This window comes from Bos indicus x Bos taurus, chromosome 9, assembly GCF_003369695.1.
Source record: "Bos indicus x Bos taurus breed Angus x Brahman F1 hybrid chromosome 9, Bos_hybrid_MaternalHap_v2.0, whole genome shotgun sequence".
Classification (NCBI taxonomy): Eukaryota; Metazoa; Chordata; class Mammalia; order Artiodactyla; family Bovidae; genus Bos; species Bos indicus x Bos taurus.
In genome coordinates, this window is record NC_040084.1 from 95,067,945 (window position 1) to 95,304,087 (window position 236,143).

Below are 236,143 nucleotides of genomic sequence, written 5' to 3' on the forward strand. Positions count from 1 at the left end.
ATCCCTGTTTAAACTTATCTCAAAAAGAAAGGTAAGAACAGACAGAATCAAAGTCAGTCTTGGTGGAGGCGGCATGACGAGATTAAGTTTTGTTGCATCTAGTTCTGTGGTTGATGCAGGCAGAAACAAGGACCCTTTTGGAGGCTTTGCTTCCCTTCCTGAAGATGGTGTTAGCAGGATGGGTTCAGATAGCAGGAGTTTTCCAAAAGAAAAGAGAACTTTCAGGATGTTAGGTGGAATCTTCTCGAACCCCACTTCACCTGCCTCCCTATGGTGTGCGTATTCACAGCATCTGTGTACCAACATCACTTGCACATGCATTCCTAAACCTAGAAACTTCCATTGGCATATTTATCATGATTCCCACCCATATAACTCAAACCACCCAATTTTGATTTTCACATAACCGTGCAAACAGTTCTGATGAGTCATTGGGGTTCCCTGATGGCTCAGATGGTAAAGAGTCTGCCCGCAATGCGGGAGACCTAGGTTCAATCCCTAGATTGTGAAGATCCTTTGGACAAAGGAACACTACCAACTCCAGTCCTCTGGCCTGAAGAATTCCATGGACGGAGGACCTTGGCAGGCCACAGTCCGTGGGGTCACAAAGAGTCAGATACGATTGAGAGACTTTCAGTCTCTTTTCCAGTGCCACAACTTGTTGAATACAGTTCCTTCCTTTAGGATTTCCAGCTGTCCTGAAATGTTAATGAGTCTTGTATTTCAGGCATGTCTAAATCAATTTACCTTAGGTTTTTTTGTCCGTTAGCGTTTTAACACGAAAGTGAGAGAAAATTTTTTTAGAATATCAGAGTTTAAAAAGTACCAGAAAGACTATTGGACAGTGACCACAAAGAGTGTTAAGTGGAGGAAAATCTTTTTAATTGTTTAAAAAGTGGAGTTAGGGCAAATGCTCAGTATGTTTCTCCAGACGGCGTCAGAAAGATGGGACGGTGTAGTGCTGGGAGCGCCACACGGCAGCCACTGAGCTGACTTGTCCAACGGTGAGAGAAGCTAGGAGAGAACAGGAAATATCTAGGCAACATCTTCCCTAGGCTCTGCTGCCTGGAATCTGGTTGACACGATTTGATTTAGCACACTTTGGTTGTATAGAACAAGAGAGGTTGGCTGCTGAATACGGGAGAAATTAACTGCTGTCTTTTTAACAAAGTCCTAAATATGTGAAAAGGTAGTATTAACTTACATTTTCCTAACTGCATAAAAGAATCACATGTTAATTTATGGAAGAGAGTTGACCAGTCACAAATACCTGTGTACTAAAACTTGATTTTTAGAATTATGCTAAGTTCTTTAGAAAGTCCCTTTTTTAACACCGTCTAAGGTCAAAACTTCTGAATTCCTTGGAACCCCAATTTCCTTGTGAAATTTAGTGTGATTATTATAAAATTTCAAGCATCCTAAGTAGGCATAATAATTAACTTAAAAAAGTTTGTTGAGAAATCCGTTTTGGTGAACACTAACTGATAATAGGCAACAAAGGTGCCAATCAAAGTTATTAACGATTATATTGTTCTTAACATTATCTACGGGGGGCTCCCACGGGGCACTAGTGGCAAAGAACCCGCCTGCAGTGCAGGAGACACAAGAGACACGGGTTCAGTCTCTGGGTCAGGAAGATCCCCTGGAGGAGGACATGGCAACTCGCTCCAGTATGCGCTCCTGGAAAATCCCACGGGCAAAGGAGCCTAGAGGGCTACAAGCCATGGGACCACAAAGGGTCAGACACGACTGAGTGAGCGCAAAACAACATTTATAATAGAGGTGATTTGACATAATAGTACACTTTTCTGGAAAGATGGTAAATAATGTGCTTGCTCAATTTCATAGTTACACATTAAACCTCTCTTAGCTCCAGAGAAACGAAAAACTCTGACATACGCCTTCTGATTTTACTGCAATCATTCTCTCAACCACCTTTACAGACAGGAAAAGGGTAGGTTTTAAAGATGAAGAACGATGAAGCCTGCAACTATGGTCAGTTCATATTCTCAGGTATGCATAGCTCTGCTTCATTTGTAGCAGAGACAACACAAAAGGGTCTATTGGTGAGATTATTGAATATGCTTTTGGAAAACACTGTTCTCCCTACAGAAAAGTGATGACAAGCCTGACTGGGTCCAGTCTGCCTGGGTCCAAATGTTAGCTCCCTGCTTTCCAGCTCTGGGATCTCATACATGTCGCTGAGTTTTTCTGTGCCTCTGAGCCCTCGTCTGTGAAAACAGGAAAAGTTATCCTCAAAACTTGTTTGGATGATTATATGTTAAAATACATAAAGCAGATGGTTCTGAAATTTAGTTACCTTGAATCTAGAAAAGCACAATGAAAAAGAGGGAAAAAAGACATTTCAGAACACATACACATTTTGTTTTGCATGATCACTATACTATGAGAACAAGCAGATGGGGGAGGTGGGGAATTCCTTGTAAAAGAACATTAAGTAGATAGTTTGGGCAACTTTGTCAGGAAATACCTGAATGCTTATCTTTTCTGAGACCATCCCTCTCTCCCTTCGCTCTTTTTTTTTTTAATTAATTAATTTTTTTATTGAAGGATAATTGCTTTACAGAATTTTGTTTTCTGTCAAGCCTCAACATGAATCAGCCATGTGTGTGTGTGAAAGTCCTTCAGTCACGTCCGACTCTTTATGACCCCATGGACTATACAGTCTGTGGAATTCTCCAGGCCAGAATACTGGAGTGGGTAGCCTTTCCCTCCTCCAGGGGATCTTCCTGACCCAGGAATTGAACCAGTATCTCCTGCTTTGCCGGCGGATTATTTACCAACTGAGCTATCAGCCACAGGTATACATATATTCCCTCCTTTTTGAACCTCCCTCCCCTCTAGCTCCCCATCCTACCCCTCTAGGTTGATATAGACCTGGGTTTGAGTTTCCTGAGCCATACAGCAATTTCCCATCGGCTATCTATTTTACATATGGTAATACGAGTTTCCATGTTACTCTTTGCATGCATCTCCCTTCAATCTTAAATATCATTAGCCTTTATTAGAATTCCTGGGTCACAGTCCATTTTTATTAAAACTAAGCCACTTTTCCTCACCTTCAAATACAACTTAGTGACTAAACCACCACCAATCTGATGGATTTAAAGTAGAATTTAATCTCAATTATGTTTTTATCTTTTTATATTTATTTTTGAAAGCTGTTTCAGCCTTGTGTATGTATAACAGGGATAATTATATGCTCTTGTTTAATGGGAAATAAATAGCCTATCAGCTTCATTATTACCAGTTGGCCTCTACCCAAACGGTTATTCTAACACTAAACCTGTGGGGAAATACTATTTGTAACAACTGAATTACGAAACACTGTTGAAGAGGTTTGCTGCTGCTGCTAAGTCGCTTCAGTTGTGTCCAACTCTGTGTGACCCCAGAGACGGCAGCCCGCTAGGCTCTTCTGTCCCTGGGATTCTCCAGGCAAGAACACTGGAGTGGGTTGCCACTTCTTCTCCAATACATGAAAATGAAAAGTGGAAGTGAAGTCGCTCAGTCGTGCCTGACTCTTAGCGACCCCATGGACTGCAGCCTACCAGGCTCCTCCATCCATGGGATTTTCCAGGCAAGAGTACTGGTGTGGGTTGCCATATCCACTCCCAAAGTTGATTAATAAGATGCTAGAGGTAGACGTTTTCAGGGTGAATTTTTAAAGCAAGCTTTATCAAGTATACATAAAAGTGTGTGTCATAAATGTACACATCTCTGAGCTGCCACAAACTGAACACACCTCTGTAACCAGCACCATGATCAAGAAAAAATCACCAACCCAGAGCCCTTCCGTGGAAACAGTTTACTGTTACCACCGCTCACAGATAAACACTGTTCTAACTTTGGACAGTGGAGATTAGATTGCTTGTTTTTTTAACTTTATATCAATATAATCAATGCAGTGTATACGTTTGTGTCTGACATCTGTTACTCAACATTATACATGTGAGAGTCATCCATGCTGTTGCATGGATGGTAGTTTTTCATTCTCATTGCTATATGGTAGGCATTCCATTATTTTCCTCAATCAAAGGCAAAGAGATATTTTGGTTAATAAGTCCTAAGATTTAATAATAAATTAGTCCTAAAAATTAATAAATAATTATATATATATATAAAAATTTGAATTTGATACACATCAAGAATTTTTGCTGCTGTCAACTAATCATACTAATTTTTTCTGCAATGGCAGAATGCATATACTTCTGTTGTATTTCTTTGAGAGAAGAAATGGAAGTATAGAATCTAATTGCCAAATATTCTGGCCTTAGTGATATTGATGGTTTTATGGTTATAATAGCTTCTTAATTTAGTCCATTTACTTATTTAAAAAATGTGTGTGCCATGTCCTAGATGAGGACAGCTACTGTTGTTTAAAAAAAAAAAAGATGGATGAGGTTCCTGTATCAACTGGGAATGCTTTTGAGGACGTTCCCCTGGAGAAGGGATCGGCTACCCACTCCAGTTTCTTGGGTTTCCCTGGTAGCTCAGATGGTAAAGAATCTGCCTGCAATGCAGGAGACCTGGGTTCAATCCCTGGGTTGGGAAGATCCCCTGGAGGAGGGCATGGCAACCCACTCCAGTATTATTGCCTGGAGAATCCCATGGACAGAGGACCCTAGCGGGCTACAGTCCATGGGGTTGCAGAGTCGGACAGGACTGAGCGACTAAGCACAACAGAACAGCAATTAAGGGTGACATAAAAATAAAGACATTTAGGCCCGTGTAATAAGAAGGCTGGAGGTAGATAGTTTCAAGGCCTTCAACCCTCTTCTAACTCTGGCCATCCCAATACCATTGACTTTGCGTCCCTGGCTTATTGCCTCGGCCCCAAGATAGTGACTGTCACTCCAAGGGATACACGTAACCAAGGAGAGGAAGGCTCCACTTGTTGCAGAGAAGACAAGGAGAAGCTTCCTCCTGGCATAATTGTTTCTTTTCATCAAGGAGAAAAATCTTTCCTAGAATCATCACACATGCCCATCCCTAGACCATTTACTGGCAAAGAAGAATGGAATATTTTAAGATCACCTGTGGTCTTTCTTATAGAAGAATTCCAAATTTATGGCCAGTCCAGGTAACACTAAGTCCCCTATCATGAGTGTGGATCGTACTTCGTGACTTGCTTCCAAAGAATAAGTTTGTACAGAATGAAAAAGTAACTGTCCAATGGCGAAATCTGGAAAATACTGCTTTAGCCAGGTGGTCAGGATTAAATAAGAAATAAGTCATGTTGAGACCAGGTACCCTGTATGTGATGAGACAGGCACTTCACCTCTGATTTTCTTCCTGAAAAACTGTAACCCCCAGTCTTAACATGAGAAAAGCATCAAACACAAATTTAAGGGAATTCTACAAAATACCTGATCAACACACCTCAAAATCATCTAGGCCAAGAAAAACAGGCAAGACTGAGAAACACACAAAGTGGAAGAGACTAAGGAGACAGCGCGACTGAACAGTGCAGCGGTGAAGCCGAACCCTGATGGGATCGCGACACAGGAAAGGGACACGGGGTACAAACTAGGAAAATCTGTGAGGCCTGCAGTTTAGTTAATGCACCAGTCTTGATTTTTCGGCTGTGACATATGTACCATGTTAATGTAAGATTGCAACATGTTAACCATAGTTAGAAGGTGGGGGCCGGGAGGGGTAGATGAGCCAAGATTGGCAAAATGTTGATAAACAGAGAAGCTGGGCCGTGGGTCACTGGGGCTTCTTAGGCTGATTTTTCTGCTCTTGTGTATCCTTGAAGATTTTCATTAAAAGTTTTTAAATGCAAATATTTTGTTCTGGTACATAATATGCTTATAGGTGTTTCAATAAATAATATGGTCAATAGCATATATTTTTGTATCAACAATTCTGTGTTTGAATCTCAGTTTTGCCACTTAATAGATGGTGATTTGGAACAAATGACTAAACTTTACTAAATCTTGATTTTTTATCCGCAAAGTGCAGGTAATAATAATCATGATAATGCCTCCCTTGTGGCGTTGTTTTTAAGGATTAAATAAGGTAAATCATGCATTGCTACATTGCATGACACATAATAAGCACTGAGTAATTTGAAAGTTTCCTCAGCAGCAGATAAATCTAGTCTCTCTTAGTTCTAATTAGTAGAAATACGGGCTTGCTAGGTGGCACTTGTGGTAAAGAACCCACCTGCCAGGGCCAGAGACATAAGAGACATGGGTTCAATCGCTGGGAAGATCCCCTAGAGAAGGACTTGGCAACCCACTCCAGTATTCTTGTCTGGAGAATCCCAAGGGTAGAGGAGCCTGGGTTATAGTCCATGGACACACACAGAGTTGGACATGACTGAAGTGACTTAGCACGCATGCACACTTCTGTTAGAGTAAGCAAAAAAGAGGAATTTATTATCAAGCTGAGTCTCGCAAAACCCAAGGATTGGGATGTAGCTGAGCTTCACAAAAGCTAAAATCAGAGACCTTCCAGCCCCTCTCCAGGCACAGCTGCTTCTAGCTGAGGACCAAGGTTCTCTGCTTCTTACTTCTGACTTCTAGAGGGAAGGAGGGTGGTGGCCCATAGCTGTAAGGTTCCTGCCTGTCCATTCAAGATCCCTGATAGATGGATATGGCAAAACTAACTATCTTTAATAACGAACAAATATTCACACAATGTATTTTAGAACATATTTAGTATAATAATATTCTAGCATTTTATGAACAGTAAAATTTTATGAGGATGTAAGACCAGACACTATCTGACAGTAATCACAGCAGTCGTTTCTGGATCCATCTCCTTAAGCAAAGGAAACAAACAAGCATAAATGGGACCCAATTTAACTTAAAAGCTTTTGCACAGCAAAGGAAACCATCAACAAAACAAAAAGACAACCTGCTGAATGAGAGAAGATATTTGAAAACGATATGACCAATAAGGGATTAATGCGTGTGTGTGTGAGTTGCTCAGCTGTGTCCAGCTCTTTGCAACCCCATGGACTGCAGCCTGCCAGGCTCCTCTGTCCATGGAATTCTCCAGCAAGAATACTGGAGTGGGTTGCCACACCCTCCTCCAGGGGATCTTCTCAACCCAGGGATCAAAGCCAAGCCTCCTGCGTTGTAAGCAGATTGTTTACCGTGTTTACTGTCTGAGGCACAAGGGAAGCCCCAAGGGATTAATATTCAACCTATATATACAGTTCATATGACTCAACATTAAAAAAAAAAACTTAAAAAATGGGCAGAAGAATGAACAGTCATTTCTCCAAAGAGGAAATGCTAAGGCCAACAGGCATGTGGAAAGATGCTCAACATCACTAATCATCAGGGAAATGCAAATCGAAACCACAGTGAGGTATCAGACTGTCAGAATGACCATTCTCAAAAGAACAAGAACACTGAGAAATGTTGGCAAGAAAGCCTCTAAGTTTTCTTGACCAAAGACACTGTTGGTGGGGATGCAAATTGGTGCAGCCGCTGTGGAAGACAGTCTACCGTATAACCCAGCAATTCCACTCCTGGCAGACATCTGGAAAAAACCTCACTATCTGAAAGACACATGCACCCCAATGTTTATAACAGCATTATTTACAATTGTCGAAATATGGAAGCAACCTAAGCGTCCATCAAGATGAATGGATAGAGAAGATGTGGATGGGATACTCTTCAGCCATATAACAGAAGGGAACTGCCATTTGCAGCAACATGGATGGACACGAAGGGCATTATGTTAAGTGAAATAAGTCAGAGAAAGACAAATACTGTATGATATCATATGTGGAATCTAAAAAATACAACAAACAGTGAATAAAGTGAAAAAGACATAATATAAAACAAACTAGTAGTTAACAGTGGGGAGAAGAATGAGGGGGAATAAAGGGGTGGGGGAAAAGGATTATATGAAATCGTGTGTATCAAAGTTGAAAATTGTAAAGCATTATAGAATTTAAAGAATCATTCAATTAAAATTCAAAGGCTACTCACTCTTCCTCTGTAAAAACTGATATTTTGCTTTATGTATCAGTGTTGGAAATTTTGAAATAAATAGAAGGCTAGCAGAAGCTGGCAAGGATTCGATGATAATTAAGCAGGTCAGGTCAAAAATATTAACACAGCAAGATAAAAAAGCACATTTTCTGAATTACATCCTCATGATGGATGAATACAGAGCTGTTGTTCAGTCGCTCAGTCCTGTCTGACTCTTGGCGACCCCATGGACTGTAGCACACCAGGCTTCCCTGTCCTTCACTGTTTCCCAGAGCGTCCTCAAACTCATGTCCATTGAGTCAGTGCCATCCAACCATCTCATCCTCTGCTGCCCCCTTCTCCTTCTGCCCTCAATCTTTCCCAGCAGCAGAGTCTTTTCCAATGAGTCGGCTCTTCCCATCAGGTGGCCAAAGTATTGGAGCTTCAGCTGCAGTATCAGTCCTTCCAAAATATTCAGAGTTGATTTCCTTTAGGATTGATGCAGCGAGAATAATATAATGAAGAAGGAATGTGGGAAACTGTGAATCCTTTGTAGATCGTAATGATATTTTCTTTTTAAAACCCATATTAGGGGACTTCCCTGGTGGTTCAGTGGTTAAGAACTCCATACTCCCAATGCAGGGGGCACAAGTTCAATCCCTGGTCAGGGAACTAAGATCTCACGTTTGCCTCCCCAACCCCAAAAAACAGATTAGGTCCAATTAGGCACTTAATAAAGTTCATAGGAAAAATGGAAGTTTATTCTGTTTAGTGACTCTTTATCTTACCATCCCAGAAAAATAAAGTCTGACACTGTTTCCAAAATCACTACAGATGGTGACTGCAGCCATGAAATTAAAAGACGCTTACTCCTTGGAAGGAAAGTTATGACCAACCTAGATAGCATATTCAAAAGCAGAGACATTACTTTGCCAACAAAGGTCCGTCTAGTCAAGGCTATGGTTTTTCCTGTGGTCATGTATGGATGTGAGAGTTGGACTGTGAAGAAGGCTGAGCACCGAAGAATTGATGCTTTTGAACTGTGGTGTTGGAGAAGACTCTTGAGAGTCCCTTGGACTGCAAGGAGATCCAACCAGTCCATTCTGAAGGAGATCAGCCCTGGGTTTCTTTGGAAGGAATGATGCTAAAGCTGAAACTCCAGTCCTTTGGCCACCTCATGCGAAGAGTTAACTCATTGGAAAAGACTCTGATGCTGGGAGGGATGGGGGCAGGAGGAGAAGGGGACGACAGAGGATGAGATGGCTGGATGGCATCACTGACTCAATGGATGTGAGTCTGAGTGAACTCCGGGAGTTGGTGATGGACAGGGAGGCCTGGAGTGCTGCGATTCATGGGGTCGCAAAGAGTCGGACACGACTGAGAGACTGATCTGATCTGATCCTACCATCCCAAAAGAATATAGTGTGTTATTTCCTCATATGACACTTTTTATTTGGGAAGAACAAAAGCAACTTAGCACATTAACTCTTCAGACAAGCTCAATATTAGTTTTAACAGCTGATCTTATTCTCCTTGGATGTATGTTTTTTTTAATTGAAGTATAGTTGATTTACAGTGTTGTGCTAATTTCTGCTGTACTGCAAAGTGGCTCAGTCTTACACATATATACATTCCTTATTTTTATATTCTTTTTTCCATTATGGTTTATCCCAGGAGTTAGCATCTAGTGCCCTGTGCTAGACAGTAGGACCTTGCCATTTATCCACTCTGAATGTAATAGTCTGCCTCTGCTAACCCTGAGCTCCCAGTCCATCCCTCCCTGTCCCCTGCCCCCTTGGCAACCACAGGCCTGCTCTCTGTGTCTGTGAGTCTTTTTGTTTTGAGATAGGTTCATTTGTGCTGTATCTTAGATCCCACCTATAAGTAATAGCATGGATTTCTCTGACTTCATATGATAATCTCTAGTCGCATCCATGCAGCTGCAAATGGCGTTATTTCTCTCTATGGCTGAGTGGCCTTCCATCGTATATATGTGCGCTTTTTTTACCCATTCATCTGTCTGTGGACATTTGAGTTGCCTTTGTGTGTTGTTGGCTATTGGGAATAGTTCTGCTCAGAACATAAAGATGCATGTCTTTCGGGATTATAGTTTTGTCCAGGTGTGTGCCCAGAAGTGGCTTGCTGGGTCATATGGTAGTTCTATTTTTAGTTTTCTGAGGAACCTCCACACTTCCACAGTGACTGCACCAACTTAGACTCCCACCCACAGTGTAGGAAAGGTTGGCTTTTCTCCACATCCTCTCCAGGATTTATATGTAGACTTTTTAATGATGGCCATTCTGACTGGTGTGAGGTGGTACCTCGCTGTAGTTTTGATTTATATTTGTCTCATAATTAGTGATGTTGAGCATCTTTTCATGTGTGTCCTGGCCATTGGCATGTCTTGTTTGGAGAAATGTCTATTAAGGTCTTCTGCCACTTTTTGATTAGGTTGTTTTTTGTTCTTGTTGAGTTGTGTGTGCTGTTTATATATTTTGGAGATTAAGCCCTTGCCTGTTGCATCATTTGCAAATGCTTTCTTCCATTCTTTACGTTTTTTTTTTTTTTTTTTTTTTATGGTTTTCTTTGCTGTGCAAAAGCTTGTAAGTTTCATTAGGTCCCATTTGTTTATTTTCATTTTTATTTCTATCACCTTGAGAGACTAACAGCTGATCTTGAGATGCACGCATTGCCAGGTCGGAAGGCTTTCCCTATAGAAGGGCTTCCAAATGCACAAGAACTTAGGCAGTAGGGTTATTTTAAAATAGTTACTCTTCAAGGACAGGGAATGTCTGGTCCTTTGCCCTCTTGTGGTCTCCAGGGAAGTACCCCCTCTTAGGAATGCTCAGCACTTCCAAAGCCCGCCCCCCACCCCATGACCTCAATTTGATAAGCCGATACTTTCTCTCTCCCTCTGCTTCTGCACCCTCTTCCCTCGTAGTGAAGTCTGAAGCCTCAGAATCACCACCACAGAGCCCTCTTCCTCCCTGGAAAGCCAGGCTTGGGTATGACTGCTCCTCTAGTGTTCTAGGATGGCCCAGACAAGAGTCCACAGTCTGCTCTGAAAGCACAGGGTCCGTGGGGGAAGTACCCTCTTCCTCCAGTAACCAGATTTGGGGGGGCCCCCCATTCCTTTCCAGCCTTTGTCATAGGTGTCTGGAAGGCCCTGGAGCCCTGATGAACCAGGTGGTACACAGACTGGCAGCATTGACTTCACCCGGGAACCCATTTCCAAACTTGCTGAATCAGAGTCACATGTTAACGAATTTCCCAGATGATTCTTAGTGCTCGTCAAAGACGAAGAAGAACTGTGGAGGAACCACCCTGGGGCCAGCGAGAGAGGATTCAGGGCTTGGAGAGCCAGAGGGGTAGCCGATTGAGGGATGAGATGAGGGCCTTCCCAGCAGTCGTTCTGAGCTGCTATTCACCCTAATGCCTTTCAAGTTGTGACCCCCCACTCTCCCAATTCCCAGGAGAAACATGGGGGTTAAAGACCGTTGAGATGGCTCTGGCATTCCATGAAGAAGCTTCGTAATACCACCTAGTCCAGACAGGGGAAATAGGGTCAAGGTTCTGTTAGCTTAGAAAAATTACAAATTCTGACATGTCCCACTTCACAGATGGGAAGCACAGACCTGCCCTGTCCAGTGGCTTTCTGGGGCTCAGGAAAAGGTGGCAGATACTGGCTTTGCTACTGGTCAAGGCCTTTGTCTGAAGAAAAAGATGCCTGTCCTAACACAGGACTTTAGCCCTCGCTCACCCTTTCGGCTGGATGTCACAGGGAGCAGTGACCTGGAAACCCACAGCACAGAAAAGAATTGGTGAGGCGACAGGGTGGCGGGGTGGCTGGCTGCTGCCCACAGATCACGAGTCCCCTCGGGCTATGCCAGTCAGGTAAACTGCTTCATTTGCTGATCTGACACTACTTTGTGACAGGACTCAGCCTGTTATTATTGCGTCAGAATCATCACATGTCCACTTCTTATTTTTAAATGTTAACTTTGTCCTTTTAAAAGCTTTATATTACAGAAAAAATTTTCAACTATTAGCCACCACCTCATGATCCTTACCCAAAAATCAGAATTTTGGTGTATTTCGAGCAAATCTCTGATGTGTTCTACAGTTCCGTGGATGTCCCCTGGCCCAGTGAAACATTCCAGGCAGTCAACAACTTAGGCTCCTGTCCCACCTTGTGACACACACATACACCTCCTGGTTGCCAACATGCTTGCTCCCCAATAGCCCATGCCTCATAAGACCTGAAGACCTGGAGAGAATCACCACTTGGCTTAATTCAGAACCCAGCTCACCATGTACTCTACATTCTTTAAAGGGTGCAGTCCAGAGTCATTCCCTCCCTGCCTTGAGTCCAGAGGATGCAGTATGGATCCATTTTCCCTTATGTATGTATTACCTTACTTCATTTCTTTTTCCTTGACCCTGTGCTTTAAGTCATTTCAACTTTGGGGTCTCAGAAGACCAACAGCCTTCACAGCAAGTACCCAAACTCTCCTTCCAGTTTTACCCACCCTGCCTTCTTTGCAACCACTGATCCTCTGTTTCAAGATAGAGTTGTTCTTTTTAAACTTAACAACTGTGCCTGGTTTCTCTGGCTTCCAACTTTCATCTCCCTTTAAAGGATTTCATTCTGGGCTCAGGTTACTCAAGTTGCTAGTTCTGCCTGTTGTAGGCAATCCCAGAAGCAGACCTAGTCTTAGCTAGGTCCTGGGGTGACTGTAGTATCTGGTGGTGGTGTGATATATGCAATTTTCTATGTTGCCCAGTGTTGACTTAAAAAATCACAAATTTTGATGACTGCACTTTGTCTTAATATCATGTCATTTACTTAGCCGTTTTTACTCAGCTATTTTCCTACTGCTGGAATTTAGGTGGTTTCCAGTATTTTGATTATCTGAGTAATACAATGATGAATAACTTGTGCAGAGGATTTGGGATTATTTCCTTAAGAAACATTCCTACATATAGATTCACTGAAGCTAAACTCCAGTACTTTGGCCACCTCATGCGAAGAGTTGACTCATTGGAAAAGACTCTGATGCTGGGAGGGATTGGGGGCAGGAGGAGAAGGGGACAACAGAGGATGAGATGGCTGGATGGCATCACCGACTTGATGGACGTGAGTCTGAGTGAACTCCGGGAGTTGGTGATGGACAGGGAGGCCTGGCGTGCTGCGATTCATGGGGTCGCAAAGAGTCAGACATGACTGAGCAACTGATCTGATCTGATCTGACTTAATATCAGTACTTTTATGGTCCTTGATACATGTTTCTAAAATTGGCACATGAGTTTGAGCAAACTCCAGGAGATAATAAAGGATAGGGAAGCCTGGCATGCTGCAGTCCATGGGGTCACAAAGAGTTGGACACAACTGAGTGACTGAACAACAACGAAATGATGGCAACAACTGAAAGTCCATCAGCAATGTCTAAGTGTACCAGTTCCACAGTACACTGACCAGAACGTCTTCATTTCATTATTCAATTGTATTAGATATGGGTTAGGGTTTGGGGAGATAAACACAAAGTCCTTGCGGCCCCAGTGCTCAGATTCCAGGGCAGGAAAGAGATGTCAACATGATAAGTGTCCTAAACCTAAGTATTTGTAACATGCCATGTGAAAGAGGAGGGGACGATGTCCCTGGTGGTACAGTGGATGGGATTCCACCCGCCAATGCAGGGGACTTGGGCTCGATCTGCAGGAGAGCAGATCCCATAGAACTTGGTAGTTTTCTGATGGGGTATCTGAATTTCATCACAGAGTCAATGAGAAGACACAGAAAAATTTTAAGCAAAATAATTTCATGATTTGTCTTCATTTATTCTGACAAATGAATCTCTGGTATCTATTTAGAAGGGTCAAGGGAACAATTGGCAGGAGTTTGAACTGGAGTGGGGGTGGGCCAAAGGCAGAAATCTGGGTAAGAAGTTGTCTCAACATAACCAGGTGAAAAATGAAGGGGGTCTCAACTACTGAGGTTGCAATAGAGATGGAAAATAGGAAAACAAAGGTATCTAGCAGGTTGAGTTGACAGGAGCTAGTAAGTGGTGGTGTTTGGGAGGGGAGAGAGGGGATTGATCAACCCATTCACTAAGACAAGCAAGAGAAGAAGGGTCAAGGAAGAGCACTGTTTGATTTTAGAGTGTAGAAGTTGAGTCCATGCAAGTGGCAGGGGAAAAAAAATAGGGTCGTGATAGAAATTTGGACATTTGTATAGGAGGTAGCTACAGCTTTCACTATTCTCTCTTACTAATTATCTCACATGTCCTTTGCCTTATTTATCTTCCAGGATCTTAATGTTTTTCTGATACATTTGGATGAACTTATTTTATAATAAGGGCCTGCCAGGTGCCGCAATGGTAAAGAATCCGCCTGCCAATGCAGGAGAGAGCAGGTTCAATCCCCTGGAGTAGGCAATAGCAACCTACTCCAGTATTCTTGCCTGGAAAATTCCATGGACAGAAGAGCCTGGCTGGCTACAGTCCATGGGGTTGCAAAGAGTCAGATGCAACTGAGCGTGCATGCATTTTATAATATTGTCTCTCATATTGGCTGAAAACTAGGTGTCTTTTTAAACTGTTCATTTCTATTTTTAATCCTTTCATATTGAGCAAAAACAAAGATTTGATAAATTATTGTTGTCAATGGGAATAGTAAGTAATGTGAGCTGTAAAGATGGAGACAGATAGGAAATAACCATCAACATATTTTAACAAAAAAAAGCAGGAGAGATGGAAGATTTACAGTATACATTTTACATGTAGCCACAAAAGAGAACAAATCAATGTGGAGTAACACCAGTTCAGGGCATAGAACCAAAGGTGTTGCCGGCAAGTTGGATCCTGTATTCTCAATCAGGGAGTGGCATACAGAGATAGGAGTTTATGGAACAATCAGAGTCTTAGACAATAAGCTACAGCTTGCTTCCCTCACCTCACTTCTCTCGTGGTATCATTGGCTCCACACACAGGGGTCCCTGGACCTTGGCCTCATTTTTATTCCTCTGCTCCAGTGGGTACATCCCTTTGCTCCTCCAGTGGTGTCTAATGATGTGGAAAGTTTGGATAAGGAGGTAGGACCATGGACTACTTGTATTTTAACAGAAGATTCTTTCCTGGGCAAAGTTTTCATCTAAACATTGTATGATATATATATATATATATATATATATATATATACACACACACACACACACACATATATATGTATTAATGAGAAATAAAAATCTATATGTATCATGGGCTTTCCTGGTGGCTCAGATGGTAAAGAATCTGTCTGCAATGCGGGAGACTTGCGTTTGATCCCTGGGTCGGGAAGATCCCCTGGAGAAGAAGGCAACCCACTCTGGTACTCTTGCCTGGAGAATCCCAAGGACAGAGGAGCCTGGAGAGCTACAGTCTATAGGGTCACACAAAGATCAAACAAAATTTCAAGATTAGAAACATATGTTAACTTCTAGTTCTGTTTAGTAAAAGTTATGAGACAACATCACTCTAACAATGAGGAGAAGGGAGCTAAAGTTTAAAAAAAAAAGAAAAATCATGTGTTTTATAAACTCATCAGGCAGCTGAGGTCAGAAAGAAACCTAAAGGAACTAAATTCCAGGAAATGATGCACGCTTCTGAGGACAGAAGAGACCTACGACCACTTTCACTCTGCATAGTGACCAGAGCAGGAGGAACCTGTCATAGATGGAGAAGTCAGCCCAAGTTTGAACAAACTTTGATGGCCATGTGTGGGCTGGCACAATGGACTGAACTCCAGTCACCCATCAAGTCTGTGCCCATCTACAGGCCTTCACCGAAGTGCCCAAGGGCAAGAAGCTGGAGGCTGGGGGCAAGGCAGGAAACTGAGAAAGATCCTGCTGAAGCATCTGGGCCTGCACACGGTACACTCTTGTGACCCTCCAAAGGCTGGGGGCAGGCAGGAGGGCAGAAAGCAAGCCCTCTGTCATCTTCAGGTGAGTGTAGTGGCCTTCTGAAAAACTGGGCCAGGACAGCAGGGTGAAAGGAACCTCCCAAACACAGAGACCCAGGAACAGGACTTAAGGAAAGAGAGGGCCCTCCAGCAGCCCCAAGGCGAGCAGCAGGCTGCTATTTAACTTACAGCACACAGATCTGCAGCTCAGGGAGGAGGATACACGTGTCTGTGTGTGTGTGTGTGTGTATAAAGGATGGGAGCTTTCCAGGTGACTCAGTGGTAAAGAATCCACCTGCAATACAGGAGACTTGGGTTCCATCCCTGGGACGGGACAATCTCCTGGAGAAGGAAATGACAATTCACTCCAGTATTCTTACCTGGAAAGTCTCATGGAGAGAGGAGCCTGGTGGGTACAATCCATGGGGTTCCTAGAGTCAGACATGACAAACCCACCACCATATATAAAGGATGTATGTATAAAAGAAATATATACATATAATGCCAATAATGTTCAAACTACCATACCATTGCACTCATCTCACACTCTAGTAAAGTAATGCTTAAAATTCTCCAAGCCAGACTTCAACAGTACTTGAACTGTGCACTTCCAGATGTTCAAGGAGAATTTAGAAAAGGCAGAGGAATCAGAGATCAAATTGCCAACATCCGTTGGATCATCAAAAAAGCAAGAGAGTTCCAGACAAACATCTATTTCTGCTTTATTGACTATGCCAAAGCCTTTGATTGTGTGGATCACAACAAACTTCAAGAGATGGAAATACCAGACCACCTGACCTACCTCCTGAGAAATCTGTATGTAGATCAAGAACCAACAGTTAGAACTGGACATGGAACAACAGACTGGTTCCAAATTGGAAAAGGCTGTGTATTGTCATCCTGCTTATTTAACTTATATGCAGAGTACATCATGCAAAACGCCAGGCTGGATGAAGCACAAGCTGGAATCAAGATTTCCAGGAGAAAAATATCAATAACCTCAGATATGCAGATGACATCACACTTATGGCAGAAAGTGAAGATGAACTAAAGAGCCTCTTGATGAAAGTGAAAGAGGAGAGTGAAAAAGTTGGCTTAAAACTCAACATTCAGAAAACTAAGATCATGGCATCCAGTCCGATCACTTCATGGCAAACAGATGGGGAAACAATTGATACACTGACAGACTTTATTTTGGGGGGCTCCAAAATCACTGCAGATGGTGACTGTAGCCATGAGATTAAAAAGTGCTTGCTCCTTGGAAGAAAAGCTATAACCAACCTAGACAGCATATTAAAAAGCAGAGACATTACTTTACTGACAAAGGTCCGTCTAGTCAAAGCTATGGTTTTTCCAGTAGTCTTATATGGATTTGAGAGTTGGACCATAAAGAAAGCTGAGTGCCAAAGAATTGATGCTTTTGAACTGTGGTGTCAGAGAAAACTCTTGAGAGTCCTTAGGACTGCAAGGAGATCCAACCAGTCCATCCTAAAGGAAATCAGTCCTGAATATTCATTGGAAGGACTGATGCTGAAGTTGAAACTGCAATACTTTGGTCACCTGATGCGAAGAACTGACTCATTTGAAAAGACTCCGATACTGGGAAAGATTGAAGGCAGGAGGAGAAGGGGACGACAGAGGATGAGATGGTTGGATGGCATCACCGACTCGATGGACATGAGGTTGAGCAAGCTCCGGAAGTTGGTGATGAACAGGGAAGCCTGGCATGCTGCAGTCCATGGGGTTGCAAAGAATCAGATATGACTCAGTAACTGAACACCAATAATATATAACAAGAATAATACATCATGACCAATTGAACAATACTTGAAAATCAATAATTGTTGGGAATTCCCTGGCAGTCCAGTGGTTAGGACTCTGTGCTTTCATTGCTGGGACCCAGCTTCGATCCCTGGTTGGGGAACTAAGAAAAATGAAAACAAGTCAGTGTAATTTATAACTCACTGCATTAACAGAATACAGAAGAAAAACCATATGAGCACTAAATAAATGCAAAAAGGTATTTAATAAAACTTAACACTCATTCATCATAAAACTTTCCACAAACTAGGAAAACATGGGAACATCCTCAATATGATAAATGCATCTATTGAAATAACTACAATTTACATATAATAGCAAAGACTGAATACTTCCAGCCTAAAACTAGGAACAAGCAACAATATCCACTTATACCATTCCTTGTTGTTTTTAGTCGTTCGTGTCTGACTCTATTGAAACCCCGTGAACTGTAGCCCACCAGGCTTCTCTGTCCATGGGATTTTCCAGGCAAGAACACTGGAGTGGGTTGCCACTTCCTTCTTCAGGGGCTCTTTCCCACCCAGAGATCGAACCCCCATCTCCTGCATTGCAGGCAGATTCTTTACCACTGAGCCACTAGGGAAGCCCCTTTACCATTCCTACCCAACATTATACTGGAAATTTTAGCTGAAGCAATTTTTAAGGAAAAGAAATCATAGGCATGCAGACTGTAAAGGAATAAGTAAAACTGTTATATTCACAAACAACATGATTATGTATGTTGAAAACTTTGTGAGATATTTAAAAAAGGCAACTAATAAATAAGCAGTCATAGGATGCTAGATGAATAAGCAGAAACCATTTTTTTCCTACATACTAGAAATGAAAGTTGAAAAATGAAATTTTAGGAATGCCATTTCCAATAACATGAAAAATGTAAATTACCTAGGAAATAGATCCATTCCTGCATGCCTTGCAGTTTCCTCACACATGAAATGAAGATGACAGGAGCCCTCCCTCATACAGTTGTGAGAGTGAAATGAATAGCTATATTTAAGTACTTAGAATACTGCCAGGCAGGTCAAAAGTCCTCTGTAAATGTTAACCAAACTCTCAATGAAAACATCAATTATAGGGTAAACGGGAGATGTGACAGGGACCTTTTATTAATAAATCAGCACTTAATGCGAAATCTTTCTCCCTGCCATCCTTGCCACAAAAAAGGAATTTGTGACTTTTTGACCATGCAACACTGTATTACAATTGTTAAAAATTTGAATCTTGACCAGGAGTTGGCTATCATGATACTGAATAAGTTATTCCAGCAGGAGGAGCCCTCACCAAGAGTTTTAAAAGCATAGACACGCTTTTCTCTCTGCTTTGGGGATGCAGATTTCCGTGCCCTAGAATTTGTTCTTCCTTGCTCCCTGTGTCATGTTAAGTGAAATAAAATGCTGTTACAAACTATATTCTTTTTTTCTCCTTAGAAGCAGTACATTGGAATAAATGAAGTAGATTTGGATTTCAGACAATTTCTACCAGAGAAATAATGCAATTATCTTGTATTGGCAAAAAAGCGTTAATTTCCTATTTTAATAACATTCCACATTTGGAGATTACAAACAGTATCTATCTATCTATCTGTCTATCTATCTATCTATCTTTTCCTTCTTTTAAGACCACTGTACAGAAAGCTTTACAAATTCTTTCTTGGCCTCAGACCTAAATTTACCCTTAAGTTTCCACACTCCCTTTACTATTAAAAAAAAAAAGAGCCCCTACACACACACTCTGGAAAGGTACACCTTCATCAGCAAGGGCTATTTTTTGTAGCTGTGTTTTAATTTTTATTAAATTCAAAATATTTTTCCTATTTTATTTTGACTTGTTCTTAACCTATGTTGTCTTTAGAAGTAAGATATTTTTGTTTTTACTGAGGTATATTTGACAGTTAAGAGTTGTATATATATATATATATTTTTTTGGTGTATAATATGATGATGTGATAAACCTATATATTGTGAAATAATGAATGCATTCAAGCTAATTAACATATTCAACTCTTCAGATAGTTACCACTTCAGCAAGAGACTTTTTAAATAAGAGTGATCACTATAGGGAAAAGAGAGAGTGTTCCAGGGTAAAATTAATATTTTCTAAACTAATCTCAACATCCTAATATGTGGCAACATACTTAGCTTTGTTCCTAAAGCTCATTGCATGGTGCTAGCATTGTGAGTTCTCACATTTTTTCATTTATCTTATAGTTGCCCTTGAAGAGCCTGATTTAAAATTAAGTCAATGAAAGAGGATATGTCACGATTTCAGGTTGCTAAGCAACAAGTCTACTTTCCATAGCATCTCTTCTTTTGTTCAGGAGATGCTAGAAGGTTAGCAGAAAGTATGTACCATGTAACACAAATATATATATAATATTTAGTTATTAGAATGATCATATTTAATATACAATATATTGATTATATTCATATATATAACAAATAGATATATTTTTCAATAGAAAAATTTCTAGGAAAACTATCCCTTCTGTGGACTTTGTGTTGTCTTATTTCTCCAAACCAACTTTCTATTTCATCTTTCAACCTTATTAAGACAAATAATATTTAGAATTCTTCTTTAGAGAAATGTCAATGCATATGTTCTCTCTAATCTCTAAAAATGTTCATATAAGACTTAAGTTTTTCCAGGAGTTCCCTGTGGCCTAGTGATTAGGATTCTGAGCTTTCAGTGCCCGTGGACTAAGTTCAATCCCTGATGAGAGAACTGAGATCCCGCAAGTTGTGCGAATTGGCCAAAAAAGAAAAAAGATATGTTTTTCTTAAAATTAATATAAAAAACAAATATCTTTCTTATTGTCATGCCAATTGATATTCATTATTATCACTGTATGTGTTTAGGGTTGCAAGGCCACAACACCAGAAGCTGACGACTTCCTGTAGGGTTCAGTTCAGTTCAGTTCAGTCGCTCAGTCGTGTCCGACTCTTTGCGACCCCATGAATCGCAGCACGCCAGGCCTCCCTGTCCATCACCCAGACTCATGTCCATCGAGTCAGTGATGCCATCCAGCCATCTCATCCTCTGTCATCCCCTTCTCCTCCTGCCCCCAATCCCTCCCAGCATCAGAGTCTTTTTCCAATGAGTCAACTCTTAGCATGAGGTGGCCAAAGGACTGGAGTTTCAGCTTTAGCATCATTCCTTCCAAAGAAATCCCAGGGCTGGTCTCCTTCAGAATGGACTGGTTGGATCTCCTTGCAGTCCAAGGGACTCTCAAGAGTCTTCTCCAACACCACAGTTCAAAAGCATCAATTCTTCGGCGTTCAGCCTTCTTCACAGTCCAACTCTCACATCCATACATGACCACAGGAAAAACCATAGCCTTGACTAGACGGACCTTTGTTGGCAAAGTAATGTCTCTGCTTTTGAATATGCTCTCTAGGTTGGTCATAACTTTCCTTCCAAGGAGTAAGCGTCTTTTAATTTCATGGCTGCAGTCACCATCTGCAGTGATTTTGGAGCCCCCAAAAATAAAGTCTGACACTGTTTCCACTGTTTCCCCATCTATTTCCCATGAAGTGATGGGACCAGATGCCATGATCTTCATTTTCTGAATGTTGAGCTTTAAGCCAACTTTTTCACTCTCCACTTTCACTTTCATCAAGAGGCTTTTGAGTTCCTCTTCACTTTCTGCCATAAGGGTGGTGTCATCTGCATATGTGAGGTGATTGATATTTCTCCCGGCAATCTTGATTCCAGCTTGTGCTTCTTCCAGTCCAGCGTTTCTCATGATGTACTCTGCATATAAGTTAAATAAGCAGGGTGACAGTATACAGCCTTGACGTGCTCCTTTTCTTATTTGGAACCAGTCTGTTGTTCCATGTCCAGTTCTAACTGTTGCTTCCTGACCTGCATCAAATTTCTCAAGAGGCAGATGAGGTGGTCTGGTATTCCCATCTCTTTCAGAATTTTCCACAGTTTATTGTGATCCACACAGTCAAAGGCTTTGGCATAGTCAATAAAGCAGAAATAGATGTTTTTCTGGAACTTTTTTGCTTTTTCGATGATCCAGCGGATGTTGGCAATTTGATCTCTGGTTCCTCTGCCTTTTCTAAAACCAGCTTGAACATCAGGAAGTTCATGGTTCACATATTGCTGAAGCCTGGCTTGGAGAATTTTGACCATTACCACATGTACTTAAGTTATAATGATTACTTTGGGATGTGATGAAAACCATTGAAAGATATGGATTTCTCATCTCATATACTTTTAATTCTTAAAATAATAAAAGATCAAAAACAGTATTCATTATTAAATAGATAAATGTAGAATCCTTAGCTAGTGTATCTAATCACTCATTTTAAAGATCAGAGAATAAAAAGATAAAACTCATGGTCCGACCACCTTTCCAAGCTGAACCTTCTCTACCACATCTCACAAGCCTGCCAAGTGATTGCCCAGTGATTACTTATTCTTTAATGCCTCCAGTTATTCCTTTACTCAAAATATCCAGAAATAAAAACTAGTTAACATGTGAACCATAATGGCAACCGACTCCAGTTTGCCCAGAGAATCCCAGGGACGGCAGAGCCTGGTGGGCTGCCGTCTATGGGGTCTCATAGAGTCGGACACGACTGAAGCGACTTAGCAGCAGTAGCAGCAGCAACATGTGAACCTTCCCCACAAATACTTAGTGTTATTTTATTCCAAACTATTATAGTTTCCACATGAACACAATATTTTCATGCATCATCTATCCATTCATTGATTTGTTCATTCATTCATTCATTACATATTTAATTGATGCTTTTGAACTGTGGTGTTGGAGAAGACTCTTGAGAGTCCCTTGGACTGCAAGGAGATCCAACCAGTCCATCCTAAAGGAAATCAGTCTTGAATGTTCATTGGAAGAACTGATGCTGAAGCTGAAACTCCAATACTTAGGCCACCTGATGCAAAGAACCAACTGATTGGAAAAGACCCTCATGCTGGGAAAGATTGAAGGCAGGAGGAGAAGGGGATGACAGAGGATGAGATGGTTGGATGGCATCACCAATTCGATGGACATGAATTTGAGTAGGCTCCAGGAGTTGGTGATAGACAGGGAAGCCTGGCATGCTGCAGTCCATGGGGTCGCAAAGAGTTGGACATGACTGAGCCACTGAACTGAACTAATCCCTACCTGCTACCATTCCAGGCACTGGGGACAGGCATACAATAGTAAATATGAAATTTGCTCTTTTTTCTGCTAAAGTAAAAAACTTTGCTGATACTTACTTAGAGCTTCAACACTTCACGATAGCCCAGCATCTATTATATGTTAACGTTGTTATTTAGTTGCTAAGTGGTGTCCAACTCTTTGAGACCCCATGCATTGTAGCCTGCCAGGCTCCTCCATCCTTGGGATTCTCCAGGCAAGAATACTGAAGTGGGTTGTGATTCCTGTCTCCAGGGTATCTTCCGAACCCATGGATTGAACCCTGGTCTTCAGCATTGGCAGGAGGATTCTTTACCACTGAGCCACCAGGGAAGGTAATGTTAACATTAACTGTAGTATTTAAAGGCTTTAAAAAATGAAATTTATTTTGTACTCCTTTAGCAGTCCCATGTAGGTATTTCTCATTGGCAATCAAGTCTCCATCATAAGTGATTCAGAAATCCAGGCCCTTTCCATCTGGTGGCTTTGTTCCCTGGGGCCTCACGTTCTTTGTGTTGAGCTGGCATCCAGGGGAAGAGACAGGATGGAGAAACACACCCATTTCTTAACTGCCTTGGCCTGAAGTGACACATGTTTACTTCTCACATTCTACTGGTGAGCATCAGGCATATGGCCCCACTTAGGCAGAATGGGGTTTTGGGAAATGTTGTCCCTGGTTGGGAAGAGACTTCCTAGTTGCAGCCCTATCACGTGATAAGGCTTTTGGTGGACAACTAGCCGTCTCTGCAACAATATCCCAAACTCTTGCATTATTTTGCAGGTGTGAGTAAGGCTACTGCAGTAAAATCAATGGGGATCACTTACCTATTTCAATGTAATGTTCAATGTAAGATTGCTAGTTCAATCTCTTCTATAGTCTTGTGCTTAAACAGTGAATACTTCAGTCTTTCAGAGCTTTGGAGGTTATTTTTTGTTTTGGTTTTGCTGGGTCTTCACTGCTGTGCTCCGTCCGGCTTTCTCTACTTGGCGTGGGTGGGGGTTACTTTCCAGTTGCAGTGAGGGGGCGTTTTGTCACCATGGCTTCTCTTGCTGCAGAGCCTGGGCTCCAAAGCCCAGGCTCTGAAGCTGGGGCACATGGGTTTAGTAGCCCCATAGCATGTGGAATCTTCCTGGACCAGGGGTTGAACCCATGTCCCCTGCATTGGCAGGTGGACTCTTAACCACTAGACTACTAGGGAAGTCCTCTAGTTTTTTATATAACAAAAGTTATTAAGTATCTAATAAGTGATTCTCATTGGAGTAATGCTTAATTATATAGGCATGACAATATTTGTATTCATCTGTCTCATTGCTAAACATCACTTTAATCAGTCTCTGATTCTGCAAATTTGCCATTTTAAATCTAAGCTTTTTACTGAACTAAACTGAAAATGGCTAGCATTTACATTAAAATTATTATTCTTACAAAATAGAGACTGTAATGGTTTAAATCCATAGTCTTAATCAAGAGATTTGCTTTCCTAAATGTGTGTGAGTTCTCGTATATTCTCACTGTGATTTGGCTGTCTCTTCAGCATCTGCTTTTTTAGAGTGCTGATGATTTCTGCTAACTTCCTGAATGACAGGTTTATCACATTTTATTCTCTATTCTTTTCTGTCTCGGGGCTTCAGGGTCTTCATTTGGTAAATAATGTCACTGATCCTGTTTATGGAAACATGAGCAAAATGGATGTAAAGGTCATTGTAGTCAGACTTCCCTGACAGTCCAGTGGTTAAGAATCCAAGAGACTCCAGTTTGATCCCTGGTCCAGGAAGATCCCACATGCCTTGGGGCAACTAAGCCCGTGTGCGACAACTACTGAGCTTGTGCTCTAGAGCCCAGGAGCTGCAACTACTGAAGCCTGAATGCCCTAGAGCCTGTGCTTTGCAAAAAGAGAAGCCACCGCAATGAGAAACCCACACACCGCAACGAAGAGTAGCCCGTGTTCACCACAACCGGAGAAAGCCCACATGCAATAACAAAGACCCAGCACAGCCAAAAAATAAAATAAAAATACTTTTTTTTTTTTTTAAAAAGGTCATTGAGGTCCTCAGAGCTGAATGTAAATTACAATGGTTGGGAAGACTTTTTCAGCTGGTAAGAGGAAATTCAACCAAAAACTGTTTATGCAAGAAGGGGATTTACTATCTCAGAGAGTGAGACATTTAAAGATGGTGAAAGTTTGTAGAATACATAGCAGGGCTGGGGCTTCAGAGGGTCAAAGCGGCCACACAGACTTGCTGCCCTGCCTTCCTGGTCGTGTGACTGACCCTTGTGGTCACAGGATGGCAGCAGTGGCAGCAGCCACAGTGTCCTTGCCCCACGGAGACGCCCTCAGACTTTCTCAGGATTTATCCTTTACATTCTTAAGAATTAAGAACTCCAAAGAGCTTTAAAAAAAGATAATATGGGTTAGAGTTATCGATGTCTGTGTGTGTGTGCTCAGCGGCTCAATCATGTCTGGTTCCTTGCATTCCATGGATTGTAGCCCGCTAGGCTCCTCTGTCCAGGGGAGTTTCCAGGCAAGAACACTGGAGTGGGTTGCCATTTCCTTCTCCAGGGGAACTTTCTGACTCAGGGATCGAACCCACATCTCCTGCATCTCCTGCATTGGCAGGTGGAGTCTTTACCACTGAACCACTTCTATGTTTACCATTTATATAAATTAAAATAGGAATTTAAAAAACATGTATTAGTTCTTAACAATACATCTTTATATGTTGATAAAATTCATACATATTTTATGAAAAAACCAACTATGTTTTCCAAAACAACAACAACAAAATCTTGTGGGAAGAGTGGCATTGTTTTATTTTTATGTATTTGCTTTTTTTTTTTAAACAAATCTCTGTAATGTGTTTTTTATTAGAGAACAAGTGGGCTCTCATGTCTGCTTTGGCACTCAATCTGTTGTGGAATCGACATTTCTGGAACCCCTAGAGAAGACCAGTGTACATTTATGAAAGAATGAGAATAAAAATGTAAATGATGTTTTAGTATTTTAAGAAAACAGTTAGAGCCTGTTTCTAAGGGAAGAGAGTAGAATGGTCAAGATTGGCTTAACAGCAGTGATTCTTCCGTGTGACTCAGATTACCTGTGGGGTGTCTTACCACACAGGATGCCCAGCCCCCGAAGCTAGGGTTTCCATCAGCAAGTTTGAGGTGGATCTACAAGCTGTGTTTCTGACAACTCGAAGTACCGCAGTAGCTGGCCTGGGATCCACCATGTGAACCAGTGGCGGAGATCCTGGTGGGGGTGGGCTGAGGCCAGGCTTCTGGGAGCACTGGTCTGTGGAGGACGGGGAGGACGTGGACAGGCTTAACACACAGGGCTCTGTTAGCAAGCAAGAGGGGAGAAAGGTGCTTGGTTCAACCGTGTTTGCTGGGCTTATATTCTCAAGATTTATGGCAGGCCTCTGCAGAATAGACAAGTACTTGAACATGGGTCCTGTTAGTGACTTTGTCCTGGCAACCACATCTTTTGGATTCATGGTCAAGGGAAGAAAAGGGTGAGTAAGGGAGCAGGGACACAGAAAAGGAAAGGATGGGGTGGAGGTAGAAATGTGCTTTTAAAATGCTCATTCCTCTTCTACCACCTTCCTAGCTTAAGAAGTGTAAATTGGGTGAATTGGATGTGGAGAAACTAAGGCTCAGGATTAAAGAAGCCACATGCCAATGCTGGAGATGAGGGTTGAATTCCTGGATCAGGAAGATCCCTTGGAGATGGAAAAGGCAACCTACTTCAGTATGCTTGCCAGAGAAATCCCATGGACAGAGGAGCCTGTGGGCTACAGTCCATAGGGTTGCAGGGAGTCAGACATGACTTAGCGACGAAACCCACACATACATACCTTTGCAAACTCATTTTGGCACTTTATACTTTAACAAGTCCACTGAGGTCTAAAACTGCATGCAGCCAAGCCCCCACCCCTGTGCAGCCCACCCTGTCCTTTCCTTTCATACGGCCCAGTCGAAATAAATATTCCTGACAGGTTGGTACGAATAGTCCAAACTATAGACAAGTCGCAGGTTAGGACAGGGCCCTATGTCTTTCTATTAACAAATCTGTTCGAATGAGCTATGGAACTTTAAAGTCCAGAAGAACTAGGGACCAACACCGCCAGCCCCTTTTACAAGCTGAGGAGTGAAGGTTGGAGAACTGGAGAATGGGTTCAAGCTCACCGTCACCAAGTGATGATATGGAGATAACCCTGGGCCTTGTGACCATGTCTGTTCTTCTCACGTTCTGACTAGTTCTTCCACGTGGTGGCTAAAGCAAAAGCCAAAAGAGGATATAACAACCATGTTATATAGGACAGAGTAACAGCTAAGTGTTTGAGGTGTCTGATGTTTGTGTGAAGTCGTTTCTGCTGTTATATTTCAGATTACACGATTATCCCCTGATCATCCACAGTCCTAACACGACAGCCCTCAGCTCCCAGCTCCATGGCTGTCCTCCCCGCAGCTTCCCAGGGGCAGCCAATCTCCTGAGGTTTGAGTCCAAACTGTCGAGCCCTGCCCTGGGTGTGCGTGCAGCTGCCCCTGCCCGGCTCCAGGTGTGGCCACGATGCCATCTTCTCTGCTATCTTGGTGCCTTCACTTTGGAGGCTCCCAGCCATGGCTGGCCTCTCATGGCCTTAATATAGAACCAGGAAAAGGTTGTAGGGGTCACTGACCTGAAATCACTCCTCTTCCTTCCCAGAGACCAATTCTGCATTTCAAGAGGTGGGGCAGTTTTAGGACATGACCAGAAAAAAAAGCATCTGCTTGCCTCAGCAGTTGCTTATAAGGCCACTTTGGTGCCTTTGGAAGACCACTGACTCCTCTGCTTATAGAAAAAAAATTGTACACAACTACAGTTACCTGCTTGGACAGGGTGTGGTCAGCACTCAGGGCTGCCTGAAGGACTCAGCACTGGTAGGATTGGGAGTGAGAATGAAGCTTCAAGTGTGGGCAAACTGTGTAGCTCACTCACCTCTCTCTACTCCTGGATGTGGGGAAGGGGGTGATGATGAAAACTCTCTCTTCCTTTTCAAAGCCATTTTCTCCTGTTGTTCAGCTGCTAAGTTGTGTCCGACTCTTTGCGACCCCATATTCTGCAGCATACCAGGACTCCCTGTCCTTCACTGTCTCCCGGAGTTTACTCAAACTCATGTCCACTGAGTCAGTGATGCCATCCAGCCATTTCATTCTCTGCCACCCACTTCTCCTCCCACTCTCAATCTTTCCCAGTATCAGGGTCTTTTCCAGTGAATCGGCTCTTCCCATCTTTTCCTTTCCAGAGTGAGTAAAGCAGTGCTTTTGGTCCCAGATGTCGCATTACCTTTGCTCTGGAGCACTTAGTGGGATGAGGAAGAAGCAGCAGTGAGCTGAGCAGAGGCTCCGGGCTGTGGGGCTGAGAGAAGAGGAGGATCTCACAGTAGCTCCCCAAGTGTCCAGCCCAGCTCCCCAGAGTGAAAGGAGATGCATGCATGGGCACAAGGCCACTTCACAAGGCTGCCACTTCCCTGATGGACCACCCAGTTAGAAGGCTCTTCCTTATCTGAATCAAGTTCTGCTTCCATAAATGCAAACACATCAGTTCTTGATTTGGACCATGTTTGGTCCAAAGTAGGATCTTAATAAATAATGAAAAATGACTAGTACTCTCACCATATGATCATACTCACTAGCATAGTCTTCTGTTTCTTTTAGGTTAAACATTTCTATTTTCTTCAACAGCTATTGATAAAACAGTATAACATTATAATGGGCTCCCCAGATGGCTCACTGGTAAAGAATCCACCTGCCAATGCAGGAGCTGAAGGAGATACGGGTTTGATCCTTGGGTCAGGAACATCCTCTGGAGGAGGAGATAGCAACCCACTCCAGCATTCTTGCCGGGATAATCTTATGGACAGAGGAGCCTGGTGGGCTACAGTCCAGAGGATGGCAAAGAGTCAGACATGACTGAAGCAACTGAGCTCGACTGCACACATAACATTATAATAGGGCTTCCAGAGCCCTTCCATCCTGGTCACCTTTCACAGGTTGTGCTGCAACTTATCAAGGTCCTTCTCAAAATGTGACTGGTGGGACCCAGGGCAGAGAGAAACAGTCTGGCTGGGCTGACTCTGCAGAGTATAGTGGCCCATGGGTCCTTCACGGGTGCACAGCCAAACACTGATGAGTGTAAAATATTTACACTGTCACCCGGTTGTCATAGTGATACCAGAGGCCTATCAGATCCAGTTTGAGTTCTGAGCTCGTTGTGTGACCCAAGTCAGGTACAAGGATAGTATAACTCTCAAAGAAAGGTCACATATCTCTCAGAACTTGCAGGTACTTGGTCAGGGTAGTAAGAAGTTTATCTCAGACTTGAACCTAGAGCTAAAGGACAGCCAGTTAACAGAGTCACAATCACGAATGTCATAGGAGAGATGTTTTCCTTTAGTAATTAACATTCAACAGTTATTGGGGATTGATTTAATTTCTTCAAGTGTGTTGCCAAATTGTCTAATATTTAAAAGTATTTTAAGCACAATAAGATGAGAATTCTAGGACCAGTGGGATTCCAAAGGCCATTGGTAGGGTCCCCATTGCCAAATCTTAATTGCCCCCAGTTGCCTCAGATTTTAAATAGGTAATTTTTATTTCATAAAAAATTTGAAAGATTTTTTTAAGCCTAAAATGCTGATTTACAACTGATTCAATAGACCTCTGTAAATTAGCCTTCAAGTTCAAATGTCTTTTTAAAAAATAATTAATGCAGCTGCGCCAGGTCTTCGTTTCGGCCTGCAAACTTAGTTGTAGCATATGGGATCCAGTTCCCCCTGCACTGGGAGTGCAGAGTCTTAGCCACTGAACCAGCAGGGAAGTTCCTCTCAAATGTCTTGAGGAAGCCATTTTCATCCTGAAAAGGCAGAGAGAGGGAATAGGGAAGGGGCTGGTGGAGGTAAGGGCAGGGAGACATAGGACACCCACCCAGAGTGACAGGGAGCAGAAGAAACAGTAAGAACCAACAAGACATAGCACTTGGCTCGTGATAAGTATTTAATAAACCTGAGCTATATTATTTGGGTTTGAGTACCTATTTTATGTATCAGGCACTATACTAAGTGCTTTACATAAATCATTTAATTCTTTCAGCAGCCCTGTGAGGTAGATGCTGTTACTTGAATGTACTGTTAAAGAAACAGTGTTAAGCATACTGTTCTTGTTAACACTTGTTCCTAAGTGGTAGAAGCAGGACTTCTATGAAGATACTTGCTTCGAAGACCATTGATATCGCTGCTCAGGCAGTGGAAAACTACAGAGGTGGAAGTGAGGCCTGAGAGCCTTTGCAGTTTTGCTGAGAGCTAGCTGTGTGTATGCCCACAGTGCTCGCATAAAAGAGAGTTTGCACGTGTGAGCCATAAGGAAAACTACAGTATTATGACAAAAGCGGTTTCGAGGTTAATATTTTTTTCATTTTGCAGAAGAAAGAACACCCACGTTGTTCAGTCTTAATGGTATGTTAAATCATTGTTAGACTGTTACATTCATTGCATTTGTTAAGTCAAAGCTCTTCAACTGCATATTTTCGTCTTTACTCCTTTAGCTAATTCTTTAAGGTCTAATAGTCAGGGTAATATTTTTCAAAATTTTCTCCAGGTCCTGATTGCATGATCCAAGTTAGTGCGCTCACACATGCGTGCACATACACATGTGTGTGTGTGTATGTGTGTGAAAAAGACTTTTAAAAAATGTATATATTTTAAATAATTCTTGTTAGAGTCTGTACATTTTGAGAGTAAGGGCCATGTTGTATATACTTTCTTTGGTTGCTCCACAGACTTTAGTATAAAATTTAGCCCTCAGTTGAAGCATAATACTGATTTCATTGAATGAGTATTATCTTTTATGTTTAAGGTATTCTAAGACTTAAATGTAGTTTTACTTCTAAAAGGTTTCAAAATTAATTTTAGAGATGTTACAAAATGTGTATGCTCATACTTCTCTTGAACCCATTTTACTTATGTGCATATGATCGTGGGGCAAATATTGTTTAAAAATTTAAAACAATCTAGGCAGCACTTGCCAACATTTGTGAAATCATAGGCACGGAATTTCAGAATTTAAAGACTCTAGCCCAACTCTTCTTTTCTGACAACCAGAAAATCACAGACGCCAGAATTCTTAAAGCTGAAGCTGATTTGAAAAATTTGGCAAATAGGCAAAAATCCAAGAAAACGGCGAAGGCTTGTTTGGCTGCTACATTTAATTATATAGGGCATGTTCGGACACGACTGAGCAGACTGCACTCAAGCAAGCCTCAAATAAGGAGAGAAAAGATGCCACTCTTGTCTGTTTTTTGTTTTTTTTTAAAACTACACATACGTGAACAGTCACACAACCATCAACGCTATTTCTGTGTACGTGATGGAAAATGAAGGACAGGTGTATCAAGTTTCTGTTCCTAGCAGGACATCAATTTAAGAGAGGGGAAAGGCTCTGGATGCTTTTTCTCTGTGCGAGTTAAAATGAATCCAGTCTTTCCCCCGTAAGACTCACTGAAAAAAAAAGAGATACAATATCTCCGAGATCACCACCATCAAAGGCACTTCAGTGACTGTTTTCATGGAGACAGACGGTGGCTCCCTGCAAGAAGCAACGTGCGCTTTCTAGAGACTTTCAACTCCAGACCGAGTGTGACATCCACGTCCGGCTCAAATGAAGTTGAGACGGCACCCGAACCTATTCCGTTCCCGGCTTAGGAAGGATTCCCTCAAGGGAGCGGGGTTCAGACTGGACTAGGTCCCCGCTGTTTTCACTGTTGCCCAGGCGGTGTGACGGCTTCCCGGAGGGACGCGGGCTGCAGGATGTGCGCGTGTGACACGTGCGTGGGGCTTGAATGCCCGGGCCGGTGGGGTGTTCGGGGGTGCGTGTGTGAGCTGAGGGAGCGCCTGTGAGTGTGAGGGGCGGGGGCCGGCGAGTCTGCGGAGACGGGGGCTCCGCGCGTTGGCGGCAGGCGGCCGAGGAGCGCGAGCCCAGGCAGGCGAGGCCGGCTGCGCCCCTCGGCCCGGAGCCGGCGGGTATCAACGGTCGGGACGCGGGTCCCGGGCGGTGGGGGGGTGGGAGGGGGTCGCGCGAGGGCGCGAGGCCGGCCGGGGGGCGGCGCCTGCCAGCCGCGCCGGGTCACGTGGCGCGGTCACGTGGCGCGGAGCCGGGCCCAGCGGCGGCGGCGGCGGCGGCAACGGCGGCAACGGCTGCTGAGGGAGGCGGAGACTCGGCGGAGACGCTGAGGGGAGGCGGCTGGCGGCGGCGGCGGCGGCGGCGGCGCGGGGCTGCTGGAGGCGGAGGAGCGCGGGGCCGCCGCCACCGGCGCCCGGAGGTGAGGCGGGCGCGGGGCTGTTGTCACCGCCGTCCCGGCCCCGGGAGCTGCCGCCCTCGAGAGGAGGAGGCGGCGGCGGCGGGCCCCGAGCGCCGGCCGGAGCGCCCTCGGGAGCCGGGGCGGGCGCTCGGGGCCCCCGGCCTGGCCCCTCCGCCTGGGCGCCTCGGGCGGGAGGGCCGGGGCGCGGCGGGCGGGCCCCCGCCGTGGGCTCTCCGGAGGGCGCGGTGAGGAGACGGTGGCCGACACCCGGGCTCCGGGCGGCGCTGGCTGCCGTTTAGCGGTTTGAGCCTTTTGTTTCAGTTGTCTCAGAAAAATGGGGCGATAGAGGAGCTGGGCGCGCGCGCGCGTGAGTGTGTGTGTGGTTGTGTGTGTGTGTGTGTGTGTAAATCAGGAGGCGTTTGGCTTGGAGCCATTTTTCCCCCCCTTAATTGTGGAGACAGAAAACCCCTTGAAACGGTTTCCCCCGGGGACACGGTGCTGCCCCTCTTCGTCCCCGGCGTCTGAACCGAGTGGATTTCCCTCCCGGCCTCTTGGCCACCTTTCACCCCCGCCCCCCACCTCCGTGGAGCCCCCCGAGCGAGCGGGGGAGTCTGCAAAGCCGCCCGGTCACCTGTCGTGGCAGCTGCATGGAAAGGCTGGCGTGTGTGCTGTCTGGTCGGTGCCGTTTCCTCTGGCAAATCACGGGGATTCCGCTCCCAACGCCAACCCTTCTTCCCCTCTTGCCTGCGCTAAAAACAAAGTGCAGGATGCCGCCTCTGAAGTTTGACCCGTCTGGACCATTAGTAGGGAGAGGTGTCTTTTCGTCGTCACACCTCTTCAAGGTTGGAAAGGTGAGGTTCTTCTCGCCTTGTGGAAGGAAATTAGGGTGACACAGCCCTGTCGGGGGCGGATGTGACTTACCTGCTAAAGGGCCGTGGTGATCAGAAAGTCTTGAAACACTTCTTGTGGACAGTCAACTCCCCTTACAGGGAGCTCGGCCCTGGGTTTCTCCCCCTGGAGGGCTCTCCTCCTCTTTGTATTTTGCAGTAGTGCGGCAGCACCTTAAGGATACCTAGTTGGGCAGGTTCTTAAAAAAAAAAAGGAAAAAAATTTGTTCCTGAGGTTTTGCAGAATGTGAAAATTCACCTGGGGGTCCCTTAGCGTTGTGTCTCAGGTATCCATTCCTTGGAGTTGAGTTCTTGCAGGCAGGGCCACTGGGAGTGGTGCTATGGCCCTGGAGGATGCTCACCCTTGGAGCCAGGCAGCTCGGTTTGCTGGGGTTTGGGGTTGGGATGGATGTGAAGTGACAGGGCACCTTGGCACCTAGCCGCTGCAAACAGGAGGTGGCCTCCTGGACTGGCGATCTGGCCGGGTGGTTTGGAAGCTGATCCGAACATTGTACAGTGATAGCCACTGCTTGTGTTGAGGGGATCTCAGCCGTCCCTTCTTATTGATAGTTTACTGTTGTGCATGTAAGTATATGAATAAATTTGTATAGCAAAATCTAGTGTTTAGTTCCTGAATTATGGCATAGTACTTAATTTGTGTGAGAGTGGCTGGAGGATGTGAATTTCCTTGGAGAATTTTAAGTGCTCTATTTTAGTAAGGGCTGTGAAAGTAGCAGTGTTTCCATGTGATGGGGGAGGTGTTGACCTCTAGAGTTAGAAGTTTGTAATTCTGAGTTAGGGATATAGGGAGATATATAGGGGGATTTTTTTTTTTAAACACAGTGGAGCTTTATGACCTGGGAGAAGAGTAGAGTGCCAGTTACTTCCTGTGACTGAGAAATAGTAATGAATTTACTACTGTTTATTTTAGAACTGACTTCATTTAGAAAAGATGTATCATAGTGAACTTGCTAGTTTTCATATGGAGCTGTGCAAGTGGCAGTTTGTTTGTTTATGTGTTACCCACCACAGCTCCAGACTTTGGCCACCTGATGCCAAGAACTGACTCACTGGAAAAGACCCCAATGCTGGGAAAGATTGAATGCAAAAGGATAAGGGGATGGCATTGGATGAGATGGCTAGATGGCATCAGTGACTCAGTGGACATGAGCAAACTCCAGGAGATAGAGAAGGGCAGGGGGGCCTGGTGTGCTGCAGTCCATGTGGTGGCAGAGTCAGAGATGACTTAATGAGGAACACCACCAAAATTCTGGAAAAAAGTTTTTTTTTTTAATCCATGAAAGGATACATGGTTCATGAAATCTGTTTTACACTGAACCATCCCCAGTAAGGAAGGAACAATGACAACACAGCAGCCTTCTTTCAGGATGCATTTCAATGCTCTCGCTGTGGTGGTTTTGAGGACTGAATGAGAAGCCCAGGTGGTCTTTTGATCTTGCTGAAGGTTCACTGAATATCCGGATTTCTAAAAGGTTTTTCGAGTGCCTACCATGCACAGGGCTAGGCTTGGACATTGTTCTTCATCTGTTTCACTGCATTTACAGTGTCAGTTATAGACTGTTTGCTGTTCTCTTCTGTAGATGGAGAAAGACTGAAGATAGATTGAGTGACCCAACTATGCATGTGGTTCATCACATGCATTAAAAAACGGAGTAAAACTTCTGTTATGAAATGTTTTGATTTAGTTATTTCATTGGTTCCTAGTTAGGACCCTGGGAAGTATTTTCAGTATTACCAGAAGCTTTCCCCAAATTGTACATTTGCCCTTAGTGAAACTGCAGGGAATATGTAATTTAGACGTCAAATGTCTTTTAATTTGGCTGGGATAATGTTAATTTAGTCAACTAAACTTTTAAACATATTAAACATTCTAAGTTTTTTGTGATGAAATATGCATAATATAAAATTTACTATGTTAAGCATTTTTAAATGTAAGATCAGTGACATTAAGTACATTCACCTTGTTGTGCAGCCATCACCACCAGCATCTCCAGAGCTTACTCATCTTCCTGAACTGAAACTTGCATCCATTAACTTCCATCCTAGTCTGTCCTCCTCCTCCCCCTACTCCTGACCACTACCCTTCTACTTTCTTTCTCTAAGTGTTTGACTACTTTGCTGCTAAGTCGCTTCAGTCGTGTCCGACTCTGTGCGACCCCATAGACAGCAGCCCAACCAGGCTTCTCCGTTGACTACTTTAGGTCCTTCATATAAGTGGGATCATCCAGTAATTGTCCCTTTGTGACTGGCTTATTTCACTTTACATGTTCTCAGGGTTCATCTACTACTTCCTTTTTAAGGCTGAATAATATTCCATTGTGTGTGTGTGTGTGTGTGTGTGTGTATAACATTTTGTTTATAAACATTCTAAATTTTAACACCAAACGTTAGCAACCAAAGTGCTTACATGATGATCAAGAGCTCTCACTGAAAATTATAGATACCTTTGTTTAATGAAAACAAAATCAGATTAGTTGTTTTTCTAGTGCTCAGTACCTTTAAAAATATAGGAACAGTGGGGGATAAAGCTAAGATGTACATTGTATCCTTGGTGGGTCCTGTAATTTCCCTTCCATGTGTATAGTGACACATGGTGTGTCTTTCTGAAATTTGCAGCTGATGCAGGTGATGTTTTTGTTTCCCACCTAATACAGTGATGATGTATATGGAAGAACATGAAGGACTTGTCCTGAGGTATAGAGTGTATGGTGGTGGTGGTGGTGGTGGTTTAGTTGCTGAGTCATGTCCGACTCTTGAGACCCCATGAACTGTAGCAAGCCAGGCTCCTCTGTCCATAGTATTCTCCAGGCAAGAATACTGGGGTGGGTTGCTATTTCCTTCCCCAGAGGATCTTCCTGACCTAGCATTCGAACCCTGGTCTTAACCTGCATTGTAGACAGATTCTTTACCGACTGAGCCATGAGGGAAGCCCTATAGATTGTATGCTATGCTAAGTCACTGCACTCGTGTCCGACTCTGTGCGACCCCACAGACGGCAGCCCACCAGGCTCCCCCGTCCCTGGGATTCTCCAGGCAAGAACACTGGAGTGGGTTGCCATTTCCTTCTCCAATGCGTGAAAGTGAAAAGTGAAAGGGAAGTCGCTCAGTCGTGTCCGACTCTTCGAGACCCCATGGACTGCAGGCACCAGGCTCCTGCACCCATGGGATTTTCCAAGCAAGAGTACTGGAGTGGGGTGCCATCGCCTTCTGTATAGGAAGGTTTATTTCCCTTTGTTTACCACTTTCTAGGACTCCCCAGGTGGCGCTAGTGGTAAAGAACCTGCCTGCCAATGCAGAAGACATAAAAGACGCGAGTTCCATCCCTGGGTTCAGAAGTTTCCCCGGAGGAGGGCATGACAACCCACTAAAGTATTCTTGCCTGGAGAATCCCATGGACGGAGGAGCCTGGGAGGCTACAGTCCATGGGGTCGCAAAGAGTTGGACGTGACTGAAATGCCTTAGCATACCACTTTTTAAAATCATGCATTGGTTCCCTGACATTCTCCAGTGGGGATGGAGGAGGGTTCTTTTCTGTCTTTTTTTTCTTCTTTTTCTGAGGATCTTTATGAACTTCTGTGTTTTATTGTATGTGATGTGTTTGAGTTCAATTACTGTCCTTTTGATACTCAAATTGCCGTATCTCTAGTCAGATAGACGTATTCAGGTTGGCTCCGAGTCCTTATGACAGACCACCAGTGGCTTGTAGTAGCTTTCTTGCTTTCTGGTGTGACGAAATGTTCCAGGCTTATCCTGTACTCTTCCTGTTCCAAGGGAAGGGAAAGTAAATGATCAATAAATATGTTAAAATGTTCAATTTTACTAGTAATTAAAGAAATGAAATTAAAAGCAAAAATAAGGCACTTTCTTGGCACTCCCAATACAGGGGGCACAGGCTCCATCTCTGGTTGGGGAACTAAGATCCTATATTCCACGCACTGCAGCCAAAAAAAAAAAAAAAGGCAAAAATAAAATACCATTTGTAATAAACCAAATGTTTCTCCCTCAAATTCTTTTGTTGAAACCCTATCCCCCAGTGTGCTGGTATTTGGAGATGGGGCCTTTGGGAGGTAATTAGGGTTAGGATGGTGCCCTCATGATGGGATTAGTACCCTTATAAGAAGAGACAGACACCCAGAGAGCTCACTAACCCTTTCTGCAACACTTCCTTCCCCACCCCCACCATGTGCAAAGAAGGGGTCATTTGAGCCTATAGCCAGATGGCAGCCACTTAGAAGCCAAGAGAAGAGTCTCAAATGAAATCTACCTTGGCATCTTCATCTTAAGAGTTTTCAGCCTCCAGAATTGTGAGAAATAAGTTTCTGTTGTTTAAGCCACCCCAGACTATGGTATTTTTTAATGGCAATCTGAGCCAACTAAGACACCATTTTTCAGTGATTGTGTCGGCAATATAATTTAGACTCAATTTAGACCTTAATGGATGTGAAACAATTTGGTAAAGCTTAACATAAGGTATTATATTATTATGATTACTTCTGGTATGCCTCCTCTTGGTAGGTAGTCTTAATATTTGGGCATTTCCCAGTTTGGAATGGGAATAAGGATGATAGTAATTCTCAATGCTGGTGAAGATGAAGGAAATGTGTACTCTTGGTCAGATTTATATGTAGATTTATAAACTGATGCACTCATTCTAAATAGCTACTTAGAGTGTAGAGTGTTAGTCACTCAGTCATGTCCTACTCTTTGTGATCCCATGGACTGCAGCTTGCCGGGCTCCTCTGTCAATGGAATTCTCCAGGCAGGAATACTAGAATGGGTAGCCATGCACTTCCCCAGGGGATCTTCCTGACCCAGGGATCGAACCTGGGTCCCCTGCATTGCAGGCAGATTCTTTACTATCTGAGCCACAGGGGAAGTCCACAATAGCAACTGTTATATATCAGAACGTAAAATTTGCATTTAACTCAGCAATTCCATATTTGGGAATTTATCCCGAAAAATAATAGAAAAAGTTAACAAAGATATGTATATAGTAAGAACTATTTACTGTATGCAGTTATTTCATAAATAATCTGAGTAAAGAACTCATTAGGGTGCTTTGCATGCATTGAAAATAATGATATGTCTGTATTAACCAGTCTGGAAAGATGCCCATTATAAATTATTGAGTGAAAAAGGGAGGTTACAGAACTGTAGGCATAGAAAATGCTGGACAACTAGGCTTTGGAGGCCAAGAATCATACCTATGAGAATCTAGGCTCCAGGGACCGCTTAGTGAGCAATCTGTTTCAGGTGCCGTGGTCTCAAAAGACAGCACCCCCTGATTTCATTCTTGTGTCATAAGATTTCATTTTTCTGGAGAGAGAATATGATCAGCCTTGTTAGGTAATTTGTCAGTTGCTCAAAGTTGACAGCACCACAAAGATGGAACTTGTTTTTAGAGTCCAGGAATCAACAATGTAGGAAAGCTTCTTGATGAAAGTGAAAGGAGAGAGTGAAAAAGCTGGTTTAAAACTCAACATTCAAAAAACTAAGATCACGGCATCTGGTCCCATCACTTCATTGTAAATAGATGGGGAAACAATGGAAGCAGTGACAGACTTTATTTTCTTGGGCTCCAAAATCACTGCAGATGGTGACTGCAGCCATGAAATTAAAAGACGCTTGCTCCCAGGAAGAAAAGCTATGACAAACCTAGACAGCGTATTAAAAAGCAGAGATATCACTTTGCCCACAAAGGTCTGTATAGATAAAGCTATGGTTTTTCCAATACTCATGTATGGATGTGAGAGTTGGACTGTGAAGAAAGGTGAGCGCTGAAGAATTGATGCTTTTGCACTGTGGTGTTGGAGAAGACTTTTGAGACTCCCTTGGACTGCAAGGAGATCAAACCAATCAATCCTAAAGGAAATAAGTCCTGAATATTCATTGGAAGGACTGATGCTGAAGCTGAAACTCCAGTACTCTGGCCACCTGATGCGAAGAACTGAGTCTTTGGTAAAGACCCTGATGCTGGGCAAGATTGGAGGCAGGAGGAGAAGGGGATGACAGAGGATGAGATGGCATCACCGACTGGATGGACACGAGTCTGGGCAAACTCCAGGAGTTGGTGATGGACAGGGAAGTCTGGCGTGCCACAGTCCATGGGATTGCAAAGAATCGGACAGGACTGAGAGACTTAACTGAATCAAAGGTAAGTTGGGGTGCTTTTTTATTAAAGAAAGGGGTGATTCCAGGGAGACAAGGAGATAGACACCTGCTTCACATTCAAGTGGGGCTTCCCAGGTGTCGCTAGTGGTAAAGAACCTGCCTGCCAATGCAGGAGACACAAGAGACTCAGGTTCGATCCCCTACAGAAGGAAATGGCAACTCACTCCATTATTCTTGCCTGGGAAATCCTATGGACAGAGGAGCCTAGCAGGCTACAGTCCATGGGGCTACAAGAATCTGACACGACTTAGTGACTAAACCACCACCACACATTCAGGTAAAATTAAATACATTCTTTGATCAGAAACATTGAATTAATTATTATATCTGCATAAAAGACTACAAACTCTGATAAACTTGGTCTTTTCCTTTTAACTTTTGTTTTTGTCATGTTAGAACCTATACAAGTAGATCAACTCTATTTGATTTCTGTCTTTCATAGAAAATAATGGGTCAAAATTAAAATTTTGGATTATTCATGGATTTTTAAAATTATGCTGTTTTCTCTTTAAATGTGGCTAATTCAAAATCAGGTCTATTTCTCTGATGTCAGCAGGCAGAAATAGAAGTCTTTGCATTTGTATGGTGACAAGGATACCCACCTTTCAGAGAAAGAGTATTTTTAGAACAGAATGGAAAATTAGTGTTTATGGAAAACCTCCAAAAATAATGGAATAGTAGATTGTAGAGTGTAGAAAATTATTTTGTAGGTGTGCAGAGGTCTGTGCAGATAATATAGCCTTACTTGAACATCTTTCTCACTGTTACTATTTTTAATCAAAAGCACAATTACAGTCAACATGGAAAGAGCTTTGAGAAAGATAATACACACTACAGTTTAAGATTCACAAGTTCTCACTTTTTAAAAATTAAAGACTTAATTTAGACCTTAACGGATGTGAAAGGATTTGGAAATTCATAATAGAAGTTACTATGTTGTTACAGTTACTTATGCTATTTTTTTTTTGGTAGTCTTAATACTTGGACATTTCCTCCCTGTTTGGAATGGGCATGGTAGAGCTCCTGGGTTAAAGTTTTGGTTGTATGATATCTGTTCATGTCTGATTAAGACTAAGAAGTTGGCCTTTTTCAGAAATAATTTTTATGACAGCCTCAGCCTTTCCTTTTAAGTCTCAGCTGTTGATCCCAAGCTTTTTACTAGTTGGGACACTCAATTCTACAGGCTTTTTGGTATCTGCCTTCTAAAAGTGTTGCTCAGTGTTTTCAAATTCTACTGAGATATAGAGAAATGTCACTGGGTTCAGAATTTTTTCATCCCCATTGAATATTTCTTTGACCAGTTTCTTGCAAACAATAAAGGGAAGATTAGTTTAGACTTCCGAGGCAGTTACACATGATGTGTGTCTGTTAATTTTTAGCCTCTGGCAAGAGAAATCAAGAGTCTTATGTAGAACATACTTTGAGTACTGTGTTGTTGTCCCCATGCTTAGCTTTCCTGCATCTTTGGCTTTTGAGAGTATATGATACTGTCCTGGGGAAACACGTGGCACTGTCAGTGATAGCCGTGACAACAGCCGTTGTCAGAGGCCCTCCACGAGGTCCTCTCTATTAGGACATGCTGGTTAGTACTGGAGTAGTTTTAATATTCCTGAAAAGTTGATCAGTAGTGATGGTTCCATATGCTAAGAATATACAGGCTCATCTTCACCCATAAATCAGTTTCTTAAGCTTCAGACAGCCTCTTAGCTGGATGGGCAAATTAAGCTCCAAAGGTTAGAGTATCAGAACATGCATGATAAGAAGTTAGGCTAATGCTGTGGATGAAAGCCTGCACACCCAGAGCTGACATTTCAGCTGACATTTTAGTTACCGTATGTAAATGTTAAAACATCAGAAAATTTGTGTCTGTCTTAACATCTGAAAATTAACATCTGTCATATATAAGAATGCCTTAAAAAAAGTCATACCTGGAATTAACTTACCTGAAAGAAAGGAGTTTAAGGAGGTTGGATCATGGGACGGGTAGGTGGGTGAATGTGGCTTAACTCAGGTCACGTTTTCCAGTGCCTACCAATAGTTTGAATCTTTTTCATTTTTGTGCATGCCGTAAAGATGGCAATGTGAAATGAGAAACCCATGGCCCATGAAATGAGCAACCCAGTCTGTGCTTCTTATGTAGGAGGTTAACTTTTTAGAATTTTCTGATATCTGAATGATGAAATAAATTCTGTAATATTTGAAATGTTTGGAATAAAATATGGCAACTCTTAGTAAAAGATAGCTCACAGTTTGCTTATTCCAATAGTAATAATTTTTAATACTTTGATGGAGTGAGTGTGTAATTGGCATACACATTGCTTTGATTCCTCACCCAACGGTGATTCTGAGGGATTTGGGAATAAATAAAGTTGTGTCGGATTGGGGTGCTGCCCAGAATCTATCCATTGTGGCTTACTCAAGCATCAGTTCCCAACGTTTTTGAATTTATAACATCCTGGTTGTGTTTGATTTTGCATCTCCCTCCTCCTGACCATTCTTAAACAGCCATGACAGCCCAGATCTCTGTTATAAGTGGAGGGCAATGTGCTGATATATGAAGTCCACAAATTATCACCATAATTCAATTTTATCTAATTATGTCAGCCTTTAATTTTAACTTATCAGTACTGAACATTTTCTGGAGGATTAACAAGCTGCATGATTACAGTGCTGTATGGAATAGAATTCTTTAGGTTTTTGATCAACTCATTAATGTTGTTTTGAAAAATTTTGTGATACAGTATAGTAAATAGGGGGCTTCCCAGGTGGCGCTAGTGGTAAAGAATCCGCCAGCCAACGCAGGAGACGTAAGAGACGCAGGTTCGCTCCTTGGGGTCGGGAAGATCCCCCGGAGGAGGAGATGGCAACCCACTCCAGTGTTCTTGCTTGGAGAATCTCATGGACAGAGGAGCCTAGTGGGCTACAGCCCTAGGCGTAGCCTGTCTGAGGAAGGAGGTGTGCTGAGGGGCTTGGACTCATTCATAGATTAGATCGTGAATGAGCTTCCAGAAGTTAAGGCTGAGTTTAATTCTTCTCCTCTCTTTGTATCTACCTCACCTTAAGCACCGTCTTAAGTACTTAGTGTTATTTTGAGAAGTGAACCGTCTCATAGCATAGGAAATTCTAGGTAAGTAGGGCAACAGAAAGTCTGCAGAAGGTTATATATCAAAATGTAATATAATTATATCTTATATTGGAGAGTACAATCAACTGGGATGCAGACTTTTAGCTCCTGTTCTTTTTTTTTTTTTTTGCAAAGAACTCAGCCTTTTATTATATGTGTTCCTAAAGAGGTTTAGTCAGAAAGACCAGAACCCATGTCATGGTCAGACTCTTCAGATTCTTTCCTGGGCTTCTGCTTTCTTGTTCTCACCCGGGGCAGCAGGGGTGGAGGGGGCAGGACCTCCGTCTGGTTCAGCACTAGCTGCTGGAGCAGGCCCACTAGCCCCCGCCTTGCGGGTGAGGTCCCCAATGTTGACACTGGCCAAAGTGTTTGCAAACAAGCCTGGCCAGGAAGGGCCAGTGTTTACACCGGCTGCTTTAACGAGGGCATTGATCTTGCCCTCCGTGACCATCACCTCTTTGTTGTGCAGGATGAGGGCCGAGTAGATGCAGGCAAACTCCAAGACGGAGGCCACGGTGTGGGCGAGTATTGAGGGGGCTGCCTGGTGAGGTGCTAGTCACCGGCTGAAGTGAGGGCTTCACCCCAGCGCAGCCTGAGCTCCCTCCGAAGGATGGAGCATCTTAGCAGCAGTGTGGAAAGCAGCTCCTGAATTTTTATCTAGTGGTCTTAATCATGGTCACACTGTTGTAAGAAAAGTATTTTGTTTCTTGACCTCTATACTGTTTTATGTGTGAAACTTCAGTGTTCTTTTTGCTTAATTTTAATACGATAATATGACTTTACTTCTTAATATGATTCTAACTCTGACATAATATAAACTATGCATATATGAGGACATCTTTTTTTAAAAAATTTGCTTACTGGTTGACTTTTGCCTGTACTCAGTCTTCATTGCAGTTCTAGGGCCTTTCATTGCAATGGCTTTTCCTGTTGCTGAGCATGGGCTGTAGGGCATGGGCTCAAGTACTTGTGGCTCATGGGCTTAGAACCCTGCGGCATGTGGGATCTTCCCCGACCAGGGATCAAACCTGTGTCCCCTGCACTGGCAGGTGGATTCTGAACTACTGGACCACCAGGGAAGTCCTGGGGACATCTTGAAAGAAATATATTCTTTGTTCAAATTCTCTAGTCCCCTTCTAAATTTAAAAGCACAAAAATAGCAACAACCAAAAGATTACTAAGATAGGTTGGTTCTAATGTAAACTACTGAGTTGTTGTAATATTTTATTATTCAAAAGATGCTTTTCTTTGAATATGTGAGTCTTTCTAGAAGTCCAGGTAAATGGGGCTCCAGGTGGGAAGCGACTGCCCACCTGTGGTGAATGCTTTTCTGATTCCTTTTTTTCTGATTGGCTGGTGCTGAAATTTGAATCTGGTTTTGACCTGTGGAGGTCTTTGCACACCTTAGTCTTCTCTCAGGATTCCCTCTTCTTGTGGTTGGACCTATTTTCACTATTATGGGCACCAGGTAGGTAACCTTAACATATTGGGCTCATAGAAGAAAAGAGTCGTGGATTCTAGAAGGGCACTTTGGGAGTGGTCTAAGAAGTTAACCGGAGTTCACTGCTTATGGGGAAGGCTGCACTGAAGTTCTGCTTTCTATAGCAGAGCCCCCAGGTGTTGGGGGTGGAGTGGTCAGAGGTGGTGGGTGGAATGGGGAAAACATGTGGTTTAAGGAGCCCAGATTCGAGTTTGGACGTACGGATCTGAGTTGTGTGAAAGCAGATGGAGCACTTAGGCATGTGGCCTTTTCTTTCTTTTAATTAAAAAAAACTTTACTGTGTTCTGTATATGTATCCCTCTTCTTGTGTATCAATGATTTCCTCATTTCTTGGTTGCTTTTCAGTTCCAACTCTGTTCATAGTACATCTTATGTATAAAAGTTCAAATTTTCTATGTAGTCAAATCTATCTTTTTTCCATAATTTCTGCTTTGATCATTTGTTTAGAAAGTCCTTACCTGTGGAGTGCTTTTCTTTCTTTTAATAAAGCAGTCAGGTGTTTTAAACTTTAAAATAAGCTTTTAATCTTGGAATAATATACAGAAAAGGTACAAAGATACTTTGTACAGAGAGTTCCTCAGGCTCTCTCACCCAGCTTCCTCTGATGTTACCATCCCATAGAACTGTAGAACATTTGCCAAAACTAAGAAGTTAACATCAGTGCAAGTGCATTGTCATTAGCTTAAGCTCTAGCCTTCCTTCCAGTTGCACCAGTGTTTTCACTGATATCCTTCCCAGGGTACCATGCTGCTTAAGAGGGGAGAGTTCTGAAGAGGCAGGACCACACATGGCAATGTGTTCTGTGGAGTAGGTGAGCTCCAGACACCGCACTCGTGTGAAATGTGGCAGCTTTATGGTTTACAGAATTCTTTTAATTTAGATGGAAAATATTCTTTTTTAAAAAGATTTATTTTTGGCTATGCGGGGTCTTTGTTGCTGCGTGTGGGTTTTCTCTGGTTGTAGTGAGTGGGCACTACTCTGGAGTTGCGGTGTGCAGGCTTCAGTAGCTGCCGCACGTGGGCTCTAGAGCCCAGGCTCAGAAGTTGTGGTACCTTGGCTCAGTTACTCTGCAGCACGTGGAATTTTCCTGAATCAGGGATCGAATCCCAGTCTCCCACATTGCAGGTGGATTCTTTACCCCTGAGCCACCAGGGAAGCCCGAGGGAAAATATTCTTGATTGTCAGTCTTATTAGACACCTGCTCCTAGGAGGCATCTTGGGAGTGTCTTCTGTATTTGTGTGGCCATGTGGGCATAGAAATACCTCTGAAACTGTCCACACTGTTTCCCTGCATGGCAATTCCCTAGAATGTCTTTGCTCTCACACTGTTACCTCGTTCTTTTGCCTGGACTGGAGTGAAAAATCATATGTTGTTGATTTTTTTAAGTCTCAGAAAGGTGCCCTCACCATGAGGAGTCGTCGTAAGTTCCTCGACATCAAAGTAAGCCCAGAATATCACTCTTTCATCCTCCAGAATTGTGGTGCTAGGCACTGCCAGTCTTCTAACTTTATTGCCCAAATGGTGTTGTATCTAATGAGGAAAAAATGTGGTTGGCATAGAAGAACACATGTTTTACTCTTTAGATGGGTTTGAGACTCTCTGGGGCTTGCTCGCCCATCTCTACCCTACCGTGAGTGGAGACAGATGAATGAAGTCAGAGGTGGGGAGGGCAGACAGGAAATTAGGTGTAGAACACAAGCCATGTTGGGTGACTCCATGCCCACACTGCCTGATAAAAATAGCATGAGCAGGGAGGCCTTAGATGCCTCTGCACTTGCTATCTATAGGCATCATGACTCACACGCCTTCACGTGAGCTGGGCTGAGCTTTCTCGTGGGCGACCTCTGGCTTCTACAGTGCATTCAAATCAGTCCCCTCTTCTGACTGAAAACACATTTTCTTAGCCTTTTCTGACTTGTGAAACACCACCACCCTGCCTTTCGATTTAGAAAGCAGTGAAAATGTGATTGCCATGTATGCTTGAGGAGAAGAAATCAAAGAAAAAGCTGAGAAGAGTATCCTGAGCTGGTTTTCTGCAGACCCCTGACATTCTCTGTAGCGTTATTCTATTCTGTCTCAACTCTTAGAGAAAATCAGTAGGTCACGTTGGAAGACCTCCACCCAGGTCACAAGTAAATCTATAGAAATGTAATTTTTAAAGCACATGGCCGTTAGTAGATTATATACCTGCTTCAGTTTGGCCAGAATTAGCCTCCCTACACCCTCCCTACCTCAGAGTTTTTCTTGGTGGCTTGTGACTTTTTCTATGAGTTTTAGTTACAGTCATTGCTTTTACAAAGCCTTTTTTTTTTTTTTTTTTACATCAGCTGTTTTGTCTGGTCTTCACAGCAACCCTACACATTAGGTTAAGCATGTATTTTTCATTTTATCAGAAAACTGAGGTCTGGGGTATGCTCATGGCCTTGTAACTATTCAGCAGAAGTCTTGGGACAAGTCCGCACTTGCTGATTGAAAGCCTGCGTCTCTTCTCTTCTGCCCTGTGGCCTCCCCTCCAGCCTGTTGGCACTGGTGTTATAGACACAGGTGGGCGAGGCCAGTGGTGGTGTCTCTTGGTGACAACCGGCATATCTTTCAGACTGGTAACTAGCTGCCCCTGTCCTTTTTTCGCTTTGTAAGGCATCTGGGGCTTTGTTCACATACCCTCCCTGTCTGCATGACTCTGTCCCAGCACAGGGGTTTGTCCTGGTCTGTGTCAGCTGGTCATGCTGGTCCTGCTCACTGCCGGTGACTGCTATGGGGATAAGCATGAGACCTAGTTCTCTTCTACCAGGAGGTTCTGGAAAACTTCTCAGTCTTAAAATGACAACACTAGGAAAGATAGTCCTTTTCTTCTGAGCATGGTCCTGGCTGAATGTGGTGCCTGGAGTTGCTGCAGCCGTGTTGCCTCAGTCTGAATGTGAAGCTGGTGCTGGGGAGAGAACAGAGCCGAGAAGAGAGCAGAGTTCCTCAGAGTCCAGCCCCCACTGCTTTTGGACTTCTCCTGTGAAATAAATTTCCCTCTTGTCTGTGTGAAGTAAATTTCCCTGTTGTATAAGGCAACCTGAGTTGAGATTATCTGTTACTTGTACTGAAAGACACGCTGTTTCATTCATTCATAATTGTGAAGAGATTTGATCTGGTCAGAAGATCAGGGATTGCTTCCTTGGGGAAAGGCACAGGCCTTGGTGAGAGAGATCCATTTTGTGTTGGGCCTTGTATCCCATTCTTAAAGGTTTTGGTCTTTATTGCAGGAGCAGAGCCATTGAAGGGTTTCACTACTGGAGAGTGGCAGGAGAACCGTGAGCTCTATAGTTCTTTCAAGCTGCCGCTACTAAAGAAAACCTTGGCTTAACATTCCAAAGAGTCCTGTTTGATTTGCTGAGCAGGCAAGGAGCAGTCAGTGGTTAAGGCCCTGGTGATTGGCACATGTGTCCACAAAACACAGAGGAGCATCTCTGCTTGGAGTCTGATGAAGGCAACAATCTACTTTCCTTTTCTCCCTCCTTGCTAGTGTGTGTGTGTATGTACACATGCTGCATGCACAGAGGCAGCTCTCATGTTTTCTAATTTAGGCATAATTTGTGAACAGTCTCGCATTCTCTTAGTGTTTGATCATTTAAGTTAAAAAAAAATTGCAGCTAAGAAGTCTGTGTTGGAGTTACAAAAACAAGCTGGATGGTTTCATTGTAAATAAAGTGTTAAGGATGTATTAATGTGTCTGAAATTGAACTTTTAGCATCTCCAGAGGTTTTTCTCCAGGTTTGGTAGAGTAAGATCTGCTCTGATTCTCATACATATGGATACATTAGAAAACTGGATTCTGTCCCAGTGTAATCAGGCCGGGAACCAGCCTGAACTGCAGAGTGGAACTGCAACGAAAGCTGCAGTCTCCTGTAATCATATTAGGATGCGATGTGGTCCCTCTTTATGTTTATTAATTAGTGGAGTTGTAATGAGACTCCCCCCCTGCTTTTAAGGATGCTGATCAGTGGGCATCTGGGTGGGAATGGAGTTGTGTTTGGGAGCCTTCTGTGTGCAGGTGGGAGGGATCAGTGTTTCAGGTGGTGGCAGGTGAGCTTCCCGCCAAGTTGGCATAATGGGAACAGGACTCTTCTGGGTTGCCATCTGTTTGTGGCTGATAGGAAACCAGCAGTGACTTCTGAGAAGTTTATGTTGAAATACTTAGGAATTAGAAATAGTAAGATCGTGCTGATCAGGTCTTAGGAGGTGGGGGAAATAGACTGTGGAGTGAGTTTTCATCACTCCTCATTTTAGGAGAAAGCGGCCTGGGTTCAGCAGTCCCCACTCTCACCTCCCCCAAACCACAACTCTATTCTCCCCACCCAGACAACCTCTCAGGTCACTCCAATTCTGTCCTGAGTTGCCCATGGTAAGGGGACACGTTATTTACATGCCTGTCGCAGGTAACACCATGTGTGGTGTTTGTCACAGGGTGGGGGGTTCAGGCTGTCTCTGTGACTCTTGATGTATCATGTTTTTTTGTGGTTTTAAATTGTGGTAAAATATGCGCAGTGTGTTTTACCATTGTAGCTCTTTGGATTGTGTACAGTTCAGCGACAGTCCAGTTTCACAGTTGTGTGACTGTCCCAATGGGTCATGTTTTCACCAAGTACTTTGACGTACATAAGAAATAGTGGATGTTTCTTCTCTGTTTACAAAATGTATGCGTAAAAACCATCAGTTTGCTCTGTCTGATGGGTGTCCCTCTGGTTTTAAGCTGGGGTTTGCTTCCCTTTTGCATGGGAATTGACTCGGTGGGTTAGAGGTATTGTGCCTCTGTTTCTCTGGATTGGCTTTGCTGTCTGGCAGCTGGGAAGCTCTGCTCTACAGGCACAGCGGTTTGTGATGGTGTTCTCTTGTGAAGCAGGGGTGTGGGGTAGGGAGTAGCTCACTTCCCTTTGAGCCTGGCGTTACCTGTTGGTTAACTGGAAGAACTGACCTCGGGTGGCTTGCTGAGGATGCATGAGGCTGCAGGCAGTCATCTGCTCAGCCACTGCCACCAGCGCAGGTGCTGAGGCGCTGCCTGCCTCCCTTTGACTTGTAGACCCTGCTGGGTTCCCTCTGCCTCCTGCAGGCTTCTATCTTGTCTCTTTGAAAACAGTCAACAGAAAGGACCATGGAGTCTGCTGTCGGTTAGGGGACTCTTGGTTACAAGTAAGAGAGATCTAAGTGAACTCAGTCACACATGAAAGGTGATTGGAAGGATTTCGGGCTATCTCTGCAAGGATACAGCTGGGCTACAGACCAGGACCCAGAGACTGGAACACGCTGTTCCAGTGGATGGGCCTGGGAAGCTCTTTGCTTCTTTCTGTCCCCATCCTTAGCTTCCCTCAGTGCTTCTGAGTTTTCTGTTACAGACCAGTGTCCCCTACTCCCCGGTCCATGTGGCAGAGCATGGCTGTCACCACCCCTGTTCTTCATGTCGTGACTAGAAAGTGTTTCTCTGTTCAGCATTTTCTGGGAAGAGCTGATGAGGGGTCACGGAAAATGGAACCAGGCTGTGAATGTTCCTAGGCAACTTTGCATTCAGATTTAAACAGAAGAGTAAAACCCCAGATGAAACCAAAACAAAATACTACCCACCCCTACTACTCTACCAACAAAAAAATCCAGTAAGTTGAGGAGATGAATCTGATAAACAAATTCTGGAGTTGCCTTTTTAAAAATTAAATTTCTTTTTTAGTGAAATGAATTATTTAAAAAATTTTTTAGTGAAATAAATTATAGCCTATTTTTCTGTCAGCATTGTTTGAACTCAGAGAAATTGTGGCTGAAGTTTAATTAAGCGGGGTAGCTTGATGTGGGAGATATGTTCCTAAAAACCTGAGTATAAATAAAATATTTTAAATTAAATCATATTTTTAATATACAAGGAGAGTCAGTGGGTAAGGCCCTGATCCCCTGATATCAGAAGGGATCCTTTTGTGATTTTTTTTTCTAAAATCCAGTAATTTTAACCCTGTGAAACTGAATCTTCCTATATCACATTCACTAGATCAAGGTGTACCAGTGGATTGTTCATATTTTTGCTGTCGTTGTCTTGTTGGGGTCACTGGTTCATTGGCACATCGAGTACTCCACCGATTTCTGAAGTTTTGAACAATAGCCCAAAGGATTATTAGTGGCCAAGTGCAGTCAATTGCTCGGAGAAGGCAATGGCACCCCACTCCAGTACTCTTGCCTGGAAAATCCCATGGACGGAGGAGCCTGGTAGGCTGCAGTCCATGCTAAGGGTCAGACACGACTGAGCGACTTCACTTTCACTTTTCACTTTCATGCATTGGAGAAGGAAATGGCAACCCACTCCAGTGTTCTTGCCTGGAGAATCCCAGGGACGGGGGAGCCTGGTGGGCTGCCGTCTGTGGGGTCGCACAGAGTCGGACACGACTGAAGTGACTTGGCAGCAGCAGCAGCAGTCCTCTTTTAGTTGATTGGTTACACACGTAGGTCGTCCCCTGTATGAATCTGAGAGCCCTCTATGAGTTGGAATTAAATTGGGATTAAAATACGCTTCTGAATTGCGAAGCTGTACGCAATAATCAAGGCAGGTTCGAAAGCATCACCTAGTGATTGCAAGACAAAGACAGAGCAGTCTGATAATCCTGAGAGTTGTTCATAGTGCAATTCGAGGGTTTGGGAATTGGTCATCTCCTCAAGTGTGCAGGATCTGTTGTGTTTGCACATCAGTCACAAAGGTGGTTTATTATCCATTTGACTTATTAGTGTATTTAAAATGAAAACTCAAAACAGTTTTCCCCTCCTCAGAAAACGTGGGCTGTGAGGAAGCGTGAGTATTACTGGCTTTGTGGGGAAGGACGTGATGAGCACCTGAATAAATGGTGCTGCAGTGGAAGACCACACCCTCTGGAAGGCTGCTCTGTCTGACATGCCCCTTGCTCTACTGAGTGTCCTACCTTCTGAAGGACATTTATTACTGCTTTAAAAGATTTATAAGCCCCTGGTATTCTAACGCAGTGCTAAAGGAGTCCTGCTGTTGAGTCAAAGTTGGGAGTGCTGCGTGTGGGTTATGGGAAACCCTTTATTCCATATGACCTTTTTCTCCTGCACACCATGGGGGATGCCTCTGACATGTCTTGTCTTAAATAGAACACGTGCAACCATCCTTCTCTCTCAGAACTGCAGAGCTGGGATGCTCTGAGGACTGGGGAGACTCAGTGATTTCAAAACAGCAAGTTAGAATTAATACTGTAAAAACAGAAAAGCATTTACAAGAAGGCCAATTTCATGTGGTACCTTATGGCAACCCAGAAAGAATCAAATTAGTATTGTAAATTTGACAAGGCACCCCACCTTTTAGTTTATAAAGCACATTACATTCTTCAGAGCATTTTTATAAACGTTGTCACCTTTGATCTTTATAGTGTTGTCAGTAAAGGTGATAAAGAATGGAGCAAATCACCTCTTCGTTCACAGATGGGAGACAGTCTGGGAGCAGCTGTGCACCCCCAACTAACTAGCACTGCTGACCTGTCCTCTTCACATTTTCACTTTTTCTGACCCTCCTTCCCCCCCAACCCCCATTTTGGCTGCACCTCGCAGCATGTGGGATCTTAGTTCCCTGACCAGGGGTTGAACTCGTGCCCCAGCAGTGGAAACTCGGAGTCCTAACCCATGGGCCACCAGGGAAATCCCTGAAAACATTTTTTATGTTACATTTATATTTGATCATTATAAGGAACTTTGAGGTAGGGAAGGATTAGGTAAACACATGGATTCATTCATTGCTTTAAATTGATTCTTATGTGTTTTGTTCTCCATTTTACTGCATTCTCTTAATAGTACTAATTTCATTCAATTCTGTTTTTCAGATGGAAAATTATATTATTTATAAATAAGGATGATTTTTTCCTCTTTCCATTTTTGTATGACTTTTTTTCCCTGTCATAATGCACTTCTTGGAATTTGTAGAGTGATACTGAATAACATTGTTGGTGAACATTTTTGGCCTAATCTTCGTGTTAGCCAAACTCCCTTTAGCACTGTCGATTTTAGTCACTTTCTGCATATTGCCGAGTTGCTTTTTGGAAAGGGGAACTAGTATTGAATGTGTGTGTCACTTACAGCCACACCAGTGTTGAGTACCCAGAGTGTTGCCACAGCTCTTCCTAACCTATAGTTCTGTCATGTTAACATTAAATTTGAGTTTTGTCATTGGTTATTTCCTCTAAACATTCTGGAGTCCTTGAGAACAGCCGGAGTTGACCTTACACAGCTTTCCCTTCCTATTCCAAAGCAGCTTCAGTATGGAGTGGAAATTACTATTGTTATCCTGGCAACACAGTTTGGTGGAGAAAGTGTAGGCCTTGGAGTTAGATATCAGATCATAGCTCTGTCACTAATAGCCTGATGATTTTTTTGATAAGCTTAACTTAAACTCTTTGAATCTTGGTTTAATCATTTATGCACTAGGAAGAGGCTTTGAATGTGGAAGAAGGTGCACAGTGGGCTCTTAGTGATGTAGAAGTCACTTCCTGATCTTTGCCTCTTCTCTGCCCAGTGGTTTATTAACATGCTAGGGCCATTCAGCAGGAATTGGCCAAGATTTTGATAGACTTTCATTTTATTCAGAGATAAGTTGTACTCCCCATGCCTCATGATTCTTTGTCCCTGACTTTCCCATTGAAGTCAGAGTGAATGATTATTTTTACATTTTTTAAAATAATTTACTTTATTCAAGTTTTTAAATTGCTTAATGGGTGTAATGTAAATAACATTACAACAGCAATATCTAGCATTTACTGAGCAACTATAACTGTGTGACAAGCAGGTAATTAAAGTACTTTGTGTATGTTCATTTAATCTTCCCAGCAATCCTTTGTCACAGAAGCTCAGGCAGGTCTCTGAGCTCAGGAGGGTGACCCAGGCTGTACTTCTGGCCGTCTGACTCCTGAGCTGTCCTTCTAACTGGTGCTGCCCTGGACTGCCATTGTGGCCTTGAAGGATTTGTTCCCTTTATTCTTTATTCCTAAAGCCCATTCTAGTATGTGTGTGTGTAGAAACAAGTCTTCATTTTTGAAAAGGCTACATATTATGAAGTTAGATAGCAAGTGTCAAATAAAGAGCACTTATATCTATTGAATATGTTAATTCTAATCTGTTAGAAGTCATTAAGACTTTTTCCTTACCTAAGCAGTATAATTTGATTTATCCCCCTTGAAATTGCCATACAGATCTGAATGTCTCTACTATATGTCTAGAACCGTGGTTTAGTTTTGTCCTAGATTATTATAAAGTGTTTGTTATTGGGATATTTAAAAAAATATTAAAAATACACATAAATATTTACCATCTTAATCATTTTTAAGGTACAGTTCAGTGATATTAAATACACTTATAATGTCGTGCAACTGTGACCACCATCCATCTTTATAACTTTCTTCTTTCTGTAAAATTGAAACTCTATACCTGTTAAACAGTATTCTCCCTGAAGCCCCTGTCAACCGCCATTCCACTTCCTCTCTCTTTGACCAACCTAAATAGCTCAAATAAGGAATTGTATAGCACTTGTCTTTTGGGGACTAGCTTTGTGTCCCTAGCATAGTGTCCTCAATGCTCATCCAAGTTAGAACATGTGTCAGAATTTCCTTAATGTCTAAGACTGAGTAACATTTCATCATATGCATATACTACCTTTTGCTTATCCATTTATCTATTGATGGACATTTGCTTCCATGTCATCATCTGGACTTGCTTGTCCGTATGTTTCTTGTCAGTAAGTTCTCCATCCTTTGGCTCATGGTTAAGGTCTTTCTCTTGCTTTTTTTCCTTCACTGTTGCACTATCTCCTTAAGCTCTTACACTGACTTTATGTTGCCAGGATCAGTCATTCAGTCAAGATTCGCTCAGCTCTGCCCCATTGCACTTCGTTGGCCTTCATTATAGCATATCTCTTGTAACATTGACCTTCATGTGTTCCACCCATCCTCTCTGATGACACAGGGAGCAGCTCTGGGCAGGGACTGGATTTCATTGAGTTTCACAGTGCTGAGTCCCCACATGGGTATCTGGGCTTGGGTGGTGGGTGTCCTTTGGCTGCTTTTCTTGTTTCATATCTCACTTTGGACTCTTGCAGCTAAAATTAACACACGTCAGCTATAAAAAAAAACTGGCCACCATAGTTTTCACCATTATATTATTTTCATTATTTATCCTCTTTGTCCCCAGAATTTCTCCCTGAAATTCTTGATTCTTCCCTGACGAAACTTCTCCTGAATTAGAGGTAGTTTTTATCCTAGCTTCCATTGTGCCCAAATTGTGGCATCTGTCAAGGCTGTTTTCACTTTTGTCTCAGTTTATGTGCCAGCCTATTATAATCATAGACTATAGTAGGTTTATTTAGTGTAAGCAGTCTGTGATAGTCCCTGCCCTATTTTACTTTTTCACTTGTTGCTTATCATGTGGTAATCACCAAAGTATTTGAATCTTCCGCAGGGGGATAGCTGTTCGGTTCCCCTTCCTCAGTGTTGTGTCATGAGGCCTTGATGAGGAGGATGGGAAGAGAAACCTCTAACCCACATATGCTTTGTGTCTTAGCTGAGAGAAAGGTTTTTTTTTTTTTTTAATTGTATTGCCCTTTAGAAATTTTGAAAGGAAGTTTTAATTCAGGTGTAACTATCCTCCCAAAATAAAATAAAAAGTTCTCAGCAGTTGGATTTCTTAAAGCTAGAAAGCTCCGAGAATGTATTTGTGTGGGGAAAGATTCCCACATTTGGGAATCTAGGATTGTGCTTGAGCTGAAATAAAGCATGTGCGTCAAGCGTTGGAGGGGAGGGTCCTTGAAAGAATGAGCAGTGGAGACCTTAAAAGTATTTGCAGAAACAAAAGGTTAGAATCTTTGATTTTTGAAGGGAAATTTAGGAGTGGATTTTAGGAGTAAGATGGCTGAATTCCAAGAGATTAGCTCAAGAGTTGCTGCCCTCCGAGAGGTTACAGTTGGGGGCAGGAGGGGCAAAGCTACACCCACTAGATTTAATTCAGGGACGATGCTGAATGTCATATGATAGGATGGTGGATGTATTTCAGGTACCCGGAAGAGGAGTTTCTGCACTGGGGGTCACTGGTGGACTGGCGGCCACCATAGTTTTCACCATTATATTCTTTTAGTTATTTCTCTTCATTGTCCCCAGAAATGACTGTGATCTTATTAATAGCTAGGAACTTTTGCTTAGTCAAATAGCTCAGTTGGTAAAGAATCTGCCTAGATTGCAGGAGACCCCGGTTCGATTCCTGAGTCGGGAAGATCCCCTAGAGAAGGGATAGGCTACCCACTCCAGTATTCTTGGGCTTCCCTTGTGGCTCAGCTGGTAAAGAATCTGCCTGCAGTGCGGGAGACCTGGGTTTGATCCCTGGGTTGGGAAGATCCCCTGGAGAAGGGAAGGGCTTCCCACTCCAGTATTCTGGCCTAGAGAATTCTACGGACTGTATAGTCCATGGGGTTGCAAAGAGTCAGACACAACTGAGTGACTCTCACTTCACTTTGCTTAGTCTGGAAGATAATGGTATTAATAGTTCTTACTTGTTAGGTAGATACTTAATAATAAGCACGGTGAATGCAAACATTCCAGGTCCGGCCAAGGTGGAAGAACCAGCAAAGGAGACAGAGAAAGAACAGTCAAGAGGGAAGAGGAAGGCCGGCAGGGAGTTCCTGCCAAGATCTTACAGATGGGGAAGCTGAGACTCTGAGTGGTAAAATGACAAAGCTGTCTGTAAAGTCATGACTGAGGAGTGAGTGATGGAGTGTGCGTTCTGACGCCGGAGTCCCCCCTTCTTAAGCTCTTCTGCTTCCCACATTTACAGGTGTTACCACACCCAGTTACAATTTCAATGTAAAACAAAGAAATGTGACAGTGTAGTTTCTGTAACTTAATCTTCAGTTCAGTTCAGTCACCCAGTTGTGTCTGATTCTTTGTGACCCCATGGACTGCAGCATACCCGGCTTCCCTGTCCATCACCAACTCTTGGAGCTTATTCAAACTCGTGTTTATCGCGTCGGTGATGGCATCCAAACATCTCATTCTCTGCTGCCCTCTTCTCCTCCTGCCCTCAGTCTTTCCCAGCATCAGGGTCTTTTCCAGTGAGTCAGCTCTTTGCATCCGTGGCCAAAGTATTGGAGCTTCAGCAGCAGTCCTTCCCATGAATATTTGGGACTGATTTCCTTTAGGATTGACAGGTTTGATCTCCTTGCTGTCCGAGAGACTCTCAAGAGTCTTAATCTTAGGGAGATGCATAGCTCTCAGTATATGTTTTACATTTGTAGACTGAAAAAAAAAATGCAAAGCCTATAATTTGAGAATTATGATTTATTTGGTGAACAAAACTGAGGACTTAGATCTAGAAGACAGCCTCTCAGATAATGTTGAGGGACTACTCCGAAGAGGAAGAGAGGAGTAGATATAGAGGGGTTTTTGCAACAAAAACCAGGTGGTCGGACCATCAAAGGATTACTGTTAATTAAGTTAATGAATTCAGCACTTTTCTCTGATTGGGAAGATGGCAGAGTCTGGGCTTATTGAAGTCGTTCCTTCAACATGCACCTTAACTACCTAGAGCTAATATCCTGCTTTTCTCCATCTGGGGGTGGTGGCTGCAGTGGCTGCTGGCTTGATGGCTGCAAGCCATTTGTTTACTGATGTATTAGGCAGGAAGTAGTTTTTATCCACATACTTTTTCTTAGCCAAAAGGCTGAGATGTGATCAGTACATGTTTTAAATATAGAGAAATAGTTTATGGACTTTGATTCATGGGTTTTAGATGTCTGGGGGAACTCATGACCTGTGTTTGGGAATCTGGTCGAGCCTTGCCATTTTACTTGAGGAGAGATCAGACATCCTGATCTCTCAGGGATTTACTCCAGACCTCACTGGAATGGACTTCAGTCTACTGACTTTACTGCACATTGCCTTTGGAACACATGTTCTTTTATAGATAGTGTTGTAAATGGAAGTTAAGTAGAGTTGAAGTGAATACATAAGATGCTGTTAATAAAAACGCCCTCATCAGAACCACCGGCGTGACCTCCATGGGGCCCCATCCAGTGTCTTCATCCAGCCTGAACTCCCAGCAGACCTTGCTCCGTTGGTAAGACTCCACCCCTTGTTGGTCCCCTCCTCCTCTTGCCTCCTCTTCCTTGGTTTCAGCTCCTCCGCCTGGTGTGGCCTCAGTGTTGCAGTTCCGCAGGGTTTGTCACTGGACCCTTTTTTCTCCTTCATCTTCATTCTCTCCCTCATCGACTCACTGTTTTTTTGTGCTTAACTCATCTTGATGTAGCTGACTCTTAAATTCATACTTCTAGTCCAGACTTCTCCTCTGAGCTTTGGATTTATGTGTCCAGCTACTTACTTTATTTTGACATTTAGATGTTTCACAGAAACTGCAAACTTAACTTGCCAAATGAAACCTCTGTACCTGTTCATAGCAACCCTGTCCTGCTCTTCAGTTATTGCCACCGCCAACTGGGAATCAGCTGTGATGATAACAGTAAGAGCTGACATTTATTGAGAATTTATTATGTACCAGGTACTTCGTTAAGGGCATTACATGAATTAACTTGATCTGTGTGTTCTAATGAGAATACCATGAGGCAGGTGATGATAGTGTTACACTCGTCATAGTGAGATGATTTAGCTCCTAGCATATACCAGCCATTGTTCTCTAAGCGTGTTGTAAATACTCAGTGAATTCTCAAATCACCGAGGTGGATATTGTACTATCCCTGGTTGACAGATCATGTTAGAAACTGGAACACAGAGAGATGACTTACTTTCTACCACCCTGCAGGTCCTCCGACTAGTGACTGGAGCTGGCCCACTGCCACAACCCCCTGCCTGTGCTTTCTGCTTTGTCTCTGTCCCCCGAGGGCTCTTCCACAAGGCAGCCAAACTGGCCTGAGCCTGAAAACCAAAATGTTTTTGTCTGCTGCAGAAAGCTCTTCAGGGGCTCCCTCTGTGCTCAGAGTTAGATGTGTGCTCCTCTCTGTGGCCCTCAAGGGCTGCCCTAAACATTGTCTGTCCTCGTGGTCTCTCCCAGGGCACTCAGCTCTTCTTGAGCAGCAGCAGGGCCCAAAATGAACCGGGGAGACCCTTCTTCTGAAGCAACAAAAACAACATGTTCTTAGTTGACTGTGAAAGAGCGTGCACATGACCCTGGTCAGTGACTGCCTCGGCTGCCCCCTGGTCTTCAGCTCACAGTTCACGCAGGCAACAGTGGTGTAGAGGGTGCTGACTTGTGACCTGCACACCTTCTGATCCCCTGCCCACAGCACTGTGGGTCTTTAATTTGGAATTACTGGGAGGTAATGGATGTAGGGCAGCACTTTCTCTGCTAACATCCCAAGGCATTTCTGTTGTGCAGATAGGCCCTCAGCTCTTAGGATCTGTAAGTGTCCTTTTGCCTGGCTCCTCCTGGTCCCAGGTGCCCCGCTTTACAGTTCCTCAGCCAGGGAGGTCAGGGGAAGATGGAGATGGCTTCATGGACTTTAAAGCGTGTGTGCGTGCGTGTGTGTAGGGGAAGTACTGTTGTATTAGCCCAAGTCCATTGTGGGGCGTGTGACTTACGGACTAGCCTGTGTAGCAGTGATAATGCTTGACGTCACTTTGTTACAATTGTGTAGTCAGAGTTCAGTGTGTGGACACACAGGCAGGAACAGCTCCTCCTCCCTGTCCTCTGCTGCCTTCCTGGTGTGGGGGAGCTCAGCTTGGGCTGGGTCAGATCTCATTTCTCATGTCAGTTTTGTGCTGGGCCTTCTCAGCGAGAGGCAGGGGCTCCCTTCCTCTCATGCTAAATTCATCATCATAGTTGTGGAGTGACGACTTCAAGGGATCTTAAATCTGTTGATTGTCAGTTAAGTGGACAGCACTGTATTTGCTTTAGATGAAGTACTAGGGGAAGGATAGAGTCTGTTTTCACAGCTCATTTCAGACTCTTCAAGGTGTCCACTCTTGGTGGATTTTATCAACAATGCAGCTTCATAAAGAGCCAAGTCCAGCTCCTGATCTTTCCCTTTGTGGCTTTAATATAGTCTTTATCAAGTCTTTATTTAATACATGGCTTAAACTATGGGAAAATATCAGTAAGTTTCAAATGACTTCATCAGTGTTTAACTTCAGATAATTATGTTAAAAAAGAAGAGAAACGAAAACTCTCCCTCTCCCAGCCCAGTCGTTTGACAGTAGCGTGACTAGGACAGTGTCCTGGCCTGTCTCCTTCTGGCCCCTGGAATGGCACTGAGGCACACAGCACACAGACCTGTTCTTTTTCTTCCAGAAAGTTCTCAGATGCAGCAGACAACTGTGAATACTGGGTACTTACTTGGCGTGGGATTAGCACATGAACTCTTCTACCTAGACAGTCATTCCCTAGAACATAGGCCGTTACTTCAGAACCGTGTTTGAAACTGGGTGATATCTCTTTATGAGCAGACTCGGTGTGAGACAGTAACCGCATATGTGGATAGACAAGAGATGCCTCATGGCAGATGTATGGGTTTGGCTTTCTCAGAAACTGGGGAGTCGAAATTGACCATTTGGTAAGTGAGAAAATGGCATATTTAAAAAATATATTTTCTCTTCACTTCCTTCTATTGATCAACTTCAGTGTTTTTTGTTGAGAGGTAGGCCTTGGGGTGGATTTTAATTAGAACTGTACAACATTAATCTTGTGATAGCAAGCCTAGTGTAATGTGAATGCATTTAAAAAGAAGCCTTACACATTATAAAATGAAAACTGAAGCCATGCCAAGTACTTGGTACTATGCTTTGTGCCATTGTATCTTTTTTTGTGTGGGTAGTGTTGCTTTTTTATTATTAATACTTTGCACTGGTCATTTATTACTTTATCCTCTCTGGTTATTTAAAATCAGCTTTGTTCATATTTTTTGGTTCATTTTCTTAGCTTTTTTGGGGTAAGTGGCTGCCTAAATGTAGATTTTATTTTTTACTGTGAAGACTAGTTTCTTACACAGTCTTTAGTGAAATTAAAAACTGCTTCACACCAAAGGAGAAAACCGTGGTCATGAGGAGTCCTGCACGACCTGCTTTTCCCCCTTCAGTGGCTGCCTCATTGCCTCTGTAGCTTTGAAAACGGTCGGGACAGCCCCTGCTGGCTGTGGGAACAGAGCCGAACGCCCACTGTCCTCAGGAAGGTGGCCGTAGTCTGGTGACCCTGTATTTGAGGCCCAGGCTGTCGACAGGTTTGCAAGAGACAAGTTGTACATCCTAATAGTGTTTGAAAGGTGTGTTCTTAACGTGCAGTACACATTTTAACTGTTTAAATTGGGAGAGGGAAACACTGTCATTTGCCTTCTAATTAGAAAGTCAAGGATGTGTTTTATTTGTAGTTTCTTCACTGCTTAGCACAGAGGCTAGGGTGTAAGATGCTCAAGCTGTCAACTGAAAAAAAATGCACAGCCTAGAAATTGAGAATTATGTTTTATTCGGCTGATTTTCTGAGGACTGAAAGCCAAGAAGACAGCCTCTCTGATCACTCTGAGAAACTACTCCCAAGGGTAAGGGAGGACCTGGGATGTAGAAGGGTTTGTGCAGCAAAAGCCAAGTAGTGGGAACATCAAAAGATGACTGTTGATTAAAGGAAACCAAACCTCTTAAGTTAAGGAATTTCGCATTTTTCTATGTATGGGAAGCTGCAAGAGTCTGGGTTCACTGACATTGTTCCTTTGATGTGGAATCATCCCACCTTAGCCATCTGGGGCCAGAACCATCCTGAGTTCCCTCAGGTCTCACTGTCGGGAAGGAGAGGGTTGGGGGGCCTCTAGTGGCTGATAGTTTGATGGCCATAACCTTGGTTTGCTGATATGAAGGCAGCATTCTTAGTCTGTAGGTGTTTGTTCACTGAACTAATAGCAGGACAGGTGTATGGATAAATGAATTGTTTTTATTTTTAAAATATTTTATTTAGCAAGAAACAGCAGCTGTGTTAAATCTGAGGATAAAATAGTCCACTTTGAATCCTCGGTGCTTCCAAGTCTTTGGGAAGGTGGCTGGGAAGGACATGGATCATTGCATAGGGCCTAGTAGAGCCAACTGCCTCAGCTTGGGAACCTTCTGGGCAGGATGTTCAGAAAGGCAGGAGAGGGACACAAGCTTATCATTAGTTTCCATGCATTTTACTGGTGTCTGACTTTGGGGTCCCTGGGTTGAAGTCCTTGCCTTAATTTCCTTATTTATAGAATCAGGCTGAGGAGAGAGGTCTTTTTTTCCCACCATGGTTTTTAATCCTTCCATCAGCCCAAGGGATGAAAGGGACTGGTGGCGGTTCTTCACAAGCGAGGGGCGGGCAGGAGGTGGAGTGTATGTATGCTTTAGGCCCCTTTTCTTAGTCTGGGGCTAGTCTGATTAAGAGTCAAGTTTTCAGGAAGGCTGGAAAGGACCCATTCTCTCTTATTAGTGCATTTCAAACCACAGTACCCTGGCATTCCAAAAACTGCTGTAACCTTTTATTCACGTTTTACTATTTTATTGTTGTCCATTCACTAAGTGGTGTCCGACTCTTTGCGACCGCATGGACTGCAGCACGCCAGGCTTCCTTCACTATCTCCCCAAACTTGCTCAGATTCTTGTCCATTGAGTCAGTGATGCTATCAAACCATGTCATCCTCTGCTCCCTTTCTCCTCCTGCCCTCAATCTTTCCCAGCATCGGGGTCTTTTCCAATGAGCGGGCTCTTCACATCAAGTGGCCAAAGTATTGGAGCTTCAGCTTACTATAGGAAGTAATTGTAAATCTTTTTTTACATTTGTGTGAGATTGTTACAGACATATCTTTTCCATCATCTGATGGCCTTTCTGCAGTGCTTTGATGTTGAAATTTTTTCAGAATACAGTTAGAGGGGAAAAGTTTCTTTTCTAGATAATATAGTTTCCTCATTTCTGACAATAAGATTTACATAAGCCATCCTAAGTCTCCTTCTGCCCTGGGTGCAGGCATACTTAAGGCCAGGTTTTATGTGCTCAGTGTCAACATTTTTGCTGTCTCCTTTTTCTTTTCTGTCTTAAAATTGTTTTATAAGGTGATGATCTTATTTTGTATGCACTTTTTATCAGGTGCTTTAAATTCTTTTTGCAGAGATTCATGCTTTTAATATACCATTAAAATAACAATGCATATTCATTATTCATTAAGTACTTGCTTTGACTTTATACTTGTTGTCCTACAACCTTCTTTTCCTACTAACTCCAGTCCGTTTTTCTTTCTTGTTTAGTCCTGGGCCAGGCATTTCCATGTATTGGTATACAAATACTGTTTTATTTAAGATCTTAAGGTTGCCATATAAGACCTTGAAGGAAATAGAAATGATCTGTTTCTTCCAAAAGCTAAGCATTTGATGAATGACTGTGAATCCCTTCTGAGCACCTGGGTGATATAAATCATTGCCTGAACCTAAGATTCGTGTTCATTTTCTCCAGCTGTGATTATTGCCCTTGATTGAAATGTGGTTTAAGGGGAGGTTTGGATCATTATCCTTTTTCCTGTTACCCAGTGGCTTCTCTTCTGTTTGAGGTAACGCTGCTTTTTGGGAAGAAGGGTTACTCCCCTGATGAGAGAGAATCATATGAAGATGAAAGTTCTGCATTTAATTTTCTCATGTTTTATTTGCATACCTACTCAACAGTACTATGAATTAACTGATTTTTTTTCCCCCGACACTTTTCACTTTCATTCGTGTCACTATAACAACACCTGTGGGAAGCAGGTATCTGGGTCCTCTAGAGACACAGACACCTTCCTTGATGAATCCCACTTCAGCTTTTTCTCAGTTTTGACTTCTTTCAGCTATTTCATATATGGAACATTACGTTACATGAAAAGCTAGAGTTGTATGCCCTTAAGTGCTGAGATGTAGTGGTGTGACACTGAATCCTTATCCAGCTGCTTTGAGCATCATTTTTGCTAATTATGACGCTCTCCCTTGTATTATTATTGTTATAATAAAAAGATAATAAAAAATCTTGAAGCATTATGCCTGGCTACATTCAATAATAATTGAATTAGAATAATAAACATTTCCAAGCCCTTGGTGATGGTCCGCTTATTCCCCAATCTATATAACCAAATTTCTGTGTAAGACAGTGCGTTGATGTAGAATGTGACAAGGTTTGGCTTGTGCTGTGAATCTTATGATTTGACAGTAGCATAACACAACTGATAATTTATTTCCAATAATGGAACATCCACTTCATTCGTCTCATTTCCTGTACGTGGGGCTTCCTAACCGTATCTCCTACTTAAATTAACTAGATCTGTGTACTTGTCTTGAATTCTTTTTTATGAACAAAGAATGTAAAAAATCTCAATCTTTATTAAGTAGTACATGTTGAAAGGATAATATTTTGGATATACCTGGTTAAATAAAACACCTTTTGTAAACTGATTTTCTGTGATGCATGGCACCCGTTTTTCTTTCTGCATGACCACTGGGACTCTTTTTTCCAGGGGGGGCAGGGGGTTGTGCCCTGTCCTTGCAGTGACTTTGTGTCCCTGAGCACAGAATGGAAATGTTGGGATCCTCCACTGGATCCCTGAGTCCTGGGATCCCTGCTGAGCCTAAGGGGTTAGGACAGTGGTTCTCTCCTGGTAGGGGTACTGGGCCACATCCACTAACATGTGGTTGTCACACTGGTGGACTCTGGCATCGAGAGGGTGGGGCGGGGAGCTGCTCCACCCACCACAGCGCCCGGAGAACAGTCAGGCTCTAGCACCAGTGGTGCTGGGAAGGTCAGGAGTTGAGAAACTCTGGGTGGGAGGCTGCTGGTGGGTGAGTTGGGAGCCTCCACATGCCCTGCCTGTGAAGCGGGAGGGCTTGGGCTGGGATCACCATCAGTTCCCCGGAGCAGACCCCTCAGAAGTTCTCTGCCCATGGAGCCTATTCAGGTGCGGGGTCTGCACCTATGAGCTGAGTGGGACCCAGGAGGATCTGAGCCTGGTAGTGAGGTCTGGGTGATGAGGGCATGCAAGTTCAGAGCCCTGTCCAGGTGGGATTGGGGATGGTTCTGCAGGGAGGGTGGGAACTGGGGGTGCAGGGCTTTGCCTGGGTATCTAGGGTAGGGCTCTGTAGCCAGGCTTGGTTTAGGGTTGCTGGGTAGGGAGTGGGGCCAAAGTTCAGCATCCATGGCTGAGACTCACCAAGATAAGCTGGGTCCCCAGCAGGGAGAGGGTCAGGTAGGAGCTGAGGTCAGGGTCTTTCTGGGGCTGAGGGTTAGAGCTTAGGGCTGAGGGTCTGGGTCCTTGGAGGCTGAGGGTCAGGGGTCAGGGCTAAGGATCATGGTTCCTTCCGTAGCTGAGGGTCAGGGGTCAGGGCTGAGGGTCATGGTCCTTCCAGGGCTGAGGGTCAGGGGTCAGGGCTGAGGATCATGGTCCTTCCAGGGCTGAGGGTCTGGGTCCCTGGAGGCTGGGGGTCAGGGGTCCGGGCTAAGCATCATAGTTCCTTCCAGAACTAAGGGTCTGGGTCCTTGGAGGCTGAGGATCAGGGGCCTTCTTGGGCTGGCGGTCAGGGGTCAGGGCTGAGGCTCATGGTCCTTCCGGGGCTGAGCGTCTGGGTCCTGGAAGGCTGAGGGTTAAGGGTCAGGGCTGAGGGTCTGGGTCCTGCTGGGGCTGAGGGTCAGGGTTCTGGGCTGACGGTCTGGATCCTGATGGAGCTGAAGTTCATGGTCCTGGAGTTGAAGGTCAGAGGTCGGGGCTGGGCCATTCTTGGTGAGGAGCTTCTCTGCCAGCAGGGTGGGGCGGTTCAGCTCTGCTCAGGCCCCAGCAGGCACAGGCACAGGCGCCCATGTCCTTCAGCCAGGAAGACAGGAAAAGACAGGAACCTCTGCGTTCCTGCCCTGCCGCCCAAAAATGTGTTGTTTCCTGTCCTGCCCTGTTCTGCTGGACTACAATTCCCGGCATTGCATTGAATTTTTAAAATTGTTATATATCTGGAGAAGGGAAAAGCACCCGACAGGAAATGCGGGTTCAAGCCCTGAGTGGGGAAGGCCCCCTGAAGTAGGAAATGGCAACCCACTCCAATGTTCTTGCCTGGAGAATCCTATGGGCAGAGGAACTACAATCCATAGGGTCGCAAAGAGTCGGACATGACCGAATTGACTGAGCACGCGTATATGATGAAGTAAACGCCTGATGAAGTAAACGCCTGCGTTTTGTCCCCTGCACTCACCACGCCCTGGGGCCTGCTCTTCCTGAGCCGCCCTCACTGCATCTCACATGGGTGTGTGTGTTTCCTTCGCCTGCTCTGGGTGTCTCCTAGTCTGACCACTCACCTGATTGCAGCTCTTGCTCACCTTAGGGATGATTTCCAAATGCACAATGGAAGGTGGTAGAGGGTAGAGTGTGGACCACTCCTGGAAATGGAAGCTACCAGACATTCTGGAAGCTGTCCTACTAGAAACCCTTCCTGGAGAAATACTGGAAGAAAATGAGAACAAACACCTGTAGAAACACCTGTAGAAAATGAAACAAATACCCTTTTATAATCCTTACTATAAGAAAGTGAGAAACCTACAGGCGGGGAAAAGGGTAAAGAAGAGTGAACGTTTCTGAGACAGACAGGATCTAAAACCATAGTGGGACATGACAGTGAAAGGACTTTGGCTGATTCCGGGGACCTAGATTTCAGGAGATGGTTTCATCTGAACCTTGTTGAAGGGCTAGGCTGGGTGTGTGCGTGGGGCAAGAACATCCATTAGCAAAGGAAGGAGATGTCTTCTTAGCTCTAAAAAAGGAGTTCCTTTTGAATCATGTTGGATTTGGAATTTGAGTTTATGCCACCTGCGTAGTTTAGAAAACCCCAGGCTGAGAACCTCATCTCAGTGCATCTGGGTTGAAGTGCCCAAGGGCTTGGCAGAAGTAAACACAAATCCCCTCTAGAAGAATGCCATCCTCACCCCACTGATTAAGAACTCTGAAATATGAACAAACAACAAAAACTCGACATCTAAGGAAATGAGCCACCATGAGGGAGAGTCGCCTTGAAGCCCATTGTGTTGTGCCATTTGTGCCTCTGTTCATGCCTCTCGTTTTATCTCGTTTCATTGTATACTAGGTGCTCTTCTCAGTGCTAAGTTTATAAGAGCCAAATTATTCAGTGGGGAAGTGGGTATTGCTGTTGACCCGAGAACTTGGTACGTTTGCCCCAGAGTCCTCCCCACTTCAGATTTCTGATTCACTTTGAGGAAACTGGTGCTTTTCCCTTCCTAGTTTGAAGTTTGTTATTTTACAAGTGAAAAAACTAAGGCCACTGGTTAAGTGACCTGCCCAATATAATGAACCTTGGTTTCCTTGTCTGTAGAATGGAGATAATACCTACCTCTGGGGTGCTGCCATGATGAAAGGTTAAACCACATGTCATCTGCCACAAATATACTTTTTCTCCTTCTCTGTGCCCAGGATAGTCACAGACAGTATGGACTCAGCTCTGATTTTCAGGCAAGATGCTTTTCTACTACTAGTTCAATTCCCAAGAGGTCTTTGTTCAAGCCCATACAGAATCCCACGCTTCACTCTTAATCGTTCTCAGATTATTTCATGTTTGTGAGTTTTGCTTTCATAGTTAGACTATGAACTGTTTAAGGTCAGGGACCAGATCTTGTCCAGATTTTTATATTAATTTTGTATTATCTAGTCTTGGGCTAGTTACTTGGTGGTGGTGGTGGTGTAGTTGCTAAGTTGTGTCCAACTCTTGTGACCCCATGGACTATAGCCCGCCAGGCTCCTCTGTCCATGGGATTCTCCAGGCAAGAATACTGGAGTGATTTGCCATTTCCTTCTCCAGGCGATCTTCTGACCCAAGAATGGAACCCAGGTCTCCTGCATTGCAGGCAGATTCTTTACTGACTGAGCTACATGGGAAAATTAATAGTTACTTGGTAGATGTTTTACAATAATTGTTTATTGTTGCTTGATTAAACATGTAGTGCCATTGTTATGAGTAGATGAAAATATTTCTGTCCAAAAATGTCATCATGGTCATAATGTGAGAGTGACTCAGTGGTAAAGAATCTGCTTGCCAGTGCAGGAGACGTGGGTTCAATCCCTGGATCAAGAAAATCTCCTGGAGGAGGAAATGACAGCCCACTCCAGTGTTCTTGCCTGGAAAATCCCATGAACAGAGGAGCCTGGTGGGCTGCAATCCATGGGATCACAGAGTTGTACACGACTAAGTGAGCGTGCACACGCATACACACTCTTGAGAGTTTTGACAAAGTAAGAAAACACTTTAGCTGGCTATATATTTATGATGTAGACATGTATATTCTGCTCTCTGTTCCTGATGGATAAGATGATTCCTACCTGACTTCATGCTGCAGTGTCCTTTATAGTCCAGGACTGCTTATTTGTGCATGCCCAGGCATGTGTGTTGGTATTGCTCACCAAGCTGGGACTCTGTCTATGTATTGGAAACTATTGAACGCCGACAGCTGCGTCTGTGTAGCCCTGAGCTCGTTTTAGGATTGGAAATGTGTCCCCCCTGTCTGAGCATTGGCCCATCAGTCAGCTCTGGTCCCCTGCCTTCCTGCCCTGCCCTCTGCGCCAAGACAGCACCTTGATCGGCTGTCGGGCGTGCTCTCTGTGTCTGCCCTGTCCATCTGTTGCCCAAGGGTCGGGCATTCTTGCTCATCATTGGAACCAAGGAGGAAGCACTTGGAAGTTATCCTTCCCATAGAATCCAGCTGAGGCTGGGCCACAGCCAGGATTTCTGTTCTCTTTCAGCTGCTGGCTGCATTCCAGTGACCCATTTGAGCCCTTGCTATATGAAAAACATGAAAATGCCAGGGGATTATTTCTGCAAGTAAAAAAGATGGCATCAGATGCGAAAACAAATTTATTCATCATAATGTAGAGTGATATTTGTTTTCATCTTAGTTTAACAGTGTATAGGTATTCATGAAAAATGAAGAAAAAGAACAAATTGCCTTTATCTATTATAATAGATCTTTTGGAAAGAACTTCAAGTTGTAAGTTTAAAAAAAAATTACTGAAATTTATGTTAGTATTGAAATAAGCTTTAAAAGTTTTAAGTAATCCCAGAGATGTATAAAAATTCAGATTTACTGTAATCAGGTGTCCCTTTCATGCAGATATAATCACTCTCAGGAGTGTGGGACATCTGAGTAGAACTAATGCCGCAGTTGTTTTCCAAATTCTTCACTTGACTCTGATAGTTTCTTCTTTTTTGTATAGGAACCTGCTGACATTTTATATTTCCTTTTAGGCATGACCAAGAGGGTGTTTTCTCCCCTAACCTAGACTTGTTTATTCTTGTGTTTGTACTAGCCCGGAGCTGGTTGGAGTGTCCTGCATTGTGGTGCGTCTATGAAACAACCCTGAGTTATTGGTGTTCTAGTCAGCCTCTGTGTGGCGACATCACCTGAGGGGCCTGGGGGATGTTTTTAGCTACTTGGAACTTTGTATTGTAATTGTGTTTATTAGTATTTGAAGAAAAACTAATTATATAATTGTATTCATGCATTTACTGTCATCCAGTGCATTTACTACATTAGATGACTGTAGCTTAACCTATTAAAGGTCCTAAGTTTCCAGCTCTTTTAATGGAAAAAAAAAAAAAAATAAGCAATTCCTTTCTTATTTAGAGGATTGTTGTTGTTCAGTCACTAAGTCATGTCCAACTCTTTGTGGCCCCATGAACTGTAGCTCACCAGGCTCTTCTGTCTTCCACAATCTCTTGGAGTTTGCTCAGATTTATGTCCATTGAGTCAGTGATGCTATCTAACCATCTCATCCTCTGCCGCCCCCTTCTCCTTTTTCCTTCAGTCTTTCCTAGCATCAGGGTCTTTTCCAGTGAGTGGGCTCTTCGAATCAGGTGGCCAAAGTGTTGGAGCTTCAGCATGAGTCCTTCCAATTAATATTCAGGGCTGCATATTAATCATAGTCCTTCTAAATTCCTGGTCTGATAATTCCAGCATCCCTGCCATTTCTAAGTCTGGTTATGATGCTCGCTCTGTGTGTTCAAACTATGTTTTCTGCCTCTTAGTATGTCTTGTAAGTTTTTCTTCATAGGTGGATATGACGTACTGGTTAAAAGGAACTGCTTTAAATAGGCCTTTAGTAATGTGGTGGGTAAGGTGTTGGGCAGGGGAAGTATTCTGTAGTCCAGTGATTACATCTCAGCTGTGTGTGCGTGTGTTTGTGAATACAGATTTCTTTTTTTATTGTGTTGAACAATGTATAACGTGAAACATACTATCTTAACCATTTCTAATGTGCAGTTTTGTATGTTAATATATTCACACACTTGTGAATATATGGCTGGCTGGAGACAACCAGTCTCCAGAACTTCCCCTTGCAAAATGGAAACTCTGAACCTGTTAAACAGTGACTCTCCTGTTCCTGCCTCCCTGGAACCCCTGGCAGTGACTGTTCTACTTTCTGCTTCTATGGATATGACTGTTTTGCATGCCTTGTATAAATGGAGTACGCAGTAGTTGTCTTTTGTGATTGTCTTATTTCACTTAGTGAAATGTTTTCAAGGTTCATCCACGTTGTGATGTATGTAAGAATTTCTCTCCTTTTTAAGGCCAAATAATATGCCTTTGTATGTGTATGCCACGTTTTGTTTATTCATCTGATGATGGACACTTACTTTGCTCCCACCTCTTGGCAATTGTAAATAATGTTGCTGTGAATCTGGGTGTGCAGGTGTCTCTTCAGGATCCTTTCAGTTCTCTGTGTCCATCTGGAAGTGGAATTGCCAGATCATATGGTGGTTGTTTGAGCATTCTTTGGCATTGCCTTTCTTTGGGATTGGAATGAAAACTGACCTTTTCCAGTCCTGTGGCCACTGCTGAGTTTTCCAAATTTGCTGGCATATTGAGTGCAGCACTTTCACAGCATCATCTTTCAGGATTTGAAATAGCTCAACTGGAATTCCATCACCTCCACTAGCTTTGTTCATAGTGATGCTTTCTAAGGCCCACTTGACTTCACATTCCAGGATGTCTGGCTCTAGGTCAGTGATCACACCATCGTGATTATCTGGGTCGCGAAGATCTTTTTTGTACAGTTCTTCTGTGTATTCTTGCCATCTCTTCTTAATATCTTCTGCTTCTGTTAGGTCCATACCATTTCTGTCCCTTACCGAGCCCATCTTTGCATGAAATGTTCCCTTGGTATCTCTAATTTGTTTGAAGACATCTCTAGTCTTTCCCATTCTGTTGTTTTCCTCTATTTCTTTGCATTGATCGCTGAGGAAGGCTTTCTTATCTCTTCTTGCTATTCTTTGGAACTCTGCATTCAGATGCTTATATCTTTCCTTTTCTCCTTTGCTTTTCGCTTCTCTTCTTTTCACAGCTATTTGTAAGGCTGTCCAGAGACAGCCATTTTGCTATTTTGCATTTCTTTTCCATGGGGATGGTCTTGATCCCTGTCTCCTGTACAATGTCACAAACCTCATTCCATCGTTCATCAGGCACTCCATCTATCAGATCTAGGCCCTTAAATCTATTTCTCACTTCCACTGTATAATCATAAGGGATTTGATTTAGGTCCTACCTGAACGGTCTAGTGGTTTTCCCTACTTTCTTCAATTTAAGTCTGAATTTGGCAATAAGGAGTTCATGATCTGAGCCACAGTCAGCTCCTGGTCTTGTTTTTATTGACTGTATAGAGCCTCTCCATCTTTGGCTACAAAGAATATAATCAGTCTGATTTCGGTGTTGACCATCTGGTCATGTCCATGTGTAGAGTCTTCTCTTGTGTTGTTGGAACAGGGTGTTTGCTATGACCAGTGCATTTTCTTGGCAAAACTCTCTTAGTCTTTGCCCTGCTTCATTCTGTATTCCAAGGCCAAATTTGCCTGTTACTCCAGGTGTTTCTTGACTTCCTGCTTTTGCATTCCAGTCCCCTATAATGAAAAGAACATCTTTTTTGGGTGTTAGTTCTAAAAGGTCTTGTAGGTCTTCATAGAACCGTTCAACTTCAGCTTCTTCAGCGTTACTGGTTGGGGCATAGACTTGGATTACTGTGATATTGAATGGTTTGCCTTGGAAACGAACAGAGATCATTCTGTCGTTTTTGAGATTGCATCCAAGTACTGTATTTCGGACTCTTTTGTTGACCATGATGGCCACTCCATTTCTTCTAAGGGATTCCTGCCCACAGTAGTAGATATAATGGTCATCTGAGTTAAATTCACCCATTCCAGTCCATTTCAGTTCACTGATTGCTAGAATGTCGACATTCACTCTTGCCATTTCTTGTTCGACCACTTCCAATTTGCCTTGATTCATGGACCTGACATTCCAGGTTCCTATGCAATATTGCTCTTTACAGCATCGGACCTTGCTTCTATCACCAGTCACCTCCACAGCTGGGTATTCTTTTTGCTTGGGCTCCAACCCTTTATTCTTTCTGGAGTTATTTCTCCACTGATCTCCAGTAGCATATTGGGCACCTACTGACCCGGGGAGTTCCTCTTTCAGTATCCTATCATTTTGCCTTTTCTTACTGTTCATGGGGTTCTCAAGGCAAGAATACTGAAGTGGTTTGCCATTCCCTTCTCCAGTGGACCACATTCTGTCAGATCTCTCCACCATGACCCGCTCGTCTTGGGTTGCCCCACAGGCATGGCTTAGTTTCATTGAGTTAGACAAGGCTGTGGTCCTAGTGTGATTAGATTGACTTGTTTTCTGTGAGTATGGTTTCAGTGTGTCTGCCCTCTGATGCCCTCTTGGAACACCTACCGTCTTACTTTGGTTTCTCTTACGTTGGGCGTGGGGTATCTCTTCACGGCTGCTCTAGCAAAGCACCGCTGCCCTTCCTGACGTTCAGCGTGGGATAGCTCCTCTAGGCCCTCCTGCGCCTGTGTAGCCAGGGCTCCTTGAACGTGGGGTTGGTCCTCCCGGCCGCAGTCCCTGGCCTCCGGCATGGGGGCATGGGGTAGCTCTTCTCTGCCGTTCCTGCACTTTCGCAGCCTGGCACCTTGGGCTGCTGCCCCTGACCTCGGACGTGGGGTAACTCCTCTTGGCCGCTGCCCTTGGGGGCATGGGGTCCTCCCGGCTTCTGCCCCTGACCCCATCGGATGTGGGGTAGCTCCTCTCGGCCGCGCTTAGTGCGCCGGTCGCAGCCGCCTGCGCTTAGTGCGCCGGTCGCAGCCGCCTGCGCTTAGTGCGCCGGTCGCAGCCGCCTGCGCTTAGTGCGCCGGTCGCAGCCGCCTGCGCTTAGTGCGCCGGTCGCAGCCGCCTGCGCTTAGTTGCGCCGGTCGCAGCCGGCCTGCGCTTAGTGCGCCGGTCGCAGCCGCCTGCGCTTAGTGCGCCGGTCGCAGCCGCCTGCGCTTAGTGCGCCGGTCGCAGCCGCCTGCGCTTAGTGCGCCGGTCGCAGCCGCCTGCGCTTAGTGCGCCGGTCGCAGCCGCCTGCGCTTAGTGCGCCGGTCGCAGCCGCCTGCGCTTAGTGCGCCGGTCGCAGCCGCCTGCGCTTAGTGCGCCGGTCGCAGCCGCCTGCGCTTAGTGCGCCGGTCGCAGCCGCCTGCGCTTAGTGCGCCGGTCGCAGCCGCCTGCGCTTAGTGCGCCGGTCGCAGCCGCCTGCGCTTAGTGCGCCGGTCGCAGCCGCCTGCGCTTAGTGCGCCGGTCGCAGCCGCCTGCGCTTAGTGCGCCGGTCGCAGCCGCCTGCGCTTAGTGCGCCGGTCGCAGCCGCCTGCGCTTAGTGCGCCGGTCGCAGCCGCCTGCGCTTAGTGCGCCGCATTCAATATCACAGTAATCCAAGTCTATGCCCCAACCAGTAACGCTGAAGAAGCTGAACGGTTCTGTGAAGACCTACAAGACCTTTTAGAACTAATGCCCCCAAAAGATGTCCTTTTCATTATAGGGGACTGGAATGCAAAAGCAGGAAGTCAAGAAACACCTGGAATAACAGGCAAATTTGGCCTTGGAATACAGAATGAAGCAGGGCAAAGACTAAGAGAGTTTTGCCAAGAAAATGCACTGGTCATAACAAACACCCTGTTCCAACAACACAAGAGAAGACTCTACACATGGACATGACCAGATGGTCAACACCAAAATCAGATTGATTATATTCTTTGCAGCCAAAGATGGAGAGGCTCTATACAGTCAATAAAAACAAGACCAGGAGCTGACTGTGGCTCAGATCATGAACTCCTTATTGCCAAATTCAGACTTAAATTGAAGAAAGTAGGGAAAACCACTAGACCGTTCAGGTAGGACCTAAATCAAATCCCTTATGATTATACAGTGGAAGTGAGAAATAGATTTAAGGGCCTAGATCTGATAGATGGAGTGCCTGATGAACGATGGAATGAGGTTTGTGACATTGTACAGGAGACAGGGATCAAGACCATCCCCATGGAAAAGAAATGCAAAATAGCAAAATGGCTGTCTGGGGAGGCCTTACAAATAGCTGTGAAAAGAAGAGAAGCGAAAAGCAAAGGAGAAAAGGAAAGATATAAGCATCTGAATGCAGAGTTCCAAAGAATAGCAAGAAGAGATAAGAAAGCCTTCCTCAGCGATCAGTGCAAGAAATAGAGGAAAACAACAGAATGGGAAAGACTAGAGATGTCTTCAAGAAAATTAGAGATACCAAGGGAACATTTCATGCAAAGATGGGCTCAGTAAAGGACAGAAATGGTATGGACCTAACAGAAGCAGAAGATATTAAGAAGAGATGGCAAGAATACACAGAAGAACTGTACAAAAAAGATCCTCGCGACCCAGATAATCACGATGGTGTGATCACTGACCTAGAGCCAGACATCCTGGAATGTGAAGTCAAGTGGGCCTTAGAAAGCATCACTATGAACAAAGCTAGTGGAGGTGATGGAATTCCAGTTGAGCTATTTCAAATCCTGAAAGATGATGCTGTGAAAGTGCTGCACTCAATATGCCAGCAAATTTGGAAAACTCAGCAGTGGCCACAGGACTGGAAAAGGTCAGTTTTCATTCCAATCCCAAAGAAAGGCAATGCCAAAGAATGCTCAAACTACCGCACAATTGCACTCATCTCACATGCTAGTAAAGTAATGCTCAAAATTCTCCAAGCCAGGCTTCAGCAATACGTGAACTGTGAACTTCCTGATGTTCAAGCTGGTTTTAGAAAAGGCAGAGGAACCAGAGATCAAATTGCCAACATCCGCTGTATCATGGAAAAAGCAAGAGAGTTCCAGAAAAACATCAGTTTCTGCTTTATTCACTATGCCAAAGCCTTTGACTGTGTGGATCACAATAAACTGTGGAAAATTCTGAAAGAGATGGGAATACCAGATCACCTGACCTGCCTCTTGAGAAATCTGTATGCAGATCAGGAAGCCACAGTTAGAACTGGACATGGAACAACAGACTGGTTCCAAATAGGAAAAGGAGTATGTCAAGGCTGTATATTGTCACCCTGTTTATTTAACTTATATGCAAAGTACATCATGAGAAACGCTGGACTGGAAGAAACACAAGCTGGAATCAAGATTGCCTGGAGAAATATCAATAACCTCAGATATGCAGATGACACCACCCTTATGGCAGAAAGTGAAGAGGAACTCAAAAGCCTCTTGATGAAAGTGAAAGAGGAGAGTGAAAAAGTTGGCTTAAAGCTCAACATTCAGAAAATGAAGATCATGGCATCCGGTCCCATCACTTCATGGCAAATAGATGGGGAAACAGTGGAAACAGTGTCAGACTTTATTTTGGGGGGCTCCAAAATTACTGCAGATGGTGACTGCAGCCATGAAATTAAAAGACGTTTACTCCTTGGAAGGAAAGTTATGACCAACCTAGATAGCATATTCAAAAGCAGAGACATTACTTTGCAACAAAGGTCCGTCTAGTCAAGGCTATGGTTTTTCCTGTGGTCATGTATGGATGTGAGAGTTGGACTGTGAAAAAGGCTCAGTGCTGAAGAATTGATGGTTTTGAACTGTGATGTTGGAGAAGACTCTTGAGAGTCCCTTGGACTGCAAGGAGATCCAACCAGTCCATTCTGAAGGAGATCAGCCCTGGGATTCTTTGGAAGGAATGATGCTAAAGCTGAAACTCCAGTACTTTGGCCACCTCATGTCAAGAGTTGCCTCATTGGAAAAGACTCTGATGTTGGGAGGGATTGGGGGCAGGAGGAGAAGGGGACGACAGAGGATGAGATGGCTGGATGGTATCACTGACTCGATGGACGTGAGTCTGAGTGAACTCCGGGAGTTGGTGATGGACAGGGAGGCCGGGCGTGCTGCGATTCATGAGGTTGCAAAGAGTTGAACAGGACTGGGCAACTGGACTGAAGGGAACTGATGGTGGTTGTATTTTTTTTTTTTTTCGAAACTTCATATTCCATAGCAGCTATGCCATTGTGCAGTCCTGTTAGCAATATGTAAGCATTCTGGTTTCTCCACATCCCTGTCAGTGTTTTTTTATACTAGTCGTCCTGTTGAGTGTGAGGTGATGTCTCACTGTGGTTTTAGGTGTGAACAGTTCCCACACTTGCACTCTTTCAGTTTTCTCCGGAGCACTGTGTTCTCTTGGCCTTCGCCATGGTCTTAGCACACGCTGTCCCATTTGCTTGTAATCCTCCCTTTGCCTCCACCATCTCTTCCATTGTGGACTTGACATCTCCTCTTCCTTCAGGTTGCTGCTGTCAGAACATCACACACCTCCCCTTTGTGGCTTCTGTCTTCACCATGAGCATTTGATTAATATCTCATCTGCATTACTGGGCTTGTTGGCCCCTTGGTGGTAGGAGCACATCTCTATTTGCTCAGCATTGTGGTTTTAGCACCCAACTTAGTGCCTGATACGTAACAGTAGCAACATTAATGGAAGAAGGCAGTGTCACCTGCCAGGGACCAGCCCCGGCTGATCCAGGGTATTCGAAGGAGAGACGGCATAGGCGAGGATCAGGATACAATAGCTTCAATTAGATATTAATTAAAGATATAAAGAGTAATAGAATAAGGATAGCTCAGTAGGAAAATTCAGTGGAGAAAAGAGGCTGAGTAGCTTGGTTTACGCGGGAGACCAATAAAACTTCAAGACAAGAAGTTTGCACCACTTACGTAGGCCGCAGGCGTCCTTCCGTTCTCCCGAAGGAGAGGAGACACTGAGGCCTCCCCGGTCGGATCTTAGAAGCCCAGGCATAATTAGTAAGCATGGTGGGTTCCGCGCTCCAGATGGAGACTCAGCCAGAGTGAGAGAGAGAGCGACATGGGGAGACCAGTATTTCGAGAAACTGATCCCAATTCTTTATTTTCCAGAGTCTGTTTTTATACACTAAGATGTTATACAAAAGTCACGTGGGGACAGCAGTCCTGACTTTTATTAAAATCAGGTGCTTCACACAAATGTATACAGAGGTCTTAGGGGTGTTACATCATCTTCTGGCCACGGGGGCCTGCTGACAATTTACGACCCTCTCCTTGTGACAGCGGTCAGTCAATCAGGACACTTATTTCTCCAGGGCTGATTATTCTCAAAACAGACGCCACCCAAGTAAAGTTACATTCCTACAGGGTGAGGGTGTAGTGGGTTTTAGTTAAGGAAAGAATTTATTTAGCCTAAGGTCTAACGTGATTAATATCAAAGGTTAATACTTATTTTTTCTATATATTCATTAATGTGTGTAAGGGCAGGGGATGTGGAGACTTAGCAACAAACATTGGCTCAACAAATGAAAAACCCTTCACCAATACAATTTCTAATCAGCCCATTATACTTATACTAATAGTTTTCTAACTTTTCTAAGGAACCTGTTTTTAGAAGGTTTAAAGCATCTCGTGCCTCTCACGGTTGGGAGGCTGTGAGCAATCACATGTGGCCGGATGAGCCTGTCAGGCAGGCTAGAGAACATTCAGAGGAGTTTGTAGGTTAAAACACTCTTGTCACACCCAAGAGTTTTTATTGACTGGAGCTCTAGGTTAACTCCTTCTCCGAAAGAGGTGGTGGGGGACAGCCCCCCGTAAAGTCAGAGGTGTAGGTGAGAGCACAAAGTAGTAAAGTAGGCAGGCTCTGGTTATGGGGGTAGACGCTCGAGGATTTCCAGGGGGACTCCTGAGGCTCGATCCCGCCTTTGCGTATGTCGAGCCTCCTTCCTCATGACCTTTGTCACGGGCGGAGTACCTCACTCTGGCCCCCAACAGTCACCCTACTCCAGTACTGTTGCCTGGAAAATCCCGTGGACGGAGGAACCTGGTAGGCTGCAGTTCATGGGGTCGCTGATGGTCAGACACGACTGAGCGACTTCACTTTCATTTTTCACTTTAATGCATTGGAGAAGGAAATGGCAACCCACTCCAGTGTTCTTGCCTGGAGAATCCCAGGGACAGGGGAGCCTGGTGGGCTGCCATCTATGGGATCGCACAGAGTCGGGCACGACTGAAGTGACTTAGCAGCAGCAGCAGCAACATTAATAATCATCACTAACACTGTGTAGCATTTACTCCATGCCAGACACTGGTTTTGAAAATGAAGATACAGTTTACATACAGTAAATTCGCCTGTTTTAGTGTACAGCTCTGTGCAATTTGAGAAGCATAAGCAGTTGTATAACCAGCGTCATATCAACACATGGAGCAGTTCTGTCACTTCCAAGTTTCCCTGTTCCCCTTCCCCCGCCCTTTTCCTGCATTTCTTTATTTTTTCTTCCAACATAATTGACATAACGTTGTATAAGTTTAAGGTGTATAGGGATAATGTGATACACTTCTATATCGCAGAATGTGTGACTTAACACTTCCATCACCTCTCATAATTGGCATTTCTGTTTCGTAGTGACAGGATTTAAGACTGACTCTCTTGGCACCTGTCAGGTCTGTAATGGAGTGTCATTACCGTAACGCCCATGCTGTCCGTGACATCCCCAGGACTTGGTCTGTCTGTGTGGGCCTTTACCTCTGGACCGTCCTCACGTATTTTTCTGTTTCCCTGCCCTCTGCTTAGGTGGAGCAGGTTGGCCAGGGTGGTCTGGAATTGGGTCTGTCTCTGCTCCCAGGTCACTTCTGCTCTTAGAAAATCCTGATTGGTTAGGCCCTGGTTAAATAGTTTTTCTGTAGAGGAGGCCTTGTTAAGAAGAGCAGAGTGCTCTGCTGTATTTCCAGATGATTCCTTTCCCCTTCCTCTGCCAGCAGCCAGGACGTTTTTCTTCAAGATTTACTGTGAGGACCTGCTGAGCTTCTGGAGGTAAAAGTTACCGAAGTGGGTCCCCTGAGACTTTTATCTCTCAGACTTGCTCACTCTGAGCCTCTTACACTTCATGCTTTACAGTTCAGGTTTCCTTGGGGCAGGTTTGACCTCCACTGTGGGCCCTGGGGAATATTGGTCCTTCAGGTTCAGGCTCTCCACTTTGAGGCTGGGCCAGAGTTCAAGTACCTGAGAGTGTGACCAGCGGCTTGGTTTGCCCAGGACTAAGGGGTTTCCTGCGATGTGGGATCTTCAGTGCTGAAAGTGACACAGTTCCAGGGAAACTGGGACATTTAGGCACCTAATTCTGATCCCACTGTTTATAACAGCATTAGTCCAGACAGTTCTGGACAAATATGTATCTTATGTCTGCATTTGCTGGATAACTCCAGCTTTCTCCTGTATTTATGTGTGTGTGTGTGTGTCTGTCTGTCTGTCTGTCTGCGCCCACGCGTCCATGCGTGCCTTCCTCAGATATTTCTCATGGTTTCCTGTAAGTCCAGCACAAATTTTGTTTGTTGTAATTTACTCAAGATTTAGTTACATAGTAGTGGGCAGGCCCTACAGAGCTGTAACCTGTAATTTCACTTTTTACTTCTGTTGTTGAGAGCATGTTACCATATCACTCCCTAGTCATCTATAATATAGTTGCTGGTGGGTGCATATTTTTCTGCATTATATCTTTACCAACATTTATTGAACTAATATTCCATTTTGGACATATAAGTTATCTCAGATTTTTCTCTTATAAAAATGCTGTGGTGGAAACCCTTATAGCTATATCTTTGTAGAAGATTATTTTCATTTGATAAATTTTCAGAAGTAGAATTGCTGAATCAAATGGTTTGTCACATTTTAAGTCTTTGAATTATATCACCAAATTGTCTCTCATTTCTCTGCACCCACATGACACTAGGAGTGATAGTTTCTTGGTCCTTGTGACTGTGGTAAGTGAGATGCTCTCCCTTGCTGGTGAAGGCATTTGACTTTTGATACCAGTGAGCCCTGTAAATGGTGCCTCAGTATTTTAGCATCTAAGTTTCAGATGTGGGTTCATCCTCAGAAGTATCTAACTCCCGCTCTCTTTTCAGCTTGTAATCAGTCTGTCTTGCAGTCTCCATGCCCTCCTTTCTCTGTACAGATGGTTCATGTTCTCAGAACTGGCAGTAGAAATCAGGCACAGAAAGTAAATAGGAGTAACCTTCCCCCAAAATGTCTCTCTTCCCTGTTCTCTGAACACAGCCTCGGACCCTCGCCGTCTCCCCAAATTCTTTCACTTGCCCGGGCTGCAGTGCCTCAGGCTCGCAAAAGGCTCAGATTTGAATGTTTGGTGTTAATGACTGGGTTTATGAAGAGCATTCAGTCAGCATTTATTGCTTCCTTTTTTCTTAGAAGACTGTTTGGGGCGCTGCACTGTACCTAACACTTTATTGAACACTAAATGCACTACTGGTGGGTACTGCAGGTGAGAGAGAAATGGGAATCAGATGTTTGTGGTTTAGTAGATGTGATGGATTACACACAAAAACAGCTGTACCACGAGCAGGGAAGACTCTTGCCCTGTGAGTCTGGGCAGTGCTTCTGTGTGCTACGAGCATCGAAAGGAGCTAGTGCTGTTTGGACTAAGACAGCTTTTCTGTGGAAAATGTCTCTGAAGTGAACAATCAACAGGAAAATGGTTTGACACTCACACATTTGTAGTAAGATTTCATCTTGTAAATAAGCCTGGGCACAAGTGTGCATTCAAATCTTTAGTTATCATCTCACTAGCATGTTTTGAGAATTAAGAGTTAGAGAATAACAGCAAAATATATTAAATCATTATTAAACTCCATTATCTCTGCAGTGGTGCTCTAGGTTTTTCACATGGCAGCCAAGAGACAAGTGACTGCTGAGGTACCCCTGTCTTCCCCCGCCTCACCTCCTGCCCCATAGACTGTTTGACATTGATTTTTTTAAACAAATGAAGTATAGTTGTTTTATAATATTATATTAGCTTCAGGTGTACAGTGTAGTGATTCAATATTTTTATAGATTATGTTCCATATAAAGTTATAATAATATAATGGCTGTATTTCCCTGTGCTGTACCTTGTGTTATCCTTATTGCTTGTCTGTTTTATAGACAGGAATTTGTACCACTTAATTCCCTACCCCTGTTTTGCTCCTCCTCCTTCCCTCTCCCCACTGGTAAATGGTCTGTTATTTATACTGTGAATATGCTTCTATTTTGTTATATACATTCATTTATTTTTTAGATTCCACAAATAGGTGATTATAGATGGGGAAACAGTGGAAACAGTGGCTGACTTAATTTTTGAGGGCTCCAAAATCACTACAGATGGTAATTGTAGCCCTGAAATTAAAAGATGCTTACTCCTTGGAAGGAAAGTTACGACCAACCTAGATAGCATATTCAAAAGCAGAGACATTACTTTGTCAACAAAGGTCTGTCTAGTCAAGGCTATGGTTTTTCCAGTAGTCATGTATGGATGTGAGAGCTGGACTATAAAGAAAGCTGAGTGCCAAAGAATTGATGCTTTTGAACTGTGGTGCTGGAGAAGATCCCTGAGAGTCCCTTGGACTGCAAGGAGATCTAACCAGTCCATCCTAAAGGAAATCAGTCCTGGGTGTTCATTGGAAGGACTGATGTTGAAGCTGAAACTCCAATATTTTGGCCACCTAATGCGAAGAGCTGACTCATTTGAAAAGACCCTGATGTTGGGAAAAGATTGAGGGCAGGAGGAAAAAGATTGAGGGCAGGAGGAGAAGGGGATGACAGAGGATGAGATGGTTGGATGGTATCACTGACTCAATGGACATGAGTTTGGGTGAACTCTGGGAGTTGGTGATGGACAGGGAGGCCTGGCGTGCTGCGGTTCATGGGGTCACATCTGAGTGACTGAACTGAACTGATAGGTGATAATGTATACCGTGTTGGTTTTTCTCTTTCTCACTCACTTCACTAAATGTATTATTCTTTAGGTCCATCTGAGAGTTTACCTTAAAGGCAGTGTTGGAAGGCAAATTTGAACTAGCCTCAAGGCAGCTGTTGAAACTAGTAACCAGTTAGAACTGCCTTGGGCTCCTTTGATACTTGTGGGTTGTGGAAAATTCCCCAGGGAAAAGAGTGACTGTAATTAGATGCAGGTCATTGTAGTTAAAAAAAAATGTGGAGTTCAGGCTCCTTTGCTGTCTTTGGAAAGGTGACAGCCTGGGAGCCCTGGGGTGGAGGAAGCCACCCACCCTCCACCCTGCCTGGAGCCGGTCTGAGGCAGCAGGCAGCTGAGGCAGCAGAGCCGCCATCCAGGGAGTAGAAATTTGTTGTTGTTGTTCAGTCCTGTTTGACTCTTTGTGACCCCAGCAGGACAGGCTTACCTGTCCTTCACTATCTCTCGGAGCTTGCTCGAACTCATATCCATTGAGTCGATGATGCCATCCAACCATCTCATCCTCTGTCGCCCTCTTCTCCTGCCTTTTATCTTTCCCAGCATCGGGGTCTTTTCCCAATGAGTCAGTTCTTCGCCTCAGGTGGACAAAGTATTGGAGCTTCAGGTTCAGCATCAGTCCTTCAATGAATATTCAGGACTGATTTCCTTTGGGATTGACTGGTTTGATCTTACTGTCCAAGGGACTCTCAAGAGTCTTCTCCGACACCACAGTTCAAAAGCATCAATTCTTCAGCACTCAGCTTTCTTTATAGTCCAACTCTTACATCCATACATGACTATTGGAAAAACCATAACTTTGTCTATACAGACCTCTGTGGGCAAAGGAATGTCTCTGCTTTTTAGTATGCTGTCTAGGTTTGTCATAGCTTTTCTTCCAGGGAGCAAGCGTCTTTTAATTTTATGACTGCAGTCACTGTCCACAGTGATTTTGGAGCCCAAGAAAATAAAATCTGTCACTGTTTCCATTTTTTCCTCATCTATTTACTATGAAATGGTGGGGCCAGATGCCATGATCTTTGTTTTTTGAATGTTGAGTTTTAAGCCAGCTTTTTTACTCTCCTCTTTCACCTTTATCAAGAGGTTCTTTTCTAGAAATTGGGGTGTGTTTAATTTATATCACCAGTCAGGAAAACTCATTTTTCTTTCTTCTTCTTCTCTCAAACCCGCAAACAAGTTTATAATCACAAGCTTCAGCTTAAGCTTGTTTGGAATATTTCATTCAAAAGTTTCTGCTTTGTTAATTTTTTCTTTGTATTTGGCATTCGTCTAGCAACATCTGTATGTTTTTTCCCCAAATCTACTTTTTGCTTCTCATTTCAATCTTCTGCTTAATTCCTGTCTTAAAATTTTATACTTTAGGAAGAAATAGAGCTTTATTCTAGAGAAGGAAATGGCAACCCACTCCAGTGTTCTTGCCTGGAGAATCCCATGGACAGAGAAGCCTGGTAGGCTGCAGTCCATGGGGTCGCACAGAGTCGGACACAACTGAAGCAACTTAGCAGTAGCAGCAGCAGAGCTTTATTCTGAAAATTTCTTATCTCCATTTGTTCCTGTTAGTATGTATTTTCTTTGTTTATTCTAAGACACTTAGATTGAGAACTAGAATAGCATTTTTTGATTCTTTATTGGGTTTTTATAAATTGAGAGAATACTGATTATAACTAAAAAAAAAAAACTCCTTAATAATTGATTTGAATTGTCTAAAATCCCCATCCTACAGAGCCTTTCTGGTGCTCAGGGACTCCTGCCCATTCTCAGCTGGTGCTCCGTGAGATCCTTAGCTCTGAAGATGTATTCCTGACGCATCTGTGGAGAGAAAGTACTCCATGCCCACCTGCTCCTCCACCATCTTGTCATCCCCTTTATCTAAAAGCTTCAGAGGACTGATGCCTAATACAGTTCACAGGTGTTAAATCTGTTTATTGTGAGATATACCATCCATGTAGAAAAATATGTCAGACACAGAGGTCGTAAAGAACAATGACAGAGGGAACACCCCAAAACTGCCACCCAGATCCAGACCTGCAAGACCACATGTGTGCCCTTCCCTAATCGCAGTTTCCAGCCCCTCTCCTTTTCTGGTAATTAGTCTACTGCTTTATATTTGCCTTGCTTTAAAAATTTTACTTGTACTTATGCAGTCTTAAGTGATAAATTAGTTTGGCTGTTTTGAACTTTATGTGAATGAATTCATGTTGTAAGTATTCTTTCATAAGGTCCTTCTGCTCAGCATTGTGCCTGTGAAATTCCCTCCTCTTCTGTGTAGTGTTTATTTACATTGCTGTATAGAATTCTGTTGTTAGAGTATACCACACACAATCCATTGAGGTTTGTTTCAGTGTCTGGCTAATGTAAATGCCACTGCTGCTATAAATGGCTGTTTATTTATTCCCTGGAGAGTTTGAAGGCTCTGTCTGGTGCACATATTCAGGAGAGGAATTGCTGCTTGCAGAGCATTCACATCGTCAGTAGTACTAGCTAACACCAGCAGTTTTCCAGAGTCGTGACAGCCTTATAGCTTTTAATGAATCCATTTCTATCAAAATTGTCTAAATGAAAAACATCTCCCCCAGTTTATCTCTGATGTTTAACATTAATTCTGATAATTTAAAAAAAATGAAAAATGCATTTTTATCCCCCCCCCCAATAGTAAATTTTATCTGTGTTGGTGGAAAGTAGGAATCAGATAAACCAGAATAACCCGTAGTGAGATAATTCTAGTTAGAAAATAGATTTTTAAAATCACCTGATTTTAAAAATCGAGGTGAGATATATTAGTACGTAACAAATCTATCATTTTAATCATTTTTACCTGTACGGTTCAACAACAATGACCTTAATAGAAGTACATGCACATTTTTATGCAACCATTACCACTGGCCAGGTCCAGAATTTTTTCTTCATCCCAAACTGAAACTCTGTACCCATTAAATAAGAACGCCCCAATCTCCCCTCTCCCAGCTCCTTGCAGCCACCATTCTACTCTGTCTTTATGAAATTGACTGCTCTAGATTCTTCATATAAGTGGAATCATACTTACATATGTATTTGTCCTTATGTATCTGGCTTATTTCACTTAGCATAATGTCTTCAAGTTTCATCCATGTAGCATGTGTCAGAATTTCTTTTTAAGGCTGAATAATACTGTATGTGTTTCCACATCTTTACCCACTCATCTGTCTGAGGACACTTGGGTTCCCTCCACCTTCAAGCTTTTGTGAATAGTGCTGCTTTGAACATGGATGTGCATGTGCAAATATTTGTTTTGAGTCATTGCTTTCAGTTGAATAGTTGCTTTTTAACCTTTTTATACCAAACCCTTTTATTAGTGCTGATTTGAAAATCAGCTTCCCCTAGAAACTGATCAGTTATATCCTTATTTTCTCATGAGAAAATAAGACAGAAAGAAGGAGAGCGTCCCACATAGCCTGTTTCTATTAATGGTAGCACTAAGATTGGCACCAGCCTGGGCCTTGCAGGTCATGGGGTTGCAAGGAGTCAGACGCAACTTAGCAACTGAAAAGCTGAGCTTCCCTGTGGCTCAGCGGTAAAGAATCTACCTGCCAGTGCAGGGGACGGGGATTTGATCCCACATTCTGCGGAGCAACTAAGCCCATGTGCTGCAGCTACTGAGCCTGTGCTCTGGAGCCCAGGAGCTGCAGCTCCTGAAGCCTCCAGCCCTAGAGCCCGTGCCCCGTAATAAGAGAAGCCGCTACAGCGGGCGGCCGGCTCACTGCCACGGGAGAGTAGTCCCTGCTTGCTGCAACTGCAGAAAAGCCTGAGCAGCAATGAAGCCAAAATAAAGGACTACATGGAGTTAAGAGCAGCAGAGAATGAAAAAATAAAAGATAGGCACCTGCCTTTCAGTAATTAGGAGACTATGTGTTCTTTTGTTGTTAGATTTTGATAGCCACTATCCATTTGAAAAATAATAAAGTTGCATGCCATTTTTCTTTAAAATAGCTGTCTTATTTGTCTAGCATATATGGAGCTTTTAATTTTAAAAGTTTGGTTAAAAACCATAGCAACATACACAAAATGAAACACTTTTGTCTGTGCTTTTACTATGGAAATTTATCCTACATACTGATACTTTATTTCAATAAAGTTTTTAAGGCTTGCATTCTGGAGAGTTGGGATGTCAGTGATATTTAACATTTTTGGTTTTAGGGCCCCTTTGTATCTCAAAAATTATTGAAGTCCAAAAAGAGCTTTGAGTATGTGGGTATTGGTGCTCAGTCTCTTGTGTCCGACTCTGCAACCCCATGGACCGTAGCCTGCCAGGCTCCTCTGTCCATGGGATTCTCCAGGCAAGAATACTGGAGTGGATTGCCATTTCCTCCTCCAATGTGGGTGTGAGCTGCTGATTTACTGTATTAGAAACTAAAACTGAGAAGCAAAAAAATTTACTAGCTCATTTAAAAATAAACCTAAAAATTATAAATAATCTATTTTCTATGGAAAAATAGCTGTATTTTCTAACTGAAAACTTTACTGAGAAGAGTATCTCACATTTTGGTACAATATCTTCAGTGTCTCAGTTCAGTGCAGTCACTCAGTCATGTCCGACTCTTTGCAACCCCATGAATTGCAGCACTCCAGGCCTCCCTGTCCATTACCAACACTCCAGAGTTCACTCAAACTCACATCCATCGAGTCAGTGCTGCCATCCAGCCATCTCATCCTCTGTCGTCCCCTTCTTCTCCTACCCCCAGTCCTTCCCAGCATCAGGGTCTTTTCCAGTGAGTCAGCTCTTCTCATGAGGTGGCCAAAGTATTGGAATTTCAGCTTTAGCATCCGTCCTTCCATAGAACACTCAGGACTGATCTCCTTTAGAATGGACTGATTGGATCTCCTTGCAGTCCAAGGGACTCTCAAGAGTCTTCTCCAACACCACAGTTCAAAAGCATCAATTCTTCGGTGCTCAGCTTTCTTCACAGTCCAACTCTCACATCCATACTTGACCACAGGAAAAACCATAGCCTTGACTAGACGGACCTTTGTTGGCAAAGTAATGTCTCTGCTTTTGAATATGCTATTTAGGTTGGTCATAACTTTCCTTCCAAGAAGTAAGCTTCTTTTAATTTCATGGCTGCAATCACCATCTGCAGTGATTTTGGAGCCCCCAAAAATAAAGTCTGACACTGTTTCCACTGTTGCCCCATCTATTTGCCGTGAAGTGATGGGACCGGATGCCATGATCTTAGTTTTCTGAATGTTGAGCTTTAAGCCAACTTTTTCACTCTCCACTTTCACTTTCATCAAGAGGCTTTTTAGTTCCTCTTCACTTTCTGCCATAAGGGTGGTGTCATCTGCATATCTGAGGTTATTGATATTTCTCCCGGCAGTCTTGATTCCAGCTTGTGCTTCTTCCAGTCCAGCGTTTCTCATGATGTACTCTGCATATAAGTTAAATAAGCAGGATGACAATATACAGCCTTGATGTACTCCTTTTCCTATTTGGAACCAGTCTGCTGCTCCATGTCCAGTTCTAACCGTTGCTTCCTGACCTGCATATAGGTTTCTCAAGAGGCAGGTCAGGTAGTCTGGTATTCCCATCTCTTTCAGAATTTTCCACAGTTTATTGTGATCCACACAGTCAAAGGCTTTGGCATAGTCAATAAAGCTGAAATGGTCTAAACGTACTGAAAAGATAGTTATATTCCCATATCTGCTTATATTCCCATATCTGCTTCTGTATGCAATCTGTTACAATATACTGTTTTGTTGTAATGTCTAAAGAAAATTTGACCTCACACAGATATGTGGTTGGAAAAGGAAAGAGTATTTTAATAGTCTTTTCAGCTAATCATGGATATTTTTGTTACTCCACCAGAACTCAACAAGTGGTAGTTTCTTAAAAGGTTAGTAGCAATGTGGAATTTTAAATGTATTAGTGACTTTTTCATACTTATTTATACTAAAATCCATTTGTCTTTTTTTGCACTTTGAATGATTCTGTAAGTATAATTGTTATCAACATGCATTGGTCATTTGAAAAATGTTGATTTAAGCTATGTGAATATTCCAAATACTGACACACTATGAAATATGAAGTCTGCTATCAAAAGTTCACCTATATCAATACCACCTTCTTTTGCTTGCAGAGTATCTTTAAATCTTGGGATTCTGTCAAGCACAGAATGATAGATGCTGTTTTTCCCACAATTTTAACTTGAAAACTCTTTTATTATTGGCAACAAATACCATCAGTGACAGCTCAGTTTGTTCATGTTAAAGAAAAAAGTGTCTGCCAAAGACCCAAGCCTGAATGGCCATGATTTGTCAGTCCTTCTTTCCAGTAAAGATGGTATATTTCATGAAGAAGGCGGTTTGCTCAGCCCACCACTGAAGCTGTAGCACAAGTGCTTCTCCCCAGTTGCCCATAGTGCTGCAGTCTGCACAAGGGCTGTGTAAGACTCACTGTCTGAAACAGAGTGCTGAACAACCATGTCCTCAAGGGGCGAGACCGAATAATAATCATTTTTACTTCTGCATTAAGAACATCCTTAACGTGGGTGGCATGTTAAAAGATCTGACGAGCCCTGGTACCAGCTGATGCTGGGCCTTGGTCTGTGCCCTTGGGCTGGTGGTTGGCCCCACTGTTGCTTTTGCACCATTGATAGAAATTGTGATGCAGTGAAGAAGATTTATAATGTCTTAGTATTATTTTGAAAGTAATTTTGATGTTATGGACCACTTCCTGTCTGGGGAGGATGTGAGGGAACAGATGGTATACATTGTCATGTTTAATGTGGGTTTAAACATTAGTAATTGCTGGGTCTTGAGAAGTTGCTTTTGCTTTTCCCCTCTGGTGCTTGTCTGCAGCCAGGGGTAGGGACTAAGGGAATATTGTACCATGGTGTTAGAATTTCTGGAGGAAGAACATAGCATTCATTTGAATTTGATAGCATTTGTTTTTACTTTTTCCCCCTCAGGTACAAGTGCTTCCTGAGAGAATTGAATTGTTTTGATTTTAGACACAAAGGAAGTATATGTACTGTGACTCATTTGAATTAGGGTATCTCAAGGAAATTATTTGTAGCTTCTGCCTTACCTTGGCCTGCATCCTCTGAGAAACTTCCATTGAGTAAATTGTTTGTGCTAAGTTCTGTGTCAGGGACGAAAAGGGTAGGTTCCCAGCCTCTGGGAGTGCAGGGAAGAGAGTCAGGATGAAGCAAGATGAAGGCTATTGGCGGGTTAGCACGGGGTCTCTGGGAAGCTTCCCAGGAAAGGTGCTGTGTAGTAGGTGTTAGAGAAGATGCAGGCCTGGCTTGGGAAAGGAGCACAGGCCATGGCAACAAGAAGGAGAGGGGACGCAGTCCAGGGAATGGCCAGAGGCTGAGGGCTGAACACAGGCCGCGTGTGGGGGCTGTCGCAGAGGAGGACACATGCAATCAGATCGCGAAGGGTCCTGCTGGGACTTGACCTCATAGGCCAGTGGCTTTGAAAGCTGGTTCCAGACCAGCAGCGTCAGCATCTCTTGGGAACTTGTTAAAGATGCAGATATCCAGGTCCAGTGCCAGGTATGGGGGTGGGGCTGGGCTGGGCTGTACATTTCAGCTAGCTCTCTGGGGGATGGCCTGGTGCGGGGGAGGTGAGAGAACAGTTCAGGCTCTTTGAGCAGCCTTGAGTTTTAGAAAGATCACTCTGAGGGTTCTCTGGAAGGTGGGACGGGAGGGGGGCGCGGTTAGGGAGCAAGTCATCCAGTGTTTCTGTGGATATGATGTGGAGCCGGACCAAAGGCAACAGGAAGGAATGGGTTTGCTGGAGATAGATTCTCTGGAACTTTATTGCTAGTAGACGACGTAAAAGCCGAGACAGCTGGGCTTTGCTCTGTGACCTGCCGGCAGTCACGAATGGAGAGTTTTAAAGGCTCTCTCTGCCTTGTGTCTTCAGGGAAGAGCTTTTACTGAAAGTGAAAACATCCCTTCAGATAACTTGCTGGAGCCTCTTCCATCTCCTTTTTGAGGTTGTCGCTTAGCTCAGGATGGCGACCTCTGGCCGGGAAGTGCGCACATTCAGGGCTCCCAGTCTTGGAAGGGACAGCGCAGTGTTGTTTCACTCACTCTGCACAACTACTGGCAAGCTTAGTAAATGGCACATGGCATCCGGCTCCTTATGGTGCGTGTTGCCTGTGAGTCTGCGTGGAGTGCTCTTTTACTATTGAAATCTTACCCATCTGTAGCTCCATTTGGTAAACGTGTGTGTCCAGAGGGGTCTCTGATTTCAGTTACAGTGATTATTATGTTATTATATTATGTTCATATGTTTATCAGTAAAAGTGTGTTAAAACTTCTATTCTTCAGTATTTTTAATTCTTTTTCTTTGTGTCCCATTTTGTCTTACAGATTTGTCAGACTCCAGGGCCTTCAAGCTGTGATTAATCTGATGGTTCGTGAAACAACTGGGAAAACAGATGTTTTGTGTGCCATTTGAAGAGTGTGTGTCTATGTATATTTAAAACTTTCTTTCTATACATACACATTTACACGAGAAGACAGGCTCATTCTTGTGCTCTCTTGAAGAGTTTTACAACTGATGAAAATTAATTTAAGAATCAGATGGAGCAACTTGACACCACTGGGCTTGGGAGCCCGGGGAGAGAAATACATCACTAATGGCCAGTTTTCCATATGGTCTTCACGGGTAAAGAAAGTTTGCAAAAAGAAGAGAAAAAAAAGCTTGCACAGATCAAGCCTCAAAAATACCTCTCCAGTTTAAAGAAGGAACTAAGTGAGAAGGTGACTGAGGGGGAAGTGTGATTTCAAGCTTTGCAGGTGGAAGTGTGCCGTGCTTTTTGCGCTTTATTTTTCAGTGGGTCTGGTGATTTGGACAGACGTTAAGATTCAGGACTGAAGGGTGGCTCTCACTGTGTGCTTATGACTGGAGGAGGCCAGCCAGGGTGTGATGGGGCAAGTTTGAACAATGAACTGATTCCTTTGCCTTTTTTCAGTTAACTGAAAAAAGTCCAGAAATTTTAATTTATTATTTCCCTTTTTCTTGCCTGTATCTGTAGGATAGTTCCTTAAGGTAGCAATTGAAACTGCTAATCACAAAATAATTATCAAGGCGCATCCTTGTAAAGCTTTTTTCCTTGGACTGTACCCGGGGCATTTGGAGACGGTCTCTGAAGGTGGTCAGGAGAGTGCCCTTCAGACAGCACAGTCACTCTTCAGGGAGACAGTGAGAAAAGAACCTGACTCTTGCCTGTGTTTCCATTTTAAGGGGTTCTCTCCCGTGTTGAGTCCAGGCATACTTGCATGTAAAAGGGGGACCAGTTCATGGACTTAATTCTGGGATTAGTTTTTTCCCTTCAAGATGGAAAAGCACGTCATCCTTAAGAGCAGAAAGGGGAGGAGTGACTAGGGGAGGGAGTACGGAGACCTCCTGTAGCCCAGCTGGGCTACCCTTTGTCCACACACGTGTTTAGATTCACTGGAGGCCCACGCTCCCGTAGAGCCCTGGAACCTCCTGGCTCTGCTGGGGGCAGGGGCTTCCTCGCCTGCCTCTATGGCCCCCAGGGCTGCGTCAGCCTGTGTCACGGCCCTCCCTGGGGACACAGCCACCTTCTGGGAAGCCCGGTTGGGCTCTGAAGTTGGAGGTTTCTGGCTCTGAACAGCGAGGAAAGAGTTTTTTTTTTCCTCCTAAAATTTGGACTGCTGTCTGCACAAACTCTAGTCTGTTTTGCACGGTTTGTGTGCCTTTTTCCCTTTATGCAATCTTCAGCTTTAGCAGCAGAAATTTGTCTAGCTGAGAAAGCAAGCCCGAGGGTGGCTTCAGAAAGAAGATGATCCCGTGTGTTCTGCCTCTGTATCTGAACTTTTGAAGGGGACGCTCCAGCTCGAGGGATTCTTTAAGCCTTAAGTTACTTGAAATCTATGTATTTGCAGCCCTTTGTGTCTGGAATCACATTACACTAAACTGGAATCTCAGGCTGAATAAGAAGAACCAAGTGAAAAGAACACTCAGTTTCTTTATCACCACTTGTCAACGATGCTCTTTCTCCAAAGGGTCACCCGGCGCTTCCTCTAAGGACTTGAAAATAAAAATGGCCGCCACGTTTTTTTTTAAGCATTATCTTTTCTTAGCAGACTGCCATCATCTTTTATAGAGGAATTTTTCACTATGCATTTGGTGGAGCTTTCTAAAATACTGACCTTCTAATTAGAATGAGGTCAGTTTCAATTAAAGGGGTCAGGCTAAACAGCGCAAGCCAACCACAGAATTAACACCAGTCAGTGAGAGCAATTGGTTTAAATTTTTCGGCATTTAGCCTTGCTCTTTAAGTAAAACGGTTCTTCCAAAAAAAGTATGTATGCAGCGGTGGAGCATGGGCCTGTCCTGTGCAGCGACTCCAACATCCTCTGCCTGTCCTGGAAGGGCCGTGTCCCCAAGAGTGAGAAGGAGAAGCCCGTGTGCCGCAGGCGCTACTACGAGGAGGGCTGGCTGGCCACGGGCAATGGGCGCGGCGTAGTTGGGGTGACCTTCACCTCCAGCCACTGTCGCCGGGACAGAAACACTCCACAGAGAATCAACTTCAACCTGCGAGGCCACAATAGTGAGGTGAGCGGGCTTCTGTTTCACTTTCGGTCTGGTCACGGGCGGTGTTTGTAAGCCCCGCCCGGCATGGACTCCAGGTCCTCAGACTTGCTGCCAGGGGAGACTTCTCAGATGTGAACCCTGTCTTCTGTGTGTGTTCCCAGGGAGACCCAATTCCTGGTGGCCTGTATCACCTCTCCAGCATCCCTCGTTATCCTTTCGCCGTGGTTGGTGGGCCGCTCCCTGGCAGGGACCCCAGGGTGGCGTTCTGACCAGGTGTGGGATTGGATGAGATGCTCCTAACCTGCCTGTGACGCTCTGAGCCTGTGGTCACCTTTATCCAGGCAGAGTCCCTGCCCCGGGGTCAGATGGGCTGTGCAGACCACAGACATGGTGCTGACTCGGTCATGCACAGTTCACATCTGCATGCTTGGTGGTGGCCTCACACCTAGCATGTATTCCCATGTCGGAGGTAGACAAAAGAACTAACTGGACGGAAATGAAGGAAGTCATTAGTGGGACAAGAGCCATGATTTTTCACATCTGCTGGGTATAGTATATTGAGGACATTATGCTATGTATACCTGTGTATAGATTCCTTTGTGCTTCTGATAACATAAATGTGGTCATTATCTTTGAAATTCCTTCAACCAGCATTTAGTGAGCAGTGTGTTTAAAAGAAGTGTACTTACATAGCCTGTTAACCATATTCATGCTGCCCTGTCCACTAGTTTCTTATGAGGAATCCACCTTATATTGTAATTAAGTGGTTTTGGATAGAAGGCAATGGCACCCCACTCCAGTACTCTTGCCTGGAAAATCCCATGGATGGAGGAGCCTAGTAGGCTGCAGTCCATGGGGTCGCTAAGAGTCGGACACGACTGAGCGACTTCACGTTCACTTTTCACTTTCATGCATTGGAGAAGGAAATGGCAGCCCACTCCAGTGTTCTTGCCTGGAGAATCCCAGGGATGGGGGAGCCTGGTGGGCTGCCGTCTCTGGGGTTGCACAGAGTCAGACACGACTGAAGCAACTTAGCAGCAGCAAAGGGAATATTTTTGAAGGGTCAGTTCAGTTGCTCAGTCATGTCCAGCTCTTTGCGACCCCATGAACCGCAGCATGCCGGCCTCTCTGTCTATCACCAACTCCCGGAGTTCACCCAAACCCATGTTCATTATGTCGGTGATGCCATCTAACCATCTCATCCTCTGTCATCCCCTTCTCCTCCTGTCCTCAGTCTTTCCCAGCATCAGGGTCTTTTCAAATGAGTCAGCTCTCCACATCAGATGGCCAAAGTATTGGAGTTTCAGCTTCAACATCAGTCCCTCCAATGAACACCTAGGACTGATCTCCTTTACAATGGACTGGTTGGATCTCCTTGCAGTCCAAGGGACTCTAAAGAGTCTTCTCCAACACCACAGTTCAAAAGCATCAATTCTTCGGCACTCAGCTTTCTTTATAGTCCAGCTCTCACATCCATGCATGACCACTGGAAAAACCATAGCCTTGACTAGACGGACATTTGTTGGCAAAGTAATGTCTCTGCTTTTGAATATGCTATCTAGGTTGGTTATAACTTTCCTTCCAAGGAGCAAGCGTCTTTTAATTTCATGGCTGCAATCACCATCTGCAGTGATTTTGGAGCCCCCCAAAATAAAGTCTGACACTGTTTCCACTGTTTCCCCATTTATTTCCCATGAAGTGATGGGACCGGATGCCATGATCTTAGTTTTTTGAATGTTGAGCTTTAAGCCAACTTTTTCACTCTCCTCTTTCACTTTGATCAAGAAGCTCTTTAGTTCTTCTTCACTTTCTGCCATAAGGGTGGTGTCATCTGTATATCTGAGGTTATTGGTATTTCTCCTGGCAATCTTGATTCCAGCTTGTGCTTCCTCCAGCCCAGCATTTCTCATGATGTACTCTGCATATAAGTTAAATAAGCAGGGTGACAATATACAGCCTTGACGTACTCCTTTCCAGTACTCCTTGGAACCAGTCTGTTGTTCCATGTCCAGTTCTAACTGTTGCTTCCTGACCTGCATACAAATTTCTCAAGAGGCAGATCAGGTGGTCTGGTATTCCCATCTCTTTCAGAATTTTCCACAGTTTATTGTGATCCACACAGTCAAAGGCTTTGGCATAGTCAATAAAGCAGAAATAGATGTTTTTCTGGAACTCGCTTACTTTTTCAATGATCCAGCAGATGTTGGCAGTTTGATCTCTGGTTCCTTTACCTTTTCTAAAACCAGCTTGAACATCTGGAAATTCACGGTTCACGTATTGCTAAAGCCTGGCTTAGAGAATTTTGAGCATTACTTGACTAGCATGTGAGATGAGTGCAATTGTGCAGTAGTTTGAGCATTCTTTGGCATTGCCTTTCTTTGGGATTGGAATGAAAACTGATCTTTTCCAGTCCCGTGGCTAGCATTAACCTTTAGCGTACATCTCAGTGATTATTTACATATGCGATCTGAAGTGTAACCATCAGCAAGATTGGGGTGCAGGGCATTCCCGGGATCCCTTTTCAGGCCCTGTACCCCACTGCGAGGTGACTGAGATTCTGGCTTCTGTCGTCTCAGACCAGTTGCGCCTGTGCGTGACCTTGCTCTGAGTGGAGTCATTCCTTTGGCTCTGCGTCTGGCTCCCCTCACTCAGCGGCGTCTGTGAGGGACAGCCCTGTTGTGTGCCGCGAGTGTGCTCTCGTGCGTTCTTCAGTCTCCCCCTGGAGGAGGGCACCACGGTCTGTCTATTCTGCTGGTGGGCATTTGGAATGCTTCCAGTTTCTGGCCATTTTGGTGAAATGTGCCGGTAAGACTCTTGTGTGTGCCTTCTTGTGGATCTCTGCACTCTTGACGGGTTTCTGGGCCGTAGGATGGGCATGTGTTTAACTTTAGTACGAATTGCCCGGAACGATTTTCCAAAGTGATTGTGCCATTTGATACTGCTGTAGTCAGTGTATGGAAAGTCTCAGTTGTGTAAGAAACTTAATTTGGATTTGAATTTTTCATATTAAAAATGTGATTTTATGCAAGGAATTTCTGTTTATAAACAGATGCTTGTGTTTTTCACACGCACACACACACACACACACACACCTGTAATTTTGAACTGGACGCTCTCTTAGAAAACGTATTTTAGATTCTGCATAACAAATTACCATGGACTTAGTAGTTCCCAGTACCCACTTCTTATCTCACAGTCTGTAGGTCTGCAGTCCTGGCTGGGTCCTCTGTGTGGGGTCTCAAGGGTGGGAAGCAAGATGGCAGTAAGGACTGTGAGCTTTTCTGAGGCTGGGGTAGCCCTCAGACTCGTTCATTTCTGTTGACAGAAATGAGTTCCTTGCAGTTGTAGGACTGAAGCCCTCAGCCCCGAGAGCTGCCCAGGCTCCTGCCTCATGGCACTCTCCACAGCATGGCCACCGTGTCTCCATGGCCGGCAGGAAAGCATCCACTGTAGCTCCGAGTCTGACTTTGCACCTCTGGAGAGGGCTCATCTCCGTGTGAGGGCGTCGTCCAGGGTGTACACACCAGGGACTGCTGCTTTAGAATTCTTTCTACCACCAGAGAGGTGATGATAATTCCCAGTGGCATGCATATTTCACCATTGAAACTATTTTATGTGATTTTTCCATTTTGTAATTTTATTTTTCATTTCTGTTTTTTTTTTTAATTGAAGTACAGTTGATTTATAATGTTGTATTAGTTTCTAGTGTACAACACAGTGGTTCAGTTATCCATACATATAATACTTTTTCATTTATTTTCCATTATGATTTATTATAAGATATTCAATATATCTTGGAATACATGTGGGAAAAGAAAGATACTGAATACAGTTCCCTGTGCTACTTTCTGTTGCTGATGTTAGAATAGTTCCTATTTATTGGGCGCCTGCCAAGTAGGGTGACCAGCCATCCTGGTTTCCCAGCGTGTGAGACTCCCAGTGCTAAAACTGGAGAGGTCACGGGCAGACTGCCGTGGTTAGTCATCCCACTGCCCAGGGCCAGACTTGGTTCCAGCTGCCTTCCAACCTCAGTTCCTCATGGGTGTCCACAGCAGACTTAGGGGTAGATACTATCATTCCCATTTTACAGGTCGGAAAGCTAAGGTTTATGGACGTTAACTGCTTTGCCTTGGTTCATACAGCTCGTATGGAGAACAGCTGGAATTGGACCCCAGAGCTCTGCCACTCTTCTTCAATATATCTTTATTTTCTTAGAACTTGTGTTATGTGTGAGTTCTCAGTCCTTAATCCACAGTTGTGAAGTCTCAGGGTTCTGAAAAGGAAAAGATTTTTCTGGCAAGACCTGAACTGATGTGAGGCTTTTTATTGTCACCACCCCATCACGTCAGCTGCAGAAATATTTATATTTTATTATAGGTGCTACCCAGACCCTGCTGGGGTTGTCATATATTGATGGTGTCTACTGTTTTCAGCATCTAAAATTTCAGGAACTCTGAATTTCAAAACCTACCTAAGCTGCAAGGATTATTCACTGCAGCTGAGTACTGCAATGATTTACTCATTTTGAGTAAATGTTTATAGACCTACATTTTTGTTTAAGGGAATCATGAAAGGCAACCTCCAAAGACTTCTATCTTTTTTCCTTTTCAGGAAGGATGACGTTTCAGTATCTCTGTCCATTGCTCATTTCCCTTATTTTCACTGCCCTTCCACACAAGGCGCAAAGTCCCCTTGTGCCCACCCTGACACACGGACACCCTGAAGACTCTAGTGAAGGGCTGCGGCAGGATTTTACTCTTCTTTCTGGCCACGGGATAACTAGACTGCAGACGTCAGATCTAGTCATCAGCTGATTTCACAACTGAAACACTTGGGAATGTTTTTTTTCCAGGAAAACAATTTCTTACAGTTATTATTGATGTCATGCAAGTTAGTCACTTATTCTTTATTTAATGAGATTTTCTTCACTTGAGAGTGGACAGGCATTCGTCCATGCTTGGTGGGATTAGTTTCCTTATAGGAACACATCCACTGTGAGAACAGTGTTTCCTGGGTTCTTGGATTTTGTTACTTTTTTGCAGAGAAGCTTTTTCTGGCCCTCTGCTTGCCCGACTGCCCACCCCAGGCTCTGTGCTGTACACTGACCAGACCTCTGTGCCTGCGCTGGTGAGGCTTTATTCCGCACGCCCGACTCCCCAGCCCAGGCTCTGCGCTATACACTGAACAGACCTCTGTGCTTGCACTGATGAGGCTTTATTACAGTTACCTGCTTGTGTGGGCTGGTAAAACTTACTGAAAATGGTCTGTTCTCATGGTCTTAATTTCCTCGTCTCCCACTATTTCAAATATCATTCATTGAATTTAATTTCCTCTAACTTGTCAGCCTGCTTCAGTGGGGCTTCTTTCCCTACCACTCCACTGAGGTGGTCATGTTCCCAGTGACGCCCCGTTGCTGAACCTGTAGGCCACTTTATTGTTTTCACTCTCTTGGAAGCTTCCCAGGACTCCAGGCTCTCCTGATCTTCCTCTTACCTTTCTGGTCTCTGCTTTCTACCCTTCTTTGCTGATTCTGCCTTTTTTCGCCTAGTCAGTGTTGGAGGGCCCCAGGCATGCCCCTGAATTCTAGATCATCTCTCTAGGTTGGCAGGTGCCAGATCTACCTGTACGCTGACGATTCTCAAATTTATGTCTTCCACCTGCATCTCCTGAGAAGTTCCAGATTCTGTTCTTCAGTTTGTTGTCTGAGATACAGAATTGGACATCAGTCATTCGGCTTCTCAAACATTAAGTCCTCTCTGAGAGCCTCTTTCTCCACTGACCCCTCAGCCGTGAAACCTATCTCACCATCTGTCTTCTCCATCTCAGGAGATGGCCCCACAGCCGGCCAGGGAGTCACATGTCCAGCACAGCGCCTCCCTGCCCTTCCTTTCCTTGTTCCCATTTGTCAGCAAGGCCTTTGCAGTGTCTTCAACGTCCATGTGATGTCTAAGCCATGCCTTCCTCTCTCCTTTGCCATCTCACAGATCTTTTGACTTAAACTCTGTTGTTAACCCATTGTGGAAGGCTGTGCTTAACAGGGTATGTTTGGTTTCTCAAGTATTGTTAAACTATTCTAAAGAATTTGTATCCAGTGTACTTTAGTTATCCTTTCTCTTTCCTAAAAATACTGCATGACATAGGTACTAAGAGGAGCTAGTGTTTATCGAGTGTGTGCCGTGTGCCGGCACCGTTTCACCTTGACATCAGCTCTAGGACTTTGAACCTGCTCTTGCCATCATCTTCCAGATGAGGAAACCGAGGTGCAGCGGCCTCAAGCAGCTCACCTGTGATGACGCACCTGTGCTAAGTGACAGAGCTGAGACGGCGCCGGAGCCCCACAGACTCCACACTCTTAGCCTCTCAGAAAATGACCCTTGTTTTCAGTGCTCATTGTCTTCTCCGTGCTCGGTGGTTTCAAGACTGGTTTCTGTGGTTCACTCTGCCTTCAGGTTCCAACACAGCGGGCAAGAAGGGCCTGGGGACATCTCTGCTGACCCTGAGGAGGGAAGCATTGCCCGGCTGCGCGGGTGCTCACCCAAGCCCTCTGGTGTCTGCCCTGCCAGCTCCCCTCCTCTCGCCGTGTCTGAGCCTCGTCCCTGAGCCTCCCCAGGCTTCCTTCTCCTAGGACCTCTCTGCAGGCACTCTGTTCTGTGAAGCCAGTTGCCACCCTCCTCCACTTTCTGTCTTCATGTGCCGTGGTCTGGGCTTCTGGGTGTGCTTTCATGCTCCTTGTTTGAAGATGATTTCTAAGAAATGGATTAAGATCATTTTTATTTTGACATATTTTTAAAAGATTCTTAAAGACATAAGATGCAGATTTATTTTCCCTAGACAAAACCCAGAATATAATTTAATTATATTTTGTTAAGAAAATAGAATTTGTCAAAATAATGGCATTGTTCATATTTTCCTTTAGCAATTTGGTTTGTCTATTTTTTTTCTCTCAATAGCAATAAGTGATCATGCCTGAAAGTAATGTAGACACATGGGAAACTATCCTTTGAGTGTATATTTGCTGAAGAGGATGAGAAAGGGATGTGGGTACAAGACGGTAATTTTTTTGGTAACAGCCTCCTAGGGAAGCAGCTACAAGCTTTATCATGTCAAAGTGAGAGCGAACAAGATTATTATTGAAGTCTGGGAAAGAAATATTTCTTTAACTCTTGGGAATCTGTGTTCATGATTTATTAGTAGCTGAACCTATGGATTCTCAAGCCAGACAGCTTGGGTCTGAGCCGAACCCCGTCTGCATGGTGTGGGACACGTGTGTACCTTCAGTGTGCTGCATTGTTTGGTCTCCAAGGGATCACACCACCTGTCACCTGAAAGCGTGCTGGTGACCAATAGGTGTGACCCACAGACAGTGACATAAAAGAGCTCTAGTTTTAGTTTTTGTTTAATATTGTTAGATCATTGTCCTCGGATGTCTTACCCACTCTGCATTTCCTTCTGAAGCTGGCACGGTGGAGCCACAGCTTCTTGGCTAAGATTGCATGAGTTGGCCTCTCAGTTGTAGAATATGGGAATAGAATGTGAGGTGGGGGCAGGTTGAGGGGTTAGGAACAGGATGGGAGGTACCCCAGCTAAGGGGTTGGGGAGGCCGAGCTTGTGGCAACAGTTTTATTACAGGTGTGATTCTGGGACTTTGGGCACCTCATCTGTGTGAGGTTTCATATCTGCAAGGCATCCTTGACTTTGTCTCAAGCAGAGCTTGCCCATCCTGTTGGCTGCTGTCCGAGTCCGTGGGACAGCTCAGGAATGGATCCGTGTGCCCTGGCAGCAGGTATCACATTCTGTAGGAGATTTTTGTCTAGTGTTGATCAAAGTCATCTCTCTGGGATGTGGCCTGGGATGGGTGGGGAGGGTGCAGGTCAGGAGAGAGAGCCTGGGAACCTGTGCTGTGCATCTGCTTGATGTTTCTAATTGGCTCCATCCACGTGTACTCAGTCATCTCTGACTCTTTGCTTCCCACAGACTGTAGCCCACCAGGCTCCTCTGTCCATGGGATTTCCTTTAGGAATTCTTCCTGTAGGAAAGAATACTGGAGTGGGTTGCCATTTCCTTCTCCAAGGGATCTTCCTGACCCAGAGATCAAACCCTCATTTCCTGCAACTCCTGCTTTGGCAGGCAGATCCTCTGAGCCACCTGGGAAGCCGGCTCCATCCACATGCTTGACCGCAAACTTCCAAAACAAATCCGCCTATGTATGTTGCTCAAGACTGTACTGCTGGGGGTTTTTATCAACCTCCTGGCAACCTACATTTGGTTTCTCTTCCTAACTGTTGCTTTTGTGTAGAATTCTTACTGACATTTGTTTTCTTCACTTGGCCTAGTTAGATTTGGTCAAATAAAATATAGAGGAAAGAAACTGTCTTTGTCCCAGGGACCTTTAGTTTTCCTGAAATAATCCTGTCTAAACTCATGTCCAGCCTTCCTTTCTCCTCCCTGTGTATAATCCCTAAAACAGTGTTTCAAGCAAAAGCAAATTTTGTCTGTCTTGGCTCAGTGCTTCTCTTTATTTCCTTCTTATACCTTTAGAGTTAAGGAAGAGTTTGTTAATCAGAAGGTTAAAATAGAAAAATAAATAACCTTGAAAATAACATTGTTGTCAGTAAAGTTTATTTTGTAAACTTCTTAGTATTAGAAGTAAATGTTTAAAGGTTTTGTTTATTCGATGGTGGTTTAGTTGCTAAGTTATGTCCACTCTTGAGACTCCATGGATTGTAGCCCACCAGGTTCCTCTGTCCATGGGATTTCCCAGGCAAAAATACTGGAGTGGGTTGCCATTTCCTTCTTCAGAGGATTTTCCTGACCCAGGGATCAAACCTGCATCTCTTACATTGCAGGTGGTTGCTTTACTGCTGAGCCACCAGTGAAACCCCTGTTCATAACATGCTATACGTTAACTTTTAGGACTTGGAGATTGATTTTATTCATACAGAGTTAGAAAACAGAAGTGTAAAAGCCTTTTTGTTGTCTCACCATTCTCTTGATATTTTCACAATTTTGGGGATTTTATTTTTTCCCCTCTTCAGGAAATTTACTACAGATGGGATTTGTGGCTAATGAGAGAGTCGGACACGACTGAGCGACTTCCCTTTCACTTTTCACTGTCATGCATTGGAGAAGGAAATGGCAACCCACTCCAGTGTTCTTGCCTGGAGAATCCCAGGGACGGGGGAGCCTGGTGGGCTGCCGTCTATGGGGTCGCACAGAGTCGGACACAACTGAAGCGACTTAGCAGCAGCAGCAGCAGAGAATTACTTAAGCAACGTGACCAAAGAGCTCTTGTCTCTAAGGCCTTAAATATTTCTTTTCCTTAATTAAACCTTAAAAAAACCTAATTATCTACTTTATTTCCAAGATCAAAATCACCTTAGGGAAGTCAGAATCTGTAATGTTAATTGACATTTTTCTCAGGGAACAAATACTTGTTTAGGAGATCAACAGCTCTTTAAAATTAAAAAATTTAATATATATTAGATCAGTACTGTAAGAGAAATATAACATGAGGCACATGCATAATTTGAAATTTCCTAGTAGCTACAGTAAAAAGTATAAAAAGTAAAAAAAAAAGTGAAATTAATTTTAATAATATATTTTGTGTGTTCAGTATGTCTAAAATATCATTTCAATACATAATCAGTATAAAAACTATTAATGGGATAATTTATCTTCTTTTTCATATTATGTCTTTGACATATGGCACTTCTCAATTTGTATTAGCCACATCTCAAGTGCTCAGATGCCTCATGTGGCTAGTGGCTACCATGTTGAGCTGCATTGTTTTGGACAGTAACTGTGGCAGGGCTGCATGTCTACCCCGGAGAGCTTATTAATGTATGACTTAGAACCATGGACAAAAGGCATTTTAAAACCTTTTTATTTGGAAATAATTTCAAACATACATAAAAGTTGCAAGAAAGTTAAACTCCGTCTTTTCTCAGTTTGACCTGTTGTCAACTTGTGCTTGCTTGTGTGCTGTGTGTGTTTGTGTATTTCCCCTCCCAAACTGTTGGAGAACATATTTCTTGCTTTTTGACCCCAATATATTTCAGTGTATGAATCCTAAGAATAAGGACATTCTCTCACATAACCACAGTGGTACAGTTACCACTTTCAGGAGACTTAACATTGATTTGGTGTGTTAATATATTGTTTTTGTTCCCTTTTCATCAGAATTTTTTCTCTAGTACAGAATCTAGTTTAGACTTACAGATTGGATCAAACCCACATTGCAGGCAGATTCTTTACTGTCTGAGCCACCAGGGAAGCCCCCGTTATGTATGTTTAGACCCCTTTAATCCGGAACAGTTCTTGAGTTTTTCTTTTTTCCATGTCATTGACGTTTTAGAAGAATGTCCTTTCCCCTCTCTCTGCACGTGGGGTTTTAAAATTCAGGTTAATTGTCCATAGCTGACTAACTTATAAGTGCTACTGGTGGAGGCTCATGGTATCTGGTATCTGTCTGCCCCTCATTGCTGATGTTAATTTTGCTCACCTGGTCAAAGTGTTGTCCAGCTTCTCTTACTGTGTGGGTACTGTGTTTTTCCCTTGCATTTGACAAGTGTTTTATGGGAGGATCTTTAAAACCATGCAGATAGCCTGTTCCTTATCAGAATTTTCTCCTTAGATTTCTCATCGATTAATGTTCCTTGCTTGAGCCATTTTTTATGGTAATAGTTGCAAGCCCCCACCTCCCACAGCTGGTGTGCATATTGAAGTGTAAATGTTCTTAATTGCTTGGATTAATTCCCCTCTGCTCTTCTTCAGTGTGGGTAATTTATATGAAGCACAGTTGGGTTTGTTTCAGTTTTACTTTGATTTTTGGAGTGTTTCCTCTTTCTGTTCTTACTGATTTTATGTTTTGAATATTCAAACATGAAAACCACATAAGAACGTCTACCCAGAGAACTGCACTCCTTCCCTTATCCTGTCCATTCCCTCCGTCTGACTTCATTCTTTTTTACTTTGTTTTTCTCTTATCTTACCTAAAAATAAGCTTGTGTGTATGTATGTCTATATATATTTATAATGTTTCCTTATTGTCTCTTCTTTCTGTGACAGAAGAGCATATTGTATATTCGTTTTTCTCTGTTTTATTGAGATATGATTGGCAATATTTTGTCAGCGCTAAGTGTGTATATGTGCTCTTTTGTACCTTTGCATTTCTGCTTACCAGCATCTAGAAGCGCTCCATGTCAGCTCACGCAGACTGTCCCAACGGTGCTCCATTGTGTCTGTGTACCAGAGTTTATTTGAACAGTGTCCAAGTTTGTGTGTTCAGAGAGTTTTTTGTAGTTTGTAATTGTAACTAATGCTGCAGTAAATAACTTGTGCATGTATATTTTCATATTGTTGGAGGTATATCTTCAGGATAAGTCCTCAGAAGTGGGATTGCCGCTTTGAAGTGTGAAAACATAAGTCGTTAGATTTTGCCAGTTGGCCTCCTGTGGTGTTTGAACCCTTTTGCATTCCCAGCAGCAATATAGGAAAAGACTCCTTTCTCCCACAGCTTCACTGAAACTCGTGCTAATCTGCTAGGGGACAAGTGGTGACTCAGTGTAGTTTTGATCTGATATCCTTTATTATGAGAGAAGTCAGACATCTTTTTAAATATCTATAGGCCATTTTAGGGGAAGGCAATGGCAACCCACTCCAGTACTCTTGCCTGGAAAATCCCATGGGTGCAGGAGCCTTGTAGGCTGCAGTCCATGGGGTTGCGAAGAGTCGGACACGACTGAGCGACTTCACTTTCACTTTTCACTTTCATGCATTGGAGAAGGAAATGGCAACCCACTCCAGTGTTCTTGCCTGGAGAGTCCCGTGGACGGAGGAGCCTGATAGGCTGCAGTCCATGGGGTCGCTAAGAATCGGACATGACTGAGCGACTTCACTTTCACTTTTCACTTTCATGCATTGGAGAAGGAAATGGCAACCCACTCCAGTGTTCTTGCCTGGAGAATCCCAGGGACGGGGGAGCCTGGTGGACTGCCATCTATGGGGTCGCACAGAGTTGAACACGACTGAAGCGACTTAGCAGTAGCAGCAGGCCATTTTATGTCTTATAGTTGTCTAGTCACAGTGTCCATTTTTCTATAGGATTTTTGATCACTCTGCTGTCTTTAAATTTTAAAAGGTCTTTGTGTACTGGGGATATTAGTCTTTTATTTGTGATATATATTGCAAATATTTTGCCCAGTTTGTTATTGATCTTTTTAACTTTTCTTATTATATTTTTTGTCATACAGAAGTTTAAAAATGTTATCTGGTCAAATTTATCAGTCTTTTATTGCATCTGGATTTTTGAATCAGTAGTTAGAAAACCTTTTTATATACCTCAGTTGTAGAGAAATTCACCCATGTTTTCTTTAGGTTCAGGAAGACCCGTCACAGAGTACTGCTCTTACAGAAGAAGTCAGCGCATACTTTGTCCTTGCTGTGCACTCTGTCATCCATGGCTTCCTTGCAGCAGGACAAATGGTAATTATGAACTCTCAGACTTCACAGGGAGTTGGATTTTGAACTCCTTCTACAAATAGATAAGCGAAAGAACAGAGAGAAGCATTCGGGATAAGTTAGAATTTCAGTCAGTTGACAGAATTGAGACTGTCACTTATTTTCAAAAACTCTGTGTTCTTCCTCTGTTTTGAGTTAGTTCCAAGACCAATCTACTGCTTCTGAGATTCTTGTCTGTTAAGTGGGTCCTTTCGTTAAAGGTGGTTTCTTCCTGATTTCATAGGGTGTCTTGCCAAGTCTCCTTGACGTCTTAGAGCTCTGTGTGTCTTAGCACAGGGCAAGGTTACCCGGAGAGCAGTTAACGGCCATGACATTTCTTAGCCGTCCTTTGTGATCCTCCCCCCTGCCGAGGAGAGGCTTAAGATATGATCACCTGTATGTGTGTCGGGATGTGTGTGTGTGTGTGTGCAGAAATCAGTCCTCACAGCCCTTTCTTGGTAGAGATTTGTGTGAGAGGCCCCCTCTGCAGTCCAGAGGCTGGAGAGGGCAGCTTCTCTCTGCTACCAAATCGATGAAAATAATGCTGTAGTGATTCCTTTCTTTAACAGTGAAGAAGGCAAACCAGGCCAGGGAGCAGCAGCAAGTAGATGCTGAGGCCTAGGGTCTGAAAGCCCTCTGTGATTCCTGATGGGTGGTGCAGTGGGAGGGGCCCTGGGTTCTGTTCCGGCTCATGGTCATTCAGGTGTGATTGGCGGCCACTTCTTTCTGGTTTCTAATTTTCTTTATCTGAAAATCAGGTGGTCTCTAAGAACTTGCCCAACTCCAGGTTCTAAATTCTTGTAGTGTCTTTTAGTTCCTACTTTAATGTAGTCCCAAAACCGTAAGCACTTTTGAGTCCTTTATTCTTTTTTAAAAAAATTATTCACTTCCTCCTAAAATTTTCTTTTTTTAATATTCTTAGTATTAAGAGTATTGCTCAGGGACTTGCCTGGTGGTCTAGTGATTCGAAATCCACCTTCCAATGCGGGGGACATGGGTTCAGTCCCTGGTTGGGGAGCTGGGATCCCACATGCCAAGGGGCAGCTGAGCCCACACCCCACAACCTCTGAGCCTGCAATCTCTGGAGCCCATGGGCCACAACTAGAGAGAATCCTTGGCACTGCAACTAAAGATCCCTCATGCCCCAACTAAAGACTGGATGCAACCAAATAAATAAACAAGTATCTTTTTTAAAAAGAGCCAGAGAAATAAGAATTAAATAAAAGAGTATTGATCTGATAAGTTGATTGGTATTTGACATTTTGTCATTTCTGTTTGAGTGTAAGCTGCATGGGAACAGGGACTTGGCTTTAGCACTCAAAAATAAAAGATCGTGTGTTTCTTCTTGGCGTGTCATGGTTTTAGAAGGGCATTCAATTCTAGGGGCTTAGTAACACTGAGTTAGGCCTTAACGTTTCAGCTTTATTATCATATACACCAGTAATCTGCCTTTGTTTTAGTGTCCTAGGTTGTACCCTTTCATAACTATGACCAGAGATCATGAAAATTCATTGTTGGGTGCAGAAAGGATGGAAGTGTTGCCTAATCCTTGCAGATCCATCCCAGTGCCTTGAAAAACAATGCAAAATGCGGTAATGAATTTATACTGAAACCACATTCAATATTAGTTCCCCCTGCCCCCAGCTTATGTTCTGCTGTTTCACTTGTATAATGGATTTCCTTCATGTCTTAAGAATGGGGAATTTAATTATTAAAAAGAAAATCCGTTCTCACTTGGTGTGACATTTATTAAGAACATTCGGCCCTATTGTTGAACAGCTGTCTTATTTCTCTTATGTGGAAAAAAAGCCAATTAAATTTTCAAAGACATGACCCAGAGCCAGATGTTCTCTTGAGGTAGCCCATGTCCCTTTTGTAATGATCAAAAGTATAAAGCAATTCATGTTGCCACCTAACAGTGGTTATCATAGATTTAGTTTAATCTGGAAGGAAATGCCAAGACTTTGTGTAACATAAAATTCATTTAAGCTCCATGGGCTTATAATTATTACTATAAATGGAAGTCTTCTTTTCCAGTATAGATTATGTCTGGAAAATCAGCTTTTCATATTTTTTCCTAGTGAAAGTGAGTTGTGGTGACTGTTTTACTGTTGAAATTTTAAAAGATAAAAATACCCATGTAGGGCGTTCCCTGGTAGCTTAGTGGTTAGGATCCTGGGCTGTCACTGTCGGGGCCCAGGATCAATCCCTGGTTTGGGAACTGAGATCCTGCAAACTATAGCAACATGGCCGGAAAAAAAGAGAGAAGAATAAAAGACATTATATATATGTGTGTGTGTGTGTGTGTGTAAATACCTGTGTAAAATATTTTGACCCTAAGTTTTTATTCAGTTCATTTGAAAAAATATTAGGCATCTTCTGTGTGCTAGTTGCCATGCTGAATGCTGTGGTTATAGGCGCGAACAAGATGAGCATAGCTTTTATTGATTATGATATATTTGGTTGCAGGCACAGGAAACTTACTCTTTTTTTATTTTTTTTTTGCACTTTATTTTTTTATTTTTATTTGTTTTTTACTTTACAATATTGTATTGGTTTTGCCATACATCAACATGAATCTGCCATGGGTGTACACACGTTCCCAATCCTGAACCCCCTCCCACCTCCCTCCCTATACCATCCCTCTGGGTCATCCCAGTGCACCAGCCACAAGCATCCTGTATCCTGCATCAAACCTGGACTGGCGATTTGTTTCTTATATATTATACATGTTTCAATGCCATTCTCCCAAATCATCCCCCCGCTCCTTCCACAGAGTCCAAAAGACTATTCTATACATCTGTGTCTCTTTTGCTGTCTCACATACAGGGTTGTCATTACCATCTTTCTAAATTCCATATATATGTGTTAGTATACTGTATTGGTGTTTTTCTTTCTGGCCTTCTTCACTCTGTATAATAGGCTCGTTTCATCCACCTCATTAGAACTGATTCAAATGTATTCTTTTTAATGGCTGAGTAATACTCCATTGTGTATATGTACCACAGCTTTCTTATCCATTCATCTGCTGCTGGACATCTAGGTTGCTTCCATGTCCTGGCTATTATAAACAGTGCTGCGATGAACATTGGGGTACACATGTCTCTTTCAATTCTGGTTTCCTCAGGGTGTATGCCCAGCAGTGGATTGCTGGGTCATTGGGCAATTCTATTTCCAGTTTTTTAAGGAATCACCACACTGTTCTCCATAGTGGCTGAACTAGTTTGCATTCCCACCAACAGTCTAAGAGGGTTCCCTTTTCTTCTCACCCTCTCCAGCATTTATTGCTTGTAGACTTTTGGATCACAGCCATTCTGACTGGCGTGAAATGGTACCTCATTGTGGTTTTGATTTGCATTTCTCTGATAATGAGTGATGTTGATCATCTTTTCATGTGTTTGTTAGCCATCTGTATGTCTTCTTTGGAGAAATGTCTATTTAATTCTTTGGCCCATTTTTTGATTGGGTCGTTTATTTTTTTGGAGTTGAGTTGCAGGAGTTGCTTGTGTCTTATTGGCTTAAGGAGGTAGTGAAAGGACTGTGCTGGCTCATGGAACTGAGAACATCTAGGGGATATCCAGATGTGAGGAGTGGGCCTGGTGACTCTGTCTTTCTGGTTCTGTGTGTGTGGGCCTCGCAGGCAGGCTCATTCAACATGGTTGTCCTTGGCAACCTAGTTCTCACTCTGAAGGAAAAGAGAGACTCTTCTTCCCCAATAAAAGTGTTGAGTTTGACTCTTACACCACTCTTAAGCACAAGCTGGAATCAAGGTTGCCGGGAGAGATATTAGTAACCTCAGATATGCAGATGACACCACCCTTATGGCAGAAAGTGAAGAGGAACTAAAGAGCCTCTTGATGAAAGTGAAAGAGGAGAGTGAAAAAGTTGGTTTAAAATACAACATTCAGAAAACTAAGATCATGGTATCCGGTCCCATCACTTCATGGCAAATAGATGGGGAAACAGTGGAAACAGTGTCAGACTTTATTTTTGGGGGCTCCAAAATCACTGCGGATGGTGATTGCAGCCATGAAATTAAAAGACGCTTACTCCTTGGAAGGAAAGTTATGACCAACCTAGATAGCATATTCAAAAGCAGAGACATTACTTTGCCAACAAAGGTCCGTCTAGTTAAGGCTATGGTTTTTCCTGTGGTCATGTATGGATGTGAGAGTTGAACTGTGAAGAAAGCTGAGCACCAAAGAATTGATGCTTTTGAACTGTGGTGTTGGAGAAGACTCTTGAGAGTCCCTTGGACTGCAAGGAGATCCAACCAGTCCATCCTAAAGGAGATCAGCCCTGGGATTTCTTTGGAAGGACTGATGCTGAAGCTGAAACTCCAGTCCTTTGGCCACCTCATGCGAAGAGTTCACTCATTGGAAAAGACCCTGATGCTGGGAGGGATTGGGGGCAGGAGGAGAAGGGGACGACAGAGGATGAGATGGCTGGATAGCATCACCAACTCGATGCACATGAGTTTGGGTGAACTCCGGGAGTTGGTGATGGACAGGGAGGCCTGGCGTGCTGCGATTCATGGGGTTACAGAGAGTCGGACACAACTGAGCGACTGAACTGAACTATACTGAACTGATTGTGGACTTAATTGTGTGCCGGAACCTGAACCCATCACTGTGGTCAAAGTGAGGCAGTGCTCTGACTGGCCAGGCCCGAGCCAGGTGGAGGGAATCAGCCCTTTTCTAGCAGGAGAGTGGAGAGTAGGGAGTGGTGGTCCCAGGAGGAAATAAGGCTCTGCCTTGGGGCTCCCCAGATGGCGCCTAGTGGTAATAACCTACCTGCCAATGCAGAAGACACAAGAGATGCGAGTTCTGTCCCTGGGTCGGGAAGATCCCCTGGAGGAGGGCATGGCAATACATGCCAGTATTCTTGCTTGGAGAATCCTATGGACAGGGAAACCTGTTGATAGGGTTGCAAAGAGTCAGACAAGACTGAAGCACGCACGCGTGACCTAGAAGCAAGGGGTGAAAGCAGTCAGCAGTGACCGTTTTCTGCCTTACAACCTAGTAGAGCAAGATGGAATTTCAACAGCAGAGACCCTGAAGAGTGGTAGTGCTCTGATGGAAGAAACATAAGCTGCCGAGGGAACACCCAGCGGAGCACTTCAGGACGAATCTTTCTTTAAAGTATAATGAATAACAATCAAAAGCAGACTCTTAAAATTATGTGTTTGAAGGACATATAATTTGGTGATGGAACATGGCAATTAACCCTATTTTGGACATTTTCGGGCAGAAAACCTGTTGAGTCAGTGCCTGGCTGGGCCAGGTCTCTGCTGCAAGAGGACTGAGTGGTGAACTGCCCCAGGCCCCTGGGGCAGTGACCTCTCACGCAGTGTTCCCTGTGGTGGTGAACATCCTACGTTTCCACATGATAGTGGCTGGTCCAGTGTTGTCACAGTGGAACAGCCACCTCGGTTGCACCTTCAGTGAGAGAGAGCCAAGTGGACTACACAGTGAGGTCTGCACGGGGACCTGAATCACTGCCCCTGTGATGGAAGAGGGTTATTACAGAACATGTCATGGAGAGCATGGTTTTGAGATAGGCCATGATTATGCGAAGGTTCCTCCTGACTGTGGGAGCCCTGCCTCACTTTGTCTGCTACTTCCCATGTGGCAGTCCCTGAGGACTTCTCTTCTCATGGAGGTATAAGCATTCCTGGATGGGTGAGCATTCCCCACACTCACCTGGAAGAACTTCCTGAGAAGGATCACAGAGCTCAGATGGGCAGTCATCCTTACCCTCATTTGGGAGGACTTCCTGAGAGGGATTGAAGCGTGCAGATGGGCGAGCATCCTTACCCTCACATGGAGGACTTCCGGAGAGGATTGCATAGTTCAGGGAACATCAGTGGCCAGGTGAGTGTATTTGAGGTCTGTCTGCTCCTGGACACTGAAACTGTCTTGGAGTTTGCTCAAACTCATGTCCATTGAGTTGGTGATGCCATCCAACCATCTCATCCTCTGTCTTCCCCTTCTCCTCCTGCCCTCAATCTTTCCCAGCGTCAGGGTCTGTTCCTATGAGTTGACTCTGCATCAGGTGGCCAAAATATTGGAGCTTCAGCCTCAACATCAGTCCTTCCAATGAATATTCAGGGTTGATTTCTTTTAGAATTGACTAGTTTGATCTTGCAGTCCACAGGACTCTCTAGAGTTTTATCCAGTATCACAGTTTAAAAGCATCAATTCTTTGGTGCTCAGCTTGCTTTATGGTCCTACTCTCACATCCATACATGACTACTGGAAAAACTGTAGCTTTGACCATATGGACCTTTGCTGGCAAAGTAATGTCTCTGCTTTTTAATACGCTGTCTAGGTTTCTCATAACTTTTCTTCCAGCAAGAGAAGCCACTGCAATGAGAAGCCCACGTACCTGTGAAGACTCAGCACAGCCAATAAAGAAGTGTATTTTAAAAAAGAGTTCACCAAGTTTTAAAATAAATGCATATTGGGCTGTTGTGAGGACTAAACAGGACAGTGTATATTTATCTCATTTTTGAAGTATCTGGTACAGAGTTTGACCCTGAGAAGATGCTCAATAAATGGTAACTGCTAGATTTCCTGAAATGAACAATGAGATTAAAACTAAGCTGTATGTTTTGGGGCCAAAACTTAAATTTGGGGATACTTCTTCACAGTTAGGGCTTCCCTTGTGACGCAGCTGGTAAGGAATCCACCTGCAATGCGAGAGACCTGAGTTTGATCCCTGGGTTTGGAAGATCCCCTGGAGGAGGGAAAGGCTACCCACTCAAGTATTCTGGCCTGGAGAATTCCATGGACTATATGGTCCATGGGGTCGCAAAGAGTCAGACACAAGTGACTGACTTTCACTTCACTTCAGTAATCATGTGATAAAATCATCAGAATAGTGGTTTGCTATGCAAACACATACAACCATGTGTCTGCTGCCAGGCCACTTCCTCTAAGACTGCTGCTCCAAACCAGCCCTGGGAGATGGGGGAGATGGACCCACTGCATCAGGGGAGGTGGCAGGACTCGCCCAAGGCTTGCTCACAGCTGACCCGGGAGAGGTAGGAGTTGTGCGCAGGCTGTACTCACATAGGTGCGTGTACCTTGGAGTTGCTGGCAGGAGAGTTTGCGCTTCATGCTTGTCTGTGAAGGGGAGGAGCTTTGACTCCAAAGGTGAGGCCTTGTCTTATCCCATCATAGGGCTGAGCTAGAATAGTCAGATCATGATTGAAACGGGGCCCAAACTGATGTTGTGATGTAGCTTCTCCACACTTTGGCTGGGTTAGTCATTGTATATATGCTGCTGCTTTCTGCTGTGTTTCTAACCAAGCAAGACACAAGTCAAGTTATTGCTGAAAACATGGTGAGCCAAAGAGTAAATGCTCTTCACTGTTTTTTTTTTTTTTTTTTAAATCTGTGAAGACAAATAGTTGAACTTGAAAATAATAATAAAATGAAGTACATAGAGAAAATCATAATAAAATTAACTTTGTGAATGTTTCTATCACTTCTGTTTGTCTAGCTTTCTGAATATAAAAAGGATCTGTCATTTCATACCTGGGCTTCTTTTAGTACTTAAAATCCATTATTTTGAGTTCTAAAGGTTTATAGGCAGAGTATTTTAATGAATTGAGATTGGTCTAGACTTTAAGCTTCTGCTAAAGCAAACCCTGATTCAGTCACTTCTTACCTTCCTTCTTACCTAAAATATAAATTTGGCTTCCATTTCTCATGGAAGCTCTTCCCTCATGACTGAATTGTTATGATTCATAATTCTCTGATCTCTGCTACATGCTAACCTGGCAGTGAACTTTAATGCATGCGTATCACAATTTAGATGTAAAATATGACCACAGCTGTAGCAAACATGCAAGATAAAGTTCATTATGAAATTCCAGAATGTAGAAATGTAAGGTAGGTTTTTTATTTTTTTGCTTCTGGTAAATAAATTTTTGTTTTACTTTTTTCTGAAATAAGCCATTACAATAAATTATAGTTTGTGTAGCTTTAAATGAATTGGGAATCCTATTCTTCTGCACTGCAAGGGTAGTTGACATTGATAATATGATCCTAAGACATTAGAGAAGGAAATGGCAACCCACTCCAGTATTCTTGCCTGGAGAATCCCAGGGACGGAGGAACCTGATGGGCTGCCATCTGTGGGGTCGCACAGAGTTGGATACAACTGAAGCGACTTAGCAGCAGCAGCAAGACATTAAGGTATTCCAGAGTGTCTTCTGAATCATTAAAGAAAAATTATCTTATGCATAGTTTTTTAGTTCATTTGTGTTTTACTGCATTTTAATTGAAAAATAGAGATCTGCTTATATCACATATATGGGCACTTTTTCATTTAAAAAGTAATACATGATCCATTAACATATACGTATCATATATGCATATAGCTATAAATATAAAAATAGTAAATAATGTGCATGCATCCCTAATCCAGTCACTTCTTCCCATTCTGCTGCTGACCGTGGTCTGAGCCACTGCCCTCTGATTCTGGTTACTGTGCTGAGCTAGCTGCTTACCCACTTCTCCTCTGGGCGTCCCTTCAGTCCACACGTGGCCAGAATCACATTTCCAAGCATTAGATCCCTTCGCCTGTCTGCCTTGGTTAACACCTACTTCCTCCTACCTCCCTGAGGTGCAGACCTCCCTCTTCAGGCTTAGGGCCTGGCTACACCCAGTGGGGCCCCCACCCATTTAGTGCCGTTTTGCACTCAGATTCTACCTTATTCAAGGTTGCTTACTTTGAGGGGCCTTTCCTGAACCCCAAGTCACAAATTACCTGTTCTCTAGCTTTGCCTATCCTGATTAGATTTTTTCTCAAAGAACATTTGTAGATGGGGAAACAGTGGAAACAGTGTCAGACTTTATTTTGGGGGGCTCCAAAATCACTGCAGATGGTGATTGCAGCCATGAAATTAAGAGATGCTTACTCCTTGGAAGGAAAGTTATGACCAACCTAGATAGCATATTCAAAAGCAGAGACATCACTTTGCCAACAAAAGGTCCGTCTAGTCAAGGCTATGGTTTTTCCGGTAGTCATGTATGGATGTGAGAGTTGAACTGTGAAGAAAGCTGAGCACCGAAGAATTGATGCTTTTGAACTGTGGTGTTGGAGAAGACTCTTGAGAGTCCCTTGGACTGCAAGGAGATCCAACCAGTCCATTCTGAAGGAGATCAGCCCTGGGATTTCTTTGGAAGGACTGATGCTGAAGCTGAAACTCCAGTACTTTGGCCACCTCATGTGAAGAGTTGACTCATTGGAAAAGACTCTGATGCTGGGAGGGATTGGGGGCAGGAGGAGAAGGGGACAACAGAGGATGAGATGGCTGGATGGTATCACTGACTCAATGGACATGAGTCTGAGTGAACTCTAGGAGTTGGTGATGGACAGGGAGGCCTGGAGTGCTGCGATTCATGGGGTCGCAAAGAGTTGGACACAACTGAGCGACTGAACTGAACCTTTCAGGTTAAGAATCTAGAAGTGGGGACTTCCATGGTGGTCCAGTGGTTAAGACTTCGCCTTCCAGTGCAGGGTTGCAGGTTCGATTCCTGGTAGGGGAGATAAGATCCTACATGCCTTGTGGCCAAAAAACCAAAACATAAAACAGAGGTAACATTGTAAAAAATTCAATAAAAACTTTAAAAATGGTCCACATCCAAGAAAAGATCTATAAAAATGATTTTTAACAATAAAGAATCTAGAAGTGTGTTCTAAATGGTTTATCTCATCAAATGCAAACTCTCACACCTGGATATTTTTCTTGATTTGCTGTCTCATTTGAACATATACGTTTTATACAGTAAACTTAGAGTTCCTTTCATTGCTAACGTGCTGTTTCTAACAGTCAGTCATTTAAGCAGCATTTAAACTGAGCTACAAGGGAATCCTCTCAACAGCATAACCCTGAATATAAATGTCATAAATCCCCAATGCTGACTATGTATATATGCTTGACCCTGTGCTGTGGTCTTTCTCCTCCATGTCTGGGGGCTTTCTCAGAACTCGGGGGTGTGAACTCATCCTCTGGTACTGAGCCACACATGCTCGCACTTACACAGGCTCCTGGGAGAGAAGACTGGGTGCTTGGTTAGGCCAGTGCTCTCACTGTCTTGGCCTGCTGCCCAGCCCCTTGGATCCAGGTGTGCTCAGGCTGGTGTTTGCACCTGCTTCCTGAGCGCCGTGTACGGCCTGTTCTTGAGACCCAGGCTGAGCAGGACTTGATGTGTCTCAGCTCCGCGTGGAGGAGGCTCAGCAACCTGCTTATGGGAACCACAGCAGTGAAAGTAAGGCTGGTGTTAGCTGAACACTGTGCTGTTTCATTCACAGTGTAGGGTCACGCGTGTCATGTTCTTAGAGCTGAAGAGGCACTGGTAGTGTTTCCCGGGAAGAGCCCTTGGTGGACATGCCTGCTTTATGAGTGTGGCCTAGTGTTTATGGACCTGCAGACATAGCTCCCCTGTAATTCAGGGAGTGTTTGCGTTAGTTCAGCTGAGTTTGTCATTTGTGATGATTAAGTAGCATGTTTTCATATGACTGTATTATGATTTGTTTAATCATTTGCTCATTGGGTATACTTTAAAAAATATTTTCAAGTTTTTCTTAGAATAAATAGTGTTAACATACTGTTTGTAGAAATTCCTTTGGGATTAGTTTTTGGTGCTATAGTCTTAAAAGGGGGATTAATAAGATTAACGACAAGAGTAATTTAAAATTTTTGTTGTGTATTTCCAGATTTTTTTCCAGAAGGATTGGCAAGTGATGAACCCTAGATTTTTTAAAAAGAGTTCTGGAAGTGGTAAATCATATGGAGTCATAAAATTTTTTTTTTGATAACTAAGGGGTAAAGTAATATGTAATATATATTACGATTTTTGGTTTTATTTCTTCATTTATATGTGTGCATGTGCTCAATCATGTCTGACTCTTTGAGGCCCCATGGACTGTAACCCACCAGGCTCCTCTGTCCAAGAGATTATTATCCCGGCAAGAATTTTGGAGTGGGTTGCTGTTTCCTTCTATGGGGGATCTTCTCATCCCAGGGATCGAACCGATGTCTCTTGTGTCTTTTGCGTTGACAGGCAAGTTCTTTACCACTGTGTCACCTGGGAAGTCCATCTTCATTTATGAATTAGGTTGAAATTTTAAAATAGTATCAATTTGCCAGCTGTATGGACTATTCTTTTAACTTTTCAGATATAGTGAATTTTTATATGTTGTATTTTATTGCTTTTTTCCACCCATTAAAATATTTTTTAAATTAAAAAAGCCCATTTTATCTTTAATCATACCCTTCATATCTGTAACAGTCACATTGAGCTTTATTTTACAACTAAAATAAGTACATATACCCCTTTATTCTAAATATTATGACTTAAAAAATAAAGAAAAGGCAACTAAGATATTTTTCCTTTAAAAGTGTTCTTTTGTATTTGTGCCAACTTTATATTTCTGGGAGGTTTTACTATCATTTTTTTAAAAATTCATAATCATCAGGGCTGCAGAAACAAGTTTTAGCTATGAAAAAAAAAACTGGGCCCCAAACCCAAGTAAGGATGAGCCAGCCAGAAAGGTCTGCATGGAGCTGACGTTGCTCTATGGTGTGTGGTCCGTCTGCCTCCCAGACTGCTTGGCTTCAGTATCGCGTCTGCTGCTTTCACTCCCGCCGCCTGTGACTCTGCCAGTAGATTTTATCAAGTCTGAAGATGCTTCAAATCTACATGTTAACCGGGCCCAGGTCTCCATCATTGCATTTAGAATTCCAGTTAGAATCCTCCCATGTCTTCCCATTTATCTTTATCTCCCATTAGGGTTTTATAATTTTCTTTAAATAGATTGCTTATGTCCTTCTTTAAGTTAATTCCCCTAAGTTACTCTTAGTGCAGATGCTGCTGCTTTACTCATTTTGGTCCTGTGGCAGTATATACTTTCTCAAAAGTTTGAAGCCACAGAATGACAATATTCAGTATGTATATACATCAGGTTGGTGCAATAGTAATTGCGATTTTACATTGTTGAACTTTGCTTGGAATTTGTTGTTTGGAATATATTCTTAAATAAGTGTGGTTATGTAATATATCATTTTAGTGTGCATTTCTCGCTTTTTTTTTTTTGCTAGTGACTTATTACTTATTTTAGACTAGGGAAATGATGTTCCATGTAAAGCAGACTTGAGCAATTTTTTTATTTGAGTTCAAAATGGGTCGTAAAGCAGCGGAGACAACTTGAAACATCAACAATGCATTTGGCCCAGGAACTGCTAATGATTGTACAGTGCAGCGGTAGGTTCAAGAAGTTTTGCAAAGGAGATGAAAGCCTTGAAGATGAGTGCAGTGGCTGGCCATTGGAAGTTGACAGTGACCAATTGAAAGGATCATCAAAACTGATATTCATACTGCATAAGAAGTTGCTGAAGAATTCAACATCAGCCATTCTGTGGTCATTCAGCATTTGAAGCAAATTGGAAAGGTGAAAAAGCTCAATAAGTCAGTGCCTCACGAGCTGGCTGCAAATCAAAAAAATGGTCGTTTTGAAGTGTCATATTCTCTTACTCTGTGTAGCAATAACAAACCATTTCTCGATGGGATTGTGATGTGCGATGAAAAGTGGATTTTATATGACAACCAGCGACAACCAGCTCGGTGGTTGGACTGAGAAGAAGCTCCAAAGCACTTCCCCAAACCAAACTTTTGTGCCAAAAAAAAGTCATGGTCATTATTTGGTGGTCTGCCTCCGGTTTGATCCATTACAGCTTTCTGAATCCCAGTGAAACCATTATATCTGAGAAGTATGCTCAGCAAATCAGTGAGATGCACCGAAAACTGCAACACCTGCAGCTGGCATTGGTCAACAGGATGGGCCCAGTTCTTACCATGACGATACCTGACCTCACATTGCACAACCAACGCTTCAAAAGTTGAACAAGTGGGTTATGAAATTTTGCCTCATCCGCGATATTCACCTGACCTCTTGCCAACCTACTGTCACTTCTTCAAGTATCTCGACAACTTTTTGCAGGCAAAATGCTTCCATAACCAGGAAGAGGTGGAAAATGCTTTCCAAGAGTTTATCGAATCCTGAAGCACGGATTTTTACATTACAGGAATAAACAAACTTATTTCTTGTTGGTAAAAATGTGTTGATTGTAATGGTTCCTATTTTGATTAATAAAGATATGTTTGAGCCTAGTTATAATGGTTTAAAATTCATGGTCCAAAACCGCAATTACTTTTGTACCACTTAAGTATTTTAGTGTGTGCTCGTCATAAATTGAAAGCTGTCTGCTTAGTAAAATTCACACTGTGTTCTCTTTTTTTACTCTATCTGAAAGTGCCTTTCCAACTTCTGGGTATAAGTTTACATCTTCTTTGATTAGTTCAGGTATCTCTTTACTGAGTGCTGTTTGTGGAGAGACAGGTAATGAGTGTTAAAGTGCCAGATTGCTTGTTAGTTGATATATTCAGACACAGTGCTATTTTATCTTCTGTCTTTAAATTTTAGATCTCTGAGAATGCATCATTCTTAAAGTTCCTATAAGCACTAAAATCTCTTTTTTCCCCCCTGGAGATTGAAACACTATAAATTCTCTTAACAATAAAAGTCTCCTAAGTAAAGCCTTATGAGATTCTCTAAAGTGGACTACAACCACGAAATTAAAAGATGCTTGCTCTTGGAAGAAAAGCTATAACAAACCTAAACAGTGTATTAAAAAGTGGAGACAGCACTTTGCCAGCAAAACTTGTAATCAAAGCTATGGTTTTTCTAGTAGTCATGTATGTATGTGAGAGTTGGACTATAAAGAAGGCTGAGTGCCAAAGAACTGATGGATGCTTTTGAAGTGTGGTGCTGAAGAGTCTTAAGAGTCCCTTGGACTGCAAGGAGATCAAACCAGTCTATCCTAAGGGAAATCAACCCTGAATATTCATGGGAAGGACTGAAGCTGAAGCTGAAGTTCCAATCCTTTGCCCATCTGATGCAAAGAGTCGACTCATTGGAAAAAACCCTGATGCTGGCAAAGATTGAGGGCAGAAGGATAAAGGGGGCAACAGAGGATGAGATGGTTGGATGGCATCATTGACTCAATGGACATGAGTTTGAGCAAACTCCAGGAGATAGTGGAGGACAGAGGAACCTGGCATGCTGCAGTCTATGGAGTTGCAAAGAGTCGGATATGACTTAGCGACTGAATAACAACAAAGTGTGTGTGTGTGGTTTTTAAAATGTGAGCACGTGTTAAGGATGTCAAAGAGCAGCATCCTCTCTGAATTAGCTGCAGTGGTTGCTGTGGAGGTAGGCTCCAGAGTCTTCAGGGGACTTTTCCATTGACCCAGAAGATACCATGTCCCTTACTCTGAAGGCCCATCAGGGTTCTCCACCACCTCTCTTCACTAAAGGGCACCTCTGGGATTTCAGGGGGTAATTATACAATCTCTGTACATTAGGGATTTCATTAGGTGATTATTATGTCTTCATTTTCCCCCAGTATTTGCATTTTTTTCTTGGAAAAAAAATGTTTAATAATTGTTAGTTGACAGAAAGAGTGAGTGAACTAGTGAGGCTGGAGCTAAAGTGTGAGTAACTTAGGTGTTTCAGCTTGTTTTAGTTCATCTCTAAGACATCTCGAGAATGTCCAACCACATGACAGCATCATGAGCGAGTACGGCTGTGGGCGCCAGCATTTTCTGTTCTGTTAACTGTGTTTGCTGGCTGGTGTCACTGTGAACAGATACAGAACTCGGTCATCTTGACAGATTTGGAGTGTGTCTAACAGGCAGGTGTGGTAGTGTAAGTCTTCTCTTGTTTCACAGCCTGTCAAAAAATATATATTGAGTCCGCTTGTCAAACATGTGAGTAAAGGGCAAAATATTTGTCGTCAAGGTGCTCTTTGTCAAGTATAAGTCAAATTCCTGTTCAGTGAAGGGTTTGGGTAGAGGTGTGTACAGGTGTTGGAAGCTCTGAGGAGAATGTGAGGGGGTTCTTCAGGGACAGTTCAGACCAGAGGAACTATAAGCAATTTTGAAGGGTAAATAGAAATTTGTGAGGAGACTCATTTGTCCAGGAGTCAGCATAATAGGGAAGGAAACAGATGAGGGGGACCTTGCATACCAAGTAAGGGATCCTGTTGTCCTGTTGGTGGCGGGGTGCAGCTGAGGGAGTGAATGCAGGAGGTGGCCTGCAGGTTCACGCATTCACGGAAGCTCTGTTTGTGTGGTGTAGGTTCTGAATCACAAGAGGGGCTGGGAGCTGGGGCTTTGGGCTTTTGCAGGGACCTAGGCACAGAGGGTATGCTCAGGTAACGGCAGTGAGGATGAAGAGGGCAGATTATGGGGTTGCTGTGGATGGCAGGTAGGGTGGAACCCAGGATGACTCCCAGATTGATAAATGGTTGGGAATGACTGGGACAAACAACACAGACTTCATTTGGGGGCATGTTGCATTTGAGGATCAGGTGAGGGTGAAAGAGGAAAGTGAAAAACCTTGCTTCAAAGTCAACATTAAAACAGCTGAGACCAAGCAGCATCAGAAGACTCATGAAAGACACAGGGAACAGACTTGGTCTACTGGATTAACTCGGCTTCAACACTTGACTTTGAGGCTCTCTAGATAAAGATTTTGTTTGATTAGAAATTAGAGCCTTTTGCCTGAGGAGAATATGCTCTGAACCCTCCCCAAACTTGATTGAGATACAACCAACGTATATACTGGGTGTGTAAGGTATATAATATAACGGTTTCCTGTATGTATGTATTGTAAAATAATTACCACGGAAGATTGGTGAACATATGCTTTACCTCACTTTATTAGATTTTTTTTTTTTTCCTGGAGGTGAGAACTTTTAAGATCTACTCACTTAACAGCTTTCAGATACACAATATGGTTTTACCTGTAGTTGGCATGCTGTGCATCACTTCTAGAACTTACTCTCACTTTGACCTTTGACCACCGTCAGCACTGCCCCACACTCCCCAAGAATATGCTTTCCTTAATGAAAGGAGGCTGCAGGAGTGGCAGTTGGTGTTAGCTGGCAGGGTTGGCAGAGGGCTGATGGCAGGCTTGAACCTGAGCCATCAGGCGAGTCCTTTGTGCCGTCTTCTAACAGGCCTTTAAATGTAAACCTTAGCTTCTGGTCGGAGGACTACCCCAAGAATGTTCTCTTGCCCAGGACTGCACATCTGAGGTGCAGTGACCACGGTACGCTCGCAGGACTCCACACGCCGGCAGTTCCACCAGCTCAGTGGAGAAAGCGCTGCGGTTTCTCCTGCTGTTGTTACTGGTGGCAGAGCTCCACCCTCCTCTGTGATCCTGGGCCCAGACGAGGAGACGTCTCCCAGAACCACAGTGTTGCTCTGGCTCAGGGCCTGGCCTTGCCCTGCAGACACTGCGTGGCCCAGCTCCACCAGGGAGTCCCATGTGCCTGGCCTTTCCCAGTTGCTGGGCTGGTTGGGTAAAGCAGGGAAGAGAGCTTTCATGTCCATCTTTGCTGCTTCCTGGGCTCTAACCTCTTGACTTGTTTCTTTGTAAAACTTAGGACCTCGATTATGTACAACATTCAAACAGCATGGGTTTCTGAAGATGCCCTCAGTAAGGAGGTGAAGTCCGGTTTATCCCTTAACACATAGCGTTCACTACTGGGTGCTGGATCATGATCGTGTCTGTCCTGCCTAGTGCATCGGAATGCCCAGGGCACTAAATAAGAGGGGCTAAGCAAAAATGATCAGGAAATTGTAAAATCCCACGCTAATGTTTGCTTTCATGTTGTTGTGAGTCCAGAGAAGACTTGACTTCCAGCGTTTCAGCCTTTCCTGTGCCACCCAGAGATCCATTTCTCAGAATTTTCTCTTTACAGCCACGTGGGGGTGTGGGCAGCGTGAGGGAGCAGAGGGCATTTGTGTCTGAAAGACTTCAGTGCTGCTTTAAATGGAAGACTTCGGGGACTTTCTTGGCTGGCCGGGGCTGAGACTCCGCGCTTCTGCGGGGGTGTGGTTCATAGTCTGGTTGGGGAACTAAGATCCCACGGGCTGCATGACACGGCCGGGTGTGGGGGTGAAGAAAACAAAACTAAAGACTTTGTTTAAATAAGATGATACAGTTGTGTGAACTCTTTCTTAGAGACAAAAGTGATTGTGTGTAAATTTAAACATGCTTTGTGATCACCGTGTCAGAATTGTTCTCAGAATGCTCTTTGTCCTACGAAGGTATTTTATTAGCTTAAACCAATCCAAATCCATTAATCTTCATCATGATGTCACTGTTTAGTTGAATTGGTCCGTTTGGGAAAAACGTACCAACTCCCATGGATGTATGCTTTGCTTAGGCAATTAGCACCTGTTTTGCAAAGAGAACATCAGAGGTAAGCCTTTCTCAGTGTCAGTGTAACGAGCATAACATGAGTTTATCTGTTCTTGCTGTGAAACGAGTGTCAGTAAAATGAGGCTAGTCAACATGTCCTTAGCACAGGATATGAAAAGGTCTGTGAGAAATGGTTCTGCAGTCACAGGGCTCTCGCTTGACGTCAGGAGACATGCCTGTAGGCTAGAAATACACAAACCATGAAGAATTCTAGAATAAGTGGCGCTTATTGAAGCACTGTGCTCCCCGAGGCATTGTCTCTGATGATGCCAGAGAACACACACTTTCAAATACCATAGACTTGAGCTGGGACTTGACAGGCCACGAGGAGTCCCCTAATGGAAGAATGTAAAACAAGGGATGGCAACCCACAGCCCTTGTGAGGGATGTGAGAAGACTGGCAGCTGACATTGGCCAGGGCCTGGGAGGGCCCAGCAGGAGGCGGTGCTTGTGTAATCTGTTGGAGCTGTGTTCATTCATACACACACGTTTCTCTCAGGACAGCTGCTCTGATGTTAAGTTAGGAGTAAGAGATCGTGTGCTTAGTTATAACACTACTTTCCATAGGAAGATTCTACCCCAGGTTATTGTTTTAATTGCATAGGTTTGTGCCGTGAGCCCTCCCCACCCTGGTTGACCTAGAGCTAAACGGAGAGAAAGTGGGCCTCTCTGTTTACAGAGGAGGTGTGTGCCCGTGGAATTTGGACGAGGTACTCCCTCTTTTTTTAAAAGAAAAAGCATCTTTCTTTGGTAATTATTGCTCTCTTCCTTCCTACATCTATTAAAGGGAGGTAACATGATCTTTGGCTTGTAAATTAAAAATATTTTAAGTGCCCAGAGTTAATCCTCTCAGTGAAATAGACATTGGCACAGAAGGCTTCCCTGTACTATGTGGCTTACTAGTAAAGAATCAGCTTGTCAATGCTGGAGACATGAGTTCAATCCCCACTTCCTCCTGATTTTAGAGGTTAACTTGTAGATGAGTCTATTCCACCTACTTCTCCTTACAGCTTAGACCATTTCCCAGTCATCGACATACAAGTTTTAGGTGCCTTATTCATTTTGCCTTGAGAATATTCAGGCGCTGCAGTTTTGAAAATTTCTCTGGTAGTTGAAAGATTGGTATGAGATTACTTTTATTGGATTCCACACAGAAGGTCCCAGAGCATCACTGAAATAGCGCTGTTGCATAACTGTCCTGTGTTTAAAAATAACAGTTGGGTAGCATCAGCTCTTGCTGAGGGCTGTGAACCTGCACTCTTTTGGTTGTTTGTATGAACTCTGACCACAGACTGGCTTCCAGTGTGTCTCGCCAAGTGATCCTTTGTAGGAAGCCCCACGCTTGTTGCCATGCCATCTGATGCTGTTGCAGCTGCTGACAGCACAGCAGATGGACAGCATTTGGTGTCTGTGCAGGGCTGACTTGCCAGCACTGGAGGATTTTCATAGTTGTTTTTATACTGCTCTGAGGTCTCATTTCCTGAGGTTGCAGATTGTCTGTAACTCAGACTGAAGAAAGTCAGTTTCAAAGTCACAGACTCTGTGTTAGGGTCAGGATGTGTTTTCCAGCTATGCACTTTTGAAATTGATACTCTTTTTATTGCCTGTTTTATCACATGAGAAACTCTTGCCCTTCTTTTTGCTGGCCATCTGTACAAGTAGAAATAGGCAGAGAATTGCTCTAGGATCCAGATGTGGAGATTGTGGGATGACTTAATTAGGGAATGTGTGAATGTACCAAAGATTGTGCATAGGAACCAATATTTATTTGTGAGCTGCTGTTACATCTTTGGGGGCACCTATTTTTTATTCACTTAAGAGTAGCAGCTAGATTTTTATCTATTGTTAGTTCAGCTTCTATTTCCATTTGAATTAAGGATAGATAGTCACATGTGTTTTGTTTTTATTAAGTCAGTAAGCAGTTGGTATTCATAAAACCCACTTTAGTAAGTGCATATTAAAACAAAATAGTGTTGTATTAAGAGAAACATGCAACTTTGTTTAGAGATGCACAGACAGATCTTCTCTTCATTTGCTTGCAAATCAAAGACAATTATGAACAACTTACTTTTCAAAATTTCACCTTTTAATATTAGGTGAAAAAATCATGATTTTTGTGTTAAGTATAGAGGAAATGGAACATATTGCTAAGGGCCAGGTCATTTAACCAAGGAACACAGTAAGTTAAATGACTAATAAATCACTTCTTTTGGAATTCCTCCTCTTTATAATTACACTCCAGGGAAGTCTTCAAATTTAGAAAGGAGAAATAAGAATCTAAATGTTGTGAAAAATATTTTGCATATCTTAATCTTTATTTCGCTCAGTCGTGTCTGACTCTTTGCCACCCCATGAACTATACAGTCCATGGAATTCTCCAGACCAGAATACTGGAGTGGGTAGCTGTTCCCTTCTCCAGGTGATCTTCCCAACCCAGGGATTGAACCCAGGTCTTCTGCATTGCAGGTGGATTCTTTACCAGCTGAGGCATCAGGGAAGCAGGAGCTATCAACTTGTGGTTTTATGTGTAACAGGAAGTTAAAATATAAAAGCATAGAATTGAAAAGTTAAGAGGCAGAGAGTTAGAGGAAAGAATATTAAACTGGCAGTCGATGCATACCAGTGTTCTTATTTGTCTCAGCCATTAACTAGTTATGAAACCTAAAGTAAGTCTTATTTTCTCTTAGCTTCTAGTATTATCTTTCAGTTTTTAAAATAATTTTTGTTGAAGTATATATTCTTTATTAGTTTTTGTGGTGACTATCTGTAGAAGGTAAACTGAGTATATTTCAGAAAAAAAGGCTTCATTTCATTTTCACTCTTTCTTGGTATGGATTTTGGGTTAACTAGTTTTTTCTCAAAACTTTGAAAATACGAACTTAGTGCTTTCTAGTATTTATTGTATTTAATAATAGTGTAATAATAGTAGTATAATAGTATAATAAATATAATATATATATAAACATATATAATAGTATAATAATATAATAATAATAATAGTATTTATTACTATTGAGAAGTCTGCTGCTAGTCTATCATTCCCTTGTAACTCTTTTTTTCCCCCATTGTTTTTCAATCTATTTTTCAAGACGTTTTTTCCTTGATGTGTTATAGCCTCACTACAGTTCATCTAGGAGGTTTGTTTCTTGGTACTCACTGTGGGCTTTCAGTACCAGGATTCATGTCTTCAATTCTGGAAGATTTTTAGTGTTAGATCTAATACTGCTTACCTCCATTCCTTCTGACTTCCTATCTGGAAATACTGTGAGGTGTGTTTGTCTACCTGTTGTATTACTTCTCTGTATGTCCAGTTCAGTCACTCAGTTGTGTCAGACTCTTTGCCACCCGATGAACCGCAGCATGCCTGGCCTCCTTGTTCATCACCAACTCCTGGAGTCTACCCAAACTCATGCCCATTGAGTCAGTGATGCCATCCAACCATCTCATCCTCTGTTGTCCCCTTCTCCTCCTGCCTTCAATCTTCCCCAACATCAAGGTCTTTTCAAATGAGTCAGCTCTTTGCATCAGGTGGCCAAAATATTGGAGTTTCAGCTTCAACATGAGTCCTTCCAATGAACACCCAGGACTGATTTCCTTTAGGATGGACTGCTTGGATCTCCTTGCTGTACGTCCTCTCTTTTTCTACACGTGGAGCAAACTTCAGTTTACTCATTTTCTCTTTGTGCCTGGTGTTGAGTTTCACCCATCTATTGATTTTTTTAATCAATACCATATATATATATATATATTTTTCATTTCCAGGACTTCCAGTGGATTTTTGTTTTCATATCTCTTCTTGGTTCATTATCTGACTGCTTTTGATTCCACAAATTAGGGGTGGTTATTTTTCTTTTGTATCTCTTTGAAGGTTTTGACACATGTATCTTAGAGTCCTTTTCAGTTTGCCGTGTTTTCATTTTTTCAAGATTATCTTTCTCTGATTGTTGAGTATTTGTCAGTCCTTCTTGAAGTTAGGAGAAAGCGATGGCACCCCACTCCAGTACTCTTGCCTGGCAAATCCCATGAACAGAGGAGCCTGGTAGGCTGCAGTCCATGGGGTGGCGAAGAGTCAGACACGACTTTCCCTTTCACTTTTCACTTTCACGCATTGGAGAAGGAAATGGCAACCCACTCCAGTGTTCTTGCCTGGAGAATCCCAGGGACGGGGGAGCCTGATGGGCTGCCGTCTATGGGGTCGCACAGAGTCGGACACGACTGAAGTCACTTAGCAGCAGCAGCAGCTTGAAGTTAATTTCCCTCCTGTGTTACGCTTTCAGTGTAAAAGCCTGTCTAAGTGGGACTCTGTGCCCCTCTTTCTGCACCCCTTCCCCATGTGTTGGTTTTGCTGTTGTCTCAGCCCCACCCCATGCCCCTCACTTAGAACCAGATCTCGATTGGAGGTTCAGGCCCCTGTGCTTGTTGATGTGGAGAATAATGCAGACGTGCTCCCTGGGCTGGGTGCTCTCTGCTTTCTCCTGCTGCTCCAGACGTCTGGCTTTATCACAGCTGTCACCCCAGCAGTGTTCACAGAGGCCTTTTCAGTTTCTTTCCACAGGGAGAGTGTGCTTTGTCCGGCTAGTGTGGTTCAGTGCTATGAGCCTTGCCCTGAACTACTTAGGTCTACCTGCACGCTGGCTGCCGCCAGCAAGCGGATGCCTTTGAGTGCTGGTTCTGCTCCAGGCTTCTCCCTGTTTCTGAACCGGAGCCCTGTGGCTTCAGCCCATGTTGCCAGCCCATTGTTGTTCCATGTATCTTATTTCTCTTGTTTGTAAATATGACCAATTTCCTTCCTTCCTCAACTCTCCCTCCCTTCTTTCCTCTCTTCCTTTTCAAAAATAATTATCTATTGTTACTATCTTTACAACCTGAACTTACAAGGTATCCTGCCCAGAAATTCTGTGTCTTACTTTCTTCATTTTTACTAAGTAATCTGAAAGGTCCCTTCAAGTTGCAAAAGTTCTAACTTCCCCATACACACTAGGCAGCCAGAGAAGTTATCTGTGAGATCAGGGGTTTGGTACATTCCAATCAACCCAGTCACTTTCGTGTCCTTAAGGATCTGGGCCAAAGAAGCTTATGAGTTATTGATCTCGAAAGACATCAAAAATATTGTGGTCTCTGCAGAAATGTTTCTGGTCATTATTTTTCACGGCAGACTTTGCTTTTGTAGGAAAAGCAAAGACAAAACCTCTCTAACCCATAGGAGTAATGCCTTGGTTTTTCTTGGTCTAAAGATCACACTGCTGTGGAAATGGAGCTGGCTGCTGTCTCCTCGTCTCTCTCACCACATACATCTCCTTTTCTCTGGCATGACTTCAGAGACTTGGCTCCTTCCAGAAGCAGCTTCATAAGAACTGAGAACTCATTTTCATTTTCTGTTAAGAAGTAATAATAGGTTGTTCAGCAAACTATTTCAGCAGTTCCCAGAGGGGACTTGGGAAGGAATGGAGAGGGGTCGTTGTCAGTTAGGAGGAGGTGGAAAGAAGCTTCTGAAGTCTCTTAATGGATGACTGGTAAAGCTGTTTGTTTGTGTTATATGAATAATGTTTAATGAAGAACTGCCAAAATTACAGTTAACATTTTTTGAAAAATAAATAACTTAGTTAGGGAGCAACCATATGGTATCTGTTTAAAACTAGAGGTGTAGCATCTATTTCGGAGAAGGCAATGGCACCCCACTCCAGTACTCTTGCCTGGAAAATCCCATGGACGGAGGGGCCTGGTGGGCTGCAGTCCATGGGGTCGCACAGAGTCGGACACGACTGAGCGACTTCACTTTATTTTTTCACTTTCATGCATTGGAGAAGGAAATGGCAACCCACTCCAGTGTTCTTGCCTGGAAAATCCCAGGGACAGGGGAGCCTGGTGGGCTGCCGTCTATGGGGTAGCACAGAGTCAGGCACGACTAAAGCGACTTAGCAGCAGCAGCAGCAGCATCTATTAAAAAAAACAGACCTACTAAAAGGCCAGACACAAACCAAAACCCCCTTCCACTTTAATAGTCTTTATGATTTATGATTAAATTTAAAATTATATCTGTTTATTTAAAAATTGTGTGTGTTAGTTGCTCAGTCGTGTCTGACTCTTTGTGGCCCTGTGGACTGTTACATCTACTAAATTTAAAGTTGTGTCTGTTAAATTGAAAAATTAGATCTAGGAGTTTTAAACTTTTCAAAAAGCATATTAAATTTGACAAGCGGAAGTTCTGAGGAAATGTAGATGTGATCCCAGCCTGATGGTTCTCGATCTCTTACTGCTAACCTAAGTAGAAGAATTACAGGTGACTGCAGGTTTCAGGGAGCCAGGTGAAGGAGCGAAGCCAGGGAGAAGAGTGGGCTGAGGTTCTGCCATTAATTCGGAAGGACGTAGGCAGAACAGAGGGGAGAGATGGGCTCCTGAGTGGGCCCAGGAGAAGGGGGTGGTGCTGCTGTGAGCAGGTGCCCGGGCCACCTTCTGCCGTGGCCCCCACCTCCCTGGCAAATGAGGTGCGACCTGAACACCAGGGCCCCAAAGCTGGTGTCAGAAGTGATCCTTTGGATCTCAAGAGGAAGCTTGCGCTGCCCATGAACTTCCTCTGATGGGAATTCTGTTGCCTCATAATTAGTTTGTCTGAAAAAAAAGAAAGAAAGACTATAAAACGATTAGAATTTTTTCTGTGAGACCTTGTGATCATTAATGCTAAAATGATTTAGAACAAAATTGAGTTGTACTCCTCATTTAACTGCTTGATTTAGTGTAGTGATCTCAGCCCTTCTGAACAGCATCTGATATGCCTTTTGTTTTAAGTTTTAAATCATATCAGGAACCCATCCCTAATAGTTTATGATGACATTTGTGAATTGGGCTGATAATTAGCCCAGTTGGTTAAAAGGCTGTTGGAGAGAGCCAGAGTATTGCTTCAGTTCCTGGGTTGGCTAGTCAATTTCTTTAACTTTTCTGAACACAGTTAATTTCTTTCCGTTTTCACCTCGGTCACCCCAGAGGAGTAGATTCTCACATCGCTGTCAAAAAACAACTTGAGGGTGGGTGAGTAGGGCATGGTGTGTATATCAGTTTTATCTTCATGAAAATATATGTACACACACAGTCTCTTTTTTTAAGTATATAAAAATTACATAGTTGCCCCTTGTGGGACAAGCAGAGAGTTAATTTAAAGATGTTTTTCTCTGCATTATTTATACAGTACTTAGCAAAGTATTTGTTCAAAGAGTATTTGTTCACTCAGAGTGGTATAAAGAATCTTTATGATGTGACTCTTGGTCTCTGTGTAACCATAATCTTGAAGAGAAATGTGGCATGATATAGTTTTTATCTGTTTTGAAGGTACTTTTTAGAATTTAATTTTATAGTATCAAAGAGCCATTGAAGGAAATATGGTGCCAGATTGTAAGAAGTGTCTCCCTTTGTATCTTATTAGAATCAATTTTAAGACTATAAATAGAGTTTCATTGAAAGGCCATGATTTTAACCTCAAGATAGCCCTTATTTTGTGCAGCTTTTATTTTGTTATAATGGCTTGTGATGAATGTCACTTTACAAGGGAGGAAACAAGTATTCAGAGGTTCTGAATCAGCCTCTGCCATGGGAGGCCAGGGCAGGAGAGGCCCGAGTTCACCTGGGGGCATAACTCTGTTGCGTCTTGTGCTGGGATATCTTCACTTGAGACTTTCCACTTGAGACTTCCAGAGTTGGGAGCTGTGTGAGCATGGTTTTAAAAGCCAAGTACAGAACAGATGGTGCTATACTTTGGTTTTGGAAAAATCATTTATGTATGCTTCTGTATGTGCTTCCCAGGTGGCAGAGTAGTGAAGAATCCACCTGCTAGTGGAGGAGATGCAAGAGACGTGGGATCAGTCCCAGGGTCAGGAAGATCCCCTGGAGGAGGGCATGGAGACCCACCCCAGTATTCTTGCCTGGAGAATCCTGTGGACAGAGGAGCCTGGCGGGCTACAGTCCCTGGGGTCACAAGAGTCCTACATGACTGAGTACACACGCAAGCACACACAAAGACAGTCACACACACACGCACACTTCTATATGCATAGACTGTCTTCAGAAGATACTATGTAAGAACTGGTAACCGTGGTTGCCTCTGGTTGTGGTGAATTGTGCTTGGTAACAGGACTCAGTGGAGTCAGATAATAGCTCTGACCTTAGGGAATTATCACCTAGGCTCAGTTTTCTCTTCTAGAAAATGGGGAATATAGTAGCCATCTGTTAGTTTTAATATCCAGTGTCCATCCTCCCCTCACGACAGCCCTACGGGGGCTCCTCCGAGGGTTCCAGTGCAGTGAGGGTGGTCTTGGGACCTGGAGCTTGGCTTTATGGTTCCCCATCTACAGTGATTGGCTCAGGAACAGACTCGTGACCTTGGCACAATCAGGGAGAGGCAGAGAGACTTTTGTTAGTGCATCCAAGGATGAAATTCCTGTTCTTTCCCACTGACTGAAAACAAAGTGTGAGCTTTGAAATAGCAGTCATCCACATTCTAACCCTAGGAACCAGAGGCAAAGCCAATGAGGACAGATGTGTGAAGCCTCGAGCCACCACGGCAGCTCGTTCTGCCCCAGCTGATGACTAGGATCCCCACATCCTGAGGCCAGTAAATTCACTTTCCAGCTTTAGTTAGTTTCTTGTCATGTATGTGAGAAAACAAGATCCCAGCTGGTATAGGGGAAGAGCATTTAAATTTCAGGATCACTGGTTGATTAAATGACGTGAGTGCCTGCTAAGTCACTTCATGTCCGACTCTTTGCAGCCCTGTGGACCAAAGCCAGCCAGGCTGCTCTGTCCGTGGGATTCTTCTGGCAAGAATACTGGAACGAGTTGATTCTCCAGGGGATCATCCCGATACAGGGATCGAACTTGTGTTTCTCAAGACACGTGTCCATAAACTGTGGTGCCTGGCACGTGGGCCACTTTTGGAACATCTAGTCACACTTCACTGGTAACATGCTCTGAGGTGGAGTGGAGGCCAGGGGAGAGACTGTAAGAGTGTGTTTAGTTCCCAGGCCTGGCAAAGATACACTCCACTTCCGCTCAAGGCCGAATACTTTGCTAAGATAAAACACAAGTCTCTTTGCTATATCACAGCTGGGAAACACTAGCTCTGCTTGGGTTTCAGAGTTGATCTGAATTCCTTATTGTTTTCTAATTAAAAACAAAAACAAAACAATTTCATTCGATCTGCTTCTTAAAGAAAAAAAAGAAAGGAATGAAAGCTGTGTTGGGTGACTTAAGCACAAAAAACAGGATCTGAACAATAATAGGAACAGCCAAGAACTGATCCAGGCTTCAGAAGACAGCGCCTCGTGACTGCATGAGGGCTTTGACCACCAGGTCCTCCAAGGCAGGAAAGTCAGAGCAAGCAACTACAGGAGTGGGAATGTGGTTTTCAGGTTGTTAACATTGAACCACAGAACCCGTTAGATTATATAATAGCAGAAATACCATTGTTGGTTTTCTGACATCTCAACACCGTCCTAAAAGTGCAGTGTTGCATATTTTTAAAAGATTAAATTGAATTAAAAATCAGTTCCTATTTTGAGAATTTGCGTAGAGTGAGATAATTGGAAAGGCCCTGGAGTGCTTCAGTAATGACTAAGAGTCATTGTTCTGAATAACAGAAATGAACCCTGAAATTACAAGCATTTTATACACTCCAGCTAACCTGATTTTTTAAATAAAAGTGTTTCTAATGCATATGGAGCTCATGGCCCCTATTTGCAATAATCTTGACCTACCCCCCTGTAGGGCTTTTATGTGATCATCTCATCCCAGACACCACATTTCTAAAGTGCTGTCTCTTTTGTTGCCAGCAAGTTTAATGTACACAATATGTGGGGTTTTTTTGCCACTTCACTGCTTTCACATTCTGAAAAAGTAGCACACAGCATAGCAAATCAGCTAGAAAACATGAGGCTTAAATATAAAGAACAAGGAAATCCAGCTGGTTGATTATTTAGATTATTTTCATGCAGTGATGATAGAGAAATTGCTAGCACTCAGCATCAGCAGGCACTGCTAATCGAGAATAGGACCTGGTCAGCCTGCCGCTGCTCAGAGAGAAAGAACCCGAAGGTTAAAACAGGTCATGAGCAGAGTGAGTCCAGTTCTTCCAGACAGAGTTCTTTGATGGCCAGTGTAGAGCCTGTTCATGGTGGTGAGAGGACCACAGCAGCAGGAGGGGTTGATACTCTCACAGTTCTCACTGTGTGCCAGGCGCTGTGCCGAGTGCTCTGCACATACTCACCCCCAAGTCCTCTAAGCAGCCTCCAAAAAGCCGTGTGCAGGACGGTGAGGGCATCTGCTCTGGGCGCCCCCTTAGCACAGGTGCAGCCGGAGTGCTCATGCTGCTGCCACCACTTCCTGTCCTGCCTCCCAAGTGGACAGGCCCTCTTTTTTTAAAAAAAAAAAGTTTATTTATTTGCCTGTATTGGGTCTTCATTGTATCGCGTGGGATCTTTTCAGTGTTGCACTCGGACTCTGTACTCATGGCATGTGGGCTTAGTTGCTCTGTGGCATGTGGGATCTTGGTTCCACAACCAGACATTGATGCTGCATGCCCTGCATTGCACGGCAGATTCTTAACCAGCGGACCACCAGGGAAGAAGTCCCAGGGACAGTGCCTTTGCTGAGTGACAGGTTGAGAAAGCCAAGGTGTTCTCTGAGGAAACTGTTGATCATCCCCCTGAGGGCTTTGCACTTGAGCCAGATTTACATGCCGTACCAGGCTGGACAGTATGAGAGATTCTTGAAAAACGGTGTGTTAGGTTCTGCTTACCGTTATGGAGTTCATCTCCCCATAGTAATAGTATCTTAATGATATGCGTACTTTTCAAGGAAAGGACATCCAATCCTTGGAGATGGGAATTGAGAACCATACTGGTTCTCTTAAGACTGGGTCTGTTCTGTGTGGGCAGCGAGACCGAGAGATCTTACTCAAGGAAAACAGTCTGTGCAGTTGTTCAGAGAAGAGCATGAGAAAGGCTTATTCTCCTTTATTTTGTAAGATATTTCAAACTAGGAAACTGTGAACCTCTGGGGTGATACATCCTGCTCTGTGGGACTCGATCGCCCAGACTGTTTCTGGACTTGTTTTTATAGTATCATTAGGATACTATTAATAACAGAACAATGCAGAGGCCTGCTTAGATGAAAACTCTGATTAGAAGCAAATAGCAGACATTTCCCAGGAGTGAATTGGTAGTGTGGATGTATTGCAGATATGAGTGGTATTTTGTGGTTTACATTGATTTTCCAAAAATGGAAAGAAATAGGGGAAGAATTATGAAATTCAGAGAAGATACTACCTTGTTAGTCTCCTAGGATCTGCTCTCCAGTTTTGGATTCAGTCATGGGAGCTCTGCTGGATAGGAGAGGAAAGCTGACATACAGGCCGAGGAGGAGGCCAGGAGCCGCCCTCCAGCCGCCACTGCTTTAGACAACAGGGTTTATCCCTTCAGTTCTCCATGTACCTCCACGTATTCGTGGTTTCACTCTCAGTTTCTCAGATGTGGTCAAAATTGTTGACAGGAGCATTGCCCTTTCCAACAATATTAATAAGAACATAGGAGACATTTTACTATCCCAGCTGTCATTATTATACAAGAATTCCAGGTCTCAGCTCTAAAGCAGTGAATTTATTCATGAGTGTTACCTCCTAGGACTCAGTATTTTTGTTTTAAAATAGATCTGAAATGTAACATTTTCACAAAGTTACTTATTAAGGATACTTGCTGATGTGTTTATAGAGTTTATCACGGTGTTATTTCTGTCCTTAAAGTTGTCACCTAAACCAAGTGTTAAAGAAGTCAGGTTCTCAGTCATAATTTAAGCAATTAAATAGGAGTTGTTGGCAATTTGGTATGTGTTCCTTTTTCTTCCACTCATCAGACATTTGTTGAATACCTGCCATGTGTCAGTGTTTGGACTGTAAAATGAGTAATGTAAATACACATTGGAATGTAAAATGTGGTCATCCCCTTAGTGACAAAATGGTTTGGTGAGGGCACAGGCCCACAGTTCCAAGATAATGGGACAACTGAAAGAAGATGAGGGGCCTGGAGAAGGGAGGGCGGGAGAAGAAAAGGACACAGCCCCTGACCAGCGATGAAGAGACCCTGGCTGCAGCATGAAACCCAGGATGCTCAGTTTCCGTCCTTACCTGGTAAGGAGTGGACTGGCATACATTGTGCAGTTGTGCCACGATCTTCATGAACAAAACCCCGGGCTATATCTAAGAAGCCAGAGTAGTGGGGCAGAGAATGTGATGGAATGTAGTTAAAATTTTAAATGTCTCTCAGGGACAGAGAAGAGAGAGATCCTTGTGGCCTGGTTGACGTGGGAGGCGGGGTCTGTCCTGAGGATGTGCGGCCACAACTGTGTGTGCTGGCTGGGGCTGTAGTTCGAAGTGAGGCAGGAACAAAGCACAGAGGCCAGAATCAGCTGCAGGATCCCGGGACGCAAGGACCACAGCTGGAAGGACAGCTCCCTTCCCAAGCCCTTCTCACCTCCCTGTCTCCAGCTGTTTCAGATGTCTTCACTGCCGTGTAACAAATCACCCCAAAACTCAGTGGCTTAAAGCAGTAGTAATGGATTCTCTCTCACAGGTTCTGCGAATCCAGTACTCAGGAGCAGCCCCTTCAGGCAGTTTTGCCTCAGGGTCTAACATGAGGTCACAGTTCAGGGGTGAGGGGCTTGGGTTGCGGTCATCGGGAAAGCCCTTTACGGCCACCCTACCTCCAGGCTGTTTGTGGTCTCTTCAGCCAAACTCCTGGTGGAAAGGCACTCCGTCCAGGAGGAAGGGAAGTCTCAGTAGAGGCTGGGTCACTGCCACTAACTGAACCTTGACAGTCGACGCCCCCCCCCCCCACCCTAATTTAAGAGGCAGGAACTTGGATCCTGCATCTCAAAGGGGGCGTTTCAGTGTCTGTGTAAGAAGAACATGTCGAACGCAGTATGTTAGTGTGGCCATCTTTGGGGGAATACAGCCTCTCACAACGACCGGAGCCTGTTTACTGTCTCGGGTTGTCTTGTGGGATGTCAGTGAGACCTAAGGAGGAGTTTGGCTGGAAGCCCTGGGAAAACCTTTGTTTTCCATGTATCGATACTTTGTTTCCATATATCAGGAGCAGATAGGCTGTCACTGCATTATGCTTACCCTGCTGGACATGGCTGTTATGCCAGGGGCTGTGGCAGCCATCTTGAGGCCATGAAGGAAGAGCCAAGGCAGTCAGAGGGATTGGTTCTGGCATCGTCAGTTTGGGCTGCTATAACAAAGTGCCCTAGAATGGGTGGCTTATAAACAACAGAAACTTGCCACAGTTCTGAAGGCTGGAGGTGTGATACCCTGTGCCAGCATGGTTGGGTTCTGGTCACCATTCTCTTCCAGGTTTAGACTGCCAACCTCTCATTGTAACCTCACGTTTTGGAAAGTGGGTAAGGTTCTTTGGGGTGAGATTTTGGGGTCATTTTTATAAGGGCATGAATCCCATTCATGATGTTCTACTCTCATGGCCTAATCACCTCTGAAAGTCCCCACCTTCTAATACCGTCTCTTTTGGGGTTAGGATTCCAACATAAGCTTTTTGGAGAAACACATTCAGTTCATTGTAGGAACTTTAGACAGTCATGGACCAGTAACAGCACCTGTTTGCCTTCAGGCTTCTGTTAAATGGGAGAGAAAAACTCCTGTATGTCTGAGACACTGTTTCTGAAGTTTCTATTTCTTCCACCTAAATGCCCTTCTAATGAGATAGTATGTGGTATTATATAATATGGGATTGGAGAGGCAGTAAGGTTTTTTTTTTAATTACACCTGCATGAGAGTAGTTGACATTTTAATAGGCAATGGGAAGCCATTTGAGCTTCTTGTACAGAGTTTGAAATCCATCTGTTGATGAAGTATTTATCAGTGTCTACTATAGGCCCAGCAGTGTCTTAGGCACCCTGGCAGATTAAAAAAACACAAAATAACATCACTGTTGCTAAGTAACTTACAGTTCACTTGAAAAGAGATAAGCAAGTGGGTAATACTGATACACATATATGTATATGACTTTTAATGGGCCAGGTATTATGCTAAGGATATAATATGACTTCTTGAATTTAAACTCAGAAATATTATATGAGGAAGGTACTCTGATCTCCTTTCTCAAGTAGATGAGGAAAAGATGCTTAGAAAGGTTGAATAACTTGCCTACGTTTAATTGTAAGGTTTTCTCTTGCTTTAAATGTGAAAGGAATTTGCCTTGGAAGTGCAGAGTTCTCGGATCTTCACTTCATCTAGCCTCTGTTCTGAGCCTCTGCACTTGTGCCAGAGGCTCTGCTAGGTGCCAAGAACACGGAGGTGAACACAATGGGACCTGTGCCTTTGACGAGCCAAATGGAACATGAGGCTGACTTGCACGGAACCACATTTGCGAATGGGACATACATTTATCAAGGGCCTCCTATCAACTCCTGTGACATTTCACTGTGTTCTTTTCTAATGCATTACATTAACTTCTGTAATGGCTATTTATTGTGGCATAGCAAACCATTTCAAAACTCAGTATGGAAAACAACAGCTGTTTGTTGAGGTCAAGATTCTGTGGGTGAGCAGTTGGCTGGGCTGAGGAAAGTGGTTCTCCTGGGCTGGGCCGGACTCGTCATACTAGTCATGTATCTGCGGTCACCCTCCAGTCAGCTAGGCAGCTCTGTTCTGAGGACTGGCAGGCTGTCCATTGGAACGACCAGGGCAACCAGGCCACATGTCCTTCATCCAGCAGGCATCCAGGCTAGCCTGGGCTTTCTTTCGTGGCAGCTGGGCAGGATTCCAACAGAAAGCAGGGTATGCAGGGTCTCTGGAGGCCTAAGCCTGGGGCTGGCACATCCTGTCTTCTGCAGTTTTCTGTTGGCCAGAGTCCCAGAGCAAGCCCAGATTCAGCGGATGGGAACATAGGCTCTACCTCATGCCTTCCTGTGGTGGAAGCATGGAGTCTTAACCATTGGACCACCAGGAAAGCCCTTAACTGGAAATTTGAACCTGGAGAAGTCAGGGCTCAAGAGTGAGCTTTTGAAATCATCGTTCCAGGGTGATACGAGGAACCATGAGAATGATTTTGTTCTGAGAGGGAGGAGCAGAAATCTGAATACTGTCTGAGAGGTAGGCTGGCCTTAGGAGGACCAGGGTGGATAAGGGAGACAGTGAAGACTGCCAGAGTTTTCTAGGAGGGAGACCAGGCTGGTGGCACGTGCGGTGATGATGAGAGTGGATTCTGGTAGAGGTGACAGGATCTACCAGTGAATCACATTTGAGGTGAGACAGAAGACTCAAAGCTTTCTGGCGGATCTGAAGGATAGAGTTACATTTACTGGGATGGTAAAGATCAAGTACCACATTTGGGGCAAGAATCCAAGACTTCTGCTTTGAACTTCAGCTTGAGGTGCCTTGGCTGTCAGTCTCAGCAATGAAGTCAGGCGGCAGGGAGGTGGGTCTAGCAGTGACTGCTGAGTCTGGTTGGTCGGATGGGGGGAGACTTTGGTAAAGTTGCTTACGTTCTAAATGGCAGTAGTACTGTTTCTTTAAAATAACTTACCTCAGATATTCTGAACACAATTGTTTTTCTAGCGTGTAATGCAAATTCTTCATTCCCTGAATGTAGTACACATAATGACGAAGTAATTTAATTGTGAAAATGTGACTTTTAGTATCAGAACTACATGCTTGTTTCACACTTTTGTATCTTTTTCTTAGTTGGCAGCAGTTGATCCCTTGTCAGGCTAGGCATTTTAGTGTTAACAGGTCATTAAGCTGGTTGTCTGAGATGGGTGAGGTGGCATTGTCACCCCGACTAGGATGAGAGGTTGACTCCGTGGCCATCTGGTTTCGGACCTGAACTTGCCCTTGTTGGCTGTGGCGGAAGAACTCTGGGAGCATGATGTTTTGGACCTTGTTGCTTTGGAACGTAGTCAAGGGCTCACCTTATACATGTTTGGAGAGCATGTAACATGAAGAGTCTGCAAAATTAAATGATCTGCTTGGAATATTTTCCAGCGGTAGCTTTAACAATTCTGAAATTAATTCCAGATTCTCCCTCTTAGTGCCCAGCCCCAAAGTTAGGCTTTTAACTGGGTTAAAAGTTGGTTGATTGTTAACTCTTTCAGTAAACAAACAGGTGCTTTCATCTGGAAAGTCATTGCCCTCGCCTTTCCCAGGCAGCACTAGTGGTAAAGAGCCCGCCTGCCAGTGCAGGACACATAAGAGATGCACGTTCAATCCCTGGATTGGAAAGATCTGGAGGATTTTTCTGGATCTCTTCTCCAGGATCCTCCAGGATCTTTTCTGGAGAATCCCATGAACAGAGGAGCCTGGCGGGCTACAGTCCACGGGGTCACACAGAGTCAGACACGACTGCGTGACTAAGCAGCAGCACCAGCAGCATACGTTGTAATTCATGCATTGCATGTATCATTTGCTTGGTATATAAAGTTCCTCATTCAATGTTAATTTTTTTCCCTTCTGCTCTACAGTAGTCTTGTCAACCAAATGGTACCATATAGCTAAGTTTATGTGGATTAAGGAAAAGCTCACAGATACTTCTATAATATCTTGATTATAAAGGTTGCAGTTGACTAGCTGAAATAGTCACTCCAAACATTATTTTATTTAATCCTAGCCACAGTTGTCAGAGCACTACCCCCTATTAATTTTAAGTTTTACTACAAATTTGGTAAGGTTGGTTTCCTAATTAGAATAATAAATTTGGAATTTCAGTGCTCAGACCTTAATGAAACAGTAAATTCTCAAAAATTAACAAAGCAAAACATTGAGGATGTCCAATCTCTCATGGTGACAAAGTGAAATTTACTGATAGCTTTGTATGCCAGCAGCCCCAGAGAGAGAGAGAGGACAGGTGTACAAGGTGTTCATAGGTGCTGATAAAGACAGTGGAGTGAACTATCTTTTCACTGATTTAATGGATATAAATTTATTTTTTAAAAACAAATGTATTACAGATGTAACATTTCATGGATAAGAAGGAACACTTAATCCCTTCACTACAGTTTAGTGGAGCTACAAAGTTCAGATAGAAAGAAAGAAAGATAGTGCTAAGTCGTGTCCAACTCTTATGATCCTATGAACTGTAGCCCACCAGGCTTCTCTGTCCATGGGATTCTCCAGGCAAGAAGACTGGAGTGGGGTGCCATTTCCTTCTCCAGGGGATCTTCCCAACCCAGGAATTGAACCCAGGTCTCCCGCATTGCAGACAGATGCTTCACCAACTGAACTACACAGGGAACCCCGAAGTTCAGATAGGGTGTTGTCTTAGTGCACAGACAGAAGACAGAAGCTATGGATTAGAAATTTGATCTAACCATCCATTAGCTGAATGATCTTGGGCAAATTCCTAAACCACACCTTTATTTGCAGAATGGGGACTGTAATCATTCCTGTCTCACAGGGCTGTTAAGGGGACTAAATGAGTTAAAGCCTGGAACGTGCTTAGAATTGTAACAAGCACACAGTGGTAGCTGTTTTTAAAACTTGGAAAATTGAGAAAGAAATTTATCCTCTATTTCTCCCATCTCAAAGTAATTATAGAAATGAACAGATTAGGAAAAATTTGGAGAAAGTCGTCAAAACAGGAAGATGTTGTAAAGGCCAAGGACAACATCAGGACGAAACCACACGAGGTGCAGTTGGAGAGCCGGTTGAGCTCGTAGGGGCTACAGCAGAGAGGGGGTGGTGCTGCCCCATAATAAACGTGGAGCTGTTTGTGTAGTTCTCTCAGTTAAAGCTCTTAATGCAGGTTCATTGTATTGCACCAAAGCTCAAATCAAAATTTGAAGATCATCTCTCATCTGAAACATCAGAATTGCTCTCTGCCTTATGTATGACTGTCTGCCAGTCACATATGCATCTTTTTTTTTCCTTCTCATGTGTATCTTAAAGTTTAAAGATGTTTTCCAGGATGGAGTGCAGTGGTTGATGTCCTCGTTTGGAGGGATTGAGACTGGCAGGTGGTTAGTTAACCCAAAGGAGAAAGAGAGAAGTTGGATAAACTAAGGAGTCGATTAAAAAATGATGCATTTTACTTTAAACATTTTCAGTTCAGTTCAGTCGCTCAGTTGTGTCCAACTCTTTGCAATCCCATGGGCTGCAGCACGCCAGACTTCCCTGTCCATCACCAATTCCTGGAGCTTACTCAAACTCATGTCCATCGAGTTGGTGATGCCATCTAACCATCTCATCCTCTGTCATCCCCTTCTCCTCCTCCCTTCAATCTTTCCCAGCATCAGGGTCTTTTCCAGTGAGTCAGTTCTTCTCATCAGGTGGCCAAGTACTGGAGCTTCAGCTTCAGCATCAGTTTTTCCAATGAATATTCAGAACTGATTTCCTTTAGGATTGACTGGCTGGATCTCCTTGCAGTCCAAGGAACTCTCAAGAGTCTTCTCCAACACCATAGTTCAAAAGCATCAATTCTTTGGCACTCAGCTTTCTTTATGGTCCAACTCTGACATCCATACATGACCACTGGAGAAACCATACCTTTGACTAGGTGGACCTTTGTTGGCAAAGTAATGTCTCTACTTTTTAATACACTGTCTAGGTTTGTCATACCTTTTCTTCCAAGGAGCAAGCGTCTTAATTTCATGGCTGTGGTCAACATCTGTAGTGATTTTGGAGTCCCCCAAAATAAATTCTCTCACTGTTTCCATTGTTTGCCCATCTGTTTGCATGAAGTGATGGGACCGGATGCCATGATCTTAGTTTTTTTAATATTGAGTTTTCAGCCAGCTTTTTCACTCTCTTTCATTCTCATCAAGAGGCTGTTTAGTGCCTCTTCACTTTCTGCCATAGGGTGGTGTCATCTGCATATCTGAGGTTATTGATATTTCTCTTGGAAATCTTGATTCCAGCTTGTGCTTCATCCCACCTGGCATTTCTCATGATGTACTCTGCATATAAGTTAAATAAGCAGGGTGACAATATACCGCCTTGATGTACTCCTTTCCCAATTTGGAACCAGTCTGTTGTTCCATGTTTGGTTCTAACTGTGGCTTCTTGACCTGCATACAGATCTCTCAGGAGACAGGTCAGGTGGTCTGGTATTCCCATCTCTGGAAGAATTTTCCAGTTTGCTGTGATCCACACAGTCAAAGGCTTTGGTGTAGTCGATAAAGCAGAACTAGATGTTTTTCTGGAATTCTCTTGCTTTTTCTATGATCCAGCGGATGTTGGCAATTTGATCTCTGGTCCCTCTGCCTTTTCTAAATCCACCTTGAACGTTTGGAAGTTCTCGGTTCAAGTACTGTTGAAGCCTGGCTTGGAGAATTTTGAGCATTACTTTGCTTGTGTGTGAGATGAATGTAATTGTGCGGTAGTTTGAGCATTCTTTGGCATTACTTTCTTAAACATTACTTTGACTTAAAGCATAATTTCTGAGCAGCAGATTAACCAGTAGTTTTTCCATATGTTCACTCCATGATGTTTTTTTCCATTGTCCAAGGTATGTGCTGCTTGCTGAAACACCACACTACCAGTGTTTTACTCAAGGTTCTCTTGGGGTGTCAGGCTGTCTTTCTTACCGCTCGCTCCCCATTTACCCTGAGGCACACACACATACACACACACACACACATACATCCCAACTTCTTTTTTTAAAACAGTTTTACTGAGATATAATTTATGTACAGTACAATTTACCTATTTAAAGCTTTCCTGTACAGTGTAATGGTTACAACCCTTTATTGTGAGCAGAACTCGAAAGCCACTTGGAAGGAAAGGCTCACAGTAGGCATGCTGTGTAAATGATTGTCTTTAATTGTTGACTGCCTGTCACCCTCACCTAATTGAACGGAAATCTTTTTAAGTGACCTGTGTTTATTGAATCTTTACAAACTCAATGCAGTTTTCATATTCAAATCATATTCATGAATGTGCATGTGAACAACTCAGACTCATTCCCTCCAAAAGTAAATTCCATGATCAGTTCTGCTCTCTTCCTTTAATGCGTATAATGTAGTTGCTTGGAGAAAATTTCTGCCTTAAGAGATTTAAGTATCTCAAATGGTTTAGCCAGAGTAAATATAATGACATCTTTTCTGTTCTCTATTATAGCAGATTGCGAAATTCAATTCATACAGTATAGGACTTAGTAATTTCTGTGCTTAACTAGCAAATAAATAGCCTTGAAATTTTGTTTAAATAGAAGATTGGTAATAAAATTGGTCTCATTGTATAAGATGGTTAGAAAAAAATAATACACTTCTGATGATTCAAACAAAGCCCTCATCAAAGGTATAGTTTTTCTGCACAGGAATAATTATGTTATTATTTTTGGAAAAAAAAAAAAAAACCACTCACCTAGAAAATAATTTTTAAGTTAAAAAAATAGCTTCCTGAAGTTACCAAAGTAAACTGTGAATTGTGGTCAAAAGTAAATTAACTCTGTAAATTATGGTCAGTTAGTATCACAATTGAAATCTTACTAAGAACTGCAAAGCACAGACTAGACTAGACTGGATCACAGCTTTCCTGAGTTGGTGACAGCAAGAGTGGGAGTTGCCATGGTGATTGCCAGTATTTACTGGGGAGTGAAAGTGAAAATTGCTCAGTCATGACCTTTGTGACCCCATGGACTCTACAGTCCATGGAATTCTCCAGGCCAGAATACTGGAGTGAGGTAGCCTTTCCCTTTTCCAGGGGGTCTTCCTGACCCAGGGATCGAACCCAAGTCTCCCTCATTGCAGGTGGATTCTTCACCAGCTGAGCCACCAGGGAAGCCCAAGAACACTGGAGTGGGGAGCCTTTCCCTTCTCCAGTGGATCTTTCTGACCCGGGGATCGAACCCGTGTCTCCTGCCCTGCAGGGGGGTTCTTTGCCAGCTGAGCTCTGAGGCGAGCACAGGTCTACTGTTACCCTGTCTGGCGTTCAGTAATTCTGATTCCTATCTCAGGTTTGAAGAGGAAGGCCCCAGTTCAAGATGATGCAGTTTGCTGATCTGTGTTTCACAGAGATGCATGAAACCAAAATAGTTTCCTAGTTTTGCCAGTTCTGATAGGTTTTGCTGAAAGTATCTTAGTTTCAAAGGGTTTAATTTTCTCACTAAACCCCGCAACTAAAATCAATAAAAGGCAACTTTTCCCTGAGATAAAAGTGAGACAGCATTTTCCTCCCTGAACTTTGTTATCATTTACATTAAAATAAATGTTTTGATTGAGATCAAGAGAAGTGGATTTGGAGATTTTATTGTACAAATTATTTCTTAGGTTTTAATTAATATGATTAATCACAAAATGCTGTGAGGGCTGTAATAACTCTGTGGTTTGCCTCTCTCCTTGGAGTTGGCAAACAACGCTTTTGACAGAGTTTCTGTTGATGAGTGTGGATCTGGCCAGAAGATGGCCAGAGCCCAGTGGTGGCCCCTCCGCCTCAAGAGTGGAAAGCTCCTTTGGTTTAAGGTTACAGTGTCTGTTGGAGAGTATAGCCCAGTTCAGGTTGTTGAACAGAAATTCATGTGCATGTGAATAAACAGCCAGGCTAGGTAGTTTTATTTGGTTTTAATGGTGTTGAAACATGTTTAAAACATAAGTCATTCGTGTGTATAGTAAGAAATAAAGAAATACATGAAGTAAAATACCATCTCCAATATCTGGGGAAGCAACTATTGATAACAGTTTGGTATTCTTGTGTGCTTTTTTGTGCATGTAAGAATGGGCAAAAAGGCACAGAACATGTACATAAGGGACTTCCCTGGTGGTCCAGTGGCTAAGACTCTGGGCTCCCAATGCAGGGGGCCCAGGTTCAGTCTCTGGTCAGGGAACTAGATCCCACGTGCTGCAACCAAGTGTTCACATGCCACAACTAAAGATTCCTCATCTTGCAACAAAAATCGAAAGTCCTGCGTGCTGCAAGTAAGATCTGATGCTGCCAAATAAATTAATAGATAATTTTAAACGTGTGCATGATGTCCATAGCTTTTCATAAAACAGTTAAATCATGGTACACCTGACCAGCAACTTGCTTTTTTCTTTACATAACTGTGTGTAACTTCTTTTCTTCTGTATGACAACTTCTTTGGCAGTACGCTTTTTCAAAAACAAAAAGAAAAAGATTGTTATTCAGATGAATGGATGGCCTATTATTTATTTATTTATTTACCCATGTATTGGTGGATGTTTGTTTTTTTCTCCTTATTAATATGTTAGCATCTACAGCTTAAAAAGTAACAGTCTGATTCTACTTGTCACTTACTGCAATAAGGACTGTTCTAGCGGCAACTGTCTACAAACGTGATTGTACTGTTGACTTCTTCCTAAAGGTAACTTTATCACACAAAGTGTTCAACCTCATCTGAACAGAAGGTTGACCCCTTCTGTTAGACCTATCAATCTTTATACTTCATTTCATCAACTACATTCTGTAACTGGATGTGTCTCTAGAGGCCATCTATAGGGTGTTTAGGAGACAGTTCTCCAGATAAGGAGAAGTCATTACTATGTTCAACAGATGGAAAGTCAGATTGCAGCAGGGAAGGAGCAAATAGGAGATCTGAGAAGATGGCAGCTTGTGTACCAAGTACCTGAAAAGTCAGATGATAGAGAAGAGAAAAGAATGCCATTAATGGAATAGTTCTGTGGAAACTAAAAACTCAAGAGTGAAGAGTTTCACTCAGCTAGCACATTTATTTTGTATGGGTACTATGTTTATTTTAAAATATGAATAAAGCGGAAACCCTTGAAATAATAACAGCATGGACACAACTTTCATAAGGATTTCTTTCTTTAAATAGTATAGTGTTTGTGTATGTATTTATGTTTGGGGGCAGATAGGAGATGAGCATTGGTATTTATTTCCTTTTGTAAAATTTAATATGAAAACCATAAGGAGATACTTTATTATGAAGTGGAATATGAATATGTCTTGAAAAATTGAATACCAAATATGGCCGTTGTATACAGCAAGGTATTCTTTTATTAAGAATAAGCTTTTCTTCTCTGTTTCCTTTTAGTAATTGCATGTTTAAAGTGCATTATGCCCACAGAACAGGGTGACAGAGGAGCTGTGATGAAAGGCAAATAATCATTAGTGATGGTTTAGAATCAGTTGTACCTTATGAGGGTATGCTCAGGAAATTTAAACATAAAAAGCAAATTTGGTGAGTATGTGAAAAAATATTCTTCTCTTAGCAACTGCATGTTTCCCCTAAGATAAAATTTTAAAAAGACCAGAAATACTGAATGGCAAATAGAAGGGGGAAAAAGTGGAAGCAGCGATAGTTTTTATTTTCTTGGGCTCCAAAATTACTGCAGATGGCGACTGCAGCCATGAAACTAAAAGACACTTGCTGCTTGGATGAAAAGCTATGACCAACCTAGACAGTGTATTAAAAAGCAGAGACACTACTTTACCAACAAAAGTCCATGTAGTCAAAGCTATGGTTTTCCCAGTAGTCGTATATGGATATGAGAGTTGGACCATAAAGAAAGCTGAGCCCCGAAGAATTGATGCTTTTGAACTGTGGTGTTGGAGAAGACTCTTGAGAGTCCCTTGGACTGCAAGGAGATCCAACCAGTCCAACATTCATTGGAAGGACTGATGCTGAAGCTGTAGCTCCAATGCTTTGGCCACCTGATACGAAGAGCCGACTCATTGGAAAAGACCCTGATGCTGGAAAGATTGAAGGCAGGAGGAGAAGGGGACAACAGAGGATGAGGCGGTTGGATGGCATCACTGACTCAATGGACATGAGTTTGAGGAAACTCCGTGAGATGGTGAAGGACAGGGAAGTCTGGCGTGCTGCATCCATGGGGGTCACGAAGAGTCAGATAAGACTGAGTGAGTGAATAGCAACAACTGAATGGCACGGGCTCAGGCTTCCAAATGTATTTCCATACCTGGTGTAAAAGACATGGGATTATTGGATTAATGAGGACGAGTTAGGAGTGGGAACGGACTGCTTTGATTCGTGTGGTCTGCTTGCTTTCCAGTGGGTACCAGGCTATCTGTGAGGACTGCAGTTTTATCGTGCCTTTGCCAGTGTTGGATGTTATGTTTCACAGTGACCTTTTGTGGTTATGCTTGTCAGTGGTGCTTATGAATAGACACTTATGTTATCTGTAGCGCTTAGGCGTGCTTTCTTGTGTGCTGTAGGGAAGCACCACGAGAAGAAGCCTTTTCTGCTTTGCCCACTGTGTGTTCCCTGAGCCTCAGAGAAGGAATGTGGTGGCACTCAGTGATATCTGCTGAAAGAAGTGACACAGTACGCTTAAGTGTAGCTCATAGGAATTGGATGGTGAGTCACACAACGGGAGGTTCAGAGGCAAGTGGCCGCAGCTGTTGTTCTGAAAGCCCAAGGCAGCGTCTCTGCCCTTCTCTTGGCCTTTTCCTCTCGGTCACAAGATGACTACTGCAGCTCCCTCCACTGTAGGAGAGTTTAGGGTGAGAGAAAGCATGGTAGGGTGGCTTCCGCTGCTTTCTGCTCACATCTCATTGGCCATTGCTCAGGTATGTCCGGCTTTTTTGCAACATAAAAGTCTCAAGACGTAAGAGCCTGACAGGCTGCTCTGTCCACGGGATTTTTCAGGCAAGAATACTGGAGTGGGTTGCCATTTCCTCCTCAAGGGGATCTTCCCGACCCAAGGATCAAAGCTGTGACTCCTGTGTCTCCTGAATTGTAGGCAGATTGTTTACCACTGAGTGATGTTCTGTGGCCAGTCCTGACTCCAGGGAGAGGGAGCCTTGAAGATCAGCAGAGGCAGACAGGGAAGGGGCCTGTTGGGATTGGATAATGGGTGAGCCCTCCACCCTCCTACACGGCCACCGTGTCTGTCTGTTTACAACTGTATTTCAGGACCCACTAGGGAAACTGAGAATTTCCTGTTATTTATTTAACATTTTCTATTCTTAATTCTTTATTATATGTGATAGATACATTTTTCCTAGTTTGTTTGGTCTTTTAAATTTACTAATTTTGCAATTTCAGTTGGCATTAGTTACATCTTTTTTTGGTTGCAAGTTGTATAAAATCTGATTTTAACTTTACCTCAAATACATAATTTATTGCCTCTCGTGACTGAAATGCCCTGGGTTGTCTGGCTTGGGCATATTTCATCCACACATCAAGTGGCGTCTTCAGCTGTGCTTTCTCCACATGTTGATTGTGTTTGCTCGTCAGATTCTTTCATGGGGGTGGTTCTGATAGCCCCCAGCTTTCATGACCTCAGCAGCTCCTAGCGCCCCGTGAAAGGTGGACCCTCTCCCCCAGGAGCTGTCAGCCAGCAGCCACGGGGAAGGCCTGGTGGGTGGCCTGAGTCCTGGTCGCCCTGGCCAGCTGGCGGGGAGGCTCAGTGACAGGCGGTCCTGGCACAAGCACGCAGGGCGGATGGGTCATCCCTGGACTCAGAGAAATGGACGCGTCCACTTGGACTGATAGGTACGCGCGGGGATTTTCACGTCGGGTTGGCTGTTCTTCTTTTGACTTTCTCCTGTTTCCTCAAAGCTTAGAAAGTTGTCTGTCTTCAGTGATGTGATGCCTGCACAGTCCTGCTCTACACTGGATGGCAGAGTGACGTGGGCGAGGGGTACACTGCTGGCTCTGGGCTCAGATGCCCGTATCTCACAGCGCAGCCCAGCCTCCGGCAGCTCCAATGCCTTGAGCAAGTCTTCCTCGGCCTCTGCCCTCTCTTCCCAGGATGGAGGAGACTGGATAGTCGGAGTCTTTCCTAGTGAAGTAAGCCTCAAGAGTCCAGCGAGGACATGCATGTAACACTGTCAGCACAGGGCCAGGCGGAGAGCCAGCCCTGGTGAAGCAGGCCGCCCTTACCGCCACCTCCCCTCCAGCCCTGCCGTCACACCCAGCCCGCTGCTGTCTTCCCTGTCGCCTTGCCCTCATGCTGACCTCGACACTTCTTATGTTCTTGGCAAAAAATTATCCTTATTTTTAGGCAGTTGAGTCAGATGATTAAGAAACATTGACAGAAAGCTTAACTCTGCATGCCTTCTTTGAAACAGGTTCAGTTTTACAAATCAGGTAGCTACTGTGATAATTAGTTTTGCTTTCTTTACATCAGATTCAGTGCTTTAAAAAGGTAGTGAAAGAGGTAAGGCATACAAAAGGCATTCACTGTTCTGAAATGGATCCTTTGAAAATATGCTAAAGGGAACAAATGAATGCAGCTTTTCTCATTTTATGTAATCTTTTATACACAGACTTATATAAATAATATATTTATTTTGGAAAAAAATATACAGCAGGAGGCATATAAAAACCTTCTGTTATCCCGTCTCCTAAAGGTACTTGTGGTATCTCCTTACAGACTGCTTTTTCAACACACATACACGTGCATTGTGATACAACTCAAGATCTTTCACTTCAATAGTCTAAGTGAGAGAGGTTTGTTTTCTGACTTGTTTTAACTTCCCTGCAAGAAATGTCCATGCCACTGTCCTAAGCCCTCATTTCCAGAATCCTGGAGTAAGCGGCCAAGCTGCCTTCTGTCTGTGACCCATGGTAGGACAGCTGGAGTGGGCAGGCTTCAGCTGCTTTATCTTTACAGGACATCAACCAGGGATTGAGAGAGTGGGCCGTGCTGGGATTAGCTGATGTAATTATGAAAAGCGAGACTGTGTTGGCTCTGTAAGAGGGATTTTCAACAATACAATGAACTTCAGGTGTTAGCTGACAGCCACGTGGAGAACAGCTGGAGGGAAGTTTAGCCGTGGTCCTGAGAGCACGGATGCTGTCCTAGGACAGCCTTAGAGAGATGTCTGCCTGCAGGGTGGGCTCCTGCCTCTGAGAGTAATGAGGCCGGAGCCAGAGGTGCCTCCCAGAGCCTGGGTTGGATCCCCGTGCTGGCATCCTGACTTGCCCAGGGACATGCAGGACTGCCCGTCTCCTTCACTTCAAATTAGATGTTTCCATTCATTGTCTCAGATAATCATGATGGTGTGATCACTGACCTAGAGCCAGACATCCTGGAATGTGAAGTCAAGTGGGCCTTAGAAAGCATCACTACGAACAAAGCTAGTGGAGGTGATGGAATTCCAGTTGAGCTATTCCAAATCCTGAAAGATGATGCTGTGAAAGTGCTGCTCAATATGCCAGCAAATTTGGAAAACTCAGCAGTGGCCACAGGACTGGAAAAGGTCAGTTTTTATTCCAATCCCAAAGAAAGGCAATGCCAAAGAATGCTCAAACTACCGCACAATTGCACTCATCTCACACGCTAGTAAAGTAATGTTCAAAATTCTCCAAACCAGGCTTCAGCAATATGTGAACCGTGAACTTCGTGATGTTCAAGCTGGTTTTAGAAAAGGCAGAGGAACCAGAGATCAAATTGCCAACATCTGCTAGATCATGGAAAAAGCAAGAGAGTTCCAGAAAAACATCTATTTCTGCTTTATTGACTATGCCAAAGCCTTTGACTGTGTGGATCACAATAAACTGTGGAAAATTCTGAAAGAGATGGGAATACCAGACCACCTGACCTGCCTCTTGAGAAATCTGTATGCAGGTCAGGAAGCAACAGTTAGAACTGGACATGGAACAACAGACTGGTTCCAGATAGGAAAAGGAGTATGTCAAGGCTGTATATCGTCACCCTGCTTATTTAACTTATATCATGAGAGTACATCATGAGAAACACTGGACTGGAAGAAGCACAAGCTGGAATGAAGATTGCCGGGAGAAATATCAATAACCTCAGATATGCAGATGACACCACCCTTATGGCAGAAAGTGAAGAGGAACTCAAAAGCCTCTTGATGAAAGTGAAAGAGGAGAGTGAAAAAGTTGGCTTAAAGCTCAACATTCAGAAAACAAAGATCATGGCATCAGGTCCCATCACTTCATGGGAAATAGATGGGGAAACAGTGCAAACAGTATCAGACTTAATTTTTCTGGGCTCCAAAATCACTGCAGATGGTGACTGCAGCCATGAAATTAAAAGACCCTTACTCCTTGGAAGGAAAGTTATGACCAACCTAGATAGCATATTCAAAAGCAGAGACATTACTTTGCCAACAAAGGTTCGTCTAGTCAAGGCTATGGTTTTTCCAGTGGTCATGTATGGATGTGAGAGTTGGACTGTGAAGAAGGCTGAGCGCCGAAGAATTGATGCTTTTGAACTGTGGTGTTGGAGAAGACTCTTGAGAGTCCCTTGGACTGCAAGGAGATCCAACCAGTCCATTCTGAAGGAGATCAGCCCTGGGATTCTTTGGAAGGAATGATGTTAAAGCTGAAACTCCAGTACTTTGGCCACCTCATGCAAAGAGTTCACTCATTGGAAAAGACTCTGATGCTGGGAGGGATTGGGGGCCGGAGGAGAAGGGGACGACAGAGAATGAGATGGCTGGATGGCATCACTGACTCGATGGACGTGAGTCTGAGTGAACTCCGGGAGTTGGTGATGGACAGGGAGGCCTGGCGTGCTCTGATTCATGGGGTCACAAAGAGTCGGATACGACTGAGCGACTGAACTGAACTGAACTGAATTCATTGGCTTAGGCCAATGAATTATCTACAAAACCTCGAACAGCTCTTCCTGGTTTCCCCCGGCCCTGCTCTCTCCATTGCCGTGGATGCTGGCACCGACACTGGAATCCCCATCAGCTCCCAACTCGCCCCCTCGGGTCTGAGGCGTAACCAGGAGACAAGCCCATGGGCTTTGGGACGTTCTTTGTGACTGCATTAAGATGTAGACCCCCTTGGCTAATGCGTGGCCTCGGCCCTTGTCCTCATCTGCAGAACCAGCTCACGGGGGGCCCACGTGGAGCTGTAATACTTCTTCTGTTAGGTTGGCAATCCTGTCCTCCTCGTTTATGGAGACTAGGTTTATTTTGTTGTATGAAATACACCGATGACCTCCTGCTTTTTCATATACCATGAAATTTTGAATGTTTTGAGTCAGAACGACGCTAGGCGTTGATGAGGGCAGATGGAGACCCAGAAAACTGTCCAGGTTAGGTTCGCGCCGGCCTGACTCCCTTGGCTCCAGCAGGCTAGTGGGTTGAGGAGGAGTAAGCGTCTCCTGTACCCATCTTCCGTTCTCAGCTGGGTCTCCTAACAAGAGAGAGACAAGCGCAAAGTCGGCACATTTGTTTAAGTGTTACATGAGATGAGAGCCATCGTGAGGAAATGAGCCATTAAGCCGTGCTTAATCCTGCGTGTCTGGGGCTGGCTTGATGAGGGGAAGGGTGGTGGGAACACGACATGACAGAAGGGCCTTGGCTCAGCGCAGGGAACTGGGGTGACCTAGCAAGGCCTTGTCTGTCCAGCCCTCTCATGTCCCTCCATCCTTGGAGATGCTGGCGCTCCATCCCTCAGGTTCAGGGAGGCCACCTCTGAAATGAGAATCTGAGGGGCTGCTTTGGGGGAGAAGGGTGAGGGCGGGTCAGAGTCCTTCGTGCTACTGCCATTTCTCAAGTTCCTTCCTTGTAAACTCTCCAGCATGCAGCATGTGCTGTGCATTGGGGGGATGTGTCCTGACCCTCATCTGGGTGATGACCATGCGGGTGTACCAGGTGCCCCAGCCGACAGCCGAGGTTCCCACCTCCCTCACTGGGCCCGCGGGCCAACCCTGGGGAGCCTGCAGTCTCTGGCCACTCTGATCTGTGAAGCCAGCGCATCACCCCTGGTAAATGCCACGTGGGGGAAAGGCTTCACCACTTCTCCATGCCAGGCTCACGGTGGGCAGGCTCCTCCTGTCTTGGATGTAGCTAACCACGTGGTGTGATTGCCCAGGCCTGGAGCTGGTGAAGTTCCCTCGTGGCTCAGTGGTACAGAATCCACCAGCCAGTGCAGTAGATGTGGGTTCAGTCCCTGGGTTGGGAAGATCCCCTGGAGAAGGAAATGGCAACCCACACCAGTATTCTTGCCTGGAGGATCCCATGGACAGAGGAGCCTGGTGGGCTACAGTCCATGGGGTCACAAAGAGTTGGACATGACTGAGCAACTGGCGCACTGACATATACACATACTTACGTGTTTAGTATCCATATATGTTTTATACACACATGGAAGCCATGTCCTGTCAGGTCTGTCTGGATCAGCCCTATACTTTTCTGGCTGGTGAAGACCCATTCTGACCGTAGGAAAAATGTCAGTCCTGCCATTTTCTTGTTTGTGCTTGTGCTGCATAATTAGTTTTATCTTCACCTTTGTTTTCCTTGGAAGTGTCCTTTCAAAGCTGGTCATCCTCTCTGTGAGGCTGGCTTAGTTACGCTGGGTGCACGCTGAACCCAGCCCTGGGCGTGTAGGGCCCGTACAGCTCCTGCTCCCCGCCGGGGCCCAGCCTGTCATATCTCAACTGGGTAACCTTTCCCAGTCTGGGAAAGGGGACCGCACTGTAGTTCATATATTAAATATTATTAATAACATTTTTGTTTGCCATCTCCCCGCACCCCACGGATTGCCTTGGGCACACCTGGGGCACCTGCGGCTGGGCTGCTGGGTCAGTGGGAGGTGGTTGTGGGGTTTGCCTGCCGAGCCCTGAGCCAGTCCTGAGACTCCATGGGAGTAACAAGGCCTCTGCCACGTGGTCAGGACCACAGCTCTCTTTGCCTCGTGCTGGCATGTTTTCCTTCCAAGGTGGGCCGTGTGCTCTTCTTCACTAGAGTCTTTGGTTGATGGTTTCTGTCCTCTTGAAAAATGACCTCATGTTCAAAATGGTCAGGAGTCAGCCATGTGACTGCAGTCTCCCTGGGGCTGTTGATCAGGCTTCCACTGGACAACAGGAATTTTCAGCCTTGTAAATGTGAAGACCCAGACTTCTCTTGACTTTGTGTAAAGTTTAACTGCAAATGGCCACCCTTTTACAATTCAATCCCTTGTTCTTACCAAAAATTTTACAAAGTGAATCTTACCTTTCCTATTTCTGCTGGAGAAATAAGTTCTGAACACATGCAGAGGCCCTCTCTCCCTGTTGCCTTCTCCCGTGTGTGTGTGTGTGTGTGTGTGTGTGTGTGTGTGTGTGTCTGTCTGTCTGTCTGTCTGTCTGCATGTATGTGTTTTCCTGCTGCTCAGGCCTCTCTCGAGTGCCCTTCCTGGAGCTCCTGGTAGGAGGTGCACCTGGAGCTGAAGCATTTTCCAGTCCCTGGGTGTCACCACTGCCCTGCCTTCAGGGCCCAGGTGAGCTCCCAAACCGGTTTGTGAGACTCTGCTGGTTGCCAAAAGCTCAACCCAGAATTTCTGATCACTTGGTCTTCGGCAGCCTGAGAATTTGCATTTACCCACAAATTCCCAGGTGGTTCTGTGCTGCTGAACCTGGGGCAGGACTTTGTGAGCCACTGACCAAGTTTCTCATCTTGGACACTTAGAGAGCATCTCTGGTTTGGTGCCCTCGAAGCAGAGTCTGAGATGGGGTCTGAGTCATTGCACGGGGATGATCCTTGTTGCTGCATGGGGGTTGGAACAGTTCACTGAAGGAGGGGCTCTCAGGGGAGATGGATGAGCGACGTGGGGTGAGTGGGGCCAAACTCGACGAGGGGTCCAGCTCCACTCCTGCAGCCAGAGACACAGGGTGAAGGGCTCAGATCGCCTCCGGGGCTGTGTGCTTTCTCCCTGCTGAGAGCTGGGTAGAGGGTGAACCTCGGACGCACCCATTTCGGGTGGGCTTTGGGAGACTGCCTAGCCGAGCTGATGGGAGGGAGCGAGGGGGTGCAGAGGATATGGTTCAGGCCCAGGGCAAGCAGGGGCCTGGGGGCTGGAAGGGAGGCGGGAGGCTGGGTTTTTACTGCTCACGAGAACACGGGTGGGATGTGACGCCCAGGCCACTCTCGGGGCTGAGGATTCCTCACCAGCATTAAAAACTGATGTGCTTCTTAATAGCAGCCACTACTGTGGATGCTGTTTGTGGGACTTGTCCCATCCAGGCCCTGGCCCCAGACTTGCATGCATCGTCTCTAAGAGGAAGGCAGGCAGTTCAGAGATAAAGACAGGCTTTGGGGTCTGACCGACCAGGGTCATTGCTGAGTCTGTCTCCACTTGCTAAGAGACTCGAGAGAAACTGATGAGCACCTCTAAACCGCAGTTTCCTCACCTTTGCAGTGAGGATGGTCCTCATTACCCATAGCGGGTTTGCGTGAGGATTAAGGGAGGTGACATGTGTGAAGAACTCAGGAGATGATGGCAAGTCTAGAACCGAACGGTGGTGACGCTTCTCTCCAGTTGCTCTTGCAGCAGTCCTGTTGGTCACGTGCTAACACCTCTGTTTACAGATTGAGCAAACCAAGGCTCAGCAGGTCATGCGACTCACCAGGGGCTGGCAAGGCATGTGCCCTGTTTTTGGTTAGCAGTACTCATGATGGAATAGAGTTGACTCTTGTTTTTACAGGGTAGTAAAACAGTGGCTGGATTCTTTGACCATTCACGTTGCCTTTGGTAATTCCCTTCACAAAGAATGTTATGTTTGCATCTGCCAACAGGCTCTAGAGATGTGTAGAATAATTGATCTTCAGCAAGATGGAAAATAGTTGAACTTTAGTAAATGGAAACATAGAACTAAATGCAAATACAGAGTTACTAACTAGGAATTTAGGTTTAAAAAGAACTGAAGGTACATTTCAGGGATTTCAGGCTGTTGACTGAGATCTAGTGGTAAGTTACACTGCAGAGGCACATATGCACAGAAAATGAAACACTGAGAAGTATTTTGAAGTGGAAATCTCAAGTGCCAAATATATTGGGGAATCTATAATTATAATTTTTTGTTTGTAGCTGGCAAAAAGCCCACCCCAATTTTCACTCTAAAAGGGAGTATTGGGCAGAAATCTCTTGCCTTTTGAAGGAATTCTAGATAATTAGTGTTTTTGCAGGGAATGCTAACAGTGCCCTGGCCCTGGGGGTTGGAGACACCTGAAAATGCCTTTCCTGCAGAGACCTGTGCTAACGAAGCCTCTGCATAGAGCATTCCTAGCACCTCACTGAGCCGGTGGCTGGACAGTTGCTTGCCTGCCCCCCAGTCCTGAGAGCTTCTCGAGCGTGTGAGCCAAGTGCCAGACTTGGCTGCCTCTCTAGCTCCAGCGTGTGTCTGGCGCAGGGCAAATCCTCAATAAATATATGAAGTGCCTCAGGCTCCTCCACTGTGTCCTATGCATTTTAATTGGGGTGTAAACCCAGTGTCATATCCCTATTAATGCTGCAGTCTGCCACCTCAGTATCTCTTGTAAATAATTGCATCGTTGAAAATGACTTAAATCCTCTTGGTAGTAGTTTTGTATGCAGTTATTAATGCCGAATTTCTATTCTAGCCTTTCAAAGTGTGAAAATCATACTTCAGTTTGAGAAGAAGCTCAGCAGGGCTTTTCACCCTCCTAAGCTATATTTTTTTGTGTATTTCTGTGCATTGTGTAACGTAAAAGAGTGATGGCATTTCATTTCCTCACAAGGAACCATTGGTGGGACAGAACGGTATTCTTGGCTGTGTGCTGCAGCAGGCAGGCAGCAGCTAAGGTCTCGGTAGGCCCCTCAGTGGAGAAGGGAACAGCTGCAGGTAGTGGCGGCTCAGGTGGACCTGTCGTTCAGACAGAGCTCGGTGAACGTGTGCTCACACTTTCATTCTTTGTGCACGTTCTGGGTCTTCGCGTGAAGTGTCTCCCACAACCCAAGAATTAAACGGAAGGTATCAGACAATGGCGAGTGCCAGAGCCGGAGCTGTGCTGGGCCCTTCCATTTGAAGGTGCTCCAAGGACCCCTGTGTGGTGGAGCCTTGGGCCGAGGGTGTGGGTGAGGCCTTACCAGCGTTCAGCAGGTAGTGAGCACTGCAGACTAGAGACTCATCCCACAGTCCAAAGCTCACCTGAGCCTGGGCTTCTCACTGAGCTCACTTAGAGTGCTGTCTTCTAACTTCTACTGTACGTTGGAGTCACCCTAGTAGGTGGAGACTGCACCTCCTCACTCTATTATTTTCTTTTTTTTTTTTTTTCAATGGATATGACTTCTTTATAGTTCTCTGTGACCATCTGGTTTTGTAGAAGTGTTTCAATCTGTACCACAATGTGGTTAAAATTAATCTTTCAAAAGCAGTGTGGTATTCAGGATGATTTTTAGGAGCCTGAGTCTTCATGCTGGCTCAGACAGAAGTCATGGGAAGGCTTTGGATAAAACTTGGATGTATGTTGTTGAACGAGAACGTTCCCTGACTTACTGAGAAAGTTGCAAAGGTTCCCAGGGATGCTCTGAGGACAAGTTAAATAGAATTCTTTTGTGCTGCCTTGAGCTTCAAAAGCACAAACATCGCCCAAAACCCAGTTCTGAGTTGACCTCCCACAGATGATTCATTGCTTCCATATGGTGTTATCTTCATAATAACTATGTCTCAGAAAAAGTTGAAATGCAACCAAATGTACAGTGAGATGCATCCAAGGATTTTCTAACAAGAGTATTTAAAATTCTGGTTTCCTTCCCTTAACTGCGAAGTCAGAGAAAGTTCAGTTAATTTTAATGTGACTGTGGTTTTCAGTACAAAACTGTACTGTTTTCCTTTCTATTTTCTCACAGACATCCATTCTTTACTTAATTTTTGTGATATAAATAATTTTGAAACAATAGCTATAGTCAGTGCTATCTGCTAACTGATTAAAAGAAAAAAAATGAGGCAGGGGGGAGGGATAATTTAAGAATTTGAAAGTAACATATACACACTACTATATATAAAATAGTAACCAACAAGGACCTACTATATAGCACAGGGAACTATACTCAATATCTTATAATGATCTATAAAGGAAAAGAATCTGAAAAAGAGCGTGTATGTGTATAATTGAATCACTTTGTTGTACACCTGAAGCTAATGCAACGTTGTAAGTGAAAGTGAAAGTTGCTCAATCGTGTCCGACTCTTATAGACCCCATGGACTATGTGCAGTCCATGGAATTCTCCAGGCCAGAATACTGGAGTGGGTAGCTGTTCCCTTCTCCAGGGGATCTTCCCAACCCAGAGATCGAACCCAGATCTCCTGTACTGCAGACAGATTCTTTACCAGCTGAGCCACAAGGGAAGCCCCAAAATACTGGAGTGGGTAGCCTATCCCTTTTCCAGCAGATCTTCCTGACCCAGGAATCAAACCCGGGTCTCTCGCATTGCAGGTAGATTTTTTACCAACTGACCTATCAGGGAAGCCCAACATTGTAAATCAACTGTATTTCAATAAAAAAGCAAAACTAAACACCAGTCTGTAATTCCATCCCTGAGTGCGCTACTTTTCCACTTGGAATCCATTCAGACAACAATCAGGCAGTATCCTCAGGCTGGGTCTGTGCCCCACACTGAGATACAGTGTGGGGTGGCTGAGCAGGAGGTGGGGAGCAGGTGCAGGTTAATTCGGGCGGGAAAAGCCCCCCGTGGGAGGCCAGCTCTGCTGTGGCTCTCACATGACACTGGTCCTCGTGTGCGTTCTGTGTCTCGAGGCCGAGTGGCCAGCAGTGGCTGGCTTGTGCCCTTGTGCGGCTGCCCGCTGAGAAAGTTGGAAAACTCACCCCTGTGGTGGGTCTCTCATCTAACTGGAGGCTGAGTCAGTTCCCGGATCCCTGAGGACCCCTCTGGTGGGACAGACCTTCGGGAGGACCCTGAGGGACTCTATGAAGATGAGTCAGTGGTGTGTTGGGGGAGGACTCCTGTCACTTTCCTGAGTAAGTCCTGGCTGGTTAACACGAACTTTTTACCAAGGAGCTGCTCTTCCCAGGCACCTGGGTCTTGTGATGTGGGGACAGACAGCAGAAGCAGCCCGTGAGTTTGTGGTTCAGTTTAAGTACAAAATAGAGGAATAGGAAATTATTTGAAGGCAAGGTAATAATGTGTGCAGAGATTATGACAGGAAATGGAGTTGGGAGGTTGGGAGTTGGGAGGTTTCTCACATCCCAACTAGTTGGGAGGTGATGTGAGAAACTTGCTGTTAGAAAGAGGAGGGTGAATGCACATTTATTTGGATTAAGATGTCATGCTGGTCTGTTCGCCAGGGAACAGGAGATACGAATCTCAAGGAATGTGCGCCAAATAGTTAAGACAGCATTTCAAGAAATGTTCATTTTCTATTTATATACTTCGGTAATGTTTGAGTTTTACTTAGTGTATGTTTCCATGATTAGAAAAAAGATTAAAAAGGAAAAATACATATGAGTTTTGACCAAAATGTTGATATTTTAACTTATGGCTGGTGGTCAGGTAATACCCAGGTCCTAATGGGCAGCTCAGGTCTCATGGAGACTTGCTGGCCCGTGGTTAAGTGTTCCGTCTGTTTCAGGCCAAGAGCTGTTTCTCAGAAGGAGAGTTGTTGTCTGTGGAGGATGGCAGGGCTGTGCTCCAAACCCCGAGGCCTGCAATGAGATTCTTCCACCAAAGGCTCCAGGCAGCATCCCTTTCTGACACTGATGCTTTGGGTACCACAGGATCTGCTGGATCATGTGACCTGGGGCACAGAGCAGGTCACACGGTGGCCTGATCCATGAGGAGCTCTCTCTTCTTCTGGACCCCACTCAAAATCAGCAGCTTTTGGGGTTACTAGGTAAACAGGCCAGATTGTCACACCCAAATTAGGGACATGTAGCCTCCAAAATCCAAAGGGGCACAGTGAACTTGACACATAAAATTAACTGTCACTATACATAGAGACTCGGTTTTTATGTAACTTTTTTTTTTAATTTATTTTATTTTTTAACTTTACAATATTGTATTGGTTTTGCCATATATCAACATGAATCTACCACAGGTGTACACATGTTCCCCATCCTGAATCCTCCTCCCTCCTCCCTCCCCATACCATCCCTCTGGGTCGTCCCAGTGCACCAGCCCCAAGCATCCTGTATCCTGCATCAAACCTGGACTGGCTATTCGTTTCATATATGATATTATACATGTTTCAATGCCATTCTCCCAAATCATCCCACCCTCTCCCTCTCCCACAGAGTCCAAAAGACTGTTCTATACATCTGCGTCTCTTTTGCTGTCTCACATACAAGGTTATTGTTACCGTCTTTCTAAATTCCATATATATGCGTTAGTATATTGTATTGGTGTTTTTCTTTCTGGCCTTCTTCACTCTGTATAATAGGCTCCAGTTTCATCCACCTCATTAGAACTGATTCAAATGTATTCTTTTTAATGGCTGAGTAATACTCCATTGTGTATATGTACCACAGCTTTCTTATCCATTCATCTGCTGCTGGACATCTAGGTTGCTTCCATGTCCTGGCTGTTATAAACAGTGCTGCGATGAACATTGGGGTACACATGTCTCAATTCTGGTTTCCTCAGTGTGTATACCCAGCAGTGGGATTGCTGGGTCATAAGGCAGTTCTATTTGTAACTCTTGAACTAATTACTTAAAATGCAACATCACTCATGTTTTAAAAATCATAAGCAAGAACTTAGGAAGAAACTTGTATTTCATGTCAGACTCTGAATCGAGTTATGATAACGTATTTGCTCAGCTGCACTTCCTCCCATCAATTACGCACCCTCCTACCAGGTGGTATGTCTGATCCATGTGCCAGATTTTTTTTCTTGGGTGGTAAATATACCAGTATTTAAGTTTTATAGGATACTGCACCTAGGAGTAGGTATGCCGTATTTGTTTAGTACTTGTCCAAATAGAATTCAGTGTCAAAGTATTAGAGCTGGAAGGATCTTCAGAAATGGTCTAGGCTGACTTCCTTTTTCAGACACAATGAAGCTGCAGGGTGTTAGAGAGCAGACTGCCACTCGGGTTTTCTGTGGTCAGTGAGAAGCTTCCTGGTTCCGGCTGTGTCCTGCTCTCCGGAGCTGAGAGGCCTGCTGTTGGCTGGGGTCAGCGTCAGCCTGTCGGGGGGTGAGCTGAGGTTCTGTCTTCAGTTGGTAGCCTGGCCGTGTGCCTGGAGCAGTGCTGTTTCCTGACCGAATGCTCGGTGTGCTGGACTGAGAGATAGGGATTTTAAAGAGCAAGATGCTGAGAATCCAGCTGTCTTAGCTTCTCTGAGAGCTGGAGAGGAACATCTTGAAAATTAATCTACTAGGTTAAGTGTATTATAAATCACTAAAGTACACACCTGGTTGACAAAGAGTATTAATAATATGTAATATATAAAACTTTAATTCAAATAGCCAAGTTAACTACTTTAATAATTGAATTTCCCTTTGGCAAATTTAGTGGCAGTTTATCACTTGGTAGATGCTTAAGAGCTTAAATCAACCTTTTTTTTTTTTTTTTGAGGCGGTAACATCACTAATGCTAAGGCCATATTTAACTTTGATTTGTCATCTCAGAGTTGGATGGATAGTAATATGGAGGTCCCCTAGTTGTAGTCCCCCTGCCCCACCCCGGTTAGATGAGTTGCTCCTAGGTACCCTTGGCAGTTGGCTGTCCCGCCTCTTGTTTCCAGCGTTCCAGGTTCCTTTTGAAGACAGCCCCTTCCACGGATAGGCAGTGCTCCTGCTCCTTGTTAGAAAGTTCTCTTTCACGTACTTCTCATGGACTTCTCATCATTTGTGCTTATGTCTCCTGATTCTGCCCCAAGATTGTTTTTCTAGTTTTCTCAACATTAAAAAAATTATTTATTTTTTATTGATCATTTTTGGCTGTGCTGGGTCTTTGTTGCCGCACGGGATTTCCCTAGTTGTGGCGAGCATGGCCTACTCTCTAGTTGCGATGTGCAAGCTTCTCATTGCAATGGCTTCTCCTGTTGCAGAGCATGGGCTCTAGGGCACTGGGGCCTCAGTAGTTGTGGCAGATGGGCTTGGTTGCTCCACGGAGTGTGGGATCTTCCCAACCGAGGGATCGAACCCGTGTCTTCAGCATTGATTGGCAGGCGGATTCTTTACCACTGGGCCAGCAGGGAAGCCCTTCTGAACAATTTTTTATAGCTCATTTTGGATGGTCAAAAGTTCTAGACTAGATATTTCAGCATTCTAATTTTTAAAAAATCAAGTATTCACAAATACCATCGTTTTCCTAGCATGAATCAGTATTCCCCCAAAATAGGCTCCTAAAATGATTATGCCTGACTTCATTTTGTAATTAGGAAGACACAAAGAACCAGGGATGAGTGTGCCTGGTTCCGAGCCTTTCTCTGCCTCCCGCCAGTTGGGTGCTGTGGGCAAGGGAACCTCCCTGAACCTGTTTCCTTTTCTATAAAGTGAAGACGAGAATGCCCGCTCCAGGTACCAGGCTGTTTTGAGAATCAGATGTTTTTGTAGTCTGTCTATGTTCTTCCAGATATAGGAGGTTAACTCCCTTGCTTTAGAATGGAACATTTGGAATCATCAGTTCAGTCACTCAGTCGAGTCCAGCTCTTTGTGACCCCGTGGACTGCAGCACGCCAGGCCTCCCTGTCCATCACCAACTCCTGGAGCTTGCTCAGACTCATGTCCATCGAGTTAGTGATGCCATCCAACCATCTCATCCTCTGTCTTCCCCTTCTCCTCCTGCCTTCACTCTTTCCCAGCATCAGCGTCTTATTTTCTAATGAGTCCGTTCTTTGCATCAGGTGGCCAAAGTATTAGAGCTTCAGCATCAGTCTTTCCAGTGAATATTCAGGACTGATTTCCCTTAGGATTGACTGGTTTGATCTCCTTGCTATCCAAGGGACTCTCAAGAGTCTTCTCTAGCATGACAATTCAAAAGCATCAGTTTTTCTACCAACACTATTTGAAGGGTTCCTGTCTCAAAAGATGAACATCCTTGAGGTGGATTAGCTGACACTAGGGCTTTGTTCTGTCTAAAAATAGTGCCAGGAATAGAAGGTGAAGTGACTTATTGAGGGCATTACAGAACAGCCCAACGAGGCCTTCTACAGACCTGCATTGCATTTTTACTGTGAATTTCTCTGCCTTTAATATTCCTCCATAAGTATTTATTGATAAGAATAACTATAAAACAATAGAAATCTTATTTTGGCAGGCTAGCTTTTTGGGGGAATAATCAAAGACCTAAGTCAAAACTTGACTTACATTCTGTCTGTTCAGTAGAATGCACGCTTCACCTAACATCCTTAATGCTGGAGCTCTTTTGTGCCCAAAGCAAAGAGGAGCCCCATCTTCTTCTAAGAGGGAAGGAAGGCTCTGCCGTGGAACGCTCTGGGCTCTGCTCAGCGCCCTGCCGTGTGATCTGGGCGACTGAGAACCCAGCTGGCCCCGCTCGCTCGGCAATTCCTCAGCACTCTGGTATGTCCTGACTCTGCCAGGCAGACTGGAGGGATTGGGAGAACAGGAAATAAGCTGCCGGGAGATAAGACGGACGGCTCAGAATCACAGACGAGAGAGGAAATGAGAAAACTAACCCAGGGAAACAACACTGCCTTTGAAAACTTTATTTTTAAACCAAGAGTCACTGGAAAGATTTCTCTTAATTTAGGGGAGCAACCACCTATATTCCATTACACCAGTTACACTCCCAGCAAAGTAGTGTGTGGATGGGGGCTGCATTCTGTTAACTGCTGAGTCTCAACTCATCCGGAATTACGAAAAGATGAAGTCGAGTCTGTGAATTTTTGTTTGTCCAACAACCACTAGTGTTACCACAAGACCAAGACATTTTTAATGTTAGAAATAATTGTAAAATATTTTTTTTTACCTCTGCTCTTTTGTGTCCATGTCATGCTGTGACTATGCAGGCTGTTCTCAAGGAGAGGTTTTACTGATGATGATAACTACATATGCAACCGTATGTGGCAATGCATGTTAAAGGAAAAAGGCAGAAGTATAGAAAATGTGACTCGCCTCTGTTTTCTGAATGATGATGCCTTGTCATCAAAATACTATTCTGTAAGGAAGACTATCAGAGAAGGCAATGGCACCCCACTCCAGTGCTCTTGCCTGGAAAATCCCATGGACGGAGGAGCCTGGTGGGCTGCAGTCCATGGGGTCGCACAGAGTCGGACACGACTGAGCGACTTCACTTTCACTTTTCACTTTTCACGCATTGGAGAAGGAAATGGCAACCCACTCCAGTGTTCTTGCCTGGAGAATCCCGGGGACGGTGGAGCCTGGTGGGCTGCCGTCTATGGGGTCACACAGAGTCGGACACAACTGAAGTGACTTAGCAGCAGCAGCAGCAGCAGCAGCAAGGAAGACTATAGTAGACGAATGTTTACCGTATTTAACTTAAATAGTTTAAAAGCGATCACATTCTTATTAGTCACACTGGTCCTCCCGTCACTGTTCTGAAATGCACGAGTGGCTGTGGGCTTGGATGGTGAGCGTGTCTCGGGGACCAGATTGTGGCACACTGTGGTGAGCACTGCTCGGGCCAGGCACCACTGGGTCTGAAAGAAGTTTATGAAGTTGGCTGCTTGGAAATTCTAAATTTTATGACACATTTGATACGTTTAAAGACACTTAAGAATTGGATCAGTAATTTAAATACAGAATTTTAAAAATTAGAACAAATTAAAAGTGGAAGTCTTAGTCTCTCAGTCGTGTCTGACTCTTTGTGGCCCAGGGGACTGTATAGCCCACCAGGCTCCTCTGTCCATGGAATTTCCCAGGCAAGAGTACTGGAACAATTTGCCATTTCCTTCTCCCGGGGTTCTTCTCGACCCAGGGATCCAGTTGCAGGCAGATTCTTTACTGCTGAGCCACCAGGGAAGCCCCTTTAGAAACTAGACTTTAAGATAATGGGTCTGGATTTGTTGCTCCTCACCATCCACCTCCTGTCTGTCATATGTTCCCAGCTCTGCATATAGAGCAGGATGTGACGTCTGTTCAGTGAACTGAACTCCACACGGACCAGGATTTCTTAACTTCTACCTTCGCAACCTAACAGTTGGTAATAGGCAGTCAGTCAGTATTATTGGCTGTTGTTAAAATGCCTTTGGGAGTTGAAAATAACCTACTTGCAATAGTTTTCAGCCACTGTTCAAACCTATAGCCGAATGAGACTCATAACTTACATGGGGCTGTTTGGCACGCTCGCGGCATTCCTGCACATCAGTGTTCAGAGGCAAGGGTGCCTCCACCCATCCCTCAGGTGGCCAGGGCTCCATGTCGGAGGGAGCCTGGATCCGTGGGCACAGGAGTTGGGGGGTGGGCGGTGAGGGCAGCACCTGCCAAGCTGCAAACAGAGCGAGGCAGGCAGTCCTGGCAGAGGGACAAAGTCAGATGGGCCAGTGGCAGGCAGTGGGCAGTGCCTGCATCCATGGAGAGCTTGTATCCGTTTGGCATGGGGGCCACTGACTAGGTTAGATTGGCTGATGATGGCCAGGTCTCAGAAGATTGCAGCCTTTCAGCTCTCTATGCAGAGTTTTAAAAAAGAGCTGAATGAATGAAATCTCAGTCACCAGCACGGGCGGGTCAGGCCACACTCTGGAACCTGCCCCCAGTGACCCCAGGTGCTGGTTTTGTGTCTTCTTGTGACCATTTGATAGCCCCGTGTCCTTGCAGGTTTCACTGGGCTCTGTGAGGGCCAATGCCACCAACCACCTAGCAGGGTCCACCTTTAGCTGAGGGAGTGATAGTTGAGAAAGATGAAAATGATTTGTCCAGATTCAGAAGTTATCAAATTTAAAAATTAAGTTCTTACATGCATCAGTTTTGAAGTTGATTATTTCTTCATCTTTTCTCTGTGATAAATCACAAGCAACTTATTTCTGCTGTGTATTTTTTTCCAAATTGGCATGTTTAGATGCTGAACTATTTGGAAATAAGGTAGTCTTGGAAAAGACATAGAAAGTTTCACTTAGGGGAAAAAATGAGATTAAATAGGTCCCACCTTTTCTTTTTTCCTATGCTAAATAAAGAGCCTCCGATTCAGATACACAATGAATTTTGAGAAAATTGCTTTCCCACCACACGGGACCATCAGAGGAGCAATCCTGGTGCTGCGGGAGGCCGGGCGGGTACAGGCAGGCCCTGGCTTGCTCTCTGTTTTCATGGTGGTGGCCGTTTTTCGTGCTGGAGTTTATTATGGTTTGCTCAGATGCCCACTGTTTGTCAGAAGTCTTGACACGTGGGCCAGTCCCTGAGACACATCCATCCTTCCCTCTGCTGATCTGCCCCCCAGCCCTCTCCTCCCTCCTGCCGTCCTCCTTGAATCCTTTCTTTGACCGCACTTTCTCTTTAGTTCTGGGTCTGATAACTTTGTAAATGGCTTCCTTGCCCACGGGCTCCTTCCCTGCAGTAAATGTCTTCCTGGTCGTCTTCCAGGTTGTGCTGGTGAGGTGGAACGAGCCGTACCAGAAGCTGGCCACATGCGACGCGGATGGCGGGATATTCGTATGGATCCAGTACGAGGGCCGGTGGTCTGTGGAGCTGGTCAATGACCGAGGTGCCCAGGTGAGCAGCGGGAGGCACCTTGGGGCTGGACAGAGGCGGGTGAGTGAAGCCAGGGCCTGCTCCTCGAGCTTCCTCTGGAGGGGAAGGACGGCGCCTCCGTCTCTTCCAGCCTGCGGCTGTCGTGAGAATCTCCACGTTCTGAGCTTCAGTTGAGTCTGCGAAGTCGTTTTGCACCATCAGTGTTGTGCTTCCCTGTTGACTCGAACCCTCTGCAGTGCTCCTGGCACGGGCGTCTCTGCGCCCCTGCAAAGGTGTTTCCCCACGTTGTCATGTTCCACGTGCTCTCGTGGGGAACTCCGCGTGCCGTTCTCAGCACCTGCTCCTCAGGCCGAGTTTCAGCCCTCGCTCTGTCGGGTTCCAGTTAGGGGGGCCACCTGTGGTCGGCGCTTAGCCCCTCCTTTCCGGTGCCAGTTTGTCTCCGCTTTGTGGGGAACCACTGCTCCTGGGATATCCGCCGAGCTGTGCTGCTTTAAACCCCTTGGTGTGTTCCGGTGGCTGATGGCGCCACCCTGGCTCTTTCTCCTCGGGAGCACGGCTGCATGGAGCTCCCGTCCCAGGTGCATAATGACTCGGGTCCCACCCGAGGATTTGCCAGGCCAGAGTCCTCACAGGACCTTATTGACGAGGGGTTTCTTAGACTGTTTGACTCTGTAGGGATAGTCTTCACAACTGCCTGTACATTTCCAAGGAAACAAATTCTTACCATCTCTCCTCCCAGCTGTTGCTTAAATAAGCTACGAGCTCACCAACTTTGAGAGATTCAGACTGGTGAAGTGACAGAAAATTGCAGGGAATGAACCTGTTATCAGCAGTTACTGTTAGGCTGAGAAACTTCGTAGATACCATCACAGGAGGCAAACCTACTTCCCAGTAAAAGCACAATGTTCTGTTTTTGTGAGTTTATTTAGTTGGTAAGGTCAGTGTACTAATTTTGACGGGATCTAAGAAGGCCTTATCAGTTTCCTATATCCCCCTGTGAGAGAAAGAAGGAAGAGATGGCACCCACCCTGTGCCTGCTAACTCACCTGAAATAGAGCCACAAATGTGGAGACCTCCATGCCCTGAGAAGTTCACGTCACCAGAAGGTAGACCTGTGGTCACGAGTGTGAGCTCTGGAGTCAGCCTCTCAGTCATGACTCCTTGTAGGAGACACTTCACTTCTGTACCTCAGTTTCCTCTTCTGTATACTTGGGACTGTAACAGTATCTGCCTCCAGGGATAACTAGGAGGACTGTGCTCAGTCGCTCAGTCATGTCCGACTCTTTGCGACCCGATGACTGTAGCCCGCCAGGCTCTTCTGTCCATGGGTTTATCCAGGCAAGAATACTGGAGTGGGTTGCCATGCCCTCCTCCAGGGGATCTTCCCAACCCAGGAATTAAACCCACGTCTCCCACATTGCAGGTGGCTTTACCAACTGAGCTACCAGGGAAGCCCAAGAATACTGAAGTGGGTAGCCTATCTCTTCTCCAGGGGATCTTCCCGATCCAGGAATTGAACTGGGGTCTCCTGCATTACAGGCAGATTCTTTACCAACTGAGCTACCAGGGACACCCTACTCAGAGGATTACATAGGATTAAATACAGAAAATGTTTTGACACCATCTGGATGTGGTGGTTGACCCCATGAGTTGGGATGGTGCCTGAAGCATTGTGAGGTGCTGACACCCAAAGACCTCAACCCCAGGGTGTACCTGCCCTTAAACAGTCACCAGGAAGTCATCACCAGAGACCAGCTTCAGGCCTTGAAGCAGCAACTGTTGACGGCTTTCTATCCAGTGCAGATTTCTCTGAACTTGCCCATGAAGGTCTCTAGAGTGCTGTTGTTCTCCCATCCATTGAAGTGTGAACTCTTTCCCTAGAAGGGCCCAGCGATTGCCTTGGCCAACACAAGGTCTTCAAAGCACTACTCAGAGAAAGGCAGCAAGGGGGACCTCGGGGTGTCACTTGGTGCTGGCCTTCCCTCAGTCTCCACAGGAACCCTGCTGGGCAGATGTTACTCTGAGTTAACAAAGAAAAGGACTCAGGCCACTCAGGCCACCCGGGGAAGTTTTTGAACCCAGGGTTGACTCCAAATCTCTGTCTTGTTCCCAGACGATAAACTGTTTTCTCTTTAGCAGAAACGCACGTGCTCATAGTATGTACATAGAGCTCAGGCTTCACCACCATCAGCCCCAGGGTGCTGCCGAACTGTGTCCTAGTGATGAGGAGCGAGGCTTCTGCCTTCTCTGGTGGTAGCTGTGTGATCTCTGCCCCCACGTCGTCCCTTGGCTTTTCTTTTCATTGAGAGTTCGCTACAGAAAAAGGGTTTTAGAAATGAGAGAGGATGACTTCAGAGCTGGAGGTGAATGGGCTTCCATGGACCAGAGAACATCTAGAAGCAGCTAGAATCTCACAAAAGCCTGTGCCCTTCAGGTTGATCCAAAGTAACCACTGTATCTTGTGATCTGATCCAGATTTTTATATAGTTTTGCTCTTGGGCCTTCTGATTCTGCAAACCTCAGAACCCACTGAGCAAGTATGGTTAAGCGCTTGCATTTGGGGGAGTTTCAGTTGCTTTTAATTCTGTTGGGGCCACGTCTTGTCTGAGAAGCATCACGCTCCGATGACAATGACTCACTGGTGGAGGGAGCAAAGGGCTGTGCGCTGGCAGCAGTGTCTGCGGGGAGGAGGCCCGTCCTTGAAGTCTGGCCAGAGAGCCGTGAGACTCTGGAGAAGAAATGACAGGTGATCTTTGTTATGTAGTGTGCCTTTCATTGTCATGAAGTAACCAAACATTTGGCAGAAGCCAAGTGAAGCTTCATCACTCCTTTTTTCAGGAAACGATTGTGAGTCCTTTATTTCAGAAATGAGTCTGGAGGCGTTGCCTGCATTATGTTATAGCATTAGTCACAGGCCGGCTGTGCCAGGCACAGGTCTCGGGCTGACTGAGGAAAGGCTGCCTTGGGCAGGGGCTGTCAGGCTGCTCGCTTTCATCAGGGCAGGAATGCAGCAGCCTCTGCCTCAGAAAGACTGGCAAAGAAGGGCTTTCTGCTTGTTTCCATTAGAGCATGGGGAACTCCTTTCCCCTGGTTCTGTTTTCCCAGTTTTGATATAGACTTATCACTCTGTGCTGACCTAATTTAATACTCCCAATTAGTTTCTATAAACATTCTGCTGCTGCTGCTGCTGCTGCTGCTGCTAAGTCGCTTCAGTCGTGTCCGATTCTGTGTGACCCCATAGATGGCAGCCCACCTGGCTCTCCCGTCCCTGGAATTCTCCAGGCAAGAACACTGGAGTGGGTTGCCATTTCCTTCTCCAATGCATGAAAGTGAAAAGTGAAAGTGAAGTCACTCAGTCATGTCCGACTCCTAGCAACCCCATGGACTGCAGCCCACCAGGCCCCTCCGTCCATGGGATTTTCCAGGCAAGAGTACTGGAGTGGGTTGCGATTGCCTTCTCCGATAAACATTCTGTATTACCAATTTTTTGTGATTGTAACATTGCTGGTATCTCAGAGAAGCGACTTATCACTGGCTATATGTTTTAGCCTCTAGTAAGAAACTGCTCCTTTTATACAAAGATAAATGAGTTAAACCGCATGTAAATAAGTAGTGTTATCATTGCAAAATGAAAGGACTTCTAAATTTTATTGCAGAATTAATGTGTTGTCTGTCAAAAATCTTTTTGGTCCTTAAGAAAAACTAAATAATTTAATTGGTTGGAACATAAGGACGGAGAAACCAAAATTCCGAGTTTTCCTAAGCAAACAGCATTTTTTCAGTAACTTCAGATGAGCAGTCGAGAAGTTATCTCACACAGTTCTGCCATGGTCGTAATGGAAACATGCTGGTTGCTGATAACCTATAACTCCGTCTGGGGAAACAGCAAAAAGTTCATGTCCTTTTTTGTGTTTGTTCATTTATTTTATTATTATCTGAAATGTGATAAATCTAGTAGTGCTACAAATTTTAAAGGAGGTGAACATTTCCAAGTATAAGCAACAGGGAAAATCATAGATACCAATTTCTTTTTAGGTTAAAAAAGATATAAAAGGTAATACAAATGGCTTCCCTGGTAGCTCAGATGGTAAAGAATCTGCCTGCAATGCAGGAGACATGGGTTTGATCTCTGGGTCAGGAAGATCCCCTGGAGAAGGAAATGGCAACCCACTCCAATCTTCTTGCCTGGAAAACCCCATGGACAGAGAAGTCTGGTGGGCTACAGTCCATGGGGTCACAAAGAGTCAGACACGACTGAGCGACTAACGCACACACAAACTGAAAAAGTAAATTCAGGTGATAGAAACAGGATCAAAATACCACTAATTAGAATAAATGTAAATGGACTGACTTCACCAATCAAGATGATGCTTGACTGATTGCATTTTTAAAAACATAGCCATGTCTTTATTAAGAGTCATACCTGAACCTTGACGTGTACAAGTTTAAAAGGATGAAAAAATATATTAAGCATGTATCCAGAAAAAAAAAGCTGGGATAGCAAATACTACCTTCAGATAAGATAGACTTAAAGATAGAAAGTAATGTTTAGTTTGTAGAGTGCTACCACATAATGATAAAAGGTGTAGTTTACTAAGATGATATTTTAAATATATATGTACTTAATAATAATATCAAAACTCATGAAGGAAATTGATAGAACTGAAAGTAAAGATTGATAAATTCATTGATATACTGAGAGGTTTCAACAACAAAAGGAATCAGCAAAGGTTTAGAAAATCTGAGCAACACAGTTAACAAGCTTGACCTAATGGACATTTTTAGTTTCTGAATTCACCAATTAGAGAACCAAGGATCATTTGAATGTTTACAAAAATTGATCATGTTCTAAGGTTTCACAGATTTTTTCTTTGAAGGGGCAGATAGTACATATTTTAGGCTTTGTGGACTAGGAATCACACTTTAGGATGTTATATAAGTACTGTATAACAAGAAAGGAAACCAGAAAAGTTTCTGTTGATAAAATTAAAAGCTTGTTTATGAATGCTAAAATTTGAATTTTATATAATTTTGCATATAACAAAATAGTCTTCTCTTAATTTTTTTCCCTGATCCTTTAAAACTATAGTTTTTGGACTGTTCAAAAACAGGTGGCAGGGCAGATTTGGCCCACTGGCCATAGTTTGCCACCCTGGATTTTAGGATGTTAATAAAACAAAAACAGATTTTGATTGGTAGGTGTCATGATTACAGACTGTAATTTCTGAATGGGTTAGAAGTTAATAACAAAAACATAAGAAATTGCTGGGAATTCCTTGGTGGTCCAGTGGTTAGAACTCAGTGCTTTCACTGCCTGGGCCCAGGTTCAATCCCCCAAAATTTGTTCTTTGGAAACAAATCAATGAAACTGATAAATTGCTGGCAAGACTTGAGTAAGAGAAAGAAAGATAAAACCTAAAATAATTTTATGAATGAAAAGTTGAACATAACTATAGATAAGGTAGAGATTACAAGGTAATCAAAGGTAAATAAAAGATGCGTACATAATTCAGTAAGGGGAAGAAAAGTCTTGTTTTAAGTTGAAGTATGATACCATACAACATTATATTGATTTCAGATGTACAACATAAAGATTCAGTTTTTGTATCTATTGGGAAATGATCACCACAGTAAGTCTAGTTGACATACTGGGAATAGTCTTTTTGACAAATGGTGCAGAAAATCTGAATATCTGTACTGAAAATTTAAAAAGTAGAACCTTGATTCTTACCATATACTCTGTGCAGAAATTAACTTCTAAATGAAACATAGATATAAATGTAAAAGCATATGCTTCTGGAATGCCAGACCACTTTACCTGTCTCCTGAGAAATCTGTATGCAGATCAAGAGGCAACAATTAGAACCAAACTTCAAACAAATGACTGGTTTAGAATTGGGAAAGGAGTACGACAAGGCTGTGTATTGTCACCCTTAACTTCTGTGCAGAGTACATCATGCGAAATGCTGGGCTGGATGAATCTCAAACTGGAATCAAGATTGCCAGGAGAAGTATCAGCAGCCTCAGATATGCAAATGATACCACCCTAATGGCAGAGAATGAAGAGGAACTAAAGAGCCTCTGATGAGCGTGAAAGAGGAGAGTGAAAAAGCTGGCTTAAAACTCAACATTCAAAAAACTAAGATCTTGGCATCCAGTCTCACCACTTCATGGCAAATAAAAGGGGAATAAGTGGAAGCAGTGACAGATTTTATTTTCTTCGGCTCCAAAATCACTGTGGACAGTGACTACAGCCATGAAATTACAAGTCACTTTCTCCTTGGGAGGAAAGCTATGACAAACCTAGACAGCATATTAAAAAGCAGATACATCAGTTTGCTGACAAAGGTCCATATAGTCAAAGCTGTGGTTTTTCCAATAGTCATGGACATGAGAGTTGGACCATAAAGAAGCCTGAGCGCTACAGAATGATGCTTTCGAACTGTGGTGCTGGAGAAGACTCTTAAGTGTCCCTTGGACAACAAGGAGATCAAACCAGTCAATCCTAAAGGAAATAAACCCTGAATATTCATTGGAAGGACTGATGCTGAAGCTGAAGCTCCAATACTTTGGCCACCTGATGCAAAGAGCTGACTCCTTTGAAAAGACTCTGATGCTGGGAAAATTTGAAGGCAAAAGGAGAAGAGGGTAGCAGAGAATGAAATTGTAGATAGCAGCACTGATTCAATGGACATGAATTTGAGCAAACTCCGGAAGGTGAAGGAGAGAGGAGCCTGGCATGCTTCAGTTCTTGAGGTCGAAGAGAGTCAGACACAACTTACCGACTAAATAACACTTCTGGAAAACTTGGGTTTGCAGTGTTGGGTTATGTAAAGGTTTCTTGGATTGGATACAAAAAACCTGAAACATAAGAGAGAAAACTTGACATTGGACTTCATCAAAATTTAAAACTTTTACTTTTTGAAAGAGACTGATAAGAAAATGAAAAGGCAAGGTACAGAGTGGGGGGAATTTCTTGAAGCATATATTCTGATAGAGGATTGTATCTAGAATTTTTACATCAAAGTAAAGTAAAAGACACATGTATATGTGTGTGAATGTATGTATGTGTGTGTATTTACATATGTATGTATATATTTATAATAGGTAAACATGAACAGATATACAAATATATATGGCAGGGAAAGTGAACAGGTAGGGTCTAAAAGACGATGTGCAAATAATCAAGAAGCACATGAAATGACGCTCAGCATATTAGTCATTCGGGAATTAAATTAAAATTAAAAACAGTGTCCTACCACTATATACCTAGCATAGCTAAAATAAAAGACGCAGCATCAAGTGTTGGTGAGGTGTGGACCTACTCGCTCACACTGCTAATGGGAGTGTAAGATGGTTTATCCACTTTGGAAAAGTTTGGTAATTTCTTATGCATTTAAACATACACTTACGTTTGACCCAGCAATTAATTCCGTTCCTAGGTATTTACTCGAGAAAAAATGAAACCATATGTCTACAAAAAGTCTTGCACATGAATCTTCACAGCAGTTTTGTAAAATAACCCAATGCTGGAAACAACCCCAAATACCCATCAATTTGGAGAAATGAATAAGTGGTGGCACATTTATGCAATAGAATATTGCTCATCTATAAAAAGGAATGAACTACTGGTGCACACAAGAGTTCAGAATACTCTCAAAGTTACTACTCTCAGTAAAACCAGTCATAAACAAACGTGAGCATACTGTGTGCTTCTGTTCATGCAAAGTTCCTAGAATAAACAGCTAGTGACAGAAATTAGATCATTGGTTGCCTCAGACCAAGGGTGAGGGTAGGGAATTGACTGCCAAAGGGAGCTTCATTACATATAAATTATAGCTCAGTAAAGTTGGTATTTAAAAGAATAGTGAGTACTATCAACAACTACTTGCCAAGAGTTTTGAAAACTTAAATGAACTTACATATTCCTGAAAATATTTTGTAATAGAATTGACTGAAAAAGAAGTAAAAAGCTTGAAAGTTTGACTGGTGCTAACACTATTAAATAAAGTGAAGCAATGGTTAAAAATCTTCCCATAGAAAAGTGCAGAGCCAGATGGTTTCACAGGCATGTTCCACTGGCCTTTGAGGCAACAGGTCAGGCTGGTTTATACAAATTCTTCCCAGCCATGGAAGAAAAGGGACTACCGTCCATCTCAAACTGAGAGGTCAGCATAACCCTAATCAATTCAAACAAAGACATTAAAAAAAAAATCATGAGTTTGACTCACTCCTGTATATAGATGTAGATGTAGAAATTCCAAACACATAAGCAAGTCAACTTCAGCTTCAAAGGGCAATACTTTATCTCCAGGTTGGGCTTTTTGTAGCTATGCAGGATGGCATAAAACTGAGAAGTAATTTACTGTAGTAATAGATTAAGAGAAAAAAACGTGTGGTCATTTGAATAAATGCATTTGATAGAACTCAACACACGAGTATAAGTAATGTTTTCTGGTTAGATTATTTCTCATTTTGATTGTGGGAATGTTAGCAAGACTGAGAAACATATGATCAGAAACCATCCATAACCTTTGCTTTCTTGATAAGTGACCAAGAGACATTGATGGAGAATCTATTAATATAATGGGGAGGCCATAGACCAAACAGTGTTTAAATGCAAGGATGCTGGGACACAGCCCTGGGACGGTCTTGGCTCTGCCACTGGCCACTCTGTAAGACCAGGGAGGAGTTATATGTCCTCTGTGGGAGGTATTATCATGGGCTTGATGAAGTAACGTGTGTGTGAAGCCCTTAGCATGCACTGGCGTATGCTTTCCAAACAGTGTCTTTTATATATTACTGTTAAAATACATACAACGTAGTATAGTGTCTGTTTAAGGCCATCTTGATTTTAGCCAAAGGCTCAGGTAATGCCTACAGATAGTGCTTTCCCTTTCAGATTACAAGCTGACTCCTTTTGTCTGTGTGTCCCAAAGGTGAGCGATTTCACGTGGAGCCACGATGGGACGCAAGCACTGATCTCATATCGAGATGGGTTTGTCCTGGTTGGTTCTGTCAGTGGACAAAGACACTGGTCATCTGAGATCAACTTGGAAAGTCAGATCACCTGTGGCATATGGACACCTGACGACCAGCAGGTAACACCTCTTGCACGCGATGTGTCACGTTCAAACCGCGTGAGCTGAGGGGGAAAGGCAGTAAGTATTAACACAGGGAGAGGGTGGGGAAGAGCCACCTCAAAAGGCTCGTGAAGAGTCACAAAGGAAAAGAGCACTGAGCTTGCCCAAGTAACAACCGACACAAAAATTTTGTGTGAACCATAGATTGAGGAAATAATATTCCCCGTCAGTATTGTAAACAGAGTTAAGAATGTAATTATACAAAATACTCATACAAAAGTATTTTAAAGTCTACAGAAAGAGCCAATTAATAAATGGATAATGGACATAAATTATTCACAAAAGAGGTTCAGCTTGTCAGTAATCATGGTGTTCCCACCATGTATGTGTTCTGGGGGAAAAAAGCACAATTATACAGTGAGGGTATATTTCCACTTATTAACAGAAAAAGTGATATAGATGATTTTACTGATCATTCATAAGAGTTTAATTAAATACATATTTTCATTCATTGCCTGTAATAATATGCATTAGATCTTTGAGGAAGCAAAAATTTAATACAATTTTTAAGCAGGTCTTAAAAATTATCATCTGTTTTGATCTAGTAATATGCTTTAGGAATTTATCTAAAACAAAATGGGAAGAAAATAAAAGTTGTAGTCATTAAAGCATTTATGATAGTAAAAGTTTGGCAGCAGTCTGCTAGTATAAAAATGGTTAAGTAAACCGTGGTATAACCACTTGAAAGATCATATTGGAGTTCAGTAAGTTAGAGATTGTGGTTATAAAGATGATGTATAATCTAAAAGGGCTCTTGTGATATAGTGTTAAGAAAAAAGCCAGGATAACGAAATTGTATGTATGGTGTGAGTACCACATCATAAAACAACCAAAGGAAACTACCCATCTTGTAAAAAGAACTGGAAGGAAATTAATTAAAATGTCGCAAGGAGGTGGTAACTTTATGCCGATACGCCTCTGGGTCATTTTTAAAACCTGATTTCAAATTTTCCTTTAATGTGCCTATTTTATATTCATGATAAGACAATATATAATAACCTAATAAAATCATATATTGATTATTTACTTATTTTTTTAAGTAAAACCTTTGTAAATATAAAACTTGTGTTTTCCAAGTACAGCAGAATCCATTAAATGCCAGGACATTTCACACTCAAGATTTCAGTTTAATTTTGGTAAAGTATAATATGAAACCATAAATTTGGGGGGAACTTTTTTTTAATGAATTGCTTGCATGTAGTCACTGTGTATTTCATATTTACAGTTTTTTCAAGTAAAAATGTTCAATATTTTTTCCTCTTCTCAAAATTTGTGTTGTGAGAATTACAAAAGGTAGTCTGTTCTGAATTTCTGAGTCTCTTCCCTCACCCTCCCCTAGAGGCATCTGATTACCCAGTAGCATATGTGTGTTTCTCCGTGAAGCACTTGGGTTTATTTATCGAATTGGTTTATTTCTGTAGGCTTCTCCTGTCTCTGCTGTCTGCTCAGAAGCTGCGTCCGTGGCCCAGTGAGTGACCTTGCACACAGGCATTTAACCTCTCCCTGCTTCAGTTTCCTCCTCTGTGAAGAGGGGTGTGAATTATTTCCTGCCTAATTCCCAGGGCTTTTGTAATGACCAGATGAGGGAACACATGTGCAGGCACTTCAGACTATGTCAGAGGAAGTCTCGGCTTCACATTCTTCTCTCGCCTAGAGTGATGGAACCGTGAGGCTCCTGTCTCGGTCCCCCGTGAGCTGTGCCAACCATATGACCCCAGCAGACTGCACACCTGGAGTGTGACAGGCATGGGGCCTGGAGATGCGGGGGACACAGTGGGTGAGATGCCCGCTTGCCTTTGAGGGCCTTGGGCCACTCCAGGAGGCAGGCCCACAGGCGTCATGTGCTGCGTCCAGCGTGGTTGCTGAGGTAGCAGACAGCGTGGGCAGGATGGAGTGGAGATGGGCTGCGGCTTTGAAGCCCGGCTGAGGCCATGGACTTGGTTCCCTTGGCCGGTCGGCAGGACCTCAGAGCAGCTTTGCAGGTGGTTGGGCTCCTGGCCCACGCCTCAGTCTAGATGACTGTTTTTGTCGGTCTGTATTTGGAGCTAATGGATGAAGTTTCATTTGAGCAAAGTGGTCCATGGCCTTTCAAAAAATATTGCCGACCTTGGAGGAATTCAACACAGAGAAGAAATGAATGGATGCTCTGTGGGTCATGTTTGAACTGAAACATTCCTCCCTCTGTCTCGGTCATTCTTTCATATCTCTTGCTTGGTTTCAAAATTATTCATGGAAAAAGAGTATGAAGACAGTGTAGTGTTTGTAATGTAGTTAATAACCTTCTGTCTTTGATGTAAACAGCCTCTGGGATGCCCCCCCACCCCTCGCCACATCTTTCTTTTTTAATTTATGTTTTTGTTGCAGTATAATTGCTTTGCAGTGTTGGTTTCTGCTGGACAACAGCGTGAATCAACCACAAGTATACATATATCCCCTCCCTGTTGAGCCTCCCTCCACCCCCATCCCACCCCTCTGTGTCATCACAGGGCACCAGGCTGAGCCCCCTGTGCTGTGCAACAGCTTCCCACTAGCTATCTGTTTTACACATGGTCATGTATATATGTCATTGTTACTCTCTCATCTTGAGACAGTTCTGATTGTGATGCGATTCTAGGCTGCTTCCTGTTAACTCTTTAAAATACAAGCAGTACTGTTTTACAAACAAGTGATTTTGAGATCTAGTATTTTCCTATTTGTCATATATATATATATATTTTTTTTTTTTTTTCAGTTTTTTGAGGGGGTGGTCTGGGTGGGTTGACACTGTGGCTCTTCAGACATAAACATTTACAGATACGCAGCCAACTCGCATTGAGCCTTGGCCGAGTGTCGCTCACTGTCGGAGCCTTTCAGCTGGCTCTGGAGAACTTGAGGTGTGTCTCCATTAGGAAAGGTAGGCGTGCTGGCAGGCGATCCAGTCTGTGTCTCGGGTCAAACACCCCTCTCCTCAGAGGACACCGAGGATCTGTGCCCGCAAGAGCAGGACAGAGGAAAGAGCTTCAGACTTGGAGCTGACAAATTTAGGTTAAATGAAGAAAGAATTTTGTGGTCACAGTTTTGAGCAGAAAAGCACCAGAAGAAAACTCTCCCTAGTTTCCGCCCTTCCTGGGAGAACTGCAAGAAAGCAGCTCGCAGAACCAGTCCTCTGGGGCAGGGACCAGGGTTCTGCAGAGGACGTCTCAGGCTGGTGGCCTTGTCCCATTCTTGTCTCAGTTGCCCCTTCTCTGTCACAGCTCCCTCGAGAGGCATGTGATGGTCTGGGTGCGCCAACTGTGTTTGGCTTCTTTTAAGGGACCTCAGATGTCAAAGCCATGTGCTGGTGAGGCGAGTTAGCAACACGTGTTTCCACAGTCAGCGCAGACCCTGATCAAACAGGGCTTGTTCCGTCTCGGCGTTTGCGGTTTCCCTCCCCGAGCCAGTTGCCCTTCCCACTGGACCCAGTCCTGGACTGCTGGCCTATCCTGCCAGCTTCCCCCGATATCTTCTCAAGCTGCCTGCCCCCGGGCTCTGGGGTCTTGGAACATCTTCTCCCCGGGCTCCTCCCTTGGCTGAAGGTCATCTCCCAGCAGCCGCCCTGGGCTCCTGCACTCCTCTTCTCTTGCTGGGCTTCAGCCTCAGCCTTCCCCCGCTTTTCTCCTGCCCTCGGGGTAATTTCTTCTGCTGCCTCATGTGCATCTCTAACTTCCCAGCTCTGCTGTGCTCCCGTCTCCCTCTTGTCCTTTGCACCAAGCCCAGGCTGCCCACAGACCACACCCCACCCCGCCCCCCGCCGCTGGAATTCCACGTGGTCCGTGGTCCGTGCTCCGAGTCAGTCTCCACGCCCACCCTGCGCCTCTGTTGCTGATCATCTCCACACCAGGCGAGATTTGTGCTCAACTTTCCTTCTTCCTTTGTCTGTACCCTCTGCTTAGTCACTTAGCCCTATTGAGTCCACCTCCTGAATACCTTATTGCCAGGAATTATTTACTTGTATTGAAAAGTTACAGATGATTATTCTCAGGCTGACACCAGGGAAGATAGTTAAGGCTCCACATGCCTAAATTCTGGAGTAGGGCTGGTGGATTTGGGGGCTCCCACACCAGTACTCTTGCCTGGAAACTCCCATGGACAGAGGAGCCTGGTAGGCTGCAGTCCATGGGGTCGCACAGAGTCGGACACGACTGAGCGACTTCACTTTCACTTTTCACTCTCATGCATTGGAGAAGGAAATGGCAACCCACTCCAGTGTTCTTGCCTGGAGAATCCCAGGGTCGGGGGAGCCTGGTGGGCTGCCGTCTATGGGGTTGCACAGAGTCGGACACGACTGACGTGACTTAGCAACTTAGCAAGTTCTTCCCAACTCTCCTTGTCTATGACTTCTTCCCCGGGCTGATGTCTTCTGTTGTGTCCAGTGGCTGCTTCTGCCAGCCGGGCTGCCTTTTTCTTGGTTCATGTCCCGTGAGGGAATGAGTGGCTATTCAGTTCTTTGAAGTCACTAGAAAGTTCCCATTGGCCGCAGCAGTGGCTTGCACACCGGGTGTATTCCTCACAGAGTTGGGTGTGGCTGCCTTCCTGGGGCAGGGGGTGGCGGGGGCTCGGCGTGGGGGCGGGGAGGAGGCGGAGAACACCAGGAGGAGCCCAGGGCAGCCCCACCCCCATGAGTTTAGAGGTGATGTCAGGGTGTGACCCTGGTCCCTCTCTAGCTTCCCTTCCTGTTTTTACTTTTATTAAAGAGCTGTAGTTCTTAAAAGTCAAATAGTAGCGCTAGGTTTATAATTAATATTTTTTAAAAACACAAAACACAAGCTACCTTTCAGTTCCTGGTGCCATCCCTCCCGCTCCCAGGTTCCTGCTCCCGTGGTCACCACTTTTGCTTGTTTCCCTCCAGATTTCTGAGTGGTGGGCTTATTTGCCAGCTTGATGTTTTTCGGCCTCGGGTGTTCTCCACTGACTTCCTACCTGGGAGATGAGGACTTGGCTCTCCCCCTATTCCATGGCCGCCCACGCCCCCACCCCATCCCGCCCACCCAGCGTGCTCAGTCTTCCTGCTGAGGGCACACGTGACTCATCACAGAGCCAGGGTGGCATTGCCATCGTCATGCAGTCATTTGCTTTTTCCAGAATTAGTCAAATTGCCTGACTTATTTGCTTGGTTGTCAGTGTACCAATCACGAACTAATCCTTCCGCTCTCCAAACACTTGAAAGGCTCCTCTGAAGTGTTTCACTACCCCAAGCGGCACGTCTGACTCACTTGTTTCCTGGGCCCTCAGCCTGGACCGGTTGCTCTCGGCCTGCAGCACACCTGGAGCCTGAGCCCGTTCCTTCATCTCCCTCTGTTTATCTCGGACCAGCACCTGTATTTCTGTGGTTTGTCCCTTCATTTTGGTGGAACATGTCGTCAGTGTTGTGAATTTCAAGATGTGCTTTGTCTCTCTCACCGGTTTGGCTGGAACATGGTGGTCACTTTCCAACTCATCCTTTGCCTCCAAGGACTTGTCATAGCTCTGTGATATTTTCTTTTCGCTTTCAGGAAATCTTATTATTCAGGTGTCCTTTAGATTGATGATTTGATTTTAATTCTTTTCTCTCCCAGTTTCTTTTCTTTGCCTAATGTAATTTTCTAGGTGATGTGCTGAGCTATATACTCCAAGTTTTCTTTGACTTCGAAAAAATTAATGCTGTCACATTTTTAACTTTTTGGAGCTCTATTTTTGTTTTCTGATTAGATTATGATCTGTTCTTTTTAATATATATATATATATAATTCTTATTTCATGGAGGACAAAACAATGTGAGGATGTTGAGTTTTTGAAGTATTCTTCTGCATTCTTCATTGTCTTTCTTTTCTATGTTCTTTCTGGTTTGGTTTTGGCTTTTCTTTTTCATATTAGATGCTTTTCTCAAATGTGTGGTGATCCTTGGTTGTCCCCTCATATTTGTAATGTGGATGCTAAAAAGTAAAGCCTGGGGGGTGGGGTAGTGAGTGAACCTGTCCTTCTGCTTGGAAGACCCATCTGGACTTCAGAGTCTTGTACTATCTTCTCTACCATGGCAGTGTTGGAGGTTGGCTGCCTGTGGGCCTTACCTGGTGGCTGAACTGGACTCACTTTTATCATTGAATTGCTGGGTTTTTCACCATAGACCCCTGAGCTCTGTCTGCGCCTTCTGTTCAGCCCCTTCTGAGAGTAAGACGTGCACTCGTCTGCCTGGGAGGGGAGGAGATGCGGCGGTTTAGCCGTTCCTTTTCAAGACGTCAGCCAGTCCACTTTGGGAAGGTGAGGTGGAATCAGCTTTCTTCTGTGCTTTCCGCTGCAGGTTTGGGCTTCAGCTGGCTCTGGTCTGTTCTGTCGCTTACCATGTACCTGTCTGCTGTCCACTCTCTTAAGCGTTGACTTCTCTGTCTGCTGATTTACTGTCTCCAGTTCTCTGTGAGAGTTTTACACTCGTTAAACACAACTGTGTGGGTTTTGGGGAAGGTGTCAGTTCATCCTGCAAGCCCTCATGCATTTCCAGGCTTCTCTCTGCCCAGCTGCCTCCTTCACACTCGCCCTAGTGGACTAGTTTCCTGAGCTCACATGGCTTTTCTACCTTCACACAGGCTGTTCCTTCTGCCCTTGCCCCTCTTCTGTCCAGTCAGCTCCCCCGGCCTTGGCACCTGGGGATGATCCAGCCCTGGCCTCGCCTGAGGACTCTCTGTGTCTCCTCCCATCTTCGGGTGCCACACAGACATGAGAGGAATTCTTGGTTTACCCCACAGAGCCTGCCCTGGGGGGACCCTGCATACATTTTTTATCATAACTCTTTTACACAAAGTCTAATTTTTTGTTTTTTTCAAATCTATTGACACTTGTGTGGAATCTTTCATTAGTTAAGGCTGGTTGATTGTTGTTTTTTTTAGGTTCTGTGGTATCCCTTCTTTAGAAAACAGTTTGAATGAGGATCCTAATAACTGAATTCTTCCTCTTTCTCAAATCCCAAAACAGTTCCTGAATGTGATCATTGTTGGTTTAATCCTGATCCATGATATAGAAAATTCAACTCAGTGACAGGTATTAGCTGCTAGGATACTCTACCAAGAAAATCCATGTGGTTCCTTTGAGAGCACTCTTTGCAAGATTGTGCGTGTTTGTGTGCTCAGTCACATCTGACTCTGCGACCCTGTGGACTGCAGCCCACTGGGCTCCTCTGTCCGTGGGATTTCCCAGGCAAGAATACTGCAGTGGGTTGCCATTTCCGTCTCCAGGGGATCTTCCCGACCCAGGGATCGAACCCACATCTCTTGCGTCTCCTGAATTGGCCGGAGGATTCTTTACCATTGCGCCCCAGAGCCATGGTGTCAGGATTTTCAGAAGATTCAGTGTTCCCATTGCCTGGCATGTATCCCTGTGGTACTGCCCGAGGGCAGTGGGATAGGATTGATGGCATCTTCACAGACCACCCGCCCTCAGATTCTTTACCTCTTTTCTTCCTGTGTCATAGCTGGCCCCTCTATTTCCAGCTCTTTGATCTCTTCTCTATAGTAATGAGAACTCTTTTAATCCTGTGCCAACAGACTTTTCAGAGTTAATCTGGAATTCTCCTCTTTCCCCAGTGTGCCTAAGACCCCTATTCATTTTTTTAACTGTTACACGGGAGTTGTAAGTGAATGATGCACCACAGTTACTATATTGCAGACCTTGGTCTCCATGGTACGGGGGTGGGGGGAGGGGTGCACGGCCTCACTAGGATACTCAGTGTATAGTGCATAGTTGTTATTAATAGTTACTCTTCTTGTATGGAGGAGTGAAGTCAGGAACAACAGTTCACCATCCTGGTGACATCCCTCCCAATAAAAACTCATGATGAACATCCCAGAATTACATTTTAGGAAGTCTGTAGCCGCAGGAGGGAAACTCTAAGGCTCATTGCCTTCAATGAGGACACAAGTTAGCATTTTTAAAAAATCATGAAGGCAAGAACTTGCTTCATAAAATTCGGAACATTACTTTGTAGAGTTTATCCAGGCCATGACAGATACAAACTATGATTAAATTATTCTGCCAAGGTTATCCAGTGATGCTCGTGAACTTAGAAAACAGGAGAGCAATCCTTTACAATAGAAGGGAGAGAAGTAGAGTTATAAAAACAAATTTTCTGCTTCAAAGGATTTACAGACACAATCTTACAAGTGGAACCTATTCTTTCAGTATTATGCTTGACCTTCAATTATAAAAAATAACCACTAGTTTCTCCTTTGGAATGTTCTATTAGGAAAAAAAATATTTATCACATAACTGGAATATTCAAGTGTTTGCTACTGATGTTAATAGTCCTAATACAGGAACACTTCACTTTGTATACTAGATTTTAAAATGTAGGCGAACTGAGTTTTATAATTATACTTTTCCATGTAAGAGAATCTTTTCCTATTTAAAAGAATATTATGTAGAAATTGCCCTGTTTAGAAGGTAGTTTGATGTGAAGTGAGAATTCTTCACCTAATACATATTTGACTTTAGATTTCTATGAGTAATGTTTGTTTATATATTAAGTTTTTTAAAGGAGGTCTTAAATACTTTAACAGACCTAGTATTTTCTTAGACACTTTAAGCCATGATTTCAAATGAACTTGAAGTCCTCGTTGTGGGGTTGGTACATCCTAAACAGCCCCAAGAGAAGACTTAGCATTTTTTAGGTCTTAGCACATGTAGATATAAGAGGGGTGAAATCTTTGCCTCTGGCCTCCATCCTGAAGTTTTGTTGTTTTTAATCTAGAAAGAGAGAAGATTTCTTTTTGCTTCTGAATACAAATTGTAGATAGATCCCACTTCCTCTTAGCAGCTGAAAGTAAGTTTTTCACAAAACGTGGTCCCTCCTGATCTCTGCTGATGTGATCTGTGAGCCACCAGAATTTTTACAACAGTTTTAAATGCAGACAGTACCACGATGCGGACAACAACAGGAAAAATCACTAAAAGTGCCCTTTGTGCCTCTGTGACATCTATGAAATGAAAACTGGTTTTTCTGTACATAATTTGTAAGAAATATTGATATGACCTTTATTGCTCATTTGGAGTAGAGTCAGGACTTGAGTGATACAGCAAGATTATTCAAAGGGTATTTCAGTGCAGGATTAGTTTATTTAATTCTAATCATTTTAAAAACAAAATATTTAAATCATCAGTATACAACATCTTTTCAGAGATATTAATTGATTAAAAAGGAACTGTTATGATACTGCTGCTGCTGCTGCTGCTGCTAAGTCGCTTCAGTCGTGTCCGACTCTGTGCGACCCCATAGATGGCAGCCCACCAGGCTCCCCGTGAAAGTGAAAAGTGAAAGTGAAGTCGCTCAGTCGTGTCTGACTCCTAGCGACCCCATGGACTGCAGCCTACCAGGCTCCTCCGTCCATGGAATTTTCCAGGCAAGAGTACTGGAGTGGGTTGCCATTGCCTTCTCCGATTATGATACTAACATGTGCTTAAAACTTTAGTGCATTAGTCAGTGGAAAAAAATAACTATTCATTTAATTTTGAAATGTAAGGTAGCCTGGTAGGCTACAGTCCATGGGATCGCAAAGAGTCGGGTACAACTGAGCGACTTTCTCTCTTTCTTTCTAAGGTTATGAAGTACCAGCATACAAGTCAAGTAGATTTGCCCACTCCTTCAAAGTATTCCAAGTAATAAATGATTCTATAGGGTTTTTTAATTCGATAATTTTTAAACCAGATTATAAAAAATTCAGTAACATCAAAAATAGAAACAAAGAACATATATTTATGACATTTGCTATATCCTTTATTTTTTTTCTGTGCTGTATTTAAGGCAGATCCCAGATCACATGTCCTCTCACCCATACTTACTTCAAAATAAATCTCTTCAAAATGTGGATTTCCTGCCATAATCACAGTGCTGTTATCTGTCACAACCACCTCTTTACTTTGAAAAAGGTTCTTGTCAGATTAAAGTAAATGATTTGTCTGGGTCTTGGATTGACTGTGGCTTTAAAGGAGGACATCTGTTGTGTCCAGGAGATGGGTATTTATTCTCAAGTGTCTCTGTGTCTTGTACTGTAAGATCAAAAGTGGTTTATAAAGGAAACTTTAAAAACCAACATAAATCTTTACATTCTCAGCTAAAAATGTGATGTTGCCACCATATTTTCATAAATGAAAAGTAATTTACTGATATCTGACGCATAAGAAATGACTGTCTCATAGGTGAGACCCACTCATTAACAGGGGGAAAGCCAGACTTAATAAAACCAAAATAAAAGGAATCACAATTTGGTATTTGCAAGGAGTTTCTTGTTCACTGTAAGAAAACGTTTTCCTCTGCCGGCTGTGTTAGTGCTGGTTTGAGGGATGAGCCTGCACCTAGCCCCTTCAGTAGTAATCATGGGAGCTCTATAGGCCTTAGATTTCCTGTGAAGACTTGGAAGCCATTGTGCTAACTCAATGAAAGAAGCACATGGAAATCTCTCTCACACAAGCTCTGGTACTTAAATTATTTATTGCTATTACTATTTTTAATCCACAGACTCACTAGAGTAATTACTCAGTGAACCAGTCTTACTCTGGAGAAGAGACCCTCGATGGAGAGTGGACTATAAGCAGGTTAAAGGCCCTGGGGAGTAGAGATCCTGCCTACTTGTGGAAACATAACTTTGATATTAGATTTAATCTGACCAGTAAAAAAAGTGATTCTCCTCCCTCCCTTCCCATTCGATTTTCCCATGACTTTTTAGTGGTGCATATACTAAAAAAAGTACTGTAAAAGGGAAGCTCATCTTTATTTTAAGCCCTGAACTGAACACGTATAGAAATGACTCTTACCAAAAACATGCAAGGAGGATGTAAGTAATAATTAAGGAAAATAATGGAAACATACACAGGAAAGGAAATCAGGAGATGGCCGCCACCCTTTATGGCTATCTTTGTACTACTGTTAATACTGTTTAAAGTTTTTTGGATTTTGCTTGTGTGTATGTGTGTTGTAGATATCCTATTGAGTGCTTCATAGGAGAAAATAGTATTTTTTTAGCAAAAATAGGCCAAACTACTGTGTACTATTTTGTGCTGTTTTGGTTGAGTGACACTGGCAACTAAGATGTTTAAAAATTAAGATGCTCTTTGTTATCTCTGAACTCAGATCATTGAAGAATTACTGTATAGAACACTCAGTATAGGTGAATTTAAAATACACTAAATAAAAACTTTCTTGAAATTTTTTAAGTTAAGAGTGAAAGATGGGAGGCAGTTATTTGTGTACGCTGGCTCTTATTAAATACATCACCTAAAGATTATGTTCAACATAAGTGATGTTAGCAGAATGGCAGAATAGCAAGCTCTGGAACCTCCTTTCTTCAACATACATACCAAATCAATAATATACTGACCAATTCCCTTTGTGAGAAATCCAGAAGCTAGTTGAGAGGCTTTTGTACCCCTAATGTGTTATGAAACTGCCACATCAGAGCTGGTAGAAAAACTTGATTTGCCATAATCACTAAGTGCCATATAATTGGGAGAAAAACCCCAGCTTCAAGCTCTCCCTGGGAAGAGAAGGAAAGAACTGGATCATATGTCTGATGTTTTGATTTTTTTCTGGGTGTGGCCTAAGCCACTGGCTTCTATCTTACCTGTCTCAAAGGGCTGATGGAACACCAGGGGCCGCTGAGAAAAAAGATGACAGTTTGAACTAGCATACTCAACACAGCCCCTTCTCCTGGCCCAATACAGAGTGAGCTGGTGAGGAAGTCCCAGATTTCAGCTACTATGTTAAAAGCAGTGGGTAGGAAAGAGTTGGACCGTGTATCCAGTGTTCAGATTTCTTTAGGGCTGCCCAGGGGACTGGCTTTTGAATTTGAGCACTGACAGGACCCAGCATAGTCCATACATCTTGGGTCACTCTGAACAAAGATGGTGGTTTGGACTAGTATGATGGTTGGAGCAACTTCCGGAGTCACTAAACAGGCGGAGCAGTGAGAGTCTTCTTTTTCACAAGCCTAGTCCAGGAAAATTGGGAGAAGTGGTAATTTTGTCTGATGCACAGACACCAACATAGAGAGTCAAGAAAAATTAAGAAACAGGGAAATAAGTCCCAAAGGTATAAGATAAATCTCCAGAAACTGACCCCAGTGAAATGGAGACATAAAATTTACCTGACAGAGAATTCACAATAGCAGTCATAAAGATGCTCAGTGAGTTAAAGAGAAAATGCATGAACCAAGTGAGACTTCCAAATGTTTTTAAAGTGTTTTTTTAATTAGAAATTAAGTAGCTGATGTGTATGATAACTGAAATGAAAAAATACACTGGAGGGTTTCAGCAGCAGATTAAATGAAGCAGTGGAAATAATCAGCAAACTTGAAGATGGATCATTGGAAATTATTTAATCAAAGGAGAAAAAAAAAGTGAAAGCATGAAGAAAACTTGAGAGACTTGTGGGATACCATTACATGGACCAATATATGTATTATGGGAGTCTCAGAAGAAAAGAGAGAGAAAGGGGCAGACTGTTTACCCAAAGAAATAATTGCTGAAAACTCTCCAAATCTGAGGAATAGACATACAGATTCAGTGATCCTCATGGTTCCCAAATAAGATGAACTTAGAGAAGTACAGACCAACACACATAATCAGGCCGTCAAAAGTCCAAAGACAAAGCAGATTTTAAAATCGGCAAGAAAAAAAGCAACTTGTCTCGTGTAAGGAGAACTCCATAAAGCTATTAGTGAACTTTTCAGTAGGAACCTTGCAGTCCAGAAGGGGATGTGACTGTATATTCAAAATGCTAAGTGAAAAAACTACCAATCAAGAATACCTTGCAAAACTGTACTTCAAAAGTGATAGAGAGATAAAGGCTTTCCCAGACACACAGAAGCTAAAGTAGTTCATCACCATCACTGCAGATGGTGACTGCAGCCATGAAATTAAAAGACGCTTACTCCTTGGAAGGAAAGTTATGACCAACCTAGATAGCATATTCAAAAGCAAAGACATCACTTTGCCAACAAAGGTCCAGCTAGTCAAGGCTATGGTTTTTCCACTGGTCATGTATGGATGTGAAAGTTGGACTGTGAAGAAAGCTGAGTGCCGAAGAATTGATGCCTTTGAACTGTGGTGTTGGAGAAGACTCTTGAGAGTCCCTTGGACTGCAAGGAGATCCAACCAGTCCATTCTGAAGGAGATCAGTCCTGGGTGTCCTTTGGAAGGACTGATACTAAAGCTGAAATGCCAATATTTTGGCCACCTCATTCGAAGAGTTGACTGATTGGAAAAGACTCTGATGCTGGGAGGGATTGGAGGCAGGAGGAGAAGGGGATGACAGAGGATGAGAGGGCTGGATGGCATCACCGACTTGATGGACATGAGTTTGAGTGAACTCCGGGAGTTGGTGATGGACAGGGAGGCCTGGCGTGCTGCCATTCATGGGGTCGCAAAGAGTCAGACAGGACTGAGCAACTGAACTGAACTGAACTGATAACGCTTTTAGATATAATAAAACTTAAAAGATAAATATTAAAAATGACTGTGTCAATGAATACACAATGTAAAAATATACAAATTGTGACATCAGTAACATAAAATACAGTGGAATGAAATAATTAGAAGTAGAGTTTTTTATGCAACTATAGTTGTTAGGAGTTTAATAAAATAGACTGACATTAGCTATAATTTCTTTCATATAAGCTCCATGTGAACAAAGAAAATACTTCTAGATGATATGAAAAAGAAGAAATCCAAGCATATGAATATAAAAAAAATTTCAATGAAACACAAAGTAAGATAGCAAGAGAGGAAAAGAGGGACAAACGAACTAAAAGATTGACAGAAAATAGTTAACAAGATAGTAATAATAAGTCCTTCCCTATTAATAATGACTTTAAATTTAAATGAATTAAACTCCCTAATAAAAAGATACAAAGTAACCAGACTGCTGAAGAAAAACAAAAATAAGATCCAACTATATGCTTCCTGTAGGAGATTCACTTCAGGTTGAAGATCATATATAGGCTGAAAGTGAAGAGATGGAAAAAGATATTCCATGCAAATAATGACCAAAAGAACAAAGATGACTATATCACACAGAATAGATGTTAAGCACTGTCACAAGAGATAAGAAAAAACATAAAGGCAAAAGGGTCAACTTACCAGTAAGAAATAACAATTATAAATATATATGCGTGCACTAGTAGAGCACCTAAATATATAGAACACTCAATTATTATATAAAGCAAACACTGACACAAGTGAAAGGACAAATACTAGAAATATTAAGGTTGGTGAGAAGGTAATTGCGATTTTGGACCATGAATTTGAAATCATCATAACTAAGCTGAAACATGTATATTAATCAAAATAGGAACCATTACAATCAACACATTTTTACCAATGAGAAATAAGTTTCTTTATTACTGTAGCATAAAAATTCATGCTTCAGGATTCAGCAAACTCTTGGAAAGCATTTTCTGCCTCCTGGTTGTGGAGGTATTTTCCCTGAAAAAGATTGTCAAGATGCTTGAAGAAGTGCTAGTAGGTTGGCGAGAGATCAGGTGAATAGAGTAAATGAGGCAAACTTGATAGCCCAATTCATTCAACTTTTGAAGCATTAGTTGTGCAACATGTGGTCGGGTGTTGTCATGGAGAATTGGACTCATTCTGTTGACCAGTGCTGGCTGCAGGCCTTGAAGTTTGGTGCATCTCATTCATTTGCTGAGCATACTTCTCAGATGTAATGGTTTCACTGGGACTCAGAAATCTGCAGTGGATCAGACTGGCAGCAGACCACCAAACAATGATTATGACCTTTTTTGGGTGCAAGTTGGCTTTAGGAAGTACTTTCGAGCTTCTTAGTTAGCCCCTGAGATGGTCATCACTGGTTGTCATGTAAAATGACACATTTCACCACATGTCATAATCCAGTTGAGAAATGGTTCATTGTTGTGTAAAATAAGAGGAGACAACACTTCAATACAACAGTACTTTTTTAAATTTTGGGTCAGCTCATGAGGCACCCAAGTATGAGCTTACGGACTGTAGCTTGCCAGGCTCATCTCTCCACGGGATTCTCCAGGCAAGAACACTGAAGTTGGTTGCCATGCCCTTCTCCAGGGACCGAACCCACGTCTCTTATGGTTCCTGCACTGGCAAGTGGGTTCTTTACAACTAGCGCCACCTGGGAACCCCTTCACCTTTCCAGTTTGCTTCAAACGCCTAATGCCTGTAGAATGGTCGACATTGAGTTCTTCAGCAACTTCTTGTGTAGTTGTAAGAGGATCAGCTTCAGTGATTCTCTCAGTTGGTCGTTGTCAACTTCCAATGACCAGCCACTGCTCTCCTCATCGTCAGGGCTCTTGTCTCCTTTTGCATAGCTTCTTGACTCACCACTGCATTGTACATCCGTTAGCAGTTCCTGGGCCAGATGTGTTGTTGATATTGTGAGTTGTCTCTGCTGCTTTACTACCCATTTTGAACTTGAATAAGAAAATTGCTCAAATTTGCTTTTGGTCTAACATCATTTCCCTAGTCTAAATAAATATAAAACAAACAGCAAGTCATTAGCAAAAAAATAAAGTGAAAAATGCACATTAAGATGATGTATAACATAACCACATTTAAGAATGTATTTTAATATCAAACAGCAAAGTTCAACAACGCAAAACCACAATTAACTTCTGCAGCAATCTAAACAGACAGCAATCCAGTAACATAGAAGACTTCACTGTCACTCTCAATACTAGATAGAACATACAGATGGAAAATCCATAGAGAAACAGTGCCCTTTGACAACTCTATAAACCAAGTAGACCTAACAGATATGTGTGTTTTTTTAATTTCAAACACTACATCAAGTTTGTTTTAATAATTATATACGTGGTATAATATGTCACATGCTGCTTCCAGCAGTTCTTTGGTGCTCAGCTTTCTTTATGGTCCAGCTCTCACATCCATACATGACTACTGGAAAAACCATAGCTTTGACTAGATGGACCTTTGTCAGCAATGTAATGTCTCTGCTTTTTAATATACTGTTGTTGTATCATATGGTAGTTCTATTTTTAACTTTTTAAGGAACCTCCATCAGTGTTCTCCATAGTGGCTATACCAATTTACATTCCGAACAACAGTATAGGAAGGTTCCCTTTTCTCCACACCTTCTCCAGCATTTATTCTTTGTAGATTTTTAAAATTTTTATTTATTTGTTTAGTTCTGACTGTGCTGAGTCTTCACTGCTGCGCAAGGCTCTTCTCTAGTTGTGGCGAGCGGGCTGCTCTCTAGCTGCGATGCGTGGGCTTCTCACTGTGGCTTCCCTGTTGCAGAGCACAGACAGGCTCTAGGGTGTGCGGTCTTCAGTAGTTACGGCACATGGGTGGCATAGTTGCGTCTCCCAGGCTCTAGAGCACAGGTTCAGTACTTGGGGCACACGGGCTTAGCTGCTCCGCAGCTTATGGGGTCTTCCCTGATCAGGGCTTGAACCCATGTCTCCTGCGTCGGCAGGCAGATTCATCACTGAGCCACCAGGTAGGTCCTGTTTGTAGATTTTTTGATGATGGCCTTTCTGACTACATACCTCATTGTAGTTTTGATTTGCATTTCTCTAAAAACGATGTTGAATGTCTTTTCATGTGCCTCTTGGCCCTCTGTATGTCTGTATGTCTTCCTTGAAGAAACATCTGTTTAGATCCTCTGCCCATTTTTTGATTGGGTTGTTTGGTTTCTTGGATATTGGGCTGCACACGCTATTTGTAAATTTTGGAGATTAATCCGTTGTTGGTTGCATCATTTTCTCCCATTCTGTAGGTTGTCTTTTCATTTTGCTTGTGATTTCCTTTGCTATGCAAAAGCTTTGTAATTAGGTCCCACTTGTTTATTTTTGTTTTATTTCCATTACCCTAGGAGCTGAGTTGAAAAAGTTACTACTATCATTTATGTCAGTGTTCTGCCTGTTTTCCTCTAAAAGCTTTATAGTATTGGGGACCAACGCCAGATGAAGACACTGTAAGGAAAGAAAATTACAGACCAATATCCCTGATGAACATAGATGCAAAAATCCACAACAAAATACTAGCAAACTGAGTGAAACAGCTCATTAAAAGAATCTCACACAACAGTCAAGTGGGATTTATCCCTGGGATAACAAGATGTTCACCATATAAAAATCAATCACTGTGATACACTCATTAGCAAAATACAGGGTAAGAACCATATGGTCATCTCAGTAGATGCAGACAAAGCATTTGACAAGATTCAGCACCCCGCCTCCCTCCTCTTCCCCTCTCCCATTCTCCCTTTAAGATGCCCCGTCATGTCTGCACAAGTGGAAGTTGAGATCAGCTCCTTGTCCTGCAGTAGTGATTCCTGGATAAAATCTGATCTTGCCTCCCTGACTGGTGTTGGCTTCACTGACCTTCGACAGCAGCCACAGGCGCTGTTGGGCCCGCCCACATCACTGCGCACCCTGACCTCTTCTGTTGAGTCACAAGGTTTTCAGTTTCCTCAGACCAGGAAATCATTTCCTTTTAGCCCTTTTGTTAAGGAAGTTTATTAGTAGCCACAGGAAAAAATGACTATTTCTACATAATGAGAAATGTATTTAGGTATTTATTGAAAGAGTTGGAGCCTTTTGAAACAGGAAAGGATTTGAGAACTCATCTAATACAACTTTTTTTAGATGAAGATGAGAACAGTACTCAGGAAGGCAAATGATCAATTCAAAGTGACATAAGTAGTTAGGAATCAAAACAGAACCAGACCCCTAGCAAGCCAACTCCCAATTCTGAGTTCTTTGCAAAGGAAAGCGTGTTTTGCCAGTAGACTTAAGACGATCTTCAGCAAACAGGCCCAGCACATTTCATCCAGCTCCAGAGATCTGATAATGGAGCTGTATTCCTGAACCTTTTCTCTGTACTTCATTCCATGTGTACTTAAGTATATTTCAATAGCATACTCACATGGTATATAATCCTAAATGTTCAAAAGGATATATGATGAAAAGTTCCCTTTCTCCCCACTACCCCCAGCCACCCTCTTCTGTCCCCAGAGGTGATCGGTGTTTCCAGTTACGTGTGTGTCCTTCCAGAGGTATCCTAGGTAAATGTGTTTTTAAATTACTCCTGTAGTCAGACTGTTCCCCTCCACTCCCCAGAAATAATATGTAGGTGTCTTAAAAGGATGAATAAACTTTAAAATGGAACCTGAAAGATTTGGGGAAGAATGTTATAGCAATGAAAATTATTTAATGTTAAATTCAGTACCTGAGGTGGATAGACTATTTCCTTCTCTGAAAATCTTTAAACATAGAGTAGGTGCTCTTCTTTATAGGTTAGTTTATAAGCAGTTATCCTGCAGTGAGGAGATGAAATGACTTCAAAATTACATGTTTAGCCCAAAGATACAAATTTTTATTATAGCTGTTTTGGGCTAGATTTCTTTCCCATGTTTATCAGAATAAGTCTTAAAATGCCTGTTTTAGAAATGATTATTAGAATCAATTGTGAAGTTATATTTTATCCTTTTTTTTGAACCAGGAAATACTCTGTTAATCAATTGAGCAATTCTGTCCTTTACAACTGTCTGATGTCAGTGGCTGAAAAAATACTGAAAAATATTAGTCACAAAATGCTCAAATCTGGCCTTGAAGCACATTTGAAAGCTAGTGTTTTGAAGCTGACAGGATGGTCTTTCAGAACAAAAGTGTTACTTCAGTGCATCTCAGGACAGAATATTCCTGCCAAGGAGCAAAGGGACGTTACTATGCTTCCCTCCCCTCCTCCCTCCATGGCCGTGCATGACACTTGACACTGCACTTGACACCAGGTGCAGGCCTCTCTCAGAGGTATTGTGGGTTTGGTTTCAGACCATTGCACTACAGTGAATCAGTTACATTTTTTGGTTTCCCAGTGCATACAAAAATTATGTTTATACTATACTGTAGTCTATTAAAAGTATGCAATAGCATTATGTCTAAAATAAAAAAATGTATATCCTTTAATTTTAAAATACTTTATTGCTAAAAAGAAAAATGCTATCATCTGAGCAAGTGGTAATCTTTTTGTTGGTGGAGGGCCTTGTCTCAGTGTTGATGGTTGCTGACTGCTCAGGGTGGTGGTTGCTAAATGCGGGGGTGGCTGTGGCCATTTCTAAAATGAGACAGCAGTGAAGCTTGCCACATTAATCGGCTCTTCCTTGCAGGAACCATTTCCCTGTAGCATGCAGTGCTATGTTTGATAGCTTTCTATACAGAGGGGAACTTTCAAAATCAGACAGTTCCCACAAACCCTGCTTTATCAACTAAGTTTATGTCATATTCTAGAGCCTTTGTTGTCATTTAAATAATCAAGTTTACCATCTTACATGGACCTGGTTTCCCAAAAGAATTACAATAGTAATATCAGAGGTCACTGGTCACAGATCACCATGACAAATATAATAATGAAAAAGTTTGAAATACTGTGAGAATTATCAAAATATTACACAGATACACAAAGTAACCAAATCGTGTTGGAAAAACAGCATAGAGAGACTAGCTTGATGCAGGGTTGCTACAAACCTTTAGTTTAAAAAAAAATACAATATATGCAAAGTATAATAAAATGAGGTATGCCTGCAGTCGGGATTTGTAATAACTTTATCATCCTCTCCCCAGCTTTAAATCACAAAAGCAAATAAATGGGAAAAATCAACTCCTTTTGTGACTAGTTTGTATGCTACTCGTTGAACTCTACTGCATTTACAGAAGCATATATTTTTATAGTTGAAATTTCCTAACATGGTCTTTATTCAAGAATGTAGATGAGGACCAGTCTCCAGAGATAAAGGTACTGATGATACATCATCACTGGTTGCAAAACATGAATCTTTTGAATGATTTTCTGTCTTCTTCCTGCGGCTTAGTTCATTTTAAATTGCTGGTGATAATTGTGTTACATTTTAAAATGATTACATCTAAAAATAGTTTAGAATGGAGAGATTATATGTGGATACCATAATTTTTAAAAAACATTGCAATGGTATTAAACACTGCCCTGAAGCAGTGTCCCGTGTCCAGAGGGACAGCCATTGAACCCAAGGGCTGGCAGGTTTCTACCATCTTTGGTTCTTAGTGTACATATTACAGAGGGAGCATTATTCCCACCCCTCGGTGAAGCCTGCAGTCCAACAGAAATAGTAAGGAAAATATGAGACAGAAATTTAAATTATCTATAACTAAAAGTGTTTTGGAGGCCAGTTTTATGGGAAAATTTGAGCATTGATCTAGTTAAAAGAAGAAAAGAAAGAAGCTGTTCATGTGTAGGAAAACTTGGGCAAAGGCTAAAGCTTTGGGCAGAAATGCATTTACTGAGAGTCCCTGAGCGTCCACTGGTGACTGGCAGCAGGTGAGAGCCTATGGCCGCAGACCTGCCCTCGGGAAGCTCATGGTGCCACAGAAACAGAGTACTGTGGGGACCATGGCTAGAGTGAGGACAAGTCTGTGTGGTGGGTCTCAAAAGCCTTGACAAGTGATGTCTGAATCCCTGTTACATACCAGACCCCGTACCGGACACCGGAGATAAAGCACAAACCACAGTCTCTGCCGGCAGAGGACCTGCTGTGTGTGTTGGCCCGGGGGACAGACGAGGTCATGCACCTCATCGGGGACAGGTTGACTCTGACGGGCCTGGCCTTTAACACATCTGGGGGTCAGAGGCTGGCAGGCAGTTGGAGTGTGTGAGTCTGGAGCTTAGGGGAATGGCCTGGACAGGGACCAAGCCAGGCCATGGACATGACTGTGACCTCCTAGAGAGGGGAAAGGGTCTGGGCCAAGCCTAAAGGAGGAGACCGAGCCTGGGCAAGAGGAGCCAGACCAGTCTGTCCAGAGCCCCAGAAGCAGGGAGGAGAGGCTGCAGAGAGTGATGCCTTTGCCCATATGTGTATTCATTATTGTTTAGACTTTGCTGTCTTGTTCCTTTGAAGTCCTTGGCTTGGAGAAGCTTTATCTATTTCAAAGTGATGAGGCATTTAAAGAACTTGTAATAGAGGAGATCTTCAGAAATCTGATTTTACATCACATCAGTGTTCTTCAGTTATCTGACATACTTGTTCCAAAACAGAGTAACTTCCTCTGTCGCTGCTTGACAGCTCAAGCGTCAGGGATGCCTTTTTCCTTCTCCCTGATCTTAACAGTGCATTAACTTCCAAGAGAGCTGCAGTCGGAGTTGATTAATGTTGGGGAATTTGGAGGCTGGTTCTCTTGTCCTCTTTTGCTTTAGTGTGATGTTGAACACTGAAAACTCATTAAGCCACCAGTCCTTCATTCAGGAACTAGATGGTGTCTGTTCTCCAAAATGGAAAAATGTGTTACTCAAACAATGCTTCATTTCCTCCCTCCCTTCACAGAGGCTGCTGTGTGTCCTCTGAGGACAGGCCCTGGGGAGAGCGCAGTGAGAGCAGACACAGTCCATGTCCTCAAAAGCTTATGTCTAGCACGGAAGTCAGACAGATCAGATAGCCACACAGTAAGACACAAGAATAGTGAGGATCGCCATGCCAGCGGAGACTGGGAACTACAGTGGAAGGGCCCAGGGAGCTTGTTTGGGATTGATAAACATTTTAATTCTGGGTACTTGAGAAGAATAACTGTTTGCTGTTGGCTGCTCATGAGCTATGTTTATGAGAAACAAAGTCATAACTGTGAAATAACCCCTTCACACGCTCCCAGGTATAACGCTGCCCTTGAGACGTGCTTGAACAAGTGAGTGAGGATGTGGGAAGCGGAGAATAAAAGCTTGCGTCCTGGGATGTCACTTTAGAGGGCTGCCCATACATCTTCCTCCTCTGAAATATGCAAATTGTAGTTGAAATTATAAGAGGTCGTGTTCCATCTTCATCTGCACTGCGGACTGCTCACGAGACACCTGCCGGGTCTGCCACCCCCTGCCCACGTCTCATGAGGTCCTTGTGGGCATGCTGGTGGATACTCATTTTCAATGCTGGCAGCCAAGAATTCAGCTTTTCCTAAAATGACTTTTACTGTGTTCCTAGTACAACTTATCTCTTTTTCCTGTAAGCAGCATTCAGTAATGATTCATCACCAGCCCTGAAGGAAAACTGTTTCAGCTTTCCTTTTTTTTTTCTTACTTTCCAGTCATTAAAATGTAGCTCATGTATAAAGGAATATTTGATGGACAATTGGTTTATCTCAACAGCTCTGTAAATTCTGTCAGCTTATTACTGCTTAAATGAAATATATCTTCTTTTGCAATTAGTCTTTCTTAATCATCTGGATTTATGTCCTAAGATTGCCTTCTGATTGTCACTGACTTTAACTCTCTCATGTAACCATAAATACTTATTTAATGTCCACTGTACCCACAGCTCTTGTTAGGTCCAAAAGCTCCATGTCAGAATCTTAAAAGCAGAAAGAGGCATGGACCTAAAGAGTCTTAAATAACTTTCCCTTTATGTAAATCCTGGTCTTTCTAGGTAAATAGCCCTGGCTTGACCACTTAATGACTTTGTCAACTTACTTGAGCTCTGCTAAGTTGTTTCTGCATCTATAAAATGGAAATAACTTGCATGGTTCTCACAATGAGTTGCTAACGATTAGAGAATTCTCATTAGACACAAAAAATACAAAGATTTCAGGGCCACCCATCAGAATGACGCCGGTCAGGGGGCTTCCAGCAGTGTGAGCGGCTCCTCTGCTGCTCTGATGGCGGGCGCCCACCATCACCCCGACCCCCGCGTCCAGCCTTCCTCTGCCTGCTTGTGCTTAGCCCTGGCCGTGTGCCTGCCCGCACCCCAGCACGTTCCTGTGCTCAGGGCGGGTGACTGGGGCCCCCAGGAGCAGCCCTCAGTACACAAGGCGTCAGCTCTGTCTCAGCTCCACGCCAGCAGTGCTGGCGCTTAGCTGCCAGGATTATTCAGACAGTCGATGAGGTAAACTTTGTTAGAATTGTGCTTAGCACAAAGCAAGCACTTAATATATTAATACCATTAATTTACTATAACGTTATTACTTAAATACGTCAGCCCTGGTACTATTCTCAGTGAAGTGGAACAACAAGATAAACAGGCTTACGTACACTTGCACATGATGATCCTCTGCTGCTGCTTTTCTTTTATTTTTTTAGAGAAAAATAAGAGAATATTATCTTCTTCTTGACCCTCCTCCTCCAACTGAAAAAAAAAAGCAACCCACAAAATGTGACAGTGATTTTGACATTATTTGAAAGCGTCCACATAACATATTTATTACAGCACTAGTTCCCTTTCGCTAATAGAGGACTAAAATTCTTCCAGTAAGAGCCAGCTAACAAAGCTTTGTGTATCCCTCCTTTGCTTAACTGGTCTCTTCTTCCAGTTCTCAAGTATTGTGTCCTGTGAACACATTGAGGTGGGAGTGGGGTGGGGCCACAACCGCTGTCCTCTCTGCCCGCCCATCGGGAGTCCTGCTCCTCTGCTGCAGGTACTGTTCGGCACCGCCGACGGACAGGTGATCGTCATGGACTGCCATGGCCGGATGCTGGCCCACGTCCTGCTGCACGAGTCGGATGGCATCCTCAGCATGTCCTGGAACTACCCCGCCTTCCTGGTGGAGGACAGCAGCGAGAGCGACACCGACTCGGACGACTACTCCCCGCCCCAAGGTGGCCCTGCTGGGAGGGCAGGAGGAGAAGGACCCCTTCCCATTGGGCAGGGTTCTCAGTGGAATGCAGGGCAGAGCCAGCCCACCCAGTCTCTGACCTGGATGGGACCATCACCTACCTCTCTGCCATCCCTTTTCGCAGAATCAGTGGTTGGGTGGCTTGGCCCTCCACTGGTTTTCCTAGACGCAGAACGAGACTGATGGCCGTTTCCGTGACCCTGAGGTATTGGGGGGTGGTGCCTAGGGAGAACAGAGCTGAAGGTGAGAACTGCTGTGCTGTTCCTACGTCCTAACCCATAGTGCTCTAGATCCGTAACATTACTGAAGCCGGTGACCCTGGCTGTGTGAGGAAAGGGTTAGTTAGTTCTGCCCCTGACGAAGGCCAGCACATTACCATGTCCCTGCCTGTTTATTTCAGGCAAAAGATCTTCCCTTGCTCAGTTCAGAAGAACCCACTGCCCTCACCCCGCCACCTCCAAGCCTTACAGTGATGTTAGAGTAGGTGACATCTGAGTTTGTGAACATTTGGCCCAGTCATGATAGATGGTTTCAGCCCCTTGGTGGGGGTGATTTCGGGTTCTGCCTCCCCCCGCCACCTTGAGCATGCCTGAGGCCCCAGAGCAGAAGCCTTGGGGGTGGGTGCTGGCCTGGCCGTCCCCACTGTCAGCCCTCAGCATGCCCCCCCAGGGCTCTGACTCTCCCCCGGGGTCCCATTCCTGCTCCTTTTAAAGGGCCTTTCTTTTTAAAGGAGACAAGTAGTGAGATGAGTAGTGAGACGGAAGGACTGACTGCCGGTGGCAGTGATCAGATTGGTGTCTTTCAGCACTCGGCTCAGTATACTTTTAAAACAGGACTTACTGGGTTGAATGCATACTTGCTCTTCCCCTCTTACTAGGGCAGAAACAGGGTCCAGAGACCAAGGTGATGGAGCATGTCCAGATGAAGTCTAAGAGCAGCATTAGTTCCCAGCTGCACTCTAACCGGTTCCCCTCCTCAGAAGCAGTGGGGCAGTTTGGAGGAGACTGAAACTTGACTTTCAGAGAGAGCAAGGTGTTCCTGGTGACCTTGGGAATTCGAGCACAGAGGCCAGTATTTGTAGTATCTTAAAAGTGAAGCAGAGGACAGTTATTATAAGAGCCTCCACAGGTGAGCTGAGCAGGGCAAGCGAGCAGGTGTCAGGCTGACCCACTGCAGGGGGTGGACGCAGAGGAGCACCCCTCAGGGCTCCTTCCTTAATACACACACACACACACACACACACACACACGTCTCCACACACACACACACACACACACACACACACGTCTCCTCACACTCACGCACACTGGGCATCAGCCACAGCCAGTCTGGGCCTCCTCCAGATGTGGGGTCTCTTTTGGTAAAAACAATTCACGGTGGCTGCTCGATGCCTGTAATGTTCAGTGAAAGTGCGTCCAGTGTTGAAAGGCAGCTTTCGGTACCTTGGACCAGGATTAAGAAAATGTTTTCAACCTTCCCACCCATCCTCCTATGTCACGTGATGTTAAAGTAATTCACGTTTGCATATCACCAGAGACACGCAGGTTGGTAAACTCTCAGCAGGGCACCCAGAGCCCAGGGAGCCCCGCCCGGTACCCACAGGGCTGCTGTCCCCACCACCTCTCGTCCGGGGCTCCCCCCGTGCCCCTGTGGTTAGAGCCTGATGCTGTGCAGCACCACCTTCCTGGGTGACCCCCCCAGCCCAGGGTCTGGCCTGCACTGTTAGTGGTTTCCAGGCCTCCGCAGGGCTGCAGGTGCTGGCCTGGGTTCAGGTCACGTGCTCGTACCTCATTTTCACCCGGCACTTCTGTTCCCGCAGATGGTCCGGCAGCGTACCCCATCCCGGTGCAGAACATCAAGCCCCTGCTCACTGTCAGCTTCACCTCCGGAGATATCAGCCTGATGAACAGCTATGACGACTTGTCTCCCACCATCATCCAGTCAGGGCTGAAAGGTACGGAGCCGCCCGCCTTGCGAGCTGGGTGTCACTCCCAGGCCTCCTGACCACTGGCCTCTACAGGGCTTAATGGAGTCTGTCCGTGAAGGTCTTTCCTCTCGCTCCTCTGCTTGTCTGACCAGTCGATTCCTGTCTAGTCTCATCTTGAGGAAGCTCTCCCAACAGTCACTTCGTCCTCACCTGCCCTTCTCGGGAGGAGCGGTCCTCTCGGACAGGGGGCGCTCGCCTCCAGACAACACACAGGAGCCCCCAGGGTTCTGAGGCTTCTTGAGCAGCTGGTGGTTGCGACAAACCTGTCAAATCGAGGCGTCCGTGTGAAGGTCAGTGGTGAGTGGTTGACGGCCTCCTGAGGGGGCGGTAGGAAGTGGTGTCTCAGGAGGAAATTGGTGTCCATCAGCATTCTGAGTGTTGTGAAATGTGCAGTTCAGGAAGTCTCCTGAGGTGGTGGCTCTGATGCGTTCTCTGGAAAACCAGTCTGTTTCTTCAGGGTTGGACGGTGCAGTGCAGAAGCTCCAGGGTGGTCTCTGGTCCCCGTGTTAAAGGGACCTGCTGTGATCTGAATGGAGGTGGGGCAAACGGGAACCTTCGCTTTCTTTTTCGTTTTCTTTCTCCCTCCCTGTCTCTGGACACAGGTGCACATGTGCGGGCGCACTCACGCACACACACACACACAAGTGCGCACACGTCTAACGGCTAATAGATGCGTCGCTGATGTGGGCGTCTAAGGAAGGGGTGGGGCCGGGCGTCCCTGATGGCTGCATGCCTATCGTGGATCAGGCCTGGGTCATGCTCAGTATTGAGGGGCCCACACTTGTCACTGCATCCTTTTATGTTCCTGGTTATATAATCTTCAGAACAAGAAATGGCATTATTCTTATGAAACTTACTCTTTTCAAAAGAATGACATACCTTTGGGAACTACCGCCATCTCAGTGTAATGTTATAACTGCACCAAAGAAATCCCTGCGCATTTGCTCATAAACGTTTGGACTAAGATCCTTACTCACATGTCGCCATCTAGCAGATGGCCGCCTTGAACCCTGGGCTTCCCTGTGTTAGCTGCTGCGCATCTGCTGTGTGTCTGGGCCCGTCCTGTGGGGGCCACCACCCACTTACCTATTAGGAAAAACCTGGACAGAGTTTTGGGCCCACCCAATACTCAACCTTATTTATGCCTGTCTATAAGAAAAATCCTCTATTTACTGATGCTTTTACTGCCTCCAGTTGTAGAGATTTTACCATGTTGTGTTTGTCCATAACTGCGTCCTCTCAGCCCTCTGCTGGGATCTGTCTCTAGATTCCGTCTGCAGCTGACTTGACAAGTGGGCCTTCAGTTCCCGGGGTCTGGAGAGCTGTCTTCTCCCAGGACTGCTTTTCAGTCTTCCAGGGAAACTGGGGAACTTCAGTGACCTCAGAATGTGCTCGGTGTTGATGTCAGAATCAGTGCCGCACGTGAATGAGAGAGAGCTGCTGAGATCACAGGTGGAGCTCAGGAACTGCCGAAATCTAGACCAAGTTCTGAAACCCGTCCCTGTCATGGGGTGCACCTTTCAACTCCAGCCTTTCTGCAGAATCGGCCACGGGCTTCCAGATTCAGGGATCTCCGGATAAGCCAGATCCAGTTTTAGGATCTTGAGGGAAAACAAGCTACACCATAAATCTTACTGTACCAGCAACTTGTTTTACCAGCAAGAATAAGTGAATCGCTCACATTGGAATTAGACACAATGTTTAATAACCATTTCTTCTAGGTCCTGAATGGCTCGTAGGTGAGCATCACATCTCTGTGACAGTGTGTCTGACAACACTGCCATCCAGCAGAGGAATCGTCTTCTTTTCTGAGACCCCACATCACATCACCCAGATGCTGGGTGAAAGTCCAGGCCTTGATACACAGACCCGTCCTTTATCTGAACTTCATCTGCCTAGTAGTGCACAGAACATCGAATGAACTGAATTTAGGCTTTGCTCTTGATTTGCATTTCACTTGGAGCTTTTGTAAGCTCTCTGAGTCCTCTCTGGGAGTCGGGGTCACAGCAGAGGGAAGGACACTCAGGATGGACAGTGGTGGGCTCTCTGACCTTACCTGCACTCTCGCAGTTGTGGCCTTCTCGTCGTGGGAGTGCTGGTACTGCAGTAGATGTATCGTGTCTGGTTTTCTCCTGGTTTAGGTGTGTTTCAGGGGAACCTGCAGTCCCCACTCATGTAGTGAACACTCCCCACCCATGTAGTGAACACTCCCCATCTCTGTAGTGAACACTCCCCACCCTTTTACATGAACACTCCCCACCCATGGAATGAACTCTCCCCACCCATGGAATGAACACTCCCCACCCATGGAATGAACACTCCCCACCCATGTAGTGAGCACTCCCCATCCCTGTAGTGAACACTCCCCACCCATGTAGTGAACTCTCCCCACCCATGTAGTGAACTCTCCCCACCCATGTAGTGAACACTCCCCACCCATGTAGTGAACACTCCCCAACCATGGAATGAACACTCCCCACCCATGTAGTGAGCACTCCCCATCCCTGTAATGAACACTCCCCACCCACGTAGTGAGCACTCCCCACCCATGTAGTGAACTCTCCCCACCCATGTAGTGAACTTTCCCCACCCGTGTAGTGAACACTCCCCACCTGTGTAGTGAACACTCCCCATCCCTGTAGTGAACACTCCCCATCCCTGTAGTGAACACTCCCCACCCACGTAGTGAGCACTCCCCACCCATGTAGTGAACTCTCCCCACCCATGTAGTGAACACTCCCCACCCGTGTAGTGAACACTCCCCATCCCTGTAGTGAACACTCCCCACCCATGTAGTGAGCACTCCCCACCCATGTAGTGAGCACTCCCCACCCATGTAGTGAACACTCCCCATCCCTGTAGTGAACACTCCCCACCCATGTAGTGAACACTCCCATCCCTGTAGTGAACACTCCCCACCCATGTAGTGAACACTCCCCACCCATGTAGTGAACATCTGTGTTCAGAGTCTCCGTTGACTTCACAAGAGAAACTTGGACGCCGTTGTACGTGCTCAGTGGCTCCATTTCTTAAACTCCTTAAATGAGAGTTCCGAACAGACAACCCCCCCCCACCCCGCCAGCTCATGTTGACTGCCTCCCTCTTTTTCGTTTCAGAGGTGGTGGCCCAGTGGTGCACGCAGGGAGACCTCCTGGCAGTTGCTGGTATGGAGCGCCCAAGCCAGTTCAGTGACCTCCCCAATGGCCCTCTTCTGAAGAGTGCCATGGTCAAGTTCTACAACGTTCGTGGGGAGCACATCTTTACCCTGGACACGCTTGTGCAAGTAAGGACGTGTGTCGGACACACGCTATGACAGCAGTGTGTTAATTTGCCCCCAACTTCCATTAAGTACTCGTGAACTGCTTCTACTCATTGTAATTTTCTTTGGCAGACTTTAATCTTTTGTTGACCATGAATTAAATTATAGGGTATAAACCAGAAGAAGTAAGGGGAAAAAAAGTTTTTGCCTTTTAACCAAAATGTATCCGTTTCCATTCCTAAATGGTGGACAGTGAGTAATCAGAGTGAGCTAGTGTTTATCATCTTTACAAAGTAAAAATCAGCAACTTGCAGAGAAGTAAATGGTGCATCTTTGTTTATTTACTCTGATTTTGTTTGTTATGCCAGTAATATACTTTTCCATTTAAGCTAAATTATTGTTGAACAATAAATAGGAAAGCTTAAAGGTCTTTTAAAAAGTGTGCACATGCGGGCCCCTTTCTGTTTGTTCTTATTTCCCAGAAGTCTGTAGCTTGATCTGGTGTAGATCAATTACAGTGGAGACACAATTCCACTCTCATGGAGGTATAGTGGAGATAGATCTGAGCGTGAGTTGATGGTTGATGGGGGTGATAATAAACTAGGGACTTACGTTCTAGTCTGACCCAGCTCATCAGAGAGACAGGTGTGCCAGATTTTAGGAAATTTGTAGTTGTGTGTGTGCTCAGTCGTGTCCAACTCTTTGCAACCCCCATGGACTGTAACCCACCAGGCTCCTCTGTCCATGGGATTCTCCAGGCAAGCATTACTAGAGTGGGTTGCCATTTCCTCTTCCAGGGGCTCTTCCCTACCCAGGGATCAAACCTATGTGTCTTGTGTCTCCTGTATTGGCAGGTGAAGTCTTTACCACTGAGCCACCTGGGAATCCAGATGCCAGCTCTAATTATCTAAATACATATATTTTTAATTGTAGTACAATACACATTTACTGTCTCACCCATTTTTTAAGTGTATTGCATTATTGTGTAACCAATCTCCAGAACTGTTTCATCGTGTAAGACTGTGAATTTTTGACTATTCTGCATACCTCGTGTAAGTGGAACCGTGCAGTGTCTGTCTTTTTGTGTCTGGCTTATTTCATCCACATTGTAGCCTGTGTCAGAATTTTGTTCCTTTTTAAGGCTGAAGAATATGCTGTTGTATGTGTACAACTACATCTTGTTCATCCATTCATCCATCAGTGGATGTCTGGTTTCCTTCCAGCTTTTGGCTATTATGAATAATGCTGCTGTGAACAGGAATATACAAATATCTCTTTGAGATGCTGCTTTCAGTTCTATTGGATAAATGCCCAGAAGTTGAATTGCTAGGTTATATGGTAATTCTATTTCTAACTTTTTTGAGGAGCTTCCATACTGTTTCCACAGTGGGTGCTCCAGTTTACACTCCCACCAGAAGTACACAGAGACCCCCCACGTCCTTGCCAGCTCTTGCTGTTTTCTGGCTTTTGGGTGGTAGCCATCCAGATGGTCACGAGGTGGATCTCACTGTGGTTTTGATTTGTGTATCCCCGATGATTAGTTTGGAGAAGGCAATGGCACCCCACTCCAGTACTCTTGCCTGGAAAATCCCATGGATGGAGGAGCCTGGTAGGCAGTCCATGGGGTCGCTAAGAGTCGGACACGACTGAGGGACTTCACTTTCACTTTCATTCATTGGAGAAGGAAATGGCAACCCACTCCAGTGTTCTTGCCTGGAGAATCCCAGGGACGGGGGAGCCTGGTGGGCTGCCGTTTATGGGGTCGCACGGAGTTGGACACAACTGAAGCGACTTAGCAGCAGCAGCAGATGATTAGTTACATTGAGCATCTTTTCATGTACTTGTTGACCATGTGTATATCTTCCTTAGAAAAATGTCTGTTCAAGGCCATTGCCCATTTCCTAACTAGATTGTTTGGTTTTTTTGTTGTTGAGTTGTAGGATTAAAAAAAAATGTTTATTTGTATTAGTTTTATTTATTTATTTATATAGGCTGCATTGCATGGCATGTGGGATCTTAGTTCCCCAACCAGGGATTGAACCTGAGCCCCTTGCAGTGGATGTGCAGATTCTTAACCATTGGACTGCTGGGAAGGTCCCAAGTTACAGGATTTAAATGTATGTTTCGACAATGTAAAATCTTCTGTGAGCAGATAAGCATATTTGTTTGTTCATCTGTTCAAACATCCAGCAAACATATTTTGCGGGGCTCCTATGCAGCTGGGCCCTGAGCTCAGAGCTCTGAGTGCTGGGGTATAGAAGGTGATGTAGGAGCCAGTCAAGGTAACAAGCTGGAGTCACGCCCCAGCCAGAGAAGGGCAGCGTGGTTTTAAAGTGAGATTCAGTGTTGCCCAGGCCAGGCCACCTCTGCAACCCCTAGAGGCAGAAGTGGTACAAGCTGCCTGATACTAGGAATTGGAGAAATTTATGTAGCAGAAAGATGAAGAATGGAAGGAACTTAGGGAACTGGGAAGAAGGTTACAGAAATGGGCAGCCATGGAGTTGGAGTGGGAAGAAGCTCTGTGACCTGATACTGGCCAGAAAAAAAGTCATAATCAGGCATTTTCAGAAAGAAGTGATAAACACAGGGTGGGAAGCGGTGCATGGATAGGAAATTCAAACTCCTGCTTCAGAAGTGAAGTGGTTCCAAGTGATGAGGCGGACCCGGGAGGCGCTGAAGTGGAGCAGAGCTGAGGCCGTTAGCAGGAGGCCAGTGTGTGTGGCAAAGCAGACGTAGACATTGGAGTCCCTGTGTGTTTGAGATTGAAGAAGAGGTTACCTTGCTTACACAGTAACTGTGACCCTACTGCCAGTCTATTTCCTGGAACTTAGTATAGGTGCTCAGTAAGTACGTGTTCAGTGGATTGACGGATGGACAGTTACGGTTTCTTAGTTCTTTCTGTTGAATATTTGACCCAGCAGGCTGTGTGCCCTCAATCAGATCTCATGCCAGCTTTCTACCTCTAGGCTCACTGAGAGACAAGCAGGAGAGCTTGGGAACTCTCAGCCCTTTCTGACTTAAGATCTTTTATGTCTGCTAGAGCATTTGTGAATTGAAGCGCTGAAACACACTCCCAGTGCACTCCCAGTGCACTGAGCATCGACCATGATTCTGTCTGACTCAGGGCACCCTTCCCTTGCATCCCCCCTACAGAGACTGTCCTTCCCGGCCATTTCAGCTTGGGGAAATCCATCGTCTCTGTTGTCCACACAGCCACGTCCTTTGGTAAATCTGCCCAAAGACTGCGACCCCTCTTCTCTGTGAACCGTCAGGGTGTGTACTACCTCTGGCACGTATTACACTTTTTTTGTTTATTTGTTTTACTTTCTTAAAGACCACAGTTTCTCTATTTTTCTGATCTTCACTGTGCTTAGAATGCAGTAGAAGCTCAATGATCTTAACCATCTGCAAGCGTTCTCATCAGCTATCACATGAGACTAGCATAGATCCTGAGTTTAAGCCATTTGAGGCTCAGGGATAAGAGAGACTGGCTGTCTTATCTACCTTTGGAAAAGATAGTCACATAGCATCCCTGCATTTTAATAAATTGTTGACTCTGTTTTCATTTGAGGCTCTGTTTGAGCCATTGAAAAATTGCCTCAATAATATATAGTTAAATAATGATGCTCTTAAAAACCAAGTACAGTATCGATTGCGTGTGGCAGCAGCTTAACTGTCATCTGTAATGATTCTAGAATCACGTGTCTGTACTGTGCTGTTCAAGTTGTCCAAAGGCAGGAACGTTTTTATGGCAGGAAGGAAGTTAGGCAGCTTATTGGGCTGTTTATAAAAAGAACTAAATGCAGTTTAGATTGGATAATTTATTTCCAAGTTAATGAGATTGTAGGTTATTACGCACAAAGCCAGTGCCCGGCACAGACTGGTGGCAGCCTCGCCTTAAAACGGATTCTCCTGAGTTACTCACAGCAGCAATGCTTGAGGCTGATGCTCTTAGAAGGAAATGCACTCTAATTCATTTTCCTTTCCTTCCTGCCTGTCATACTTTAAAAGTCTAGAGTCCCATCTCACCAGCTGCTATCTGTGACCATTTCTATGTAATTGGGGGTTCCCAGGTGGCGCTAATGGTAAAGAACCCGCCTGCCAATGCAGGAAACGCCAGAGACGAGAGTTGGATCCATGGGTCAGGAAAAGCCCCTGGAGGAGGGCATAGCAACACACTCCAGCATTCTTGCCTTGGAAACCCCATGGACAAAGGAGCCTGGTGGGCTGCAGTCCATTGGGTCACAAAGAGTCAGACACGACTGAACCGGCTTAGTACGCACATATGTAATTGCATATCTGATCATCTGACCACAGAGTTTGAGGTTTAGCATCACTGACTGCAGTTCAAAGGCTTCAGTAATTCAGATCAGTGTGTTTTTGTTTGGTTTTGTTTGGTTAGATTGTTGGATTTTGGGGGTTTGTGTGTTTTAGCTTTATGAACTTTTTCTGTATTAAAGGCAGATTGGTAGAATCGCCTTACATTCTGTAAGGTTCAGGTATTAATATAAGATATTTGGATAAAAAATTAAAAGAGGAGGAAGATAGTGTGGACACTGAAAAGTCAAGCGAGTGATTATGGTCATTGACTTCCTGTGCTCTTGAAGGAGACTCTTTTAGCAAAAACTGTACTTGCCTCCTTTTGTTGAGAATTAACTCTGCCTATTCTCACAAAGCTGGCATAGGTATTCTTTTCCCATTGTTTGCTGTAAATAGATGAAAAAGTTCTTTCCGGGGTTGTCTGCTTACAAAATTCAAGGATGGTGTGTGTTCTTTTAAAATGGAGGTTTGGGTAAGTGAGTCCTGAGCCAGCTTTTATTACTGTGGCTTAGTTTTTGGTCAAATCATTGTAACTTAATATTCAGAATTGTCCATGGCACCAACCAACACAGTTTTACGGTGACTAGTCACCACCTTGGTCTATTTACAAGTGAACTGTTCTTGAAGGCTTTCCTTCTGTGTACATGCCTGTACAAATGTTGAATACCCTCTTCTGTCTGGGGCTATGAAACATTTGAAGCGTATTTCCTCTGAAAGAGATACCCACCTTCTTAGGGGGAGCTTAGGCTTCCTTGGTGGCTCAGTGGTAAAAGTCAAAAAAGCCTGCCTGCCAATGCAGGAGATGTGGGTTCAATCCCTGGGTTGGGAAGACACCCTGGAGAAGGAAATGGCAACCCACTCCAGTATTCTTGCCTGAGAAATCTCATTGACAGAGGAGCCTGGCAGGCTGTAGTCCATGGGGTTGCAAAGAGTCAGACACAACTGAGCGACTAAAGAACAACAGAAAGGAAGGCAGGTGATTGGGTAACAGGAGACCTCTCTGACATTCCCAGGGTCTGACTCCCCAGCAGGGCCTCATCACCCAGAAACCACCTAACTGGGTGGCCACCTTTTCTTTTTCTCAGGCCAGTGTAGCTGGTTTGACCCTTTTGTGGTCTGTTGACTCTAATCTCACTTGAACAGCTTATCTTTAACGAGGGAAGGACATCCTGCTTTTTATTTTTATTCCCCTCAAGTTTTTAGGGGCTTCCCTGATAGCTCAGTTGGTAAAGAATCTGCCTGCAATGCAGGAGACCCCAGTTCGATTCCTGAGTCAGGAAGATCTGCTGGAGAAGGGATAGGCTACCCACTCCAGTATTCTTGGGCTTCCCTTGTGGCTCAGCTGGTAAAGAATCTGCCTGCAGTGTAGGAGAGCTGAGTTCGATTCCTGGGTTGGGATGATCCCCTGGAGAAGGGAAAGGCTATGCACTCTAGTATTCTGGCCTGGAGGTTCCATGGACTGTACGGTCCATGGGGTCACAAAGAGTCAGACACGACTGAGCGACTTTCACTTTGCTGAGTTATCAGAGGACCCCATGCAGTGCACACAGTTGGTGGAGTAGTGGGAAGCTTTGGGCTCCAGTCAGAGGCATCATCTTTGTGTCCACATCCACAGCTCCCTCGTGTCAGGCCTCAGCTGAGACTTCCTCCGGGGACACCTTCTCTGTCCCCCTGCCTGAAATGACCCCTGCTCTTCCTCTGGCTCCTTATCTTACTGCTCTTACCTTGCAGCGTTGTCACCATCTGACACCATCAGACCGTCTGTCCCTGTCACAGAGCCCAAGACCCTCCTGTCTCCCCTCCTTCCTCAGAGCCTCAGACCCATGAAGCAGGGAATTCCTTTTCTTCTGTGTCAATCCCCAGATGCCCAGCAGGTGTCCGGCCCACTACATACACTGTACAGGGACTCACTGACGGACTGATGACAGCTCATAGGCAAGTATGATTGGTGGAAGCACGGCATGGATCATGTGGCAGCAGGAAGTGAGGTCAGGAGCTCCTTGGCGTCTCTTCATCTGCTGTAAGGAGTTGAAACCGGCCGTTGACCATCCGTGATACTGTGGCCAGGGAGGCTGAGGGAGCAGACTCTCCCCTCTCCTCATACGGGGCTGGCGTCTGCCACAGAGAGAGGGCAGCCTGACTGTCCACAGCTGCTCCCCAGCTCCCTGTGAACGTCGCATATCTCCAGCCAGGGGCCACCTGTGTCTGTCCAGCACATTCACCAGGGCACCAGGTTCCTGCCACACCAGTGCTCCCGAAATGCAGCTCAGTGTCTTGTCTTGTGCCTCAGATTTACATGCAAAATACCTACAACAGATTAAGATCTGAATATTATCAACTCCACACCTCTAGCCTTGGTTCTAAAAATAGTCATTTTGTGCAGTTTGAGAAAGCGATGAAGCCTACAGATTTGCATCTGAGTTTTTCCCTAGCAGACGACAGCTGTTCAAACAAAAACATCATCTGTGGGAGTCGTGTGTATCTGCTGGAAGAGAATGTTGGGCAGACACGGTTCTCTTCGGCTGCAGCTGATCCTGGGCAGGGGGGCGTGCCTGGAGAAGACATGCCCTGTGTGTGAGGCTGGGTTGGGTGAGACCGGGGAATGCCTGTTCCACCTACAGATGGGGCCCCAGAAATGGCTGAGGGCGAGGCCGCTGGATGGAGGCGCCCCACCCTGTGTCTGTGCCGCCACCTTGACTCCTGTGCTTTCTGAGACAACACAGCACTTATAGTGAGGGCTCGTAGGCTGGGGCCCCAGTGAACAGCGCAAGAAGGCGAGCACCAGCAGGAAGCGAGCCTTGTAGAGAGGAGGAGGACGTGTAAGCGCCTGTGCGAGTATACACAAGGTATAAAAGGATTTTGTGGTGTGTGTTCATTTTCTTAACTTATTTCCAGCTTTATTAAGATTTATTTGATATGAACACTTTGTGAGTTTCAGGTGTACAGGGTGTGAATTTGATACACTTATATATTATAGTATGACTAAGCATGATTATGCTACTAAAAGAACTTTTGTCCTAAACTGCACTAATGGGGAGGTAGTTGCTGATGGCAAGAAGTTTAGGGGGTATGTTTTTTTCTGTGTTGTCTGCCTTGTCATCGGCTGTGATCACATCTTGTTGTCAGTTAACAGTGTTCTCTGTTGGGTCTACCCTCTGTGAGGGATCCTCTTACAAGGAGGCCCATCTTGGAAGTAGTCTGAAGGCCCCAGACTGAGCGCCAGGCCCCATGGGCCTCCTCCAGGGGACCTCAGCCATGGTCCCACGCAGCGGCTGCCCGGCCTTGCTGTGATGACAGTGAAAGATGAATTATCTCCAGCCTTGCATTTTGTTTTTAATTTGAAACCAGAATTAGCTGACCCTGGAGGCTATTTTAAGCTAGTGTCTTCATGTGTTCCTTTTATCTCGACGATTGTCACTGAAGTATCGTGAAAGTTCTCCTCCTATCTGTTTCATATGCAAGATCTGGTGTCCCCTCTTCCAATCCTGGCAGCCCCTCAGGACTCCATTAAATTAGGACTCCATCTGCCCAGATCGGAAGGAGCAGATTCTCTTGCTGCTTCTCCATCACAGCCCTCCACCTCTTTCTTTCTTCCTTGGCCGATGGAACCCCTGAGCTTTGGATTTCTTTTCCCTGACGCAGCCAGTTTCTGACTCGCGTATTTGGCTATCATCCTCCTTTTTCAAAGCAAATAACATCCACAGACCTCTAGGGCAGCTGCCACAGAAACTGTGTTCCTCTCTCTGCCCTTTCCTACCCTGTCAGCTCAAGGATAGCTGAGAATCTCTGGGTTGTCACCTGTGATGGGTCCCAGAAGCATCTTTTCGTCTCTTTTAATCCTCACAGCCCCCATTTTACTCATGAAAAAGTACAAGACTTCCAGGGTTATATAATATTCCCTGGGTCACAAGCTTGTGGCTTGAATCCAGTGTTGACCTGACTATCTAAAATGGTCCTTGTCAGGACCAAAGTGATGGGCTATCTGGTCTACCTCCTCACTACCCCTCCAAGCCTTGGATTACTACTGGTTACTTCAGGATCCAAGTAGTCAGGGCCTCAGTAAGGAAAAGGGGTTACTGTACCCCAGGCTAAGTGCATCCCCTGGCAGAAATGTCATTATATGAAGTTCAGTTAAGTTTTTTTGTCACCTAATTTAATGAGATAATCCATGTGAAAGAGTTTTGTAACACCGTTCTGGTGCTTTGGGCTCTGGCCTGGGGACCTAACTGCTATTCACCGACAGTACTGACTATCATATGGATCTAATGTTCTCTATTGTGCTTTTTAAAACCAACTTGCTGCAGATCTGTGAGATGACTTTGTTTTGCTCGACACGGGGTGCGTGACCTCGGTTTGCTTTCCCAAGAGTCCAGGCTGACTCACCCTCCCTTCCCTCCCCGGCAGCGCCCCATCGTGTCCATCTGCTGGGGACACCGGGACTCACGGCTGCTGATGGCTTCGGGACCGGCCCTGTACGTGGTGCGCGTGGAGCACCGGGTGTCCAGCCTGCAGCTGCTGTGCCAGCAGGCCATCGCCAGCGCCCTGCGCGAGGACAAGGACGTCAACAAGCTGACCCTGCCCCCCCGCCTTTGCTCCTACCTCTCCACTGCCTTCATTCCCACCATCAAGGTGAAGCCCCACCGCCTCCTCCCTCACCCTGCCCGCCTGCCCCCAAAGGACCGCAGGGAGGAGGGTGGGGTGTGGAGCACCAGTCACGTGGCACCCATAGTCTGCCGTTGTCCTCCCCTGTGCAGTCCGCCCCTCGTGTCCGTGTCCAAGGCAGATTGGTCCTGGGTGATGGAACTGATCCTCTCGTGGCACAGGTAGCGTTCCGAGCCTGACCGCGTGGCCCTCCCAACGACCAGTCTGTCGGTTCAGTCCTGACTCAGTGGCAGCCGCTGCCGTGATTCCCGTGTGCGAGAGCAGGGCACGTGTTCCTGGAAGTCAGATAGCTCTTCATCCACAGTTGCTGGAGTGGTCAGGATTGGGCCCCATTCAGTCCTAGGGTCTGTTCTCCTCACCCCTGTGCTCAGGAGGCCAACCCCACGCCGCACTGACTGCCAGCTGTAACTTGGCAGTAACCCAGGAGCTAGGATGTTCTTGGAGTGGGTGGACTGTGCTGCCAGTCGCTGTTTAAGGGCAGCTTTCCCTCCTACCCTCTGGGCCTCCCTCTGCTCCTTAGGTTCTTTTCTGTACAATATTCTCTTTTTTGTTTTCTGTCTTGCTTCTAAGTATCACATTGGCTTGTTGGTTACTTTTTCTCTAAAACATCAGAGTTTTAGAACCTGTTATGATTCCCCCCCACACCCCGAGTTGGTTTACAGTCTTAGTTCTGCAGTAGCGATTCTCAACCCTGGCTGCACATTCGAGTCACCTGTGGAGTTTTGAGAACATGCCTGTGCCCAGGCCCGCCCACAGGTTCCCGTTCCACTGTCTGAGGTGGGGTCCTGGCTGAGGTCTTTCTGAAAGCTCCTGGGAGAGTCCCATGGGCCCCCAGAGCTGTGAGTCCTGAGCTGCAGCCAGCACAGAGTCACCGGTGAGGCCCACATGCTCTTCCTTCCGTGTCCTGCCTGCAGCCCCCAATTCCAGACCCCAACAACATGCGGGACTTCGTCAGTTACCCGTCGGCTGGCAGCGAGCGGCTGCACTGCACCATGAAGCGCACAGAGGACGACCCGGAGGTGGGCGGCCCGTGCTACACACTCTACCTGGAGCACCTGGGCGGGCTGGTCCCCATCCTCAAGGGCCGGCGCGTCAGCAAGCTTCGGCCCGAGTTCGTCATCATGGACCCGCGGACCGACAGCCGAGCAGGTGGGGCCCTCCCCCGGGACACGGCGGCCAGTGCGGAGGTGGGACCTGTGGATGAAACACGAGCCAGCCTCGGCTGGCCAGTAGGGCCCTTGAGGCCGCTGTTTCTCTGTTAAAAGTTAAGGCTTCTCTAAATGCTGCTTCTGCCGGGGTTGTGAAAGCGTTCCGTAGGGCTCTGTGGGGTCGGGGCTGTGGTGAGAGGCAGCCAGCAGCTGCCTCTGCGGGTTACTTATCAGGTGTTCACTGAGGACCTTATGTGCTGTGAAGGCCATAGTGGGGGGGTGGGCAGAGGGAACAAGAGAGTTAAAGCTTCTGAACCTCCAGCCCACTCCTCAGCCTCCCTCTAGAATCTTACTTCTGCTCCTTGCTCATCCACCATTAGCTGCTTGTTAGCTGACTGCCGAGAGTAGTGTCCCAGTCATCCATGGAGATCTCGCATGATGGGCCAGCCCGTCCTTCCAGGAGCTCCCCCAGACTGGTCTCCGTGAGTGCGCCCAGGTGCTCCCTGCGCAGTTCTCCCGGGAGCCTCCCTCTCCTTCCTCCCTCCCTTCGGACAGCACTCTCCCCTGCACCTGCCCCCACAGCTGTATTTTGGACACATATAGCTTGTCTGCTTCCACTGCTCCACAGCTGGAAAGGAGTTTGGCCTCAGGTGAATTGTACACGGTGTTTCCCCCATGTCTGACTTAGATTTACATGGGACCTTGGGCTTTAGACAAGAGTGTTGATGCTGGAATGAGGCAGAAGACTTGGGGGCTGCCAGGACGGGGTGAGTGTATCTTGCACAGGAGAGGGACAAGAATTTGAGCAGGGCAGCAGGCTAGGGTGCTGCAGACCATGTTTGGAGACAGGGCTTTTAGGGGCAATTACGACTGAAGGAGGCTGTAAGGGTGGGGTCCTAATCCAGTATGATCGTGGCTTTGCAAGGAGGAGAGAGGTCTCTGGTCTGTCCACACGTGCATGCCGTGTAAGGACATGAGGCGGGACTGTCAGCAGGAAGGGAGAGCGCCATCGCCAGAACCTGATCCTGCTGGCACCCTGATCCCGGACTTCCAGCCTCCAGACTGAGAAAGTAAATTTCTGTTGTCTAAGCCCATGTGAGGTATTTTTGCCATAAACTTTGCTCCATAGACACCTTTGCTCTGAGCATTTTCACTGTGAAAAAAAAAATAACTCGCTGATAGTTTGGTCTGACAGCTTGGTTCCAGCTGCTTGAATGGCAGTAGTATTAGGGGATGGGACCTTGGGGAGGCGATGAGTTCAAGAGGGCAGGGCCTGTGTATCGTGAGCTCAGTGCCTGATAAAAAGGGCTGCAGTAAGATTCCCGGCCCCTCCTGCCGCGGGAGGGCACAGTGAGAAGCCCACAGTCCACAGCCCCGAAGAGGGCAGGACCGGAACCCAGCCATGCCGGTCCCCTGATCTGGGACATCCAGCCTCTAAAATGGCAAGACTTTAATTTCTGTTGTTTATAAGCCCCCTGGTGTGTGGTATATTATTATAGCAGCCTGAACAGACTAAGACATTAGTGAGAAAAAGAGCAAGTAGTGAGTCCCATAGCAATGGTGAAATCCTGGCCTACACAAGTAGGTCAGTGCTGAGTGGACAGTGTGTTGCAGAACTTGCTCAGGTCAGTGGACTGGCTCATTGCTCAGGAACACGTGGAAGCGTCCTGTGGGCTCACAGGGGTTTCTGAATCGTGGCCAAGCTTTCTCTGATCCAGGAATAGTTTGTAATTATCTAATTACAGATAAAGCACTACTCGGGGCGGGTGATGGGGCTCGGATGCCCAGCACTGGGGCTTGCTGGGTGCAGGAGTTGTGTTCCCCGGTCTGGGCAGCAGTTTAGGGCTGCGGTGGTGACACAGACGGGGTATCAGCGGTCTCCCTGCCTGGTTGTTCTGCTCTGCCTCCTGTGGCCTCCGAGAGGCCCCTGTCTGCAGATGTCACCTCCATATGCTCAGAAACCTAGAGACTGGTTTGAATGAACAGACTCATCCTTGTAGATGTAAGTAGCCCTTTTGAACGACCAGATCTCTCATGTTCTAGAAATAATTTCACTCAGCTTCTTTATTATTTTGCCAGATAATGTTCTTGGAGCCCCAGGGGATGAGGAAGTCAGCAAAGGAGAAGGGTATTTTGGGGGAAAAGTCTAACATGAACTCCATCTGCTCTGTGGCTTTGTGACAGCCCACTCCCGCACATCGCCTCCATCTCTGGCCTGGTGGCCGGCTGGCTCCCACACGGGCCCCTCCGTGGAGTCCAAAGCTGTCGCTCAGTGTCTGCTGCTGGGGTTCTCTTCCAGCCGTTGCTCAGAGCAGGTTGGAACCCACTGGGGGGTCTTCCCAGGTCCCGGGTCAGCAGCAGGCCCCCAGGGGGCAGTGATGGGGCTGGGAGGGCCCTGAGTCGGCAAGCCGCTTGCGTGGCCTGGGTCCCAGGGCTGCTGAGAGCCCGTGTGGGCCCAGACCGATACTGGGGGCTCCCGTGGTGCAAGAGCACAGCCGATTTGGCTCCAGCTTTCCATACAGTAAATGTGGCCAGGATGTTTTTTACATTCCAGAGGTGTTACAGTTCATACCCGTGTTGATAGCAACTGGAGTAGTGTGAAAATGTAGAAGGAAAACTGTCCTGCCCCTTCCTGTTTCAACCTCTAGACTAAAAATGACGGCCTGTGGAGTGAGTCTGTCCTCTGGTTTCCAGTAACGACCACTGCTGGGGGCTAATGGGCGTCACTCCCCTAAATGTTGCTGCTTGATGTCTCACCAGATGAAATCTATGGAAACAGCTTGATTTCCACCATGATCGACAGCTGCAACTGCTCAGACTCCAGCGACATTGAACTGAGTGATGACTGGGCTGCCAAGAAGTCTCCCAAAATCTCCCGAGCTAGCAAATCACCCAAACTCCCAAGGTAACCTGGATGTGCAGGAGTGTGCTCCCTGCTGTGTGTCTCTGGAGATGTGTCAGGTGTGTCTGCGGCAGAGTCCCACTGAAATCGACAGCTGAGGGGCACAGGCAGCAAAGGCAGCCACCTTTCATCCAGAAGGCCTGCCTGCAGCCATCTCAGCTTCCCTCATCCTCTCCTTTGCAACAGAAAAAGGCGTCCGGGAGGAGGTCTGCTAAGCGCACAGGACTTCCAGGGGTCAGCACCGATGGTGGGTGCTATGGGGGTCACAGCCAGGGAGCTTATTTTATCTTCCACTTTGAAAAGAGTAAGGAAGAGGGTTTACAGTGTATGTAGCATGTTAAAGAGAATGTCAAATTGTTGTTCAGTCACCCGGTCGTGTCCAACTCTTTGCGACCCCATGGACTGCAACACGCCAGGCGTCCCTGTCCCTCACCAGCTCCCAAAGTTTGCGCAAGTTCATGTCCATTGCATCAGTGATACCATTCAGCTCTCTCATCCTCTAGCGCCTTCTTCTCCTTATGCCCTCAATCTTTCCCAGCATCAGGGACTTTTCCACTGAGTCAGCTGTTTGCATCAGATGACCAAAATTCAGGAGTTTCAGCTTCAGCATCAGTCCTTCCAATGAGTATTCAGGGTTGATTTCCCTTAAGATTGGCTGGTTTGATTTCCTTGCTGTCCAAGGGACTCTCAGAAGTCTTCTCCAACACCACAGTTTGAAGGCATCAATTCTTTGGCACTCAGCCTTATTTACGGTCCAGCTCTCACAACTGTACGTGACCACTGGGAAGACCATAGCCTTGACTATATGGACCTTTGTCGGCAGAGCAATATCTCAGCTTTTCAACACACTGTCTAGGTTTCTCATAGCTTTCCTGCCAAGAAGCAAATATCTTCTGATTTCATGGCTGCAGTCACCATCTGCAGTGATCTTAGAGCCCACAAAGAGGAAATCGGTCACTACTTCCACCTTTTGCCTTCTATTTGCCATGAAGTAATGGGGCCAGATGCCATGATCTTAGTTTTTTTAATATTTCTTTTTAAGCCAGCTCTTTCACGCTCATTAGGAGGCTCTTTAGTTCCTCTTTGCTTTCTGCTATCAGAGTGGTATCATCTGCATATCTGAGTTTGTTGATGTTTCTCCCACCTATCTTGATTCTAGCCTGCAACTCATCCAGCCCGGCATTCTCATGATGTGCCCAGTGTATGGATTAAACAAGCAGGATGACAGCAGACAGCCCTGCCTTACTCCTTTCTCAATCTTGTTTTATCTTCTACTTTGAGAAGAGTAAAGAAGAGGTTTTTACATTGTATGTAATGTGTTAAAGAAAATGTCAATTACATGCCTATAATTCTGTAATGGGAAAGTAGTGAACTAAAAAATAATAATCCTAAAGTTTGTCATAAGGAATGGCAAAACGCTGAGAGTAGATGGAAGGGCCTTTGTTGTTATAGATAAGAAACCCAGCATTCCCTGTCCCAGCTCCCTGGCCTGAACACCGATTTCCTTAAAGGGTGCATTGATCGTCACTGAGACCCTCACCTCTAAATATCCTCTAAAGTTCCTGCGTGTTGCAGTCTCCAGAGCTGGCCCTCCTTCCTGCCGTCTCCAAGTGAATCCCCCCACCTGGCAGCCAGGCTGGTTGTCCTCAACACGAGAGCTTTAACCAGCTCTGTCCTCCTCAGCCCTAGATGTCTTATCGAGTCCTCAAGCCCATATAAGCGCAGAAGGCGGTGGCACCCCACTCCAGTACTCTTGCCTGGAAAATCCCACGGGCGGAAGAGCCTGGTAGGCTGCAGTCCATGGGGTCGCACAGAGTCGGACACGACTGAGCGACTTCACTTTGACTTTTCACTTTCATGCATTGGAGAAGGAAATGGCAACCCACTCCAGTGTTCTTGCCTGGAGAATCCCAGGGAGGGGGAGCCTGGTGGGCTACCGTCTATGGGGTCGCACAGAGTCGGACACGACTGAAGCGACTTCGCAGCAGCAGCAGCAGCAGCAAGCGCATATATGTGAGACTCAGTGTTGCTCCGTCATAGAGTGCCATCAGCCTTACCATATTCATCTTTATAATACTGTACTCTCTGAGGCAGATTGGCGTTAAACACATGTCCCCTATGTCATGACCACGGAAACTGAAGGAAAACTTTAGATCTGCTACTGCTGCTGCTAAGTCGCTTCAGTTGTGTCCGACTCTGTGCGACCTCATAGACAGCAGCCCATCAGGCTCTGCCATCCCTGGGATTCTCCAGGCAAGAACACTGGAGTGGGTTGCCATTTCCTTCTCCATTTCGTGAAAGTGAAGTTGCTCAGTTGCATCCGACTGGTAGCGACCCCATGGACTGAAGCCTACCAGGCTCCTCCATCCATGGGAGTTTCTAGGCAAGAGTACTGGAGTGGCTTGCCATTGCCTTCTCCATTAGATCTGCTAGTTTAGTTTAAATATAGTGGCAAAATGCTAGGTCAGTCTTTTGAAATCCAAATATCATGTATTAGGACCTGTGAAGTTGTTGTGGCCTTCAGGTGAGAAATAACTCTTCCCACCCGCCATTTTCCCCAGGATTAATTTTGTAAACCCCTGACAGAATGCATTTCTAAACACACTATGTGTTGTTGTTGGTTAGCTGCTAAGTCGTGTCTGACACTTTTGCAACCCACTAGGCTCCACCATGCATGGGATTTCCCAGGCAGGAATACTACAGTGGGTTGCCATTTCCTTCTGCAGAGGCTCTTCCTGACTCATGAGTTGAACCCACATCTCCTGCCCTGTAGGTGAATGCTTTACCACTGAGCCACCTGGGAGGCCCACTTTAGTAGAAAGTAAAAGTTAATTCTCAAGTGAAAGCATCAGTTGCTCTGCTGCTGCTGCTGCTGCTGCTAAGTCACTTCAGTCATGTCCGACTCTGTGTGACCCCATAGACAGCAGCCCACCAGGCTCCCCCGTCCCTGGAATTCTCCAGGCAAGAACACTGGAGTGGGTTGCCATTTCCTTCTCCAATGCATGAAAGTGAAAAGTGAAAGTGAAGTCGCTCAGTCGTGTCCGACGCTCAGCGACCCCATGGACTGCAGCCTATCAGGCTCCTCCGTCCATGGGATTTTCCAGGCAAGAGTACTGGAGTGGGGTGCCATTGCTTTCTCCAGTTAGTTGCTCAGTTGTGTCCAACTCTTTGCAACCCCATGGACTGGGGCCTGCCAGGTTTCTCTGTCCCTGGAATTCTCCAGGCAAGAATACTGGAATGGGGTAGCCATTCCCTTCTCCAGGGGATCTTCCCAACCCAGGGATCGAACCCAGGTCTCCTGCATTGCTGGCAGATTCTTTACCATCTGAGCCACCAGAGAAGCCTCAAGTAAAAGTTCCTTACAAATAAATCACTTGATCTAACTGCAGTTTATTTTTAAATAGACACTATTCCACATACAATTCTGTCCTTCTTTCCTCACGTTCATAAGGCAAAAAAGCAGGCGGTATGGACTTCATTAAACTAAGGGCCCCGCCCCTGAGAGTGTGGCGTCCCCGGGGGCCCACGGGTGGTGCCTGACCTTGGCCTGGTCTCTGCAGGATCAACATCGAGGCCCGGAAGTCCCCCAAGCTGTCTCGCGCCGCTCAGGAGCTCTCCCGCTCTCCTCGCCTGCCCATGCGCAAGCCGTCCATCGGCTCACCCAGCCTGGCGCGGAGGGAGTTCCCCTTTGAAGATATCACTCAGGTATTGGAGCCCCGCTGCCCTTCCCCCTTGAACGTGGGTGAGGGCCGCTGAGTCCTGGCGACCGTCTCCGTGCCTGGGACGGCAGCCCCTCGGGGCCCTTGTCACCTCCTTGTCCCACTCGGTCTCTCTCCCACCTCGGGGATCCCTGTGGCTACCATGAGAGCCTTCTCCAAGGCAGCTCTGCTTGAGACATCTCCTCACGTCCACCGCAGGACCCCCAACCGCTCCTGACCCCTCAGTGACTCCCAGCGTCCCAGGAGCCCAGCCCTGGTAGCAGCCCCACGTCTGGCCGGCCTGCCTCCCTCCTGGCCCCCTTCACCCCGGGGCCACTGCCTCGAGGTTGACTGCGCTCTTCCGCTTTCTGACTGCATCTCCCGGTCAGTGGGCCCACCTTCTTGTCTCCTCCCCGTGGTTTCTGTCTTCAGGTTTCCAGGTGTAACCACCTCTGTCCAAAGCCCGCCTTCCCTGGCTTAGCCACAATAAGGCCAGTGCATCCTGCTTATGCTCCCTTATCCTTTCTCATGACTCCCTTGTGTGTGAATAACTACAAGCCTTATCTCCTCCCTTGGGTTATAAGCTGAGTGTATGTATGTATATAGGTTTTTGTTTTTAACTATAACTGACCTGCAACACTATTGTTAGTTCCTGGTGTACAACATAGTGATTTGGTATTTTTATATGTTTTTAAATGGTCACTATGATAAGTCTGCTTACTGGCTGTCACCATACAAAGCTATTACAATATTATTGACTATATTCTCCATGCCGTACATTTCATCCCTGAAAGTGTTTATTTTGTAACTGGAGTTGTAGCTCTCAATCTCCCTCACCTATTTCACTCATCCCCCTCCACCCCCACCCCAGCAACCACCTGTTTGTTCCCCATGAATCTGTTTCTGTTTTACATTTGTTCATTTGTTTTGTTTTTTGCAGTCCACGTATAAGTGAAATCATGCAGTATTTGTCTGACATACTTCACTTAGCATATACTCTCCAGGTCTCTTCGTGGTATTGCAGATGGCTAACATTTCACTCTTTCTGTGGCTGAGTAACACTTTAGCGTGTGCGTGTGTTCACCACAGCTTCTTTGCCCATTTATCTGTTGTTGGGTAGTTAGGATGCCTCCATGTCTTGGATGCTTTAAATAATACTGCTTTGAACATTAGAAGTGCACATATCTTTTCAAATTAGGGTTTTAAGGGTTTTCTTTTCAGACGGTACCCACAAATGGAATTACTGAATCATATGGTATTTCAATTTTTAGTTTTTGAGGAACCTCCATACTGTTTCTCACAGTGGCTGTACCAGCTTACGTTTCTACCAGCAGTGTTGGAGGGTTCCCTTTTCTTGAGGAGCTGGATTTTATTCATCTTTATTATTGCTTTTGCACCTGTGTGTGCACACACGCATGCACACACACACAGCCTCACACACAGCCTATGTATGTCTGTGGTTTTGGGCACAGTGATAACTTAAAATTTTTTGAAATTTAATCGAATGAGAAAACAGATAATTGGGTGGTCTCGGGACACACAGTTATCAGTGCAACTGATGTTTCCAGGAGAAATATCAAGGCTAAGAATGGAGTCAGAGCTTGGTACCCTTGTAGTTCAAGTGACAGGCAAAAGGATAGGCGAAGAAAAGTGTGCCAAAGTCACTCTTGTGACCTTTTAACCTCCCCACGCATGGACATGCTGGGATCCGTCCACCCCTTGCTCCCAGCCCGAGAACCACAGCCCGTGAGCCACCATTTGGAAACAGGGCTGTTGTGCTCTCGTCAGCGTCTGGTCTTGAAAACGGTGGAATGACACAGGGTGAATATTTCCATCAGCAGCCACCGCCAGTGGCTTTTTAAGCAAAAAGTGTTAGCATTCTTACTTCTTAAGTGATTGATAGAAAATATGGAAACAGATTGTGATTCTTCTTCCTTTTTCCCACAGCACAACTATCTCGCTCAGGTCACGTCTAATATCTGGGGAACCAAATTTAAGATCGTGGGCTTGGCTGCTTTCCTGCCAACCAACCTCGGTGCAGGTAAGCGCTGCACCATCGGAACTCAGACTCAGGGATCGATTCAGCCTCCAGTGGTGTACAGTGAGCTCTTACAGCACCAAAAGATGAGTTTGTATTTCCCTCCAAAGTTTGACTCAAGCCACCATGATTTAGTGAAGAATAGAATTATTGTTCAATTTTTTTTTTTTGCCAGTGGTGCTTCCATTTTTTTATATAAGCCCTGGGTGATAAAAATAGCCAAAAGCTCTGATAGGTTTTCTGGTCATTTTGATTTCTGGCCTTTTACTGTGGGCAGATTTTGGTACCAGTGTCCTCAGGTTCTTGAAGCAAAAGCAATTTTTGAGGAAAGCCAAGAAGAGAGCATTAGAGGCTATAAGAACAAGTTGGCTGACTGTTAGTGCAGTTCTTAGTGGTAAATCTTTATAGACTTCATTTTTGAGTACCAGTTAAATGTCATGTCTGTTGGAAGCTTGAGACATTGGGGAAAATGGAATTGGGAAGACAGAGCCAAGCAGGAACCCAGAGCATCTGGCTCTCTCTCTACCCAACTCTAGTGAGTAGCTCTATATGCTCACGTTTACTCGGCTCACGTTTTATAGAAAGCATGTGGCAGTTCTCTATCCTGATATTTAAAGTAAGTCAGACCAAGAATTCAGTCCTGAATAAAAGCAGAATTTGATTCCCCGAGCTTGGCATTGTGGTTATCATAACTATTTTCACTAAATTATCCTTCTGATTACAAATGAGGTTTTTTTCAAAATAAATTTATCATACCCAGCTCATTCCAAAACAGAATTTGTCTTTGACATGTGAAATGTATGTGGTTCTATCGACAAACTACTGGCAGAGTGGCTGGGCAATTTGTCGTGTAGACTGAGAATTTGCCGTGTCCAGGTGTTTGTTGTTCCCGCATCCACGCTGTGTCCGGGTCAGGGGTTGGCGGTCTTGTGTCTGGAAGGGCTGCCCTTGGGCCCTGGGCTCTGCCTGCACGAGATCTGTCTTCTGACGGCAGAGCCGCCGTGGCCCCGTTTCCCTTCCCACAAGGGGCTCTGCTGACGCCTTGGCTGTCGTCTGCCGCATCTCTGTTGACTGTGTCCCTCCTCCTCCCCACCAGTAATCTACAAAACTAGCCTCCTGCATCTCCAGCCGAGGCAGATGACTATCTATCTCCCAGAGGTTCGGAAGATTTCCATGGACTACGTTAATTTACCTGTCTTCAACCCAAATGTTTTCAGTGAAGATGAAGATGACTTGCCAGGTGTGTTCACACATGTCAACCAGTTTGTCACGAGCCCATACTCTCTGTTAATGGTGAGGGGGACAGAGTGGTAAGTAGTTGAGGATTCCAGCATGTCAGGTGTGCCTGCAGACGCGGTTTGGAAAAGGTACAGCTTCCTCAGTCAGGGTGGAAGGTGTGTGAGGTGTCGCGGGGGAAAGGGCGCATCCTGTCACTGGTTTAGGGAGGAAGAAGCCACCAGAGCAAGGGCGATTGCAGGGCCGTGACGCCTCCTGTTCACAGAGAACTCCACCATCTCGTTCCCCTCACGGTTTTCCTCTTGGTCCCATGCCCGGATAAAGAGACGTTATCAGGACCAGTCAGGACTCAGAAATCAGAACTGAAGCCCAGTCTCACCGGCCCTAGGCCAGCCCTCATCCTGTCAGCCCCTGCTTAGAGAATGACATCACTGAGATGACCTTGTGCCCACAAAGCCCGGTTTCTCAAACCTGCCCTGGCTCCCGGGTGGAAAACCTGTGCATTTCAGCCTCTCTCTCTCTCAAGTGCAGTGCAGGGCTCTGTGCATGGAAGCCTGGTCTGAGTTAAAATCTGGTACAAGGTTTTAAAATTGTAGTTTACAAATTTGAGATATTTGTAGCATCTCAAATTAATTTAAGTGCTTTCTGGTCAGGGGACCCTATTTTGATTATTAATAGATTAAAATGATTTGTAATTAGTCTGCCAGTTACTTGTCTGTGACTATTCTCAAAAAAGCCTGTCTGCAGTTATGTAAATACAGGCTCTGAAAAATCTCTGGTTTCTGAGCCAGAGGAACCCTGCATGGTTCGTAGACTTCTCCTGTCCCTGGTCATTCTCAGACAGAGGGGCTCTGTTCCTCCCCGTGGAGTGCAGGGCGGGGGGCTCTGATCCCACCTCAGGCCTGAACGTGGGGACTCGCTTGACTTCTCTCAGCCTAGGTTTTTACCTGTAAAGCAGTGTGGTGCTTGCTCATGGTAGCCGCCTCTGGTCCTCTGACAGCTTCTCTATCTGAGTGGTGAAGCAAATATTATCAACTCAGGCAGTCCTGATGGGCACGGTTTTGGAACCACAGGAGCCTGCCGTTTGGCGAGGCTGCACACATTTGAGCATATAGCCCATGTCCTGCTGTTCACAGCCTCGGATATAGGAGTGTCTTTTACACTTTCCCTGTGTTGGCCTCCATTCTCCTGGAAGGTGACAGGTAGGGCTCTGTCTGACGCTAAGCTGTGGTCATAATCGTCTGCGGTTCCCTGTGGATGAGGGGCTTACACTTAGTGCTGAGGACATGACAGAGGCCCTCCTTCAGCGGGGAAGATGCCTGCCCTCAGAGTTCCGTGCAGAGGGGAGAGCATCTGGAAGAGGAAGCGAAACAGAAAGAGTAGATTTGAGATGGGGCCCAGGTTCGGGCAGCCAGGAGGTCGTGCTGTCTCACTAGAGCACCCAGGGGCGGGGAGAGTCTGTTACAGGAGCTGAGGGCAGGCTTGGCTTTTCATGAACCAGCTGGCTTCATGCTACAGTCCTGGTGAAAGGTCAGCCAGCCTCTGCGATTAGCCTGTTAAACTCTTATTTCCTGCTCACACACTAGCAGCACTCACAGGCCTGCGGGAGTCAGCTTGGCACGCTCGGTGAACACTGTAGTCAGGGTCATTCAGACAGTGGCCCTGAGCACTCACATGTGCTCTGCCGATCATTGTGCAAATGCACACTGTACAAATAAGACACATCTACAGGGTTTGTTCAGTGTGGCCCACCTTACATACTATTTGAAAAGCTAAAAAGCAGATAAATTAGGAAATGACCCTTCCCCTCATATGCAGATTTGCTGGAAGAGTCTTTTCAGTGGTCTTTTCTGCTGCATTTCACATGGTTCTATTTATAGAAACTTAATTTATATACAAATCTCAGACACACATGTGCTGCAGAACGTGTCCTACCCTGACCAGCCCATAACTCTGGAGATATCTACCCCAAAGCCTAGGCATTGAATCTTCAGTGGACTTTGATACTGTACCACTGCCCGCTTCCTGCACAAAACAGTGGCCCCTTTTATCAAGATCACAAGTTATCAGCATCTTTAAACACTTAGTTATTTGCCCCGGTGCCACTGAGGTACATGGTGTTTATTGAAAAGCTCTGGCAATGCCCTAAGCTTATGGATGACTGTAGGCTGCCCTGAAGAACCCATCAGGTTCATCCTGTGTGATCTTCTAGAAACATTAGGGAAGTTTTGCATAACTTGTGTGAACTGTTTGGCTTTCCCTAAGCAAACACACCTTCCTCTGTAGCCATTGCATTTTGTATGCAGGAGGACTGGATGAGTTGTGCTGACCCAGTTTCATGGCACTGTTTTGTAAGCAGCTCATCTCCCTAATTGCCTTCCAGTGACAGGAGCATCTGGTGTACCCGAAAACAACCCGCCCTGTACCGTGAACATCCCCATCGCCCCCATCCACAGCTCAGCTCAAGCCATGTCCCCCACGCAGAGCATCGGGCTGGTGCAGTCCCTGCTGGCCAACCAGAATGTGCAGCTGGACGTCCTGACCAATCAGACCACAGCCGTGGGCGGTGCCGAGCACGCGAGTGAGAGTGCTGCCCAGTACCCCGTGTCCAGCCAGTACCCCGTGTCCAGCCGCTACTCCAACCCCGGCCAGGTGATCTTTGGAGGCGTGGAGATGGGCCGCGGCCTCCCCAACCCACCTCAGCTCTCCCTGCCACCGCCAGCCCAGGGGACCATCCAGCTGTCCGTGCTAGACCTTGGCGACAGAGACCACGAGCATCTGCAAAAGCCAGCCAAGGCCCTGCGGCCGGTGCCCCAGTTGGCCACTGAGGGGGATGCCGTGGTGTTCAGTGCCCCCCAGGAGGTCCAGGTGGCCAAGATGAACCCCCCGCCCCCCTACCCCGGAACCATCCCCGCCGCCCCTACCACGGCGGCGCCGCCACCCCCGCTGCCGCCCCCGCAGCCCCCGGTGGACACGTGCTTGAAGAAGGGCGACTTCTCTCTGTACCCCACAGCGGCGCATTACCAGCCGCCCCTGGGCTACGAGCGGATCACCACCTTCGACAGCAGCGGCAACGTGGAGGAGGTGTGCAGGCCCCGGACGCGGATGCTCTGCTCCCAGAACACCTACACGCTGCCCGGCCCGGGCAGCTCGGCCACGCTGAGGCTCACGGCCACCGAGAAGAAGGTCCCACAGCCCTGCACCAGCGCCACCCTTAACCGCCTGACGGTACCGCGCTACTCCATCCCCCCGGGGGACCCGCCGCCCTACCCCGACCTCACCGGCCAGCTTGGCCCCAGCCGGGGCGCGGGGCAGAGGCCAGACGGCGGCCTCATCCACGCCACGCTGCGCAGGAACAACCGCGAGGCGGCGCTCCGGGCGGCGCAGCTGGCGGAGCTCCCGCGGCCGCCGCCGCACCCGCCCAAGCCCAAGGGCACGGCGCCCTTCCCCGCGCGGCCGCCGCCCGCGCTCTACACCTGCAGCCAGTGCAGCGGCGCAGGGGGCGCGGCGGGCCGGCCCGACCCGGGGGCGCAGCCGGGCGCCAGCCTGGCGCACGCGGCCAGCACCTCTCCGCTGACCTCCCAGTCGTCCTACAACCTTCTGGGCGCGGCCGAAGGCGCCCGCGAGCGTGCTGACTACGTGAACTCGGCCTTCACTGAGGACGAGGCGCTGGCCCAGCACTGTCCAGCCGACAAGCCGCCGAGGCACCCGGCGCTGGGCGAGGCCGCTGTGGCCGTTAAGCGGCCGCCCCCCTACCAGTGGGACCCCGTGCTGGGGGAGGATGTGTGGGTCCCTCAGGAAAGGACAGCCCAGAGCACGGTGCCCAACCCCCTGAAACTGCCCCCTCTGGTGGTGGGTCCAGGCCAGCACCTAGACGTGTCCCGAGTGCCCTTCGTCTCCCCCAAGGTTCCTGCCAGCCCTGCTGCCACTTTCCAGCCCGGCTATGGGATGGGGGTGCCCTACTCGGCCGGCTGCAGCACCTCCCCGCTGCCAGGGGTGCAAGCTCCCTGCTCCCCGAAAGACGCCCTGGCCGCAGCACAGTTTGCTCAGCAGGAGTCCACCGTGGTTCTGCAGCCCGCCTACCCGCCCAGCCTGGCCTATTGCACCCTGCCCCCCATGTACCCGGGAAGCAGTGCCTGCTCCAGTTTACAGCTGCCCCCTATTGCCTTGCACCCCTGGAACTCCTACAGCCCCTGCCCCCCCGTGCAGAACCCCCAGGGCACTCTCCCCCCCAAGGCACACTTGGTGGTGGAGAAGCCCCTGGTGTCCCCACCGCCCACTGACCTCCAAAGCCACCTGGGGACAGAGGTGATGGTGGAGACCGCAGACAACTTCCAGGAAGTCCTCTCCCTGACGGAGAGCCCGATCCCCCAGCGGACAGAGAAATTCGGGAAGAAGAACCGAAAGCGGCTGGACAGCAGGGCAGAGGAGGGCAATGTTCAGGCCATCACCGAGGGCAAGGTGAAGAAGGAGGCTCGGACGCTGAGCGACTTTAATTCCCTCATCTCCAGCCCCCGCTTGGGGAGAGAGAAGAAGAAAGTGAAGAGTCAGAAGGACCAGCTGAAGTCCAAGAAGCTGAATAAGACGAACGAGTTCCAGGACAGCTCAGAGAGCGAGCCGGAGCTCTTCATCAGTGGGGATGAGCTGATGAACCAGAGCCAGGGCAGCAAGAAGGGCTGGAAGAGCAAGAGGAGCCTGCGGGCGGCCAGCGAGCTGGAGGAGTTCAAGTGCAGGAAGGCCAGCGAGAAGGAGGACGGCCGGCTGGGCAGCCAGGGCTTTGTGTACGTCATGGCCAACAAGCAGCCGCTCTGGAATGAGGCCACCCAGGTGTACCAGCTGGACTTCGGGGGGCGGGTGACCCAGGAGTCGGCAAAGAACTTCCAGATCGAGCTGGAGGGGCGGCAGGTAAGAGGCCATGTCCCGGGGTGCGGCCAGAATGCGACCTTCTGGTCGCGACAGATCTCTGGGCTCTGGCCTTCCAGGAGAATTATTCAGAAGGCCGATGGGAACTATGGGAAGCAGCTGATGTCTCTTAGGTTGGGGCCACTTGGACCTCTCATTTTCAGTGTGCCCGTCTTACTTATTTCTCACCAAAGTAACCCATGTCCTGATTTTTTAAAGTCCGATGGTTCCTACAAGACCCATGAGGAAAGTAGCAGGCACTTACCCGCTCCCAGAACCTACCCTCCCAGAGGCTTACTCTTCCAGTTCTGTGTGCTTTTCCTGGTGTCTGTCGATGCATCAGCAAAGAACACGTTTCTACTTCTGTCTCTTGATTTTTCAGTTTGGGGCATCATGCATTTATTTCTCTCTGAGCAACCTGAGGGTTCATTTTCTTCACCCTAGTCTCTCCCCAGCACAGGTGAACTTTCCCTTCCCCTTTTCCCAGGTAAATCAGTCATTGTGGGTCCCTGATTGTGCCTCTAAATATGACTCATCTCTGAGCCACTACATTTCCTTTATTGCGTAGGCTCATTGCCCTAGACGTAACGACTACCCAGCTTCTGGTAGCTTATTTCTCTGTGTTTCTGTCATTAAGTCCTTCCCTGACTCTCCGGCAGAACATGCATCTCCTCTTGGTACACTTGAGCCTTTTTCATAGTTTCTCAGTTCTTCCTGTTCCAACTTGGAGTTGTTGTGGTCCCACTGCATGGCTGTCAGTCTGGACTATCCTTCCCTACTATTCTGGGAACTCTTTTCACTGCTCATTTAAATCTCAACATTGTTAATTTGCTCAACAAATGTTTATAGAGTACCTGCTAAATACCTGGCAATCTTCTGGGCCCAGGAGTTGGCAAATTATGGCCCACAGGCCCACCCAGCCTGCAGCCTCTTTCTATAAATAATGTTTTATTGAGACACAGGCACATCCGTCCACTTCAGTACTATCTACCCTTCTCTCACCCTACAACAGCAGTTCAGTAGTTGTGGGAAAGTCCACGTGACCTGCAAAGTCTGAAATGTTTATTATCTGCCCTTCCCAGAGAGTTTGCCAACCTTTGTTTTGAGTGCTGAAATTAGAGCACTGAGGAAATCAGAGGAAAGGTCCCTGTTCCTCATGGAGTTTACAAAAATGGAAAAGAGACCATGAACAAATGAATGTCACATCATGTAACAACATCAGTAGTGTGGTCCCGGTAAGCCCTGGGGTGACCGGAACGCAGAGGCCCACAAGGGGACCAAGTGTGCTTTCCTGGTCCCTCTCTGAGCAGGGATGTCTGATAGTCACAAGCGGTGGTTCTCTTAAGCCTCTGAGCCTGGAGATTCCTTTCTCTGCTGCTCCTTTCTCTCTGTTTCCTTGGTGGAGAAACCCCTTCCTCTGACCCATGGAGCTCCCCATGCTCCGAATCTTCCTTGTGGCCTCCCCACTGCACAGTTCAACATGGTCCTCCATGCGTTTATTTCCCACTTACTCACAGTTAGATTGAGGAGCTTATCAGAGTCGCAGATCTCTCACAGACATGCTGTCTGCCTCTGTCGGGAGGGGCCCTGAGGGTCTCCTTTAACGTGTCTGCCTCCCCACCCCACCCCACCCCAGGTGATGCAGTTCGGGAGGATCGACGGCAGCGCCTACATCCTGGATTTCCAGTACCCCTTCTCTGCCGTGCAGGCCTTCGCGGTCGCCCTGGCCAACGTGACTCAGCGCCTCAAGTGAGGGGCCTGGTATGGGCAGGAGAGAGAGGCCTGACCTGATGGAGCCCCGCAGTCCGGGGCCCAGAAGATGAGGGCAGAACTGGAAACATCTCTCAGACCCAGGAGAGGGCACTAACCTTTCATCGTTGTTTGGGTTTTTACTATCCTTTATTGTGTTTTTATTTTTATTCTTTTTAAGCAAAAGTAAGATACAGGAGAGTGGCATTTGGAACCGAAGGGTGCAAGGCACCTGGTGGTGCTTGGGAAGCAAGGCTGCTGTGGGAATGGATGTCCTCCTGGGTTTGCTTCTGTCGGCCACAGGCTGGGGGGCCCTTCAGAGGGAAGGTCAGCCGGCCTCCCGCCTGGCTGGTTCTCCGAGACTAGGAGCTTGTGTCGTTTTCCTCCTCCACAACATCCAGCTTTTATTATTCCTCCAACATCACCACTAGTGTTAAAAAAAAAAAAAAACATTTAAAGAAAAACACAACCAAAAAATCCTGAAGGTACAGGTTCTCTTGGTGGGGCACCGTTTAATTCACACGTTATGTTATTCCCCACCCCCCCAGGTGACTTGATTAATGAAGGGTATTTTGGCAAATGCACTGTGTTTGACTAATAAAAGGAGGCTTTTTTCCCCGGGGGTGCTGTTACCAGGTGTAACAGGATGTGCTTGTGAGCTGACGGAGAAGGATAACAGGAGGAAGGGACTCCTGCAGATGTGTGCGCGGTCCAAGGGCCACTACATCGGTGCCTCCACTAGATCCCAATGTGTCAGAATTCCGTCGGCTCAGCGATCCTTCCGTCTAATCAAGCTCCCCACACGTGGCAGGGGCAGTGGTTTCCTGGGCTGCAGGGATGGGTCACTAGAGGCCAAGAAGTGGGGGTTCCCTCCCTCTCCCGCTCTCATTGTGGGATCTGGGAACCCCAGCCGACACAGTATTTTTCCCGTTAGATAACACTGTTCTGTACTTTTTCTTCCTAAAAATGCTGACAGCACTGATTTGAAAGTACTCCTTTCCTCTTTGGGGCTGTATTAAAATTCAGTTGGCTAGAGACGTTTTCCAACAGATTAGAAATGTAACAAAAAATAAAAGATGTTAGGCACTTGCCAGGGTGTGAAAAGATACAGTTATAATCAGTTCTTTGACAAGAGCCCCACCAACTTCTCTAGAGGGTAAAAAAAAAGTTGTTTATTGACTGTACAGACTGTTTACTGAGGTGATAAACCACTGGGAGAACATGGTTAAAGTTACAGAACCTACTGAAGTTCTCGACTGTTGCTTGTTAATTGCAACAACAAAAATCCAGAGATTATCTTTCCCCATCTCCCTCTCCTAGGGGACTTGTTGGGCCATATTCAGCCCTGCTCATAACACGACCCAGTTCATGTTTTTGGTTACTCATATCTGTGAGAGTAGGGCAGGAACACAGGAACTGTCTACTGGTTTAGGGTCCTAAATTTGGATTTTGTTTAAAAAGAAACAAGTGGAAGATACTGCAGAAGTGTATTTTCAAAAAAAAAAAAAAAATGGTTTTTAGTCTTCTGTTTTAGTTTAAAAATTGGGAAGGAAACAGGCCCACTGAAAGATGACACCCCCTTACCACTGTCTCTAGACCCCGAAGAAACACAGGTGAGGTTTTAAATATGGTGAAGGCCATCTCCCCGCTATTACCAGAGGTTCCCATATTTTAAAATATTGAACCTGATTCTTTGGTGGGTAAATTTTTCCAGAAAGAATTTAGCTGTGTACTCAGAATTACATAATTCTTTTATATGAGTTTGTGTAGCTTAATATGATGTTTCAGTGCTTATCATCAGTTGTGCAATAATGGTTAGAGCCTATTTCTAAATAATTTAAAGCCAGTTCCCTTGTTTTTATTGTCCAAGAGTTAATTATTTATCTTGCTTTGATAGTGTTCGTAGAAATTATTCTGTTACTATGTTCTGGTGAGTTATGCCATTTTATTATTTATTTAGAAAAATAGTATGTTTGTAACGACTTATTTGGTGGCAGTATGTTTTGCTGCAAGAAATAAAAAGGATATGGTAGAAGGTGGTTTTTTTTTTTTTGCTGGACAGTTTGTGCTTTTTCTAATTGGGAAAAACTCCTACTCATCCTTTAAAAGTAATTTTTTTTTCATTTTGTGTTATCAATTATATACAAAGGAGATTTCTTCGAGATAATAGATCATAAAATACTATTTCCCCTTCTGTTGAAAATTTTATTTTCAATGAAAATAAGAGGCGAAATGAGAAATCCTTGGAATGAAAATGACAAATATGTGTGAAGAGAAAGTGAATATTTGTAACAGATAATGAACTAAACTTGCTGAATGCTTAGCTCAGTCCCCAGAAGCCCTTTTTCCTACACAGGGGTGAAGGCCTCCACCCTGGATGTTTGGCAGGAATTTGCCTCTGATGAGCAGAAGCCGCCCCAGCCTGAAGGAGGAGGCAGCCACTCGCCAATCAGAGACAGGTGGCTGTAGCCATTGTAATGCTGTGTCTTTGCAGTTGATGGTGATGATTTCACTTACTTTGAAAATTGCTTTCATTTGGTCATTCTCTATCAAAGTCAGTACTTTAAGCAGTGGAAGTGTACATACTTAGTGTTTATTAATAGCAACTTATGAATATTAAGATACCTCCCTGGATCTCTAAAGTTAAAAACATTAGCACAGTAAATAGTCAACTACAGAACAGGATCCACACCTCTTTGAGAGAAGCGGTATATTAACAAACGTGGAAACCAATTTTAAACTTGGTTTAACCTCATCAAACCAAAGGCACAGCTTTGAGTATAGTACACCCATTGAATGTATGTGTATCCTAAGAAGAACTCACACCAAGAAAGCAGGAAAATGTCAAAGCTCTCGTGGCAGAAGTCAAAGGGTTTGCAGTGTTTTCACCCTTGGCTGTTGCTTCCTTATCGTGCCCCAAGAGGACACTTGAACGTGTGATCATAGATGAAAGCCAGGAGACTGACCCCCAGATCGAGCCAGCTCTGCCACTGAGTTGGTGGGTGACCTTGGGCCTCTGTTTATCCATCTGTAAAATGAAAGGACGGTCTGAACAATCTTATAAATGCCTGCGGTCCAGATCAATGGTGTGAGGGCCTGAAGTGTACGTTTCCTCATTCCACTTTACAAATTTGGAAGGTAGGTTTCAAAACATGGCCTTTTGTAGAAGAAAAAATTTTTTTTTTTTTGCCTGTTTTCATGAGCCACCTACTGAATGTAAACCAGTGCATTTAATACCTTTGGAAGCTTTACCTCTAAAAGCAAATGAATTTGGAATCATGTTTGTTCTCATAAGATTATGCAAAAGCACCAATTCCAGGCAGGCTTCCCTGGTAGCTCAGTTGGTAAGGAATCCGCCTGCAATGCAGGAGACCCGGGTTTGATTCCTGGGTTGGGAAAATTCCCCAGGAGAAGGGATAGGCTACCCACTCCAGTATTCATGGGCTTCCCTGGTGGCTCCGATGGTAAAGAATCCGCCTGCAATGTGGAAGGACCTGGGTTTGACCCCTGGGTTGGGAAGATCCCCTGGAGGAGGGCATGGCAACCCATTCCAGTATTCTGGCCTGGAGAATTCCATGGACAGAGGAGCCCAGCGGGCCGCAGTCTGTGGGATCACGTGACTGAGCAAGGCTAAGCACACCGATTCCAGGTGAGACGGACCCACACATGTGTGTGCCCTGGTTGGTGGGCACCCCTGAGAATGGTCCTAAAACAAGTCACCATTTGCCCTAAAGGGTGGGCAGGAAAAAGACAAACGAGTGTATACCTCGACTGGCTGGAGTTGCCAGGCGTGCTCTGCAGTGTTGCACGGTCTTCACGTGCAGGCTTCTCAAGAAGGAACCCATTGTGTCCCCCGTGGGCCGTGTATCGCTCGGCCAGGTCAGTGGTTGTGCACAGAGTTGGTTGAGACAAGATGTGTCCAGATGAGGTGGAGTTCCTGGGATTTTTGTCACAGCACACAACTCAAAAACTCTTCACCATTCCTGTGTCTGCCTATCTCTGGCTGATGAAACTCTGAAGGGTTGTGGTTTTCATTTCTTTGGCTTTGTGTGATTTTCTTGTAACTTGTGCCTGTGTTTTCTGTTTATATGTTCTTTAAAGGGGGAGGGGGACGGTTCTAAGACCTTGTTTACTGTAGATACAATTTCTTTTGTGTCATAGCAAAGTTTGCGTTCGACTGAAGAAGGCGCTGTATTATTTTACCAAGGGGAGTATTGTTTTTGCATTTGTTTATAAATGCATCATTTGAGTACTGTAAATTTGGACACACGTTGAGTTTATTACTACTGGCGTTTCCTTTTTCGTTTTGTTTGTTTGTTTTTTCCTGACGGTTACACACGCAGTGCAGGTGCACACGCCCCAGACCAAACCAGACCCCCTGCATGTTCCCGGCCCCGCCTGGGGGTGGCGCGCTGCCTGCTGCGCCTGGTTCCTCTCCTATTGGCCGATCGGTCGGTTTCTGAACTCAGCATACTGCTTTGTTTCATTTTCCAAGCAAGATCTGTTGAGGTTTCCAAATTTCATTCTGATGAGCTCACCCTGGTCTCCTCTCTCCTTATGTGTTTTGTGTATTTGATTGTGCAGGAGGTATTCTAGAAGGCATTGGTGGTTTGCATTCAAAATGATGTGGTTTGTCCAAATTATTTTCCATCTTTATTATTGAGATGGATCAATCTCCTTATTTTTTTTTTCTTGATGATTTGAAGTTGTAAGAGTTGTCAGCTATTGCTTAATAAAATTTTCAGATCAAAAAAACCCCCACAAAAACCCATCAGTTCCTTGTGTGCCAAATTCAGATGTGGTCTTAAGTCATTTGAGAAGAAATCGGTTCTCTCTGTTGGCATGACCCCGGATGACCGCGGCTCCAGTTAGACTTCTGGGTTACCGCCAACTGTTACGTGACACCTGAGGCCTTTATTATCATTGTTCCTTCTGAGAGGTCCCAGATCATGCTGTTTTCCTGTTGAGCTGATCTGAGTTTTTGTTTCTCTTTGCTTTTGTAAAAAAAAAAAACCAATTCAGGGTGCTTCTGTTAGTACCTACAAGATCTGAGGTGCTAAGTACATTGACACTTTCCTTTTTTACTTTGTAACAAACTTAATAAACCCAGGTTTTGAGCAATCCCACTACAAGTGCTAAGGTAACTGTTAATTGTTATTACTTCTAATGAGACTTGGTGCGCCTCCCTGCTTCGTCCTGGAATTCCCTCTGACCTTGGAAGGGAGGCAAGGACTGAGGGTCATAGGAGGCTCACCTGTGAATACTGTTCCCATGCGCATTTACAGAGCCATCCATGTGGTTTTTCCAGAGATAAAAAATAGATATGGTCACTCAAGCTTTAGGAGACAGAACCAAAAACCACTGTCATCTCTAGCAAATTTTAATCATTAATTTCTAAATAATCATAGAACTATAAATCTGTGCTTTAAATAGTAATAGTCATACAAAGCTAAACTGGATTTTGTATGAGAATCAAAATAGATCTGGTTTTATTGTGAAAGTTTGTGAGCTTCAAGTTGATATTCCTTGTATCTTCACCACTTAAATCAGGTAGCAAGGAGACCTGATCAGAAACAAGCTCCTTCCTCCCCTCCCCTGAAATCAAGGGCCCAAAGGCCTCAGGGCCAGGCTCTGTTGTGAGCTGAGGGCCATGCGTAGGAGTGGGATCACCTTCTCCACCAGCCCGGCTCCTGGGGGCCATTCAGTGTGAGGTGGTGTCTCCAGAAATGATTTATTTTCAAAGTAAGGATACTTCGCAAATCCCTTTCCTTCTAAAACCTCATCTTGAAAAGGATGCATTCTGTTTTTATTCTGGCGTTCAGTATTCTTTTTCCTGGTAGTGTTAAGAGAATAGAGAGTCAATTTAGCTCCCATATCCTGGCCCCCAAAACTCATTGGAGACACACAACTGCCTCGTGGACATTGCACTGCAACTATTCTAAGAATGCACAGCTGAATCTCCATACTCCATTATAAAGTGGATACCTTTTACCTTCTTTTCTTTCAGAAGAAAATTGAAGCATTGAGAGATTGAAATGATTTCTGGATTCCATACACCAAAAAAAAACAATCCTGAAGTACAATCGAAGGTTTCTGGATCGCATTAATGAATAGACCTAGTTTTGATTCCCAGCTTCTCAGTCAGGTGTTTCGTAATCATGTGCCTGTAATGAGCTCTGAGCCACTTGCACTCAGTCATCTCCTGGGAAAAGAGAGGCAGTGTAGGTGGGCCGCCCTCGCCCACCAGCAGGCGCGCCCACCCACTCGAGAGCTCGTCCTCTAGAGTTGTCAGGAAATCGAACGGTTACTCACCTGGGCGTCATGAGGGAGCTGGTCTGCGTGGATTTGTTTCTCTGCTTATCTTGGAAACCATTGCTCGATGCACTGAAGAACATGCAACCATCCACGCAAAGAAGAGGCTTGTTTCTGAAATCTCACTCGAAGTTCCTGTTGGAACCGTAGGTTCAGGCCACAGCAGGTACAGCAGCCTAGAAGCAGGACCCTAGCAGGCAACTGAGTCCTGGGCGAAAGTAGTTACATCCCTCTGCTTTCTGTCTTCTGGGGTCCCTGCCTCCACATCACCTCACTCCTCAGAGTGTGCATTCTCTGTGATTTTAGAGAATGTGAAAGCTTCTCTCCTGAAACTTGCAGTGCAGTTCCCAGACTTGTTCCTTGAAACTTGGCACTTAAGGCAAAGTAAAAGCTGTGGGAAATTAGGAAAAAAACTATAGCAGAGAACTTACTGAGTTTATCTTGAGGCAAGATAAGCCTGAGGAATTTATTAAACCTCAGCTATCTCTCAGGACAGCGTCTTGGCCATGTGGGATGTCTGTGCCTTCAGTTGATTAATCTGAAATTCAGGTAGCCCCTGTGCTGCTC

At 44.7% G+C, this 236,143-nt stretch overlaps 2 protein-coding genes and 1 pseudogene across 5 annotated transcripts; 1 reads left to right on the plus strand and 2 right to left on the minus strand.

The window, feature by feature from the left end:
• Window positions 1-31,917: 31,917 nt before the first annotated feature.
• LOC113898764 (basic salivary proline-rich protein 3-like) lies at window positions 31,918-33,589 on the minus strand. The gene is made up of 3 exons (XM_027552153.1): window positions 33,442-33,589; window positions 32,937-33,059; window positions 31,918-32,480 (listed from the first exon to the last, which is right to left on the minus strand). Exons 1-3 carry the CDS (start codon window positions 33,587-33,589, stop codon window positions 31,918-31,920), a joined length of 834 nt encoding a protein of 277 aa, XP_027407954.1.
• Window positions 32,120-231,311, plus strand: TULP4 (tubby like protein 4). Of its 4 annotated transcripts, XM_027551944.1 has the most exons (17): window positions 32,120-32,213; window positions 89,366-91,580; window positions 103,935-104,042; window positions 164,504-164,632; window positions 173,551-173,712; window positions 197,166-197,346; window positions 199,183-199,317; window positions 202,467-202,633; window positions 211,334-211,558; window positions 211,684-211,752; window positions 212,506-212,740; window positions 215,500-215,644; window positions 219,202-219,346; window positions 221,287-221,380; window positions 222,474-222,617; window positions 224,997-227,518; window positions 229,152-231,311. In XM_027551944.1, exons 2-17 carry the CDS (start codon window positions 91,329-91,331, stop codon window positions 229,266-229,268), a joined length of 4,830 nt encoding a protein of 1,609 aa, XP_027407745.1. In that variant the 5' UTR covers window positions 32,120-32,213; window positions 89,366-91,328; the 3' UTR covers window positions 229,269-231,311. The 4 variants fall into 4 exon arrangements, with proteins under 4 accessions (XP_027407745.1, XP_027407746.1, XP_027407747.1 ...); XM_027551945.1 differs by lacking the exon at window positions 211,684-211,752; XM_027551946.1 differs by lacking the exon at window positions 103,935-104,042.
• On the minus strand, window positions 42,535-43,369 carry LOC113898622 (annotated as a pseudogene).
• Window positions 231,312-236,143: the final 4,832 nt, after the last annotated feature.

Excerpts from the sequence above, each read along its gene's own strand:
- LOC113898764 (XM_027552153.1), bottom strand. The coding sequence starts at position 33,589 with ATGTTCGGATCAGCTTCCAAACCACCCGGCCAGATCGCCAGTCCAGGA. Across the intron at positions 33,060-33,441 it reads CGAGCTGCCTGGCTCCAAGG|GCGAGAAGAACCTCACCTTT; the intron begins GTGAGCATCCTC and ends TCCTTCCACAAG. Across the intron at positions 32,481-32,936 it reads GCACTTTGTTTTTAGCGCAG|CCAGCGCCGCCCGGAGCCCG; the intron begins GCAAGAGGGGAA and ends GCTAAACGGCAG.
- TULP4 (XM_027551944.1), top strand. The coding sequence starts at position 91,329 with ATGTATGCAGCGGTGGAGCATGGGCCTGTCCTGTGCAGCGACTCCAAC. Across the intron at positions 202,634-211,333 it reads CCCTGGACACGCTTGTGCAA|CGCCCCATCGTGTCCATCTG; the intron begins GTAAGGACGTGT and ends CCTCCCCGGCAG. Across the intron at positions 227,519-229,151 it reads TCGAGCTGGAGGGGCGGCAG|GTGATGCAGTTCGGGAGGAT; the intron begins GTAAGAGGCCAT and ends ACCCCACCCCAG.